The sequence below is a fragment of the Amblyraja radiata genome, chromosome 1 (genome assembly GCF_010909765.2).
Source record: "Amblyraja radiata isolate CabotCenter1 chromosome 1, sAmbRad1.1.pri, whole genome shotgun sequence".
In the NCBI taxonomy this organism is placed as follows: domain Eukaryota; kingdom Metazoa; phylum Chordata; class Chondrichthyes; order Rajiformes; family Rajidae; genus Amblyraja; species Amblyraja radiata.
The window spans coordinates 165,890,953-166,179,310 of record NC_045956.1 but is presented as its reverse complement, the minus strand read 5'-3'; the positions used below and the strand labels follow the sequence as shown (position 1 = coordinate 166,179,310).

General features: G+C 42.9%; 1 protein-coding gene and 2 long non-coding RNA genes across 13 annotated transcripts; all 3 read right to left on the bottom strand.

Annotated features, from left to right (window-relative positions):
- Positions 1-8,364: 8,364 nt before the first annotated feature.
- Positions 8,365-21,303, bottom strand: LOC116976504. The gene is made up of 3 exons (XR_004412964.1): positions 21,293-21,303; positions 20,299-20,302; positions 8,365-8,448 (listed from the first exon to the last, which is right to left on the bottom strand). It is a non-coding gene; the product is annotated as an uncharacterized LOC116976504 (long non-coding RNA).
- Positions 21,304-53,260: 31,957 nt separating this feature from the next.
- ctbp1 (C-terminal binding protein 1) lies at positions 53,261-281,309 on the bottom strand. 11 transcript variants are annotated; one of them, XM_033034769.1, is made up of 10 exons: positions 281,148-281,309; positions 191,551-191,609; positions 94,318-94,472; positions 68,182-68,326; positions 66,460-66,666; positions 65,467-65,681; positions 61,788-61,918; positions 58,740-58,867; positions 56,620-56,737; positions 53,261-54,292 (listed from the first exon to the last, which is right to left on the bottom strand). In XM_033034769.1, exons 2-10 carry the CDS (start codon positions 191,600-191,602, stop codon positions 54,109-54,111), a joined length of 1,335 nt encoding a protein of 444 aa, XP_032890660.1. In that variant the 5' UTR covers positions 191,603-191,609; positions 281,148-281,309; the 3' UTR covers positions 53,261-54,108. The 11 variants fall into 11 exon arrangements, with proteins under 11 accessions (XP_032890660.1, XP_032890645.1, XP_032890641.1 ...); XM_033034754.1 differs by lacking the exon at positions 281,148-281,309 and adding an exon at positions 107,428-107,509; XM_033034750.1 differs by lacking the exons at positions 191,551-191,609; positions 281,148-281,309 and adding exons at positions 107,428-107,509; positions 113,741-113,928.
- Positions 103,296-105,875, bottom strand: LOC116981722. The gene is made up of 2 exons (XR_004414286.1): positions 104,679-105,875; positions 103,296-104,380 (listed from the first exon to the last, which is right to left on the bottom strand). It is a non-coding gene; the product is annotated as an uncharacterized LOC116981722 (long non-coding RNA).
- Positions 281,310-288,358: the final 7,049 nt, after the last annotated feature.

Sequence of the window (288,358 nt, the reverse complement as noted above, 5' to 3'; positions counted from 1 at the left end):
GAACACTTGCTGGGTTGCAGCAAGTACAAGAATCGAAGAAGACCTCGGAATTTTCCTCCATCTAAACCAAGAATTTCTATTTGTTAAGCTGCAATAAATATCTTCGGTGAAAATTTATTCGAAGCTTGAAATGAATCATGAAATAGAGGGCAAAGGTTTAATGCGATAGGGGAATGGATTAAAGGAACCTCAAGGGGCAGTTTTTTCACACTGAGAGTGATACATATATGGAAAGAGCTGCCAAATGAAGTAGTTATGCCAGGCACTGAAACATTTTAAATGCATTTGGACAGGTACATAGATAGGAAAGGATGAGAGGGATATAGGTCAAACAGGCAAATGGGTGAAGAATGGAATTGCAGATGCTGGTTTATACCGAAGATATACACAAAGTGCTGGAGTAGCTCAGGTCAGGGAGCATCTATGGAGAAAAAGGATGGGTGACATTTTGGGTCGGGACCCTTCTTCAGACAAATAGGTCTGAGTGTTTGAGTTGGCATGGATGGGGCTTTTTCCATGCCTTATGACTTATGACTAAGCCCGTGAACAGAAGCCCGTGAAGGCAGAGTTTTAGATAGAGTCCTGGAGAGATGTCACACTGAAAGAAGCCCTTCGGCCCATGAAGTCAAGTCAAGAAGCAAGAGTGAGATGTGTTTAGTTGTCACATGTACTGACAATAGAACAATGACATTCTTACTTGGAGCAACATAACTGAACTGTAAATGCAATACACAAAGATAATATATAAAAAAACAAAAAAATAATTAATAAATAACCACAGTAATGTGCAAAAAACTCAAAGACCTTAGAGCATCCAAAGACCATCCATAGAAGCTCACAGCTGAGGTTAGTGTTGTGTAGTGTTCAAGAGCCTGATAGTTGTCAGGAAGAACTGCTCCCTGTTTTCGGAATCTTGTACTTTCTTCCCGATGGTAGGAGCGAAATGTCAGGCAACCATCAAACATAAAAAATAGAAAATAGAAACACAGAAAATAGATGCAGGAGTAGGCCATTCGGCCCTTCGAGCCTGCACCACTCATCTCATCTCATCAAACACCTCATATTTACCTGAGGGAAATGTTATACAGTGTAGCTAATCAGAGAAATTATGTGATGTCAGAGGTTCATATGTTCATAAGACATATGAACATATTTTGTACATTTTTGTACATTTTTCACACAGAGAGTGGTGAATCTCTGGAATTCTCTGCCACAGAAGGTAGTTGAGGCCAGTTTGTTGGCTATATTTAAGAGGGAGTTAGATGTGGCCCTTGAGGCTAAAGGGATCAGGGGGTATGGAGAGAAGGCAGGGATGGGATACTGAGTTGGATAATCAGCCATGATCATATTGAATGGCGGTGCAGGCTCGAAGGACCGAATGGCCTACTCCTGCACCTATTTTCTATGTTTCTATGTTTCTATAGGACCATAATTAGGCCATTCAACCCACAGTTCTGCTCTGCCATTCAGTCTTTCTTTCCCTCTCAACCCAATTCCCATCCCTTCTTCCTGTAATCCTTGACGCCCTTACAAATCAAGAACCTTAAAACGTGGCTTCCACGGCGCCACGGTGGTGCAGCGGTAGAGTTGCTACCTAACAGTGCCAGAGAACCGAGTTCGATCCTGACTACGGGTACTATCTGTACAGAGTTTGTGCATTCTCCCCATAACGGCATGGGTTTTCTCTGCATGATGCGGTTTCCTCCCACACTCCAAAGACATACAGGTTTGTAGGTTCATTGGCTTAGGTAAAAATTGTAAATTGTCCCTAGTGTGTAGGATGGTGCTCATGTACGGGAATCACTGGTTGGCACAGACTCGGTGGACCAAAGGGCCAGTTTCTACACTGTATCTCTAAACTAAATTAAACTACATTTAAAAAGCTGTCTGTGGCAATAAATTTCACAGATTCACCATCATCTTTCTAAAGAAATTGCTCATCATCTCCTTTCTAAAGGTACGTACTTTTATTCTGAGGCTACACCCTCTGGTTTTAGACTCTCCCACTAGGGGAAACATCCTCTACACATCCACAGGGATTTCACTATTTGGTATGTTTCAATGAGGTGTCCCCTCATCCTTCTAAACTCCAGCGAATACAGGCCCAGAGCTGTCAAACGCTCCATTGGTGGAGGTGAAGGCTGTCATCATGTACATGAAATGTTCTTTGCTTTCAATCCTACAGGGAGCATGAAGATGAAGGGTGGCGAGTGGGCTGGGGCGCTGGGGATTGGGGGACTAACCAAGGTTAGATCCATAAAGGGTCCAAGAGTAACAGTAAACCTGCAAGTTGTCCTAACAGCTGATTTTCTGACTACAATGGAATAGGGCAGCACGGTGGAGCAGCGGTAGAGTTGCTGCCTTACAGCTCTTACACCCCCAGACACCTGGGTTAATATAGAAACATAGAAACATAGAAAATAGGTGCAGGAGGAGGCCATTCGGCCCTTCGAGCCAGCACCGCCATTCATTGTGATCATGGCTGATCGTCTCCTATCAATAACCCGTGCCTACCTTCTCCCCATATCATATAACCATATAACCATATAACAATTACAGCACGGAAACAGGCCATCTCGACCCTTCTAGTCCGTGCCGAACACGTATTTTCCCCTAGTCCCATATACCTGCGCTCAGACCATAACCCTCCATTCCTTTCCCGTCCATATAACTATCCAATTTATTTTTAAATGATAAAAACGAACCTGCCTCCACCACCTTCACTGGAAGCTCATTCCACACAGCCACCACTCTCTGAGTAAAGAGGTTCCCCCTCATGTTACCCCTAAACTTCTGTCCCTTAATTCTCAAGTCATGTCCCCTTGTTTGAATCTTCCCTACTCTCAGTGGGAAAAGCTTATCCACGTCAACTCTGTCTATCCCTCTCATCATTTTAAAGACCTCTATCAAGTCCCCCCTTAACCTTCTGCGCTCCAAAGAATAAAGCCCTAACTTGTTCAACGTTTCTCTGTAACTTAGTTGCTGAAACCCAAGCAACATTCTAGTAAATCTCCTCTGTACTCTCTCTATTTTGTTGACATCCTTCCTATAATTAGGCGACCAAAATTGTACACCATACTCCAGAATTGGTCTCACCAATGCCTTGTACAATTTTAACATTACATCCCAACTTCTATACTCAATGCTCTGATTTATAAAGGCAAGCACACCAAAAGCTTTCTTTACCACCCTATCTACATGAGATTCCACTTTCAGGGAACTGTGCACAGTTATTCCAAGATCCCTCTGTTCACCTGCATTCTTCAATTCCCTACCATTTACCATGTACGTCCTATTTTGATTTGTCCTGCCAAGATGTAGCACCTCACACTTATCAGCATTAAACTCCATCTGCCATCTTTCAGCCCACTCTTCCAACTGGCATAAATCTCTCTTTAGACTATGAAAATCTACTTCATTATCCACAACCCCACCTATCTTAGTATCATCTGCATACTTACTAATCCAATTTACCACACTATCATCCAGATCATTGATGTACATGACAAACAACAGTGGACCCAACACAGATCCCTGTGGCACCCCACTACTCACTGGCCTCCAACCTGACAAACAACCATCCACCATTACTCTCTGGCATCTCCCATTCAGCCACTGTTGAATCCATCTTGCTACTCCACCATTAATACCCAACAATTGAACCTTCTTAACCAACCTTCCATGAGGAACCTTGTCAAAGGCCTTACTGAAGTCCATATATACAACATCCACTGCTTTACCCTCATCAATTTCCCGAGTAACCTCTTCAAAAAATTCAAGAAAATTAGTCAAACATGACCTTCCAGGCACAAATCCATGTTGACTGTTCCTAATCAGACCCTGTTTATCCAGATGCTTATATATATTATCTCTAAGTATCCTTTCCATTAATTTGCCCACCACTGGCGTCAAACTAACAGGTCTATAATTGCTAGGTTTACTCTTAGACCCCTTTTTAAACAATGGAACAACATGCGCAGTACGCCAATCCTCCGGTACTATTCCCGTTTCTAATGACATTTGAAATATTTCTGTCATAGCCCCTGCTATTTCTACACTAACTTCCCTCAATGTCCTAGGGAATATCCTGTCCGGACCTGGAGACTTATCCACTTTTATATTTCTCAAAAGTGTCAGTACTTCCTCTTCTTTGAATCTCATAGTTTCCATAGCTACTCTACTTGTTTCCCTTACCTCACATAATTCAATATCCTTCTCCTTGGTGAATACCGAAGAAAATAAATTGTTCAATATCTCCCCCATCTCTTTTGGCTCTGCAGATAGCTGTCCACTCTGACTCTCTAATGGACCAATTTTATCCCTCGTTATCCTTTTGCTATTAATATAGCTGTAGAAACCCTTTGGATTTACTTTCACCTTACTTGCCAAGGCAACCTCATATATTCTTTTAGCTTTTCTAATTTCTGTCTTAAGGTTCTTTTTACATTCTTTATACTCCTCAAGCACCTCATTTACTCCATGCTGCCTATAATTATTGTAGATCTCTCTCTTTTTCCAAACCAAGTATCCAATTTCCCTTGAAAACCATGGCTCTTTCCAATTTTTACTATTTCCTTTCAACCGAACAGGGACATAAAGATTCTGTACTCTTAAAATTTCACCTTTAAATGTCCTCCATTCCTCTTCCACATCTTTCCCATAAAACAAACTGTCCCAATTTACTCCTTTTAAATCCTTTCGCATCTCCTCAAAGTTAGCCTTTCTCCAATCAAAAATCTCAACCCTAGGTCCAGTTCTGACCCTCTCCATAATTATATTGAAACTAATGGTATTGTGATCACTGGTCCCGAACTGTTCCCCAACGCATACCTCTGCCACGTGACCCGTCTCATTTCGTAACAGGAGGTCCAGCACCGTCCCTTCTCTAGTAGGTACTTCTATGTATTGCTGCAAAAAACTATCCTGCACACATTTTACAAACTCCAATATATCCCTTGACTACACTAGCCCCTAGAGCTCTATCTAACTCTCTCTTAAATCCATCCAGTGACCTGACCTCCACTGCCCTCTGTGGCAGGGAATTCCATAAATTCACAACTCTCTGGGTGAAAACCTTTTTTCTCATCTCAGTCTTAAATGACCTCCCCTTTATTCTAAGACTGTGGCCCCCGGTTCTAGGTTGGATCCTGGCTACGAATGCTTGTCTGTACGCAGTTTGTACATTCTCCCCATGACCTGCGTGGGTTTTCTCAATGAACTTCGGTTTCCTCCCACGCTCCAAAGGCGTACAGGTTTGTAGGTTAATTGGCTTCGTATCAATATAAAAATTGTCCCTCGTATAGGATAATGTTAATGTGCGGGGATCGCTGGACGGTGCGGTGGGCCGAAGGGCCAAACTAAACTAAACTAAAGATATGGATGGATAGCACGGTGGAAGTGGCACTCTGATCTCTGCTCTGCCTGATGCAGGCACGGACTGCAAAGATTGAGCCTATAAATGTTAGTTACAGTCCTAGTAACAATGATAATAACTCTTTCCACAATAATTTTAGCTACTATTACTAGCTGAAGATCCATCGAGGAGAGACAGCTGGAGGCTAAGTGTGTAACGAGAACAAACAAAATAATGCTTATGCATGGTTTACAACTAATCAATATATAGCAGAATGGAAGAAAAGTCTGGGAAATATGAGGTTCCTGAAAAGATTAACAACAAAGGTGCTTACGTTGAGGGACTACAATTACAAAACCAGACGTTGGCATTGTCTTTACTTTCTTTGGAAATGAAATCTGAGGGGAGATTTGATAGAGATGTATAAAATGACGAGGGCTCATAAGGTCATAAGGTCATAAGGAATAGGAGTAGAATTCGGCCCTTCGGCCCATCGAGTCTACTCTGCCATTCAACCATGGCTGATCTATCTCTCCCTCCAAACCCCATTCCCCTGCCTTCTCCCCATAACCTCTGACACCCGTACTAATCAAGAATCGACCTATCTCTGCCTTAGAAATATCCACTGACTTGACCTCCACAGCCTTCTGTGGCAACGAATTCTACAGATTCACCACCCTCTGACTGAATAAATTTAACCTCATCTCCTTACTAAAAGTTCCTAAAAGACTTTGGGTAGAAGGGTTAATAGAAAGATGTTCACTTTGGTGGAGGGGTTGAGAAATAAATTAATTGATATGTTATTGACTGCCAAGGGATTGCAATTGGAGTCAAGAGTCAACAGTGTTTTATTGTCATATGTCCCAGATAGAACAATTACATTCTTACTTGCAGCAGCACAACCGAATATGTAAACATATTACACTGTAAGCAATATAATAAACAAGAAAAAAAAAAAAAAATTTAAATATATATTTATATATATTTTTATATATATTTATATATAGATATGTGTGTGTGTGTGTGTGTGTGTGTGTGTGTGTGTGTGTGTGTGTGTGTGTGTGTGTGTGTGTGTGTGTGTATAAACATATACATATGTATGTCTGTTTTATTGAAAGTGAAAATATCCAAATAGCAAACCTTCCTCTTATACAACCACTTCCCATTATTGGCTTAATATGGTCTCAAATCTACCTATGTGTAATGAGTGGAGTCAGACACATATCAAGATACAACACATGTTTATTAAATCTACTTACAGCATCGATCTGCCGGACATTAAGTTCTGAGCAGCTACTCCCACTGAATGGTGCAGGCATGCTCTTGTTAATATAAAACACAAATTAGGCGGAGCCACTACTAACAAGCATTACAATTGGATAGTAGGAAATAACCAATCTACATCTTTCCTTGTAGAAACAAAAGAAAGCAACGGTACATAGGAACATGGCTATGCGATATAGGTGGCGGAACTTTAATAGCACATATGGGGAAGTTTGTAGTTACACAAATATCACCGTATCTAATGGGTGGCGTGCTAACCCGTCCGGCGCGTGTACGGTATGAATCTGCCTCACCTCCTTTCACCAGAGATGATACCGGGGAGGGAATGGGGGAAGTGACCGGGGACCCGACGGGGTGGGAAGGTGAAGAGATAGGCAAGCTAGGCGCCGAATGCCGCGGGGAGGCTGCGGTGGAAACGGTCGGTGATAGTGGAGCAGCAGGACCGGCAGTGTGAGGGAATACAAAACTCGAGACATCTGGATATGGAGTCGCAGGATGCGGGTTCTTCACCGGAAGGATTTGTTGACGGTTGCGTCTGTAAATGGCTCCGTCCGCTTCAACCAGACAAGAGCGCGGTTCGTTGGCAGGGCCGTAGATGTGACCCAGATGGCCATAACCCTTGTTGGGCTGGAGACGAACCAATTGTCCACTGGCGAGAGGTTTAAGTGGCTTCCTGGACTTATTAAAAAAAACATTTCTGTGTATCACGCTTGAATTGTAGTTGTTTCTGGACTGCAGGCGGGGAATGAACTTGTGGCTGCAAAAGCTGCCGGGACACAGGCAGGGGAGCACGGGTTTGGCGAGACATCAGTTGTTGGGCTGGGGAACCCAGTATGGGATCCCGTGTAATGTTCCTTAAGTTGAGCAGGTCCAGGTATATGTCCGATTTTGCACGGTAGGACCGCTCCATTCGTTGTTTTGCGCTTCGGACAGCGCATTCGGCGAGTCCGTTGGACTGCAGGAACTCAGGGGTGCCGGTAATATGTCGGAAGTCCCATAGTTTTTGAAAGACTGGCTGGTGAACTGTCTGCCATTGTCGGACAGAAGACGTGCAGGGGAGCCATGCATGGAGAAGTGACGCTGCAACTCCAACCTCCATTCCATCGAGGGGATCTATCGCAGTCGCTGCCTCAAAAAGGCTGGCAGTGTCATGAAGGACCCACACCATCCTGGCCACACACTCATCTCCCCACTACCTTCAGGTAGAAGGTACAGGAGCCTGAAGACTGCAACAACCACGTTCAGGAATAACTACTTCAGGAATAGCCATCAGGCTATTAAACTTGGCTCAGACAAAACTCTGAACATTAATAGCCCATTATCTGTTTATTTGCACTTTATCAGTTTATTTATTCATGTGTGTATATATTTATATAATGGTATATGGACACACTGATCTGTTCTGTAGCCATGTTTACTATGTTCTGTTGTGCTGAAGCAAAGCAAGAGTTTCATTGTCCTATCAGGAACACATGACAATAAACTCTCTTGAATCTTGAATCTTGAATCTCTTGAATCTTGAATCAACTTCTTGATGACTGCTTCAGAAGTAATGGTTTGGAGTAAGTCGATGTTGTGGAGGCGTGGGTTCGAATCCCACTTCTGACACCATGTAATGAATAGAGTCAAACACATATCAAGCTACAACACATGTTTATTAAATCTACTTACAGCATCGATCTGCAGGGCATTACAGTTCTGAGCAGCTACTCCCACTGAATGGTGCTGGCAAGCTCTTGTTAATATGAAATGCATATAAGGCAGAGCCACTACTAACAAGCACTACAATTGGCTAGTAGGAAATAACCAATCTACACTATGTCTTGATCAGCCATGATCACATTGAATGGCGTGCTGGCTCGAAGGGCCGAATGGTCTACTCCTGCACCTATTGTCTATTGTCTATTGTCGATTGTCTATTGTCTTCAATGTCATTAGGTAACCAAAAAAAAATCAGCCCACAGAATTTCAAATGCAACCGAACCATCATGTCAACAAAATAGAGAGAGTACAGAGGAGGTTTACTAGAATGTTGCCTGGGTTTCAGCAACTAAGTTACAGAGAAAGGTTGAACAAGTTAGGTCTTTATTCTTTGGAGCGCAGAAGGTTAAGGGGGGACTTGATAGAGGTCTTTAAAATGATTAGAGGGATAGACAGAGTTAACATGGATAAGCTTTTCCCACTGAGAGTAGGGAAGATTCAAACAAGAGGACATGACTTGAGAATTAAGGGACAGAGGTTTAGGGGTAACATGAGGGGGAACTTCTTTACTCAGAGAGTGGTAGCTGTGTGGAATGAGCTTCCAGTGAAGGTGGTGGAGGCAGGTTCGATTTTATAATTTAAAAATAAATTGGATAGTTATATGGACGGGAAAGGAATGGAGGGTTATGGTCTGAGCGCAGGTAGATGGGACTAGGGGAGAATACGTGTTCGGCACGGACTAAAAGGGCCGAGATGGCCTGTTTCCGTGCTGTAATTGTTATATGGTTATATGGTTATATCATTATGGACAAATTAAGCATTTATTTATTGCCTTTCTTTGGTGTAATGTAGCTGCATTAAGAGCAATCTGCAGGATATGTTGCTGCGACTTGTCACGGTTACTTCAATGGCGTCTCATTCCCTGCGACCTTCACCATTGACAAAAATGAATAGCAAGGTCGTGGGAACACAGTCAAATCCAAGTTCCCCAGAAAATTGCACACTGTTCCTGACTTGGATGTAGATTGTCAATCTTTCATTGTCTCTGGGTCAATTTGGCAGAAAACAGCATTTAATATAACTGGGCACCCACTACTGGTGGAAGGGTTACAATGGTCAAGGAATAGGTCATTTCACGTCTACTGCAATGAACAATAAATGCTGTTGGGGTTCCAGATTAAATAACAAGAACTAGTGGGTTCAGCCTTTTAGACTTTCAAAATACATTTGATTTCGATGACACAGATTACTAGACAGTTAGAGTCTTTCTTTCAGAGGAGAAATTCCATAAGCTGGGGTACAGTCTGATTCACCTCTACCCCATTGCGGACATTGGACTTTGTCTATGGAACTATTGCGCTACAATGCTGAGAACTCCCTTCTCCAGTTGGTATCTTCTTCTTTGCTCCACCTATTACACTTGAGTTTGACTTGATTTCATTTATGTGTAGTATTATCTGATCAGATTGGACAGCATGCAAAATAAAGCTTTTCACTGGATCTCAGTACACATGACAATAATAAGCCTAAATCTAAATCAAAACGCCAAAGACTAGAGAGCATAGCTTTAAGGTGAGAGGGGCAAAGTCTAAAGGAGATGTGCGGGGCAAATTATTTTACACAGAGTGTGATGAGGGCCTAGGAGATACAGCGTGGAAACAGGCTCATTGGCCCACCGGGTCTGCACCGACTAGCGATCCCCACACATTAACACTATCCTACACCCACTAGGATTTTTTACATTTATACCAAGCCAATTAACCTACAAACCTGTACGTCTTTGGAGTGTGGGAGGAACGAAGATCTCGGAGAAAACCCACGCAGGTCACAGGGAGAATGTACAAACTCCTTACAGACACCACCCGTAGTCAGGATCGAACCTGGGTCTCCGGCGCTGCATTCGTTGCAAGGCAGCAACTCTACCGCTGCACCACCGTGACCATGGTGGTGGAGGCAGATACAGACAGTGGTATTTAAGAGGCTTTTACATGGATATGCAGGGAATGGAGGAATCTAGATTATGTGCATGCACATGAGATCAGTTTATCATGACATCATGTTTGGCACAGACATTGTGGGCTGAAGGGCCATTTCCTGTGCTGTCCTGTTCCATATTCTGTTTAAAAAATTTAGGACCAGTGAATATGGGGTAAATTATTCACTGGTTCATAGATTGAAAACAGATATTAGGGACAAATAGATCAGCTTCTTGTTTGCATGCTGTAACGAGTGGGGTACTGGAGCCACCAGTGTTTTAGTGTTTGTGAATCTGTGGAATTCATTGCCACAGAAGGCTGTGAACGCCGTCAATGGATATTTTTACGATGGAGATTAACAGATTTTGTTTATTGCGGGTGACAAGGGTTATGGAGAGGGTTGAGAGGGAAAGATAGATCAGCCATGATTGAATGGCGGAGTAGACATGATGAGTTGAATGGGCTAATTCTACTCCAAGAACGTATGAACTTATGAAACATGAAAGGTGAGTATGAGACCCAGTGGTATGCCTGGACCTGCTCTGTTTGGCCAAAGATACAGGCTGTGAATAACTATAATGCCCCTGTCCCACTTAGGAAACCTGAACGGAAACCTCTGGAGACTTTGCGCCCCACCCAAGGTTTCCGTGCAGTTCCCGGAGGTTGCAGTTGGTTGCCGGAGGTTGCAGGTAGTGGAAGCAGGTAGAGAGACTGACAAAAACCTCCGGGAACCGCACGGAAACCTTGGGTGGGGCGCAAAGTCTCCAGAGGTTTCCGTTCAGGTTTCCTAAGTGGGACAGGGGCAGGCTCCAATACCCTACTGGCTATACCATGCAAACAGGAAGCTGATCCATTCGTTCCTCATATCAATTTTCAAACTACTAACCCGCTTTCTTTCAAGTGTACAAAGATTACATTTGAGGCCAATCAACTTTGCCTAAGAACAGAACGAGAAATCTGCTTTTGCTGCAAAATATATTTCTGTTTTTAAAGCACAATTAAATTTTCTGTAAGAATTATTTCTGGTTTGGAACAGCTACTTGCCTGCTCACAGCAACTACTTTCAATTGTTGGTACACGCAAGACTTTATCTGTGATTCCAGATGTGATGAATCTTTGCTAGAGTAACTAAAAGATAGGCTGTTAACGAGGTGGGTTTGGTTCCCTGTAAACAAAGTACTAAACTTCCAAGATTGATGGCTCTGAAGAGATCTCTGAAGAGATCCCAGCAAATTATAAAACATACGAAGCACTTTCCCGAACTTCTACGGGATGAATTACAGCTTTAATTAAATCCAAGTGTTGGAAATCCTCGTTCAAGGTAACACTGATTTGATTCATAGCGTTAACCCCGTGAAAGCATTTGTACAGAGTTACATGGTTTGAACCTCCCTGCATGATAGGAGCCTGGAGTTTTTTTACATGTAATTAGATTATACACATTAACGTATAAATCAGATTTTACAACCTGATCGAATTGTAAACAAAATTACCTGCGTGTATTTCATGTCGAGCACCTAACTTTAAACTGAGAAATGTCTCTGGTCACATTTATAATACAAGTGTATTCATAATCACGAGAGGAATAGATCGGGTAGACGCACGGAGTCTCTTGGCCAGAGTAGGGGAATAGAGATCCAGAGGACATAGGTTTATGGTGAGGGGGAAAATATTTTTTCTTTCTGAGGGGTAACTTTTTTACACAAAGAGTGGTGGTGGGTGTCTGGAACGAGCTGCCGGAGGAGGTAGTTGAGGAAGGGACTATTGCAACGTTTACAAAGCAATTAGACAGGTTCACATAAAGGATAGGTTTAGAGGGATATGAGCCAAACACAGGCAAGTGAGACTAGTGCAGATGGGGCATGTTGGTTGGTGTGGGCAAGTTGGGCCGAATCCATGCTGTATCACTCTGTGATGCTACTCTATTCCCGTGTAAATCAGATTTTACAACCTGATCGAATTATAAACTAAATTACTTGCATGGATTTCATGTGGGGCACCTAACTTTAGATTGACAAATGTTTCTGGTATCAGTTATAATATGTGTGTCTCTTTAATAATTTTACTCTTTGTAGTCCTCAAAGGTGCAGTTGTCATAAGATCATAAGTGTTAGGAGCAGAATTAGGCCATTCGGCCCATCTAGTCTACTCTACCATTCAATCGTGGCTGATCTGTCTCTCTCCCTTAACCCCCATTCTGCTTTCTCCCCATAACATCTGACACCCGTACTAATTAAAATTGTGTACACGATATGAAGTCAGCTAATGCTGTGGGTTTGCAGAGTACTCTCGCATTATCTGTTCCAATTGACACTGCACTGAGTTGGATGATCAGCCATGATCATATTGAATGGCGGTGCAGGCTCGAAGGGCCGAATGGCCTACTCCTGCACCTATTTTCTATGTATCTATGTATCTTTGTCACAAAACTACTCTGACATCTTGATAAAACAAGAAGGACTAGATAAGATGTCAGACAGAGGAATAGAAAAAGAGAAACAAATGCACAGTCAGAGTCTCCAGTGAGGTAGATAGTAGCTCAGTTCCTTTGATATTTCTAGGTTCAGATCCCTGATAACAGCTGGGAAGAAACTGCCCCAGACTCTGGAGGTATGTATTTTCACACTTCTGTACCTCTTGCCTGATGGCAGAGGGGAGACTAGAGAGCGACCTGGGTGAAACGCATCCTTGATTATGCCGCTGGCCTTGCCTAGGCAATTTGAGGTGTAAATGGAATTAACGGAAGGGAGGTTGGTTTGTGTGATAGTCTGGGCTGCGTCCACAATTCTCTGCAAGTTCTTGCAGTCTTGGATGGAGCTGTTCCCAAACCATGTTGTGATGCATCCTGATTTTTAGTGACCATGACTCTATGATTAAGTGCTGATGTAACTCAGTGGAGTAGGGAGCATCCCTCAAGAACATGGATAGATAACGTTTTGGGACAGTTCCCTCCTTGAGACTGATACCTGTACCTGGCCCATTTACCTCCAAACTTTTCCTGCCAAATGTCCAAATGTTTTTAAGTGTCATAATTGTACCCACCTCCACTACTTTCCTATGCCCACCACCCTCTGTGTAAAGGTAGACAAAAATGCTGGAGAAACTCAGCGGGTGAGACAGCATCTATGGAGCGAAGGAAATAGGCGACGTTTCGGGTCGAGACCCTTCTTCAGACTGATGTGGGGGTGGGGGCGGGAAGAAGAAAGGAAGAGGCGGAGACAGTGGGCTGTGGGAGAGCTAGGAAGGGGAAAAGAAGGAGAAAGCCGGGACTACCTGAAATTGGAGAAGTCAATGTTCATACCGCTCCATAGATGCTGCCTCACCTGCTGAGTTTCTCCAGTATTTTTGTCGATTTTCCAGCATCTGCTGTTCCTTCTTAACCCCTCTGTGTAAAAGTTGCTCCTCCGGTCCCTTATGGACTTTTCCCCTCTCACCTATGTCCTGCACAAGAGTAAAGACTTTGTCTATTCATTTGTAGAAACAAGAAAATTACAAATGTTGGTTTACACAAGAGAACACAAAGTGCTGGAGCAACTTAGTGGGTCAGGCAGCCATGTTGGAGAACATGGATAGGTGACGTTTCGGGCCGGGAACCTTCTTCAGAATGGTTGTAGAAGCTGCGAGAGACGAGAGATAGGACAAAACATGGCATGTGATAGGTAGACACAGGCGAGGGGGGTTTATGATAGGCAGATTGAAAATATGAGACAAAAGGACTGAAGAGTTGCGAATTGTAAAGCCAGAGAAAGGAATGTGGGTGGAGTAGGAGGGGGAGAGGTGAAATAGGTGCGAATCCCATTCAAAAAGCTCTTGCTTGTGTTTCAAGATGAGGCTTCCAATGCCACATAAAATACAATGGGTGCTTTAATTCAGTTAAATGTCCCCGGATGTTTTGTGCCATCCATGCTCTCTCAAGATGTTCATTCTCATTGATTAGTTTCATGCTAAAGACTAAGAAATGTACCTTATCACAAGGTTATCAGGAAAATTCAAACCAAGCTATTTAAAAGGCATTTCACCCTGTGACCACGTGACTTTTCCAAGAGTGATGTGGTTTCCTTCCACACTCCAAAGACGTATTGGTTTGTAAGTTAATTGGCTTTGATAAAGATTGTAAATTGTCCCTAGTGTGTTGGATAGTGCTGCTGAACGTGGAACACAGACTCGGTGGGCCGAAGGGCCTGTTTCAAGTAACATGATATTACAAGTAATTACATTATTGTAAAGTATTGAACCCATTGGCAGATGCTCACATTTGAAACCCATAAACATCCAAAGTATTGATCAATATCACACCATATCAAAACCACAAGAGTGCCAGAACACAGATATGGATCTTGTGTAGGCAGAGAGAATTAGTTTAACATGGCATCGTATTTGGCACAGATACTGTGGGCTAAAGGACCTGTTCTTTTACTGTATTTTTCTGTTATATGTTCTATCAGAAATATAATGGACTGCCAACATGTTCATCTCTTTTTACCAAGCCAATTTTAGATCCAGTTTGCCAGCTTCCCTTGAATGTCATGAGCTCTAACCTATTGGACCATGTAACTGTGAACGGGAGCAGGCTCAGGAGAGACCCGGCTTCCCACCATTGACTCCATCTTCAGTTCACAGTGCCTTGGAAAAGTAGCCGATATAAGCACAGATTTGTCTCATCCGAGTCATTCCTTCTTGTCTCTGCTCCTGTCCGGCAGAAGCTACAGAAGTTTGACAATGCGCGCCACCAGTCTCAGGAATAGCCTCTTTCCCTCTGTTAAAGTCAATGAGTCTAATGCCCCTGTCCCACTTAGGAAACCTGAACGGAAACCTCTGGAGAATTTGCGCCCCACCCAAGGTTTCCGTGCGGTTCCCGGAGGTTTTTGTCAGTCTCCCTACCTGCTTCCACTACCTGCAACCTCCGGGAACCGCATGGAAACCTTGGGTGGGGCGCAAAGTCTCCAGAGGTTTCCGTTCAGGTTTCCTAAGTGGGACAGGGGCATTGGAGTCTTAAAGCATGGAAACAGGCTCTTCGGCCCAACGCTCACACCAGCCAACATGTCGCATCTACACTAGTTCCACCTGCCTGCATTTGGCCCATATCACCTCTAAACCTGTCCTATCCATGTTATAATGTTATCATACAAATGTTATCAGGTTTCTGCACAGTCCATCCATAAGCTGGGATACTGTCTGAACCACCTCTACCCCATTATGTACACTCGACTCTGCCTATCGAACTCAAGCGCTATAATGATGGAAACTATATTCTGCACTCTTTATCTTCCTCTTTATCTATTGTACTTGAGTTTGGTTGTATTGTATTTATGTATAGTATTATCTGATTTAATTGGAGAGCATGCAAAACAAAGCTTTTCACTGTACCTCGGTACACGTGACTAAACCTTACGACTAGTGTTAAAAAGAAGGCAGCTATTCAAGCATGATAGAGAACAGTTTGATGGGAGAGAAAATGCTTCTTGGAGCAAAGTCACGGAGAGCAACTGTACTAAGGGGGACGGGAACGAAAATTTGGAGATTGATAGCAGGAGGGTATGGCCGATGAATAAAAATATCACCCCAGAGAAAGGAACAACCTTTTAAAGAATTGAGTTCATCCCCGATACTCTATGCTTACTGGTTATTTTGGTCACAATGATTTTCAGTTTACAGAAGATGGTTCCAATATTAAAAATAATTCACTGGTCTGGGGGGCATCCAGAAGCACTCTGGAAGATGAAGGTTATTTCTTTTAATTTTGCAGTTCAGTAAATTCCTGTTACACTATTTGCTGCTCTCAAAGCCATTACACTTCACAACCATTTTGATGGCATTGTACATTTTGTTGCCGAAGAATTGTTGACTCTCATTACATTTTAGTCAATATTACTGGACAATCCAGCGTTATCCGCTCCGTCAAATATGTGCAAAACCAATGTTTATATGTATTTTTTGCAATCCACGAAGCAGGAGTCTGTAGCCATTGTCAGTTTAAATTGAAGCTGTGGAAAGATTTAGTGCAGTCATTTATATTTCTTCTCCTTGGTTTGGCGGCTTCAAAATTGCTTGGGTCAGCAAAAATGTGTGATGTGAACTGTTTAATTGTGTACTCTGCTTACAATCCATAACTGGAACTATTTATTGAGGTTTCACATCACTTAATTTAGTATCAGTTGAATATGGAATTTATCATTTGTGCTGCCATAGAGGTTTCTTAGCCGGAAGATGAAAAACAAAGCCTCATTCAAAACAAATTGACCAATTTAATACTATTAATAAAATGGAAAATATAGGAACGCTGGTCAGAGAAATCATGTTGATGCATTTCAGGTGCAATAATCATATACAGTGGCTTGCAAAAGTATTCATACCCCTTGAACTTTTCTACATTTTGTCACGTTACAACCACAAATGTAAATGTATTTTATTGGGATTTTATGTGATAGACCAACACAAAGTGGCGCATAATTGTGAAGTGGAAGGAAAATGATACATGGTTTCAAATTTTTTTACAAATAAAAAACTGAAAAGTGTGGCGTGCAAAAGTATTCAGCCCCCTTTACTCTGATACCCCTAAATAAAATCCAGTGCAACCAATTGCCTTCAGAAGTCACCTAATTAGTAAATAGAGTCCACTTGTGTGTAATCTAATCTCAGTATAAATACAGCTGTTCTGTGAAGGCCTCAGAGGTTTGTTAGAGAACATTAGTGAACAAACAGCATCATGAAGCCCAAGGAACACACCAGACAGGTCAGGGATAAAGTTGTGAAGAAGTTTAAAGCAGGGTTAGGTTATAAAAAAATATCCCAAGCTTTGAACATCTCACGGAGCACTGTTCAATCCATCATCCGAAAATGGAAAGAGTATGGCACAACTGCAAACCTACCAAGACATGGCCGTCCACCTAAACTGACAGGCTGGGCAAGGAGAGCATTGATCAGAGAAGCAGCCAAGAGGCCCATGGTAACTCTGGAGGAGCTGCAGAGATCCACAGCTCAGGTGGGAGAATCTGTCCACAGGACAACTATTAGTCGTGCACTCCACAAATCGAGCCTTTATGGAAGTGTGGCAAGAAGAAAGCCATTGTTGAAAAAAAGGCCATAAGAAGTCCCGTTTGCAGTTTGCCACAAGCCATGTGGGGGACACAGCAAACATGTGGAGGAAGGTGCTCTGGTCAGATGAGACCAAAATTGAAGTTTTTGGCCTAAATGCAAAACGCTATGTGTGGCGGAAAACTAACACTGCACATCACCCTGAACACACCATCCCCACTGTGAAACATGGTGGTGGCAGCATCATGCTGTGGGGATGCTTTTCTTCAGCAGGGACAGGGAAGCTGGTCAGAGTTGATGGGAAGATGGATGGAGCCAAATACAGGGCAATCTTGGAAGAAAACCTGTTAAGAGTCTGCAAAAGACTTGAGACTGGGGCGGAGGTTCACCTTCCAGCAGGACAATGACCCTAAACATACAGCCAGAGCTACAATGGAATTGTTTAGATCAAAACATATTCATGTGTTAGAATGGCCCAGTCAAAGTCCAGACCTAAATCCAATTGAGAATCTCTGGCAAGACTTGAAAATTGCTGTTCACAGACGCTCTCCATCCAATCTGACTGAGCTTGAGCTATTTTGCAAAGAAGAATGTGCAAAAATTTCAGTCTCTAGATGTGCAAAGCTGGTAGAGACATACCCCAAAAGACTTGCAGCTGTAATTGCAGCGAAAGGTGGTTCTACATAGTTTTGACTCAGGGGGGCTGAATACTTTTGCACGCCGCACTTTTCAGTTTTTTATTTGTAAAAAAATTTGAAAACCATGTATCATTTTCATTCCACTTCACAATTATGCACCACTTTGTGTTGGTCTATCACATAAAATCCCAATAAAATACATTTACGTTTGTGGTTGTAATGTGACAAAATGTAGAAAAGTTCAAGGGGTTTTGCAAGCCACTGTAATTTCATAATTTCAGGAGCATTATAATCTTATACACCACGACAAGATAACCTTTCATTCACTTAGATACTTATAGAATCTTATAGGATCTTATAGAAACGTACAACATTCTTAAGGGGTTGGACAGGCTAGATGCAGGAAGATTGTTCCCGATGTTGGGGAAATCCAGAACAAGGGGTCACAGTTTAAGGATAAGGGGGAAATCTTTTAGGACTGAGATGAGAAAAACATTTTTCACACAGAGAGTGGTGAATCTCTGGAATTCTCTGCCACAGAAGGTGGTTGAGGCCAGTTCATTGGCTATATTTAAGAGGGAGTTAGATGTGGCCCTTGTGGCTAAAGGGATCAGGGGGTATGGAGAGAAGGCAGGTACAGGATACTGAGTTGGATGATTAGCCATGATCATATTGAATGGCGATGCAGGCTCGAAGGCCGAATGGCCTACTCCTGCACCTATTTTCTATGTTTCTATACAGACACTGTGTTTGCAGATGGTCCTATCCAAGGGTCAGCACATGGATAGGAAAGAAGAGGGAGACAAGGACAGATTCTCGGAAACAACAGTGGAAATGGTGCAGCGAGGGAAATACACCTCTGGATGCCCTAGATATGATGGGAAGCTGGGAATAGAAGCAGTGGGTGTAGTCAGATCCGTCAGGACAATGGCACGGAGGAATCGGAGGAGAATGAGCTGCCAAAGGATGGTCAAGTTGAGAAGGAGAAGAAGAGGTAAATAGTCCACGTAGTTCCTTCTAACAGGCACGTAAGGTTCACAGCTGTTCCTATTTCTTATTTCCTCGTGTTCAGAACTGTCCTTGCGAGCCCTGAACAAATCGGTGACAAACTGTGGAAACAAGGGAACTGAAGCTGCTGGTTTACACAAATGGACAAAAAGTGCTGGACTAACTGAGTGAGTCAGGCAGCAACTCTGGTGAACATGGATAAGTGACGTATAGGGTCAGGACAATTCTTCAGACAGATCAGTTGGTGCGGCCACGATGGCGCAGCGGTAGAGTTATTGCCTTACAGCCCTTGCAGCGCTGGAGACTCGGGTTCGATCCTGACTACGGGTGCTGTCTGTATGGAGTTTGTACCTTCTGCCTGTGACCGTGTGGGCTTTTCCGAGATCTTCGGTTTCCTCCCACACACCAAAGATGCACAGGTTTGTAGATTAATTGGCTTGGTGTTTTTGATGTGCGGGGATTGCTGATCGGTGCGGGCCCGAAGGGCCTGTTTCCACGCTGTATCTCTAAACTAAACTAAACTGAACTAAAAGGGTCCTGACCTGAAATGTCACCGATCCATGTTCTGCAGAGATGCTGCCTGACCCGCTGAGTAACGCCAGCACTTTGTGTCCTCTGGTGACCAAGTGTGGCTGGATATAAACAGGCTGGTTGAATGGGCAGATGTGTGATAGATGAAGTTTTATGGCAAAAAATGTGAGGTGTTGCATGTTAGTATGAAGAATGAGGAATTGCAATATGTTTATTCTAAAGAACTGCAGAGGGAGATGAGAGTACGAGTCCATGATAGTGTAAGTGGCAGTGCACGTTGTGAAAGGGGTTAATAAGATAGAAACAATGATGGGATTTATGAATTGAAGCATGAAGTAGAAAAGCAGAGATGTCATGCTGAAATTTCATAAAACACGCCAGCCCGGGTCTGGAGCATGTTGTTCAGTTCTGGTTGCCTCATTACAGGAAGGATATTGAGGCATTGAGCCGGTCCAGAGGAGATTTATGAGAATGGTTCCTGGGGTGAGGAACTACATTTACAAGGATAGAGAGAGTGGGATCATTACTTTGGAGAAGGGAAGTCTGAAGGGAAATCTGACAGAAACATATAAAATGGTGAGTGGTCTGGAGAGAGGTAGTATTTCATTGTTGGGGGTGCATTCAAGGACTATATGTGACAGGTTTAGACTGTAGAGACACAGCACGGAAACAGGCCTTTCAGCTCACCAATTCCATGTTGACCATCAATCACCCTCATACACTATCACTGTCCTACACATATGGGACAATTTACCGAACCTAATTACCCAACAAAACTTCACGTCTTTGCAGTGTGGGAGGAATCCAGAGCACCTGGTGAACACCCACGTGATCACAGGGAGAACATACAAAGTGACGGTCACAGAGAGTAACTACAAACGTACAGACAGCGCCGGTAGTCAGGATTGAATCTGGGTCTCTGGTGCTGTAAGGCAGCATCTTTACTGCTGCAGCACTGTGCCACACACAAGGTAAGTCATGGGGAAGTTAACAGTGACATGTTTTCTGCAGAGGAAGGTTGTGCTGGCTCTGTAGAAGATCCAGAGGAGGTTAACAAGAATGATCCCTGGAATGAATAGGTTAAAATCTAACGACTGAGTGTATGACGGCACTGGGTCTGTACTCGCTGGAGTTTAGAAGAATGAGGTAGAACTTCATTGAAACGTACTGAATAGTGAAAGGCTTGGATAGAGTGGATGTGGGGAGGATGTTTCCACTAGTGGGAGAGTCTAGGACGAGAGGTCAAAGCCTCCAAATTAAAGGACTTATTTTAGGAAGGAGGAGGGATTTCTTTAGTCAGAGGGTGGTGAATCTGTGGAATTCTTTGCCACAGTAGGCTGTGGAGGCCATGTCAATGGATATTTTTAAGGCAGAGATGAATGGATTCTTGATTAGTACGGGTGTCATGGGGTTATGGAGAGAAGGTAGGAGAATTGAGTTAAAAGGGAGAGATAGACCAGCCATGGTTGAATGGCAGAGTAGACTTGATGGGCTGAATGGCCTAATTCTGCTCCTATCACTTATGACCTTATGATCCTTCTTCTTGTTGAGTCCACATCACAGATTAGAAATTGTTCAGCGAATGCTGAACACACATCTCAGCATCTACATACAATGGCGTCTTGTGCTTCTTGTGGTGGAACGATTGGTGGAAACAGGGCCGCGACGTGAATGCTCTTTCCTTGACCCCATGATCCTTCTAAACCCTTCCTATCCATGTACCCGCCTAAATGCGTTTTAAATGTTGTTATAGTACCTGCCTCAACTACCTCCTCTAGCAGCTCTTCTCCAACAGCCACCACTCTTTATGTGAAAAAAATGCCTTTTAGGTTCCAATTACATTTTCCCCTCTCACCTTTAGACCTGGTTCTTGATTTCCCTACCTTAGATAAAGGACTGTGTATTCATGTATCTATGTCCCTTTTGATTTTATCCACCTCAAGGCTCAGTCTCCTGCATTCCAGGGAATAAAGTCCTAGCCTGCCTAACCTCTTCCTATAGTTCAGGCCCTCAAGTTCTGGCAACATCCTTGTAAGTCTTCTCTGTGTTATTTCTAGCTTAACGACATCCTTCCTATAGCAGAGTGACCAAAACTGAATGCAATGCTCTAAATGTGGCCCCACCAACATAACATATCAGCTTCTATACTCAATACCCTGACTGACGAAGGCCGATGTAACAAAAGCTTTCTTGACCACTCTATGTGACACCACTTTCAGGGAATGATGTACCTGCACTCCTGGATTCCTCTGTTATACAACGCTCCCCAGCGCCCTGCCATCCTGAGTTCCATCCCAGCATTCTCTCAATGGAGGGGCTAAAATGTAGGAATAACAGGTATAAAATAAAGGAGCAGAAAATGCCTGGACCATCCACTTTGTAACACTGGAACATCTCACCACTATTACTGTCAGCCCATCTGCTGCTGAAATGCTCGTCTACCATTTGATTTCCTCTCTACAATTTTTCTGTAGTTGGCTATCTATCTCACAGCTTTTTACATTGAAAAAATAAGTTCATCCAAAACTCTGCTGCTGATATTTGTTGATATCTGTCCAAATCCTACATTGATGAGGTATCCCTACAGCCATGTATGTTGCATCTTGTATATTCCAGTACAAAACGTAATCATTTATTTTGCAATAACCATGTTCCCAGGTTGGGTTTTGCCTGGAATAATTAGCTACAGAATTAAGGTCATAAAGTCATAAGGAATAGGAGTAGAATTAGGCCATTCGGCCCATCAAGTCTACTCCGCCATTCAATCATGGGTGATTTATCTTTCTCTTCTAACGCCATTCGCTTGCCTTCTCCCCATTACCTCTGACACCCGTACTAATCAAGATAAGTAGAGGTAATACAGGTACTGTAATAATCACTTCATCACATCCTCGATTAAACATGGAACCAAGAGTTGGATTCCAGAGCGGGTTCCCCTCCATGTCATGACTCAAGGGTTAAGAGTCAAGAGTTAAAAGTCAAGAGTCAAGAGTGTTTAATTCTCAAATCTACCGACGACAGAACAATGAGATTTTTGCTTGCAATAATCACATCACATGCAGAAAATATTTAATAAACAAAAAATCCTTAAATTAATAACACAAATACACCGGAAAGATTTAATAGGAATCTGAGGGGTATCTTTTACAAACAGATGGCGGTGGGTGTATGGACCAAGCTGCCGTAGGAGGTAGTTGAGGCAGGTAGCTTCGCAACGTTTAAGAAACATTTGGACAGGTAAATGGATAGGACAGGTTTAGAGGGATATGGGGCAAACGCAGGCAGGCAGCTAGTGTAGCTGGGACATGTTGGCCGGTGTGGGCAATTTGGGTCAAAGGGCCTGATTGCACGATGTATACATGACTCTAATACACATGCAACAAAGCTCAAAGTTCTCATTGCAACAAAGGATAGTCCATAGATCATAGTTGAGGGCAGTGTTGTGTGGTGTTCAAGAGCCTGATGGGTTGTTACGTCCTAGCGGCCTACCATCGAGAATGGAGCGGCGTTTCTTGTCGGGACCGGCCGGGACTACAGCTACGCCGGCGGTGGCACAGCGCTGGGATACCAACACGGAGCGGGCGATGCCTTACCGGGTCGCCGTGCGGTAAGCTCCGGAGCGCTGTGGCCGCCGACTCCCAACATCGCGGAGCTGTGGCTGCGGGCGTCGGCCGCGGGCGGCGCTGGATTTGGAGCGCCGCCGAGCCTGAGATCGAGTTCGCCGGGGTCGGAGCTCCAACCGGCGCGGCCTGAGGACTACGAGTGCCCCGGTCTCCGGGGAGGAGGCAGCCGCTCCAGACTTTCCGAGCCGCTGAGGAATGTTTCACCTGACGCTGGATATTCCATCTTCATGGCAAGAGGGCCCTGAAAATCATCGGACTGGCTGCACGGCCACAAATGGGCCCCAAACTCGGGTGTTTCACAGAGGAAGAGGACTTAACTTTCTGGTGCCTTTCCCCACAGTGGAAATTTTTGACTCTGCTGTGGGGGGACGTTTGTGTTGATCTCTATAATGTGTTGTGTCCATTTTCTTTATTTATTTTTTAACCTTTTTCTATGGTTTGTATGGAAACTTATTATTTAATTTATGTAAAGCACTTTGGTGTCAATGCGAGTTGACTTAAAACGTGCTATATAAATAAAACTTACTTACTTACTTACTGCTTGTTGGTAAGAAGCTATAATCCCCACACTGTCATTAGTTGAAAGTCCACTGTTCATTCATTGTCACTGGATCTAAATCCTCGGGCTCACTCTCCAACATTTGTTGGATCACCCTCACCACACAGACGGCTTTGCTTCAGGAAGGTGGCTCCCCCTTCATCTTCTCTCGAGCCGTTAAGAATGATATAATAAATACCAGAGACACATCAAAAAAGTTATTATATTGAACAAAGCTTTGGATTAAAACTATTGCAAGACCAATCAGAGATGTGAAAATGACATGTGGGGATTGGGAGAAAGAATGAAGTAATAATAATAATAATAATAATACATTTTATTTATGGGCGCCTTTCAAGAGTCTCAAGGACACCTTACAAAAATTTAGCAGGTAGAGGAAAAACATGTAAGGGGAATGAAATAAATAGTAGAGACATGACAGGTAAAGACAGAATACAATTCAAAACACAATATGAGGCAATTAATGCACAGATGAAAAGGGAGGGGGACGTGGGGCTAAGGATAGGCAGAGGTGAAGAGATGGGTCTTGAGGCGGGACTGGAAGATGGTGAGGGACACGGAATTGCGGATCAGTTGGGGGAGGGAGTTCCAGAGCCTGGGAGCTGCCCTAGAGAAGGCTCTGTCCCCAAAACTGCAGAGGTTGAACTTGTGGATGGAGAGGAGACTGGCTGATGTGGATCTGAGGGACCGTGAGGGTTGGTAGGGGGAGAGGAGGTTAGTGAGATATGGGGGCACAGATGGTGGAGGGCTTTGTAGGTGAGGATCAGGATTTTGTAGGTGATCCGGTGGGAGATGGGAAGCCAGTGAAGTTGTTTGAGGACTGGAGTGATGTGATGCCAGGATTTGGTGTGGGTGATGAGTCGGGCGGCTGCGTTCTGGACCAGTTGGAGTCGGTTGATGTAGGTGGAGCTGATGCCAAGGAGAAGTGAGTTGCAATGGTCCAGTCGGGAGGAGATGAAGGCATGGATGAGTCTTTCAGCAGCGGGACGTGTGAGAGAGGGTCTGAGTTTGGCGATGTTGCGGAGATGAAAGAAGGAGGTTTTAATGACATGGCGGATGTGAGGCTCAAGGGAGAGGGTGGAATCAAAGATCACGCCAAGGTTGCGGGCCTTGGGAGATGGGGAGACAGTGGTGCCGTCGATGGTGAGAGTGGGGTTATTGATTTTGCTGAGTGTGGCTTTGGAGCCTATGAGGAGGAATTCTGTCTTATCGCTGTTGAGTTTGAGGAAGTTATGTTGCATCCAGGTTTTTATAGCTGACAAACAGGAGTTGATATGGGAGAGGGGGGGGGTTGTGGGGGGATTTGGTGCCGAGGTAGATCTGGGTGTCATCGGCGTAACAGTGGAAGTCCAGGTTGAAGTGGCGGAGTATCTAACCAAGGGGGAGGATGTAGATGATGAAGAGGAGGGCGCCGAGTACTGAATTACCAAAGTAATGGGACTTATTCGATTCCTATACCGGGAGATAGCATGGTGTCATTGGGCCAAATGCATCCTGCTGTGCAATAATGATGCTTTGGTATCCCGCTATAATTTATGAAATGAGAATTATTTAAAACAAATTATACAGAACCTATGAGGGTGGCACGGTGGCACAACGGTAGAGTTGCTGCCTTACAGCGCCAGAAACCCAGGTTCGATTCTGATTACGGGTGCTGTCTGAATGGAGTTTGTACGTTCTCCCTGTGACCACGTGGGATTTTTCCGGGTGTCTATTTCTTCCCACATTCCAAAAACATGCAAATTTGTAGGTGAATTGGCTTCAGTAAATTGTCCCTCGTGTGTAGGATAGAACTGGTGTACGGATCATCATTGGTCGGCACGGAATCGGTGGGCCCAGGGGCCTCTGCAAATGAAACTAAATTAAACTAAACTAAACTAATGCAGTGTTCATAAGATGGACATTAGAGAAAGTAAATGCGATTGCTTTGCAGATTATTTCCATTCAGATCGCAAGAGAGACCCAGAGCTTCCAGACCCCTGTCACCCTAATTCTACATCCCACTGCTTCACTAAACTCTGTCTTTGGTGCATGGGTCAGGGGCAGGGGCACAAACCTCCCATGGACAATAAAAACAATGGTACATCTAAGGCTACAAGTGATGACACGGACACTGCCGTCACAAACAGCGGGCAACCCGCCCATTTCAGAAATCCTGGAGTTTAGAAGGATGAGGGGGTATCTTATAGAAACATATAAAATTATAGAAGGACTGGACAAGCTAGATGCAGGAAAAATGGTCCCAATGTTGGGCGAGTCCAGAACCAGGGGCCAAGTCTTAGAATAAAGGGGAGGTCATTTAAGACTGAGGTGAGAAAAAACTTTTTCACCCAGAGAGTTGTGAATTTATGGAATTCCCTGCGGGCAGGGAAGGCCAAGTCACTGGAAGTATTTAAGAGAGAGTTAGATAAGAGTTCTAGGGGCTAGTGGAGTCAAGGGATATGGGGAGAAGGCAGGCACGGGTTATTGATAGGGGACGATCAGCCATGATCACAATGAATGGCGATGCTGGTTTGAAGGGCCGAATAGCCTCCTCCTGCACCTAGTTTCTATGTTTCTATGTAATGTTCTCGACCACAATTACAGCACCAGCCACACATCTGACCCGCACTCTGGACCCCTGCTCTGACACACACATGAGGGGAATAGATCGGGTAGATGCACAGAGTCTCTTGCCCAGAGTAGGAGAATTGACAACCAGAGGACATAGGTTTAAAGTGAAGGGGAAAAGATTTAATAGGATTCTGAGGGGTAACTTTTTCACACAGAGGGCGGTGGGAGTATGTAACAAGCTGCCAGAGGAGGTAGTTGAACTATCGCAACATTTAAGAAACAGTTAGACAGGTACATGGATAGAACAGGTTTGGAGGAATAGTCAGAGGGTAGTTAAGCTGCGGAACGCATTGCCACAGAAGGCTTTGGAGGCCAAGTCAGTGGATATTTTTAAGGCAGTGTTAGACAAATTCTTGAGTTAAGGGGAGAAGGTAGGAAAATGGGATCAGGAGGCAGAGATCGGCCATGATTGAATGGCAGGGTGGACGATGGGCCGAATGGCCTAATTCTATTCCTATAACTTGTGAACTTGTGATATGGGCCAAATGTGAGCAGATGGGACTAGTGTTGCTGGGACATGTTGATCAGTGTGGGCAAGTTGGGCCGAAGGGTCTGTTTCTACGCTGTATCACTCAATGACTCTAAGACAGTGATTCCCAATGTTTTGATACCCATGTACCCCTTTGTAAATTTTCGTAAGCATCTTATACCCCTCATTAGAAACAATCGAATTTCATTGTAAAAGTCGATAAAACTTGTTGCGCCGGAGTCTGCAAACTACCCAAATGCAGCAGCTATCACAACTTGACTACGATAATTCATACAAAATATATAATTTATTTGAAAATATGCATGTATAAAATAATTTGTAACCACAGTATTTTTTTCTAATAATTAATCTATGTTTCAGTAGTACATAGTTGAAAATTGCTGTGTACCCCCTGAAGACCTTTCGCGTACCACTAGGGGTACATGTACCCCGCTTTGAGAAACACTGCTCTCAGACATTCCCAACCTCCCCACAGTGTTGAAACCCCGTTCTTGCAGTAAAGCACACTCCTGACCCCTATTGTTTCCACACTCCTGGCCCATATTGTTCCCAACCATATCCAGTCACTTACTAACTATTGATATTTTACTGCCTACCTGTAGAAAGCATCTAATGGGAAACAGGATTCGCTGGACACCACTGGAGGCAACTCTGAGGAAGGTGCTACATTTATGGCACACCTGGCGACATACAGCCGACCTCACAAGCAGGCGGGTCTACAGATGCTAGGTCAGTGGAGAAGTCAAAGTCAAAAGAGTTTATTGTCATGTGTCCCTGACAGGACAATGAAATTCTTGCTTTGCTTCAGCACACAGAACATAGTAGGCATTGACTACAAAGGAGAAGGACAGGTCTCCAACAAAACCCAATGTAAGCCCAAAGTATAGGAATAGGAATACTTTATTGTCACATGTGATTAAGCACAGTGATATTCTTTGCTTGCATACACAATGTATACAAATATAGCAATCCACCTTCAATCTAGGCATGTTACTGCCCTGGCGACTATTTAGTCAGCATGGAAACAGTCCTTGTCTCACCTTGTCCATGTTGGTATACTGGACGAGTCCCATTTGCCTGCATTTGGCCCATGGCCCTCTAATCCCTTCTGATCCATATAATCTGTCCAAATCTCTATATAACTAATAGTCTTTGTCTTGTTTGTGTCTCTGTGTGTGTCAATCTGGTTAATTCCTATCTTCTTCCAAACGCTGGGCTACAGCCTTCCCATATTCACAAAACCTACTCACATATTTCCCGTGGTGGCAATAAATATCTTCCTGTCGCATTTCCAACTATATTTTTAAAGTTATTAATTGTTGAAATTTAAAAAACAGCCAGATTTCTTAAAACTCACCCATTTTGGGGAAATAAATCCGAGTGACGTCACAATACACTCGCAAGGCAGGACGGTCCACTCCGGGAGATGAGGGCACTCCAGTTTCCCCTCCCCCCTCCCCCTCACCCCCAGCCCACCCCTCCCCCCCCCATGATTAAAGTTTCAAAAAAAGCCAAACGGGTTGCGTTGAGGGAACGGGTGAGTGCTGGAATATTGCGTTGGGGAAGTCCGCACTTGTACCTTTTAAAAGTCACAGTTGTGCCTGGTTCTATAGCTTCCTCTGGCAGTGCATTCCAGGTGTGGACTGCCCTCTGAGTGAGGAAGTTGCCCCTGATGTTCCTCTTAAATTTCTCCTCTCTCAACTTAAGCCTATGCCATCTAGTTTTAGAACCCTCTACATTATCTATTGTCTGAATTGTGTCAAGCTAGGAAAAGGGGAAGTGCAATGAGATCTGGGTGTCCTTCTACATCAGTTACTGAAAATAAGCATGCAGGTACAGCAGGCAGTGAAGAAAGCTAATGGCATATTGGCCTTCATAACAAGAGGAGTTGAGTATAGGAGCAAAGAGGTTCTTCTGCAGTTGTACAGGGCCATGGTGAGACCACACCTGGAGTATTGTGTGCAGTTTAGGTCTCCAAATTTGAGGAAGGAAATTCTTGTTATTGAGTTCACGAGGCTAATTCCCGGGATGGCGGAACTGTCATTATGTTGAAAGAATGGAGTGACTGGGCTTGTATACACTGGAATATAGGATGAGAGGGGATCTTATTGAAACATACAAGATTATTAAGGGATTGGACACGCTAGAGGCAGGAAACGTGTTCCCAATGTTGGGGGAGTCCAGAACCAGGGGCCACAGCTTAAGAATAAGGGGTAGGCCATTTAGAACGGAGATGAGGAAAAACCTTTTCACCCAGAGAGTTGTGAATATGTGGAATTCTCTGTCTCATGAAGGCAGTGGAGGCCAAATCTCTGGGTGCTTTCAAGAGAGAGCTAGATAGGGCTCTTAAAGATAGCGGAGTCAAAGGATATGGGGAGAAGGCAGGAACAGGGTACTGATTGTGAATGATCAGCCATAATCACTGTGAATGGTGGTGCTGGCTTGAAGGGCCGAATGGCCTACTCCAGCACCTATTGTCTATTCTCCTCATGATCCTTTTCACCCCTGAGCCTCCTGCACTTCAAAGATAAAGCTACCAACCATCCAACTTCACCCTATAACTCAAGGCCTAAGCCCAGTTAACTTTCTGTTAAATCTCTTCTACACCCTTTCGAACTCAATGACACCCTTCCTGTAGATGGTCATCCAGAACTGAACACCAATGACATGTACAGCTGCATCATGATGTGCAAACATTTGTTCTTAATTCCCTCCCCAATGAAGGCAAGCATGCCAAAAGCCTTCTCTAAACCTCCCATGACTTTACACACACTTGTATATTTCACTTTTTTAAATTCTGAAGAAGGGTCATCACTCCACAGATGCTGCCTGACTTAGAATCATAAAATCATGCAGTATAGAAATGGTCCATTTTGGCCCAACGTCCATGCCAACTGTGACGCCTACCTACGCTAATGCACTTTGCCTCCGTAAGACATGATGCATCTTTCTTACCCAAAGATCTGATCAAATGCCTATTAAGTGTTAAAACTATATCTGACTCTACCACCTCCTCTGGAAACTCCTTCCAGATACCCACCACCCTCTGTGGGGTTAAAAAACATACCCCCTCAGATCACCCTCCGTGCATTCCCAGCAGGTAGTGTGGCAAAGGATTAGAAAGCATGGCAAACACAGGTTTGGAAGTCACAGGTCCATCCTAAAGTCTCTTTGCAGAACTCCATTGATTAGACTGGCAAATGGGAATCTGGTCCCATCTGTCTAGTGTGTCTTCCTTTAAAATAAACAATGGTGTGCCTCAGGGTTCGGTGCTGGGCCCATTGTCATCTTTATCAATGATTTGGATGAGAACATACACGCAAGATCAGCAAGTTTTCTGATGATACACAGTGGGTGGTTTTGCAGATAGTGAAGATGGTTGTGAAAAATTGTAGCAGGATCTTGATCGATTGGCCAGGTGGGCTGAGGAATGGGTGATGAAATTTAATACAGAGAAATATCTGATGTTGCATTTTGGGAAGTCTAACAAGGGCAGGACCTACACAGTGAATGGTGGGACTCTGGGGAGTGTTGTAGAGCAGATGGATCTAGGAGTACAGGTGCATGGTTCCTTGAAGGTGGTCGCAGGTAGATAGGGTGGTCAAAAAGGCATTTTGCACTTTGGCCTTCATCAGTCAGAGTATTGAGTATAGAAATTGGGAGGTCATGTTGCAGTTGTATAAAATGTTGGTGAGGCTGTATTTAGAGTATTGTGTTCAGTTCTGGACACTGTGTTATAGGAAAAATGTTGTCAAGCTGGAAAGAGCACAGAGATGATTTAGGAGAATGTTGCCACGACTAGAGAATGTGAGATATAGGGTAAGGTTGAGTAGGCTGGGACTCTATCCCTTGGAGCACAGGAGGATGAGGGGTAATCTTATAGAGGTGTATAAAATCATGAGAGGAATATATCAGGTAGATGCATAGTCTCTTGCCAAGACCAGATGAATTGAGGACTCAGAGGACATAGGTTTAAGGTGAAGGGGAAAAGATTTAATAGGAGTCTGGAGGGTTAACTTTTTCAGACAAAGGGTGGTGGGTGTATAGAATAAGCTGCCAGAGGAGGTAGCTGAGGCTGGGACTATCCCAATGTTTAAGGAACAGTTAGGTGCATGTGTTGGACAGGTTTGGAGGGATTTGGAAGGACAAGTGTAGCTGGGACATGTGGCCATTGAGTGCAAGTTGGGCCGAAGGGCCTGTTTCCACACCGTATCAGTCTATGACTCTATGATTCTCTAATGAAAAAAGATTTATGATTTGAAGCACAAAATAACAGAATGACCCAATATAGTTCTTTGTTCCTCCTTTTATCCAGTTAGTGAATTCTGCACAAAGAATTGTTACATAGTACATTAACCAGAAGGGTAAAACAAATCTCACTAGAAAATTAGATTTCTTTCATCTTAGTACTACTTAAAATAAGCTAGTTTTCCGCTGGATGTTACCATTTTGTTGATTGCTTATTAACAAAATGGGCCATGGATGAAGGTGTAAAGGAATGTGTGAGAATTTAATTCAGCTGGTTTTGGCCCAAAGTCTCAATATGATACATTAAAAAAAATGTGTTCCCAACATTAAAACTACATTTATTCATTAATTTTCGAAGGGGTGGTGGGTGTATGGAACGAGCTACCACAGGAGGTAGTTGAGGCAGGTACTATTGCAACATTTAAGAGACATTTAGATGCATGAATAGAATAAGTTTAGAGGGATATGGGCCAAATGTAGACTGGTGGGACGTGTGTAGATGGGACAGACATAGACATAGAAAATAGGTGCAGGAGTAGGCCATTCGGCTCTTCGAGCCTGCACCGCCATTCAATATGATCATGGCTGATCATCCAACTCAGTATCCTGTACCTGCCTTCTCTCCATACCCCCTGATCCCTTTAGCCACAAGGGCCACATCTAACTCCCTCTTAAATATAGCCAATGAACTGGCCTCAACTACCTTCTGTGGCAGAGAATTCCAGAGATTCACCACTCTCTGTGTCAAAAATGTTTTTCTCATCTCGGTCCTAAAAGATTTCCCCCTTATCCTTAAACTGTGACCCCTTGTTCTGGACTTCCCCAACATCGGGAACAATCTTCCTGTATCTAGCCTGTCCAACCCCTTAAGAATTTTGTAAGTTTCCATAAGATCTCCCTCAATCTTCTAAATTCTAGCGAGTACAAGCCGAGTCTATCCAGTCTTTCTTCATATGAAAGTCCTGACATCCCAGGAATCAGTCTGGTGAACCTTCTCTGTACTCCCTCTATGGCAAGAATGTCTTTCCTCAGATTAGGAGACCAAAACTGTACACAATACTCCAGGTGTGGTCTCACCAAGACCATGTACAACTGCAGTAGAACCTCCCTGCTCCTATACTCAAATCCTTTTGCTATGAATGCTAACATACCATTCGCTTTCTTCACTGACTGCTGTACCTGCATGTCTACTTTCAATGACCAGTTTACCATGACACCCAGGTCTCGTTGCTTCTCTCCCCTTTTCCTAATCGGCCACCATTCAGATAATAGTCTACTTTCCTGTTTTTGCCACCAAAGTGGATAACCTCACATTTATCCACATTATACTGCATCTGACATGTTGGAAGGTGTGGGCAAGTAGGACTGAAGGGCTTATTTCCACGCTGTATGACTCCATGCCTCTATTAGCTTATTTAGTATTTTACATTTACGCTCACACACAGCTGTGGGTATAGGAAAGTGCAACCATACAGCCGTCAGACTTGCTACATACCACTGTCAGGATGTGACAGTCCTGCCACCTAGAGGTGCATCATTGAAACAGTTACAGTAAATAACTACTTGAGGCACAAATTCATTGTGTAGGTAGAACACGACAAAAAATAACAGTGGACCAAGCAAAAACATTGACTTTTATTTGCGTGACATTTTTAAAGACAAAGATATGTTCTTAGGCATCTTATGGAGGCTGAAGAAAGATAATGAAAGTTGCACAAAGGAGAATATATTAAAAAAATTAACCATCAGGCTCTTGAACACCGCACAACTAACCTCAACTATGGAGTTCTATGAACTGTCTTTGGTTGCACTAAGGACTTTTTGTTTTTGGCAATAATATTTTGGTTATTAGTGTACATTTTTTAATTCAAGATGTTATCTATAAGTACTGTGTTCACAGGCCTATTATGCTGTGCAAGTAAGAATTTCACTGTTCCGTTGTCAGTACATATGGCAATTAAACACTTTAGACTCTTGTCCTTTGGAAACAAAAAGCATATGTAAGAAATGATTCTGTTTAAAAAAATGTTTCAAATAGTTTAACTAATAAATTTAAAAAAATCATAATAAAAACAGGATACTTAGAGATAGCAGTTCAGTAGTATCTGTGGAGATAAAAACGGAATTAATATTTCGCAAATCGATGACTGTCCTCTTGATGGGACGTGATATTTCTATGTTTACTGATAGCTTAATATTCTAAGGTAGACAATATATAGATTAATATTCTTATATCTTAATATTCTGACAATATTCAATCATTATTCAATTGGGGAAGTCCAGGACAAGGGGTCACAGTTTAAGGATAAAGGAGAAATCCTTTAGGACCGAGATGAGAAAAACATTTTTCACACAGAGAGTGGTGAATCTCTGGAACTCTCTGCCACAGAAGGTAGTTGAGGCCAGTTAGGAGGGAGTTAGATGTGGCCCTTGTGGCTAATGGGATCAGGGGGTATGGAGATAAGGCAGGTACAGGATACTGAGTTGGATGATCAGCCATGATCATATTGAATGGCGGTGCAGGCTTGAAGGGTCGACTGGCCTACTCCTGCACCTATTTTTTATGTTTCTATTACTGATATGAATAATAACATCAGACAAAGGTATCAGGGAAAATGTGGCATGTTGATGACTTTTCATCTGATGAACGATTATTGACCTGAAATATTAACTCTGTTTCTTTCTTCACAGATGCTGCCTAACCTAGTGTGTTTCCAGCATTTGTAGTTCATTCTTCAGATTTCCAACACCCCAGCGCGATAAACATTGACTTCTCTAATTTCAGGTAGTCCTTACTTTCTCCTCCCCTTCTCAGCGCTCCCTTAGCCCTCTGGCTTCACCTCTTCCTTTCTTCCTCCTGCCCCCCCCCCCCACACCCTCACATCAGTCTGAAGAAGGGTTTCGACTATTTCTTTCGCTCCATAGATGCTACCTCACCCACTGAGTTTCTCCAGCATTTTTGTCTACCTTCGATTTTCCAGCATCTGCAGTCCCTTCTTAAAAATTCTCTCTTCTTCTTTTCTTCAGAATAGTCAAGGTAATTGACGTTCTTGGATGCTTCAACCATTATTGGCTGCAGAAAAAATTGTCAGGTAAAATTTGTGGTTGCAGGTGGCTGAGAGATTGAATCTTCGCCCTTGTGTGGGAAGACAGAATGCAGATTTCCCAAACTACAAACATATTCAGGAAAAAGAGCTAACCCTTGCCTAAATAGGGAAGCTGGCTGCTTGGACACCCACTCATGTCCCATGAGAAACTTCCAGTTTAGAAGCGCCAGGCAAGACCATGAGTAGACTGCAACTCCACAAAGAGGTCCATGTTTTGATGAGTAGAATAAATAAGTTTGTGAGGGAAAGGTGGAGGTTGATTAGAGAAGATAAGGGTGTGATGTGTAACCCAGGACAGTTGAATGGGACAAAGATGGAGTGTTCTCCTCAAAGTTAAAGCTCCTCGCAATGTTAACAAGTAACATTTCAAGTGACAAAGGACGTCATATAGCGCAGAAACAAGCAACTTGCCCACCGACCAAGATTCCCCGCAGATGCTGTTGAGCTGCCTATTCCACCATATTCTGTTTTTATCTTTGATTTCTTTAGATTATTTTTTTAAACAGCTATCTCTTCCGTTATACTTTTCATTTTCAAGAGTGAAGAGATCACGAATGCTTAATTGTCATATGTACTGACAACGGAACAGTAAAATTCTTACTTACAGAGCACAACAGGCTTGTAAACACAATACTTATAGAGTCATAGAGTGATAAGTGTGGGAACAGGACCTTTGGCCCAACTCGCCCACAACAGCCGACAATGTTCCAGCTACATTAGTCCCACTTGCCTGCGATTGGTCCATTTCCCTCCAAACCTGTCCTATCCATGTACCTGTCGAACTGTTTCTTCAACAAGGGGATAGTCAATACAATACAATACAATAGAGGTTCAAATGAAATGTTGTTTCTGCAGTCATACACACAAGAAAAAGACCCAAGACACAACACAATTTACACAGACATCCATCACAGCACATCTCCTCCTCGCTGTGATGGAAGGCAAAAACTTATCTCTCCCCTGCACTCCTCATTCCCCTCCCGATGTCAGAGTCAAAGCCCCCGGCGGGCGATGGTAATTGTCCCGCGGCCATTAACGCCGCACCGGGTGATGCAAGGCTGCGCTCCGGGTCTTGTTGTTGGAGCCCCCGGCGGGCGCTAGCAAAGTCCCGCAGCCATTCCAAGCCATGCCGGGCGATGATGTAAGGCCCCGCTCCAGGTACTCCTCGACCCCGCAACTCGGGCGGTTGAAGTCGCCGTTGCGGAAGCCCCGAAAAGCGGTCTCCCAGCAGGGACTCGCGGGCTCCCGGTGTCACCGTCCACCAGACCTGCGGTTGGAGCCTCCGAATCTCCGGGGGTCGGGTCGCAGCCGAGCGCCACCACAGCTCCACCCGTTCCGAACTCGGCCAACTCCACGATGGTGGGTAAGTCCGCAGCTCCGCGACTGGAGCCCCAGGTCGTATGACAACGGAGACCTGACAGGGAAAAGGTCGGGTTCTCCATGCAGGGGAAAGATTCCCCACCGCCCCCCCCCCCCCACCCCCCCCCCGCCCCCCACACACACATACCCCGTCAAAAAAAAATAAAAACTACATTGAAACAAGACAAAAAATAATAAAAAGACAGACGGACTGCAGAGGCCGCTGCGACGTGAGTCGCGCCGCCCACCGGTAGTCACAGCCTCAATTACCTCCTCTGGCAGCTTGTTCCACACACCCACCACCCTTTATGTGAAAAATATACCCCTCGGATTCCTATTAAATCTTTTCACCTTTAACCTATGTCCTCTGGTCCTTGATTCCCCTACTCTGGGCAAAAGACTCTGTGCATCTACCCGATCTATTCCTCTCATGATTTTGTATCCCTCTATAAGATCTCCCCTCATCCTCCTGCGCTCCATGGAATAGAGACCCAGCCTACTCAACCTCTCCCTATAGCTCACACCCTCTAGTCCTGGCAACATCCTCGTAAATCGTTTTTGAATCCTTTTCAGCTTGACAATATCTTTCCTATAACATGGTGCCCAGGACTGAACACAATATTCTAAATGCGGTCTCACCAACGTCTTGTACAACTGCAACATGACCTCCCAAGTTCTATACTCAATACTCTGACTGATGAAGGCCAAAGTGGCAAAAGCCTTTTTGACCACCTTATCTATCTACGAATCGACCTTCAAGGAACCATGCACCTGTACTCCTAGATCTCTCTGCTCTACAACACTACCCAGAGGCCTTCCAGTTACTGTGTAGGTCCTGCCCTTGTTAGACGTCCCAAAATACAACACCTCCCACTTTTCTGTATTAAATTCCATCAACCATTCCTCTGCCCACCTGGCTAATCGATCCAGATCCTGCTGCAATCTTTCACAATCAACTTCACCATCTGCAAAATGACTAACTTTTGTATCATAAGCAAACTTGCTAATCATGCCCTGTATGTTCTCATCCAAATCATTGATGTAGATGACAAACAGTAACGGGCCCAGCACCGAACCCTGAGGCACACCACTAGTCACAGGCATCCACTCTGAGAAGCAACCATCCACCATTACCCTCTGCTTCCTTCCGTGGTGCCAGTATGCTATCCATTCAGCTATCTCTCCTTGGATCCCATCCAATCTAACCTTCCAGAGCAGCCTACCATGCGGAACCTTGTCGAACACCTTACACATCTACAGCTCTGCCCTCATTAACCTTTTTGGTCAAGTCTTCAAAAAAATCTATCAGATTTGTGAGACACGACCTCCTATGTACAAAACCATGCTGACTATCCCTAATCAGCCCTTGCCCATCCAAATGCCTTTATAACCTATCCCTCAGAATACTCTCCAGTAACTTACCAACTACAGATGTTAAGCTAACCGGCATAGAGTTCCCAGCATTTTCCCTGCAGCCCTTCTTGAAAAAAAGCACAATATTTGCCACCCTCCAGCCTTTCGGAACCTCTCCTGTATTTAAGGATGACTCGTAAAGTGAGGGGGGGGGGGGGGGGGGGGGGGCGTCGAGTATGGCTGCCCAGCCTGCGGCTGTCCGTCCATTCAGTCTTTAACATTTTTTTTTTAGTATGTTAAAAAATGTTCGTTTGGAGGTCTAATTTTTTATGTGGGGGGTGGGAGGGGCGTGAAGGGGGAAACTATTTTTCTCAGTCTCTACCTGGTCGGAGATGCGGCTTTTCTCCGGGCCGCATCTACGCCCATTCTTTGCGGCCTACCACCGGGACTGGAGTGGCGTTTCCTGCCAGGACCGGCCAGAACTTCAATTTCGGCGGCAGCACAGCGCAAGGCCGCCAACATGCGGTGGGCTCCGGAGTGCTGAGACTGCCGACCCAACATCGCGGAGCTGTGGTTGCGGAGCTTCCAGCCACGGTGGCGCTGACTCTGAACACCGCGGGGCCTGGGGTCGGAGCCTCGGAGCTCCGACCTGCGCAGCCTGTGGACTTCGGGAGCCGTGGTCTCCAGGGGGGAAGCAGCTGTTCCATATGCTCCAAGCTGCCGAAGAGTGTTCTCCCGACGCCCCATCATCCGGCGCGAGGACCTGTAACATCGGGCCGCCATTGCGGCGACTGCGGAGGCTTCAATATGCCCAATCATGGGTGAACAAGGGGAAGAGGACTGGCCTTTGTGCCTTCCCTCACAGTGGGAACCATTGGGGGGGGGGGATGTTTTTATGTTTTATGTTCAATTTTTTTTTTAATGTGGTGTCTTACTTTTATTGGTGTGCTGCAAATAATCTGAAATTCCCTGAGAAAGGGATTAATAAAGTATTTATCTATCTATCTATCTTTCTAAATTTCAACCAAGGCTCCTGCAATTTCCTCTCTAGTTTTCCACAATGTCCTCAGATATATCTGATCAGGCCCTGGAGATTTGTTTGCCCTCAAAAAGGACAGTGCCTTCAGTACTTCTTCGACGGTAACCCTGACTGCTCTCAAGACACTTCCAGTGACTGCTCCAGTTTCCTCCGATCTACTGTCTTTCCCTCGGTAAATACAGAGGAGAAATACACATTGAGGACCTTGCCCATCTCCTGTGTCTCCACACAGAGGTGACCACTTTGATTCCTGAGAGGTCCCACTCTCTCTCTAGTTACCCTTTTCCCATTTATGTATTTATAAAATCTTTTGGGATTGTCCTTAATGCTACCCACCAGAGCTATCTCCTGGCCCCTTTTTGCCCTTCTGATTTTCATTTTTAGTTTACTCCTTAGTTCCCGAAACTCCTCCAGGGATGCACTTGATCCTAGATGCCTATACCTGTCCCTTGCATCTTTCTTGTTTTTGACTAACGTCTCAAGAAGGGTCTCGGCCCAAAATGTCGCCCATTTCCTTTGCTCCATAGATGCTGCCTCACCCGCTGAGTTTCTCCAGCATTTTTGTCTACTCTCAATTTCCCTCGTCAGCCAAGCTTCCTTACGTTTGCCTGCTTTGCCCTTCACTCTAACGGGGACATACACATCCTGAGCTTTCGTCAGCACACTTTTAAAAATATCCCAACCAGGAGCCACAGTTTAAGAATAAGGAGTAAGCCATTTAGAACGGAGACGAGGAAACACTTTTTCTCACAGAGAGTGGTGAGTCTGTGGAATTCTCTGCCTCAGAGGGCGGTGGAGGCAGGTTCTCTGGATGCTTTCAAGAGAGAGCTAGATAGGGCTCTTAAAAATAGCGGAGTCAAGGGATATGGGGAGAAGGCAGGAACGGGGTACTGATTGGGGATGATCAGCCATGATCACATTGAATGGCGGTGCTGGCTCGAAGGGCCAAATGGCCTACTCCTGCACCTATTGTCTATTGTTTGTGCCAACATGCACAACAACCTCCGGCTGCTCCCCCTCACTCTTGAGGATGCCGTGCAGCTGCCCCGAGATGTCCTGGACCCTGGCACAAGGGAGGCAACACACCATCCTGGAGTCTCGCCTGTTGTTGCAGAATCTCCTGTCCGCACTTCTGACGATGGAGTCTCCCACCACTACGGCTCTGCCTGACGTTGTCAGAACTGAACGAGGAGGAGGACACAAATGCAGGCTCAGACACAGGGCAGATCAGTCTTCGGCGTTTAATCGGTCCAAGTCAGTACACAGGTAGGCAAAACAGAGGCAACAGTACCATATAGGAGCAGGCAAGAACCAGTGGTCGAAAATACAGGCAAAGGTCGAGATCACAAGGTCACAAGATTTCGAGAGCAGGAACGAGGTGATACCAAGTAGCATACACAACGAACTGGCAATGGGAACTAAAACACAAAAGGCTTAAATACAGACTAGCAGGGGATAACGAGACACAGGTGAAACACATCAGGGCGTGGCCAACAGACTAGCAGGGGATAACGAGACACAGGTGAAACACATCAGGGCGTGGCCAACAATCACATGAGGGTAAACGACCTGACAGGAAATGGGACCTGAAACAAGAGGAGATGTGAGACACCAAAATAAAACAAGAATGCAAACTCTAATACTAAAAACCAATAAGAAACAGAAACTAGATCAAACGCGAGACCTGACAGACGTCACTCTTCCCCGTTGAGCCTCGGCACCAGGGTTGGAATCAGAGCCCTGACTACCGCTCAATCTTGTCGTGTCGTCCACTCCCAAAAGGGTGAACCTGTTTTAAATAGGTACAGCCACCGGGGTCTCCTGCAATCCACGTTTACTCCTCTTAGTCGCCCACCTTCGCTCTTCCTGTATACTTGGTGTGACAACCTCACTGTAGGTCTTGTCCAGGAAACTCTCGTTTTCCCGGATGGCCCTGGGGTCATCCAGCTGCTGCTCCAGTTCCACAACATAGATAACATCATTAACAAAAATGTAATAAATTAATAACTAAAATATTAGTGCTCGTCCCTTCTTCAGACCGAAAGTAGAGGGGAAGGAACTGGAGGTAGAAAAAGGCCAGAACAAATCAGGGCAGTTCCTTCCAACTCATGGCAATGTGAGGTGAATGAATGTATTAATTAATTATACTTTATTGTCACATGTACCTGGGGTGCCCACACCAGACACCACCATTGCTATCACCGGTCCACCTCCACCTCGCTCTCATAAGATCACGTGATAGGAGTAGAATTAGGACATTCGGCCCATCAAGTCTACTCCGCTATTCAATCATGGCTGATCTATCTCTCCCTCCTAACCCCATTCTCCTGCCATCTCCCCATAACCTCTGACACCTGTAGTAATCAAGAATCTATCTACCTCTGCCTTAAACATATCCACTGACGGCCTCCACAGCCTTCTGTGCAAAGAATTTCAGATTTACCACCCTCTGTGACTAAAAAATATTCTCCTAATCTCCTTCCTAAAAGAACGTTCTTTAATTCTGAGGCAATTCCCTGTAGTCCTAGACTCTCCCACTAGTGAAAACATCCTCTCCACATCCACTCTATCCAAGCCTTTCACTATTCTGTAAGTTTCAATGAGGTCCCCCCTCATTCTTCTAAACTCTAGCGAGTACAGGCCCAGTGCCGTCATACGCTCATCATAGGTTAACCTGCTCATTCCTGTAAACAATCCCTTCTCAATCCCTTCAGTCCTTCCTCGCTCTCTGGATCACAGTTCCCTTTGACGCCAGTGGCTCGGGGCCAGTTCAGAGTCCGCGGTGGGTGAGCCAGCCCAACCGGGGAGGTCCATCGTCATCGTTCCGTGGCGGACGTTCCTCTTTCCTCCGACCGCAGTGGGTGGGTCCTCGGTCATCGGTCTGCGACGGTGAGCCGAGCCTGCTTGCACGGAGTCTGTCTCCGCCTAGGCCGCTGTTTGGGGAGTGGGGTGGGCGTCATGGAGTTTGATTGTTACATCTTTATCCCCTCCGATCTTCAGGTGGAGAAATGGGAAAACTTGACTTGCGAACCTCCTTTAAACGTTTCCCCTCTCACCTTCTACCTATACCCTGTTACTTGACATTCATGCCCTGAGAATGTCATATAACCCATCATGAGCTTGTTATAAGCATATCCGTACCTGTAATAAACATTGACAAGAAGTAGAAATGGAATGAGCAAGATAAGCATGAGCATGATTTGAGAATAAAGGGACAAAAGTTTAGGGGTAACATGAGGGGGCACTTCTTTACTCAGAGAGTGGTAGCTGTGTGGAATGAGCTTCTTGAGGAAGTGGTGAAGGCAGGTTCGTTTTTATAATTAAAAAAATAAATTGGATAGGTATATGGACGGGAAAGGAATGGAGGGTTATGGTCTGAGTGCAGGTAGATGGGACTAGGGGAGAATAAGTGTTCGGCACGGACTAGAAGGGCCGAGATGGCCTGTTTCTGTGCTGTAATTGTTATATGGTTATAAAAAGAACTGGAATCTTGTGTAGAACACAAAGTGCTGCAGTGACTCAATGGGTCAGACAGCATCTCTGGAGGACATGGATAGGTGACATTACAGGTCAGAATCCTTCTTTGGTGTGAAGAAGTGTACTGACCCGAAACGTCGCCGATCCGTGTCTGCAAGAAATGCCACTTGACCTGTTGAGTCACCTTTGTCTTCCAGAATGAGGAAGAGTTCAAGGGCAAGGATACATCTTTAGGGAAGCTTGAAAGGTTGTGATCAAATAAGAAAGGATGGAACCAGGTATTGGAATCTCTCTGAGCTCTGCATGTGCTTTAGTAATTTGTTAATTTGCCCTGACTCCTTTAAACCTCCCTGCAAGCACACATTCATTAAAACTACCATCATCCTGTACAGTCTCCTTTCATTCCCCTGGCAAAATACATCAGCTGCTACTTTACTGCACTGAATGTCACCCGCTCTGTGTCTGCACATTCTGTTTGAATATCGGGACCCTTTCAAAATCTATTATTATCTCCTCCTCCCGTTTACTGCACTGACAAGTATGTGTAGTCCGCAAACTTTGAAATTCTGCCCTCTATTCATTGTTTAGCAGGAGCAGCGGGAAGCCTGGATTGATTGCTGGTGAAAATCAGAGTGTACATCACTGCAGTTAGCAGGACAGCCGCTCAGAACAACTTATTTCTATCCCAAAGCCAACCTTATATCCTCGTTATTCTTTTATACCTTAAGGTTTAAAATGCCTACACAGCAAATATTTGGTGTTTTATCAAAACCCCGCTGAAAGTCGACGTTGATGTCATATTTCTTCAGGCACAATTCTCGGCACTTATAAACCTTCTCAAACATATAATTTGGTCCCCTGGTTGTTTCACCTGACTTTACATCCTCTATTTTTAACAGCTCTCTGGGGTCTGGAATTACCGTTGTGGGCTGGCGAGAGACTCAGATGCTGCCAATATATTTTTAAAAAGGCAATAAATCAGAACTGGGCAGATACAACGTCTATTTTTAACACATTAAGGACAGTATTTTAACCACAGATCCACACTCACTATGTGTGCACATTTTCCATTCTGTCTACTCTATTAATAAATTTTGAATTCCATAATATTGTTTTGCAACATTTGAACTTAACCTAATCTTTTTTTTTAAATGTATTTACTTCACCGCCATTCAAACCACATTCCAGTCCAGAAGCAAAGGCATTCTCACCTCTAGTTCAGTCAAGGGCAATCTATTAAGTACCTACACCTCAAGGTAAAGACAAACGAGGTGGCCACCTCTCTTGATTACACAGGCAAAATCTGCAGCCAATCTGCCACAGAACATCCCAATTTATGATATTTACGAACTCTTAACTGCTCTGCTACTATTAAAGCACAATGTGGACATCTACCCCTGTACAATCAAGCAGCAGATTTGATCACATTCAATCATAGAAACATAGAAAATAGGTGCAGGAGTAGGCCATTCGGCCCTTCGAGCCTGCACCGCCATTCAATATGATCATGGCTGATCATCCAACTCAGTATCCTGTACCTGCCTTCTCTCCATACCCCCTGATCCCTTTAGCCACAAGGGCCACATCTAACTTCTTCTTAAATATAGCCAATGAACTGGCCTCAACTACCTTCTGTGGCAGAGAATTCCAGAGATTCACCACTCTCTGTGTGAAAAATGTTTTTCGCATCTCGGTCCTAAAAGATTTCCCCCTTATCCTTAACCTGTGACCCCTTGTTCTGGACTTCCCCAACATCGGGAACAATCTTACTGCATCTAGCCTGTACAACCCCTTAAGAATTTTGTACGTTTCAATAAGATCCCCCCTCAATCTTCTAAATTCTAGCGAGTACAAGCCAAGTCTATCCAGTCTTTCTTCATATGAAAGTCCTGACATCCCAGGAATCAGTCTGGTGAACCTTCTCTATACTCCCTCTATGGCAAGAATGTATTTCCTCAGATTAGACCAAAACTGTACGCAATACTCCAGGTGTGGTCTCACCAAGACCCTGTACAACTGCAGTAGAACCTCCCTGCTCCTATACTCAAATCCTTTTGCTATGAATGCTAACATATCATTCGCTTTCTTCACAGCCTGCTGCACCTGCATACCTACTTTGAATGACTGGTGTACCATAACAATCATCTTCAATGCTGCCAAGATGTAGTTTAGTTTTGGTTATTGTCACGTGTAGCGAAGTGCATTGAAAAGCTTTATGTTCCGTGTTAACCAGTCAGTGGAAAGATAGTGCATGAATACAATCGATCCGTCAAGTGTACAGATTCATGATAAAGGGAATAATGTTTAGTGCAAGATAACGTCCAGTAAAGTCCGATTAAAGATAGTCCAAGGGTCACCATTGGGGTAGATCATAGCTCAGGACTGCTCTTTAGTTAGTGATTGGATGGTTCAGTTGAGATGTAAGTTTTATATGTGAGACCGACCCTGCTTTGTTGTCCCTCCATGAATCACTAACAAAACCAAGGCAACATTCAGTTGAAGGCCAGCTTTCTGCAGTATAAGCACCATGTGCCATGACTCGAGAATCATCCATGAATGATCCAATGTCATGAAGGACTATACAACCTTTTACTTCTACTGCACCAGAATCTGCACATTCAATAGAGCAAGGATATAAAACTGAATGTACGGGCTAGTTTCATTGCTCCCTACGCTAACTGCTCTAAATCACAGCATGGCTCCAGCAATGAAACGGGCCACTTGACTCATCCACTCTTCCTCCATAGTCCTGTAATCATTTTGCTTTCAATTATTTATGTGGTTCACTTGTGTTCATTATGACTAAATCTACCTTCATCATCAACCACGCACCGCTTTCAAGGTTCGATTTGGTGAAATTTTACTTCTTACAAAAGCTTTTTCTTGCATCAATTTTGATTCTTTTGCTTTTATGCTCTCCACTCTGCTTCTTGATCTCTCCAAGAAGGGGAGTGAAATCTAGTTACTATTCCTATAAACATCGTGACTTTAAATACTCCAATTTTCTTTCATGCCTTTGTTCCTAAGGAGATAATTCTTGTAAATATAGAATAATTCCAGTAAATATATTTCGCAACCTCTCAGTGCTATTTGCTTCTTGAAGTGTGTTGCCCAGAACAAGACACAAAACATTAATTTTGGTTTAGTTTAGATTGGAGATACCAATTGTGAGCATTCCTTTAGGATTTCTTTAGGATTTGTTGTGTCTATGTAGAACATGGAACAACAAAGCACAGAATAGGCCCTTCGGCAATTTTGTTTTACACATCGGGTGGTGGAGGCCTGAGACACGTTGTCAGGGGTGGTGGGGGAGGCAAATGCAATAGAGGGGTTGAAGGGGCTTTTAGATAGGCACATGAATGTGAAAGGAATAGAGGGATATGGATCATGTGCAGACAGATGGCATCATGTTCGGCACGAACATTGTGGGCTGAAGGGCCAGTTGCTGTGCTGTAGAGGTCTTTGGAGCACAATCACTGTTCTTGCACGAGTGACAGTGTTCGTATAGTTTAGTTTAGAAATACAGAGCGGAAACAGACGCTTCGGCCCACCGAGTCCACACCGACCAGCGATCTCCGCACATTAACACTATCCTTCACACACTAGGGACAATTTACATTTATACCAAGCCAAACTCTACGCATTTGGTGTGTGGGAGGAAACCGAAGATCTCGGAGAAAACCCACGTGGTCACAGGGAGAACGTACAAACTCCGTACAGACAACGCCCGTAGTCACGATCGAACCCGGGTCTCTGGCGTTGTGAGTGTTGTAAGGCAGCAACTCTACCGCTGCGCCACCGTGCCGCCCTTGTGATTCCCCTTTAGCCGTGTTGTTACCATAGCCCAAAATAGGTCTGTGAAATAGTGATGCAAGAAACTGCAGACGCTGAGATCTTGAGCAACACAAAGTGTTGGAGGAACTCAGCAGGTCAGGTGGCATCCATGGAGGGAATGGAATCTGAAGAAATGTCCCAACCCAGAATGTCATCTATCCGTTCCCTCCACAGATGTTGCCTGATCTGCTGAGTTACTCCAGCACTTTGTGTTGTGCTGATCCTTCAACACAAATCACAATACGAATACATATCAATTATTTGAAATACCTGATGCTTGATAAGAATGTAGATTTCACCTTCCAAGATATATACCTCATCTTAGAGAAGTCAGGATGAATAAAACATGTTTCCAGAGCACCACATGCAAGTGTTTACTCAGAATGTTACATTCAGCTGTACAGCTATTCAACCTCATTTTAAAGCCTTGTTCAAAAGGCTGTACTTCAGAGCTGTGCTGAAATTCAGGTCTCCAACCTGCCTTTGTTCAGTACCACGGAATTGGATAATTTTATTTGATTGATTGCTGCCTCCTATGCAGCAGAGAATCGACTGGCATGTGTAAGTGCTTTTGAATGCTTGAAGTCCTGAATAAAGTATTTTTTATCAGCAAAGAGAAGAGAATTTGATATCACAGGCAGAACTCAGCTAAATAATTCTGAATAATCATTTTCTATGGACGGCACAGCTCATAGAGCTGCTGCCTCACAGCGCCAGGGAACCTGGTTCGATCCTGACCCTGGATGCTGCCTGTGTTGAGTTTGCATGTTCTCCAGTGTGGGTTTCCTCCGGGTCCTTCGGTTTCTTCCCACATCCCAGAGATTGTGGGATTGTAGGTTAATTGCCCCAAGGTGTTTAGGGAGTGGTTGCGAAAACAGAACTAATGTGAAGGGGTGGCCGATGGCCGACGTGGCCAAAAGGGCCTGTTTCTGTGATGTATCTCTATAAATAAACTAAAAATTACAACTAAACCTGACCTCTCTCTCTCCAAGCAGACTTTGTGATTTTCATAAGCCCTGATTTCTCCAACATCACGACAGTTATGGAACATCAAGCAGAATTATAATGGGGCTTAGAATTCATAGCTTGTCTTCAAAGCATTCTCTGGCAGTTTAGCTTTTGAACGATGTTTTTCTCATTAATTTTTTTTATTCAATTATAGATACAAAGTACAAATAGAACTTTACAGAACAGTACAAAATCATGAGAGGAATAGATCTGGTAAACGCACAGTCTTTACACAAAAGGGTGGTGGGTGTATGGAACAAGCTGCTGGAGGTAGTTGAGGCAGATACTATTTCAACATTTAAGAAGCATTTAGACAGGTGCATGGATAGAATTTAGAAGATTGAGGGGGGATCTTATAGAAACTTACAAAATTCTTAAGGGGTTGGACAGGCTAGATGCAGGAAGATTGTTCCCGATGTTGGGGAAGTCCAGGACAAGGGGTCACAGTTTAAGGATAAAGGGGGAAATCTTTTAGGACCGAGATGAGAAAAACATTTTTCACACAGAGAGTGGTGAATCTCTGGAATTCTCTGCCACAGAAGGTAGTTGAGGCCAGTTCATTGGCTATATTTAAGAGGGAGTTAGATGTGGCCCTTGTGGCTAAAGATATCAGGGGTATGGAGAGAAGGCCATGATCATATTAGAAACATAGAAAATAGGTGCAGGAGTAGGCCATTCGGCCCTTCGAGCCTGCACCGCCATTCAATATGATCATGGCTGATCATCCAACTCAGTATCCTGTACCTGCCTTCTCTCCATACCCCCTGATCCCTTTAGCCACAAGGGCCACATCTAACTCCCTCTTAAATATAGCCATTGAATGGCGGTGCAGGCTCGAAGGGCCGAATGGCCTACTCCTGCACCTATTTTCTATGTTTCTATGATAGGATAGGATTAGAGGGATATGGGCCAATTGCGGGCAGGTGAGACTAGTGTGGATGAGACGTGGGCAAGTTGAGCCAAAAGGCCAGTTTCCATGCTGTATTATTCTGTGACTCGATAACTACAGTCAGTGGTCGCTGCAAAGAACTAATTGTTTCAAGCCAGGAACTCTCTCTGCACAAGATTTACTGCTGTCAAGCATTCGTTTAAGGGCAACCTTAGAATCACTGCACTTGGATGGCATGGTGGCGCAGCGGTAGAGGTACTGCCTTAGAGCGCTAGAGACCCGGGTTCGATCCTGACTACGGGTGCTGTCTGTACGGAGTTTGTATGTTCTCCCCATGTCCTGCATGTGTTTTCTCCGAGATCTTCGTTTTCCTCCCACACTCCAAAGTCGTACAGGTTTGTAGGTTAATTGGCTTGGTGTAAAGGTAAAAACCAATTGTCCCTTGTGTGTGTAGGATAGTGTTAATGTGCGGGGATCGCTAGTTTGTGCGGACTTCGGTGGGCCGAAGGACCTGTTTCCGCGCTGTATCTCTAAACTAAACTTGTGATGGCATCAAGCTGGACAAGCAGCAATCATATTAAATAATTCTTACGGACAGCATACCAGGAAGAAGAAAAGCACAACTTTTAATTTACTATTTAAACTTTTACAGAGTACTAAATAAAGATTGGAACATATACATAGGATTACGTAGAAGATGAAATATAAATAAACTTTCTAAAAATATATTTTTGCTTATTTTAAAATCCATTATATTATGAATTGTTTAAGAGCTTTGCATTCCACACATATACAATAACTCTTGGGCCAGAAAGATTAGGTGCCGAATATAGCCTAGCAGGATATTAAGAACTCACTCCATCAGTAACAGGATGTAATATTTTCACGTAATCTACTCTGTGAAGAGTCTGCACACAACCCATGTCCATGTAATATCTGCTTTCATTTTTATCGGTTGGAGAAGTTTGCAAAACATCCAATGCCTATGAAGGAGTGTTGCATCGCTAACAATGCCCAGACAAATGTGGATTGCCAGAAATCGCGTTGAAACATAGAAAAATAGAAAATAGGTGCAGGAGTAGACCATTTGGTCCTTTGAGCAATTCAATGTGATCATGGCTGATCATCCACAAGCAGTACACCGGTCCTACCTTCTCCCATATCCCTTGATTCCGCTGGCCCTAAGAGCTTTAACTAACTCTCTTTTGAATGAATCCAGTGAATCAGCCTCCACTGCCTTCTGAGGCAGAGAATTCTACAGATTCACAACTCTCTGAGTTAAAACGTTTTTCCTCATCTCAGTTCAAAATGGCCTACCCCTTTATTGTTAAACCTGTGGGCCCTGGTTCTGGACTCCCCCAACATCGGGAACATGTTTCCTGCACCTAGCTTGTCCAATCCCTTAATAATTTTATGTTTCTATAAGATCTCCTCTCATCCTTCTAAATACCAGTGACTACAAGCCCAGTCGTTCCATTCTTTTGTCATACGACAGTCCCGCCGTCCCGGGAATTAACCTCGTGAACCTACGCTGCACTACCTCAATAGCAAGAATGTCCTTCCTCAAATTAGGAGACCAAAATTGCACACAATACTCCAGGTGTTGTCTCACCAGGGCCCTGTACAACTGCAGAAGGACCTCTTTGCTCCTATACTCAAATCCACTCGTTATGAAGGCCAACATGCCATTAGCTTTCTTCACTGCCTGCTGTACCTGCTTGTTTAGTTTCACTGACAGCAACAAACCGATGGCAGCACAAACCGACAGTTTCTCCACCATAACTTTTGCAAAATCCAAGCCAGTTTTACTTAACGCTTCACTAAGTTTGAAATTGTAAATGAATACAAAAATGTAATGTATTTCTTGATTAAGTTGTAATGCTTGGAAAGCCCTTGCAACCTAAGAGGTTCTATGTTCAATAGTTCGTAAAATTATGTGAAATAATTCGTGTTTTCAAAATTCAAAGGGGTCTTGGTAAAAAGTAGGGAATCTAATGCTCAGCTCTTTCAAACATTCAGCATTAGTACAATAACTTGAATTCTCTACTCCTAGTCGCTCAAAAAAACTTGAACACAGGATCATCTGTAAGACCAATGTGATTACTTTGTACAATGCTGCTTGATGTCTGTATTATTGTCATGCATAGGGCAAGTGATTTTCTTTTGTCATCCACATCTGATATATTCAGAATTTTCACTGCCACCAGTATTATTTTAATATGCAAATATTAGAAATTTGCAGAAAATTGCATTGGCTATTAAATCCAAGATCCATACGAATGCCATATAATTAAATATCATTCTCCTTTGGTTCAATTTACACAGCGCTGAAAAGAATTGATTCAAAATGTGGCAAAATGCGGTTGTTACTTATCTCAGGTGCAGCTTTCACGATTTAGATCAACTGTATCGTGGGTGTCGGGGTTATGGGGAGAAGGCAGGAAAATGGGGTTGGGAGAGAGAGGATGAACAGCCATGACTGAATGGCGGAATACACTGAATTGTTGGGCTGAATGGCCTAATTCTGCTCCTATCAGTTATGAACTCAGCCACTGTATTCTGTATCCTCAAATGAACAGTGTAATTATTTTAACAGTATACTTGTGCAGTACATGTAACCTTTTGTATGCATCATCTGGTCACTAAACTTACCTTCCTGGTGATTTAACACTTTTATTCCCTCCTGAAGCAACAATATGACCTTCAGAACTGTGTCATTACCTCTCTTTCCTTCTTATTCCCATCCCCCCTGTCCTCTCCATGTACCTGGAACATGCTGAAAGCCATCAAATAGATTTGCATACTTGTAACTTCACCAATCAGATTTCTACCTTATTTCAATACCAAGTTATGATTGTGATGTAAGTGCAAGATATTTCCTTTACCTCTCTGCAACATCTGATACAGTTAACAACCATCCTTGCTTACCGATATTCCCCATTCTTCTCCATCAAACTTGGTTCTATTCCAAATGTTATAACCTCCAGCATTGTCTTCTCTTCTTATTCCTGTACTGACCCCTTGGATGACTCGCCCTTTGTCCTTCCACATGGTCCCCCTGCATTTCCATCACCAACCTCCACATGCACACCTCAATCAGCTCTGTCTCTCTACCTATTATATCCTTTTGCCCACCACAGTCTTGTTTGAAATACAAAGACTACTCCCGCTAAGTGTTATAAAGTATCAAAACAATCACCTCCAGTTGCCTCCAGTCACAACACCCTCCCCGGTCTCTGTCTCAGACTGAACCAGACGGTTCAGTCCCTCAGATTCAGATTTAACATAATCCCAACCTCAGTCTTCTCTCACCTAATGCTGAAGACCCAATTCAATCCTTTGATCATTTCACGATTGTCTACTGCAAGTGTCATTACATTATCCCCTTTTGCCATCATGTTTTCCACAGTATCACAATTTCTCTTTTGTTCTTGTCCCCCCCCCCCCCTTCCAATTTCCTCATGGAAAATCAGCTCCCTTTCTAAACTGTGTCACTTTTCTTTGATCGTTCACCAACGAAAGTTTACTTCTATTTGTTTCAAGAGATGCTGCCTTGTCTACCAGAGTATTCAAGTATTTTCTGTTTCCATGCTAATTGTACCCCAAGAGGTAGCCCATTTTCCATACACTAAATCCATTTAAATATACTCTTTCCTTCGGTTGATAGTCATACAGCACTGAAAGAGGCCCTTTGGCCCTCTCGCCAGGCACCATTATTTTTACTATAGATAGACACAAAATGCTGGAGTAACTCAGAGGGTCAGGCAGCATCTCTCGAGAAAATGGATGGGTAACTGTTTGGGTCAGGACCCTTTAGACTGAAGGTAAGGAGAGGGAACTAGAGGTAAGAACGGCCCAGAACAAAGCAGGGCAGACAACAGATGACCAAGGGCGTGTGGAGCCCATGATGGCCCATTGTTGGCTGGGGAAGAGGTGATAACGAAGAGATACAAGGATGCAAACAGTGGAACCAGGAGGACAGCTAAAATGGCAGAAGGAGGGATAGCAAGGGTTACTTAAAATTGGAGAAATCAACGTTCATACCACTGGATTGTAAACTGCCCAAGCAAAATATGATGTGCTGTTCCTCCAATTTGCGTGTGGCCTCACTCTGGCATTTTTACCTCCATTTTCCTCCCCCTATTTTCAGTCTGAAGAAGAGTCCCGACCTGAAACATCACCCATCCTTTTTCTCCAGAGATGCTGCCTGACCCACTGAATTATTCCAGCACTTTGTGCCTATCTTCGGTATAAACCAGCATCCGCTGTATTTTTCTACACCAATTATTCCTAATCCTACTTTACTCTCCTCGAAACCTCAGATTTAAAAGTTTCACATGCCAATTGCCGTTCCACTTCCAAATTCTCTAGAATTGTTAAAACAGTAGCAAATGTTCTGCTCCTCTGACTGTCCTTTTGCTTTTACTCGCGTTAATGGCATTCGGCTCGTGTGTCGATGAAGAATGCAGCTGGCTGCAAGAATTATTGTGGATTGCAGGACACTTTGATTATCGACACCTTGAATGAACTTTGCGGCCCCGATTTCTTCCAGGGGCTACGTCCGTCTGAGGGTCACTTGAACAATCTACAGTGGCGCTTTTGATGTCTTAGATCACTTAACATATTACTGTCCCCAGATCATACTGACCTCCTACCCTCCCCTCCTTAACAGCCAATATAAAAACAATGTCTTTGACTCAGCTATTAACATCATCCTTCTTTGCTGGTGAGCCATTTACTCCTTACCTTTCGTCAAAGTGCAATTTGACATAATTCGATATAAACACACTGCATAATTTCAAAACATTAATATACGGCAAATTATTTGGACTGGATTCTATCTTAAATTAAACCAAGATAAAGCACATTTATTCTGAATATTTAGTGTATAAAATCATGAGAGGGTAGATGCACAGAGTCTCTTGCCCAGAGTAGGGGAATCAAGGACTAGAGGACATAGTTTGAAGGGGAAAAGATTTAATAGGAATCTAAGGGGTAACTGTTGGAATGACTTAACTCACACACAGTGAGTAAGATCCATATTAAGATACAAAGGACATTTATTATCACATACATCAACTGGTGTAGTGAAATTTGACTTGTCATTGCAGCACACAAATAAAGATAAGACACAATATCAAAGAATTTAACAGTAAACATAAAAACATCCCCCCAGAATGGTTCCCACTGTGGGGGAAGGCATCAAAAGTCCAGTCCCGTCCCCTGTTCATCCATAGTCGGGCCTATTGAGGCCTCCGCAGTCGCCGCTACGGAGTGGCTCGGAGTGTCTGGAGCGGCCGCTTCCTCCCCGGAGACCACGGCTCCCGAAGTCCACGGGCCGCGCTAGTCGGAGCTCCGACACTGGCAACCTCAGCGTGAGATCCCGGGCTCCGTGGTGTTTAAAGCTCAGCGCCGCCCGCGGCTGGAAGCTCCACAGACCGCAGCTCCGCGATGTTGGAGTCGGCGGTCACAGTACTCCGGAGATTACCGCACGGCGACCCAGGTAAGGCATCGCCCGCTCCACGATGGTGCCTCAGCGCTGTGCCGCCGCCGAAGCTGAAGTCCTGGCCGGTCCTGGCAGGAAATGCCGCTCCAGACTGTCGGTAGGCCGCGAGGAAGGGGCGAAAACACGGCACGGAGAAAAGCCGCATCTCCGACCGGGTAGGGACTGAGAAAAATATCTCCCCTCCCCCACATAAAAAGACTAAAAGACCTCCAAAACAAATACTTTTAACTCACTAAAAAAAAAAAAAAGGGTGAAAAGACCGACAGCTGCTGGCAGGGCAGCCATACTCGACGGTGCCCCCTTTACAACTAAGAGCATGAGTGACACTGATCTACAGTAACCTTTTCACGCAAAGGCTGGTGAGTGTATGGAACAAGTTGCCAGAGGAGGTAGTTGAGGCTGGGACTATCCCAACATATAAGAAATGGTTAGACAGGTACAGGGATAGGACAGGTTTGTAGGGATATGGACCAAGCACAGGCAGGTGGGACTAGTGTAGCTGGGACATGTTGGCTGGTGTGGGCAAGTTGGGCCGCAGGGCCTATTTCCACACTTATATCACTCTATGACTGTGATTCTATATATTCAAATTAGAGAGGAAAAATAATAGCTTGATAAATACCAGGCGATTTCTGTCTTTTTGTTTTATTTCTTTAAAATAATTCATACAAATGGTTACAGTCACAAAACATGATTATTTCAACCAAAATATTGCTAGCCTACCACATTAACAGGAATCGATGTAGGCAAAGAAATGCTGCTACTTTCCAGTAGTCTAGTGCCTGTACGCATACCACCAATGATATACATTTAAACTGGTGACAGTAAGCATGGTGCTGTTTGTATGAAATTTCTTTTAAAAAAATCTCTTTGCAACATTTTCCTCAGCCCCCAAGAAAGTAATGGGAATTCATGCCAAAAAGAAAATGAATTAAAAAGAGTGTTGATTTTGTTACTTGATACTAAAAAAAAGATAAGCAGGTACAAAACAATGCACTGCATGGCGTAAGAACACAAAATAAGTGGGAATTTACCATTGTTTTCCTGAGACGTCTGAAAACTGCCTCTTTTTGGGCGTGAATTTAATGTACAAAAGAAAGATAGTTTTCTTTTCAAAAAATCAGTTTTACTGAATATCTCCCTTGGTTTCTGTTTCACAGCTAAGCGAACACACCCTTAAGTTCTAAAACTGTACACAGACATAGTACATTCATGATAGAAGTAACTACTAGAACTTTTCTTGCTCACAGGGAACCCATATGACATAGAAACAGTTAATCAGTCCACTGTACAGGGACAAGCTACAATTTAACGGAGGGACAAATTTACCGAATCTCTTCTTCTCTCCCACATCTTTATTTGGAGTTGGACCAGTTTCTAATCTTGGTTATTTCCATAGTCCATTGTTCACCACAGCAGCTTCTCTTGACGAGCTTCTCTTATGGTGGAGATCCTTGGGGTCAGGAATGACGTCTGGCTACAATTGGTCACCCGTGTGATCTCTGTCAGACTCTGGTTTGACTGTTTGCCCCGGAGAAGGGGCATGTGGTGGGTGGGTGACTGTGGAGAGGCTGTGCGATAACTGCACCGCACTGGCCGCTATTCCTTCTACTGGCTGTGGCAGTCCAGTGGGAGCCACTCCGACAACACCTGGTGGATACCTGGAGTGCGAGGGGGGAAATGAGATAAAAAAATTAGCCATGGGTTAGTGCTGATACCCTTCTCAATTACAACACGGGATGCAAGTAAATTATCAGATGTTTTCAGAAACCGGAAGCCTCACAGGTAATCAGGTAAGGTGCTTAGTGATGCTCAATAAGCTTCTTCTAATGGAGAGTCATGGAGCAGCAGATGCTGGAATCTTGAGTAAAACACAAAGTGCTGGAGTAACTTAGCGGGTCAGGTTGCATCTCTGAGTAACATGAATAGGATATGTTTCAAGTCGGGACCCTTTTTCAGACTGATTGTGGAGAGTGGAGGAGAGCTTCTTCAAAGTAGGCATACTTTGAGAAAATTTCACAGTGGAGCAGTAGAATGGACTGGAGAGAGTAGAATTTCTTCAAAGTAGAAGGGTCCCGACCTGAAATGTCACCTATCCATGTCCTCCAGAAATGTTGCCTGACTTGCTGAGTTACTCCAGCACTTTGTGTTTTAATCTTCTTCCAATCTATTGTTAACAACAGAGATGAACATTGTAAGAAGAGTACATGCCGATCAAACATCATCTAATCCATTCAGGGTCTGGCAGTGTGATATGTGAAATAGCAAAAGTTTGATGTGTGAAATCCACCTCACTTCTGTTTCCAACATTACAATCTGTATATGACCTAATCTGTTTTGCCAGTAATACTAAATGTTGTCTTCATCTCCAAATGCTCTGCTACATTCCCTCCATTTTCACTCACGTTGACAGTTCAACTCCACCATCTCCTCTACTGATGAGCCATTCCCAAACAGCCAATGCTAACCTTGCATGATATTCCCTTCTTCTCACCTTTGCCTCCATAACTTGATTTACCCTCTCTATCTTAAATTGCATCAGTCAGAATGTGCCCAAAATATATTGGTTGCAAGCCACTATCAGATGACTAAGTCATGAAAACGACAAATCTTTTTATACTTGTTGCTCTCCTACCCACATTGAAATACTTTTATCTATTTTGGGTATTTTGGGACACTCTTCAGACTGAGGTGGTGGAGGGGGCACTATAAGCAAGAAACGACCAGCTGTAAAAATCTTTACATGGCACCATGGCAATGTAAATACACTACATCTGCAGGTTGCCCTCTATCAACTTTCCCTATGACATCCTTAAAAAATTCAAACAAATTTATCAAACATGACCTACCTATCATAAAACCACGTTGACGATATTCAGCTTTCCTAAATGATTAGTTATTTGCTCCTTGATTACTGACTCTAGTAACCGTCCAACCATAGATGTTAAACCAACTGGACTGTAGTTCCCTGCCATCTGTCTTCCTCCCTTTTTGAACAAATTTAACCAATGATACCACTCTCTCTGATACTGCTTCCTTTAAAACTATTGGGCGTCTGCCATCAGGTCTCGAGTTTCTCTCATGTTTTATCCCTTGCGATCAAGATCAAGTCCCTTCCTCTTATTTGAAATTAACCATCTGTTTAACTTTCAGATATTTTCAATGACCTCCACAGTGAAGTCTGATGCAAGAGACTAATTTGATGTATCAGCGTTTCTTTGTTTCCTGTCATTAATTCACCATGTTCTTTAGATGTTTCACACCTAGCTAAGCTGCCTTCTTCCTATTCATATATCTAGAGAAACTCTTACTGTTTGTTTTGATATTAAGGTCATAAGTGATAGGAACAGAATTAGGCCATTCGGCCCATCAGGTCTGCTCCGCCATTCAATCATGAGTGATCTATCTCCCTCCTAACCCCATTCTCCTGCCTTCTCCGCATAACCCCAAACACCCGTACTAATCAACAATTTATATCTCTGGCTTAGAAATATCCATCGACATGGCCTCCAAAGCATTCTGCGGCAAAGAATTCCACAGATTACACACAGGTTCTCACTCAAAATCAATTTTCTCCCTTCTTACGAGCTTTTTAGTGTTTTGCTGTTGAACCCTAAAAACATCCCAGTCCTCTGACCTACAACCAGTCCTCGTCATTATAAGACCATAAGACATAGGAGCAGTTAGGCTATTTGGCCCATTGAGTCTGCACCGCCATTCTTTCATGGCGGATCTATTTTTCCCTCTTACCCCCTTTATTGGCCAAGGCATTATGCCCAAGGTATTATGTATGCCTTGCCATTTATTTGGGGTTTTATGAGCATATTGTTACATATTCTGGTATCTAGCACAATAAAATAAGAGCTTTATTGATCTCAATTCCACATTGTACCATGTTGGGAATTGAACCCAGTATCAAAACCCCATGTGCCAATTTTTGACGGTAAGTAGCATATTTTACCGAGACTGCTTTCTGCATTATCCTTACCTGTAGGCGGCACCATTTAGCTCTGGGTGAACTACTGCAGGGTCCATTCCAGCCCAGTGAGTTGCTGCAGTCAAGTAATCCTTATTAATACAATTTTTCAGGCTGTCTGGGATGCGCCCTAAAGAAAGTGCAGGTTTGTTTTATTAATCGGCTCATCCTCCATGTTTCAGTGCACAATCAATTTTACCTCAGTCATGAGAGCACATCAGGAAGGAGCAAGATTTTCAAACTTGGTATCATCTTTATTAACTACTATCCAGGCAGGTGTTTGCCCATTCTTTCAACAGAACACTTCTTTAATGCTTTACTTTATTCAATTGCGTTTGTATAAAACTCAGTGTGACAAACAAGGATTACTCCCAATGTCATGTATTGATGGGTATGGAAGACCATAGGTTAAAATGTAAGGTGTTGTAAAATCAATTGTTGTTGCACTTTGGGAGGATGAATGTAAGGAAGAAGTATATAGTTAGTGGTAGCACCCTTATGCCGCTGTCCCACTTAGGCGATTTTTTAGGCGACTATAGGCGATTTTTTAGGCGACTATAGGCGATTTTTTAGACGAGTATAGGCGACTAGGCTGTCGTCACATGGTGTGTCCTAGGGTGTCGCCTGTATGGTCATGAGTAGTCTCCTCAGTCGCCCAAAGAATTGTAGCATTTTTCTGGTCGCCGCTGGAGTTTGAAATGTTCAAAACGTTTCGGTGACAGTCGGCAACATTTGGCTTGACGCCAATGAACGTAGCTTGACTCTCCTGATGTAGGTGCTGTCGTAGGTTGTCGCTGGGATGACGTAGGTTGTCGCCAGGATGACGTAGGTTGTCGCCAGTGCTGACTTTGTTTTTTAATTTGCTGTTAAAGTATGATTCTATTTCAAATTTTATGTCGAAGGGGGGTCCAGTCGCCAGATTTTCGGCGACCTGCTACGACTATGACAGTCACCTAAAATAGACAGGCCCATTACCAGCATTAATGTACAAAGGAATCTTGGGGTCCATGTCCATAGCTCCTTGGCAGTGGCAATACAATTAGACAGTGTGGTAAAGAAGGAGTATGGTATGCTTGCCTTCATTGGTTAGGGCATTGAGTGCAAGAGTCAGGAAGTTACTTTGCAACTTTATAGGACTATGGCTATTGGAGTATTGCGTGGTATTCTGGTCATCCCATTACAGGAAGAATGTGAAGGCTTTGGAGAGGGTGCAGAAGTGATTGGAGGGTATTAGCTAAAAGGAGAGCTTGGACAAGCAGAATTTCTGGAATTCTCTGGCTCCTAGGATGGCAGAGACCGGGTCATTTGATACATCGAATCTGTAGATAAGTATTTGGAATATCATGGAATTATAGATTATGTTGAACTGATACAAAAGAGTTGAAGCCAGCATAGATCAGCCATGATCATATTGAGGGACACGGCAGCTACTCCTGCCCCTATTTTCTCCAGTTGTTGTGTAATAAAGCTCTTCTTGAAAAGCAGCAAAATTATCCTTGATATCCGAGACAATATTTGTCCTTCGGTGATCATTGTTTTAAGAAAATTATTTGGGACAGCTTATGGTTTAAATTGGTTACTGTGACGCATCTGTAATTAAACTTGAAAGGTATTTATTTGGCTTTATGCTTTAGAGGAGAGGCTTTCGTTGGGAAAAGGTTAGCAAACATTGAACTCTTTTCATTCCAACAAGTTAAGAGTTTAAAAAGGTGCTGAAAATGTGAGAAGTTTTGATAAGCTAATTAAGAAATAACAACTTAAGGGCCTGTCCCACTGTACGAGGTAATTCAAGAGCTCTCCCGTGTTTAAAAGAAAATCAAACTCGTGGTAGGCACGTAGAATGTACGTAGTGGGTACGACAGAGCTCGGGACGTCTCTTAGCGGCTCGTAACGCTAACGGCAGGTACTCGGGAAACGCGGTAAGCTCGTGAAGATTTTTCAACATGTTGAAAAATGTCCACGAGAGCCCCGAGTACCTACGAGCGGCTATTACCGTAATTCTCCAAGTTCGAATCGGGAGAACTCTTGAATTACCTCGTACAGTGGGACAGGCCCTTAATTCTCTTTACACTATTACACAAACAATATTCAAATCAAGATGGAAAATTCAGACACAGCCGGCAACAACGTACCTGTTATAGCTCTCCGGATTTCACGAGCTGCCTCTTCTCTCATCTCAATTGAGGCCTGTTCACTGTACCAGGCAGCATGTGGTGTGCAGATTAGGTTTGGAGCATCTTTTAAAGGGCCTTGGCTAAAACTGTACATAAGCATATATTATTTATCATTCAATTTGAATATAAAGCAATGATATTCTTCCACTTTTAGTTAATACTAAGTCAATGCATAAATACAGACAATATGTCCGTGTGCCAGTAGTAATGAGCCCAACCCGAAATGTCACCTATGCCTGCTCACCAGGGATGCTGGCTGACCCACTGTGTTACTCCAGCATTTTCTGTACACCAACATCAGCAGTTCCTTGTTTCTACAGTAATAATTAATGTTTGGAGCATATACAATCAAAGTCCGCCTCTTATTTATTAGCTAGTCCATGCCAACAAAGTAACACAACAGATTATTTCCAGTTATTACAGCTCCCAGCCCTCAACACAAAGATGACACAAAATGAACTCCCCATCTCCATCCAATGCAGTCACGTTTAATCTTCTATGGATTGCAGGCTGCTCGGAAAGTGAAAAATGCAGACAGTTCAAAGTTAGAAGTCTGAGATTAGTTTGAGTCCCAGCTCTCATCAACACCTGTCCAAAGCAGATTGCGATTGATAACTCGAGGTCTCTGTTGCCACTGCTGAGAGAAGGTTTGCTATTCATCTTGAATTCATAGCGGGTAGTTCTTCACCTAAGTTAGAGGGCAGTTTGTCTTCTTCCCATTTCCCAAGCCTTTTCAGCAGGCGTGTAAGTTATTTTGTCATGTCACTATCCGATTCCCATTTTAAACCCCCAAGGAAATATTTATACCAGTTTTATAAGCAGTCAATCTGAGATTGTAATCTCTGAAGAACAAAGCTTTTCCCTCTCCTTCTCAGTGTTTTTTGCCAATCACTTGAAATTTGTGTCCAGTGGTTCTTGAACCATCTATTTATGGGAACACCTCTCTTTATTTTATGTTTCAAAACCCTTGTACGCCTCAATCAAATTTCCTTTCGATTTGCTTTGTTCCCTGGAGAATAACTTCATTTTTTTTCATCTAACGTTACTACCAAAATTCTCTTTCCCCTGGAAACCTTCAAATAAATATTTTCTGTGCTGTGCTCTCTTTAAAACCTTCATATCATTCCCACCGTATGGCAACCACTATCTTTCGGTTCAAGGACATCAAATCTGTCAATCCAGTATTTTGCCCAAATTCAACAAAAGATTCCTAATTTTGAACTCTGCCCCAATTTATGAAGCTCAGAATTATATAAATTTTACTAACCAGGACCACAACATGACAACATTCTTAAACGGCGTATGCACATACATTCCTAGGTTTCTCTGCTCCCGTGCATCCTTTAGAACTATGCCATTTAGACAATATTACTTCACTCTATTCCTACTGGCAAAGTGTTTCTTTTCAAATTCTCCACATTAGGATTTTTTCTCTCTCTGTGATTTCATCCATCCTATACCCTGTTGAAGTCTGTTACTATCCACTTCACTATTGATCAGATTACCAAGTTTTGTACCATTTACACATTTTTGAAATCTTACTCAATACTCTCATTAACGTATCGAAAAGAGACGGTACACAAAAATGCTGGAGAAACTCAGCGGGTGCAGCAGCATCTATGGAGCGAAGGAATTAGGCAACGTTTCGGGCCGAAACCCTTCTTCAGACAAGAAACCCTTCTTCAGAAAAGAGACAATGGTCCTAGCACTGAGTCCATCAATTATTTTTACTTTCTACTGCTGTATTTGATTTACAAAGTGTTTTATCATACAAAAAGGGCCCAGGGCATCTCATAAGCAATATCAAACAAAACTACAGAACCTTTCACAGAGAAGTTGGAGATATTAATTTCAACAAAAAAATACACAAAATGTCAGAGTAACTCAGCAGGTCAGGCAGCATCTCTGGGGAACATGGATAGGTGACGTTTCAGTGGGGAACCTTCTTCACACTGAGTTGTTAGAATGATTTATTCCAACAGACCAGGTTAAACTTAAGCCAATGTTGAAAAACAAGTAAACTAATTAATGTATTTCTCAGTTCCTATTAAAATAAAAAATGCAATAACTTAGCAAAATTGAACTTTAGAGTTTCCCACCAGAATTTCCAATTATAGTTTTTTCCATTCCCTATGCAAAAACTTGACTTTGGCTCATTTAAATGTGGAAACAAGGAACTGCAGATGCTGGTTTACAAAAAAAAAAAAAAAAAAGTGCTGGAGTAACTTAGAGGATCAGGCAGCACCTCTGGAGTACATGGATAGGTGATGTTTTAATTGTGAGGAAAACAATATTAACATTGTGAGGAAAACAAACGTACAAACAGTTTGAAGAAGGGTCCCAACTCAAAAAGTCACCTATCCATGTTCTCCAGAGATGCTGCCTGACCCGCTGACATTCTCCAGCACTGTGTCTTATCTTGTATCTTGTCTTTGGCTCAATGTTCACACATGCCAATAAAAACCAGCAGATCTACAAACATTTGACACAAACCTAACCTTTTGAGGGCCAATAGGAAGCATTTACACAAGGATGAGACTCTGTCAAAGGCTTGCAATGATCTCTAACTGCTGCCCCATCTCGACACTAGTTTCTGTTCAGTCCACTCACCATTTTTCAAATGGGTGGTGTTTACGTTTATAGATTTTATTCTGAGATGTTAGATCTACCACAGAGCCTAAGTGTCTTTCCGAACAAAAAGGTGACCAAAATTGAACACAATACTAAATGTGGCTTCACCAACATTTTGTACAATGTGGCCTCACCAATATCTTCTTATAGCTAAGGTAGACACAAAATGCTGGAGTAACTCAGCGGGTCAGGCAGCATCTCTGGAGAGAAGGAATGGGTGACGTTTCGGGTCGAGACCCTTCTTCGGTTGCAACTTGTTGTTCTTGATGCATGCGCAGATGATGCAACTTTGCAGGAAATCAACCCCCCTGTATAGCATCATGCTCTACATTCATCTGTTGCAAGTGAAAGAAACATGTTAGTACGTGACTGTACCTAAACGGCTCCGATTCATGCACATCCAGTGCTGCCCCTCGTATCCTTCCTTCCTTTAAAGCTTGAGCCAGTGCTTTCTCATCGACTAGTCCACCCCGTGCAGCATTCACCAGAAACGCCCCCTGCCTCATCTTCAAGGGAAAGAAACAAAGTGAAAAAAATCTCAAGCCTGCACTTACAATTAAGTACAAACATTTTAAAATAAAGCAATAATGGTTCATGATTTACCATTTTAGTCAATGTAATTTGCACATTTAATTAACTGAAGCAGAGCAACACAGCTAAGATCCAAATGCCTAACAATAAATAGAATTTCTACTGTTCATAAATGAAGCTCAGCTCACATCTCATTAGTGTTACAGCAAACTGTTATTTCAAAACATTGTAAAAGGAAATGATGCTTCTTTAGCATTGCATAATATTAGAAATCTAATAACTTCCATGACCATCACAATTGTTTCTTTGCTTAGATATTCTATGTTTGTTATTATTTTCATTTTTAGAGCAAAGAAAAGTCAACCATTTGATGACACTACCAGGGCACTGCAAATTATCATGTTCTTTTATTTGATTATGTAGTTTGCTTTTTGCAGAATGTCAATGGGATTTCTCATTCTTATTTACACAATAAGACCTGAAAGGGAAAGCCTTGAATAACCAAACAAAAATTAGAAATTGTACACACTGATACAAAATAAATTATTTCACATGTGGTCTGTCCTCATTAAGTTTATTTAATCTAAATCAAGAAATAGGATAACAAAATCTGACAATTGTCCCCCCCCTCCCACCAATTTCAGGGTACCATAATATTTGGGACACATGGGTTTAGACAATAGGTGCAGGAGTAGGCCATTCGGCCCTTCGAGCCAGCACCGCTATTCAATGTGATCATAGCTGATCATCACCAATCTGTACCACGTTCCTGCCTTCTCCCCATATCCCCTGACTCCGCTATTTTTAAGAGCCCTATCTATCTCTCTCTTGAAAGCATCCAGAGAACCTGCCTCCACCTCCCTCTGAGGCAGAGAATTCCACAGACTCACCATTCTCTGTGAGAAAAAGTGTTTCCTCGTCTCTGTTCTAAATGGCTTACTCTTTATTCTTAAACTGTGGCCCCTGGTTCTGGACTCACCCAACATCGGGAACATGTTTCCTGCCTCTAGCGTGTCCAATAGCGTGTTTCCTGCCTCTAGCGTGTTTATAATTGCTCAGGTGTGTTTAATTGTCTCCTTAAAGCAGGTATAAGAGAACTCTCAGCACCTAGTCTTTCCTCCAGTCTTTTCATCACCTTTGGAAACTTTCTTTGCTGTTTATTAGCACGAGGAACAAAGTTGTGCCAATGAAGTCAAAGAAGCCATTATGAGACTGAGAAGCAAGAATAAAACTGTTAAGAAACATCAGCCAAACTTTGGGCTTACCAAAATCAACTGTTTGGAATATCATTAAGAAGAAAGAGAGCTTACTAATCGCAAAGGGACTGGCAGGCCAAGGAAGACCTCCACAGCTGATGACAGAAGAATTCTCTCTATAATAAAGACAAATCCCCAAACACCTGTCCGACAGATCAGAAACATTCTTAAGGAGTCAGGTGTGGATTTGTCAATGACCACTCTCTGCAGAAGACTTCATGACCAGAATTACAGAGGCTACACTGCAAGATGCAAACCACTGGTTAGCCTCAAAAATAGGATGGCCAGGTTACAGTTTGTCAAGAAGTACTTAAAAGAACAACCACAGTTCTGAAAAATGAGCTTGTGGACAGATGAGACGAAGATTAACTTATATCAGAGTGATGGCAAGAGCAAAGTATAGAGAAGAGAAGGAACTACCCAAGTTCCAAAGCATACAACCTCATCTGTGAAACACGGTGGCGGGGGTGTTATGGCCTGGGCATGTATGGATGCTGAAGGTACTGGCTCACTTATCTTCATTGATGATACAACTGCTGATGGTAGTAGCATAATGAATTCTGAAGTGTATAGACACATCCTATCTGCTCAGGTTCAAAGAAATGCCTCAAAACTCATTGGCCGGCGGTTCATTCTACAGCAAGACAATGATCCCAAACATACTGCTAAAGTAACAAAGGAGTTTTTCAAAGCTAAAAAATGGTCAATTCTTGAGTGACCAAGTCAATCACCCGTTCTAAACTCAGTTGAGCATGTCTTTTATATGCTGAAGAGAAAACTGAAACATAGAAAATAGCTGCAGGAGGAGGCCATTCGGCCCTTCAAGCCAGCACCGCCATTCATTGTGATCATGGTTGATCGTCCCCAATCGATAATCCGTGCCTGCCTTCTCCCCATATCCCTTGATTCCACTAGCCCCTAGAGCTCTCTCTAACTCTCTCTTAAATCCATCCAGTGATTTGGCCTCTACTGCCTCTGTGGCAGGGAATTCCACACATTTACAACTCTCTGTGTTAAAATGTTCTCACCTCAGTCTTAAATGGCCTCCTCTTTATAACTGTGGCCCCTGGTTCTGGACTCGCCCAACATTGGGAACATCCTTCCTGCATTTAGCTTGTCCAATACTTTTATAATTTTATATGTTTCTATAAGAAACATCCTTCTTATCCCCTTCATCCTTCTAAACTCCAGTGAATACAAGCCTAGTCTTTTCAATCTTTCCTCATATGACAGTCCCGCCATCCCCGGGATCAATCTCGTGAACCTACGCTGCACTGCCTCAATAGCAAGAATGTCCTTCCTCAAATTAGGGGACCAAAACTGCACACAATACTCCACAATACACAATTCCCTCTTGTAAATCATTAATATATATGGTAAACAGTTGCAGCCCCAACACCGAGCCATGCGGCACTCCACTTGCCACTGCCTGCCATTCTGAAAAGGACCCGTTCAGTCCTACTCTTAGCTTCCTGTCTGCCAACCAATTTTCTATCCATGTCAACACCCCCAATACCATGTGCTCTAATTTTAGTCACCAGTCTCCTCTGCGGGACTTTATCAAAGGCTTTCTGAAAGTCTTGATACACTTCATCCACTGGCTCCCCTTCATCCATTTTACTTGTCAGATGGCGGCAATACAGGCCTGGCAGAGCATCACCAGAGATGACACCCAGCAACTGGTGATGTTCATGAATCGCAGACTTCAAGCAGTCATTGCATGCAAAGGATATGCAATAAAACACTAAACATGACTACTTTCATTGACATGACATTGCTGTGTCCCAAACATTATGGTGCCCTGAAATGGGGGGGGGGGGATTATGTATAAACACTGCTGTAATTACATGGTGCTACCAAAATGTATAAAAATGGCCTTTATTAAAATCTGCAATGTGCACTTTAACCACATGTGATTTTTTTTCTATTACAAATCTCAAATTGTGGAGTACAGAGACAAATAAATAAATGATAGGTCTTTGTCCCAAACATTATGGAGGGCACTGTACATGCTTCAAATTTCAAAGAGTAAATAGTCCTATTAATTTTTATTCCATTATCACTTTGAAAGTATTTATTTAGTTAGCTGAGATTTAGAGTTTTTAAGAAACGTATGATACCATGGTATCTGTGTATCTCGCACCCTAAACGGTACACTCTAGATGGTTGCAAGGATAGACACTTTACCAAGAGACCACGTGACCTATGGAACCACACTGAGAAAAGATTGTATCTTGTTCAGAATTAATGGGAAAGCACGATTGTACCTGTTTGATAGTGAAATCATTGATAAGATGGTGGTTGTGTTCATTCAGGCTACAATGAAGAGACACACAGTCACTGTGAAATAGGAGATCTTGTAAAGTATTTACTCGTTGGAGACCCAGTGCACGCTCGATACCATCTGAGAGGTATGGGTCATAGAAAATTACATTAAAACCAAATGCTTTTGCTCGCAGTGCTAATGCTTGACCCACACGACCTAAAGGGTAAAGAGAAAAAAAAGAAGGCTATTAGCCAGAGTCAGAGCAACACAGCACATACATATGACACAGCGCAGACCCTTCGGGCGGCACAGTGGCCCAGTAGTAGAATTGCTGCCTTACAGTGCCAGCGACTTTGGGTTCGATTCTGACTACAGGTACTGTCTGTACAGAGGCTGTACAGAGGTTGTAACCGTGTGGGTTTTCCCCGGGTGCTCCGGTTTCCTCCCACACTCCAAAGACGTATAGGTTTTGTAGGTTAATTGGCTTTGGTAAAGATTGTAAATTCTCCATAATGTGTAGGATAGTGCTAATGTACTGGGATTGCTGGTCGCAGCCTCAGTGGTCCAAAGGGCCTGTTTCTGCGCTGTATCTCAACACTAAACTAAAATGTGCAAGTTGATCATCAAGTACCTCTCCACACCAATTTCATTTACTGACACTTGGTCCAAAGTCTTCAATGCATTGGTACTTCAAGTGCTCATTGACATACTTCTTAAATGAGTGCTGTCTGTACGGAGTTAGTACGTTCTTCCCGTGACCGGCGTGGGTTTTCTCTGGGATCACCGGTTTCTTCCCACACTCCAAAGATGTACAGGTCTGTAGGTTAATTGGATTGGTATAATTGTAAATTGTCCCTAGTGTATGTAGGATAGAGTTGATGTTCGGGGATCGCTTGTCTGCGCGGACTCGATGGGCCGAAGGGCCAGTTTCCGCGCTGTATCTCTAAACTAAACTAAACAAAATGAGTTGTGCTACATCTTTAATACGTCTCACCTAGCCCAATAATTCCAAGCGTCTCCCCTCGAATCCTGGCAGCTCCTGAAGCGATGTCTCGTATTTGTTCAACACTTTGAACTCTTGTGCCTTCGCGCAGAGCTTGGTGAAGCCAAGTAGTCCGTCGGTACAGGTTCAAAATATGACACATTGTGGAGTCTGCCGTCTCCTCTACAGAAGCTGCTGGGACGTTGCATACTGCTATACCTAAAACCAGCACAGAGAATTCCACTGTCACATCAAATGTGTTACAAATTAAATGTAGGATACATACACTTTGAATAATTACCATCAGGAATGAATACAGAACATTTTAAGTAGGAAAGAACTATAGATGCTGGTTTAAATCGAAGATAGACACAAAATGCTGGAGTAACTCAGTGGGACAGGCAGCATCTCTGGAGAGAAGAAGGGTCTAAAGAAGGGTCTCGACCCGAAACGTCACCCATTCCTTCTCTCCAGAGATGCTGCCTGTCCTGCTGAGTTACCCCAATATTTTGTGTCTATCACAGAAAATATTAATCTTGTCCTTCTTTTGCAAAAATGTATAATATTCCCAGTATATTACCGTGCTTCCACACAAATACTTGTGTAGTCATACAGCATGGAAACAGGCAAAATAGATAAACATCACGCCAAATAGCCAAATAGACTTTTTTATACCATGGCCTTCATCCACCAGGATACCAAGTATAGAAGATGTACAAGACGTCGGTGATGTCACATTTGGGGTATTGTGTTTGGGGTTTTGGTCACCTTGCTATAAGAAGGATGTCATGAAGCCAGAAAGAGTGCAAAAAAGAATTAGGGGATGTGGCCAGCATTCAAGGGTCTGAGAGGATCTATAAGGATTGGTTGGGCAGGTTAAGACTTTCTTTGTTTAAGAAGGAACTGCAGATGCCGGAAAATCGAAGGTACACAAAAATGCTGGAGAAACTCAGCGTGTGCAGCAGCATCTATGGAGCGAAGGAAATAGACAACGTTTCGGGTCTGAAGAAGGGTTTCGGCCAGAAACGTTAGTTGCCTATTTCCTTCGCTCCACAGATGCTGCTGCACCCGCTGAGTTTCTCCAGCATTTTTGTGTACCTTAAGACTTTATTTCTTGGAGTGCAGGTGGCTGAGTGTTGATCTTGTAGAGGATTATGTAAAATCATGTGGGTATTAGATAAGGTGAATACACAGAGTCTTATACACGGATCAGGGGAATCAAAAACAAGAGGACATAGATTCGTAAAAGGGGCAAGATGTTATAGGATTTTTCACTGAGGTGGTGGGTATACAGAATGAGCTGCAAGAAGAGATCTTTGAGGCAAGACACTTGGACACGTACATGGATAGAAAAGGTTTAGAGGGAGATGGGGTAAATGCCGGCAAATAGGACTAGCTTAGATGGGACAACCTGGTTAGCATGGACAAATTGGGCTGAAGGGCCTGTTTTCATGCCGTATGACCATGGCATTAAGTAGTCAATGCAGCTACCAAGAAAATATCATATGGCTTACGCTAAAATTGAACAAAGGAATGAAAAAACTGAATGCAAATCTATTCCTGACTAATGTAAAGGGTTTCAAAAACAGTGCTGGCACAGGAAGCACTATTTGAAGTGGATGAATCAGTCAGAACCTGGCGGCATTCAAATATATCCACAATCCCCAATATTGTACTCTCTTAAATTATACCCACTCAAAGAAAAAGGCGAAACATTGCAACCATTGTTCATACCTAAATCTCCAGCTGATTTTATGTCGATGTTGTCAAAACCACTGCCAATCCTGACGATTATTCGAAGTGCTTTGAATTTTTCCAGATCTTCTCTTGTTAAAGTGATAGTATGATACATTAGTGCACCCACTGCTTCATTTAGTACCTGGGGAAAAGAAACAAACATTTCAGCAGGTGTTTGCAGGTTTGATGCAGGTCTGAGGTACATCATTATCAGAAGGCCTTTCCAAAGGGCCCTGTATGGTAACTTTAACGTCAGTGCAGTGTATTCCACTTACTCCAACATATAGCTCTTTGTACAACTCCACAGACAAGAGGTCAAAACAATTGTGGATGGGAAGTGATGCAGTGTAAAAGTAAAAATAAAAGCAAATGCTGTAAAATGCTGAAATAAAAAGACAACACTGGAAATGGAAGATGGACACAACATGCTGGAGTAACTGGTCAGGCGTCATCTCTGGAGAAAAGACTCTTCAGTCTCGACCCAAAACATTACATATTCCTTTCCTCCAGAGACGCTGCTTGACCCACTGAGTAACTCCAGCATATTGTGTCTCTCTTCAGTGTAAAACAGCATCTGCAGTTCCCTCTTACAGTGGAAATGAGAGGTCAGGCAGCATCTCTGAGGAGGGAATTAAATGATGTAAGAGAGTTGCCTAATGTCAACGGTGTCAGAACAGATATTAAAAATGGTCTCTAGCTCATGAGCTTACATTAATTTTAATTAAAGATATCAAATGTTTATATTTCTAAGATTTAGATCTTAATCTCTTAAAAGTAGTTCCATGTGAGTGACAGCACCACTGGATAGGGCACTGTCTAGGCAACTTGCAACAGCTGCCTAGTTTGGATAGATCCAGTATGAGGTAATCTATTAAGAATTCAAATGTCATTAGTTTGCTGCAAAATTCACAATGGATTTGTATTTGATGGAATCATTCTGTAGGGGAATTACTGCATTACTTTATTTCATATTGAGGAAGTAAAACTTGATGTTTATAGTTTAATATAGTGTCACATGTACCGAGGTACAGTGAAAAGCTTTTGTTGCGTGCAATCCAATTTCATAGATTAGGTTTAGATTTAGCTTTGTTATTGTCAAATGTACCAAGGTACAGTGAAAAGCTTTTTTTTGTGCTATTCAATCAAATCAGAGACTATACACATTCAAGACAACTACAAGCACAAAGGGTAGAGTGAAGAGGAGGTTTCTTAACCACAATCGGTAAACTAGTTGAAAACTTGCCTTTAGAAACCAATGAGCTGATTTTTGTCCACTCTTCTGAAAATTTAGTTGCAGCATAAACTACTGATGATTCCACATAAATATAAATACAAATATTAATTTGGTGAAATTGCAGCACACATTGGATCGAAAGTTCCACTAAAGATCTGTCAACACACTTGACTGGTGTGTGATGTTCTTTGGATATTTCATTTATTTTAAAATATTTGACTGAATGACTGGCTGATAACTTTATTGTCACATGTGACAAGTCACAGTGAAATTCTTTGCTTGCATACCCAAGGTATGCAAATAGTCACCACATAAAGGGCGCTGACAAAGTTACAAAGTACCCCAGCGCCATGTCCCCTTTTGTTCTCCCCCCTCCCCCTCCTCACGGCAGTCCACCCGCCCTCCCTCCCCGCCCCCTCCTCCTCCACGCCAGGTCCTTCATTGAGAAGCAATATTTATTTGAGAATCAAAAACTGAATGAAGTTTATAGGTATTTCTGCAATATGAAAATGTCATCTATAAACTTTATTCAGTTAATTCTACCACTGAGTTGCACAACAGAGTTACTGTGCAACTCCAGCTCTGTGAACCTCAGTAGAAGCCAGCAGCAGAGTGAGCTGCAAGAATTATACACCAAGTTCTCAGTTCCAGCAAATTGAACCCTAAAGGGCCTGTCCCACGAGCATGCGACATGCATGCGGCAAGCGCGACCAAACCGGAAGCGGGGGCCGCGCGGAGGTCGAGTAATCCCCGTACAGGGCCGGTCCCACCAGCATGCGCCTGCATGCGGCGAGTGCGACCAAACCGGAAGCGGGGGCCGCGCGGAGGTCCAGTGAGTGACGTGAAGTTCGAGCGAATTCCGCGGGAAGTTCGCGCGTGACGTACGGCGTCAAGACATGCGTACGGCGTTGAGACGCTGCGCACGCCCATCGAGGCGGTGCGTACGGTGTCGAGGTGGCTGCGGGCCGACAGGCCATTGCCGCGCGGAATTTTTGAACACGGTCAGTTTTTCGGAGCCTTGCGCGATGTCGGGACCAGCTCCGCACAACTCCACACGGCTCCGGCGATCGAAGTGGGACCGGCCCCGCAAGGCCGTACGGCTCAAGCGACCACGTTAGGTCGCGCTTGCCGCATGGAGTCGCATGCTCGTGTGACAGGCCCTTAACCCTAATGGTGCACACTGCTGTGCAGAACTTCTCAGGAACAGGAATTCCTATGGACAATGCGCGAAGAGTGTCATTACCTCAAGCAGTAGCAGCACCAGGTGCTGGGATGGGGAACCACAGGAGAAGGCAACTGGGATGAGAACTGGAACTGGTCAGGAGATTGGGTAAGGGAGGGTTCAGATGGTGGTGGAGAGGGAGAGGAACAGGGTGATCTGTTGGGGATGTGGGTATGGTCAATCATGTTGGAAACATATGAGGAAGAACTGCAGATACTGGTTTACACAGTAGACACATAAATGCAGGTGTAACTCAGTGGGTCAGGCAGCATCTCCGGAGAAAAGGAATAGGGGATGTTTTGGGTCGAGACCCTTCATCATGAGGATAAGTGTTTGATTAAGGTGAAGGCAGTGATCAAGCATTGTTGAAAGTAGGCCACTACAGTGATGGGAAGGGAGTTGCACCAACAGCAGTGGTTGCGTTGGGATTAGCATTGAACGAAGCACAACCACTTGACCTTCTTACTTTTATTCTCCTCTACCCGGTTTCTGCATTTCTTCCATTTTCAAAGAGGGAAGTTGAAACGGTGGGAATGAAGTCAAGAAAGGAACTGTCTCGAGCAGGCAGAGGAAATTGTGAAGAATGCCATCTTGAAGATGAAATGGAGGCCAGAGAAAAGGTGTTACTTTCAGTGGCAAAGGGACAAACTAAAACAGCAAAGAAAAAAGTAAGACTCTGGCCATCTTATTTAGGTTGCTATAGTGATGGTGATAATAGTGTAATTACCAGCTTTTTCCAACATGGGATGTAAGTGCTGTAAGTGGCTGGAGTAAAATGCGACACATTTGCAATGAGGAGATCCTTGACATTTTCTCACAAAATTCAGAAATCTGCACAAAGGATCCACATAATACCCGCTGAGTTTTTCCAGCATCTGCAGTTCCTTCTTAAAAACATAATCCTCAGCTCTGTTGTGCAAAAACAGCGGATTTTGTGATTATCAGTATCCAGTAAAGAGACTAATGTTCCTTCAGCTCTGCTAATATTAGTTTGTCAGCGGCAATGAGTGAGGTCGATCGTTTTATTTTTTTAGTTTAGAGATAGAGCGCAGATACAGCCCCCTTGGCTCACCGAGTCCGCGACGACCAGTGATCCCCGCAAACTAATACTACCCTACACACACTCGGGACAATTTTTCTGAAGCCAATCAGCCTACATACCTGTACGTCTTTGGAGTGTGGGAGGAATCCGGAGCAGGCAGAGAAAACCCATGCGGGTCACGGGGAGGGCGTACAAACTCCTTACAAACAGCACCCATAGTCGGGATTGCACCCAGCTCTCTGGCACTGTAAGGCAGTAATTCTACCGCTGCGCCACTGTGCCACCCTCAGCATGCTTCCCCCTTCAGGCTCCATCAATGGTGCATTTGTACAATCTTTTCCCACATGAACATGGCAGAATCACTTTTCGCAGTTTTTAAACAAATTTCAAGCAAAGAATGGGACCGCTGTTTGCCTCGACAAGCAAATTTTATAACCTGGAATAGACACCACAAACCAATAGATAGGTGACCTACCATACAGATGGCTGGAGTACAAAATATGTTTATGTACGCTTTTTTTGTGAAAAGGGAGGACATAACGAATAAAAGGGCAATTACAAAGGAGTGACAAGCATAACTGATCTTTTAACATATTTGGCAATTCAAGGTCAGAAACAATATCCTGTATAATTTGTTTGTATGTAATGGAAAATTACATTATTGTTGGTAATTCCTCAAAGTGGATCAATGGCTGTTGGACTGATGATATTTTAGTTTTCTTAATACTCCCTTAATCTATTTAAATTTTTTTTTTAATGAGAAACCAGAGATTAATTGCACTTGTCAGAACAACCTCCCATCCTCCCATACATCTGCTTCATCAGTTTCATTGCCGGGATATTTGATGGAATTTATTTTATAATATTGGATGTTGTCTGGCATTTCATAGTTCAGAAACATCAACACTATCATGAAGTTGACAGTGGTGGAAAGGTCCATTGCTTCATTCTTAAGGCAACAGGAATGGCTAATGAATGCTGCCTTTACATCACCATACAGATTCTGCGAGTAATTTTCTAGAAGTATCTGTAAGTGCATCCCTTTCCTTCAAAGGATCGTATACAATGGTATAAAACAAGTCCTTGGTTAGACATGCAAAGCTCAATGGCATTACTGACAAAGCGTAGGAAGTCATATAATGTGCATAAAATGCAATCAAGCTTGTATTGAACAGATTATCACACTTAGCATTGAAGCCTAGTGGCTTCAGCACAGAAAATTGGCCCAATCTGCTTGAGAGAGCAATAAGAGAAAGAAAAGGATATGACTATGAAACGTCCCCTATTCCTTTCCTCCAGAGATGCTGCCTGATCCGCTGAATTACTCCAGCATTTTGTGTCTATCCTTGGTAATTTATCCTGTCCTTTGGATGATCCTGTTGTGTGCAAACCAATTAGAGCCATGTAGCCAAAATAGACTTCATGTCAGCCTTCATCTTTGATTAGCATTTTTAGTTCAAATCCCACTCAAGACATTGAGCGCATGATCAGATGGAAATGGGCCCTGGAGAAGGTCATGATGTTCTAAGAGACTGATCAATATTTATTAATGGTTAGTATTTAATTCCGATCCTCTTTCCTCCATTACCCTTTACCCCTTGATTCCTCTGATATTCAAACACTTCAGTGGGTGTGTAACAACAATGTTAACTTTCCAATGTCCAACTTGTAATTGCCATTACTACTCGGGAATGTCAGAGTGAAAGAACTTACGCAGTCGCTGATAGTAAAAACAAATCTTCCAGTCGTTATTTCCTTTATTGAAGTAGTAATACAGATAACGTGAATATATCCAATCCTCTTAATTCTTATACAAGCTGTAACTTTTCGTTCTTACTAACTGTGTTGTGTGGTAAGAACTGTTGTCTCTTCAATCCCCGAGGCTAATCTGATCTGACCACTCCCTGTGGCTTCGCTAGCCTCCTCAGATGGAGACACACCCATCTATGTATCGCGTCCCACAAGCATACAAAAAAGATACAGCTCAAAATATCCATACAAAATACTATAATATACTAACAGTGGCTAACTTAAACATGAATGGTTCCTACAGGGTGGTTTTGTAGATAGTGAAGATGGCTGTTAGAAATTGCAGCAGGATCTTGATCGTTTGGGCAGGTGGGCTGAGGAATGGTTAATGGAATTTAATACAGAGAACTGTGAGTTTGGATTGTTGGAGCACCAACCAACACGGTAAACTGTAGGGCACTGGGGAGTGTTGAAGAACAGAGGGATCTAGGAGTACAGGTACATAGTTTGTTGAAAGTAGCATGATAGGTGGTCAAAAAGGCTTTTGGCACATTGGCTTTCATTAGTCAGAGCATTGAGTATAGAAGTTGGGAGGTCATGTTACAGTTATATAAGACGTTGGTGAGACCCAATTTAGAGTATTGTGTTCAGTTTTGGGCAGCATGATATAGGAAAGATGTTGTCAAGCTAGAAGGGGTGCAGAGAAGATTTACGAGGATGTTGCCAGGACTCGTTGCGTGCGCTGGTGGCCACGGGCCACCTAGGAACCGGAGGACGCGCCGCCTTGCACAAAGACCCGCCGTGGGGACCACCGTGATGTGGGGGGGGGGGGGAACAAAGGAGGACCCGGCCTGGGAGTCCCCCATGCAATGCCGAGGGGGTGGTGGGGAGGGAGGACCTGGTGTGGGATACTTTGTAACTCTGTTGGCACCATTGGGTATGCAAAACAAAGAGTTTCACTGTGACTCGTCACGCGACAATAAAGTACTCATTCATTCATTCACTCGATCGTGAGAGGAATAGATCGGGTAACATAGAAACATAGAAAATAGGTGCAGGGAGGCCATTCGGCCCTTCGAGCCAGCACCGCCATTCATTGTGATCATGGCTGATCGTCCCCCTATCAATAACCCGTGCCTGCCTTCTCCCCATATCCCTTGACTCCACTAGCCCCTAGAGCTCTATCTAACTCTCGGTAGATACATAGAGTCTCTTGCCCAGAGTAGGGGAATCAAGAACCGGAGGACACAGGTTTAAGGTGAAGGGGAAAAAAGTTAATAGGAACCTGACGGGTAACTCTGTATGGAACAATCTGCCAGAGAAGGGAGTTGTGGGAGGTACTATCACAAAGTTTAAGAAACATTTAGACAGGTACATGGATAGGACAGGTTTAGAGGGATAGGGACCAAACGCAGGCAGGTGGGACTAGTGTAGATGGGACATGTTGGCTGGTTTGGGCAAGTTGGGCCGAAGGGTCTGTTTCCACACTGTATGACTATAATTGACTATAATTGAGGGATGAGATGTGAAACCAAACTCCTGTACTTTCGTTCAGTTGGACAAGGTCCCATGCCACCGTTGAGCACTACGTAGATCCAAATATTCAGGCCAATGCTTAGCTCCTAGATAACAGCAAAACTGACTGGTTATTTATCTTCTTTTACATGATCCTGATGTGTGCCATCTATTTAAGTCACGAAGTCATACAGCAGGGAAACCGGCCACTTGGCCAACCACATCCATGCCGACCCATCGAAATTACTATCCAGCACCATCATAGATGTGGTCCTCACTAGGGTCTCCTCGATATCCCGCAACTCCACTTGCTCCCCCTGCCCCCAGTCGCAACAGGGGCAGTCCCCCTCGTCCTCATCTTTCACCCCATTAGCCGTCGCATACAGCACATACTCCTCCGACATTTTTGCCACCTCCAATGGGATCCCATCCCTTTCCTCTTTCTGCAGAGACCGTTCCCTCCACAACTCCCTGGTTGACTCTTCTCGTCCCTTCCCACCGAAACCACACCCTCCCCAGGTACTGTCCCCGGCAACCGCAGGAGATGCAACACCTGTCCCTATACCTCCTCCCTGGACTTCGTCCAAGGACCCCAAGTGTTTTCAGGTGAGGCTGAGATTCACTTGAACCCCGACCAACCTAATCTACTATATCCATTGTGGGGGGGACCGCTGCACAAGGTGTGGATTCCTATATATCGTTGAGACCAAGCGCAGGCTCAGCGATCGTTTAGCTGAACACCTCCGCTCAGTCCGCATAGTCCTACCTGATCTCCCGGTTGCTAAACACTTTAACTCCCCCTCTCACTCCCACATTGACCTTTCTGCCCTGGGCCTACTCCATTGTCAGATTGTGGGCCCATACAAATTGGGAGAAGAGCACCTCATATTTTGCTTGGGCAGCTTACACCCCAGCGGTATGAACATTAACTTCTCTCACTTCAAGTAACCCTTGCTTTCCTCTCTCCCCATCCTTCCCAGTCTGACTGGCCCTGATTACATTTTGTCTGTTTGCTTTGTTGTTACCTCCTCCCAACTAACAATGATCTATTCAATATTTTCCTTGATCTCCACCCCCTTTGATCTCGTTCTCACACCTTACACTTCCTTATCTCTCCCTCACCCTCCTCTCAGTCTGAAGGGTCACGACCCAAAACGTCACCCATTCCTTCTCTCCAGAAATGCTGCCTTATCTGCTGAGTTACTCCAGCATTTGGTGTCTATCTACGGTATTAATTATCCAGTACTTGAATCAATGCCTCAGCAATTTAGTGACGATAAAGCCCAATAAAGTCCAAATAAAGACAGTCCAAGGGTCTCCAATAAGGTAGATAGTAGTTCAGGTTGCTCTCAGATGTTGATAGGATGGTTCAGGTGCCTGATAACAGCTGGGAAGACACTGGAGGTGTGCATTTTCACACTTCTGTATCTCTTGCCTGATGACAGGGGAGAAGAGGGAGTGACTGGAGTTAGACTCATCCTTGATTATGCTGCTGGCCTCGCCGAAGCAGCAGGAGGTATAAATTGAGTCAATGGGAGGGAGGTTGGTTTGTGCGATGGTCTGGGCTGCAATTTCTTACGGAAACAATAATGTCCCTTCTTAACCTCTTCTCCAGGGAATACAAGTCTAGCCTCGCCTCATAAATAAAACTCTCCTTCTCAGGAATATCCTAGTGAATCTCCTCTGCCCTCTCTCCAGCACCATCTCATCTTCCCTATTTATTGCTGCACTATCCAAAAAAATATGGAAATCTTGTTTTCATATTTTGCAATGCTTTAAGAGAAATTAAAGATGCAAAAGATGTGTTTGTCTACATTTTTAATCAGAAAAAAGATTCACAGTTAATAATTTTTACACAATTAAAGCACGATTAATCATCAAGAGAAAGTGAAAGCGGAACCAGCAAGAGAGTCCATTGATTCAATAGAAGTACCAAACCGACAGCTCCAAACAACATGAAAACACTTTGATAGACAGCAAATATAAGGAGAACTTATATTTTCTCTTGATCCTTCATGTCTTGCTTATTAATATTCTTAAAACACACAGCTTCTCTTTGATCTTGTTCTTTAATTCTGACAGACAAGCCAAAAGTGTAACAGATGGCTGACAATTGAAAGACATCTGTGAAGTAATATATATTCTGTTGCTGGAAATACTCAGCAGATGAGAGAGAAACTGTGGAGTGAGACACACTCCGATAGTTGGAGACAAAAGAGACAGCAGAGGCAAAAAACAACTGTTGGAAGGAACTCAGAGGGTCCGGCAACATCTCTGGAGAGAACGAAACTAAACTGTTGACATTTCAGGTCGGGACCCTTCATCTGGACTGAAAGAATAAGCAGGAAATAGGTAATATAAAGAAGTGAGGGGGAAGATTTGGTCCAGAGAGGACGTGATTGCCAGATGGAGTCTTGTAGGGGAAAGAAGAGTGGAGGAAGTAACAGAGGTTGGGAGATGGTAAGTGGGGGCACAAAGGATGGCAGCTCTTATACTGGCCACACGGTATGGGCGGCACAGTAGCGTAGCGGTAGAGTTGCTACCTTACAGCGCCAGAGACCCGGATTCAATCCTAACTACGGGTGCTTACCTGTGCAGAGTTTATTTGTTCTCCCCTGTGAACTGCGCGGGTTTTCTCCAGGAGTTTCCTCCCACACTCCAAAGGCGTACAGGTTTGTAGGCTAATTGGCTTGGAATAATTGTACATTGTCCCTAGTTTATGTAGGATGATGTTAGTGTACGGGACTCGCAGGTCGGCATGGACTCGTTGGGCCAAAGGGCCTGTTTCCGGAGTATATCGCGAAACTAAACTAAACTTCCTCATATCCAACCTTGGACCAGGGGTCATTAAGTCATTGTCTTCCATATAACAACAGATCTCATCATTTCAGGCAATCTGTCCTCCACAGCCTCAACCTGACACTTCCTTTTCACAAATAAGACTGGTAGGACCACTGATTTTACTTGCTCATCCCTAAACTGAACTTCTTCCCTCAAAATATCGACTCATTCTTATCTCTCCTCGTTCAGTCCCTCCCACCTACATCTGCGACACCTCGTATGCTCTTCACCATTTTAACAACTCTCAATTGCCTGGCCCCAATCACTACATGAGTGGCAATGGTGTTTTACTTCATGATAGGTGTGAACACAACTGGCACTACGGAAAGTATAAACACTGAGAAGGTGTGAAGTTTTTGCAGAGAATTGTTTTGTGTTTTTGTTTCTGTATATTTTTTATTCTAAAAAGTTTATTTTTGAGGAATAAACTAGTTGGTCTTCCTCAAACAAGGGAAGGGATATCACCCCAGGGGGCACCTGAGTGGCAAGGTGTTTTGTGTAAAGATAGGTGTGAATATTACGGAGTATAATACTATTGAATAAAAGACACTGGGAAAAGAGGAAGCATTTTCTGCAGTTTTGTATATATATTTTTATTCTGAATAAAGTTCATTTTTGGAGAAAAAAAATTCCCTCCACAGATGCTGTTCGATCTTCTGATTACTCCAGCAGTTTTTGAAACACATTTCAGATAGTTGCCTCTTCATGAGAACTGAGAAAGGTTAGCAATCAGGCATGTTTATAGACGTAGGAGAGGGCAAGATGAAGAGACAACAAAATAATGCATTTGATAGGATGGAGACCAAGAGGCAATGAATAATCACATTGCTGTCTGCTGAGAGAGTGCTGCAGGTTTATTATTGGTAGATAATGTGTCTGAGAGGAGTGAAAAGAGAAAACCAGAAAAAGAGGGGACACAAAATAAAATTCTCAAACTTTTCCCACTCCCACACTGTCACTTTCCCTCTTCTCCTGATCTTACATATCTTATTTCCAACCCGACAACCCCAAAATGTAGACAGTGAAGATGGTTATCAAGAATTACTGCTGGATCTTAATCAGCTGGGCAAGTGGGCAGAGGAAAGGTTAATGGAGTTTAATTCAGCTAAGAGTGCGATGTTGAGTTTTAGAAAGTCAAACAAGGGCAAGATCTTCACTGTAGGATGATAGGGAGTGTTGTAGGGTACAAGTGAATGCAGATAAAATGTAGATACATTCCCTGAATGTAGATAGATTGATGAAGAAGGCATTTAGCACAGAAGCCTTCATTCATCAGGGAGATGACTATTGAATTGTGACGTTATTTTACAGTTGAACAAGCTGTTCGTGAAGCCTTACTTGGAGTATTGTGTTCCGTTTTGGTTACCATGAGATGCCATGTAGCTGAAATGAGTGCAGAGAAGATTCACAAGTTTATTACAGGGATTCGTGTGCCTGAGCAAAGAGGGGAGATTGGAGGAGGCTTGGAGGCCGAGGGGTGATTTTGGAGATTTATAAAATCATGAGAGGACTAGATGGGGTAAACGCACATAATCTTTTGCCAAGTGTTGGGGGATCAAGCACCAGAGGGCATCAGTTTGAGGTGAGAGGGGAAAGATTAAATACAAACAAGAGGGTCAACTTTTTTTTTTGTAAAAATGAGAGTGATGGTTATATGGAGTGAGCTGCCAGAGGAAGTAATTGAGGCAATAATAACAACATTTAAAAAAACAATTGGAGAATGGTCCAAGATGGGGCATCTTGGTCAGCATGGATGAGTTGGGCAAGAGGGCCCATTTACATGCTGTACTGCTAAATGAGAGAAACTACTGTGGATCTGAGAGATATAGAACACAGCAGTAAGAGTCACAGAACATATTAATTTCAGGATTCTTCAAGCATCTGCTTATGTTATATAATGTGGTCATAAATTAAATTTAAATGCAATATTTTGAAAAATCCCATCTGATCCAAAATATTAAATCATAAAACTACCATATGTCACCGAGCAGGCAACTGCTTAATTCAGATTCACTTAGCAGGACTACAAAGAGCCAATTTAAAGTACTTTCACCCTTGATGACAGTGAGAAGCCCCAGGAACAAATGCAAGTGATGGAGGAAATGATGAATTAGGTTCTAAAATTCAGTAAAGAAAAACGTCATCAATCGTTTAACAGACTTCCTGTTTGTTTTGTCATGCAGGATGTTGCGTAATTATCAAAACATTGACCTTCGCACTTGCCCCATGATGCAAGGAAAGTTCAACATAAAAATTGCATTTAATGATCTGTCAATTTTACAGCAGGGGATACAGCAAGGTTCCCACCAACAAGAGGCAGAGCAATTTATTAAAACCTATAAAACTGGTGCACATTGCAACTTGGAAACTGATTTTAATTTAATGGATGTCGAATGGGTTTCCTTGGATTCAGGAAATTATGCCATTAAGTGAGGCTAATGGCTCAAAGTTAAATTGCTTTTTATAGAGCATCTTGGGGATCATGTAGTGATTTGAACTATAATGGCAAAATATCTATTACCATCAGATGCCTTACTGCTGTAGAATGCTGAAAAGATTAAAAATGTATGCATATATTTACAATCCGTTACGCATATTAATGCATCAAATTTCTACAAAGGAGAATGGTGTCCGTTTAAAAAAAAGGCAACGGTAGTCACACAGTGAATGTTTAATTACAACTGACGTGAGAGTTGCTTTGATAAGTGGAAAACAATATTGCAGTAATATTACACCGCTGTTGTTATAATTCGATTGCGAACTCGGTGGTATTAATTAAAGAAAGTGGAAAGGCTGATCATACTAAATTTCCTGATGTTGCAATTTTACATTTATTAGGCAAGTGTAACTGAGCTGCAGTCAGTAATGAAACTACGGGATAACACATTTTCCATGTGAACTATATTAGTTACACGTTTCACTAACGTGCATATGCATAAATAACAATTAAAGCCCTTGTTATTCATGACGAACACATGATTGTTTTTTGTTATCTGGATGAAGTTCAAACACAAAATGCTGGAGTAACTCAGCGAGTCAGCCTGACTCGCTGTTACTCCAGCGCTTTATATCTTTTTTTTGTGAACCGGCATCTGCAGTTCTTTGTATATAAAATAATATGGATACATCTAAGACCTCTGGCAATAACACTCAGGCTCCAATAACATACTGCAGTCAATACCTCTGTGGATATTACTACTTTTGTATATTTTTGTTCTGTTGGTATCACGCTGTCAAGACTAGCTGAAACAAGCAGTCCAGACCCTTGCACTGTCCACTAACCCCCTCCACATGCAAGACCCTGGTTCTGGCTAAACGTCCAGTTGCACTCTGGATCCCACTGCAGTCTGCAAATCTATTCACTGTCCCGATCCCCAGTGTTCCTGACCTCAATCCCAGCTCACGTCACACACCCGGAACTAACGCTGTCAGTAATACACATCCAATCTTGTGGGTGCCCGTGAGTTGGCAGACAACAAGGACTTATGGGCCTGTCCCACTTAGGCGACTGCAGGAGACTATGCAGTCGCCACACGTTCGCGGGTGGTTGCCGGGTAGTCGCCTTCATGATCGTGAGGACTTCCCGCTTTCTGGGAACTAGTCGTAGCCTCATTATCGTCGCCGCAGATATTTCACCATGTTGAACAATTAGCGGTGAACAGAGTGAAGGCGCCATGGAGAGTAGCGAGAATTCTCGTGCCGTAGGTGGGTCGCCAGGAGGTCCTAGTGGGTTGCCAGGAGGTCAAAAGTTCTCATAGGTTGTAGCCGGTGCTGACCGGTGAATATCATTGGTTCATTGGGAAAAAAACGTAAGCAGCAGTTTTCAGAACCAAGGATAGAAACATAGAAATTAGGTGCAGGAGTAGGCCATTCGGCCCTTCGAGCCTGCACCACCATTCAATATGATCATGGCATAACCGACCGGTAATGTTATTGTCCGCCTTCACAGCCGTGTATCTCTGGTTTCTTAAAAGTTGTCTCCACTCCTTCTCCCCCCTCTTTTAAAGGACTGTGCTTTAGCCATCTTAATTACAGCGCCAACCTTCCTGTTCATCGTGTGTGTCTATATCACCTTGGCTTTGCACCGTGTGAATGTCACTCAGACAGCGCTCCCCTCACTTGCCCTGTCCCCCGCCTGCATAAAGGGCTGAGGGGCGGTGTGTGTGTGTGTGTGTGTGTGTGTGTGTGTGTGTGTGTGTGTGTGTGTGTGTGTGTGTGTGTGTGTGTGTGTGTGTGTGTGTGTGTGTGTGTGTGTGTGTGTGTGTGTGTGTGTGCTCGTGTGTGCGTGTTCATGTGTGTGTGTTTTCCACTCTGACAGTCGCCTTTCCAGTTGCCGGTTTTTCAGGCGACTGCCGGCAACTTGACAGTCTGATGCTGCAAAGAAAGATGGAGCAGGTGATCGGAGGAATGGTAGTTGTTTAGTTGGAGTTTGCACGTTCTCTCTGTAACCACTGGATGCTCCCACATGCCAAACACGTGCGGGTTTGTAGGTTAATTGGCCTCCGTAAATTGCCCCAAGTGCGTAGGGAGTGAACCCAAAAATTGATGCATAGAGCTAGTGAGAATGAGTGATCAATGGCCAGTGTGGACTCGGTGGGTCGAAAGGCCCTTTTCCACGCAGTATCTCTGCACTCAACTATTTAGCCAGATAAAATTTCAGCTTACCTGGCACTGGATGCAGATGAGTTGGTTTAGTTTATTGTCACATTACCGAGGTACAGGGAAAAGTTTTTTTATTGCATGCTATCCAATCAGAGGAAAGACAATATATGATAACAACATGCCGTCCACAGTGTATAGCTCCTGTTGGAGTAGAGGTTTAACAGTGGAGCGATTGTAATGAATGATTGCAGATACGCTTCTGGAAATAGTATGCAGTCTCCTGGCTTGGGTGCCAGTAAGGCATACTCTAGTGGTTTGTAAACTATGTGCAGGATAAAAATCAACGACACAATGTGCATGTGACAGCAATATGCCAACATAGAAAAATAGGTGCAGGAGTAGGTCATTTGGCCATTCGAGCCAACACCGCCATTCAATATGATCATGGCTGATCATCTAAAATCAGTACCTCTTTCCTGCTTTATCCCCATATCCATTGATTCCTTTAGCGATGAGAGCTAAATCTCTTTTGAAATCCTGTACATCATCAGCTTCAGTGCATATCTGCATCATGTTCACGTGAATCATTCATCGACAATTTGGGATGAATCCACAGTTACAGAGTATTTTACAGGGGAGGAATGCAGAGCTGAGATTGGAGAGAAAAAAATGTCCATATGGTTTTCAGGAACAGGTGGCTAGAGGAAGGGACACATGTGAACAATGTAATGAAAGCTGAAATTGGCAAATGTTGTGATGGATGCAAAAAACATGCGGATCAAATTTAATTTAGGACGAAATACAAACAGCGATGATAATCAAATGGAGGAACTGGTAGTTGGGAAACAAAAGTTCACGAGAAGGGCAATGTATATGTGCATTTTCTTCACTGTAAGGACTCAATAGAAGTTGTCTTGAAATTGTAATGACCCTGAAAATAAGTGCCAAAGTGATGCTGTGCAGAGTGCTTTGTCCGCTTTATCAGGATTCATTCTCTCCTGCACGGGGCCCACAGTGTCAGAAGTAAAGGCTTTGCATGAGCCTGAAATTGCAGTCTTTGCATCAGGTCTCTGCTTGTTCCTCACACGTTGGCCTGCCTGCACCTGGGAATGTGTCAGTCCACAACACTTCATTGAAGGGAGCTCCTTGCACTGTAAAAAAGGCATCTCTCAGCCAGCTGATGATCTTCCAGCAGCTGCTGATATCTGCACATACTGAGGGCAGATAGTGGTGCAGCGATAGAGTTGCTGTCTTATAGCACCAGAGACTACGGGTGCTGTCTGAAGAGTGTGTACGTTCTCCCTGTGACCATGTAGGTTTTCCTCTGGGTGCTCCGGCTTCCTCCCACATTCCCAAGGTGTACAGATTTGTCAGCAACTTGACTTCTGTAAATTGTCCCTTGTGTGCAGGATAATACTAATGTATTGGGTGATTGCTGGTCGGCGCAGACCCGGTGGGCCGAATGGCCTGTTTCCACATTGTATCTCTAAAGTCTAAAGTCTGTCTCAGTGCATTTCTAGAAACACCCAGTGGAACAGAGAATCCTATGTTACCATGATGTTTGGACTGAATATCCACAAATCTCCCATCAGAGGGAGATGGATGACAATCTCTTCCCAGCACAGCCACATCGAGGGTAGTCTGGTGGCACAAACTCCCACTGCAAGTTAATTCTTTGTGTAGGTAAATGGCAAGAGTCAAATGGGCAGCGATGGAAATGTGAGAGAAAGTATTCTACTACTCAAACATTTCTTTGAGGGACAGGAAATATAGCATGGACCAATTAAAAAGAGCCATTCTGCAGCAAGATGGCTGGACCCACCCTTTGCAGCTCTGGACAGGCAGAGACATAACATCATTTCTGATTTAGACACAAAATGCTGGAGTAACTCAGCGGGCCAGGCAGCACCTCTGGAGAGAAGGAATGGGTGACTTTTCTGGTCGAGACCCCTCCTCATTTCTGATTTCTTCTTTCTAGGTAGAGGAAAATAATATTCTCCTTGTTCCTGTATCCTGACCTGCTGCATCTCCAGTCCACTACGACCAAGTGCAACTCAGGTGACAAAGCCACTGCTTTCACATGTTTCATTTATCTTGAAGAAAGTCACAGCTGGTTCACAGTTAAAGGATGATGCAGCCTAGTGGTCACCTAAAACCTCAAAAATTCAGTGTTTTCAACTATACTTAGGATGCAGGAGAAAGCGCTACACAAGAGGTCACCAGCAGCAATGGGAATAGTTGACTATAAGAAGTCGACAGGTCATGACAGATTTCAAGCTTTTTATAACTTGTAATTTGGAAATAAACAAAAACAGTATGTGGGAGATGATCACAGAAGCAGTTGTGATGGGAAAGGAGCAAGCATCAGAAGAGAGACCACCAGAGGTCTTCACTAACTCAGTCCACTCAGCTCTGTTCGGCACAACCTGGCAGGGTATATGCGGTAGGGCTGCCACCTCACAGCACCAGAGACCTGGGTTTGCTCCCGACTACAGACACTGCTTGTACAGTGTTTGTACGTTCTCCCTGTGACCTCGTGGGTTTTCTGTGTATGCTCCGGTTCTGTCCCACATTCCAAAGACATGTGAGTTTGTAGGTGTATAGGGAGGTTTCACGGCAGTCGGGTCACGACCCATGACCCGTACTGTTGCTAGGCTACTCCAAATGGATTACACGCGATGAACTGCAGGTAGGCACTTACCATTGTTTCCAGCGTAGCGGGCCCGTTAAAACCTGCTGAAATTGTCAATTTTTGCGCTGTAAATAATTATGGAAATCGGGATAAGCGTGTGAGATATTTAGCATACTTCAGAATTCCAAACGTGAGGAGAAATGACGGTAGATAGAAACAAGAGCTGAAGGGACAACAACAGACAGAGTGCTTGGCGAATAGTGGCCGTTTGCTCACTACATTTCATCAACAGTAAGGCATTATTTGTGTTTTTTCTTGATTCCTTTGGCATCTAAAAAGTTTCAGAAGTGATTAATCTGGCTGTAATTTTTTTTTAAATCGCCCATGGTTCTTGTGGGTTTTTACATACAAAATGAAAACACATCTGAAGAAAAATTTACAGCCAGATTTATCACCTGAGAATTTTTAGATACCAAAGGAATCAAGAAAAACACAAATAATGCCTTACTTGATGAAATGCAGTGAGCAAACGCGATAATTCCCAATATTTTCAATGTTAACAAGCACTTTAGCTGCTGTAGTCCCTTCAGTTCTCGCTTCTCTATACCTTCATTTCGCTTCACGTTTGGAATTCTAAAGTTGGGTACATGTCTCTCACACTTACCCCGACTCCCACAATTTCTTTCAGCGGAAAAATTCAAGATTTTGGCGGTTTTCAACAGGTAGGAAAGTACGCGTTTCTAGCATTAATAACATATACCAGACGGAAGTGTCGGATGTCTTCCAGTTGGATTTAGCGACTCCGTGCGTCGAGCCCTCTGACCCAGTGACCTTTCGTGCAACCCCCCTATTGGCTTCTGTAAATTGTCCCCGCGTTTGTAGGATGCAAAAGTGGGATGACATAAAACTGGCGCAAGGGTGATCGATGGTCGGCATGGACTCGGTGGGCTAAATGGCCTGTTTCCACGCTGTATCTCTAAATTAAATCGATTTCCTCTGGGACAATCATCACAATTGCTATCAATAGTTGCTGAAACACAGCAAGCCTCACATGTATATGGCTTTAATCTTGGCACAGCATCTAAAATGACACGACACATGTTGCACACTACAATTTTATTCAAAAAACATCCGAACAAGTGTTGCAAATCAGTAACGCAACAGCACATCATAGCAGCTGCATTTAAATGCAACAAATTAAATCAATGAATGGGAATTTGTTGTCGGTCTAAGCTCTCCATACTGCATTCAAGGAAAGCATCCAGAAAGTTCTGGTGATTTTTGTGATATCAACATTTTAAGATGATCTCTGGTGTGTAGCTATTATGATATCATCACCAGCCTGAGCTGCCAAGCACACAAATAAAATCCGTACAACCAGTTTTCAATCTCTTCCATGTGGCATGGTTTGTTTTATACATTCATGGGATCATACAAGTAGAAGTTCCACACAATGAACACAAGATATAGGCTCTTAAAGTCCCCAATTTCTGGCTGAGAGTTGCACATAATAAATCCAACTTTGGGGAGGAGATGCCCTGCATGCAATCTGTGCAAGGGTGTGGACACTGTCACTTTATCCTCGGTGTATGTGACGTGACCCGAAACCTGCAACAGATGTCTCACTCTGAATCAGAAATCCAACACCAATTACAGGACACTTGAAATCAACTATTGAACTCTGGAGCAGTCTCCTCCAAAAACATAGGCTAAAATAAACAAGAATTGCCCTTTCCCCTCCCCTCACGACCAAAGTTACTAAAGTGGATGAACTACTCTGGAAGCGCTAGCAATTTGTTCACATTTCTGGCGAGTCTTAGCACACGTCAGAACACAGATTCAAAGAATGTGTTGCCTACGCACTGTTGTCCACGTACCTAAAAAATGAACCACAATCATTCCCACGTTCTTCTCCTTTCACGAGTTTGTCTGTGATAAGAGAAGAATCACCATCACCCACCCTTAACCACTCGGGGGGTGGGTGGTGGAATCTTGTTTCCCCCCCTCCCATAAAATATGTTTGTAGTTACATACTTCACACATCAGAAGCAATTTACACCCACCCTGAACTTTGTCTCTATTCATTTTCTGCATTTAAAATAAAGTTGGAACCAAGTTTTGCAGAGATGCTTTCTGTGAAGTTGGCAGGGAAATGAATTGGCTATGAAAGTGAACAATTATTCCACCATTGTTCTATTAGACTTCTCCAGCTGAGATGGCTGAATGAGCAATGTGGAGTCACACACAAAAGAAGGCATTCATGGAATTGTTGCTTTCTTACACTCTGCACTTCAATTTGTAATCAGTAACAGAGAGAACAAAGCTTATGAGCTATTACTGCAGTAACAATATCCTGCAGTACAGGGTCACAGTATTGAATCCACATGGGCACTTAAAAATCCAAAAATGTTGCAAACCACTTAATGATTCGTAAAAATCCTTTGTATTTTAAAAAATGCTTTAAATATGTTGTTCTCATAAAAAAGATTTAATGCAAGAGGACATTCTGACATTGGGATACAAACTTTCTTCTATTTGTAAACCCGGAAGAGGATTTGCAGTTAACCAATCCATTCCAAAATTTCTGACTTGTAGGGTATTACTGTACATAAAGCTTGCATTTGACCCATAACTTGCTGACAGTCACGTCTCTTTCAAAATCGATCAATTTAAGATTTTCTCAGTGATTTGCGACTTTGCGATTCTCTTCACTTCTTCTCAAGATTCAATCTTTGAATAATGCGGTCATTATTCTTCTTGTGGTTTAACTATCAAAATGGTATCGATTGAATACAGGACAGATCTTAATCTAATTTTAATTGCTTTAAAATAAAAATCATTAAAGACAGAGACAAAATCATGCACAAAAAAACTTGGTGCTCTATTTAACATTTGTTTCACTTTTAATAACTTTTGATTCAATTGTAGATAATCTCATAATCAGAGATCAGCAGATTACAAAACTGAATTTTACTAATGAGAACTGAATTATTAATAACGAGGTGCAATTGACATACACAACGGCACCGTTTTGTCTCACACCATTAAGGTATCCAAGTATCTTACAAGCTCGTTATCAAAGAAAAGACAATTCTTGCTGAACCAGTAGAGCTACTAACAATGACAAAAAAAGGCTGGTCAAATAGGAGCATTTAAAACTGCAACCTAAAGGGCCTGTCCCACTTTCACGACCTAATTCACAACCTCTGCCGAGTTTGCCCTTGACTCATACTCGCAGCATGGTCGTCACGAGGTCGTAGGTAGGTCGTAGCAGGCAGTGATGCTAGTTGTAGGTACTCGTGGCATCAAGTAGGTCTGGGCGATTTTCTAGCCTGATGAAAAATGTCCACGAGTAAAAAAGATCGTGAATTAGGTCGTGAAAGTGGGACAGGCCCTTAAAGGTGAAAAATGAATTAGATGGCAGAGAGGTTTAGAAGGAATTCCTAAGAATTGGAGAAGGGCAAGTTCAGTTTATTCTAGAGATAGTGCGGAAACAGGCCCTTCACCCTACTGAGTGCGCACCGACCAGCAATCCCTGCACATTAACACTATCCTACACAAACTAGGGACTATTTACACTAACAACAAGTCAATTAACCTACAAACCTGTACGTCTTGTGTGGAATGAAAACGAAGATATCGGAGTAAACCCAAGCGGTCACCAGGAGAAAGTCCAATCTCTGTGCAGACAGTGCTGTCTGATTGAACCTGGTATTGTAGTCGGGATCGAACTCGGGTCTCCGGTGCTGCAAGACGGCAACTCTACCGCTCCGCCACCGTGCCGCCTACTAATTTGTTTATTGTCATGTGCTCCAGTACAGTGAAGTACAGGTACAATGAAAATCTTGCTTGTTGCAAATCACAATAGAAACAAAGCGACGGTAGTGCAAGAAATGATAGGGAAATGTTCCATTACCGAGGCAGAAATAGAGTTGTGCAGGTCAGTTCAAGAACCTGATGGTTCTAGATTTATAGGTTTGGCTGCCAGATATAAATTGAGGTGTGATCGGAAATTCATAATTAGAGCTGCTCAGATAATTTGGCGGGTTATTGGTCTGAAGGCGACTACTAAGAAAATGAATAAGGAAGAACATACAGGGATTTGAAAACAAGAATGACAACCTTCAAGAGAGAGCATCAAGAATCAAGAGTAGTTTACTGTCATTTGTCCCAAAATGAAATGCTTAATAAGCCAGTTCGGTATTCCGAAAAACGCAAGGAATCATGGGATTTTTCAAAGGTCATTCGAGAATAAAAAAAGCGAATGGGGTGCCTGGTATCGGGGGAGAGCGGGGTGTAACAGCGAGAGAGAGGCGGTAGGTGCGAGTGGGAGACAGGGAGAGACAGTGAGAGGTGGGGGAAGAGAGGTTTTAGTCAGACAACCATTGGTAAAGCCTTGGCTCGTTGCTTCTAGGAGAGTCGAGAAAATGTCCTCAATCGAGAGACATCAGAACCTCATCATCTCGACCGCGCTGGAGATTTATGCAGGCACAGGAACAAATGACCTAAAGTTTGTATTGAGCGAACTGAGTGTTCTTACCATCCTCATCCTACATTGGTGCATTTTGCGAGAGTGGTTGGATCCCAGGATCGAGGAGTCAGCGCCCGACAGGTGAGCAGCCTCTCCGGAGGAACTGACACCTCTACTTCCTGGGTCGGACGCTGCTTCCTCAACCCCACTGCTCACGATGAGGATTCCAGAGCATCGCCGATGCCTCACATCAGCTCCTGATCTCCCGCCACCTGTCCGGATAATGTGACCAACGTTGGCTGAGCTGAAGAAGGGATCCAACCACTCTCACAAAATGCCGGTGTACGGCGAGGACGTGAAGATTACTCAGTTCACTCAACACAAACTTTAGGCCATTTGTCCCTTGCGCCCACGGAAACCCCAGCTCCGATCCATCCCAACCACGGCGCAAAAGTCTAATGTGCAGGAAGTCTGAAGGAGGGTTTTCTATACAGATGTCCGCGGACGGGAGTGTCGGCACAGGCCCGCAGCCAGCGAGGAGGGGAGGCGCTGGCCCCAGCTCGACTCTGCCTGTCCCGCCGGCGGGACGGGCGGGTTTGAGCTGGAGTGGTGCTTTTTCTCCGCGCCGCCTGTGGGCCTGGGCTGCCATTGCGATGGGCCAGCGCCCCGCCGGGACAGGCAGAACCGAGCTGGAGCTGATGCGCCCCCCCTATCCTCCTTTGCGCTCCCGTCCAGCTCCCACTGCCCTGGGGCCGCCCCGGACGAGACACTCGGGACGGAACGGGGACAGCCCAGCGGCGGCTTAATAGGGATGAGATGCAGGTCTGCACCCATGCAGCCGCACGGTCGCCGCGAGTGTTTAGCCCGATCGACCTATGACCTGTGCATGCGCAGTCGGAATACTGAACTGGCTTATTGCATCAGCACAACAGATATGTAAACAGGGTACTCAGTGGACACCATTACAATCATTGTATTGCAAGTCAATGTAGGTCAACAGTGATGAGCTTGGGGTGAACCGCCTTTCAACTCACATATAATATGTGTGCACCGTCAGCAAGACCAGTATTTATTGCCCTACTGAACAGATCCACTGGTGAAGGTGCTCCAAATATTATTAAGCAGGGAGATTCCTCGTTTGAATCCAATGACAGTGAACAACCCAAAATCTGAAGAAGGGCCTCGACCTGAAACGTCACCCAGTCCTTCTCCACAGAGATGCTGCCTGTCCCGTCGTGACTACGTTTTGTGACTACATTCTTCACTAATGGCATAGAATTGGAGGGCTACTTGCATTCCAACCTGTTTGCAGTCCATTTTAAGGTGGTGCAACGCTCAGGTTTGTCACAAGCTTTCATGAACAATCATTGCTGCTTTCACAGGGAACACACTCCAGCCAAGCAGCACGTTCCCAATTGGACATCACTGAACTAAATGTTTCTGCAATGATCTGGTAGTTCTGATTTTTAAAACCAACCTTGTTTTAGTTGCACATTGTTTATTTCGTTGAATTTAAATAGGCTGTCCAACCTATTCATGTGGAACCATTGACTACTAGCTGGTAAGTTATTCACAGTGTGTTACTGCTTTGAACAACGTGCAAATTTTAGATAATTTCTAAATTAGAATGAAACAGCTGAAGAGGAAATGGCCAAAAACAGATAGGTCTGCAGGTATCAAGACCTGGACAAGGATTTTGATAGCTAATTAGTTAAGAGAGAAATGGAAATAATAATTCCATAAATACCAGAACCATACAGGTCACAAAGGCGGCATGCAATCGTCCAAAAATAATGGAAAGTGTTTGGATATCACTGGTTCTGACTGGGAGTGAAAAACACCACTTTTGTCCTAAATATCTAGGATAGTTAGAATAAATATCTAGTTAATAGTTAAATCGGGGGAATTTTTGCTCATCCAGCACTGTTTGACAAACAACATGAGTTGTCAAGGAAGATAAATATGATAAGAATGTCACTTCAGGGGACCCATATTGAAATAAAAACTAGCACCGAGGCTATTAAGGAGATAGCCCGATGAGAGGCTGACATTCTGCCCAAAGAGGTAAGGACTAAGGAAGGGGCAATGCAAAGGCAAACGGATTCAGTGAAGAAATTCCCCCCCAATCAAAATCAGATTTGTTTATTGTCATACACATTGGGTGCAATGAAATTCTTTGTTGATATGAGGCTCGGAATAAACAGTAGGCACTCAGTAATGATAAAGACAACAATAAATATAATGAGCACAAAACTGCAGAAGAAGCAAGATTGTAGCGCAAAAATCAAGAAGTCCAACAGTATGTACAATGACAGAATAACCAAAATGAGGTAGAGAGGGATGACCATTGGAATGATTTTATCATGGATAAGAATTTTATAATTGATGTGTTCATGACTGAAAACCAGTGTAGGCTATAAAGTAATGAGTGGCTGCTACATTGGACGTTAGGAGCTAAGACGTGGCTGGTTGACCTGAAGTTTTAAGTTCAGATGGTTAACCCACAATGCATCTCAAGCATGTTGATGAACCTGATCCAAAATTGGCCGTGTGATAGGAGGCAGAGGGTAGTGGCAGATGGGTAATTTTCTAACTGTCTGACGAGAAATCTGTAACAAGTGGTGTACCACAGGGGACAGTGTTGGGTCATTACTGGATGATAATGTCCTCGGTACAATTAATAAATTTGCAAGCAATACAAAAACTGGCAATGGAGGAAAGAGGTTGTTTAAAGATAGAATGGGACATGGAAACCAATGGTTCTGCAGAATCTTGAATAAAAGAAAGAGTGCTGAAATAATACACCCATGGAGTGAATAGGCAACGTCTTGGTCCTGAACACCTTCTTCAGTGGGACATGGATCTGCTGGAAAGTTGCGCAAGTAGTTGGCAGATGATCTTAATCCAGACAAGAGTGAGGTAATGCATTTTGGGAGGTCAAATCTGTTAGGGCACATACAATTAGATGGCAGACACCTTAGGAGCACGGATGTAGACACCTTAGGGTACAAATCTATCTATAACTTCCTAAAAGCGGTGACACAACTGGATAGGGAAGTAAGAAAGTCATTTGGTATGCTTGCTCTAATAGGCTGAAGAGTTCACTATAAAAGTTGGGATGTCACACTGCAGTTGTGCTCAACATTGAATGGACTGCACTTAGAATGCTGTGTATAGTTTTGGTTGCCAGGAAACATGTGGTAGCAAAAGAGAGACTGCAGTGGAGATTTACCAGGATGTTGCTTGGAATAAAGGCTACAGTTGTAAGAAGAAATTGTATAGACTAGATTTATTCTTACTGGAATGTAAGCAGCTGAGGAGTTTATAAAATTATGAGTGCATTTTTACAGTAGAGAGCATATTGACTGGTTGAATCACGTCCTGGTTGGGCAACTCAAATGCCCAGGAATGAAGGAGATTACAGAGAGTGGTAGACACTGCCCAGTCCATCACAGGTACTGACCTCCTTTCCATTGAAGAGATCTATATGATGCTGCCTCAAAAAGGCAGCTAATCGCTTCAAAAACACACGCCACCCTTGCATTCTCATTTCATTCCTACTCTCGGGAAGAAGGCATTGGAGCCCGAAAAAACCCGTGACAGACAGGCTCAAAACAGCTCCTTTGCAACACCATCAGGCTCTTGAATACTACACAACACTAACCTCAATTATGAACTTTTATGGAAAGCCTTTGGTTGCACTAAAATCTTTGGGAATTTTTTGCACTAATATTGCAGTTATTAATTTATTGATTTTTTAAATTCTTATATTCATCCATGTGTATTGTGTTTACATGTCGGTAATGCTTTTGAAAGTAGAAATTACATTGTTCTGTTGTCAGTACATATGACAATTAAACACTTTTGACTTGACTCCCTCGATCGTCTCAATCGTTTGCCCGGGGGCAATCTAGGATTAGAGGGTGGAGGTTTAAATGAGAGGGGGAAAATTTTAAAAGAGATCTGCAGGGTATGCTTATCACACTGAGGGTGGACAATATTTGGAACAAGAGACCAGAGGTGATAGAGGCAAACACTATTATAACATTTAAAAGCATTAGACCAGGTACTCGGGTAGGAAGGGCATAGAGAGGCATGTGCTTAATGTGGGAAGATGAGATTAAGATAGATAAGCATTATGGTTGGCATGAACACAGTGGGCTGTAAAGGCTGATTTTGTCCACAACAATTCCATGATTCTATGAACTTTATAGATACTAGAATGAGAGATGGTAGCCAAAAGCACATTGGACTCCTCAGGTCTGGGAAGTAACGGTCTGGCCGGATAATGTGTCAACAGAATGAGCCAGGGTTATGAAATGAAAGTAGGCCATCTTCATGTCACCCAAAGCTTGGTCCTACTGTTCTACTATAGCACCAAGACTATGGTTCAATTTAAGAGGATTATGTGAGAAAGTCAATGGCTTGGGAATGGAATTTATGATGGGGACAGAAGATGGCAATCTCAGTCTTCCCAACATTTAACTTGAGGAAATGTTTGCTCCCTGTACACTGGACGTTGGAAAAGCTGTCATGGTTGTGAAAAATAAAACTAATGTTGGAAATAGTAGATCAGGCGTTAACTTGAAACATCAACTGTTCCTCTTCATACAGATGCTGCCTGACCGGCTGAATATTTCCAGTATTTTCCCTTTTTAACTCCATAACTATTTCAGAGCAATATCTGAGATGCTAATTGCCGTCAATGGTAAAATAAAACAGATGTTAAACATTTAATTATAATACTTGAACTGCAAGGCTTTGTAATAATTTCATTTAGTCAACAAAAGTTAAAGTGTTTCAATCCAGATATTCCTGTACTCACCTTTTCGTGAATCTCCTGTGTGGATTGTGCATCACAGAAAGCCACTGTTGCTACATCTTTTAGAATGGGCATTTCTACGGTGCAATCCCGGCCGTCCAGCAGTGCCACCAGGGGGCGTGGATGCATGGGGCCATTCATAATAGGAGGACGAATGCCTAGAGTCAAATGCAAACACAAATGTTGGTTAAACTTTTCTGATGCCAGTACTTAATCCATTGGCTTTGGCACTCTCCCAATTAAACTTACTGTACAGAACGCGAACAGAGCACAAGGCTTGCAACCAATGTGAATTTGTGCAGCTCTTTCAGGAATTCAAAATACCTGAGTCAACGTATCTGCATTTGCTACAGTTCACATTGAAAGCCTCAGTGCAAAAAAGTTTAACTTTCTGAACCAGTCTTAGCGACACTCGACCCATTATTTTGGCTAATTATCTTTACCAAGTCTAATCAATACTGAAGTGAAGAGGCAGAAATCAACTCGAGCAAAGTAATGAACAGTTGCAGTCTGAAACTGCAATTTCTCCAGAGCATTCCAAGGTTGAAATGTGAGGAGGAAATCCTTCCCACAGAGGGAAAATCTGCAGGCCTGCCCCGAGGCAATATCTACTGACTCCTGCGTGCAACTAAACAGTGGCAATTCATTTAAAATTTCCATAAGCACACATACTCTCCATGTTAAAAAAATATATAGTAAATTACAGCCAGAAGGCTTCCCGACAGGCCGTGGACTGGGAACGCAGCCGGAGGCCTTTATCGAGGCGCCGCGGTCTCGATACCTCCCAGATCACCGCGTAGAAGCCCGGGTTGAGGCCTCGTGGGTAGAAGCCATTTTCAACCTCTCACTTCTGAGGTCTGAGGTCCCACCTGCTTTAAAAGGGCATCAATAATGCCGGTGCCCAAGAAGAGCAAGGTGACGTGCCTCAATGACTATCGACCAGTGGCACTAACATTTGTGATGATGAAATGCTTTGAGAGGTTGATCATGGCGCAAATCAACTCGTACCTCGACAAAATCCTGGACCCACTGCAGTTCGCATACCGCCACAACAGATCAACGGTGGATGCAATCTCACTGGCTCTCCACTCCACTCTGGACCACTTGGACAACAAAAACTCATATATCAGGCTGTTATTCATTGACTACAGCTTGGCATTTAATACCATCATTCCCTCCAAGCTGGTTACCAAGCTCTCAGATCTGGGTCTCTGCGCATCCCTCTGCAATTGGATTCTCGACTTCCTCATTCACAGACCACAGTCCGTCCGTATTGGTGGAAATGTGTCATCCTTGATAGCAATCAGCACGGGAGCACCTCAAGGCTGCGTGCTCAGCCCACTGCTGTACTCACTCTATACTCATGACTGCGTAGCTGGACATAGTGCGAACTCCATCATCAAGTTCGCCGACGACACCACTGTTGTAGGACGAATCACTGATGGTGACGAGTCAGAGTATAGAAGTGAGATTGACCGATTGACCAAATGGTGCCAGCACAATAACCTGGCTCTCAACATCAGCAAAACCAAGGAAATTATTGTGGACTTCGGAAGGGGTGGGATGGGGTCCCACAGTCCCGTTTCATTGTCCTATCTGGGACACATGACAATAATCTATCTTAACTTGACAATAAAGTATTCCTATTCCTAAATAAATCTAGTGCTTTTTCCATTCAGATCCTTCTGAAATTTTCTGAGCATTTCAACATTTTAAAAACATTCAAACCTGGATCAATTCAAACAGTTATGGTTATACTGGATAAGAACTTTCCAGGTTTCATGTTTAAATGGAGGAGGTCATGTTGGCCCCATCGAGTCAATCAATCAATAATTTCTGGTAAAAATCTAACCAAAAACATATTGCTAACATTTTAAAATGTTGAAATATGCAAAGAAAAACACATGTATTAAACTGAAACAAATTGAAAAAGACAGGAGGGTGGACACAATAACAGATGGGAAAGGTGGACACATTCAAGTTTTTATTCTAATTTGTGTTCAGAATGTGGACATTGCTAGAATTAACATTTCTTGTCCATTTCTTGGACAGCATGATGGCGCAGCGGTAGAGTTGCTGCCTCACAGCGAATACAGCACCGGAGACCCGGGTTCGATCCCAACTACAGGTGCTGTCTGTACGGAGTTTGTACGTTCTCCCCGTGACCTGCATGGGTTTTTTCTCCGAGATCTTCGGTTTCCTCTCACACTCTAAAGATGTAACGGTTTGTAGGTTAATTGGCTTGCTAAATTAAAAAATTCTCCCTAGTGGGTATTAATGTGTGGGGATCGCTGGTCGGCGCGGACCCGGTGGGCCGAATGGACCTGTTTCTGGGCTGTATCTCTAAACTAAAATGAAACTAAACTTCCCAGAACATACTTGGGCAGGGTGTCCTGGGTTTAGATTCAGCAACAATTAAGGAATTAAGCTATATGTTCCAGGTCAATGCACAACTTGCAGTGAGGGTTGCATGTAGCAGTGTTCCCAAAAGCATGCTGCCTTTGTCCATCTTCATGGTGGAGGACATGGATGTGGGAGGTGCTGTCAGGACAACTCAATCACCCAAGTATCTGTATTTGCAGAAGACATATACCTAAGCCAAGGTACGTCGATGGTAGATATAATCAATATCAAGGATAGATCGGGTGTCGATTGAGTAGAACGTTTTGTCCTTTTGTCAAAAGCAGCTTTAGAAGTCGTGGAGGTATAGGCATCCAGATAAGTAGGAAGAAATCCAACACACTTCTGACGTGCCTTATAGGTGGTGGAAATGCTTTGTGGCATCAGAAGGTGATTCCACAAGATATCGAGCCTCCGACCTCGGTATTTATGTGACTGGTTCAGAATGTCAATAGAGAGACTTGCTGATAATGCAATTACGTCTAGAAGGTTAGTAGTTAGACCTGTTGAAGCTGGTCATCGCCCGATACTTGTGCAGCAAAAGTGTTATTTGCCACGGATCAGGCCATACCCGAAAGCTGACGGTGCAGGTATGGGCTGTTTCAACATTGAGGAATTGCGAATGAAAAATTACAGCATTGTTCAATCATCAGTGACCTTCTCCAGTTCCAGTCTGATGATTCAAGGTTACTGGTGGAACAGCTGAAGATGATTGCCATGGGACGCTTCCCTGATGAATTTCTGCAACATTATCTTAGGGCTGTGACGATTGATAACCAGGACATCGTCCTTTATGTAAAAGGTGATTCCACACTAATTTTAAATCAAGATTTGGTATTGGTATTGTTTTTTTTATTGTCACAGGTACCAAGATACAGTGAACAGCTTTGTCTGTGTGCTATCCTTTAAATCACACTTTACACGAGCACAATCTAGCCATACGCAAGTACAACAGGTAGTGCAAAGAGAAAAATATCAGAGTGCAGAATATAGTGTAACAGAGAACATACAAATAATAAAGTGCAAGTCCACAATGAGGTACATTGGAATATTGGGCCACATACTAGCTTAGGGGAGGACCATTGAGCAGTCTAATAATAGCAGGGAAGAAACTGTCATGAATCTGGTGCTACATGCTTTGAAGCTTTTGTATCTTTTGCACTACAGAAAAAAAGGGGAGAAGAGGGAATGACCGGGGTGAAAATAGTATTTAACTGTTTTCCCTAGGCAATGTGAAGTATGGAGAGAGAGAGAGATTGGGGAATGATGGGAGTGAGTGAGAAGGCTGGCTCATGTGCTGGACTGAGCTCTGTCCACCACTCTCTGCAATGTCAAATGGTCATGGGCAGTGCTGTTACCAAATCAAGCTGTAATGCAACCTGATAGGATGCTTTTCAGGGTGCATCTGTGAAAGTTGGTACGAGTCATTGAAGACATGCCAGGCCTCCTTAGCCTTCTGAGGAAGTAAAGGCATTGGTCTGCTTTCTTGGCTGTAGCTTCAATATGTGGGTTGAGGATAAATTGTTGATGCTTTTTGCGCTCAAGAACTTTAAATTCTTGACCATCTCCTCTTCGGCATCATTGATGCTGATTGGGATGTGTGCACCACTTCATTTCTGAAATCAATAAGTAGCTCCTTCATCTTGCTGCCATGCAGGAAGGTTGTTGCCCCATGTTACTAAGCTCAGTCTCATTCCTGTACTCTATCTCATCATTGTTTGCGATCCAGTCTACTATAGTGGTGTCATCTGCAAACATAAATGGAGTTACAGCATGATTATGCCTCAGTCATCTGATGTCAAGGGCAAATGCTTTCATCATGCCTGTGCAGATCAGCTCTTTGGTCACATTTGGACAATTCAAAGGTACACTAGGCAATGGACAACAAATTAGCCAAGCAAGAATATATCCTCCTACGACATTCAGTTGTTCTTCCAAGTGTTGTTCAGCACGGAGCAGCATTGACTGATCTGCTGAGGGAGCACGGAATGGGGGTAATCAGGTTTCATCTTCCAGGGTTGATCTGAGACTTCAAACATCTGGAGTTAATGCTGAAGACTCCAGTCTGTTTACCACCATTCTGCCCTGTAGTGGTTTTGCAGTGGCCTATGTCATTTTCAAATCCACTGTCAAGGTCGATGCCAGATGATCCACCCAGACTAATTTATTTTTTTGGTTTGGCATAACTGAATAGCTTCCTGGACCACTTCAGAGCCCAGTTAAGCACCAACCATGGCCAGACCAGGTAAAATTAATAGATTGTCAAAGGAACTAGTGAACAGGATGAACTTGTATGATCATCTGTGGACACCATTATTGTGTCTGGATATTAAAAAAAAAAAATCAGATGATTTAATTAATGGAGATTCCACAGCTGTTGTGCAGGGATTTCTGCACCTTTGGGTACAGTTTAATAATGCAGCAAGTTCACTGCTGCAACATCACCATATCACCATGCCAAGATGCAAAAAAACCATGCCGTTTAGACATTATACAATTTACTGCGGTTGATGTCAGAGTGGAAGGACAGAAAACCGAGAGACAATATCATATGGCACGAGGAGGAGGCCAGACATCTTATTGTGCCTGAGCTGGCAGTCAGAGTTACCCAATTGGCCCACTCCCCAAATCCAAAAAGTTTATTTTTATGAACACACATTAATATTCTGTGAAAGCAACGATTGTAACAAATGCCACCAGCCTTTCAGATAATGCTTTGAACATTTTCTTTCTGTGGAATAATTGGTTAAAGTTACATGGAGAGATTTGGAGAGCCCTCATGAAAATTAATCAGATTTGATTACAACAGAGGTTTACACCATCGCTGAAATGAGCATTTCTCAGAACGACACACTCTGCAGCACCTATAAGATACTGCAGATTTTAGCATTTGCTGGACGGATATTCTCAACCATTCAAATGAAAACAATGCAACGGGAAAATTTCTTCTATGAAGAAAATACTTAATTGGGGAAGATGGTGGTGGTATAGTTTAGCCAACAGCTGTGCTGATAGAGCTAACCCAACTTGGCTGTTACCTTGTGGTCCAGCAAAATGTTCACTTTCACTTAACAAATAAAGATCCCTTCTGAGAAATGGAATATTATCTCCTTGAATGATTCTTTCCACATTAATTCCCATTTGTTGCGTAAAAATACTATCCTCATCTCCACTCATTACTCTTTTATTGCCTTTTAATACTTTAACCGTGATCAGATTTAACATGGTTCAGGCAAGTGGATTTTCAAAGAGCCACGGTAATGTACCTCTGTCATGGAAAGGAGGTGAAATTAGCTGGGAAAATAAATGGGAAAACAGCAAACTCAATGAAGGTACATTTAAGTTTGTTCTTACCAGCAGAATCACCGTGTAATCAGCAAATATTTTACCAAGCACTTCTGTTTCTAATACTAGCAACAATTGGAAAACGTCCAACACATTTAGAACGACAAAAGGTCAATCTGCCTTCATCTGCAAGGACAAGCTGCAAAACCAGTTTTCTTTTATAATCTTTTTTAAATTAATAGGACATTACATAATAATTGCTCATTTTCTGGGTAGTTAAATGCAATATGATAGACAAGTTTTTTTTTTTTTTTTAAAGTAACAGAAATCTATTATCGTCTCCGTCTAACTGTTCAACATAACACCTATAACTCCTAAAGATTTCACTGGCCTTTGCACAGACTTTTCCCTCTAGATCTGGTTGCTGAGTAAGCAGCGATTTGTTTCATGAAATTAATTAGTGGCCTGGTGGCTTTTAGCAAGTGCACTGTGTAAATCTTGAATCCAAAGGAAAGGCAGAGGACCTGGTTAATCTAACCAAAACATCTTCACATAGTCTGGTAACATAACTATGTGCAATGCAATTCACAGGCAAATCACATGACAAAACTCAACTACAAATGACTCAAAAGCTTGGTACCAAAATAAAGTTTCCTAAAATCTTTGAGGAGAGGCAGAACGGTGGTGGAGGAAGATACAACAGTGGCGGTTAATAGTTTCCGTTAGACACATACACGTTCAGGGAATGGAGGGATATGGATCAGATGCAGGCAGAGGAGATTTTATCTTGGCATCATATACAGCAGACATTGTGGGCCGAAGGACCTGGTCCTGTGCCATAGTTTTCTTTGTTCTATGATTGAAGAGAAGAAATCTACTTTTGGCCTTACCAGGCAATGGCACAACTAACAATGAAGCAAAGGGTGCCACAATAAGCCATAATTGGTAGAGAGTAGATATCTCAGACAATTGTTGGGCTGGAGGAAATAAGAAAGGATAAAAAATGCTGGAGTCATTCAGCAGGTCACGATGTTGATTCGGGATCCTTCTTCCTCTCTCGAACAGTCTGAAGGGTCCCGATGCAAAATGTTGTCTATCCATTCCCTCCACAAATACTGCCTGACCTGCTTAGTTCCCCCAGCACTTTGTCTTTTGCTGAAGATTCCAGCATCTGCAGTTTCTCCTGCCTCTATTAAACTTACCCTGGTTTCACCCAAACAGATTCCACTTTCCTTCTCTGGCATAGGCCTAAACCACTGGGAGCACTGCTGTCCTGCCTACCCTATCTATGTATTAGTCAATTCAAGAATCGAATCGATTAACACAAATTTCCAAATATTTCTCGACTCTCAGATTGGGAATCCAGCCACTGAATGTGACAAATTTAATCTGGATGAACACAGGAATCCCATGAAAAGATTGACTGCCAGGAGAAAGATCGATTCAATTTATTTAATTGCTTATTTTTTCAATGTTTTTAATTGTTTTGCAAGTGAGTGTTTAGTTTTTAAAACAGCACTTTTGTTTTATTCGATAGGTCCCAAGTGTTGGTGTGCGTTCGTGAATATTGAAGACGATAGCCTTGACAGCCTGAGGAGGGATGCCATACTGGTTGTCGAAACCATTCTGCGAGTACAGCAGGCCGTCTGTGCTGAGACAGTCGCAATGCTGCTCTCACCCACGCTGTAATGCCGGGAGAGAAAACAGTGCCTGGGGCCATGCTGGAACAAGCAAATGGCAGATGGCCCTGCAGTTTCAGGGCAATGAAGGTCTGCCCCGTTACTACAGGCTCAGAACTACATAGATTTATCTCAATCCCAAATTAATGGAATTATTTGTCTCTGTTATTAGGTCAAGGCTCATGTCAATGAAGTCCTCTAAGGCAACACAAGAAGTGATTGTAAATAGGCTTTCATAGCATGTAATGATCTGCCACTGTTTGGAATTGAACAAGGGTTTTTTACTATTAAACTAAACAAGACCTATTCTTAAAGACAATGTTTTAACATGCATGCATGAATCTGGAAAGTCTGCTCTTAATTTACACATTTATTTAGCAATGTGAACTTCTCATTACAAATTGTTCAAAATTGCTTATTTCATCTACGTACTCTCGGGCAGTTAGCATGTGCGATTGGATAACTCACCTAACATGCTTCCAATTAATAAAAAAATTACAAACATCTTCAAAGCGCTTAACATCTCTTGATTTAATGAAAATGTGCTTTGAAGCCAATTTTCAAACACTTTGATGAAGGTGATTCCTGGCTCGTGGCATGTCCTAACTCACACAGAGTAGGCTGTGTGAATAGAAAATAGTAACTAAAATTACAAAACTGACAAGAAATTTAAAAAAAAACTCAAGAGAACCAGCAATAAAGGGAAAGGGCAAAGTAAAGGAGCACACAATTTTAATTTTAAATATTATTTTACTGATAACGTCATTCAGAATTTAATTGTACTTTGCCAGTCCAATGGTCAACGTTCTTTAAGTAAAGCTCCAAATTATGGATCTTAAGCTCTGTAACTACTCTGACAATCAAATTCCTTTTATTAATTTCATTTCACTCTTGCTTTATATCTGTAAAAGTTGCTTTAAGGCTGTTGTTTGAAAAAGTTCAGACAAAGTTCTGTTTATTCGACAATTTGGATCAGGATCAATGTTTCATTTCAAAGGAAAGTTAATCCAGCTAGTGAGCTTTACGAACCCAGTAAAACCTTGCAGTAATATTTACAGAGAATGGTGGAGATGGTTAATGTTTGTTCTTTTAACATCAAGTACAAACATTGGGAAAGCTTGTAATGCCACCGGGCATATTATTTTTTTCCCTTTGAATAGAAAACACACATGAAATAAAAGGGGATAATAACCATCAAATGTTTTTTTTTTTTAATTGGAAAGGTAAGACTACCACTGAAAAATGAAAATTAAAATAAAATTATTATGAAATAAAATAAATGTTTTATATAAAAATTGAATTTATGAAAAATGAATTCGATTTTTACATAAAACAGATCAGTACAACACAAGAACACACCATTCAGTCCACATTGTCTGTGTCAAATACGATTCCAAGCCCAATTTATCTGGCTGCACATAAACAATACCCCTCAATTTCCTGAATAGACATATGCTTATCCAAAAAATGTTAGATGCCACTATCGTATCTGCCTTAATCACTACCACTGGCAGCATGTTCCAGGCACTCGCCATCTTCTATGCAAATAAGTTGCCCCACCCACCTCATTTGAACTTTGTCCCTCTCACATTAACCTATGACTTCTAATAGTTGATCCATCTTGGGAAAAAGGTTATGACTGTATATCCTTATCTATGCTTTTGGATTTTTTGTTAAAGAAAAGCAATAAAAGACAAACTTTGCAAAGTGCAGTACGTAGGTGATACATTATTAGTGCAAGTTACTTAGTTTATATGACAGAGGAGGCAATTCAGCCCACTGGTCTGTGCTAACTCCCAGCAGAGTAATCACACTTGTTATATTCTCTTTCTCCTCATCTCCCTGCTTTCCTTCTCGTATGTCCTTCATCTTCACCACGACTCTTTTTGCCATTTAGTAGTCATTGCCAATTAACATTACACAACACCTGTGAGATGCTGGAGGAAATCAGGGAACCCAGTTGAAACTCATGCAGTCACTGGACGAACATGTAAACTCTGTAAACCATGATCACAGATCAAGATTGAACCCATGTCTACTAATTACTGTACCACTGTATACCACACACCATTGTTTCAATTAGTGTTGGTCAAAAACGAAACAAAATTAATGGCTCAATTATTGTAATGTACCTCGTTGAGTGAGGTAACTAGTGGCCTGCAGATAGGTTGTGTTGTATTATGCAGACAAATACTTTTGCAACACAAATATTAAGATGCTGTTTAATTACCACACTTAGCCCACTGTGCCCATCCTCTGCAAAAAGAAATAGATCCTTCCTCCCGAATCTATCCTGGTCACACAGAAATGTATACACTTAAACTCAGTTCCTTTTCAGTCTGTTCTACTCCAAACACAAACTATGATTCTCGTTCTGCCAGTGCATTACTTTACTAATTCTCCAGCCTGGATTCCATTTGTCATTTTTGTGACCCTCTGATTGAACCCATCTAGATCATTCTGGAGACTAAAGCTTCCATCTGCACTGTCAACCACATTACCATTCCTATTATCAGTTGCAAAATTGTTTATCGTGTCCCGATATCCAAGTCTAAATCCCTCCAAATATATAGGTATTACAAACAGCAAGTGATAAATGAGTGCTCTGAAACCCCATCAGAAACAGTTCCTAATCACAAAAACACCAATCATTTTTTTAATCCCTGGGTTCTTGCCAACTTTGGATCTACTATCCACCCCATCTTAATAGAAACATAGAAATTAGGTGCAGGAGGAGGCCATTCGGCCCTTCGAGCCTGCACCGCCATCCAATATGATCATGGCTGATCATCCAACTCAGTATCCTGTACCTGCCTTCTCTCCATACCCCCTGATCCCTTTAGCCACAAGGGCCACATCTAACTCCCTCTTAAATATAGCCAATGAACTGGCATCAACTACCTTCTGTGGCAGAGAATTCCAGAGATTCACCACTCTGTGTGAAAAATGGTTTTCTCATCTTGGTCCTAAAAGATTTCCCCCTTACCCTTAAACTGTGACCTTGGATCCCGTGGGCTGTTATTTATTTAACTACTTGGTCAAGCAGGATGCTGTCAAAAGCTTAGCTTAAATCTACGTAGCCTACATCAAATGCTTCATTTGTACTGGTCAAAAAAAAAAATCCAGTCAAGTTAGTCTGGCGTGACTTTCACCAAATCAATCCATGCCGATTCCTCTTGATTAATCTGTTCGCTTTTTACTGAAGGTTTATATTGTTCCTCAGCATAAATTCTAATTTGTGTCCTGGAGAAGTTAAACTAGTTGCCATGTAATTACTTCATCCCCTTTGTAAACAGACAATGCTGGCAGTTCTGTAATTCATTGGCACCAATCCTATAGCCAAGGAGAAAGTTTAAAAAATAAATAAAAATCAGAAACTCCATATTTGCTTCCTTTGTTTCTTTTTATCAGCTTGAAATATTACATCTAGAATTTGCCCTTTTGTCCTTTGCAAACTTGCTGAACCCCTCAATACTTCCTCTGCTTTTATGTTATTTTGCTCTCTATTCCTACGCAAACCTTATCCAACACTACATCTGCTTCCAACTTAACTCCCAGTTTTTTTTCACTGTGGGCCATCTTATTTGTTCCTTATCGGATATAAATGTACACTGGTACCACACTCAAATGGCATTTACTTACTCTGCACTTTGAGATTTTAGATCTTTATCCTTATCCAACAATCAATTTTGTATTTACCACCACTAAAAATAGCATAATTAGCTTGTTAGCTAAATAAATATTAAATGTGCAAACTTGACTTGTGTCTGTTTGTGATCACCTGAAAACAAAAATCTGCAGAAAAAAAGTTAACAACTTGAAACCTTCATTGTGATTCTCTCTTCACTTGTGTTACCTGCCTTGTTGAATATTTCCAGCATTCATTCCATGTGAAACACATGCTTGATGGCCCACAAGGCAACCAAGATGAAAGCCAAGCTGTTTAAATATTTATATATCTTTTTTACACACACATTGATGTCTTAACAGAATTGGCCACCCCCAAAATGAACACTTAACTATGTTTAGACTTACACTACTTCAAGCTGCAAAAAGAGAATGCTGTAAATTTCAAATAATAATAGTTTAAGGTTTCAACTTAGATTAAACTAGAAATTTAAATCAATTGTCACCATATCTGACAAAGAACTATTTTGAAATTAATACATCCATTCAATTTAAATGAATAAAACTGAAAAGAATAATCTAAAACAATACACAAAATGCTGGAATAACTCAGCAGGTCAGGCAGCATCTCTGGAGAGAAGGAAAGGGTGACGTTTGGGTCGAGACCCTTCTTCCTGCTCTCACCCATTCTTTCTCTCCAGTGATGCCGCCTGTCCTGCTGCGTTACGCCAGAATTTTGTGTCTATCTTCGTTTTAAAACAGCATCCAGAATTGTGTTTTCCTTCCCACACAAGACTATCATGGACAAGATTCTTCCACTTTCTCCTTGGACATGGAAATGTGCAATAAATTTGGCTGAAGGTAGCCATTTGGTCTGCTTCGAAGAAGCAATTCACCACAATCATATTTCACCCCTTTCTCATAAAATGATTGCAGATTGTTTCTGCAAGTTATTAAACAATTGTTTGCGATCAACGTTGTAAAGACTAGTCAGAAAATTCCCCAAAAAGACCAATATACACACCATGAAAGTACTTACGAAAGGATAAATAACAAGCAATGTGACATATAGAATGTACTTTGTTTGCCTGTTTCTGTTCATGAAACACACGCTTTCATCTCCAAATAAGATAAACTTAAAAGCAACTTATTCATTTGTGCTTTCCAATCATTATCTCAACACCACAAACATCCTAGGGCCAAAGAAGCATTAAAGGACTTGCACTGAGATCTATGCCAATATTACACTCATTATTACCCAAGACATGCAAGCAATATTTTTAACTAACACTCCTTTTGCAGATTTTCACTCCTAACGTGGAAAGACTTTCAGCCTCCCATTGTTACCCTGATGAAGGTACAGAAACTAAGACTCCAAAGGATTCCAATATTCTGTATCATTTGACCACATGTTCATCCTTTTATTTGGTTTTTAATATTGCTCATTCTCGAAAGCACAAAAGCACCTTTGCCAACATGCTGAAGACATACAAGGGGTAAGGGTTTCGGCCCGAAACGTCGCCTATTTCCTTCGCTCCATAGATGCTGCTGCACCCGCTGAGTTTCTCCAGCAATTTTGTGTACCTTAGAAATACTTGTTCACCTACTGTCAGACTCAGGCTCCCAGTTAGCTCATGGATCACAGAAAACATACAAGGTTTATGAATGGCACATTCCTCTCGGAGAATCCTCTCGCAGAGGATTCCTTTGTCTACTTTACCATTTGATAAACATGAAATCTCTCACTGCTGTCAACACACCATCATTACTATTTTTTGGGCACAAGAAAACATTCACTTATTTTTACAAGGCCATTTTACCAGTTTGATTTCCTGACCTGGCTACAAATGAACTTAAGTTAAAAAATCTGGAGAGTGGTAATTATCTGAACAGAAAAGGTGTTATACTGAATTCTTAACTAACACTGGTTCAAATGTAGCTCTGTACAAGTAGGTCTATAATTTGACTGGGCATGCCATAATCAATATTCAGTGATTTTTATCAACAAGAAAGAATTTCATTAAGAGACAATTAAGGATGTAACAGTTTTTTTTTCTCTTTTGCCAGTGCTGGCTTTGCACAACAGGGTAGAAAGTTCAGAAAAGCAATGAAAAGGACCCACTGTGCATACTGCAGTCATTTTTGTGTTAAAATATCTTCATTGCTTCATCTGTTGGAACCCAGCGATAGCCATAATGCTTTTTCTAAATATAATTAATAGACAATGTATTATTAATAATATGTAATACAAGTGTGCACCACTAATCATATTGTACACAATGAAGCTTTAACGCAAAAATGGCATACCAACCTGAAATGACCCTCAAGCTGGATGCTGCCCTTTTAAAGTTCCTAAAGTTGATTGTTGTACAAAAATAATGGGCAAGATATTGGAGTTCAATTAAAGTTATAAAATCGCAATTCATGCCCATTTTCTTAAATTTTACATTCAAAATCTGAAAGACAGGAAGCATTTCTTAATAATTCCTTCCTAGAAAGAATAAATATGTGTAAACTGTACTGCTCTTCTAGACCATTGGCAATGCCACATAATAGCCACAGGTTAATAAAGAACACAAAACATGCCAATCGTCAAGTCTATACCTACACTGATCCCATTTATTAGGTGGTCCATAGCATCCTATACCCTGGTAATTCAAGTGCTCATCTAGATACTTCTTAAATGTTGCGAGATAACTGAAGCCATTTCCAAATGGCCGGCGATTCAGACCCAAACTGGTCTAATTTTGCCTTTACCCACAAAGTCTCTGGTCATGCAGGAAGAATACCCACGCTTGGTTCAGCAACTATAACCCCCAGGAACAAGAGAGATTACAGAGGGTAGTAGACACTGTCCGTCCACTAGAAACGACAGTTGCTGACCACCCTCATCAAAGGGATCTATAGGAGGCACTACAGGCAGCGAATATCATCAAAGGCCCACACCACCTTGGCCACACTCTGATTTTCTCCTACCATTGGGATGGTGCAGGTGCCTGAAAACCATGACCACCAGGTTCAAGAATAACTTCCTACCAGCAGCCATCAATCAGGCTCTCGAAACACAACATCACACTAACCTCAGCAACTATGAACTTCTATGGATTATAGTTGGTTGCATGAAGGATTTTGGTTTTTGCAAGAGTATTATAGTTATTAATTTAATGATTTTATAAAAATGATTCTATTTATCTGCATTTCCAGGCCTGCTGCAAGTAAGTACTTCATTGTTCCATTGATGGTACATATGGAAATTAAACACTGTTAACTCAAATTTCATTCCATGTATAAAATACATTAATAGTACTATCTATGTACAACCAAGTTACAACATTTTTTGTGACATTACATAAGTGTCAAAATGGATGTTCAGAAGGAAAAGGTTATTCCAGTTTAGACACATTACAGTAAAATCAAGCTTGAGACTGTTATCATTCTCATATAATTATACCTTCAAGTAATATAGTAATAATAGATCACAAACATACCAGCAGTCTTCAATCATTTAAAAGTCAGCGATATAGGGGTAAAAACATTAATACAAAAATTAAGTTTGTTTCTATCGACTCCCATTCTTGTTAAAAGGCATGAAAATTAGCAAAGGTTCCTACACGCTGGGGCATGATTCTGCAATGGTGTCCTTTCTGCTGGAGTGCTCCATTAAGAGGTAGCGCCAAAGAAAAATGCCATTTAAAATGTATTGTTTGGCTATACACTACTTCAAATACAAACTATTGTTTATAGTTTTCTTTAAATCATGAAATAAATCTTTCCAAGATCTTATGACCTCTGAAAAAACCCACAAAACAATTACTATGCATCAAACAGGCTCAACAAATGATGTCCTATACCACACTTAGCAGCCTTTCTTAGAACGCAATGCAGTTGTGCATGGAGAACTCCTTTTTATGCTATTATTTGTTCGATTAAATCAGTTTTCTTTGGAGTAGGTCATCTGAGAAAACCAGAAATCTGCAGCAGTTGACCAAGCTGTATGTAAACTAATTTCATTTCTTCAGAAAAGCAATCAAACACGGGTGAAGTTCCACCAAGAAATAACTTTACCGACATAGAATTTATCAAAATTCTAAAATTCTGATGTACGCTCAGTCCAGCCTTAACAGGAAGAAAGAGATAAAAGATAAATTTCAGGTAAAAGAAAGACATTGGTTGCAAGGATAGGCGTGGCATTACACAATGGTGCAGATTTTAAAGTACATAGAATTCATGTTTTGGCCTGTTATGATATGTTCAAATTTATATCATTGACCTGGATTGTGAAAGTTAAGAATGTCAAGAGTAATTGCATCCGCGACAACCTTGGCATGACAAATTAAGTGAATAAGACGTTGTCACTGAAGTGAATGATGCTTTCAATCTAATGAAATAAAAATCGTAAGTATTTTATTTAAACTTGTTTAGACACAGGAAGTGCAATCTACAGTGCTTGTTTTACCATTGTTCTGGAGTATCTAATGAAGCATGCACCAATATGGAGATTAACTGGAAAGCATAATATTTGAAACAACCAATTAAAATCCCTCTGCGTGTAATTGTAGTACAGGTACAAGTTTTAGTTTGATCAATACTTTAAAAATTGGCATTTTAGATCATTGTTTAAGCAATGTCCACACAGTTGAAGTGAAACTCTGAAGACAACACACTACAAATATTTATGATTTGAAATAAAATGAATACCTATTTAAAAATGCATCAAGCACAGCCCCAGCACGACTTTGTTAAAGACACATTATATTTGATAAATTTGCTGAGGATTTGGAAGTAGCCAATAGGGCGGTCAATGGAAATAACATCGATGCAGTATGCAATGGATTTTCTAAAGGGTTACTAATAATCACATATAGGTAGTTTTTTTAAAGTTTAGTTTATTTAAAGTTTAAGGCAAGACGTAGCAGGGTGGAGAGAATGTCAGTTGACGAGCAAGAAAGAGTTGGAGTTAAGGGTGTGCCAGGCCTCAAATGATGGAGTTCAGGCATCAGTATGATTTCTATCTTTGCTGTCTTGAGCAATGAGAGAGTGATAAGGTACTGTAGTTGAGAAGTTGCTGTGAAGCGACACAAAACATTGGCTCGAGAACTTTGTGTAGTAGTGTGCTAATTACGCTACGGGTTTGTTGTGGGAAAAAAATCCCTTCAAGGCAACTACAAAATGTTAATGTATTCACTGGTGGATAAGATCCAGAAGATTCAGGAAAACCTTTTCTCTAGTGCTTTCAATGTTTCCGCATGAAATAAGGCAAACAAATAAGTGCATTTCTACAAAAGTTCATCCAAAAAAGTCCACCAGGTAAATGCCTATTACTTTGCTTTTCTATCATTTAAACAATCTGTCAGCTTCCAAATTAGACAAGATTCATCACCATAGAAACTACCATCTTGGTGTCTGCATGACCATTTCCTATTTACACAAAACATGTTTATATACTTGGATCATATCAAAATTTGCAGATGGAGGGATTTCAATTCAGCAGTTTCCAATTGGTGAAACTACTACTTTCAATTTGTCTCCAAACTGCGACCGATAAATGGAGATCACAGAAGGTGGTAATTATATGGAACAAGCTGTCAGAGGAGGTAGTTGCGGCAGGTAACATAACAACAGTTAAAATACATTTGAACAGGTACATGGACATGAAAGATTTTGAGGGATACGAGCCAAACGCAAGCAGGTGGGACCAGTGTAGATTGGGCATCTTGGTCAGCATGGGCAAGTTGAACCAAATGGACTTATTTCTGCATGACTCAATAACGACTGGACTACCCCTAACATTACATGCTTCTTTACCACCTTCTCTTTTGAAGTAGTAAAATAGCAACATCGTAGTGTTGTGGGCAGGTACCATGGATAGTTGGGGCTTAGAGGATTTGCGTCAAATTTGGGCAGGTGCGACTAACGCAAATGGATATGATTGACTGTTGGTAATTCTATATTTCTATGTTTAATGACAATGTCGGGATTGTTGCAAAATTAGCAAAGTAGATGGGTCACCTTGATCGGCATGGGCACGTCAGGCCAAAGGACCCGTTTCTGCGCTGTATGACTATGACTAGTAAACCAGCAGTACATCAGATTTAATATCATTTTAATTCTTCTAGTAAACTATGATAATCTAGGAATGACAAACAAGTTGATCATCATTGGTGATTTTCAAGGTAATAAATCTCTCTATTCTCTTGTTCATCCAGTTAACTTGACATGGCTGTGTTATCAGGCAGGAAGAGGAATATAGGACAGTACAGCGTAGGAATAGGCCTTTCGGCCCACGTTGTCCATGCCCAATCCAATGCCAAGTTAAACTAGTTTCTTCAGGCTGCAAATGCTCTGTACCCCTTCATTCTCAACATATCCGTGCTTAAAAGCCTTTTAAACACCATTATTGTGGCGAGGAATGGAGAGTTAATGGGCAAATCAACTCTCATACCCACTTCACAGAATAGAATTCTGTCTTCACTAGACTGTGGTAAGGTTCCAGTTGTATGGTACAGTCACCAATCAGTAAACAAAGACAACAGTTAAGTTAAAATGAACAAATTAGGTTCTGCACTAACAGTCTGAATTTAAACACAACATTTATTTTTCTCTGAGCCAAGAACAGGCGCCTTGAACTTTCAGCCTTTTCGCTTGTAGGAGAAATATCACCAGAAAGATTGCTGAATTACAACAAAAAAAATCCACATTTATGGATATTCCCTCCTGATGCAAGTTTGATGCTTATTCCTCCACAAATTTGATTTTTTATTACCTTCTGAAATGAACTGCTGCATGGCATGAATTAAAAACAGAGACAAAACAGAAGGTAAAACTGTAAAGCCATCTTACATCATTGAACAAAATTGCGCCAAAAATACATACAATCATGTCATTACTTGACAGAATTTTTCCAATGTATGCTTCATCAGTGTTAGCATTTGCAAAGCTCACTCTTGGTTCATTAAAAAATATGGACAGGGATCAACATCACTCAGTGGTTACAAACCCAGTAAAGATTTACACAGCATTCATTCATCTTACTAATGTGTTTCACTGCAGCACCAGGAGGCAGAAAAGTACCAATATATGGAAAAATATATAATTTATTCCACAATGCAATTTATAAATCTTGAGATGTATTAAAATTACACTACTTAACATAACTCTCTCACTTATGTTCAGATGCAGAGAATTTTTGAGCAATCTTCATCCTATAAACTGTAAAATCACTATGTGGATATATTTTAACTTAGTTTTCTGCAATCTCTCACTTAACCAGCCTACAGATGTGTAAACATATTTGCACTAGATTTTTTTCCCCACTTATTGAAAAGACTGATAACTTAACTCTTACAAAATTCATATCTATTGCTGGACTGAATTTTTTTTAAATTATTCCAGACACAAGGAATGAGTTAGGTGACAAGGATATTTTCACTGATATAATAAATAAGGTGAAACACACGGGATAAATAGCTTCAAAATGCAATTAAACATAAATATTAACACGCATTTTGCAATATTAATCCCCTGCTTTGTATTTGTCTATCCAAGCAGGAGATTTTTGTTTCGTCATGTATTTATATATATTTAAATGTATATAAATCAAGTCTCCCGGACTCCCAAACAAAAGAAGCAAACCTGAACATGTTACTACAACGTTTAGTAGAACTCATTTCTCAAGCCGATATAAAATTACTTGATGTTACGTACTGCTCAAAGATTTTCCAAAGGAAAACTGCTGGGGCTGTCCTCGCTTGCTGAACACAGAAGATTCATTCAACACATCCACTGCATTGGGAGACGTGAATATACAGAATCCCACGCATTGAATTTCAGAACTGCTGAGCAGAGGGAAATATTAATACAAAAAGCTGATGTTTCTTTGTCGAAAACACCACCCACCCCGATCCCAACAAACCAGACTTTCTTTAAGGGGGGGGGGGGTCCAGATTGGAATATTGAATGCTAAATAATTCCTTAGCAAAAAAAAAGTTATTAAGCGCTGGCTGTCCAGTTTGAGATTTAAACATTAGTTATTGGTTTCCACTTAAGTCATCAACTGAAGTAGAAAAAAATGGATACAGCTAATTCAAAATTAAACAACAAAAGAAAAAAGTCACGCATTTGCCAAAAGTAAAAATAAACATTAACAAGAGCAATGCACAAACCAAACGAATAGCGAGAAAAAGTGCTACCGGTTTGTTATTCGATCAAATAAAGCGCCTGATGTCCTACTGAGGACGGCGTGTGAAACCATTTGTAAAAGTCCTCATGAACACTCTTTCAATATCAAGCCTGCAAAATGTAAGCGGCGGGGGTGGGGGGAGGAAGAGAGTTGGAGAGAGCCAGCTGCAATGTACACACACTCGTAATATTTTAACTCCGCCAGCACACACCTTTATTTAAGACAGTTCCAGCGAACGAAAGCCAAGAATCATTACCTAGAGGTAACCCTTTGCTCTGGAGGTGAGAGCTCCCCATCTACACAGCCGTTATTTTCCCCATTTCCTGAGAGGGCTTCCTTTTCACATGAGATATGAAAATACTGGGCATATGGCGGCCACTTCAATTTTCCCAGAAATAAAGCACAGCCAAGTGGTGCTGCTGTCTCCGAGTGGGAGAGGCGCAATGCTGCAGCTTATAGGCTGCCAGCGTCACCTGACACGTTCAGCGCTGCACACTCAGCTGAGTTCAGAAAGGACACATCAACTATGGGATATCTATCATCTAATCACAATGCACAGTTCATCACTTTGAGCGACCCAGGACTTAATACACTGGCAAGTTTAAAAATATATAACTGATTTCCAGCTGGTTGAATTTTGAGGAGGATTGTTCCCCCTTGTGCTTTCCTGCAACTAACACTGTCAGCACTGAGTTCTCTTCCTCCCTGTGGCAAGAGGCTGCTGTGTCATTAAGCAAACAGTTCAGCCTCGTATAATCATCCCGCTTAACTTAAAAAGCAGCAGTGATACATCAAGGGGCGATAGCAATTCATTCTCTGCAGTCTATCTGCGGCATTTTCTCTTTTTTTTAAACAAAAAGTATACACGGCAAGGTTATAGCTCTCCTCGATCGATTTCAGGCGCGAAGCCTGCGGTTCCGAAGTTCAAGAACTGCAGGGATAGAGGGGAGGGGGGTTGATCAAAGCAAGGATCAATCATTCACATCAGAATGTTCTCTCTCAACCAACGCTGATGTGGGTCTGTGCACACGGGAGTTAGCAATAGACCAGACACACAAAAGCCAAATGGAAAGCAAACCAAAATTAATAGTTTATGTGCAACTCCGTGTTACAATTAAGACAATTCTTAAGTGCCTGCCGCGACTACACGAATAAAAAATGAAAGTGCAATTTGAAACCCTGCTCTAGAGGTATCCAGGAAGCCAAGTATTTAAAAATGTTGCTTAAAAACCGATTAGCGTAATGGAAAAAAAATACTGAATAAAACAATGTTCCACACAACCACCCACATGGTTTTAGGCTTGCGGTGATCTGATACAGTAGTTAGGTGAGTCATTAGATACTCGTGGTCTATTTTTATAATGAATGCTTCAGCAAAAAAGATAAAATGATCTATCTGGCCCGACGAATAGCAAAATAACAGCAATGAATCATTAGCAAAACACAAAGTGCTGGAGGGACTCAGCGGGTCAGGCAGCATTGTGGAGGAAATGGACAGACGACATTTCTTGGTTGGACTTCTTTCACTCCTAGCCATTGTCACTTACTTCACCCATTTGCCAAACCCCCCGTATCCACCAGGCTTTGCCCCATCCCAACATTCTTTTCCAGTTTTCCAATCCTTATGCCATCAGTCTGAAGAACTGTCTAGACCTGAAATATTATCTGTCCATTCTCTCCAAGGACATTAACTGACCCGCTGAGTTCCTCCAGCACTTTGTGCTTTGCCCAAGATTCCAGCATCTGTAGTTTCTTGTGCCTCCGATGAATTATTAATATTATGTGATCTAAGATCTTTTGTTTAATAGTACTGCATCATTGAGTTTATATATTGGTACATATAGTCACTGACCGATTGACCTAATTTATTTTGTACTTACTAGCACTTCCTTTAAACTAAAACATTATTCATAACAAATAATTATTTTCACTGGTGATGGTAGGGAGTGGGCAGACAAAATTAATGTTTATAACAAATAGTGTTATTTCATTGTAATAATATCACTTCATGTACTCCGCATGAAACAATTTATCTTTTTTTAATGCAGGGGTGAGGTACTGTACAGGAAATGCTGTCAATCCTGCATCCGGTTTAAATGTGGGATTCTATTTTTAAATCAAAACTTTATGCAATTGCATTTCACCTCTTCGGTCAAACCTCTGCCATGAGAATGTTACAGTTCACACCATGATTTGGTTCACAATTCAGTTTAGAAATATTCATTAACACTACTCTTTTGACAAAAGGACACCTGGGTACCTAGTGAATACACTTCCAAGATCATATTTTCCCCCCAAAGTAGCACATTATGGAATCAGAAAGATGAAAATGATCCAAAACAATGAACGTTCTCTTTTTCCTTTCTTCCACCAGTGCAAGACATAGCTAGCAGCAAAAGAGCAAACCATGACATTGCATAAATTAGCAAAGAATTGAATGTCATAGCCAGGAATTCAAAACATTTAAATACTTTACATAGTTTATAGCCACTGATATCTCAGCTGCACATTTGAGCAGGATGGGACGCAGCTTGACTTTTTATGGTAACATTGGGAAGATCACAGTCAATTAATCATCCCAACAAATTACTGATGATGAAAATTGGAAGATATAGAATGGGCTGACGGGCCAGGTACACGTGTTCCCATTACTGTACACAGTTGAAATCTTCAGAGTATGGATTTGTTTAGAGGGTCTGCCGAAAGATGCAAGGGTCCTTGTCATGATTCTTACCAAGGAGCCAAGTAACAGAGGATCCGATCCATGATCTATGACCTCTAATCTGTGGGCTGTTACCAAGGACACACCTGGAGATGGACATCAGGTGCTGCTGGAAAGTCTTCATTTTGGTGAAATACACACTTTGGTCTGCCCAAAACTTGTAAGTCTTCCAGCACAGCGAGATGCCGGTAAGAGAATACCGCCGACTGGCCCATTTCAGATTGCAGGAATACATTCTGAGGGGCACAGTGAAGCATGGTCAGCCAAGGCGAAGGCAAAGATTCTGTGGGGGAGGACCACAGTCTGGGGTCCTTCAACTACTGGACATTGAGGGGCTGTGTTCTGTGGCTTATAATGGTGTTCATTACTCAAGGGCTGTGAAAGCTTAATCATTCAAGAGAGATTGATAGATTTTTAGATATTTAAGGGGATCTGAGGATAAGGGATTAGTGGAAGAAAGTGGTGATGGGGTAAAATCTTCAATCGCGTTCTTAGTGAATCACAGAGCAACCACAAGGGGATAATTGACCTGTTCCTGTTTCTTATGCGTCCACAAGAAGGGTGGGACCATGATAAAAGACAAGGGAAAAGATAGCCCAGAAGTGATGGAAGATTCAAGTAATGCGAGAGACAAAATAAAGGAATCTGAGGAACAAAGCAAGCAATACTAGACAAATCACAAGAAATGGAATTCCAATTATTTTAGACATTGGAAAATTCCATAAATATAATGATAAGCATCTTTTCACAGACAATGGTTTCAATGTGCCTCTGATTACCATTGGCGTGGCTGAGTTAAAATGCACTAGAAAGGAAGCCAGATAAAGACATCAGGAAGAATGGAGTTAAAAGATGAAGTAAAGTGTTGGAAGGAGCAACAGTTTGTTCTGCATTATAAATACATGGCAACACTTCGTAATTTGTGGCAATAGCTCACATAAACACTTAAGCAGCAAAAAAAACCGTACCAATCATGAGAATCCGAAATCATGTAATTCTGAGGTGGTAATAACAAGAAAAGCCGTGCCAAGGAAAGCAACAGAAAACATGAATCGGTGATGCAACAATTGGTATGAAAAGGACACATAAATTCACTGAAAAATAAGCTCTACAAATTCTCGATATGGTATTGTAAAATTCAAAATTAAAACTCAGTGGAAATTGTATGTGTCTGTCTGTCTGACATAATCAATATCACAATGTGACCTATGAAAATAGATGTCAAACTGTTTGCTGAATCATTCATCCACAAATTGTTATACCTAATCATTTTTGGATGATTTGATTCTCAGGGTTGAAAACATTAGTGTATATTTCCACATTAATACAGGAATTGGATCCAAATTTTATTTTCATATTACATATTTCATCAAGAAAAATTAAAACCTTTTTCAAAGCTGTACAATTTGTGCTCACACAAGCGAGGAAATCTTTGAACTATCTCATACTGTCTGTGACCGAGAAAGATTAGAGTTCAGGAGCTTCCCCTACACAGAACTACCCAATTAACACATTGAAATTATTCTCTTAGTTGCATCACAACAGAGTCCAGCAACTACTGAAGAGGAAGATCATTATAGATTATACAGATCAAGAGGCTTGGGGAAAAAAAAGCTTTTGCTTGATCTTCTTCAAATGGAAAGGTCTCCTACAATTTTATGTCTATCTAAGTGAGAGATTTGTTTTCAAGTAAAAGCTTTGTAATATCCTCTCAAAATGTGTCATGGCACCAGTACACTGCATAACTATTTTTTGGAAAGTCAAAAATCTTAAGTTAAAATTACTACATTAAAAATAAAATCTGTAAGGCACACTATGTCAGCCTGACACATACAAAATTCAGCTATTTAAAAAAAATATGCCTATAGAGAGCATTTTAAGACGTCTTATACTTCAGCATTAAAAAATGTAACATTCAGTATTATATGTACATCAAGAACCATAATGTTTTTGGCATTTCCCTAACTCATGCTTACACGATTCCCTCTATTTGCTGCCCAATAGAATATGAGCTTTGTGCTGGGTTTGATGTCATGATCCTGAAATACTTCATAGCTCAGATGGCCAAGGGCTGCAGTGAAGATATGGATGCATTTCACAAAATTACATCTGTCTTTATTGAGAGGTTGCTCCCTAGATATGGGCAGTGGTCCCTGTTTTCCCGAGTTGTTGTTGCAGAGCAGTGGTGTAACATGAAGGAGGCTAATGCAAGATAATTTGTATCTTCTGCCCCTACGGTACCCGCTGCCACTTCATCCAGCCGGCATGCCCGCTGACTCCCATCCCCCCCCCCCCCCCCCCCGGCTCTCCCCTAGAGTGGCCCCGAACCGGGGGGGGGGGGGGGGGGGGATGGGAGTCAGCGGGCACGCCGGCTCTTGACTATTTTCTGCATTTCATCGTAAAATGTTCCTGTTATTAAAAAATAGTAATGTCTATCCTGTCATGAGTATGTGTGAGCCTGCAGCCCTTCACCTCCACCCCCCTCCCCTCAGTCCGACACCGAGATCCTGCTGAAGATGGGCAGCTGCCGGCTGGATGAAGTGGCAGCGGGTACCGTAGGGGGAAAAGCTGATGGTGTGCAAGGTACGTCTTGTTCTTGGGGTGGCGGATGAGGGCGCGCAGCTCGGGCTGTGGGCGAACTGCCACTTGTCGCCGTAGCGGCCCATCGGGGAGCGGGTTCCTCTGGAGTTGGAGCGGGGCTGGGCTGGAGTTGCTGTTGGCTGTGGGTCTCTGGGTTCTCCGTGCTTGCAGTGGGCTTGGTAGGCCTGGGGGTCGGTGTCCCGTTGGTCCTGATGTCTCCGGCCACCCCCCTGGACAGGAGCTGAGACTGGGAACTGTACCGCCCTTGCCCCCTCCCTCTGCAACTGCAAACAACCCCACTCTCCTGCTCACCTAACCCACCCATCCCCCCCCCACCTTTCCCTCCCAACTCCAGTCCCGTCCCGACCCCCTGGGAAACTGAAGGGAGCGACTGCCCCGGGGCGACTGGCACTGACCTGCTGGCATCGCCGACGTGATGACAGTGCAAAGCCCCCGCGCCGGTGAAATGGGCGGGGAGCTGGAGAGGGGAGGGAAGGGGTCACACACATGGCCGGGAAGCAGAGGGGTGTAGGTGGGGGTGGTGACAGATAGGGCCAACAATGAGTGGAGAAAGACAGAAACACCGACGTGCAAAGGAGACCTACAACAGTGCATGATCTACCTCGCGTTATGGCAGGTGATTGTCGCCTGCCCGCTGTTCCTGACGCTAAAGCCTTGAGATCGTTGCCCTTCGTGTTGGCCTGGAGGGGGAGGGGGGTATTGTGCTGTTTGATCGCCCCCTGCTATCCCAGGGACGGAGACACAGCGGCTTTTGAGAATGGTGGGCAATCACTTCCAAAGTGTCTACCCACACAGTCAGTACACCTCTCCTACACTTGTCTCCCGCACTAAGATCATCCCGCAGAGAATGATCCCAGCCTAACCCAAGAGCCATGTCACCCCAGACAGATTAATGACGCCCCCCCCACCCCCCCAACCTCTCTCCACCTCAACTCACGCCTGGGCACCAAAGCAGCTCAGGAGGCGAACCCTGAGCTCCGTCTCGCAACAATCTGATGTGCACATCCGTCCACATTCAAAGATTTAATCTCCCGTCTCCCCGCAGTGTGTAGACATGGCAGTAAATTCAATTAAAACATATCAAACCTGTGTGTTTCAAACAAATCATAAGTATAACTGCTCTGGCACTGGATGGTGCGCATTTTTCACTCGGGGTACCTCTTGTGTCAACTCGCAACGTGAGACTCAGCTTTTAGGGTAAGTCTCACTCTTTTGTATGCTTCATTAAACGAGTCAACGATGACAACAACAGCAGCCTCCGAACTTGTACATAAGTAAGCACTGTTATGAACTGCACCTCGATGATTAAGGCAGGAGGAAGGACTAGCCACAGTAGAACCATCAAAGAAACTAAGAGGAACCATCGATGCTGCCTTTACAAAATTCTCCAAGGAGTCTGAAGAAGGGTCCAGATCCGAATCATCACCTATCCTTTTTCTTCAAAGATGTTGCCTGTCCTACTGAGTTACTCCAGCAATTTGTGTCCAATTTCTCTATATCACTGTCAGGAAAAGCAAACCTGTGATCTCTCACTTGTCATTATCCCCAGCTTTAAAGCCCGATTTATGTGACATCGACAGCAAAGGATGGGCTTCCTCATTGTTGCCATGAACCACACCAGACACAGCATAGAGCAAGAGATTGATTACCAGCTGGACAGAGGGAAAGATTCAATGACATTCTCAAGGCCTCCTTGAAACTGTACCATCCCCACCACACAGTGATGATATATGATGGGATACAAACCTCATTGTAAGGATCACAAACTGTTCACCTGTCCTCGCACCAAGCATGTTCTGCAGCTCAACACGCATCTCAAACTGAATGATTCAGAAGGGGTGGGGGTGGGGGAAACAAGTCTCTGATTATGTACCATCCCCAGCCCGGACTGAAGAAGGGTCTCGACCCGAAACGTCGCCTATTCCTTCTCTCAAAGATGCTGCCTAACTCGCTGAGTTTCTCCAGCAATTTTGTCTACCTCCGATTATGTTGGCTGCTTTTCTGAGGTATCGTGATGGGTCGATGGAGTCAATGGTGGGGAGTCTCGTCTGTGTAATGGACTGGGTTACATCCACAACTCTCTGAAAGTTCTTGCAGTCATAGGCAGAGCCAAACCAAGTTGTGAGACAATCCCATGTTATGCTTTCTATGGTGCATTTATGGAAGAGTCAATGAAGACCAGCCAAAGGAAGTTGAAGTTGAAGCGTGGTTGGTCCACTACAGATCTGTGCTAATATTTACACCAAGGACCTTGAAGCTCCCAACCATTTCCACTTCAGCACTATTGATGCAGTGCAGCGTAGATTCACAAGATTGATCCCTGGGATGGCGGGACTGTCATATGAGGAAAGATTGAAAAGACTAGGCTTGTATTCACCGGAGTTCAGAAGGGGGGATCTTATAGAAACATATAAAATTATAAAAGGACTGGACAAGCTAGATGCAGGAAAACTTTTTCACCCAGAGAGTTGTGAATTTGTGGATTTCCCTGCCAAAGAAGGCAGTGGAGGCCAAATCACTGGATGGATTTAAGAGAAAGTTAGATAGAGCTCTAGAGGCTAGTGGAATCAAGGGATATGGGGAGAAGGCAGGCACGGGTTATTGATTGGGGACGATCAGCCATGATTACAATGAATGGCGGTGCTGGCTCGAAGGGCCGAATGGCCTTCTCCTGCACCTATTTTCTATGCTGATTGGGGAATATAGTCTTCAACCCTTTATGAAGTTGATAAGTAGCTCCTTCATCTTGTTGCCACTGATATTGTTGTCCTGACATCATGTTACTAATATCTCTATCTCCTTCTGTCAGTGGGTTCAGAAATGGAGAGGACTTGAATGTAGGCTCACCGAGAAATACTGAAGAAAACCCAAAATCCAAACGCGAATGGAACTGACAGATATAGACCTGGAACAGACAGAACTCAGAAATGCTATTGAACCGACAGAATGCAGAAATGATAAGTCACCCATTACTTCTCTCCAGAGATGCTGCCTGTCCCACTGAGTTACTCCAGCTTTTTGTGTCTAACACAATTCAATAGTCTGGAATCCTTATTGCAGAGATGTTGAACATCTAACTTTCTTAATGATCCAAAGTACATGTAATCAGGGATTCAGAGAGGGTGAAATAGAACTTTTATTGGATAGACAAAAAGTACATTGTGAACAAGAGAAACATTAAAATGAAATAAAATGGAAAAAATGAAGAAGGGTCTCGACCCGAAACGTCACCTATTCCTTCGCTCCATAGATGCTGTCTCACCGGCTGAGTTTCTCCAGCATTTTTGTCTACCTTAAAATGAAATATCATCTCATTTGTAAAATATCCAAATCATTTTTATTACAGTCTAAGAAATGAAGTGTAACAGATAACCCCAAATATGTTTATAATAAATAGCACGATAATTCAGTCATAAGCACTGGTAATATATTGACACGCGTCAAATTTAAAATATTGAAATAACACAATTGCAACAACTGAAGAGAGATGATATAAAGGGCATATATTGCAACAAAAACTCTGAAGTTTTCAACATACATAGTTATTCTTTGTCAAATTTACAAAGTATGACAGGAAATTTTAGATAGCTCTTCAGTAAATTCACCGTGTCTGGGTGGTGTTATGAATTGCAGTTGTTTTGGTTTCATGAAAATGAGATGAGGTTCTAAGACCCTTGCAGTGTCTGCATGACAAATATCCACAAGTAAGACAAGATGTGCTAGTCAGCCCCAGTGTGTCTATTAGTGGCACTGCAAATGAAGAATGGTGTAGATTAATAATATCACGTTGAGACAATGGATTGGATTGAACTATCTACTGACTGAGCATCTTCCCTATGGCAATAAGTTAATTATTGTATTTCAGATAGTTTGACATCCACTGATAGAAAAAAGTATTGTTAGAGATACTATTGTTCTGCCAAGCTCTTGTTTGTCAGTTTTAACCATACATTTGTAATTCTGCATTTTGTAGCGATTCACTTCATGAAAAATGTGCTAAATTTGCCCAAATAGCTGCGGCTCACACTGCAGATCCGGCCCAGCTTATAAATGCCCATTATGACCAGCCCGTCATATGAATCAGCAATTGGGGACAGGCGTGATAGATTTGTCGGCTGTTGCAAGGTTGCAGTCATCTTTTGCCATGTTGGAACTAGGTTCGCAGCCACATACCCGACCTGCACACTGTTTGGGTTAAGAACAATTAACGGAAGTGAGCTGGGGATGATATGAAGGAACTGCAGATGCTGGTTTAAACCAAAGATAGACACAAAATGCTGGAGTAACTCAACGGGACAGGCAGCATCTCTGGAGAGAAGGAATAGGTGATGTTTCGGGTCGAGACCCGTGCTTCATTATGCTACCTGATTGTTTTGAAGTGTTTTTAGATTTCTCAATATCAGATATATAAAATATTATTAAGAGACGTCACAAGTTTGGTCGGAGCTGCCTTCTCATATGTGTCTGTCAAAGCTCGTTGGGGGCATTCTGTACATCAAACTGTACATCTCCCCCCCCCCCCTCCCTTCTGTCGTGCGGTAGACTAACTCCCCTCTCCAATCTTTGCACACTTGCCACTAGTCACTGAAATTTCATGCTTTAATGTATCTTGTGTTTTATGACAGATGGCAGATCAATTTCCCTCCTGGGATAAATAAAGTTCTATCGTATCGTATCGTATAGAGAAATGAATTTCACTGTACCTCGGTACATTTAACAAATAAAGTACCATACTATAGTTTAATAGCAGCATGGTATAGGATTATATTCACTGCTCTGATATTTCAGCATTGGTGTTATTATAAAGTTGGTTTTCCAGTTGCAGCTTTGGATCACATCTGGCCATTTGTATTCCACTTTCACATGGATTTCCATGGACATTCCAATACTCGAAAAAGCTCACCCTTCACAGTTCACATAGAACCTCACATTGATCAAAATAATTCAGATGCAAGGAATAGCATAAAGAAAAGTTCCGCAAATCATGCAGCTGGCAAAGAGAGAGGAACAAGAGTTAATATCTCTGGCTATCATTAAGTGAAAAGTCATTGGCCTGAAGTGCTTTCAAGAAAGGATCATTAAAAAAGTTAGGCTGGCAGTTATGTACCGAGTTTTACTTAATTTTAACAGAGCCTCAGAAAATGAAGACTGCATATTTTTGATGCAGTAATGCCATAATAATGTCTGTAACTTCTTTAAATCTGCACCCAAAAGTACTGCAAGAAAAGCTTCAACACACTGACTGCAGCAATTTGTGGCTCAGTGCCATCTAAGAGGGTGGCTGCATTGACAAATGCTAGCACCACCTTCATCCTGTGAATGAATCGAAAGACAATTACAGAATGAAATAATATTTTGAAGAGATAATAAAACAAAACATAAGATAATATGGCTACATATTGGCGCGCGGCGAGAATGTCCAGGAAAGCCACGCAGGCCCGATCCACCGGCTGAACAACCGCGCTGCTGATGACCAGAACGACGACCAGAAAGACCGGAATGCGCCCCGGTAGGCCCGACTCACCTCACTGGCCTCCCAGGGTACTACGGTGAAGCCAGGTGGTGAGGCCTGTCTGGGCCAAAGGAGCCTCAGCAGTGGCGGCAATGGGAGCCTCGACGTCGGCAACGGGAGCCTCGGCGGCGGCGGGAGCCTCGGCGGCAGCAGGAGCCTCGGTGACGGTGGGGCCTCGCGGTCGATGAGCATGAGGGGGGAGGGGGAGATCATGGGGACCCGCCGTGAAGAACAATGTGGACCCAGCGTGGGGGGGCGCCGTGAAGGACGGTGGGAGAACAAAGGGGGACCCGGTGTGGGGAGCGGGACACTCTAGTTTAGAATCCTCTGCCTAGGGGATAAGTCTGTGTTTGTTTATTCGTTCGTTCCGGTGAAGGTTCTGTTACATGGCAGCCAGACAACAGTCGCTTGTCTTTTTCTTTTTGTTTTCACTTTAAATCTCAAGTTTTTATGTACCTTGCGTGTTGTGACTGTCGGCAGACCAATTTCCCTCCGGGGATGAATAAAGTTTTATCGTAATAAATATGTAGCCATTCAAAAAAAGCATACCTGCTGCGAAATGTTTAATTCTCAAATGGCCTCTGGATAAAAGCGTAGCCATACATTAAATCAGAAAAAAAAGTAAACCAGATGGAGACACGGCATTGACCAAGGAACCTAATTTAGACACAGCTCCAAGCTCACTGAATCTTGCAAAATCTTCTTCATAAAAACAGAAAATGTGTTGGAAAAAATCAACAGGTTGAGTAGCATCTGTGGAAAGAGAAACAGTCAATGTTTTGGGTCTGTGACACTTCATGGGTGGTTGATGATCACCATGGACTCGGAGAGTGGTACCTCGGTGTCCATGAAACTTAAATGTTGATCACTTCTATTTCCACAGATACTGTTTCACCAATATCCGGGAGAAGGCAGGGGAATGGGGTGGAGAGGGAGTTAGATCAGCTATGATTGAATGGCAGAGTAGACGATGGGCCGAATGGCCTAATTCTGCTCCTGTGAGTATTGAACCTGCAAGTTTTTAAAAACATTTAAATGATCTCCCATCAACTTAACCATCGAACCGTATCTTAAAGAAACATAATTGACGCTATTGCCATAATCTCTGAAAACATCGGCAGAAAAGACTCATCAGAAATGGAAATAGAGTGATATAGAGGTGGAAGGTGCCAACCCTCAGAGTTGCCAATGTTGACTACTGACACAAAGTCTCTGGGGTTCCGGTCAATGAGAGCAATCTCTTCCTGCTGGTCAAATCTTGAAGGATATTGCTGCCAGAATGATGGACAAACCGATATAATAAATGAACCTACTTCATCTTCTGTTCACCAATTTAGAAGATGCAATGTGATCACCGCACATTCTTTGTGGAGGCCAGGCCCCATGTGGCATTGTAGTCAGGCAGAATGAGACACTGTTCAAAATAGGTCACACGTGTAATGCTGAGGACAACCAGCACCAGCAATGCACATCACCACAATATGGAACAACATCACCCAGTATATCCCTCACTGTATCTCTGTAATCAAATCTAGGTGTGAGTAGAAAGGCATGTTAGAAAGGCACCAGGCATACCAAAAATGATTTGGCGCCTTGATAAAGTTACAACACAAGGGATATACATGTTTACTACACAGTTACAAATAGTGCTGTGATTCCACAACCATTGAATCTGATCAGAACTCCACGGTGTTACATACATAATTGTCAATGGGGATGAACAATTAAACAGAGAACAGAAAGAAGCAGCTCCGTTGGCTCCTTTCCTCTACAAATGTAAGTGCCAGTATTTGCATGCTTAAGGATGAAGCATTTGTTGCCACATTCAGCCATCGATGATGAATGCATGATGCATCTCAGCTTCCTTCTAAGGACACTATAGCTCCAGAGAAAGATACAAACTCAGGCAGCATCTCTGGAGAAAACAGATAGGTGAAGTTTCAGGTAGGGACCCTTCTTCAGCAGTCTGAGTTACTCCAGCACGTTGTGTCTTTTTTTCGTAAATAAGCTACTGCACTTCGTTGTTTCCACATTGTCCGAGGTTGGGCTTCTTCCAATTCAATTCGCTCTATGCAATATTAGTAGAGGCTCTCAACACAGAATACAGCAAAGACTGAAGTAGGGTAAATATGCATTGCAGAACAAGCTGCATCCCCAGTCAAACTGTTCCAGTCTAGTTACAACACTAGAACTCAGTTTGAAAAATTGCCCAGTTATTTCCTGTTCAAAAAAGTGGGACAAATCTAATCCAACCAATTACTATTCAACCAGTTTACTCTGAAACAGAAGTAGAGTGATGGAAGCTGTTATTCGCATAAATGGTCTGATGTCCGGCTTGGGTTTTGTCAGGACCACCGTGCTCCATATCTCATCATAGCCTTGGCCTGAATGTAGACCAAAGAGCTAAATTCTGGTGATGAGGCAAAAGTAGCTGCCCTCAACATCAAGGCAATATTTGGACTTTTGGCCGAAAACAACCCTGGTAAAATTGAAGTTAAGTCACATTTTCCAGTGATTAGAATCATGCTTTTGCACTGCTTCAATTGTTGCAACCTCCGTGGAGGGTAGCAGCAGGACCTTCACGATTTGCACAAGTAAGGGCTGTCCACTAACTAGAAAATAAACAACCTGGCAGTGAAGTCTACACCCGCAATTCCTATTCTATTTGGAAGGGAACATCACAGGATGTTAATCTTACATTTCTAATCATGCAATGACTCCAGCAGTCTCCATGCAGAGAGTCATAGAGTGATACTGTGTGGACACAGGCCCTGTGACCCAACTTGCCCACATGTCCCAGCTACACTAGTCCCACCTGCCCGCATTTGGTCCATATCCCTACAAACCTGTCCTATCCATGTACCTGTCTATTTCTTAAACGTTGGGATAGTAACTGCCTCAACTACCACCTCTGGCAGCTTGTTCCATACACTCACCACCTTATGTGTGAAAAAGTTATCCCTCAGATTCCGATTTAAAAAAATTCCCCTTCACCTTAAACCTATGTCCTCTGGTCCTCGATTCACCGACTGGGTAAGAGACTCTGAGCATCTATCTGAACACATCACTCATATGAAGACCCACAAAAGCATAAATATAAAAAAACAAGCATATCTAAATTACTTTCCACTACATTGTGCATAGATCATCGTGTTGCAGAATAGAATCTTTAGAGCGCTGTTTTTGACACTCAGAACAAACACCATTCCTTTGCCACCAAGTAAACGTGCTCACAACTTTTTTTTGAGCCTTTGAAGTGAAAAGACGTTCACTATTATAATAATTGTGTTAAATTAAGCTCAACTTGCATTGAAGTTTCAGCAAGTGACTTCCTCAAGATATTCCCATACTGCCCTTCAGCTCATCCAAGGTAGATTTGCTGCCTGCAACCTACCTGGCAAAAATGGTAATATCATTACCTTTTACCATTTGCTATTATTATTATCATTACCATTATCATTACCATTGCTTTTCCCTTTGGAAATAAAAATCAATAACCGATCTTTTCATTCTATTTATACAATCAGAAAATGTATATAATTCAAAACAAATCTAAATGAGTTGGTAAAATACATCAAAACAGAGTAGGACTACTGCAATAAACTGACAATCACATAATAATTTGCTTGATGTTGCAGTCGACCTTGTGGAGGCCCTTAACTTCTGCTTAATAAATCTACGGGAGATCTATTAACGAGCACTGCATGATCCAAGTAACAGAATATTCACCTCACGAGGCAATAAACGCAATAGTGTGTTGGCCTGGGAGCTGAAATACCTAATGGTGATAAAATGGCCACATGCTAAAAGATGAATGGTAAGTCAACCGCCTGGATTTTGTCTTGAGTTGCGCAGATTGAGTTTAAACTTCTTTGCAAGTTTCAGGTGCCTAACATTATCTGGTGTTTACTTCTCTGATCCAACATTCCACGCAAATATGTTTTAAGAGCTACATTACGTAGAATTTACCGCACAGTGCCTGTCCCGTTGGGTTACACCAGCATTTTGTGTCTATTCCCATCTATGCTACTGACAACTACAATTCTTTACAGCACTTAATTTTTGTTAAAAGAAAAATGAAGTATAAAAAGCAGGAGGCTTAACAGACTCAAATGTTCCTGCGATATCGTGTAATGAAGATTTTTATACAGTTTCAATTATTAATTCTGGTTTATATACTGAATAATGTTAAGCCAGAAATGTATCCAATGTTAGAGCATGCTTGTGGTATCTTTCCTTATCCACAAAACGTCATCAGTTGAGTTTAGTTTAGTTTTAGTTTTAGTTCAGTGTCTATCCCTAACCAACAGACTTCGTTTGGTTTCAATAAACTTAAAAACTAAAATCCTAATTGCAAGTATGAATGCAGATCAATGCGAATAATGGTAAAGCAATGTGGAATATCTCTGTTTAATTTAAAGAGATTGGTTTAATTGTTGGAAATTTGTTTTGGATTACTGTTGCTCGGTGCATCGTTATTTCAATTTCAATAAATGCTAAATTGGAATACAAGTCAGAGTTAATAATAATCAACCCATAACATGCTCCAGATTTTACAGCGTGGTTTCACTCGGTAACAAGAATTTTCTTTACTCCCCAGTACATGCTGATTTGCAGAACAGGTCTCTGCACTACCACTCTCCACAGAGATATACAGGGTTGATATAAGTAATTGAAGCAGGAGTAGGCTATTTCAGTCCCTTATGCCTATGCCATCACTGAATAATCTTCACCTGAGCACCACTTTCCTGCAATAAAACTTTAGCCCTCAATTTGCTCCAAATCTTGAAAACCTATTGACACACTTTGAAGGAAAAAGATAAACAGGGCAGTTGGCCTGAGTGACAATGTCAGTTTGATCACGTTTACACTCAGATTTGGAAAACTTTGAACTTCCTTCCAGTGTAATATAAAAGAAAGGCTCAGATAAATATTTCAGTTTGAAGTTTAGATCTATGCATATCGATTTTTTAGTTTAGTTTAGAGATACAGCTTGAAAACAGGACCTTCGGCCCACCAGGTTCACGCTGACCAATGATTACCCCTACACTGGTTCTATCCTATCCCATTTTTGCATCCTACACACATACAGAATTTACATTTTACAGAACCCATTCAACCTGCAAACCTGCACGTCTTCAGAATGTGGGAGAAAACTGAATCACCTGGAGCAAACCCACGTGCTCACAAGAAGAATGTACAAACTCCATACAGACAGCATCCGTAGCCAGGATCGAACATTGTCGCTGGCATGGCAAGGCAGCAACTGTATCACTGTGCCACCCACTTGTACAGAGTTTCAAGATGCCATCAAGAACCTTACGAACAACAAGGCCACCGGTCCAGATAGGATCCCAGCTGAGATCTTAAAGGAAGGTGGACCGGAGCTCCTGTACCACATCCACGCCCTACTCCTCAAGGTCTGTGAAAAAGAACTTCCCTCAGAACTTAGGGATGCTCTAATAGTGACCATTTTCAAGAAGGGGGACAAGGCTGAATGTGGAAACTACAGGGGCATCTCACTCCTGTCAACAACAGGCAAAGTCCTAGCTTGTGTCCTTGCAAACCGACTTCTACCACTGTCTGTGGAGGTACTCCCAGAATCACAAGTGTGGGTTCTGCCCATCCAGAGGTACAGAAGACATGATATTCACAGCACGCCAACTCCAGGAAAAATGTCGTGAACAAAGGCAGCCTTTGTACATGGCCTTCATAGACCTGACAAAGGCTTTTGACTTGGTAGACCGCCAGGCTCTTTGGAGCATACTATCAAGGTACGGTTGTCACGACAAGTACATCAGAATATTGAGGCTTCTACATGATGGCATGTCGGTTACAGTGCTCAGCAACTGCGGCTCTGAGTCAGAGTCCTTCACTATGGAAACGGGGGTCAAACAGGGATGCATCATCGCACCCACCCTGTTTGTCGAGTCATGGACCACCTACAGCAGGCACCTGAGAGCCCTGGAACAATACTATCAAAGATCCTTACAAAAGATTCTGAGGATCAGCTGGGAGGACAAATGCACCAACATCAGCATTTTGGAGGAAGCCAACATGATCAGCATCACCATCACAATAATGCAGCACCAACTTCGATGGACTGGCCATGTCATCCGCATGTCCAACACACGTCTCCCTAAACAAATCCTGTACTCTCAATTGAAGGAAGGTCTTTGCGAGCCCTCGGCGGGCCAAAGAAACGCTTCAAGGACAACATCAAGAACAGTCTGAAGAAATTCCACATCACATCAAGCAACTGGGAGCACATTGCACTGGACAGGCGCTCCTGGAGGAAATCCGTGCAGGAAGGAGTTGCACTTCACAAAATTCAACTACGCCATGTTGAAGAGACAAAGCGATAGCACTGTAAGGAGAGAAGGGGGCTCGACAACTACCAACCACCGCCAGTCTCCACTGCCCATGTTGCACCAAGTTCAGTGGATCGCGGATCGACCTCTACAGACATCTGCAGACCCACAAGTGGACAACCCTATGGAGAGGAAAGTCATACTCGTTTCGAGCGACCGCCGATGATGATGCTGTGCCACTGTGCCGCCCCTCTTAGATTAGATTAGATTAAACTTTATTAATCCCCTTATTCAGGGGAAATTCAGATGTCTCTTGATCAGATGTCTCTTAATAACAAATATACAACCTCTATGGCTAGACGTGATGTGATGATTTATCAACAAATACAATTAAATCAAAAATATAAAGGCTTAATCATTTTGAATTAATGTTGGACCTGTTTAGATTTCATTAAATGGTTTCATGCCCATCAATTCCAAATTGAAAGCTCTTTGCCACATCAAAACAGAAACTATTTAAAAATAATCCGATTTAAATTCGCTGTGGAATGATTTAAATATATTTTTTTGGTGAATGTAATGTAAACAAGGCAGAAGGCCGACAGAAGCACTGCGGAAGAGATATGAAAATGGAAACAATATGGATCAAGGTACGTCCTTAGAAGAATCAACCAAGGAAAATAATGATCCATTATCAATATTTATCACAAAAGTGAATATACACTCCAGACTTTGAAACTTGGACAGGGGGTAGTGCCGTAATGTGTTTGGAAATTCCTGGTCATCTGATGATCTCAAGCCAGCCTCCATTGTAGCAGCATATGACATGCAGACAATTCACTAGATATATAATATTTAGTGCTTAAGTGCGGTTTTGTACATTCTGATGCATGTATGCAGGTATTAGGACTTGTAGAATGTAACCTCACTATATTCTAAGAATGTGCATTTCACTCCATTATTCTCTCAACATCTGCAGCCTAGGAGTATAGGAGATCGCACCTGGAGTATTGCTTGCAATTTTGGTCTCCTAATTTGAGGAAGGACACCATTGCTATTGAGGGAGTGCAGCGTAGGTTCACCAGGTTAATTCCCGGGATGGTGGGACTGACATATGATGAAAGAATGGGTCCACTGGGCTTGTATTCACTGGAATTTAGGATGAGAGGGGATCTTACAGAAACATATACAATTCTTAAAGGATTGGAAAGGTTAGATGCAGGAGAAATGTTCCAGAGGTTGGGGGAGTCCAGAACCAGGGGTCACAGTTTAAGAATAGGGGTTAGGCCATTTAGGACTGAGATGAGGAAAAACTTCTTCACCCAGAGAATTGTGAATCTGTAGAATTCTCTGCCACAGAAGGCAGTGGAGGCCAATTCACTGGATGAATTGGAAACGAAACAGGGAAACAAAATTTCGTTCAGACCGAAAGGTCTGAATGACAATAAAGGAATCTAATCTAATCTAATCTGGATGTTTTCAAGAGAGTTGGATTTAGCTCTTAGGGCTATAGGTATCAAGGGATTATGGGGGGAAAGCAAAGAAGTTGTACTGTTTTTAGATGATCAGCCATGATCATATTGAATGGCGGTGCTGGCTTAAAGGGCTGAATTGCCTACTCCTGCACCTATTTTTCCATGTTTCTACTGTTCCAAAACTTTGGAGCCTTCAGCTTGTTGACAAATTGGAGCAGGGGAATTTGAACAAGGACTGGATGGTGGAAGTCAGTCAAAGTGAGAGAGATACTATTATTTTTTAATTGTTTCAGGAGGTTGGCTGCTGAAGTCTGTCATAATTTTATGCCGATTAGGAGTTTGTGTGTGAAAATATTACTCAGAGAATTACAGAAATGTATAGCACTTCATCCTTCTAACCATGATGCCTACATAGATGAATTCTATTTATCCTCATTAGGCCTGTTTCCCTTCGATGGAGTTGGCAATAATTTTCACCAACAACATTCATTCTTTCCATTGCTTCTCTCTGCTCCAATTCAGTATCCCTGTATCATATTTAGAAAATTTGATCATTCCATTAATGGCAATGCTACACACCCATTGACTCTCTTTTTCCAATAAGAATGAACGGAATATAATCAAATACTGAATTAGTTTCTCGAGCCATGATCTATATCTGGCAACACAAGATTAAATACCATGTCGACCAAAGAGAACGTCAATGCTGGAATGTGGAACAAAAATAAAATGCTGGAAGAACTCAGTGAGTCAAGCAGCATCTGTGTAGGTAAATTGTAATTTGACATTTCAGGTCAGGATCCTGCATCAGGACTGAGAGGAAACAGTAAAGGTTGCCAGTATATAGAAGTACAGGGCGGGTGGGATAGTTGGTAGGTTATAGAAGGAATCAGCTGGGGAGGGGATGATGGGCAGATGGAACTAAGTTGGAAGAGGGGGATGGGAGCGTCATAGAGTCATACAGCATGAAAGCAGGCCCTTTAGCCCAACTTACCCATGCCAACCAAGATGCCCTATCTACACGTCCCACCTGTCTGCGTTTGATCCATATCCTTCTAAACCTGTCTTATCCATGTATCTGTCCAAAGGTGAACAAAGAGAAAAGCAAACTAGATAGGGAGTGTATTGGTAATCTGAAATTGGAGAATTCAATATTCATACCATTGGGTTAGAACAGTACAGCACAGGAATGGCGCCTTCGGCTCAGAAGGTTGTAAGCTACCTATTTAGAAAATGACAATTTGTTCTTCCAATTTGTGTTTGTCCTTAATGTAGCAATGGAGAAGGCTGAGGACACAGTTTGGTGTGGGAATGGGAAGGAGAATTAAAATAACATACAACTGGGAACTCAAGGTGATCCTTGCAAACAAAGCACAGGTGCTCTGCAAAATGATCACCTAGTCTACACTTGGTTCACCAGTGCAGAGGAGGTCACTTTACATGCTCCAAATGCAGGTAGATCAGAAGAATAGGTCTGCTTCGGCCTCCAGATGGTTGTGAAAGAGGAGTTGGAGGGACAGGTGTTATACTTCCTAAGGCAAGTGCCAAGATCAGGCAGGGGTCAGGAAGGATGAGTGGACAGGGGAGTAATGAAGAGGGGGGGGGGGTGTGGGGGAGGCGGTGGGGGAGTGTGGGGGAGGGAGGGTGTGGAGGAGGCGGTGGGGGAAGGGCTCTGTGGGGGAGGGGGGGTTTGGGGGTGGGGGGACTGTAGAGGTGGTGTGGGGAGGGGGAACCTTGAAAACCTTCATAACTTTTGTACTATTTCACCGATCGGAACAAAACTTATTTGACTTGCAGCAGAGGAGAATGGTGAGTAAGGTGGCGAAAAATTGTAGCGCTATGGGGGGTCGTTTTTGCGTAAATTTAATTATAACGCAGACAGGAAGTGGTCAATATATTAGAGTAGTAATATATGGTAGATAGATGTTAAAACTGTCTTAAATTTCATCCACCATGCGTCTGCCTTTTTAACCTAACTATCTCCAGATAAAATGAATGATTGTCATCTTCACTGCACATTTGCAAACTTTGGATCATCAGAAAATTGCTCTTTATACTCAATAATTCTTTATTGTCACATGTACCGAGGTACAGTGAAATTCATTTTTGTATAGAATTCACTCGTCAAGGGCATGGTCTCCAGTGTCGATTTTCACTGGCATCAATGTCTACTTTTTTACCTAGATAAGCTTGGCTAACACTCCATATAGTATTGACTGTCTTTCAGTTGAGATTTGCGCCTATTGCTCATATGCTTTATCCGGCCTTAAGCCACTAATTTGAAGAGCCTACAAGTAAGACGATTGAAAGAAATATCTGCTTCTTGTGGGAGTTTGGTGCACACAATCCACCTTCCTGGCATTACAACATTGACTGCACTTCAACAAACAAACATTGGTTGTAAAATCATAAGGGTTGGATAAATGCAAGTATTTATTTTCTTTTCCCACTTTCAGTGATAAGTTCACTTTTGATGATGGAGAATTACATTCATAAAAGTCACAACATGAGGCATAGAAGAAGCCTGGCATTAGAGAATGGTGTTAAAGTCATTTCAATGTTAACCAAAACCATCTGGTAGATATGGAACAGGTTTGGGTCAATGGGGCAGACATGTAATAAAATTTGGTAAATGCAAATTGGACAGGAAAATGAAAGCCTGATGTCCTATCAAGAGTGGCTAGACAGTTTGCATCTGTATTCCTTGGAGTTTAGAAGAATGAAGGGCGATTTTATTCAAACATATGAGATCCTGCGAGGGCTTGACAGGGTAGTCGTTGAGATGTTTTCACCAGCATTAGAGACATAAACAAGGCCGCAAAATAAAGAGCCGGTTATTTAAAACAGGTGTATTAAAATTTCTTCTCTCAGATAGTAAAGAATGTCTGAAATTCACTGCCCACAAGGGTAGTGGAGCCCAGATCATTAGAAATATTGAAAGTGGAGGATATAGGAACTTGCAAAAAGAGGATTTGTGGCTAGGAGTGGATCAGCCATGATCATACTGAACAAGAGGATAGGTTTGAAAGGCCTGAGGGGCCTAAGTTCAGTTCAGTTTAGTGTATTGTCGCATGTACCAACGTATAGTGAAAAGCTTTGAAAAGCTACCATGTCAGCGGAAAGACAATACATGATTACAATCGAGTCATTTACAGTGTACAGATACATGATAAGGGAATAACGTTTAGTGCAAAGTAAGATAGCAAAGTCCGAGGGTCACCCAAGAGGTTGATAGTAGTTCAGCACTGCTTTCTGGTTGTGTGGCATATTTCTGCTCCTACTTTCTGTTGTTCTTGGGATGTGTACAAATGATGAAGAATGTATAACTACACATTAAAGATTAATGCAGAAAACTATTTCAAGCTAGAGATAACAGGCCATCTCCATCCATCCTATCACAGTCATAGAGTAATAAACTTTTGGCCCAAGTCGTCCATACCAGTCAACATGCCAACTAAGCTGGTCCCATTTGCCCAGGTTAGGACAACATCTCGCTGAACCTTTCCTACCCATGTACACGTCGGAATGTCTTTTAAATGTTTTAATGTCTGTCTCAACCACTTTTCCTGGCAGCATGTTCCAAGCACCTACCACTATCCGTGTAAAATATCTTTGTGCCATAATAATTGTGCAAAGACAGAAACAATGCCCCCAACGTTCCATTCGCAGATCACACTTCAAATTAAGGGGGCTGGTGGAAGCCTCTGATTGGTCGAACGGACTAGAGGAAGCAGCCGTTACAGGACTAGAGGAAGCAGCTGATTGGCTTGTATCCCGGGTAAGGCTTTATTGTATTCGGATAAGGGGGAGAATGAGGCCCAGGGTAGTTTACTGTTCTGGATGTCAGATGTGGGAGGTCATGGAGTCTGAGTGCCCTCCAGACGTCCACATCTGCGCCAGGTGCGTCGAGATGGGGCTCCTAAGGGACCGTGTTAGGAACCTGGAACAGCAACTCGATGACCTCTGTCTGCTCAGGGAGAGCGAGGAGGTCATAGATAGGAGTTACAGGGAGGTGGTCACTCCAAGACCACGGGAGACAGAAAACTGGGTCACAGTTAGGAAGGGCAACGGGCAGAGGCAGGGACTGGTGAGTACCCCGGTGGCTGTACACCTTGAAAATAAGTACTCATGTTTGAGTAAGGATGGGGGAGACAGCCTACCTGGGGGCAGCGACAGCGGCCGGGCCTCTGGCATAAAGACCGGTCCTGTTGCTCAGAAGGGTAAGGAAAAGAAGAGGAGGGCAATTGTAATAGGGGACTCTATAGTCAGGGGGTCGGATAGGCGATTCGGTGGACGCAGACAAGAGACCCGGATGGTAGTTTGCCTCCCTGGTGCCAGGGTCAGGGATGTGTCTGAACGGGACCAAGAAATCCTGAAATGGGAGGGAGAGGAGCCTGAGGTTGTGGTACATATAGGTACCAACGACATAGGTAAAAAAAGAGAAGAGGTCCTGAAAGAAGAATTTAGGGAGTTAGGTAGAGAGTTAAGGAGAAGGACTGCAAAGGTAACAATCTCAGGATTACTGCCTGTGCCACGCGACAGTGAGAGTAGGAATGGAGCGAGGTGGAGGATAAATGAGTGGATGAGGGACTGGTGCAGTGGGTATGGATTCAAGTTTCTGGATCATTGGGACCTCTTTTGGGGAAGGTGCGACCTGTACAGAAAGGACGGGTTGCACTTGAACTCGAGGGGGACCAATATCCTGGCGGGGAGATTTGCAAAGACTACTGGGGAGACTTTAAACTAGTATGGTTGGGGGGAGGGACTCAAATTGGGAAAGCTAGCAGTCAGTGTGTGAGGCAGGAGGCAGCGAATGGTAGCACTCTGACCCAAAATGTGGGGGAGAGAGAAGAAAAAGACAATAAACAGAGAATAAGAGAGGGTGGGTTTCTTAAATGTGTATATTTTAATGCTAGGAGCATTGTAAGAAAGGTGGATGAACTTAGAGCCTGGATTGACACCTGGAAGTATGATGTTGTGGCGATCAGTGAAACATGGTTGCAGGAGGGCTGTGATTGGAAACTAAATATTCCAGGATTTCGTTGCTTCAGGTGTGATAGAATTGGAGGGGCAAGAGGTGGAGGTGTTGCATTGCTTATCAGGGAAGATATTACAGCAGTGCTTTGGCAGGATAGATTAGAGGGCTCGTCTAGGAAGGCTATTTGGGTGGAACTGAGAAATTGGAAAGGGGTAGCAACACTTATAGGGGTGTATTATAGACCGCCAAATGGGGAGCGAGAATTGGAAGAGCAAATATGTAAGGAGATTGCAGATATTAGTAGTAAGCACAAGGTAGTGATTGTGGGAGATTTCAATTTTCCACACATAGACTGGGAAACACATTCTGTAAATGGGCTGGATGGGTTGGAGTTTGTAAAATGTGTGCAGGATAGTTTTTTGCAGCAATACATGGAAGTACCTACTAGAGAAGGGGCGGTGCTGGACCTCCTGTTAGGAAATGAGACGGGTCAGGTGGCAGAGGTATGCGTTGGGGAACAGTTCGGGACCAGTGATCACAATACCATTAGTTTCAATATAATTATGGAGAGGGTCAGAACTGGACCTAGGGTTGAGATTTTTGATTGGAGAAAGACTAACTTTGAGGAGATGCGAAAGGATTTAAAAGGAGTAAATTGGGACTTTTTGTTTTATGGGAAAGATGTGGAAGAGAAATGGAGTACATTTAAAGGTGAAATTTTAAGAGTACAGAATCTTTATGTCCCTGTTCGGTTGAAAGGAAATAGTAAAAATCGGAAAGAGCCATGTTTTTCAAGGGAAATTGGACACTTGGTTCGGAAAAAGAGGGAGATCTACAATAATTATAGGCAGCATGGAGTAAATGAGGTGCTTGAGGAGTATAAAGAATGTAAAAAGAATCTTAAGAAAGAAATTAGAAAAGCTAAAAGAAGATATGAGGTTGCTTTGGCAGGTAAGGTGAAAGTAAACCCAAAGGGTTTCTACAGCTATATTAATAGCAAAAGGATAACGAGGGATAAAATTGGTCCATTAGAGAGTCAGAGTGGACAGCTATCTGCAGAGCCAAAAGAGATGGGGGAGATATTGAACAATTTCTTTTCTTCGGTATTCACCAAGGAGAAGGATATTGAATTATGTGAGGTAAGGGAAACAAGTAGAGTAGCTATGGAAACTATGAGATTCAAAGAAGAGGAAGTACTGACACTTTTGAGAAATATAAAAGTGGATAAGTCTCCAGGTCCGGACAGGATATTCCCTAGGACATTGAGGGAAGTTAGTGTAGAAATAGCAGGGGCTATGACAGAAATATTTCAAATGTCATTAGAAACGGGAATAGTGCCGGAGGATTGGCGTACTGCGCATGTTGTTCCATTGTTTAAAAAGGGGTCTAAGAGTAAACCTAGCAATTATAGACCTGTTAGTTTGACGTCAGTGGTGGGCAAATTAATGGAAAGGATACTTAGAGATAATATATATAAGCATCTGGATAAACAGGGTCTGATTAGGAACAGTCAACATGGATTTGTGCCTGGAAGGTCATGTTTGACTAATCTTCTTGAATTTTTTTAAGAGGTTACTCGGGAAATTGATGAGGGTAAAGCAGTGGATGTTGTATATATGGACTTCAGTAAGGCCTTTGACAAGGTTCCTCATGGAAGGTTGGTTAAGAAGGTTCAATGGTTGGGTATTAATGGTGGAGTAGCAAGATGGATTCAACAGTGGCTGAATGGGAGATGCCAGAGAGTAATGGTGGATGGTTGTTTGTCAGGTTGGAGGCCAGTGACTAGTGGGGTGCCACAGGGATCTGTGTTGGGTCCACTGTTGTTTGTCATGTACATCAATGATCTGGATGATGGTGTGGTAAATTGGATTAGTAAGTATGCAGATGATACTAAGATAGGTGGGGTTGTGGATAATGCAGTAGATTTTCAAAGTCTACAGAGAGATTTATGCCAGTTGGAAGAGTGGACTGAAAGATGGCAGATGGAGTTTAATGCTGATAAGTGTGAGGTGCTACATCTTGGCAGGACAAATCAAAATAGGACGTACATGGTAAATGGTAGGGAATTGAAGAATGCAGGTGAACAGAGGGATCTGGGAATCACTGTGCACAGTTCCCTGAAAGTGGAATCTCATGTAGATAGGGTGGTAAAGAAAGCTTTTGGTGTGCTGGCCTTTATAAATCAGAGCATTGAGTATAGAAGTTGGGATGTAATGTTAAAATTGTACAAGGCATTGGTGAGGCCAATTCTGGAGTATGGGGTACAATTTTGGTCGCCTAATTATAGGAAGGATGTCAACAAAATAGAGAGAGTACAGAGGAGATTTACTAGAATGTTGCCTGGGTTTCAGCAACTAAGTTACAGAGAAAGGTTGAACAAGTTAGGGCTTTATTCTTTGGAGCGCAGAAGGTTAAGGGGGGACTTGATAGAGGTCTTTAAAATGATGAGAGGGATAGGGAAGATTCAAACAAGGGGACATGACTTGAGAATTAAAGGACAGAAGTTTAGGGGTAACATGAGGGGGAACTTCTTTACTCAGAGAGTGGTGGCTGTGTGGAATGAGCTTCCAGTGAAGGTGGTGGAGGCAGGTTCGTTTTTATCATTTAAAAATAAATTGGATAGTTATATGGACGGGAAAGGAATGGAGGGTTATGGTCTGAGCGCAGGTATATGGGACTAGGGGAGAATACGTGTTCGGCACGGACTAGAAGGGTCGAGATGGCCTGTTTCCGTGCTGTAATTGTTATATGGTTATAAATCTATGCAGTTCAGAGCTTATTTGGAGGTTGTAGTGTTTAATAGCCTGATGGTTGTTGGGAAGATGCTGCCTCTAAACCTGGATGTTAGTTTTCAGGCTCCTATACCTTCTTTCCGGTGGCAGGAATGAAATGAGAGTGCAGCCAGTCCTCCCCCCACATTACATAGTGTCATCACCCTCCCTCATCTGGTTCTGTCTGTCTCTCACCCAGATATATATTGCTCAAAAATACACAAAGTGCTGGAGAGGTGGGCGCAGGACAAATATTTTATTTTAATGACTGGGAGATGAACATTGCCCAAGAAACTCAGGAGAACTTGGTGCTTCTCTTCAAAGTGATATTTAGTCGTGCATTTAAAGAGGCATGGCATAGAAGGATATGGACCTAATGTAGGGAAATGGGATGATTGTAGATCGGCAAAAGAGCCGATAAGGAGGTAGTGGGTCGATAAAGATGTGGTGGGCCGATGGGCCTATTTTTACAACTTTATGGTATCACGGTTTGCCGTGTGATGCTTCATGATCATGAGGGGCAACTGATGCCTCGGCTTTAGCCTAGATTTACTGCTGTAGTCTCCAGTTTGTAGCACTTCAAAACATATTGATTTACTGAGGCATGGCTGCACCTGAATTAAATCAAAGATATCACAATAAAAGGTGTAAATAATAAGTAATTTGTATTTACAATGAGCAGTTAAAATATATATTTTTAAATTTGCACAAAAATCTGCAATATATCAACGGAGGCAGTAAAACATGATTCAATTAGAGGAAACTATACACCACATTTAGAACTCCTTTAAAGATAATTAAACCACATTTAAAAGTAATGCCAAAAGTCATCAATTGGCATTATAAAGCAAGTTAAAGGTCAATAAACTATAAACATACACAGATGTTGTTCCTTGCAGCAAGTAAATCTGCCAAATGTAGTACGTGAATTAAAACAGTTAATCAGAACTTTCACTCCAAACTCCAGTACAACTGCAGATGCTTCAACTGCTCATACATTTTATTTGTTGATGTGATTGTACTTAAGAAAGCCATCAAGTAATTATAGACAAGCGATGACAAGTGTACTCGCAATGAAATTGTTACGCTGCTTATTTATTTAATGAGACAGACAGAGAGAGAAACAGACAGACAGAGAGAGAGAGAGAGAGAGAGACAGAGAGAGAGAGAGATAGAGAGCGACACAGAGAGAGCGACACAGAGAGAGCGACAGAGAGAGAGCGACAGAGAGAGAGCGACAGAGAGAGAGCGAGAGAGCTTAAACAAAATATGGAGACACAAGAGATCGCACAAAAAACACAGTAATGGAGAGAGTGGTGGGTGCCCAGAACATGCTGCTAGGGGCAGTGATGGAGGCAGATACGATAATGGCATTGAAGAGTCTTTTGGATAGGTATGCAGGGAATAGAGGGATATGGATCACGTGCAAGCAGAATAGATTTGTTTAACTTGGAATCATGTTCAGCTCAAACATCGTGTGCCAAAGGGCCTGATCTTGTGCTGTACTGCTCTATGTTCTAGCTACTGAGAGAACTTGAAAGAACAGAAGTTGCAAGCCGCAGTATTTCATTCTGCTCATCATACTTCACTTGCACGGTATTGGCCTTTGCTTACAGGCAACTTCACAGGAAAATTCTCCAATTTTGTCATCGGAGGCTGCAGCAAGAGATGTCGCTATCTTCTGTACATCCTTGGGAGGGAGTATGGTTTTGGCAACGAAGTATGTTTAGCACATGCTGAATTTACACATTCAGAATGTCTATTTGGTTGTGGCGAGAGGACTTGCAGCCACAGCTGTTACATTATTGCAGCTTCAGCAACTGATTTTAGACAAGATTGATTCATGGGGGAGAAATCTGGTTAAAGGATATTTCAAAGCTGCAAGTTTACCAAGAATAGAAAGGCAAAATATAGCTCAAATATTCCCCAAGTAAGCAAATATCAAGGTGGTGGAAGGGGACAGGATGAAAGTTGGAGGTGGAGTGCAAATAAATGCAGAGATGTGCTAAATTCTTTAATTCATTTGCTGAAAGACTAACTGCAGACAGTGATGACAACTACACAATTACAGCTATTTACAAAACATTTTCTTGCCAAAATTCCGAAGTACCCCAGTGTGCCATCTGGTTAATTTTGTTGTGTCTTTTGTGCTTTTTTTTAAAAGCTTGGCAAACAGCTACATTGCTTCTTTTTATAAAAGACAAAACAACCATCTTTTTGAAAAAAATACATAAATTATGCCCATATTTTATCCAAAGCAACACAAAATGTATTCCTCTTAATGACATACATGAAATTGATACAAAATCAATGAAATATTCTGGGATGGTTATTCATTCTCAGTTGCTTATGCTTGACACAGAATATAGCAGCAGCTGTGTAGTGTACTCTGCTTCCAAAATGCACTTCCATTGGCTTCAATGGAGCAGAGTACAAATCGCAGGTGCCACTATATAGTGCGTTTAGTGTCAGAAGCCGATAAACTCACTTCTGCCCCTTAAATAACTTTCTCGATTTTTGGTTTTTAATGGAGAGCTTTAATTACATTGCCACACCCAAAATATTCCGTAAAACTTTTGTTGCTTAAATCTGAAATGGCAGAACCTCAGCTTTTCGCCTTCTCAGTTTACTAGGTTGCAGAACTACTGAAACCTTCCAAATGTCTATCTGTCCGTGGGCAGCTGTGAAATTAAGCCAGGCTGGAGCTAAGTGGAAAAGAGCAGCTGTCTCTCCTTCGCAAGCCTGCGTTGAATATAACATATTCGCGATGAGGCAGAAGAAATTTAGCCTTGCTTAAAAAAGTGGGGAAAAAACAAGGAATGTCGCATTTTTTTCATGTTTCCTGCCAATTAATGGTATCATTTAAAAATGCTGCTTCCAAGGACAGCCGGAGTCTATCTAAGATAACCCAAGGGCAATGCCCTTCGAGAACCCAACTGTGCACCAGAAGTTAAGTTTGAGCCTGACAATGTGCATGCTTCAGAAAATATATCACAGACTGGGTTTGCAACATCACATATAGGGTCTGGGGAAAACGGAAAGAGACTTGACGTTCAAATCCATGGGTGATGTGAGTAATACACTTAAATTGTTTGCACTACGTCCTGCTAAAAATATTCAGCACAACTGGCAAATTTGTGCTGATGTACTTCATGCTCCCATTGACATTTGTCGGGAGATACGGTTGTAACTTCCCTTGTGACGCAAGAATAACCTTGCCTTGAATATCGTTCTCTGGGGAGAAAGGGAAAATAAAAGTGGTGCTAATTGAGAACGGAATGTGAAGGTGAAGTTGAACGAGTTGATAAATAAAAATGTCCAAGTGGTAAAAAGTGGTTTGAGTGAGAAAGGTTAAGTAGATTCTCATTCCGGTTTCATGTAACCTTTGCCTCATTTTCCCTCCACCCATTAAGTACTACTCTTACTAGATTTAACGGAAATTTTGTATGTTGTTTCATTACTTTACGAAATTACTCCTAAAATTGTATCCATTAGCAAATATATTTCTTATTTTTTAAATTTATGGCGACTTTTGTTTTCCGCTTGCTCTCCTGAGAGGTTCAGAATCCCTGGATCCTCTGCTAGTTTAGCGGATTTACACTTAGAATCGGTGATAAGTCGAGAAGGAATTACTTCCATCTACACAGCTGGCAGCCAGGTAAAATGTCCCGATGTGGCTACCTCTTCAATTGCCTGCCGGATTCATACTGATCATGCTTTTAACTTCCTTTTTGACAGATCCAAAACAGTCTGGTGCAGGTATGTGATTCCTACTAATTCCCTACATCTGGGCCCTGTGGAAACATACTGTACAAGCATAGGTCCTTAAATATCATTGCTACATCCAGTTACTGTTGCACAGGCTGAAGGAATCACCCCATCAAGCCTACATAGCAACCCTAATTCTAGTCCAAGCAGAGAAGTCTATCTGGCTCTCCAGTCAGGCTGAAGGCGGTCAACCCGGGTTGGAGTTGTGGATAGTCTTTGGAAAGATAAATTACTTAATAATAATAATAATAATACATTTTATTTATGGGCGCCTTTCAAGAGTCTCAAGGACACCTTACAAAAATTTAGCAGGTAGAGGAAAAACATGTAAGGGGAATGAAATAAATAGTAGACATGACTAGTACACAAAGTAAAGACAGAATTCAATTCAAAACACAATATGAGGCAATTAATGCACAGATGAAAAGGGAGGGGGACGTGGGGCTAAGGATAGGCAGAGGTGAAGAGATGGGTCTTGAGGCGGGACTGGAAGATGGTGAGGGACACGGAATTGCGGATCAGTTGGGGGAGGGAGTTCCAGAGCCTGGGAGCTGCCCTGGAGAAGGCTCTGTCCCCAAAACTGCGGAGGTTGGATTTGTGGATGGAGAGGAGACCGGCTGATGTGGATCTGAGGGACCGTGAGGGTTGGTAGGGGGAGAGGAGGTCAGTGAGATATGGGGGGACCAGATGGTGGAGGGCTTTGTAGGTGAGGACCAGGATTTTGTAGGTGATCCGGTGGGAGATGGGAAGCCAGTGAAGTTGTTTGAGGACTGGAGTGATGTGATGCCAGGATTTGGTGTGGGTGATGAGTCGGGCGGCTGCGTTCTGGACCAGTTGGAGTCGGTTGATGTAGGTGGAGCTGATGCCAAGGAGAAGTTAGTTGCAATAGTCCAGTCGGGAGGAGATGAAGGCATGGATGAGTCTTTCAGCAGCGGGAGGTGTGAGAGAGGGTCTGAGTTTGGCGATGTTGCGGAGATGAAAGAAGGAGGTTTTAATGACATGGCGGATGTGAGGCTCAACTTAGAACAGTTAAAGCTTCTACCTACCTTTGGACTTGTCAGGGATTTATGCGTATGGCTCATACACATCCTGAGTTAAAGATCTCATTGCCCAAACCTGGCCAGTATAAGCCATGGTCCTAATGATTTCCCAGCTTCTGCATTTCATGCTTCAATAACTGTGACTTCTGGCTGCTGAGAAAAAAAAAATCTTTCCTGTATTGTTACTCCATTGGAAAACATGCCATTCATGTTGTCAAGATGATCGGGAGGTAGTATCAAAATAAGGATAACGTCCACCCTAACTTTCAATATGTTCATAAAATAGGTGAGCTTCTGGAGGGCAAGAATGGCCGTGTGGTGTGCAGGTGGGATGGGTTGGATATTCAGCATGTACAAGGATCTATAAAGCAGACTTGGAGGAAGAAGATGTTCATGTGTAATGTGAATCTTTTCAGGAATTATGATGTGTTTTTAAAATTTGACATGTTTATTAAATTTGGTATAAGAATTTAAAATTAAACTGAATGCCTCATGTTTCAAATGTTAAATGTTCTCAGTTTCCGAGTGATGGATGGAGTCCATGAATTGCATCACAAGGACACTGCTCAAAGCACAGACAATTTAGAAGAAGCTATACGTCAATCTACATTTGCTACTTGTAACCATGCTAGGGACCACATCTAAAACTGATCCTATCCTCAACCCTCAGCTATATAGAACACCTCAGCGTACTTAGCCACAGAAAGCTGGAGTAACTCAGTGGGTCAGACGACATCTCTGGACAAACGGAAGGGTCTGAAGAAGGGTCTCGACCCAAAATGTCGCCTACTCCTTTTCTCCAGAGATGCTGTAATCGCTGAGTTACACCAGCTTTTTGTGTCCATCTTCGGTTTAAACTTCCGACAACTGCCGTTCCTTCCGACAAACCTCAGCATATTGCTATTGCTGGCCCCGCAGAGTAGAAAAATGATTCTGCCGATTACTACCTCAAGATGGATCAGCGAACTCAGTGCAGATCAGCCTCAATGCTCAGGCAAACCTTCGTGCACTACAAACAACATGACATATTTCCTTTACATTTGGGAGGCCAACATTAAAATGTTCATACATTGTGATCATAATCACTTCATTCTTGATCACAATTGAAGTTTTCACCATGAAGATGATGGCAATAAAAGAATCTGAATCACCTCAAGGCATGTCTCGAGTGTACTGAAGCACATGCACCTCAAGGCATGTCTCGTGTGTACTGAAGGACATGCACCTCCTGGCATAGATCCAAATCTATTTGCCGCACCTCTGATACAAACTGTAATATTTATGGGTCCCTAAATACTTCATCCAAAACCACACCCTTATCTCAATCCTTAACTTCTCCAAAAAAAAAATCTTTGAAACAGCCCCCATCCATTGTGAAATCAAAATGATATTTTGTTTCTCTCTTCCCACCGCTAACAAAATAATTAAATTTTCTTCAGTATTTTTCTATTTTCTTTGTGCCATACAAAACTATTTCAGTTTACACTTTATGGAATTCATACTTTAGTACTAGGCTGGAGCAAAAACATGATGTGCACTGAAACCCAGCCAATAACGGAAATATCCATTATCTATCTGTGCAGCTGCACATCCCCACCCTCAGTTCAAAGTGACATTTCTGACATCTCGTAGTTCAACTTTTAAAGAAAGGCATGTCCCACAGGCAATTGCAATACTTGAGAACTCGGATGCATAAAATATCAAGGTCAACGACCATTTAGCGCTTTTAGCTACCCTGTCTAATCCATCTTCCAGCTACGGATCTGCAGTCCTGCACGTCTTCGCTCCTCAAGTCAGTCATCCAGCGTGAAAACCGGCCCTTCGCCCCAACTTGCCCACATCGACCAACATGTCCCATCTATACTAGTCCCACCTGCCTGTCTAAAGGTTTTGCAAACGTTGCGATAGTACCTACCTCAACTACATCATCTAGCAGCTCGTTCCAAGCACCCACCATCCTCTGTGTAAACCCCTCAGGTTCCTATTAAATCTTTTCCCCTCATCTTTAACTTAAGTCTTCTGGTTCTCAATTACCTATTCGGGGCAGTAAACAGATCGGAGATGTCCAGTGAAACGATCGGCGAGCCTGCGCTTGGTCCAGGCTCGGCGATCGTTTCACTGAACACCCGTCCATCTTAACTTACCTGATCCCCCGGTGGCTCAGCATTTCAACTCCCCCTCTCATTCCCAATCTGACCTTACTGTCCTGGGCTTCCTCCATTGTCAGAGTGAGGCCCAGCGCAAATTGGAGAAACAGCATCTCATATTTCACTTGGGTAGTTTACACATTGACTTCTCTAACTTCAGATAGCCCTTGTTTTCTCTCTCCATCCCCTTTCCACTTCCCAGTTCTCCCACCAGTCTTACTGTCTCCGACTACATTCTATCTTTGTCCCGCCCCCTCCCCTGACATCAGTCTGAAGAAGGGTCTCGACCTGAAACGGCACCCATTCCTTCTCTCCAGAGATGCTGCCTCACCCGCTGAGTTACTCCCTGCTTTTATGTTCTATGTCTGGGCTAATAAGGGAGAAAATCCTGCAGGCATTTTTACCCATTATATCGATCTGGCCTGCTTCCCTTTGGGAGCTGTGGACAAAAACTCCAAAGTTCTTCTTTTGTACTACACCTCACCATATCTTCCCATTGTACAACAAGGAAGGGGACATTGCGCCCATCAGGCCTGCTGAAACTTTCTCAAGTCAATCCACTCATTGACATTCCTCAAATTTTCCTGTCACATGGAACTTTCTCCTTAGTGTTTATCCCAATTCATTTTGAAATTATTAACGTGTTCAACCAGCTCTTCAGGCAACAAATTCCAGATCATGAGTGCTTAATATTCAAATAGGTTTTTCCTCATGTCAGCACAGGCTCTTTTGGCAATCGTTTTAAAAGTATGTTACCCCGTTTTGACCTTTAAGCCAACAGAAACAGCTTTGCCTTATATAATTTGTCTGAACCCCTTGCTGGGAATTGACTGCAGACATCACAAGAGTTAGCAAGAAATCGACCATACACGCAGGCAAACAACAGAGAAACTAAAGGGCCTGTCTCACTAACGCGATTTTTTCGGCGCCTTGCCGGCACCTGTTATAGTCGCAGCAGGCCGCCGAAAAATGTAAAAATGGTGAAAAACCAGCGGCGACCAGTAAAAGGTACGATTCTTTGGGCGACTACCCACGACCAAACAGGCGTCACCCCGTGACATGTATAATAATAATAATAATAAATTTTATTTAATGGGCGCCTTTCAGACATCTCAAGGACACCTTACATAGTAATCGGAATAAAAACATATAATCGGAATATAACAAGTAATAAAGACATCACAGAGATACAAATTAAAAACAGAATTCAATCCAAAAACAGAAAATCAAAAACACAGTGTGAAGAGAGAGCAGCGGCAGCCAAAGCGCGCCAGCGTCCACTCTCTCTTCACGGCAGCCATCTTGGACACAGACCTACAGGACTACAATTAGACAAAAAAATCATCCCCCCACAGTGGATAGCACTGTGGAGGAAGGCACAATGTCCAGTCCCCACCCCATGTTCACCCCAAAGTCAGGCCTATTGAGGCCACCGCAATTGCCTCTACGGAGGCCCGATGTCTCTGGCCGTTCTCACCGGGTGGTCTTGCCCCGGCGTCGGGAGAGTCCTTTCGGCGGCTGGGCCACCTGGAACGGCCGCTTACTGGTTGGAGCCCGCGGCTGCCGAAGCCGACAAGGCCGCGCCGGTTTGGAGTACCCAGGCTCCCGATGAAAAAGTCGGAGCCGCCTCTCCGCACTGCCGCCTTTCCGCACTGCCGCCACTCCGCATGCCGCCTCTCCGCTCCGCAGACCCGCAGCCCGGAGATGTTGCTCTCGGCGGTCCAGCTCGCCAGAGCTCCAGCGCGTCGCTCCAGCGCGGCGACCCAGGCAAGGCATCGCCCGCTCCACTCCGCTCCGCTCCAGCGCTCCAACACTGTGCCGTCGCCGAGGCCGAGGTGCTGGGCGGTCCCTGCCAGGAAACGGCGCTCCAAGCCCGCTGGTAGGCCACGAGGACGGGTCGACGGGCAGCCCGGAGAAAAGGCTGCCACACCGACCAGGTAGGGACCAAAAAATATAGTTACACCTACCCCCCACATTAAAAAGACCATATCCCCTACAAACAAAAAAAACCAGGACTCACTAAAAACTATAAAAAAAACGAATTTACAACAGACGGCTGCTGGCTAGCAGCCGTTCAACAATATGGCTCCTCCCCCAGTGATATGCCTGTATGGTCGTGAGTAGTGGCCCAAAGAGTCGTACCCTTTTCTGGTCACCGCTGGATTTTCAACATTTTGAAATTTTTCGGCGACCTGCTGTGACTATGACGCGTGCCGCCAAGTCGCCGAAAAAATCGGTTAAGTGGGACAGGCCCTTATGGATAATAGGGCCTGTTTCCACGTTGTATCTCTAAACTAAGTTTGTCCAATCTCTCCTTATAAATAATATTCTCTAATCTAGACAACATCCTGGTGAACCTCTCCCAAGCCTCCACATCCTCCCTGCCGTGCAGTGACCAGAACTAGGAACAATATGAATGAAATCAGGAGCCACAAGAATTGTTGCTGATGCTGATGCTGATGGTGACAGTAGTCTCCAAGTTAATACTGATCAATTAGTCAGGTGGGAGAGAAATAGCAGGCGGAATGTAATCCTGATAAGTACAAGGATTAATAAGTAGAAGGACTAATGAAGTTGTGGTATACACAAAGCAAATGGAAGGGTTCTAGAGGTTACTAGGGAATAAAAGCAGCGCAGTGTGAAGTATAAGAATTCCTGAAGGTGGCAGCACCAGTAGTTAAGAACAAAGATGAGGAAACACATTTTCACTCAGAGAGCTGTGAGTCTGTGGAATTCTCTGCCTCAGAGGACGGTGGAGACCTTCAACAGGGCTCTCAGATAGGGCTAATAAAGATAGCGGAGTCAAGGGATGGGGAAAAGGCAGGAATGGGGGACTGATTGGGGATGATTAGCCATGATCACATTGAATGGCGGTGCTGGCTCAAAGGGCCGAATGGCCTATTCCTTTGTCTATTATCTAATTTAAAAGTTAACGAGGTCTGAAAAATCTTAAAAACCGCGTGTGCGCAGATCGATCTCCTCTCCTGCCGTTCAGCGCTGCGTGGATTGGTCTCTTCTCCTGTCACTCCGCAGGACGGTCCGCCCCTTCCTGCGCCATCGCATCTTTACTGGAGCTGAGGGAGGCTCTGAATGGCCGGAGGACGTCTCCAACCGGACATAATTTTCGTAGGGAGATTGTGTCGGAGACCCAGCCCAGCGTCGGAGACACAGCCCAGCTTCGGAGACCCCACCCAGCGTCGAAGACCCAGCCCAGCATCGGAGATGTCGCCGGTGTGGCCAAACGGAAAGCGGAGACTCTGATCCCGGCGGAGGAGAACGACCAGCGCCCGCTGTGAGTCCCCATTGCAACCTCAGCTCCAGCCCCTTCCCCTCTGGTACCCCTCGCTGGCTCCTGCCCCCTCCCCCGTGATACCACCCTCTTCCCCACACACCCCCCCTCCTCCCCCACACCCCCCTTCCCCCCTCCCCAACCCCCCTCCCCCACACACCCCGTCCCCCACACATGCACGCACACATCCTTCCCCCACACACACACACCCTCCCCCCACACACACCCCCTCCCCCCTCCTCCACACACCACCCCTCTACCACCCCCCTCCCCCACACACACCCCCTACACCCCCCCCTACACCCTTCCCCTACACCCCCACCCCCTCCCCCACACCCCCCCCCACCCCCACACACACCCCCTCCCCCACATACACCCCTCCCTCACACACCATCCCCCCACACCCCTCCCTCCCCCTCCCCCAACCCCCACACACACACCTTCCCCCCCACACCCCCCTCTCCCCTACACCCCCCTCCCCTACACCCCCCACCACCTCCCCCGCATTGTGGGTTCATGGCTACTTGTGTGCAAATTGGCAGGTCTGTTTTCAACTTTACAACAATTCGTTTCACTGGCTGTAAAACATTAGAGGTGTGTCAAGGCCAGGAAAGGCACGAGATAAGTTGAAGTATTTAGGGTCATTGAGTCGTAGAGCCACAGAGTCATACAGTGTAGAAACAGGCCCTTCGGCCCAATTTGCCCACACCGGCCAACATGTCTCAGCTACACTCGTCCCACATGCCAGCATTTGGTCCATATCCCTCCAAACCTGTCCTATTCATGTCCCATTCAATTGGCGCCGGCCTGTAGGGGGTATGGCTGCCTAGCCTGCAGCTGTCTGTTTTTCATTTCTTTTTTCTTATTTTTAGTTAGTTTAGTGTTTTGTTTTTAAGGAGTTCTAGCTTTTTTATGTGTGGGGAGGGGGGGGGGGAAGGGGGAAACTAATTTTCAGGGTCCCTACCTGGTCGGAGATGCAGCTTTTCTCCGGGCTGCACTTTCGACCCGTCCTCGCGGCCTACCAGCGGGCCTGGAGCGGTATTTCCTGAGGGGACCGCCCGGAGCATCGGCGGCGGCGGCTGCGGAGCTGCGGGTCCGAGGAGCGAGGGGACCGCCCGGAGCCTCGGCATCGGCGGCGGCGGCACCGGCATCGGCGGCGGAGCTGCGGGTGTGAGGACGGCGGTGCAGCGCTGGAGCGCCATTGCGGGGCGGGCGGTGCCTTGCCTGGGTCGCCGTGCTGGAACTCCGGTGAGCTGGGAGCGGCGTTAAAAACATTGCGGAGCTGCGGGCGGCGGCGCTGAAACTTTCCATCGGGAGCCTGGGATCTCGCGACGAGATCGCCAGTTGAGCTCCATTCGGCGCGGCCTTGTCGGCTCCGGAAGCCACGGTCTCGAGTAGGGAGGCGGCCGTTCCAGGGTTCCCATGCCGCTGAGAGGACTCTCCCGACGCCGGAACATCATCACCCGGCGAGGACGGCCTGGAACATCGGGCCTCCGTAGAGGCAACTGTGGAGGCCTCAATAGGCCCGACTATGGGTGGACATTGGGGATGGGACTGGACTTTGTGCCTTCCCCCATAATGGGAACCATTGTGGGGGGATGTTTTTATGTTAAAGCTATTTATTATTGTTATGTTTGTATTCTTTTTTATGTGCTGCATTGGCAAAAGGAATTTCACTACATCTAGGTGTATGTGACAATAAATCAACCTTTGAACCTTTGAACCTCTCTAACTGTTTCTTAAATGTCGGGATAGTCTCAGCCTCATCTACTTCCTCTGACAGCTTGTTCAATACAACCACCACCCTTTGTAAACCCTTTGTATTAACCCCCAGATTCCTATTAAATCTTTTTTCCCTTTACCTTAAATCTGTGTCCTCTGGTACTTGATTTACCTAGTCTGGGCAATAGACTGTGCATTTACCCAATCTATCCCTCTCATGATTTTATACACCTCTATAACATCACCCCTCATTCTCCTGCGATCCAAGGAACAGAGACCCAGCCTAGTCAACAGGCTCGGAGCTGCGGAGCTCCCTACGCACATCACAATTTCTTCTTTAAGATTGCAAAATAGTTTTGTATCTTTCTACTTGTGAGTCCACAAAATTTGGAGATAAATCCAGTAAATTCTGTGGTGTTTCGCACTGGTTTTAAGAGACATCACAATGTCACGTACGTTCTTTCAGGAAAACTTTACAGATTCCTTGCAATACAACCGTATTGATGGAATTTAATACATAAAAGTGTGAGGTCATTTTGGGACTTCGAACACGGGCAGGACCTACACATTAAATGGGTAATGTTGTAGAGCAGAGGGATCTAGAAGTACAGGTGCATGGTTCCTTGAAGGTCCAGTCACAGGTAGATAAGATGGTCAAAAAGGCTTTTGGCACTTTGGCCCTTCATCAGTCAGAGTATTGAGTATAGAAGTTGGGAGGTCATGTTGCAGTTGTATAAGACGTTGGTGAGACCGCATTTAGAATATTGTGTTCAGTTCTGGGCACCATGTTATAGGAAACATATTGTCAAGCTTAAAAGGATTCAGAGAAGATTTACGAGATGTGGTCAAACTGGGGCAGTGCCGCAACGGTAGAGCTGCTGCCTTACAGCGACAGAGACCCAGGTTCGATCCTGACTAAGGTTGCTGTCCTTACGGAGTTTGTACGTTCTCCCCGTGACCTGCATGGGATTTCTCCGAGATCTTCAGTTTCCTCCCACACTCCAAAAACGTACAGGTTAATTGCCTTGGTAAATGTTTTAAAAAAATGTCCCTAGTGTGTGTGGGATAGTGTTAATGTGCGGGAATTGCTGGTCGGCGCGGACCTGGTGGGCCGAAGAGCCTGTTTCCATGCTGTATCTCTAAACTAAACTAAACTAGACTCTATAACAATCACAGTCTATTAAAATGCCTTTTGGCCCACAAATGATGGGTCAAGTTTCTAAATACAATTCTAATCTTTTATTCATAACAAAACCTTGCACACAGGGCTGGAGTCATACAACATTTCATTGGCAGCCTCCCCTGGAATTTGTATTACGCACTCAGTAATGCTGCAAGCCTATCTAAAAATAAGTCTCCTTGCTCTATATGGTTGAATAAAACATCTAAAGCAGCAGTCCAATGTTCTGTGAGGCACTCATCTTAAGGAAAAAAAGCCTCCAGCATTCTTCCTATGAACTGAGAGAATTACGTCACTGGAGTTTGAGAAACTAGTGTCATCTTCTTTTAATACCAGATTAGCCTTGAAATCCATTTTGTAGGACAATCCTGCAGCAGCTTTTCAAATCGATTAACCCCAGAAAAAGAACCAAGAGTATTTAAGGAACTGGCTTCTTCCAAATTGGAGTGGTCTTTGGGTTCTTTGATGGTAGTAGCATAATGAATTCTGAAGTGTATAGACACATCCTATCTTCTCAAGTTCAAACAAATGCCTCAAAACTCATTGGCCGGCGGTTCATTCTACAGCAAGACAATGATCCCAAACATACTGATAAAGCACCAAAGGAGTTTTTCAAAGCTAAAAAATGGTCAATTCTTGAGTGGCCAAGTCAATCACCCGATCTGAACCCAATTGAGCAAGCCTTTTATATGCTGAAGAGAAAACTGAAGGGTACTAGCCCCCAAAACAAGCATAAGCTACAGATGGCTGTAATACAGGCCTGGCAGAGCATCACGGGAGAAGACACCCAGCAACTGGTGATGTCCATGAATTGCAGATTTCAAGCAGTCATTGCATGCAAAGGATATGCAACAAAATACTAAACATGACTACTTTCATTTGCATTACATTGCTGTGTCCCAAACATTATGGTGCCCTGAAATGGAGGGACTATGTATAAACACTGCATGATGAAACTAAAATGTATAAAAATGGCCTTTATTAAAATCTGACAATGTGCACTTTAACCACATGTGATTTTTTCTATTACAAATCTCAAATTGTGGAGTACAGAGGCAAATAATTAAAGAAAGGGTCTTTGTCCCAAACATTATGGAGGGCACTGTAGGTTCAAGGTGAGGAGGAAAAGATTTAATGGGAATCTGAGGGGTAACTTTTTCACACAAAGGGTGGTGGGTGTATGGAACAAGCTGCCAGAGGAGGTAGTTGAGGCTGGGACTATCCCATCATTTAATAAACAGTTAGTCAGTTACATGGATAGGGCAGGTTTGGAAGGTTATGGACCAACCACAGGCAAGTGGGACTAGTGTAGCTGGGACATTGTTGGCCGGTGTGGGCAAGTTGGGCCGAAGGGCCTGTTTCCACACTGTATAACTCTATGACTCTATTACATAATACTGGAGATGGTTAGCTTGACAGCAAATTGGTGCTACAATAGGGGCTATATTATATTTATACATACCTGGGCAAGTATTTCAGAGGGCTGGAAGACAGCTTTAAAATTCTAACATATTAGTCTAGGAATATGAATTCAGATTAAAACGCAACTAGAAACAAATACACCAGTGAGACAGAAAGTGGCAATGAAGCTATTGGACTGTCATTAACATTCATGTCCTTGTAGGAAGAAAACCTGTCACCGTACCAGATTTGCCTTATGTAATTCTAGTCTCAAGTCAAGTCAAGAGAGTTTATTGTCATGTGTCCCAGATAGGACAATGAAATTCTTGCTTGCTGCAGCACAACAGAATATTGTAGGCATAAATACAGAACAGATCAGTGTGTCCCAAGGAATTGTCCCCTCCGCTTTCAAAACTGCTGCCGTTACACCAATCTTAAAGAAACCTGGTCTTGATCCCTCCTCTCTCATTAACTACCGCCCAATCTCAAACCTCCCCTTTCTTTCAAAAACCCTGGAGCGTATCGTTGCGTCGCAACTTCATTCCCACCTCCTTGCGTATAACCTACTTGAACCCCTCCAATCTGGCTTTCGCCCCCTCCATAGCACAGAAACTGCTCTCCTCAAAGTCCTCAACGACCTCCTCACCTCTGCTGACACTGGTTCCCTCAACATCCTCATCCTCCTCGACCTGAGCGCAGCCTTCGATACAGTGAACCATAACATCCTGCTCACCAGACTCAAAGACCTCGGCATTGAAGGCTCTGCACTCAGCTGGCTCCGTTCCTACCCTTCCAACAGATCCCACTTCATCTCTCTCCACAACCACACCTCTGCTACAGCCGCAGTCACTCAAGGCGTTCCCCAAGGCTCCGTACTCGGCCCCCTCCTCTTCATCATCTACATCCTCCCCCTTGGTCAGATACTCCGCCACTTCAATCTGGACTTCCACTGTTACGCTGATGACACCCAGATTTACCTTGGCACCAAATTCCCCCACAACCCCCCCCTCTCCCATATCAACTCCTGTTTGTCAGCTATAAAAACCTGGATGCAACATAATTTCCTCAAACTAAACAGCGATAAGACAGAATTCCTCCTCATAGGCTCCAAAGCCACACTCAGCAAAATCAATAACCCCACTCTCACCATCGACGGCACCACTGTCTCCCCATCTCCCCAGGCCCGTAACCTTGGCGTGATCTTTGATTCCACCCTCTCCCTTGAGCCTCACATCCGCCATGACATTAAAACCTCCTTCTTTCATCTCCGCAACATCGCCAAACTCAGACCCTCTCTCACACCGCCCGCTGCTGAAAGACTCATCCATGCCTTCATCTCCTCCCGACTGGACTATTGCAACTCACTTCTCCTTGGCATCAGCTCTACCTACATCAACCGACTCCAACTGGTCCAGAACGTAGCCGCCCGACTCATCACCCATACCAAATCCTGGCATCACATCACTCCAGTCCTCAAACGGGGCCAAGGAAAGAGCGTTCACGTCGCGGCCCTGTTTCAACCAATCTTTCCACCACCACGCACAAGAAGCACAAGAAGCGCAAGACAGACACCATTGTGCAGATGCCGAGAAGTGTGTTCAGCTCTGGCTGAACAACTTCTAATCTTGTGTGTGGACTCGATAAGAAGAAGAAGTCCTCAAACAACTTCACTGGCTTCCCATCTCCCACCGGATCACCTACAAAATCCTGGTCCTCACCTACAAAGCCCTCCACCATCTGGCCCCCCCATATCTCATTGACCTCCTCTCCCCCTACCAACCCTCACGGTCCCTCAGATCCACATCAGCCGGTCTCCTCTCCATCCACAAGTCCAACCTCCGCAGTTTTGGGGACAGAGCCTTCTCCAGGGCAGCTCCCAGGCTCTGGAACTCCCTCCCCCAACTGATCCGCTATTCCGTGTCCCTCACCATCTTCCAGTCCCGCCTCAAGACCCATCTCTTCACCTCTGCCTATCCTTAGCCCCACGTCCCCGTCCCTTTTCATCTGTGCATTAACTGCCTCATACTGTGTTTTGTATTGAATTCTGTCTTTACTTTGTGTACTAGTCATGTCTCTACTATTTATTTCATTCCCCTTACATGTTTTTCCTCTACATGCTCAATTTTTGTAAGGTGTCCTTGAGACTCTTGAAAGGCGCCCATAAATAAAATTTATTATTATTATTATATACCATAGAATATATATATACACATAAATAAACAGATAAAGTGCAATAGGCTGTTATAGTTCAGAGTTTGAACAGAGTCTGAAGAAGGGTTTCGGCCCGAAACGTTGCCTATTTCCTTCGCTCCATAGATGCTGCTGCACCCGCTGAGTATCTCCAGCATTTTTGTGTACCTTCGATTTTCCAGCATCTGCAGTTCCTTCTTAAACACATAGTTCAGAGTTTGTTTGAAGTTGTGTTTAATAGTCTGATGGCTGTGGAGAAGAAGCTGTTCCTGAACCTGGATGTTGCAGATTTCTACCTTCTACCTGATGGCAGCGGAGAGATGAGTGTGTGGCCAGGATGGTGTGGGTCCTTGATGATGTTGGCAGCCTTTTTGAGGCAGCGACTGCGATAGATCCCCTCGATGGTAGGGAGGTCAGAGCCAGTGATGGCATGGGCAGTGTTTACAACTTTTTTCAGCCTTTTCCGCTCCTGGACGCTCAAGTTGCCGAACCAAGCATCTACTAACAATGCCTGCTGTAAAGTGTCAGCTGCAGGTTACTCAGTTATGTAAAATCATAACAGACTGTGGCTATGTCACAGCAGCTCACATCCCAAAAACAAGTAAATAAATATTTTGGGACAATATGCATAGGATATACTCAAGTGGGATATGTTGCCTAGCTGGTGCTTTCACCCAAGATTCGTCAGTAAATCTAACCCCACACGCCTATGCATTCCATTACATTGAGATATACTGTAATTCTTGCCCGTCTTTAAATTGTAAAAGTTGAGCACAAATGTTTGCTTTGCGTATGTACACATAATAAGTGGAGATACAGATTACCACAGCAGCGGGCTAACCAAATGCTTTCTCAGCAATATGCTGCTGTGGCATTTTTGCCGCACAAAAAATGTGATAGGTCCTTTCTTAAAATATTGAATATTTAAATTTGTTGGTTTTAAATATTGACAATAATGATTATCATATATTATATTTCAACACTTCAAATGCCGACTGTCAAACTTTTTTGTAGTTCAACATTTTTTAGTTTGTTTAGGTTATTGTCACGTGTACAGACATACAGTGAAAAGCTTTTGTTGCGTGCTAACCAGTCAGTGGAAAGACAATACATGATTACAATCGAGCCATCCACAGTTATTTAAAAATAAATTGGATAGGCATATGGATGAGAAGGGAATGGAGGGTTATGGTATGAGTGCAGGCAGGTGGGACTAAGAGAAAAAAGTTGTTCGGCACGGACTTGTAGGGCCGAGATGGCCTGTTTCCGTGCTGTAATTGTTATATGGTTATTATATGGTGTACTGATACATGATAAAGGAAATAATGAGAATAACGTTTAGAGCAAGACATAGTCCAGTAAAGTCCGATCAAAGATGGTCCGACTTTGACTCTCAGACTCCATTTTTGACACCATTTGACAGCCCCAAGGCTGTGTCCTAAGCCCCCTGCTGTTTAGTCTGCTTACACACGACTGTACTGCTAGACTCAACAACAACTTCATCAACAAGTTCGCTGATGACACAACAGTGGTGGGTCTCATCAGTGACAATGATGAGTCGGCGTACAGGATGGAGGTGGAGCTGCTCACAGGATGGTGCAAATCCCACAACCTCATTCTCAACGTGGGAAAAACTAAGAAGATGGTGGTTGACTTCAGGAGGGCGGGAAAACAACACCGTACACCTCTGCACATCGATGGAGCTGATGTGGAAAGGGTCAGCAGCGTGAAGTTCCTAGGACTCCACCTGTCAGATGACCTGACATCCACGACCAACACCACAACACTGGTCAAGAGTGCCCAGCAGCGACTACACGCTCTCCGAAGACTACGGAAAGCAGGTCTCCCCACTACACACCTACGAACTTTTTATAGGGGGACAATCGAGAGCACATTAACCTACGGCATCACTTCCTGGTTCGGGAGCTGCAAGGCGTACGAACGGCACCAACTAGACAGGATTGTGAAGACCGCCAGCAGGATTATTGGTGCTCCACTCCCTTTCCTGCTGGACATATACAGGAAGAGATGTATCAGCAGAGCCATCTCCATCATCAAAGACCCCTACCACCCATCGCATCACATATTCTCCATCCTGCCATCTGGGAAGAGGTACAGGAGCATTAGCTGCAAAACCAGCAGGATGCTCCTCAGCTTCTTCCCGCAGGCTATAAGACTGATAAACGGACTTTGCCCCCTGCCAAAGTATCGCGCACCAACCACCAACCTGGACACACTGCAGCAGAGCCACTGTCGTGCCGCTGCCGATCGGAACGCCTGTTGAAGTTTAGTAAAGAGTAGAGTGTTTAATTTGTTCATGATATATGTATTTTTATTTCTATTTTTTACTGCACACTGAATGGACACTGGTTGAGCAACGTTTTTTTGTTTCCTCTGGGTATGTGAGTACTCAGGAAAATGACATTAAAGATATACTACTATACTACTACTACCATTCAATTGGATCACATATTCAAAGGGATATTTATATAAGGCCAAACAAGTTATTAGAAAGGAAAACACAACCCGTGCACCAAAAAAAACCCTAATATAATGCAAAATTAATTCATTGCATTACACGCGGAATAATTGCTAAAAAGTAAAGCAGGATTTTGTAAAGCTAACAAGAAAAGCATTCCTGGATGAAAATGCCACAATTCTGCTCCTCACTTTTTATTATTTACCTACAGCCTTTTACCGCCATGGTTACCTCAAATTAAATTTGAAAGTAACGATGAATTAGGTTTTTATCTACTGGGCAAAATTTTCTGTTTTAGAATTTCCGTTCTTGATTTTATTTTCCCTCCATATCTCCATAACTTTCACCAGCCTTTCAACCCTTGAAGATCTCCACCTTTGTGCAATTCCGATCTCAGGACAAACGCTTGCCTGACCCGATCAGTTTGTAATCCCCTGAAGATTGTGTGTGGGCGGTAATAGACAGGATTAAAGAAAATAAATCTTTTCTCAGTCTTTTCCACTAATCCAAGCGGCACGAGGAGCCTTTCTGGTAAATGCATTTCATATCGGTTAGCGGATTGCTCCACTGATCTACAAATTTCAATATGAACATTTGTGATAGACTTCATCAGTTCGTGATAAAAGTGAAAATCATTAAATTGCAGCATCATTATAATGTTAGGTTTAGCGACACTGGAATTATACACCATAGGGGTAAATAATCTGTCTCCTCAACCTTTAGAAATAACCTCATAATATATACAAGAGTAAAAAAAAGTTATTAAAAAATGGAAAGATAAATAAATCCCATCTCCCTCTTAACAATGATATAGCTTGCTGGCAATTAATATGGAAATAGAGTAATATACAAAATAATTTGCAACATTTGCAAATCCTATTCACAAAAAACAATTCCTGACAAGTGTATTTTTATTTATTCAGATAATTTATTTGTGGTTATTAGGAAATTGTTAATGAGGTTCATATTTATTTTCATATATAATATGGTAAATGTAAACTTATTGCCTATTAGGTACAGCTGCCCAGAGAGATATGGAAACAAACCAAAGCAAGCTTATCCCTTTTTCATATTTTTAATTATCAATCACCATTCTTCTGACTTACATTAGCTAAACTCTGCATCATCACTATGACAACTTGCGCGTCTAAGAAAGCTATTCGGTCAAAAATACAGAATCACAGGGGAAGGTCAATTATTTTTAGATTGGCTCTACACTGGTACATCTGATCGTTGTTACAATTCTCTCTTCCACTATCTTATCAGCTTTTAATGCATTTTCATCATTGTGTGCTCTCTCTGGAGAAGGAGAACACAATGTGGAGTAAAACACAAAACTCTAGAAATACTAAAACAAGTTCAGAAAGTTACATCCATGATCAAATACAAAATGTCATTGTTGGAAAAATGGAATGGAACAGAAATTTTGATATATTTGCATAAAATATCAGTTAGATTTCATGTATTACAGTGAACCGTTATGTGTACGATTTCATAAAAGGGTTTAAAAACAGTAGAGGAGGTACAAGGTCTCACCATTACAATGTATTCACTGACGTTAACCCCATCAAACTGAATTTGCAAGGAATCATGTTCTTAAAAAATAACAAGTGATCCGATGGAGATTCCTATATAAGAATGTGATTAATAGATTCAGGGATGTTTTGAATTGCCGGCAAGACAAGATAAATTCAATGTTTTGACAAATAAATCCGACGGGGAATTCTGGGGAAATATCTATGAGAGGAAAGCGGTTAGAATGCGAAACTTGTTACCTCATGGAGAGATTGAGAAAAATAGTATTGATGCATTTAATGGATAAGCACAAAAGCGAGAAAAGAAAAACAGGTTATGTCAAAGGGCTTAAATGAATATAGATTCATTGATGATTAAGGATGATTAAGGGGGGCAAAAATAGGCACTGGATCTTTACAGTTATTTTTTTCTGCTTACATAAATACCATGTAAAAAGTCAAACGGTTTTTGTTTATTAGATGAAGAACTACTTATATTAGAGGACTGTGCATCCAGATAAACGTGCATGTTTTGGCTTTAACATGATCATTTCAATGCTGCTGAAAATGTAAGTTATCAACATGATGAGGTATCTGATATCTCACCAAAGTCACCCTAACAAATGTTTGAGAAGAGCACAATGGGGAAATTCAACATCCAATCATTTGTATGTACACTGTGGATGCCTTATGATCATGTATAGTTTTTGACTGGATAGCACACAACAAAAAGCTTTTCACTGTACCTCAGTACACGTGACAATAATAAATGAAACAAAACAATCCAATACAGAAAGAGAATAAAAGGCAAAAAAAGAAGACAAGGGAAAATTAACTATTTTTAAATCTGCAAAAAACAATTTGCAACCTGTAGAATGAAGTCTACCTGTTTTTTTAAAAAATCTTTTGCACGTGAGACCATCTGGCAGTTTTATTAACAATTGCATATTGTTAAAAGGGTACTTATGGTGATAATTAATTGATTTAACTTTATATGGCAAACTTAATGGGCGATTAATGTGCAAAAACACTGTTGGTGACGTTCCTGGGGATGTTAAACCACAAAATGCCATTTGCATAAAGCTTAACGAAGCAATATAAATTAGCTAGGAACGTGACAATTCACAAACCATGGGATATCTCCCTTTCACAACTAATTGTTGGTTGATTTGAGCATTAGCAATATTATACATTTTGCACTCATTAATTCTCATGGAAAATCTTTCCAATTATTAAATGTTTTTTAAACATACATTTTGCACATTTTTGATGCAAAGACTTTCAGGCAATTCTCTTCTCCAATAAAGTATAGATCTGGGGAATGTTTAAGGCAATATTTTCCCAAATATCACACCATAAACTCGTCCTCGTCCTTTATGTCATGCCTGTGCCAGAGTTGAAAACACCAAATTCTTCCATCTTGTTTAGCAGCAAAGGATCACATCCATTTGGTTTAACAGAGGCAGAAGGATGTAGCACAGAAACAGGCCCTATGGCTCACTGTATCCCTGCGTCCAATCAATCAATCCAACCCATTTTATTTTACCAATCCTACCCTGATTACTTTTATCTCTCCCCACATTCCCATGGATTTGCAGGTGGAGAGTCGTCTCCACAGCTTCAATTTCCTGGGTGCGCATATCTCTGAAGATCTGTCCTGGGCCCATAGCATTGATGCAAACACAAAAACAGTTCATAAAATCATCAACTACCTTGGAAGGCTGAGGAGATTCAGTATGTCGTTGAATATTCCCTCGAACTGCTATCGGCATACAATAGAGAGCATACTGACTGGTTGCATCCCAGCCTGGTTTGGTAACTCAAACGTCCAGGCTGTAGAAACTGCTAGACATTGCTCAGTCCATCAGGGACATTGGCCACCCCACCATGAGGGGGATCTACAGGAGGCGCTGCCTCAAAACGAAAGCTAATATCAAAGATGCACACCATCTTGGCCACACTCTCCCTTGTTACTATCACCAGGAATAAAGAAATGTCAGGGTTGGTAACCAGCAAGTGAAGTAGTAATGCAGAAGGAATGGTAGAGTAGAAGATGCACAACTCAGTGAAAATCAATCTTTCAAAAGTGCCAAACAACCAAAAGCTAAATGTTTCCCTTTATCAAATAGTGTGAACACTGAAGAGAAACATTCTAGAAACCTAGAAATCTGGAACGAAAACAATAATTGGAAAAGTTCACAAAAACACAGGCAACATCAATTCACCAAGTAAGAAAGAATATTGATATTTCATAGTTTTGGTCTTTCAGCTGTTTGACCTGCTAATTTTTTTTTTACATTTTGTCTCTTACTCTATACTTCAAACTCTAATTAGGCACCTGATAATGTTCACCACTTACTTATATTTCATGCTAAAATAATAATTATTCTTATCATCCACGTAATTATTCTTATCATCCAGGTTCAAGGAAATCTTATGTCTGACATCACGCTTCGTCCCCAGTATAATTTTTTTTAAGCTGCTGTTCAATTATTCTAATTCTACTTCTTGAACAAGGCTATCCACTTGGATACATATGTATGATATAACTTGTTTTGTTAAATATTACATCTACTGATGTGAAGTTTTACCACACATTGCACTGAGAAGAGGTAAATCTGAAGACCACCAAAGGCAAGTTTATATCATCAGTCACGCGTGCTTTTTTTGAAATTGCTCCAACCAATCTTGAGAATGACTGTAAGATCATTTGATGGACAAAGCAACATATTTCAGCCAAAAAGACTGTTTAGTACAGCTACACTCCAATTGCTTTTGTGATGACAGTACATTAAAATCCTCATTGAATATTCATAGAATTCCTGACAAGACACAGTGACATATAATCCTAGCTTCAGTAGGCAGGAATGCATTGTTCTTCTCGCTGTTCCACAAGATACGACACATTGTAAGTAGAATTTTCCGTTATCATAATGGTCTAAAATCCATGATACATTTTAACTACACACAGTTATCTGAGGTTGGAAATGACAAAGATAAAATGCATTGATAATAACACCAAACATCTCGCGAGGCTATCCTACCATGACTCCAAGACACTAACCTGGAAAATTATGACCAGGACCATCGTAATTTATTCAAGATATAAAAACAAGAAAAATAGCACAGGTCCTTGAACTGACTTTAACTGCACTGATAAATAATCAAAAGGGTGATATATAGATTTACACACAAATAAATAAATTTGAGGGTCGGTTCAAAAAGCATTATTAAAGGATTTAAATATTAAGCATAAAATGCACTAAGTTCCAGTCTCATCACTGGGTCAACTCATTCTCTGTGTCAACTGAAGCAATTAGGCAAGATGGAACAGTAAACTTCCTTATTTTTAAAATCAATCTCACAATTGCTAGTATCTCATAATTAAAATAGTGCTAAAAGGAGACAATGATATTCCAATCCATCCTTTTCACTCCCCACATATTAAAAAAAAACCCAAGAGGAGACAAGTAAAAATAGCCTTCTTGGGGCATTAAGAGTGCAAATTTTATTCCAGCCCAATTCTTATGCAATGACAGTATCTACATTCAGTTTGATATTCCGAATTGTTGATCGGAAAACTGAAAATGAATGAATGATGAGAATGAATCCAGTTCCTGATTCCCAGAATGCTCATAAAATGGTCAGCAGTATTCTAAAATTGAAACTGCATAGATCTGCAATTTTTCATTCAGCTTGTAACCACAGTGAAACCTGCGTACAACCTTTACACGTCATACACCAGCTGTATGATTCATCTTTTTGCTTGTCAAATGTTTTAAAATATTAACAAAATCAGAGCCACATGTACACTTCTGACCTTGGAGAGGTTTATTGTATTACGAGGGCCACATATAGGCTTTATCTGAAGGTAGGATGTCTAAAACTATAGGCATTGATTTTAGGGAAGAGGAGAAATATTTAAAGGAGGTTTTCTAAGTTTTTCCCACACAAGTTAGGGTTACATGATTGAGTTGTCAGAGGAGATGGTATAAGCAGATACAACAATAATGTTAAAAGACACTTGGACAGGTACATGGATAGGAAACGAGTGGAGGGTTAGAGGTCCAATACAGGAAAGTGGCACTGATATGCATCATGGTGTGCATGGATAGATTGGGCCACAGGGTCTGTTTCTGTATCGTTCAGCTTTATGCCTATTTTTGTCATTCTTACATAACAACTATATTAGATCCCCTGAAAAACAAATGATCATTGCATACCACCAGAACTACATTGAGTCTCAACTCAAACTAAATGTAACTATATGTTGATTTCACTTCTTATCCAAACATCATAAGCAAAAGCTAGTTCTAATTTAATTTATTATCCTCCTCAGGATAAAACGAGAAAGGCATTTTTGGCTTAAAACTTGCTCATGTACGAGCTCTACGTAATGAATTTGGAATTATAAGGCACAAAAGCAATATTAAAATTTAATAAATGAAGGCTTAATAATTTGGAATGCAATTAATACTATTTGAATTCACAGCGTCAACCAAAATAGGATTTTGTAAAATAAATTAAAATTAAAGACAGTGAAGATCATGACAAGGCAGTCACAACCTTTTGTCCAGGATGGAAATGTCAAAAGCTAGAGGGCATAGCTTTAAGGTTTGAGGGGCAAAGTTCAAAGGAGGTGTGCAGGGGAGGTTTGTTTTACACACAGAGTGTGGTGGGTGCCTGGAACATGCTGCCTGGAGTAGTGGTGGAGGAAGATTCATTGGGGCATTTAAATATAGGAACATGGATATGCAGGGGATGGCTAGATATGGATCATGTGGAGGTAGAGATTAGATTAGATTAAGTTGGCATCACAGTTGGCATGACGTTGTGGGTAGAAGAATCCATTCCTGTGCTGACTGCTGAGATAGACGATTGTGAATTCTAGTATCACACTGAAGATTTGAGCAGTAAAATCTGTGTGACATATCAGTGCTGTACAAAATCAGGAAAAGGTACAAAGTGCAGGAGTAGCACAGCGGGTCAGGCCTCTTGGGGAATTAAAAGTGCAAATTTTATTCCAGCCCACTAAGAATTCTTATGCAATTACAGTATCGAAATTCAGTTTGATATTCCGAATCGTTGATTGGAAAACTGAAAATGAATAGAACTGCGGGAGTAACTCAGCAGGTCAGGCAACATCTCTGGAGAACATGGAGAGGTGACGTTTCGAGTCGGGTCCCTTCTTCAGACCTGTTCATATCAGGGCGGGATACAAAGCCAAGGTTGTATCTATTTTCTCAGGTGAATGTATGAGATTCCAAGACACTTATTTTGAAGTGGAGTGGAGCCATCATTGGCACACTGGCCACATTTATCATTCCATCAACATTATGAGAACAGATAATCTGGTAATTATTGCATGGTTATTAGTCATCATTTGGGGTGCATAAATTCACAGCTGTGCTTCCCATCGTCCAACAATAACAACACTACAAAACTACTTTACAGGCTGTATGTATAAAGTGACTGCTGCTCAGGCTACCGAATAAAATCTCAGTTTTATTTTTCCTTTCTTGTTTTGAAACCGATAACTAAAATTGACAAAATAATTGCTTGAAAATTGGTTCATGTTTCATGTGAAGGGGACTGAGAAATCACTCTGCAATCTGCCCAGCATATCCATTATTATGTATTGCCTCCTTTGCACTTGGGTTACAGAACAGTTACAACGCATTCATAAGATGAGTAGACCAAAGGTCCTGAGTTTGGTACTGATGATATAGGTAAAATGTAGGGACATAATCATGCACTGTGAATTTGGTTTAGCTTAGTTTAGTTTTCAGATACAGCACGGAAATAGATCCTTTGGCCCAACGAGTCCGTGCCAACCAGCGATTCGGTACACTCGCACTATACTACACACTAGGGACATTTTACAATTTTTACCGAAGCCAATCAACCTACAAACCTGAAGGTAGACAAAAATGCTGGAGAAACTCAGCGGGTGAGGCTGCATCTATGGAACGAAGGAATAGGCAACGTTTTGGGTCGAGACCCTTCTTCAGACTAAAATGAATATTCCTTCGCTCCATAGATGCTGCCTTTTCCTTCGCTCCATAGATGCTGCCTATTCCTTCGCTCCATAGATGCTGCCTCGCCCGCTGAGTTTCTCCAGCATTTTTGTCTACCTTCGATTTTTCCAGCATCTGCAGTTCTTTCTTAAACCTACAGACCTCTATATCTTTGGAATAGGGAGGAAACCGGAGCTCCAGGAGAAAATCTAAGCGGTCAAGGGGAGAACGTACAACAGCACCCGAAGTCAGGATCAAACCCGGGTCTCTGGTGCTGTAAGGCAGCAACTCTACCGCTGCGCCACCGTGCCACCTAATGTAGGAATGTAGGAACTATAAGGTTTTAATCTATGGGTTCCTTTCATTGCTTAGAGTTTCTTAGATTCTAAGAGTTGTATAGCACAAAGGGTTTAAGATTTCCAAATCATCGGTAACATTTCTGGAGAAAGTGCCACCCTGAGTTGGAAACATTGGACTTAAACCAGAGTGGTTTACTAGTGAAGTTGACAGGGTTGGTGGGGGAGGCGTTTAAGACCGACTTAGTGGGGACATGAGTAGATGCACGGTTTAGGAGTGGTACCTTCAAATATTGGAAAAAAACAAGATGGTAGGAGCTTAGAGCACCACGAGAAGATACATGGGGGGAATACAAAGTTAAACTGCATTAGCATTAATGCATGGTAATATTATTTAAGGAGCCCATTATTGCAGTAATGAGTGCGGATATCCAATAAGACTTTAAATGTGGCTGTATGTTTATGAGTTAAAATACAAAAGCGTAATAATCATTTTGGTGGGAATGTACGACAGAGTTAACAGTCAGTGGGAATAAGAAGAACAGATATTTAGGCCAATTGCAAAAATAATTATGTTATAACATTTTGGAATTTCAACTTCCCTAATATTTACGGGATCATCTTTATATGAAAGGCTTTGAGGGAATATGATTTTTCATAGATTGAAATACAAGAGAAGGGGGAAAAATATTGGCAAACATAACCAATGAATAAATGAATAAGAATGAATGAATGAATGAATGAATGAATGAATAAGTTTATTGGCCAAGTATTCACATACAAGGAATTTGCCTTGGTGCTCCACCCGCAAGTGACAACATGACATACAGTGACAGTTAGGAATGATACATAAATCATTAAACATTAATAATAAAACATTATTGATTAAACATGTGAATTAAATAAAATACCAGAGCAAAACGAGGCTACAGATTTGTGGTTATTGAGTAGAGCTACTAGAGGAAAAAAGCTGTCTTCATGTCTGGCTGCGGCAGCTTTGACAGTCCAGAGTCGCCTTCCAGAGGGAAGTGATTCAAAGAGTTTGGTTTGAGTGGGAAAGTATTTCAGAGAGTGATCAGTCCGACAGTTTCTTCTCAGCTGTTATCAGGCAACCGAACCATCCTATACCAGTCAGAGAACGGTCCTGAGCTACCATCTACCTCATTGGAGACCCTTGACTATCTTTAAATCGGACTTTACCTTGCACTAAACATTATTCCCTATATCCTGTATCTGTGCACTGTGCACGGCACAATTGTAATCACATAGTCTTTTTGCTGCCTAGATAGCACGCAACAAAAGCTTTTCACTGCATCTCAGTACACGTGACAATAAACTAAACTAAATAACTCTGTAAATGTCAAAGTAGTTACCAGTATATAAAAGGATAAGAATGCTTTGGAAATTAAAGTCCTGAATTGGTGGAAGATCGATTTCAATATCGCATCAAAACCTGAATGAGTAACAAATGAGAGTAGTTACTTGCATGTAGGTCTGTATCCAACATGTGAGTGTCATTCAAAACTGAAAAACTGAGAATTCGGGATAAATCCTGAAGAGTGAAGACCACATTGCAATTTACCAAATAGTGAAAGGCCTGGATAGAGTGGTTGTGGAGAGGAGGTTTCCACTAGTGGGAGAGTCTAATGACCAGAGACCATGGCCTCAAATTAAAATGATGCATCTTTAGAAAGGAGGAATTTCTTAAGTCTGAGGGTGGTAAATCTGTGGAATTCATTGCCACAAAAAGCTGTGGAAGTCAGGTCAATGGATATTTTTCAGGCGGAGATTGACAGATTCTTGATTAGTACAGGTTTCTGGGGTTATGGGGAGAAGGCAGGAGAATGGGATTGAGAGGGAAGAATAGATCTGCCATGATTGAATGACGGAGTAGACTTGATGAGCCAAATGGCCTACTTCTCTTCCTATAACTTATGAACTTGGAAAGAGTAAACAGACAGAGATAGAAAAGTGAAAAGGGAGAGACTAGAAAAGTGTACAGGAATTATAGAAGACATAAAGCAATCTGCTGGAGGAACCTAGCGGGTCGGTCCTGATAGAGCAAGAAATGTTGACCGTTCCTCTGCCTCAACAGATGCTGCTTAACCCGCTGACTTCCTCCAGAAATTTGTTGTTTGCTTCAATTACAGCATCTGCGATCTTTTAGTCCTCTAGTATTTACGGGCCTCAGGATATAAGTGAGATTTTGAATAATAACTTCTCATCTGCATTCACTGAGGGTAGTGGCGATAGAGAAGTTACCATTAAAAAGCACTAGAGGCCTCAACAGGCTAAACTGTGGATGAGATGTATCCCAGCGTGCCATGGAAAACAAGGGAGGAAATAACTGGAGCTATGACAATAGACAACAGACAATAGGTGCAGGAGTAGGCCATTCGGCCCTTCGAGCCAGCATCGCCATTCAATGTAATCATGGCTGATCATCCCCAATCAGTACCCCGTTCCTGCCTTCTCCCCATATCCCGACTCCGCTATCTTTAAACAGAAAACTTTAAATCTTCGCTGGTTATGGGCAAATTGCCAGACGACCGAAGGATAGCAAATATGTTTTCCAAGAAGGCTAAGACAGGAAATTACAGACCAATGACACTAATGCATTGCTGGAGCAATTGAGAACGTTTTTCAACGTTAGGGCGGTCACGGTGGCGCAGCGGTAGAGTTGCTGCCTTACATCGAATGCAGCGCCAGAGACCCAGGTTCGATCCCGACTACGGGTGCTGTCTGTAGGGAGTTTGTACGTTCTCCCTGTAACCAGCGTGGGTTTTCTCCGAGATCTTCGGTCTCCTCCCGCACTCCAAAGACGTATAGATTTGTAGATTAATTGGCTTGGTAAATGTGAAAATTGTCCCTAGTGGGTGTAGGATGGAGTTAATGTGCAGGGATCACTGGTTGGCGCAGACTCGGTGGGCCGAAGGGCCTGTTACCGCGCTGTATCTCCAAACTAAACTAAATTAAACTAGAGCACAGGGATCCAGTGCAGTTGACAAATTGGATTTTAAACTAGCTTTGTAACAGGAGGAAGAGACTGATGGTAGGGTTTTTATTTGTGAACAGAAGCCTGTGACCTGTGGTATCTTAGTTCAGTTTCAGTTTAGCTTATTGTCACGTGTACCGAGTTACAGTGAAAAGCTTTTGTTGCATGCTAACCAGTCAGCAGAAAGACAATACAAGATTACAATTGATCCATTTACATTGTACAGATACTTGATAAGAGAATAACGTTCCGTGCAAGGTAAAGCCAGCAAAGTCCGATCAAGGATAGTCCGAGGGTTACCAAAGAGGTAGATAGTAATTCAGCACTGCTCTCTAGTTGTGGTATGATGATTCAGTTGCCTGATAACAGCTGGGAAGAAACTGTGGCTGATACACTTATTGGTTATTATATGCATTAATAATTTGGTTGCAAATATAATGCACTATGATTAGTAAGTTTCAGGTGACTACAAAATTGATTCTGTTATTAATGTAAGAAAGTGTTTTTAATTGTCAAATGGAATAATGAAATTCTGATTTGCTGCAACTTTTACAGGCACATTAACACAAAACAACAAAATAAATATACAATAGATTATCAGGTATATTTCATAACCAGTGCAGGCTGAAGTACATAATTCAACAATGTCTATAGTCGTTTGATGCAAAGGTAGGGTTTTGGTTAATGTTGCACAGTGTGGTTCAAGAGTTTGATGGGAAGGATAATATTAATCAATTAGTAAAGTAAAGAACAAGGAGAATCCAGATTCCAGCAATGTGGTGAGGGTAAAACGGTAACTAGAGATAGAATAGGGCCTCTCAGAAATCAAAGTCGTCATCCATGTGTGGAGGTGCAAAAGATGGGCAAGGTCCTCATCTAGTATTTCTTCGAAGAGAAGAACAAGAAGACCAGGAAACTAGTTGAAAACGTACAAGGCATGATCAGTAAGTGTGCAGATGTGTGGTGTTGGTGAGGTCACAGTTGCAGTACTGTGTTCAGTTTGGGTCACCCTGCTATAGGAAAGATGTTGTTAAGCTGGGAAGAGTGCAGAGAAGATTTACGAGTATGTTGCAGGACTTGAGGGAGAGGACTGTGTTCCTTGGAACGTAGGAGGATTACAGGTGATCTTACAGAGGTGCATAAGATCATGAGGGGAATAGACAGGGTAGATGCACAGAATCTTATACCCAGAGTAGGGGAAAAGTGAATGGAGTTTAATGCAGATAAGTGAGAGTCATTGCACTAGGGCAGGACCTTGCAGAGTGTTGTTGAGCAGAAGAATCTAGGAGTGCGTACATAGTTGCATGAAAATGGCACAGCAGGCAAATAAAGAAGACTTGAGGCACACTGGCCTTCATCAGTTAGGGAACTGAGTACAGAAGTGGGAATGTTACGTTACAGGATGTGTAGGAAAGAACTGCAGATGCTAAATCGAAGGTAGACACAAAATGCTGGATTAACTCAGCAGGCCAGGCAGCATCACAGGAGAGAAGGTATGGGCGACGTTTCGGGTCGAGACCCTTCTTCAGACTAAGGGTCTCGACCCGAAACGTTGCCCATTCCTTCTCTCCAGAGATGTTGCCTGTCCCGCTGAGTTACTCCAGCATTTTTTGTCTCCCTTTAATGTTATGTTACAGTTGCACAAGATGTTTGTGACACCACATTTGGAGTATTGTGTTCAATTTTGGTCACCCTGCTATAGGAACAATTCATTAAGCTGGAAAGAATGCAGAGAAGATTTACAAGAATGTTACCAAAAACGGAGGACCTGAGCTTGAGAGAGACGTAGAGCAGGCTAGGACTTTATTCATTGGAGTACAGGAGGGGGTAATCTTAGAGGTGTATAAAACCATGTGGGGTTTAGAAAGACATGGGTCAAAGGTGGATAAAGCGGTCTAGCTTAGATTGTGACATCGTGGTTGGCATGTAAGCTTTTTGCCAAAGGGTCCGTTTACCTGCTGTATGACTATGATTATGAGATAGGGGGTAACTCATAAAACAAGTTCAAGAACTTATTAAGAAGCATCTTTTGGAAAAAGATCGGGTGGCTAGAGGGAGTGGCTCATGGAAAAAAAATCAAGAGCTGACAATCATGGTGGTTGACAGATGAGGATTGATTAATGGAAGGATGTGCAAGATGCCAAAATTAATATAATGCAGAGCGGTCATAGTGTGACGGAGTAGAAGGAACTTAGTACACCCGTGGAATAATATGAAAACAAGAATGTGAACTTTCAAAAAGGTGCGATCCAATTACGATAATGCAAAGAGCAGTCAAGAATGAATGACAATTCGTGTGATTTAGTTAGATGGCAGAAGAGCTGTAGGATGAGCTTAAAATTTCAATTGAAATGTAGTGGGGGCCTTAATACAAGAACATTGGCCTTCATCAGTCATGGATTTGTCAAGAGAAGTTGGAAGTTGTTAAGATCAAAAGAGTGTACAGAAAACTTCAGAGAATGTTGCCAGGACTTGAGGGCTTGAGCTATGGGGAAAAGTTGAGCAGGCCAGGACTTTATTCCTTGAAGCACAAGAGACTGAGGAGTGATCTTAAGGAGATGCATAAAATCATGAGGAGAATAGATTGGTAAATGCACAATCTATCACTCAGAGTGGAGGAATCAAGAACCATAGGATAAGTTTCAGGTAAGAAATAAAAGATTTAATAGGAACCAAGAGGCAGCTTTTTCCACACAGAGTGCGATGGGCATACAAAACGAACTGCGAGAGAAGGTAGTTGAGGCAGATGCTATAGCATATAAAAAGACATTTGGACAGGTACATGAATAGGACAGGTTTAGAGAGATATGGGCCAAAAGCAGGCAGGTGTGACTAGTGTAGATGGGGCATTTAGGTCAGCATGGACAAGCTGGACTGAAGGGCCTCTTTCCAAGGTGTATGTCTGTTGAATTGTTAATTGTTGAATGTGGAGGCAAAAATACTAATGAACAAGAGGAGAATATGACATGTCTGGGTGATAATCTTATAACAGGGCACAGATGTACACTAGCTAGGTGACTGTAATGGCAGTTATACACTGCAACGTTAGCATTACGACTGAATTAGCTGCCAAAAGTCCTGAGAGCTGGACTTTCACAAGGCAAATTAATGCCACTTCTATGACAGCATGGAAACATATTCAAAGCATTGTCCTGGAAATGCAAGCCAGCAGAATCAGTTTTCAACTGTTTCTGATGTAGATGTGGGTGTCAATAGTCAATAGTGTTTAATGGTCATATGCATCAACAATGAAATGCTTATTTGCAGCAGGATAACAAGCCTGGAAACATAATACCCATAGATAATAAACTTGACAAAATAATAACCACAATATTACTACCAGTTGACAAGAAGACACGTTAAAATTGTCCATTATACACAGAAACTGTAAATCGGATCTCACTATAAATAAGAGTAAAGGACTTTTTTATTTTTAAATATTTTGTGAGATCATTCAAAATACATTTAGACTATGTCATTAATTGAAATATGTCATAACCAATTAAATGATCTAACTGTGGTTTTATATGGCTAGGCATTAAAAATCAAATTCGTACTTTACAAGTGTGGTTCCTCCTTAATTCTTTCAGCAAATTGCCACAAGATCATGTGTTGCAATGAATACTCCAGCATTTTGTGTCTATCTTCAGTTTAAATCAGCCATGTGTCACAAACATTATGGGTGCCCCGAAATGGTGGGACTATGTATAAACACTGCTGTAATTTTTACATGGTGAAACCAAAATGTGTAAAAATTACCTTTAATAAAATCTGAGAACGTGCACTTTAACCACATGTGATTTTTTCTATTACAATTCTCAAATTGTGGAGTGCAGAGGCAAATAAATAAATGATGGATATTTGTCCCAAACATTATGACGGGCACTGTACATCAGCAAAACCAATAAAGACCAAACAGCACCTCATATTCATATTCCGCTAGTGGGGGGGGGGGACTAGGACTAGAGGTCCTAGCTTCAGAATTAAAGGACATGTTTTTAGGAAGGAGATGAGGAGAAATGTATTGTGTCAGAGGGTGGTGAGTCTGTGGAATTCATTGCCACAGGAGTCAGTGGATATTTTTAAGGCAGAGATAGATTCTTGTTTAGTACAGATGTCGGAGGCTATGGGGAGAAGGCAGGAGAATGGGGTTAGGAGGGAGAGAGAGAACCATGATTGAATGGCGGAGTAGACTTGATGGGCCGAATGGCCTAATTCTACTCCTATTCCTTATGACCTTAATTCTATTTCAAGTTATAACCCACTCCCCTACCTTCAAGCCTCTACCACTCTCTATGTAAAAGACTTGGCCCACATATCTCCTTTACACATTCGCCCTCTGACCTTATAGCTATACCTTCAAGATCGAACTATATCTGACATATTGGAAAAAAAATTATTGTGTCTACCCACCAAATGCCTCTCATAATTTTATGTCTCGCTGATAAGATTAAGAAGAATACAAATAGATAAGTACATTTAGTGAAAATTGACACCAAATTAGGAGGTATCGTAGACAATGAAGATGGTTATCAAGAATTACGGTGGGATCTTGATCAGCTGAGCAAATAGGATGAGGCATGGCAAACAGAGTTTAATTCAGATTGCTGTGAGGTGTTTCGGAAAGACAAGCTAGGGCAGGACCTTTGCAGGAAATGATAGCGCCCTGAAGAATGTTTTAGAACAGAGGGAGCTCAGAGTACTAGTACATTGTTCCTCGAAACTGGCATTGCGGGTAGATAGGACAGTGAAAGCCGCTTTTGGTATGTTGGTCTTGATCAAATAATTGAGTACAGAAATTAATACGGCAATAGTAGGAAAGATCTCATTCAGCTGGCAAGAGTGTGGAGAGGATTTCTGAGAGTGCCTATGACTCGAGGGCCTGAGCTAGAGGGAGAGACGGTGCAGGATAGCACCTTTCTCATTGGAGCGCACAAGGCTGAGGAGAGATCTTATAGAGGAGTATAGACTCATGAGAGGAATATATAGGGTGAATGCCTATCTATTTCTCAGGGTAGAGAAATTAAGAACTAGACGGCATAAGTTTAAGGCGAGAGGAGAAAGATTTAGTAGGAATTCAAGGAGTAACTTTTTCACAGAGGGTGACGAGTTGACAGAGGAAGTGTTTGAGCCAGATATAACAACATTTAAAAAACATTTGGACATGCACATGGATAGGACAGATTTGCATCGGCATAGACGAGTTGGGCTGAGCTCCTGTTCTCATGCTGTATGACTGTGATTTCTATTAGGTCTTGTTTCAGCCTCAACGCTCCGATGGGAAATAAGCTAACTTTGTCCAATCTCTCTTTATAGGTGATACTCTGTAATCCAGGCAGCATCCTGGTAAACGTCTTCTGAAATGTCCCCAAAGCCTTCACATCCTTTCTATAATTGTGCGACCAGAACTGCACAATATTCCAAATACGGTTTGAACAAAGTTAAAATAGGGCTTCTTAACTCATATGCTCAATGCCACAACCATGAAGTAGCGCATACCATAAACCTTCCTTATGACTAACTACTTATCTGTAAACTATTGGACTAAGAAGTGAGGTTAGGCTTGATGGCTGTTCTTTGAGCATCATGGGACATGCAAAACCAAATGTTTCTTTCTGTGCCACATGTTTTTGAGATTTTAAATGTTCTCAGAACTGATGAACTGTCTTCTTGAACTGTGTAGTCTGCGCAATGAAGACTTTAGTGCTACTCAGTGGAGAGTTAAGAAATTTAAATCTGATAAAGGCAGAACATACTTCGAAGTCAGAAATAAATACACTTTGGGAGATAACACTTACACTTATAATAAATACACTTTGAGGTGTCTCCTGGCCTTGTAGTGGTAGACAATGTTATTAATTTGAAGGAGCAATGAACTTGCACCCGAAAGTCTTTATAAACATCAATGATGTTGAAGGTCCTACCATTAACTGTATACCTCCCAAAATGCAACACCCCACACTTGCCCAGATTAACTGCACCTGCCATTCTCTGCTCATATCTGTAAATGATCTATATCCTGCTGTATCCTTTGACTGATCCTCACTATTTGCAAATGCAGAAATCATAAACAAATCTGAACATTTGACACAAATTCTGTTCATTTTCAGCTGATCCCTGATATGTGGAAAGACAGGTTAGGCCAGATGGTAAGGCCAGTATTTACTTCTCCTTGCAAGGTGAAAGCAGAATGGGGACATAAAAATAAATGGTCGGACTGAAACTGCCAAGCGACAGTGAGATTTTGGACTGTATGTTCACAGAACATGTTTTTGTTTTAAACTGAGAGTCCAAGCCAGAACTTAACAAGACAATGTTAGGCCACAACTATTGTACTAAATAAGTTCCGGTCACAAGACAGGAAGGATGTGAAAGCAGAGATGATTTCAGTAATTGATGCCAAGGTTGGAACATTTTAGTCACAAGGAGTGAATTGTTGGCAGAGTTGCTCTTGTCTGGAAGAAAGGAAGCTGACTGTAGACTTAATTTGGAGTATTTAATTATGAAAGCCCTGGGAAGGATCTGTTTAACTTTGCACAAGAAACTAATTAATTTAGGAGAAAGGTTAGCAGGTAACAGGTAAAAGGATTTCATGTGTACAACTAAAAAAATACTTTCATTAAAAGGTTTGTTGTGTCAGGGTATCACTGTCTCTGGTGGACACTCCATATTTTTTCTGAGTACCTGGATGAGCAAGTGGACATCAGGAACCTTTTAAACTAGATAGCTATCCAGTTCTGAAATCACTCCCCTATCCGCAGCAATCACCTTTGTCACTGCCTCAAAAAACTCCATTAAGTTAGTAAAACACGACCGGCTGCATACAAACCATGCTAACTGTACCCAAATAACCCATTCTCTTCCAAATAGGAGTAAATCTTAAAAAAATTATCTCCAATAACTTCACTACCACTGACGTAAAGCTCACCGGCCTATAAGCCCCTGAATTCTCTCTACTTTCCTTCTTTAATAAAGGAACAACATTAGTTACTCTCCAGTCCTCCAGGACCTCCACCATGGCAAAAGACACAAAGATCTTCATCAAGGCTCCACATCTCTTGCTTCTCTCAATAACCTGGGATAGATCCCATCAGGCCCTTGGGATTTATCTGCCTTAATGCTCTTCATGAGCCCCAACATCTCCTCCTTCTTAATCCCAAACTACATTTAATATTCTCCACAGATCTCTGTCCACATTCCTCTCCTTGGTGAAAAAGGATGCAAAGTACTTGTTTAGTACCTCGCTGACATTCTCAAACTCCTCCTTCTTTTTCATGGAGATAAAAAGTCGAGGTTTTCTTAAATCTGACTCACCAAAGCCATTCATGCCCCTTCAAATCGCCTGGCTTGAATTCTTTCCTCGTCTCTTTATATTCCTCAAAGGCCCTGTTTGATTTAATCCTCAATCCTTGCATGTGGCTCCTCTTTCATTTTTGACCAAAGTTACAACTTCTTTGGTCATCCAAGGTTCTCTTTCTTTGCCATCCTTATCCTTTCTCCTTACTGGCACATGCCAGTCCTGGAACTGAATCAACTGGCCTTTAATGTCAGATGTGGACTTACCCAATAACAATTGCTCCCAATTTACCCTTCTGCACCCATAACATTGTAATTTTCCTTACTTCAATTTAGTACTTCCTGCAAGGTTCAACCTTCTCCCTATTTAAAACAATATTCAAACTTAAGGAGTTGTAATCACTCTATCTCCTGCTTGCTTTTTTTTCGGGGGGTGGGGGGGGGCTTTTGTACAATCCTTTTAGAATGCTTGCACCTTTCTTATTTCTGAGCTCTACCCATATCGCCTTAGTGAACAAAACCTTCAGTATGACCTGAGTGCCACTGTGACAGACTCCCTCATTAGCAGCAGAACTCCTCACCTCTTTTCCCCATCACGTCAGAAACAATGAAATCCTAGAACATTGAGCTGCCAGTTGTGCCCTCTCACAACCACATTTACAAATTACCCACAACATCATTGGCCCAAGCACCGATCCAGGCCCTTTCATCTGCTTTCCCCACAATATTCCTTGCATTGAAATAAACACATGTCATCCCATCACCTTCACCATATTCCTTTACCTCTCCTGTCAGTCCTTCCATTGAGACTTCCTCATCCTATCCTCTACCTTCCCATTGTTCCTTCCAATTTCTGATTTACTACTCTGGTTTCCACCCCCCTCTGGTTTAAACACTCCCACATAGTTATAGCGAACCTCCCTGCAAGGATATTGGTGCGCCTCTGGTCAGATGCAATCAATCCCTCTTCAAGTACAGATCACTTCTGCCCCAGAAGAGATCCAAATGATCCAAAAATATGAAACTCCGCTCCCTGTATCAACTGCAGATCCACACATTCACCTGTCCTATCTTCCTATTTCTACTCGTGCACATGGCACTGCGCGTAACCCAGCGATTACTACCCTTGAGGATGTGCTTTTTATTCTGTTGCCCAATTACTAATATTCTCTCCGCAGGACTTCATCCCTTTTCCTACCCATGTCATTTGTACAATGACTTCCAGCTGCTCGCCCTTCCCCTTGAGAAAGTTCTGCAGCTGCTCGGAGGCAACACACCATCCTGGAGTCTTGTTTACTACCACTAAATCTCCTATTTGTCCGCCTAGCAAGTCTCTACCCGTATGGCTTTGTCTGATATTTTCCCTTCCCCACTGTGAGAATTGAGAGATTTTGCTCTGATAAAGGTGGAAGATATTTCTAAGTCAAACATGAATTCATCTTGCAGGGAAAACACGCACATGGTGATATTCCGATGTATCCCCTAACCTCGTTCATCTAAGTGATAGAAATCTCAGGTTTTGGAAGTGATGTTCAAGTAATTTGAATGGAATATTCTCCCATGCAGGTGAACAGTGTTCCATAACAATCCTGCCATTCACTTTGCAGCAATGCTTTAGTAAGCCAGAGAATTTGGCAACTTTTAAAGAGCAACAGAAGATAACTAAAAAGGCAATACAGGGAGAAAAGATGATGTACGAAGGTAAGCTAGCCAAGAATGTAAAGGAGGATCGTAAAAGCCATTTTAGGTATGTGAAGAGAAAAATATTGGTTAAGACAAATGTGGGTCCCTTGAAGACAGAAACAGGTGAATTTATAATGGGGAACAAGGAAATGGCAGACGAGTTGAACAGGTACTTTGGATCTGCCTTCACCAAGGAAGACACAAACAATCTTATAGATGTACTAGTGGCCAGAGGACCTAGGGTGATGGAGGAACTGAAAGAAATTCACATCGGGCAGGAAATGGTGTTGGGTAGACTGATGGGACTGAAGGCTGATAAATCTCCAGGGCCTGATGGTCTGCATCCAGGGTACTTATGGGAGTGGCTCTAGAAATCATGGAGGCATTGGTGATCATTTTCCAATGTTCTTTAGATTCAGGGTCAGTTCCTGTGGATTGGAGGGTAGCTAATGTTATCCCACTTTTTAAGGAGGGAGAGAGAAAGGGAATTATAGACGTTAGCCTGACATCAGTGGTGGGGAAGATGCTGGAGTCATTTATGAAATAGCGGCACATTTGGATAGCAGTAACAGGATTGGTCCGAGGTAGCATGGATTTACGAAGGGGAAATCACGCTTGCTTGACTAATCTACTAGAAATTTTTGAGGATGTAACTAGGAAAATGGACAAGGAAGAGCCAGTGGATGTAGCGTACCTGGACTTTCAGAAATACTTTGATAAGGTCCCACATAGGAGATTAGTGGGCAAAATTAGAGCACATGGCATTGGGGGGGGGGGGGGGGGGGGGGGGGGGGGGGGGGGGGGGGGAGGGGGGGTAGGGTACTGACATGGATAGAAAATTGTTTGGCAGACAAGAAATAAAGAGTAGGGAATAACGAGTCCCTTTCAGAATGGCAGGCAGTGACTACTGGGGCACCACAAGGCTCGGTGCTGGGACAGCGCCTATTTACAATATACATTAATGATTTAGTACTAAAATGGAGTAAGGAAGACTACAATGTTATTAGGCAGGAGCTCAGAAGGGTAAATGGGGAGCAATTGTTATTGGGTTTGTCCAAACCTGACATTAAAGGCCAGTTGATTCAATTTCTAGACTGGCATGTGCCAGTAATAGAAAGGATAAGGATGGCAAAGGAAAGCCCTAGTGAGACCACACCTGGAGTATTGTGTGCAGTTTTGGTCTCCAAATTTGAGGAGGGACATTTTTGCTATTGAGGGAGTGCAGTGCAGGTTCACCAGGTTAATTCCCAGGAATGGCGGGACAGTCAGATGTTAAAAAATGGGATTGGACACGCTAGAGGCAGGAAACATGTTCCCAGTGTTGGGGGAGTGCAGAACCAGTGGCCACAGTTTAAGAATAAGGGGTAGGCCATTTAGAACAGAGATGAGGAAAAACTTTTTCACCCAGAGTTGTGAATCTGTGGAATTCTCAGAAGGCAGTGGAGGCAGATTATCTGGATGCTTTCAAGAGAGAGTTAGATAGAGCTCTTAAAGATAGCAGAGTCAAGGGATATGGGGAGAAGGCAGGAACGGGGTACTAATTGTGGATGATCAGCCATGATCACAGTGAATGGTGGTGCTGGCTCGAAGGGCTGAATTGCCGACATCTGCACCTATTGTCCATTGTCTATTACTGCAGTTTTTCCCCAGCCTCTGTTTTGTTGTCAGTGCCATTATATTTATTTAAAGTTAAACTTTCTTGTCAAATGGTTTTCATAATGGCACTATTCCTTTAATATAATATACCATGCAAATATCTTGCCCCTATAACAGGAACTATACCATTTGAAGGTACACAAAATTGCTGGGGAAACTCAGCGGGTGCAGCAGCATCTATGGAGCGAAGGAAATAGGCGACGTTTCGGGCCGAAACCCTTCTTCAGACTCATACCATTTGACATGTTTTCAGTAGGACAATGGCAACTTTGGAAAAATAGGTGCCTGAAATTGAAATAGTCATCGAACAAAATCAGCTGAAGATATGGATACACACACAAAAATAAGCTCTAAAGTAATGTGCAGAATGGTCTCCTGTGCTATAATGGTTCTATCATTATATGTCAAGGGCAAGCTTAAAATTTCAACTGATTCCAATAATTTATAACAATCAAGATGTGCTTACTGAATAGACACTAATCGCTGGAGTAACTCAGCTGGTCAGGCAGCATCTCTGAAATCATGGATCGGTGACATTTCGGGTGGGAAGTTTCCTGACCCGAAACATCACTTCATCTATGTTCTCCAGAGATGCTGCTTGACCCGCTGAGTTACTCCAGCACTTCATGCCCTTTTATTTAAACCAGCATCAGCAGTTCTTTGTTTTGTGCTTAATGAGAACCTGCATTCGATGAAGGTCATTTTTAAATTATTCTTTGGTGCAAAATACATCATCTTCAGAAATAGGTTACCTCATGAATCTCTAGAGTATCTATTTGGAAGCATTATTATCAAGATCATGGAAAAAATAGCTCTGCATCTTCTCACACAGAAAATAAAAAACAATGTTTAACATTCCAGCAGCTGAGGTCATCCAGTAATTATTCAGGGTCTGTGAAGGCCAGCATTAGTGTGAGCAATGCCGCAAGCTATTTGACTGCCAGAAGAAATTGTTGATTGACTTCAAGCATTTGACTCTGATGAACAGGAAGAAATGCAAAGCCACTGTTGGTCACTTAGCTGTGGAGAATCAGCGGGAGAAAAATCAAAAAGGTCTCATACTTTTGTGGCGATCGTTTTAAATAACTAGTTTGCAGAAGGAACAAGGCATGGAAGTTCAAACACAGTTCAATGAATGATTTTATTGGATCTGTACCAGCTTGCTCCTTCTGAAATCAGACATAAACCAGTTTGAGCTTGTTACCCCACCCTACAGAGATTAAGGATACATTGACATCAGAGTCGAATACGGGGAAAATAGGGCAAGGTGGAGGAGGGGGCAGAACAATTAATGATCAGAGATGCAAAGATGTAACCGCTGAAGGCTTAGAAAACATAGAAAATCAGGTGCAGGAGTAGGCCATTCCGCCCTTCGTGCCAGCACCACCATTCAATATGATCATGGTTGATCATCTAAAATCCCGTTGCTGCTTTTTCACCATATCCCTTGATTCCGTTAGCCCCAAGAGCTAAATCTAATTCTATCTTGAAAACATTCAGTGAATTGGCCTCCACTGCCTTCTGTGGCAGAGAATTCCACAGATTCACAACTCTCTGGGTGAAAAGGTTTTTCCTCATCTCTGTCCTAAATTCTTAAACTGTGGCACTTGGTTCTGAGCTCCCCCAACATCGGGAACATTTTTCCTGCATCTAGCCTGTCCAGACCTGTAAGAATTTTCTATAAGATAACCTCTCATCCTTCTAAATTCCAGTGAATACAAGCCCAGTCGACCCATTCTTTCATTATATGTCCGTTCCGCCATCCCGGGAATTAACCTGGTGAACCTACACTGCACTCCCTCAATAGTAATAATGTCCTTCCTCAAATTAGGAGACCAAAATTGCACACAATACTCCAGGTGTGGTCTCACCAGGGCCTGTACAACAGCAGTAGGACCTCCATGCTCCTAAACTCAAATCCTCTTTCAATGAAGGCCAACATGCCATTAGCTTTCTTCACTGCCTGCAGTACCTGCACACTAACTTTCAGTAACTGATGTACAAGCACACCCAGGTCTTGTTGCACCTCCCCTTTTCCTAATCTGTTAATCTGCCTTCCCATTCTTGCCACCAAAGTGGATAACCTTACACTTATCCACATTATACTGCACCTGCCATGCATCTGCCCACTCACCCATCCTATCCACCTCGCAGCTCACACTGCCACCCAGCTTTGTGCCATCCGCAAACTTCATTTAAATTTAGGAACGAGTCAAAGATGACGTGTAGGATGGAAGATCGGAGAGATGAGCAGAGCCCAGCTCGGAGACACGCAGAGTTGAATGTTTTACATTTGAATAATGGTATTTATAATGTGTTTATAAGATTCCTCATAGTTTTTTGGTTTATTTGTGAAGGATGAATATAGTCATTTAGAAAAATAAAATTAAGCCCTTTTATTAACTTGTTCAAACAGTATTGTTCTTTTTTTATAAACAAAGCATTCTGTTAAACTCACAAAAATTACTGGTGTATTACGAGTATATCTTAAACTCGTGGACAATATGGATCAAGTGGCAAGGCGGCAAAGCAATGATGGGTGGAATTTGATGCTGGTAGTCTGAGCTTCTGCATTTGGGGAGGTGATTTCAGGACCAGTCCAAGTACTTGCCTTCAAGACACTTGCCTTCATTAACTGGGACACAGAATACAAGAGCAAGAAGAATATTGTACAACTTCATAAAGCATTGGTTCGGCCACAGCTGGAATACCGATCGCCATACTATAGGAAGCATGTGATAGCACTGGAGAGGATACAGTGGAGATTCACCAGGAAGCTTCTTGGAATCGAGCAATTCAGTTATGAGCAAAGATTGGGGAGGCAAGTTTTGTTTAATAAGGAGACTGAGGGATGGCGGTGGGGGAGACCTATAAACAATAAGGGCTTAAGATAGGGTGGATAATAAGAAACTAGTCCTGATAGCACAGTGGCGCAGCACCAGGGACCTGGGTTTGATCCTGACCTCAGGTGCTGTCCGTGTGGAGTTTGCACGTTTTCCGTGACAGCTTGCGTTTCCTCCGGGTGTTCTGGTTTCCTCTAACACCCCAAGGACATGTGAGCTTGTAGGTTAATTGGCATCTGTAAATTGCCCCCAGCACATGCAAAGGAGAACATAGAACTAGTGAAAAACATGTGATCAATGGTCCACGTGGACTCAATGGGCCAAAGGGATTGTTTATATTGTTGCATCTCTAAGCTAAACTAAATTTCAGAGAACTTTCCTATTGTAAAATAACGTGGGCTGTGCAGTGCATCAGCATGCAAAAAAAAAAATGGTACTGTGGAAAAATACCATAATGGATGGAATAGGTCAAGCAGCAGTGGAAATAGAGAAGCTTGTACAAACTGCATTTTCTTCACTCCAGAATGACAAATGCTTGAGGAAATTCCCGAATATCAAATTTTAAAATGTTATTCAGTTACACTGTTGATTTTGGACCATAAACAATATGGAATATAAGCTAACCATAATTTTTATATATGGGAAATAAGGCCTGGAAAGTGTAAAGACCATTTAAACAATGGAAACTCGACCGTTGACTCGGCTCTCAACTGCACACTGCAAGCACCCGCAGTAAGCAATGAAAGACGGATAACCAGCACCAGAACTAACTTTGGGATAAAATTTAGTCAGAACACAAAGTCTACTGCTTTTCTTTGAAACAGTTCCATTTAATCCTTACTTTTATTTAATTCATTTCTGGAATGTAGGCGTTACTGGAAAGAAATGCATTTATTGCCCACACCTGAGTCAACTTGAGAGAGAAGAAAGGATCTCAACATGAAATGGCTCAATTAAATACCATTTGACTCATATTTTCCTTGTCAGCATTATTTTATTATAATGCATTTGTTGGATGTGATGCTGAGAAGCAAATGTTGTTTCGGAAACCATCTGTAGGAGATGAATGCATAAAAAACAAATCTTGAAATCTAGTACGTTTCATGCACTTGATACTGTAAAATCTTTTTCAAGTCAGTTGTGATTAACAACTTTAGTGCATCAAACGTACTAGATTTCAAGAAAAAATGTAAACATTTTATGCGTTCATCTCCTACTGATGGCTTCCAAACAACATTCAGTTCTCAGCATAACATCCAACAAATAACAAAATAATACCTACACGGAAAATTGGAGTCAAATATTCCAATGAAAACAGCCACCCACATAATCTCCTCTTTATACAGAATAATTTGAGATGCTTGACATAGAAACACCATTGGAAACAGATAATTTTGCACAGACAAATAGTAACAGCAGTAAATATCCACTTATAGAAACTTGTAAAGTGATACGCATTAACTTCAGATATTTCCTAATGTCATTAATCCTAATCATTGACACAAATTCTGAATGCAATACAATAGGCAATACATTTTTTAAGATAGCTAATACTCTGCATTGATAAGACCCTTGGAAACTGAAACCTAACTGGACCAGATTGCTCTTCTGCAAAGTTTTTAATTACTCACTGTGAATTCAAACAGACACCAGATGTTACTGACAAAACTGTATTCAGGTTACTGTATAAACAATTTGGTTCATAAGCTGCAAGACAAACAGTAGTTGCCAAAATAAGTCTTTTCCCTCTCAATAAATTTGACGTCATAAGAACATCCCAAAAGATACATCATACATCATTATGTCCAATCTCAAAAATTGAAGGGAGAAATATTATTGCTGTCTTCCCTTCATCTCACTGCCATCACAATTTAGTTTTCTTAGTCAATGGCTATTAACGTCAATCTGATCTTGTTTTGCTATGTGTAATGCTGTGGTTTTACTATGGTTACATGCATTATGATAATAATCTATGTCTTCTCAATCAAAATAAACATTAGAGTAGATGTTAACTTGTTGCAGTCTTCTGCTGAAAAACTGGCTTGGTAACTTAACTTACAACATAGGAAAATGTCACCTCAATTTTAATTTTATCAACACGACAATAAGGCACCAAAGGGATGCTAACACTCAAGCAAGCTTGAGATGAGGGATACCTAACACTATCTTGTGAGGACTGAAGGCATACTTCAGAAGGATAATTAAATAATTGTCCCAAATCATTTTCTATCCGATCCTTTTCTGACAGCTATCCAAACTTAGGCCCAAATTAAAATCAGTCTAAATTTAATGAGGAATCCTCACAGCATATTTTTAAAAGGTCATTGACAACTTTAGATGAATGGCAAACATGATCAGAAGAGTTGCAAAAAAAGGGGAAAAAAGCACAATACTGGTGAAAATTGGGAAGAACTGCAAGATAGATTTTAAACGCTTGTCCATTACATTTCCAGCAGGAACAAACTCCACTGATATTTGACAAAGATATGTTTGTAGAGTTATAAGGTCATACAGCAAGGACACAGGCCCTTCGACCTAACCTGTCCATGCTGACCACGATGCCTACACTGCATGCATTTGGCCCATATACCTCTAAAACGTTCCTATCCATGTACCCGTCCAAACATCTTTTAAATGTTCACTTCAAAGTTTACAATAAATCACATCCAATATTTCCATGAATACTACGTAGTATGGCAAGTTTAGAATTGTCCTCAGATTCACGTGCAAAGTTTTTGTTAAAATTTACTGCATAACAATTAGTGCTTGTGAGAGGAAAAACTAGCAATGATATTAATACAGACATTAGATGCAGATACCATGAGCAGATGGCTTCAGGGAAATTGACACCAAAGTAATATTAGAGGGATGATCTGATACTATACTCCATTTACAAGCTGAACCTCTTCCTGTTTACAAATGCATAACCAAGTGACATTATAAAAAATACTGCAGTACAAAAGCTATAAACAATTGTACATTTTAACTAGATACTGCAGTTTAGCAGTGACAGGTATAGACTATTGAAGAGGACATAATCCCAAGGATATAATTTGCAATGGTAAAGTGGAACAATTTACTTTTATGAAAATATTTGAGATTTTAAAGTTTGATTGTCCAAAATGCAAGTGTCATCAAATTACAAGAGATCCGTTAATGAAACTCTTTCTTCTTTCCATCTCCCCACACATAATCTAAGAAGGTAGTTTTCAAACACAGCCCCAAACAATCACAAAAACTCAATATTAAAGTAGATTTTAATAAAGCTGGCCTGAAGCTTAGAAAACTATTTTCACCAATTTAATTTTTAGTTTTACTTTTAGAGATACAGCGTGGAAACAGTCCCTTCGGCCCACTGAGTCCGTGCCGACCAGCGATCCCCGCACATTAACACTACCCGACATGCAAGGAACAATGCACAATTATACTAAGCCAATTAACCTACGAGCCTGTACGTCTTTGGAGTGCGGGGGGAAACCGAAAATCTCGGTGAAAACCCACGCGGTCACGGGGAGAATGTACAAACTCCGTACAGACAACACCCGTAGTCGGGTCAAACCTCGGTCTCTGGCTCTGCAAGCACTGTAAGGCAGCAACTCTACCGCTGTGCCACCATGCTTTAAATAATTTGAACCACATGGCTGGTTTTTACATCCGTTATTTATTATAAAAGTTTGTGATATTTCAGCATACTGCTCGAAGGCTCTTCCAAGGCTCAAAAGGAACCATTTCTGGCATCTCCACCCCATGCATTTTCTTTCTATGTCTATCCCTGAATAATGCTATGCCTCATTGACTTGCAAGCTTACACTCTTAGCTGGAGGTCAGATTGCTGTGGATTTGAGTACCACAACTATGTTTAACATGATAATTAAGGTCAGCAATGCAATGCAGCATCAGAGAGCTCTGCATTACCCGCAGAAATGGAATGTCATGCAAAGTTCCTGCCCAATTGTTCCAATTGTAAACAATAAGGTGGCACTTCTTAAAACATTTAAAAGTTAGTCCAAAACAATTCAGAAAAAGCATACATATTAAGATGGTTGCCATGCTGTGAAAAGAGATATGGAGAGAACTTTCAGCAGGGCCCAAAAAATCCAGCATTTTCAAAAAAATAACAAGGGATGAGTTTATAGGGAAAAAATCCACAATGTGAGGCACTGCAGTAAATCATGGGACAAAGATGTACAGAGAAAAAGACAAACCCAAAAGAACATGAAGATCTGGGAGGGGGCAGTTTGTGGGGCAAAAGAGATTGCAGGGATCAAGGTTTAAAGAGATGATAAAGGGCTTGGCCATTAGGAACTGGGAGGTGAAAAACAAGAGGTTGGGCGGTTAAACCATGGAACGGCTGATTTTGGAGGTCACTATTATATACTTGAATATTTCTACAGCAAATGACCCAAGACATGAGCAGATGTTAGAGATTGAATCAGTAGTTCTTTGTGAAGAGAACATGGAACAGTACAGCACAAGAACAGCCCTGTAGCCCACAATGTTTTTTGCCGAACATAATGCCAAGATAAACTAATCTCCTCCCGCCTGCATGCGATCCCTCCATTTCCTGCATATTCTTGTGCTAATCTTAAATGTCACTATCATATATCCGTCCACCACCACCCCTGGCAACATGATATAAAATAGCAACTAGGGTCAAAATGATTCGGAGCCTGCAAGGTAATGGACCAGACTTTGTGGCATGTTACTTATTTTGGCATTTCGTCTAAAAGTATTAAATGGATGAAACTGTCACTTGTCTATACCTGGATCACAGTGACTTCAAGCCTTGTGTCCGAAGAGAATATGGAGAAGTTTAGATCGATGTGGATATTTTCATCAAAATAAAGAAAAGCATGAGGATGAAGGTGCTGTTGTTTGGACTCAGGTGGTGGTAAAGATGAGATGATTTAATGGGTATATTCCAGCTATGATCAGATTCATCTTTCCTAATCTGGACTAAGTTCAGAAGAAATGTCTTCAAGCAAAGGATGGCAAATGTTAAGAATTCTCTTTCAAAGACAATGATGGAAGCTTGGTCTTTGCAAACACAGTGTGAAGAAGGTGAATGGTGAATTCAGAGACAAGAACAGCTGGTTCCCCACTGATATCCTGAAGTCAGATATCCGTGGGAAAGAAGCGGTTCTTAAGTCTGGATGTCCAGGCTTTCAAGCTCCTGTATCTTCTTCCAGAAGGTAAAAGCGGATAAGAGCGGTGGCCAGGGTGATTAGATTAGGTTAGCATATTGTCACACACACTGGGAAGAAATAAAATGTCTTGTTCACAGAAAGTTCACAGAGTAAACAATACACATACAGTATACATACATACATACATACATACATCTCAAGAGTCAAGAGTGTTTTATTGTCATATGTCCCAGATAGAACAATGACATTCTTACTTGCTGCAGCACAACAGAATATGTAAACACAGTACACTATAAACAATATAATAACCGAGAGGAAAAAGTTCAGTGTGTGTATATATACACACATACTCACAAATACACACATATATATCCACACACACACACACACACACACAAATGTACACATACATACACAAAAAATCACAATAATAGTGCAATAATAATAATAGTCTCTGTAGTTCCGAGCTTATTTGAGGTTGCAGTGTTTAATAGCCGAATGGCTGTAGGGAAGAAGCTGTTCCTGAACCTGGACGTCACAGTTTTCAGGTTCCTGTACCTTCCCGATGGCAGGGGGGAAATGAGTGCATGGCCAGGGTGGTGTGGGTCTCTGATTATGCTGGCTGCCTTTTTGAAGCAGTGATTCTGGTAAATCCCTTTGATGGTGGGGAGGTCAGAGTCAGTGATGGACTGGGCAGTGGTCACAACTTTATTCAATCTTCTTCGCTCTTGGGCATTCAAGTTGCCAAACCAGGCCACGATGCAACCAGTCAGTATGCTCTCTATTGTGCACCTATAGAAGTTCAAAAGAATCCTCTCTGACATACCGAATCTCCGTAATCTTCTCAGGAAGTAAAGTTGTTGATGCGCTTTCTTTATAATTGCATCAGTGTGCTAGGTCCAGGAAATATCTTCGGAAATATGGGGCCCAGGAATTTGAAGTTTTTGACTCTCTCCACCATTGTTTATATAAACAGGATTGTGGGTCCTCATCCTTCCTCTTCCAAAGTCCACAATCAGTTCCTTGGTTTTACTGATATTGAGAGCCAGGTTGTTGTGCTGGCACCATTTGGTCAATCGGTCGATCTCACTTCTATACTCGGACTCATCACCATCTCCAACAACGGAGGTGTCATCGGCAAACTTGAAGATGGAGTTCGCACTATGACCGGCTACACAGTCATGAGCATAGAGTGAGTAGAGCAGGGGGCTGAGCACGCTGCCTTGAGGTGCTCCCGTACTGATTGTTATTGAGGAAGAAGTGTTTCTGCCTATTCAAACAGACTGTGGTCTATTGATGAGGAAGTCGAGGATCCAATTGCAGAGGGATGCACAGAGACCCAGTTCCACGAGCTTGGTAACCAGCATGGAGGGGATTATGGTATTGAACGCTGAGCTGTAGTCTATAAACAACAGCCTGAGATATGAGTTTTTCTCTCTCCAGAGATGCTGCCTGCCCCGGTGAGTTTCTCCAGCATTCTGCGTCCATCTTCAGCATACATACAGTGATGATAAATACAGAATTAATGCACTATAGAAAGTATTTCAATGGAATGCATATATGGGCTGGTATTGAACTGCGCTTAACTGCCTGAATCTGTAGAGTGTGACCAAGGCCCAGTCCATCCTCACGGTGCGTAACATCTGGAAGACTAGAAATATTTTCACGGGTGCCTGCCACTATGGCCATTCCCATTTCTCTCTTTTACTTTCTGGGATTTGAGACAGGAACTTGAAAGTTCAGACATTCAGAAATTCAAGAAATGCGTAGTCCCCACAGAAATCCGACTGCCTTACAAATCACCTCTTTCACACACCCTTCCCAGAGGTGCTGCCTCATAGTCTTACGCTTAACTCTATTGTTCGCTTATTCTATTGTACTTGAATATTCTTAAAATTTGAAGAATTACTCTCAACTCTAGCTCATTTGATTTTTTCATCATAGTTCATTCATATTTTTTACTCTACTTCAGACTGCAAGTCATTTTTTGCACCACTGTGCTGTTTCGCATTCATTGTCTGTATTGTACTTGTGTTTACTACTTACTCTGTCTGCTTAATGTCAACTAGAAATTTCATTGCACCCTTGTCTCTATGACAAATTAATCTGAATGTGTAGCTCGTTAACCAATTGCAAATCCAGCTAAAAATATCGCGGCCCAAAAAAAGATTATTTTGCTGATATTCAGTGTTGTTGAACATAGAACAGGACAGCACAGGAACAGATCCTTCCACCGATGATGTCTATGTTGACCATGATGCCAATTTAAACTGTACATCGACCAGCAGGTGATCGATATGCCTCAATTCCTTGCCTAAACATGTGTCCGACAAAAAGCTACTTAAAATGTCGCTGTAGTATTTGCACCCACCACAAGCATGTTCCTGGCACCCACCGCATGGTGTTAAAAACTTGCCACTAGCAAAAAAACTGACAATCTACCTTTTAATCATTTTATATCACTCCACCGCTCCAGAGAGAAAATCCAAGTTGGTACAACCTCTCCTTATAGCTAACATTCTCTGAAATCCAAGAAACATCCTGATGAACCTTTTCTGCACCTTCTCCAAAACATCCCTATTCTTCCATCAATGCAGCAACCAGAATAGTATTGTATAATATTTGCCTTGTAACAATGTTATGATCTGTCAAATCTGAAACCAAAAATGTAAATACACAATATACTTGAAAAGTTCACGATCTATCCAAACCGTCGTTTTAAATATGCCATTATGCTGACAATATAATGTTAAGACATTTTATCATTCACAGAATTCTATTTACTTATTTTAACAAGATTCAGATTTTTAACTAATTAGCCTTAATGAGAAATAGCATAAAACCATCTAAATTCTGCATTAATGTACATTTTTCAGTGTATGCTGAAAGACACCAATATAAATTCACCACAAAAATTAAAATGTCTTAAAATGTATCCAACATTCATTTTTCACTTGCATATCAATCAAGGGGATAGCATTTATCCACAGTAGCATTAACATAATAAAAGAGACGTTAGCTCATGAGACATACTTAAACTCTCCAGGCCGCTGCTCCACTTGGTTTCTCGATGCATATCCATCATCTTCACTCTATTTTCAAAGCAAGAATAAAAACAAATACTAACAAAATGCGATAAACACTCGTTTCATATTTCGACCAATTTTAGAAGAGAAGCACAACCCCGATAAATCCCATCTCCTTGCACAATGGCAGAACAATTGGATGCTATTGATGCACAGAATCTCTTGCCCAGAATAGGGGAATCGAGGATTCAAGGTGAAGGGGATAAGGGGAAAGGAATCTGTGATGTAGCTTTTTCACACAAAGGGTGGTGGGATGTATGGAACAAGCTGCCAGAGGAGGTAGTTAAGGCTGGGATTATCCCAACATTTAAGAAACAGTTAGACCGGTACATGGATTGAACAGGTTTGGAGGGATGTGGACCAAGCACAGGCAGGTGGGACCAGTGTAGCTGGGACATGTTGGCCGGTGTGGGCAAGTTGGGCCGAAGGGCCTGTTCCCACACTGTATCACTCGAATGGCCTCCTCCTGCACCCATTTTCTATGTTTCTATGACTCTATGACTCTATGACTTTATGTGTGGTAAAGCAAGTGTTTGGGAAAACCAAATTATCTAATTTCAAGTCAAATATTACTGCTGTTAAACGATTTCAGTGATCATGCGTAAATGGGTTTTGAACATTATTTCCAAAACAATTAGATGCAGTCGAGGGAATTTTTGGAATGCATTTTCCCAACTTTTGGTATTGTTAATCTGTAACAGATGAATGAAGTTAAAAGAACAATTCTCCCCAATTATTTATAATTTTACACCAAACCCTTGCCTGTAATTAAAAGCAAATGACAATCTTTTTTTGCACAAGCCACAATGTTAACGACCACATGCTCAGATTGGAGTAATTATTAGGTAGACAAAAGTGCTGGAGAAACTCAGCGGGTGCAGCAGCATCTATGGAGCGAAGGAAATAGGCAACGTTTCGTCTGAAGAAGGGTTTCGGCCCGAAACGTTGCCTATTTCCTTTGCTCCATAGATGCTGCTGCACCTGCTGAGTTTCTCCAGCACTTTTGTCTATCTTCGATTTTCCAGCATCTGAAGTTCTTTCTTAAACACTTGGAGTAATTATTACAAGTTCTTTATACCAAATGCGGTTATTGCAAAGGAAAGCTTACACCTGATGACCAAAATTGATGTGCATTCCCAGTCTTTACTCAGCTTAATGCATGCCACCACTCGCACCAAAATACTGCCCGATATCAAACTGCAGCAGCTATTAAAAGTTTTAATATGATTAATATTAAAATACTCTTACTTGCTGGATTATTTGGATATATGTGTCGGCGGGGCTGTGGCTGTGTTCAAGGTCTTGAGACGGAGGGGTACCCAGGGGAAGCGTTCTGGAGCACTCGCCCGACTCTGGAGACAAGGATTACGCCCGCCGCCCCTGAGTATAGGGAGGTTTCACGGCATTCGGGTCACGACCCATGGCCCGTACTGTTGCCACGCTATGGAGAACAGCAGCTAAAGTGCTTGGCGAACAAATCGGAATTGAAAATATTGGGAATTATCGCGTTTGCTCACCGCATTTCATCAACAGTACGGCATTATTTGTGTTTTTTCTTGATTCCTTTGGTATCTAAAAAGTCTCAGAAGTGATAAATCTGGCTGTAAATTTTTCTTCAGATGCATTATACTACAATCAAGAACGTATCGCTCTTTTCCCCGTGAGGCTCTGGGACTCTCTGATCATTGATTAGTTCACCTTATTCCGACCTACAGGCAGAAGCTAAAACCTGCTAAGCTTATGGTCAGAACAATGAAAAAGTGGACAAGCGAGGGCATTGATACCTACAATCCTGCTTTGACTGCACTGATTGGAATGTGGTCAGGGAAGCAACCACAAACCTCGATGAATATACCGTGACATCATATGTCAGCTTTTGTGAGGACAGTTGCATTCCCACTGGGACCTGGATCAGTTCAACAATGACACGCCTTGGTTTGCAGCAGGACAGACAGCTCTGTCAGTCTAAAGATGAGGCCTACAGGAGCGGGGGATGCAGATCTCAACAGGCAGGCCAAGTACATGCTGAGAAGAGGAATCACAGCTGCCAAGGATAGGTACTCTGAGAAGTTGAGGAGCAAGTTCTCAGCTAATGACTCATCTTCAGTGTGGAAGAAATCATCAGCTACAAGAACCACCCCCCCCCCCCCCCCCCCCCCCCCCCGCTCCTTGGGCAATCATTAGCTGACCAACGACCTCGTCCACTACCCACTCCCTCCTTGCTGCCCAACATCAGTCTGCCCACTTCTCCATCACTAACAATAGAAACTGAGGAGGTGGAAAAGTTATTCAGGAGACAGAAAAGCTGGAAATCTCCAGGACTGGACAATGTTTCCCCCTCTACCCTCAAGCTCTGTGCCGAACAACTGGCACCAGTCAACACAGACATTTTCTATCAGTCATTGCAAACCTGCACTGTCCCTGCCTGCTTCAAAGTCTCCACTATTGTTCCCGTACCCCAAAAGCCAAGGATTACTGGTCTTAATGACTACAGGCCTGTCACACTGACCTCTGTAATCATGAAGATCCTTGGAGTTGTGCTGGCCCACCTGAAAAATTATCACAAACCCCCTGCTGGACCCCCTGTAGTTTGTATACCGGGCCAATAGATCAGTGGACGATGCAGTCAACCTAGGCCTGCATTTCATCCTCCAGCACCTAGACTGCCAGGGGACCTATGCAAGGATTTTGTTTGTGGATTTTAGCTCTGCATTCAATGCCATTGTGCCAGAGCTACTACACTCCAAACTCTCCCAGTTGACTGTGCCTGAACCCCTCTGTCAGTGGATAACCAACTTCCTGACAGACAGGAAGCAGCATGTGAGGCTGGGATAGCACATCTCAGACCCGCTGACCCTCAGCATAGTAGCACCGCAAGGCTGCGTACTCTCCCCTCTCCTTTTCTCTCTCAACACCAACAACTGCACCTCCACAAACTCCTCTGTCAAGCTTCTCAAGTTTGCGGACAACACAACCCTGATTGAACTGCTCCAGGAAGGGGAGGAATTTGCATACAGACAGGAAGTGACACAGCTGGCGTCCTGGTGCCATCACAACAACCTGGAGCTCAATGCTCTTGAGACAGTGGAATTGATTGTAGACTTTAGGAGAGCTCCCCCTCCCCTCCCCCCATTCACCATCAACAACATCACAGTCACATCTGTGGAGTCATCTCCAGGGACTTAAATGGGGGGCCACCATCGACTCCACAGTCAAAAAGGCCTAACAGAGAATGTACTTTGTGCAGCAGCTGAGAAAACACAATCTGCCACAGACAATGATGGTCCAATTCTATACTGCCATCGTAGAGTCTGTTCTCACCTTTTCCATCATGGCGGCGCATCATTCGATCAACCAAATGATGGCTGTTGGCTGCAACCTTCCCCCCAGCCACAAACTGTACACTGCAAGGGCCAGAAAGTGAGCAGGTAAGATCATCTCTGACTCCTCTCACCCTGGCCACAATCTCTTTGAAGCACTTCCCTCTGGAAGGCGACTCCGGACTGCCAAAGCTGCCACAGCCAGACATAAAAACAGCTTTTTTTCCACAAGTAGTAGCTCTACTCAACAGCCAAAAGTCTGTTGCCTCCTTTTGCTTTTTATTCTTCACATGTTTAAATTATATTGTTTTATTTTTAATTGTCTACTGTATATCGTGTTGTTAACAAAGCAAAGCACCAAGGCAAATTCCTTGTATGTATACATACTTGGTTAATAAAATTTATTCAATTCAATTCAATTCAATACTCAGGTTAAATCATGCATTTTCAATATACTGATAAAAGAAAACCCAGCGTAATTAAATTACACTGCTTGATTTAGTTGAAATGGTGTTTTTTTCCCCCAATACTATATGTAGAAAAGGGAATAAAGCACACAATGTTTAGATCCCCCATTGCATTAATAAGGAATAGCTGTTTGGCTCTGTGTGCTTTCTATGCTCAGAACTCAATCAATAAGACAAATCTGTCTCAAGTTGATAGCATTTAGATTTGTGCGCTCAATTTATTAACCTTTCCATGCTAAATATTCAATGCATCATGATCGTACACCAACTAGAATATTTTCAGTACAACTGAGTAGACCGATCCAAGGAACAACAGTCTCCTTTCAATTTAACATGCCAATGAAGGTCAATTTAAAAGAGTTCTCATTTCTAAAACAAAGCTATAAGAGTTGAGTGGCAGCACCCAAATGTCACAAATCAGACATCAAAATCAATAGCAAATTACAAATCCTCAAGAAAAGACCAGGTGATCAATCTGAACTTTGCATTAGTTTAATGGATAACTTCCTATTCACAAATTATTCTTGCCATTTTTCAACTTTTGACATGTCATTCTGAAACTCGGCAATTTATGAACCAGGTGACTCATTCTCCCATTGTCAATAAATCTAGATTTTGCTGGAGAGAATCAGATGAAGACAAGCAGCTGAAACTGATTTTTGTCCCCTTTACACTTTAGGTGGAAATGCAAAATGATAATTAGGTCTGAGAATCAGATCCTAAAGTAGATCTTCTAAACCAATTAATTTTACAGTTAGGGGGACACAGTGGTGCAGCAGTAGAGATGCTGCCTTACAGCGCCAGAGACCCAGATTCAATCGTGACTATATGGATGGAGTTTGTACGTTCTCCCCATGACCCGCCTGGGTTTTCTCCCGAAGATCCGGTTTCCTCCCACACTCTTGGTCAGAGAGTAAGTAAGTGGCGTTAAGGAAGGTCAAATCAGACACAATCGTATTGAACAGTGGCACGAGCCTGAGAGACTCAATACTCCAGTGCTCTAATGTCTAACAATTTCTTGGGGTTAACAGGGAAACTGATGCAATTTACAAAAATAATTCTAAAAGCAGAACTGTGGACAATTTGTGATAATTCTCAATACAATATACACATCTTACATGTCAAAAACTGCAGTTTTATTTTGAACACAAATAAATGCAGCTACTACGACCGTGCAATTGATTGTTTCAACAACTTCTGACCTCTTGCATTAACCTTCACACGAAAACTGCAATAATCTGGCACCCCTCAGTGGTGCCAAACTGGCAGAATTGCCAGACTATTTTACTTTACTCCTATTAACACAACAAGATGCTTGTATTTCACAATTTATTTAAAAAAAAGACATGATACACAGTGGTTTCATACACTTTTAGCACGTCCTGGTGGATCTCAAGTGAGAAGAGGAAGGGGACGCTGTTGAGCTAGATACCAAACCACCAGGACTTCCAAACACTGATCCACCAGATAATCGTAGTATTACCATACTGGCATCAGAATAATATTACTGTACAGTATGTTTAAACATCAAAATGAATAGAATGCACAAATTTCAAATAGGGATTAAAATAAGTCCACAACACCAACATTTGACATTGTCATTAAGTGAACAATGGCATGTGAGGGACTGAAATAGGCCTAAATATCTTGGCCTATTATTCAGACTAAAAATTAGATTTCTGTGTTGCTGGGTGCACTAATCTGGAGCATGGCATGGAATAATGCTTCCTAGGGTGACAGGCACCACCAAAACGTATAAATTGCCAATATTCATCTTCCATAATGCTGAGATCTATTTTCTGCTCGCTGTACCTTCCTCTTTGCTTTACCCATTGTACTTGAGTTTGACTTGATTGTATTTTTGTACAGTGTATCTGATCTGTTTGGATAGCATACAAAACTAAGCTTCACCGAACCTCTGTACATGTGACAATGACAAAGTTAAACCTAAACATTTTTGATGGGAGTTGATGGGCATATGCAAGAAAGAATAAATTGTAAGGTCATTGGGAAAAATGGGAGGGGGGGGGTGTTGGGAAATAAGGCAAACGTGATTCCTCCCTTAGGAACTGGCACTGACCCATCAGGCTGAATGGCATCCTGCCACGTTGAATGTACGTGAAAAATAATTAGCGAGTGCTATTTTCACATCAACCATTGGAGTGAAACAAGGACTGCAAATATCACACCTGCTTTGTCTTCACTGCTAAGAGTCAATGGAAATAGGGCAACGGGACAACAGCATTCAAGGATACCATTGGAGGTGAAGGAAAATGAAAACCTGGAGGAGATAATAAACATCCTGCACAGACTCATCCCTTGGCAGAAATTGCACGAAGGTCCGGAGACATAATCTACTTTGTTCATTTGCAAATCGGTAAAGGACCTGTCCCACTTGGCCATCATTCGCACGCCATTTACGCGACCTGCTAGAGAGTGGGTAGCGCGGGAACGGGCGCATGGAGTGGCGTGGAGGAGTGTGGAGTGGAGTGGAGGTGTGTGGACTTCGTCCTGCACAAAAACTTCGCCCGCCACCGGCCTGCACGTAACTGACGGCCAAAGTGGGACAGGCCAAGACCCTGGCGCGGCGCAACGTCTCACCTCCAACAGCAGCAGAAGTCGGCAAACGATCGCCAAGCTCGGCCTGGGGTTCACGTCCGTTGCGGATCCGGATCCGCCCCCACTCCTACTACCAGAGCGGGACCAAGACGATTGGAGATAGGCACAAAATGCGGGAGTAACTCAGCGGGACCGGCAGCATCTCTGGAGAGAAGCAATGGGTGACGTTTTGGGTCGAGACCCTTCTTCAGACCCTTCTCCCCAGAGATGATGTCGGTCCCGCTGAGTTACTCCTGCATTTTGTGTCTATCTTTAAATGATGTCATGCACTCCAGGCGGCTGTGCGGACGCATGATGATGCGCACGACCGTCGCGCGTCAGTCACTACCGGCCTGTCGCGTAAATGACGGCCAAGTAGGACAGGCCCTTAAGACAGTACATTTCAATGTCACCAATACATTTCAGTCTGATAACATTTCAGTCCCTCACATGATTTACATTGTAAGTTACATCAATTTTTCAATACAAATTTGAGAGTTTTCAGATAGGTTCTAACCCTCATCCAGCAGTGGTAGTAGTGTTATACTGAGCACTATTCTATGGCTCTCCGTTTGCTGTGGCTGTGCTTTTCTCCATGAAACCTTTGAAGCAACTACACCACACTTCCATGTATCTCTCAGCATCAAACCTGCCCCTTGGCGTACATCAGTCTGCAACATTTGGCTATGCACTGGATAGCCAACAGGGTTCAAGCAAATCAAAGAATGGCCTTCACCCACTTAATGATCTTCCAGCTCATGTTCACGCCTGCATCCCTGGGAACATCTCACAGTGCACAGAGTCCTGTTTTATGCAGCTGCATGGATAAATCCCAACAGTCCATGTCCAAGTCACTGATGAATAAAATATTCCCGAAGGCAGGGACAAGCATAACACATCGTGATGATAATATATCGTGATGATGTTATCACTTTCAGCTATCTGCCCTCCACAGCCTCCAACCTTATCGTTCCCTAGCCCCGCACAGCCCAGTTTCACCTTCAACCCAAAATCCATACACAGAACTGGCCTGGCAGAGCCATGTTTCTGCCTGTACTGAACCACGGAATTCATTTCCACATCACTCATCTGAAGAAGGGTCTCAACCTGAAATATCACCCATTCCTTGTCTCTAGAGATGCTGCTGAGTTATTCCAACGTTTTGTGTCTATCTTTGATGGACACTAGCATCTGCAGTTCCTTCAGACACACATCGTGATGATGACAATTTCATTAAATCGCAAGTGACAACGGCAAAACTCAGCTGCACCTGGATGAATCACATCTGGAAGAGAATTAATCAATTTTATGATGGGAAAGAGTACAATTGAAAAAGGCTGCTGTTTTATTTATGCAATGGAAATTTTCACTTTATTGCATATTTTTGGAAGGTACAAAAGTGTACAATTCATAAGCTGCTGTTTCACTGACACGTGTAAAAATTTACAACTTCTTGTGTACTGGAATGAGATCTTCATTGGTCAACATACCCTGGCATCTAGGTGTCTTCCTTGTGTCTGGATTTCTGGACAATATTTTAAAACCATTTCTTTCACCTTTGGAAAATGCTTGTTACAAAAGTACCAGTCTTTGCTGGAACCCTTCCAATGGGCTGCACAAAACTTTCAAAATTGCCTTGTTAACCACAAAGAGGTATTCTTCGCTTAGTACAAAACTGAATTGCTCACAACAGCTGGAACCAGTTTAAACAAAGTCTTGCAACACACATCAGCACTTAAAATAACAAAAATATCAATTATTCTGTTTTAAGCACAAAAATGAAGAAACAAATTATTACTTTCTTCATTCCATCATACAGGGGAAAAGGGGAGGTTGAAATGACTGCTTTTACAGTACAAAGGATTTCAGTTTAGCAAAGTAAAGATCTTTTGTGATATAAAAATAAAGTTCATGTTTTTTTATAAATAAAGCATGCATCTCATCAAGTATTCAGCAATACAACAGTAATTGCTTTTAAATTTAAATAATGTACCATCCTTTTGTAAAGAGAAAACACATTTAGATAGAAATTCTGTTCAACAGAAACCTGCTTTTCAAAGTTAACGACTCATGAGGCAATTAACTAAATGTCTCTCTCGTGGGCTCCTAAACATTCATACTTAAAAATAGCTATAAGTGTACCATTGTGTTTGACCGTCCCGACGTCGGAGTTTCGATCGTCCCGACGAGAGGGCCTGTAGATCCGGCCGTCCGTCGCGGCGACTACGGAGGGTTTATGGACCCTGAACACGGATGAATAAGGGAGGAGGACTGGCTGAACTTTGTTACCTTCCACCACAGTGAAGAATGCTGTGGTAGATGTTTGTGTTAAATTCTATTGTGTATTGTGTGTCCTTTTTTTACAACTGTATCGCTGCTGGCAAATTCATTTCACTGCACCTTGGTTGGTGCATGTGACGAGTAAATTTGACTTTGACTTTGACTATTATGAACAGCTTTACCAAACTATCAAAAAGAGATTGTGCAAGTCAAAAACTGTAATGTTGCCCAAGATAAATCACTTATTTTACAGATTGCTCTTTCATCACAGCTATCAAGTGCTGGATTGTTAAAGTAACCCTGAAATATGAGAACAAGTTCATTCCATTCACTTTGTCTGTGCTGGCAGCTTAAACTGTTCAATTGCAAGTGCTCCCCTACCTCTTCCCAGAAAGAATCCCCTTCCCATTCCCATGCCATCTGCCCTGGGCCTCCTCCATTGCCAGTGAGGCCACATGCAGCACATAGAAACATAGAAAATAGGTGCAGGTGTAGGCCATTTGGCCCTTCGAGCCAGCACCTCCATTCAATCATGATCATCCAGAATCAGTACCCCGTTCCTGCTTTCCCCCATATCCCTTGATTCAGTTAGCCCTAAGAGCTAAATCTAACTCTCTCTTGAAAACATCCTGTGAATTGGCCTCCACTGCCTTCTGTGGCAGAGAATTCCACAGATTCGCAACTCTCTGTGTTAAAAGGTTTTTCTTCATCTCAGTCCTAAATGGCCTGTCCCTTTTTCTTGGTTCTACACTCATGGGGAACATTTTTCCTGCACCGAGCCTGTCCAATCCCTTAAGAATGTTATATGATTCTATAAGAACCCCTCTCATCCTTCTAAATTCCAGTGAATACAAACCCAGTCGACCCATTCTCGTATGTCAGTCCCACCATCCCGGGAATTAACCTGGTGAACCTACGCTGCACGCGTCCTTCCTCAAATTAGGAGACCAAAACTGCACACAATACTCCAGGTGCGGTCACACCAGGGCCCTGTACAACTGTAGGACCTCCTTGCTCCCAAACTCGCAATGAAGACCAACATGCCATTAACTTTCTTCACTGCCCGCTGTACCTGCATACTAACTTTCAGTGACTGATGTACAAGAATACCCAGGTCATGTTGAACCTCCCCTTTTCCTAATCTGACACCATTCAGATAATAATCTGCCTTCCTGTTCTTGCTACCAAAGTGGATAACCTCACATTTATCCACATTATACTGCATCTGCCATGTATCTACCCACTCACCCAACCTATCCAAGTCACCGTACAAGCCTCATAGCATCCTCCTCACAGCTCACTCTGCCACCCAGCTTTGTGTCATCCACAAATAGGGGATGTTATATTTAATTTCCTCGTCTAAATGGTAGCTGACAACCCAATGGTATGAGCTTTGAATTTTTCAATTTTAGGTAACCTCTAACTAACCTGCCCCCACCTCTATTCTCTTCAACACCTATGTCCTCTGTTTGTTTGATTCCCCCTACCCTGGGTATTCTTAGGCCCCCTTCGGTCATGGCTGACCAGGGTGCTATTCTCTATATGGAGGACGCCTGTGCGTGACTTTGTTTAACGTGGGGAGTCTGATGCACAGACAGCCACACCACAGTCCTTGACAGATCTGGGTCAGGATCCTGTGGCATGGAGTCCAAGACAATAGACAATAGGTGCAGGAGTAGGCCATTCGCCATTCGCCAAGCACCGCCATTCAATGTAATCATGGATGATCATCCCAATCAGTACCCCGTTTCTACCTTCTCCCCATTTCCACTGACTCCGTTATCTTTAAGAGCCCTATCTAGCTCTCGCTTGAAAATATCCAGAGAACCGGCCTCCACTCTGAGGCAGAGAATTCCACAGACTCACAACTCTCTTCGTTTCCATTCTAAATAGCTTACCCATTATTATTAAATTGTGGCCCCTGATTCTGGACAGCCCCAGCATCGGGAACATGTTTCCTGCCTCAATCGTATCCAAACCTTTAATAATCTTATATGTTTCAATAAGATCCCCTCTCATCCTTCTAAACTCCAGAGCAAACAAGCCCAGCCACTCCATTCTCTCAGCATATGACAGTCCCGCCATCCCAAGAATTAACCTTGTAAACCTACGCTGCATTCCCTCAATAGCAAGAATGTCCTTCTTCAATTATGGGGACCAAAACTGCACACAATACTCCAGGTGTGGTCTCACTCGGGCACTATACAACTGCAGGACCTCTTTGCTCCTATACTCAAATCCTCTTGTTATAAAGGCCAACATGCCTTTCGCTTTCTTCACTGCCTGCTGTACCTGCATGCTTACTTTCATTGACTGAAGAACCAAGGACCCCCAGATCCCGTTGTACTTCCCCTTTTCCCAACTTGACACCATTTAGATAGTAATCTGCCATCTTGTTTATGCTACCAAAGTGGATAACCTCACATTTATCCAATAAACTGCATCTGCCATGCATCTGCCCACTCACCCAACCTGTCCAAGTCACCCTGCATTCTCATAGCAAAGACGACCGGAGACCCTTTTCTGCTGCAGCCTTCATGCGCCTTCCCAGCCGTTGACGTTCCACTAAGGTCAGCCATTGTTCTCTACCTGTTCCACTGTTGAGGTCTTGGGTGGATTGCTCTTTGTCAGAGACCTCCCCCTCAGCCTTACTGCCATTGGTGGCCCTAACTCCAGACGGCATCGCTCTCAAGGTCTCAGGTCCGCATAAGCTTCTCCACCACGACAATCTGACAATCCACGGACCACTCTGGGTAAAAGACTGTGCATTCAATCTATCTATTCCCCCCATGATTTTATACACCTCTAAGATCACCCCTCAGCCTCCTGCACTCCAAGGAATGAAGTCCCAATAAATATAATTACAATCTGGAATACAAAACATTCAAAGCAGGCACTTAAAAATATTTGAACTGCAAGAGGCTGGGGTGAGAATGTGAAGATTAGTGGTTGGACAAAAGATTGGGAAAACGGTCAAAAAACAAAGGATTCCATAAATATATTAAAAAGTGAGTAGGTAAGGTTTGTCACAAAGAGTTTGCAGATGAATTAACAATGGGCAATATTTCTGCCTGCCTTCACCATTCAATTCTGGGAGAATTAATTATAATTTAAATACAGCGCAGAATAATTAAATTATTGAACGTAATGCAAAGTTGAGGGAGTATATAGGAAATCTTGTCAAGGATTGAAATGAGTTGGAAACAATGAGATCTTTCTCTACAACCCTGACCAGGAGCATAAGAAAACAAAGTATTGGGAAAATGTCCAAGAACACCCAGGCAGGGGACCTGAAGGCTCGAAAGCGAGTGATTAATTTTTAGTATGAAGTTTCTCTAACATCACAAAAGAGTACTATGCAGATCTTTTTTTTCCCGTTCTCGAGGTAATGGGGATCTTAAAGATAGTGCTGTCTTGGTTGAAAATGTAATGCATTTTACCAAGCTACATTTAGATCGCAACTGCGAATTATAAAATAAAGCCGCTAGTAAGTTTGCCGGATCTACATTTTTTGGCAGCATAAAGTTCACCATTAATAAAACTAATTAATTTGAAATTTATTTTAAACAAAGCTGAGTGAATATTTTCCATTTTAATTTTTCAAGCGACTGTGCATTTAGGTGAAACATTGCTGCATTGTTTTTGATGATCTTAATAACTACTGTACCATAAATATTTGCGAGGAATTATGCTTATAGTTTATTTAATAGTGCCCCAATTATGTTTAAAGCTAAGGACATGAACAAGGGGAATAATCATCTATCAATTAAGACAGTACTGAAAAAACTGCAGTTTTCAGCCTGACCTAATATTTTGGAGCATGGGATCTCATTTGTCTAAAAGTTGTTTCTTCCAATATATCACAAGAATTTCATAATAAACAATCCAACTGACTTTCAAAGTCATAAAGATGTGATGTAAAGTAATATTGGGTACTGAATTTGAACCCGTTATTTATTGGAAATAGACAGCACAACCAAAAACTGCCTTCAGTAAGTGGGGGCTGCTGGTATGGGGAGCAAAAGTATAAAAAGCATTTCAGCACGAGCAGTCAGAGATGGGGCCAAAGAAGAGGTAGCTGTATTCTGCAGCTGGCTGTGCTGTATTTGGCATCAAGCACTCCATGCTAACATGGACTGCTTGAAACGAGGAAGTGTTCAATTTTCCAGCAGAAAACATTCACTGCTCTGACAGATGGAAAAACAGATTACAACTAGAAACAATTCATTCATGACATTAGATACATTTTATTTTATTCATTAATAAAATATGAAAATAAAAATCTCAAAACAACATGTTACTCCTTTCATTTCAACTCCCTGCACTAAACCACTTTGTTAGAAACTTTCAAAATATAAACTTTCCTAACGTGGGACTTCATTGTAATTCACATGCTTAGTTTTTCCATTCGAAAACTGAAAATTATAGTCCAAAAGTGGATAATACATTTGTGATACTATTGCAGTATCCAATGAGGCTAGAGGAAAAGATATTTGGAATAATTAATAAACCCCAGCTAACAAGAACATTTAAAAGAGGAATAGGCAAGACGCAATTTTGAAAAGGGCATCCAAAAAACACACTAATCTGGGAAAGTCATCTTGAATGGAAAAAACAACTACCTCATTCAGTCATCCAAAATAAAGACATATTCTCATGGGTTCACCCAGGATTCCTCAGAGTACTGAACATTTCAAAAACACTTGTACTTCTTGATTTTCCAAGTTGGATATCATCTTTCACTGTCAAGAATAATTCTAAAGGAAATTTGGTCAATGACCAAAATAAACCATGTACCTCAACATTTCTTTGCAGGTTCCAACCTTTCTGAAATCGAGAACTTCTGCACCAAATTTTTTAATGTGATAAATCAACCTAATCGATTACCCACCATATTGCTTGGTGGGGCTGCAGATGTTTTTATTGTGCTCTGACTCGGAGAAACAGTTCTACTTTCCATCTCTACTTACAAAAGGCCACGCACTTAACGGTGCCCGATAGTACAATTAATGTACGGCCACCGGGAATGCCATGGAGCCAGGAAGAAGCTTCTTGCTTTTCCGAGCAAAAAACTTTTGTTTAAACATAAAAAAACACAAATGGCAGGAGTAACTCAGGCAGCATCTCCAGAGAACATGGAGAGGCAACAGGACGGAACCTTCTCCAGGCTGATTGTGGTCAAGGTGGGTGGGGAGAAAACTGGAAGAGTGGTGGGGGCAGGCAGGGGAGGAGCATTTAATTGGCAGATGGACAGAGACTGGTGATGAAAAAAATCCAAAATGTGTGAAATAAGGAGATGAGGGTAGAAGAGGCACAAATTGAGAAGCCAGAGGAACAACATAGGAGATGACAAAAGGAGGGGAGGAAGGGGGGGGGGGGGTTAGGAGGTAGAGAGATAAGGTGGGAAATGGAGAAGTACGTGCGCATCTAGGTTAGGCACAGGGAAGGTAGTGGATGAAAAAGTATTGGGGGGGGGGAGGGAGGGAGTTGCTTGCTGGTTAGTTACCTAATATTGGAGAATTCATTGTTCATAATGTAAGTTGTAAACTACCTAAAACAAACAAGGTGCTGTTCCTCCAGGTTGCGTGGCCTTACTCTGGCAATGGAGGCGGTCCAGAGCAGTAAAGTCAATATGGGAATAGGGAGGGCAGCTAAAATGGTTAGCAGCCAGGAGATCCAGCAGGCCTCCACGGACCGAGTACATGTGTTCGACAAAATGGTCAGCTGGTCTACACTTGGTCTCACTGATGTAAAGGAGGAAACATTGAATGCCATAGACGAGGTTAGAGGATGTGGACGTTAACCTATGTCTCACCCCGAAGGCTCTCTGGGGTCCCTAGATGGATGTGAGGGATAGGTGTTACATTTCCTGATGTTGAAGGGAAAAGTACCAGAGGAAGGGATGGTTTGGGTGAGAAGTGATGAGTGAACAAAGTTGCAGAGGCAACAAACTCTGCAGAAGGCGGAAAGGGCTGGGGATAGGAAGATGGTACTGTGGTGGAATCACGTTGAAAGTGGCGGAAATGTCGGACGCGGAGGCTGGTGGGGTGCAAGGTAAGGAACACGGAAACTATTCTTGTTCCATCTTTGGACGTGGGGCGGGGGGGGGGGAGTGGGGAAATGAGAGCAGTACATCGGGGCACAGAGGGGAGGCTCTCCCCTCTCCCAGACGGAACAAGACAAAAAAAGACTAGAGTCCTGGAGTAACTCAATCCTGGAGTAACTCAGCTGGTCAGGAAGCAACTCAGGTCTGTAAGAAGTTCCATCTCGAAACATCACCTCTCCATGTTCTCCAGAATTGCTGCTTGGTCTGCTGAGATACTCACAATACTGCTGAGATACTCGCAATATAGCTGCCATATAACTCATATAGTCTCATTCTATCAGACATTCCCTTTGTTCTTCCCATTAGCTCTGATGATAAGATCCCCAACCACAAAACTTGAACTTTATTTCTCTTCCAACAGATGCTGCCAGATCTGCTAAATATTTCCATTATTTTGCTTTTATTTCAGATTACAGTTTTGTTTTTCATTTTCATCTTCCAGCTCATCACATGGCAACACTTCCTACATTCAATAATTTCAGATAATCAGCCTTTTCTTCCTCTGCCCAGATAGGCCAGATCCAATACAAGGTCATCCACCGGTAAAGTAACTGTTTTCTCCCTCCACAATTGGCACCAATTCTGCTAAGCATTATTTTACTGCATTTATGTCCCAGCATGTTGTTGTTTTTTTTTGCTCTTTTAAGTTCATGTGATAGGAGCAGAATAAGGCCATTCGGCCCATCAGGTCTACACCGCCATTCAATCATGGCTGATCTATCCTTTGCTCGAATCCCATTCTCCTGCCTTCTCCCCATAACCCCTGACACCTGTACTAATGAGGAATCTATCTATCTCGGCTTTAAAAATATCCATTGATGGCCTCCACAGCCTTCTGTGACTATGGCTTCCAGATTCATCACACTCGTTCTTAGTTTCTTTCACTACCTTATCGTACTCCTCTATTTGCACTCCTCCAGACTAATCAACTACATTTAACTAACACCTCTCTTAAATAACACCAAAAAGAGCGTTACTTGGACAACCTGGGTCCCCACCAAATTACAGACACCCCTTCAGCTCGTGGCAATTCTAACCCCCACCCCACTCCTGCAATTTCCAAACATTTTTCTTCTCGATTTTCAAACATTGATGAATAGTGTTAACTGTTTCTCTCCCCGCAGTTACCTCAGCAGTTTCTGTTCTCTTTTGCATTTCCGCAATGATTTGCTCTTCATTTTTCTTGCTAAGCTAATGCTTTATTGGTCGCAGGCCCCACCATTCTAAAGAATATTGAGGCTAGAAAAAGGGCAAAATCCCCGGGTTTCAATTGAGAAGTCCACACTGCTCCTCTTTACTGTTTCATTGCAATAGCAATGTATCAATGGCAACATTGCTTTTACAATCATCTGATTAATGTACTATGAATTAACATTTCTTTTTATTCTTTATATCTCTTCTTTCATTTCACTGCACATCTTGACACCTGGAAGTATGATGTTGTGGCGATCAGTGAAACATGGTTGCAGGAGGGCTGTGATTGGAAACTAAATATTCCAGGATTTCGTTGCTTCAGGTGTGATAGAATTGGAGGGGCAAGAGGTGGAGGTGTTGCATTGTTTATCAGGGAAGATATTACAGCAGTGCTTTGGCAGGATAGATTAGAGGGCTCGTCTAGGGAGGCTATTTGGGTGGAACTGAGAAATGGGAAAGGGGTAGCATCACTTATAGGGGTGTATTATAGACCGCCAAATGGGGAGCGAGAATTGGAAGAGCAAATATGTAAGGAGATTGCAGATATTAGTAGTAAGCACAAGGTAGTGATTGTGGGAGATTTCAATTTTCCACACATAGACTGGGAAACACATTCTGTAAATGGGCTGGATGGGTTGGAGTTTGTAAAATGTGTGCAGGATAGTTTTTTGCAGCAATACATAGAAGTACCTACTAGAGAAGGGGCGGTGCTGGACCTCCTGTTAGGAAATTAGACGGGTCAGGTTGCAGAGGTATGCGTTGGGGAACAGTTCGGGACCAGTGATCACAATACCATTAGTTTCAATATAATTATGGAGAGGGTCAGAACTGGACCTAGGGTTGAGATTTTTGATTGGAGAAAGGCTAACTTTGAGTAGATGCGAAAGGATTTAAAAGGAGTAAATTGGGACAGTTTATTTTATGGGAAAGATGAGGAAGAGAAATGGAGGACATTTAAAGGTGAAATTTTAAGAGTACAGAATATTTATGTCCCTGTTCGGTTGAAAGGAAATAGTAAAAATTGGAAAGAGCCATGGTTTTCAAGGGAAATTGGACACTTGGTTCGGAAAAAGAGAGAGATCTACAATAATTATAGGCAGCATGGAGTAAATGAGGTGCTTGAGGAGTATAAAGAATGTAAAATGAATCTTAAGAAAGAAATTAGAAAAGCTAAAAGAAGATATGAGGTTGCTTTGGCAAGTAAGGTGAAAGTAAATCCAAAGGGTTTCTACAGCTATATTAATAGCAAAAGGATAACGAGGGATAAAGTTGGTCCATTAGAGAGTCAGAGTGGACAGCTGTCTGCAGAGCCAAAAGAGATGGGGGAGATATTGAACAATTTATTTTCTTCGGTATTCACCAAGGAGAAGGATATTGAATTATGTGAGGTAAGGGAAACAAATAGAGTAGCTATGGAAACTATGAGGATCAAAGAAGAGGAAGTACTGACACTTTTGAGAAATATAAAAGTGGATAAGTCTCCAGGTCCGGACAGGATATTCCCTAGGACATTGAGGGAAGTTAGTGTAGAAATAGCAGGGGCTATGACAGAAATATTTCAAATGTCATTAGAAACGGGAATAGTGCCGGAGGATTGGCGTACTGCGCATGTTGTTCCATTGTTTAAAAAGGGGTCTAAGAGTAAACCTAGAAATTATAGACCTGTTAGTTTGACTTCAGTGGTGGGCAAATTAATGGAAAGGGTACTTAGAGATAATATATATAAGCATCTGGATAAACAGGGTCTGATTAGGAACAGTTAACATGGATTTGTGCCTGGAAGGTCATATTTGACTAATTTTCTTGAATTTTTTGAAGAGGTTACTCGGGAAATTGATGAGGGTAAAGCAGTGGATGTTGTATATATGGACTTCAGTAAGGCCTTTGACAAGGTTCCTCACGGAAGGTTGGTTAAGAAGGTTCAATGGTTGGGTATTAATGGTGGAGTAGCAAGATGGATTCAACAGTGGCTGAATGGGAGATGCCAGAGAGTAATGGTGGATGGTTGTTTGTCAGGTTGGAGGCCAGTGACTAGTGGGGTGCCACAGGGATCTGTGTTGGGTCCACTGTTGTTTGTCATGTACATCAATGATCTGGATGATGGTGTGGTAAATTGGATTAGTAAGTATGCAGATGATACTAAGATAGGTGGGGTTGTGGATAATGAAGTAGATTTTCAAAGACTACAGAGAGATTTATGCCAGTTGGAAGAGTGGACTGAAAGATGGCAGATGGAGTTTAATGCTGATAAGTGTGAGGTGCTACATCTTGGCAGGACAAATCAAAATAGGACATACATGGTAAATGGTAGGGAATTGAAGAATGCAGGTGAACAGAGGGATCTGGGAATAACTGTGCACAGTTCCCTGAAAGTGGAATCTCATGTAGATAGGGTGGTAAAGAAAGCTTTTGGTGTGCTGGCCTTTATAAATCAGAGCATTGAGTATAGAAGTTGGGATGTAATGTTAAAATTGTACAAGGCATTGGTGAGGCCAATTTTGGAGTATGGTGTACAATTTTGGTCGCCTAATTATAGGAAGGATGTCAACAAAATAGAGAGAGTACAGAGGAGATTTACTAGAATGTTGCCTGGGTTTCAGCAACTAAGTTACAGAGAAAGGTTGAACAAATTAGGGCTTTATTCTTTGGAGTGCAGAAGGTTAAGGGGGGACTTGATAGAGGTCTTTAAAATGATGAGAGGGATAGACAGAGTTGACGTGGATAAGCTTTTCCCTTTGAGAATAGGGAAGATTCAAACAAGGGGACATGACTTGAGAATTAAGGGACAGAAGTTTAGGGGTTACATGAGGGGGAACTTCTTTACTCAGAGAGTGGTGGCTGTGTGGAATGAGCTTCCAGTGAAGGTGGTGGAGGCAGGTTCGTTTTTATCATTTAAAAATAAATTGGATAGTTATATGGACGGGAAAGGAATGGAGGGTTATGGTCTGAACGCAGGGGTATGGGACTAGGGGAGAATACGTGTTCGGCACGGACTAGAAGGGTCGAGATGGCCTGTTTCCGTGCTGTAATTGTTATATGGTTATTATATGGTTATCTCGTATGTGTTTGTGACAAATAAACTTGACTTGACTTGACTTGTGCATTCATGGTTTCAGGCAGTTTCGTAAAATGTTTTTTAAAAAAATGGATCTCAGGAGAAGCAACCTCTGGATTACCTTCAGTATCTTGTGCTAGCGAGGATAGGAATAGAAAGATAGGGCAGATGAATATATGGCTCAAGAGTTTGTGTAGATTGCAACGATTCAATATTTTTGACCATTGGGATCTATTCTAAGACAGAGGTAACCTGCACAAGATGGGCTGGTTGCACGAACTGGAGGGGAACCAATATCTTGGCAACCAGATTTTTCTGGTGCTACTATGGAGGGTATAAACTGGACTGTTGGTGGGGAGACAGGGGTTCAAATCAGGAAAGAAGAGGCTGAAAGTTGGAACAGAAGTTCATGACGGCAGGTTCAGTGGGTAGAACAGAGTGAGCGAGAAAAGATTGTTGGATTAAACTTAATTCATTTCAAAGCCAGAGGTCTGACAGGTAAGGTGGATGAACTCAGGGGACATAAGGAACTGCAGATGCTGAAATCTTGAGCAAAGCATAAAATGCTGCAGTTAAGTCAGTGGGTGAAGCAGCATCTCTGGGGGGAATGGATTGGTGAGATTTTGGGTCAGGACGCATCAGTCTATGCATTCCCTCCACAGTTGCTGCCTGACCAACTAGTTGAACTCAGGGTGGACACAAAATGCTGGAGTAACTCAGTGGGACAGGCAACATCTCTGGAGAGAAGGAATGGGTGACGTTTTGGGACATCTGACTTAACTCCAGCATTTTGGGATAAACTTCTTCAGACTCAGCTGAACTCAGGGCCTGGATAAATTCGTGGGACTGGGGTATTATAGCTATAGCAGAAACATGGCTAAGGGAGGAAGAGGGCTGATAATGTCCCAGGGTATATATGCTACAAGAAGGATCAAGGTGGATGGATAAAGAGGCACCGAAACCTGAAGTCACACACCACAAGGATCAATAAAAGTCACTTTCCTCAACTATGACCTCTTGATCCTACCTGCAGAACTCTAATCCCATTTCAACAACAGAACACTACAGTACAAATTTTGTACTACCATGGACTTGTTTTCCTATTCTGTTTTTGCACTAATGTCATTTTTGCAGATAATTCACTTAAAAAATTGTGTGTAATTTATTAATTTGTTTTGCATGTTTATGTAGGTCAACATACCTACATAATAGTACAATACTGCAAGCAAGATTTTTCATGCACCTGCACCTCACTGTACTTGTGCATATGACAATAAACTCAACTCAACTTGAAAAAATGGAAGCATGGATCAGCTACAAGCAGCTGGGATCGTGTATCCCTGGAAGAGTGCGAGGGTGTAGGATTACATTTAATTGGAAAATCCAAAGAGAAAAAGGGAGCATGAGATAACTTGGGCAAATATGATCAAGGTGAATCCAAAGAGTATAGAAGGTGAGATGTTATGTTGTAAGAGTGCAAGGATGAGATGAAGCCACAATTGGAGCATTGTGTTCAGCTTTGGTCACCCTGCTGAAGGAAAGATACCATTTGGCTGGAAAGAGTGTGCAGAAATTGTATGAGGATGTTGACAGGACTCAAGCGCCTGAGCTAGAGGGAGAAGTTGGGCCGGCAAGGACTTTTATTCCTTAGACTGCAGGGACCAGAGGGGAGATCTTATAGTGGTGCACAGGACCGGCCTTAAGCTGATTGGACCGATTTCTCCCAATTGGGCCCCGCGCCTAAGGGGGGGCCCCCGCGTTAATTTTCCGTATTTCATACGGAAATACAATTTCACTTTGTTAAATAAAGATTTTAAAAAAAACATTCGCCATACGGATTTTTTTACAAAACGAACATGATAACAACCGCTGCACAGCCATCAGACACAAACAATTTGTTAACTACTACTGTTAGCACTTGTTAACAGCCAGTAGTTAACAAGTCGTTATAAAATGTGTCATCAATGCATCGATCCACATTCCTCAGTAAATGTAATTGTGTTTTGAACAAGTATTAATGACACTGCGTTCCTTTGAATACAATTCACGCGGCGTCATTAATACTTGTTCAAAACACAATTAAATTTACTGAGGAATGTAGATTAGCCACATTATGACAAAATATAGAATGTAGGTTATTTGTAATCAGTCACCGCATCCCAGAAACAACAGTACTTTTTTTTTTTTTTTTTTAAATTAGATAGTAAAGGATAGAAAGACGTGAGATATATAGTGTGTGAAGAAAAATAAAAAAGACGAATGAGTAAAGAAAGTTGAGGAAAAGAAAATAGAAAAAAGAGAATAAGACATAAAGAAAAAAAAAGAAAAAAAAGTAAGATCATTGTTTATAATCTTGACCATCCCTCGTCCAGTCCTGAAACAGCTTTTACAATTGTGTTGCACACCATATGATTCCAAAAAGACGACAAATGGAGACCAACTCGTTATCAATTGGTCTGATTTATCCATTAGGAGGAATCGCATTTCCTCAAGATGTGCGGTGTCCAACATGCTTGCAATCCACATTTTAAGCGTTAGTATTGATGTATTTTTCCAAAATGTAAGTATTAATTTTTTTGCTATTATTAAACCATAATTAAAAAATAAATTTTGAGATGTGTTCAATTTATTCCCATCTTCCATTACTCAAAATAACAGTACTTAAAGAAGAACATTTGTTTTACTAATTTACAAGCATGTACCATACATAGTGCATTGATCCATATCCAGCATAATGTTGTGATAATTGCATAAAAGGTATTATTGTCTAAGAAATTTGGTGCGGAATGATAATCCATCAGTACTCATTTAGGCAAGTCCCAAGCTATAGATACTTTTCCCCCACCGCCAATCCCCCTCGCCCGATCTTCATTGAACCTACCATTTGACCAATCTTTTACTCAGCTGTTGTAACGTCATAGAAACATAGAAACGTAGAAAATAGGTGCAGGAGTAGGCCATTCGGCCCTTCGAGCCTGCACCGCCATTCAATATGATCATGACTGATCATCCAACTCAGTATCCTGTACCTGCCTTCTCTCCATACCCCATACATAATGTGGCTGAAACAATGGCATATTTTGTGATATTTATTGAGATAGAAAGATACAACTGAGTTTGGGCAAAATATTACCTTGCAACATTCTGTATGTCTGATAGATATTGTGAAATGGAACTCAGAAATTATGGGAGGATTACATAAAACTACAATTCAAAGGTAATGAATATACTGAGTATTCTATTTCCATCATGAACACACAATAGTGATATAGGACACCAGGTCCCACTATGGTAAACTCACGAGCTACTATAGTAAACTCACGAGCAACTACGGTAAGACTATGTGTTAAAAAGTATCAAATTTTTACATCCCGAGTATATTTTACTCGTGGACATTTTTCAACATGTTGAAAAATCTTCACGAGTACCTGACGTTAGCGCTAAGAGACGTTCCGAGCTAAGACGTACCCGTTACATTCATTCTACATGCTTACCACGAGTTTTGATTTTTTTTTTAAACTCGGGAGAGCTCTTAGATGAACTCGCACAGTGGGACAGGCTTTCACCCGCTGAGTTTCTCCAGCATTTTTTTCTACCTTCGATTTCCAAGCATCTGCAGTTCCTTCTTAGACGTTTTGCGGTGACGGCTGCATCTGCGGTTCCTTTCTGTTGGGGGGGGGGGGCAGAGGGGAGGGGGGAGTCCTGGCCCATTGCGGCACCTGATAAGTGATATGTTCCCTCCGCGGGTGCTGCCTTGCCCGCTGAGTTCCTCCAGCATTCTGTGTTTTTTGTTTGGCTCTGAAGTTGAAGGTGGACCCCCCTGTGTCTACCTTCAACTCCTTGTCTGTGGTGGCTCAGCGGGTCGGGCAGGGGCTCTGGGGAGAGGGTTGCATTTCTGGTCGAGACTCTTCTTCAGACAATCACAAGTACTCTCACCGACGAGAGTTCAGTTCTGTCTGAAGAAGGGTCTTCTCTCCAGAGTCGCTGCGCTGCCTGTCCTGCTGAGCTACTCCAGCTTTTGTCTATCTTCAATTTCAGAGTTAGATAACATTTCTTGGGCAAATTGAATTGTTACTTTATTTATTTTTATTTTTATTTTTACGGAGAGGAGAACAATCTGCGCATGCGCGGTTTAAGATTTTTTTTAAAGCCGACTGACTGTCATATTACTCACAACACGTTCCTGATAATGACTCGTTTATAATTATATATTTATATTTCTATGAAAATTGTTCCCAATTGGGTCCCGCACCTCCTAAGGCCGGCTGGCCCTGGTGGTGCATAAAATTATAAGGGGAAATAGATAGGATGAATGTCTTTTTCCCAGGGATGGAGAATCAAGAACTAGAAGGCATAGGTGAAGGGTGAAAAAATGATTAATGATCTCAAAGGTAACTTTTTCCCAGATAGAAGGATACATATATAGAACGAGCTGTCAAAGAAAGTGGTTGAGGCAGGTTCCATAACAACATTTGAAAGACATTTGGACAGGGACATGGGAAGGAAATGTTTAGAGGGCTATGGGTCAAACATGGGATCAAAAATAGGATTAGCTTAGATGAACATCTTGGCTGGCATGGATGAGTTGGACTGAAAGTCTCTTTTCCATGCTCTATGACGCTGTGACTTTAAAATCACACAAACATCATGCATGAGAAAAATCAATACATGAATACGAATTAATGTCATTAAAAGAAATCCACATTTTAAATAGCTGCATGTCACTGAAAACATAGCTCATCATAATTTGCAAAACAGGATGCTTATGTTCCCAGCTGTTTTATTAAAGGAAACATGAAACAGAGGAAATAAATGTCTTCCCCAAGGAAAGGGGAGGACATCTTGAGAGACTGTCAATTTCCAGCATCACAGGCATCAATCCAAACATTTGCCACGGAGCAAAAGATGACAATATGTTGATGGATAAATGAAGGGTGATGTTGCGGGGGTTTGAGGGCTGGAAAGGGTGGGAGATAATGACTTAAATATGGGGGTAGGAGGGGGTAATGTGGAGATCTGCAGGGTGAGGTTATCCACTTTGGTGGCAAGAACAGGAAAGTAGACTATTACCTGAATGGTGGCCGATTAGGAAAAGGGGAGATGCAACGAGACCTGGGTGTCATGGTACACCAGTCATTGAAAGTAGGCATGCAGGTGCAGCAGGCAGTGAAGAAAGCGAATGGTATGTTAGCATTCATAGCGAAAGGATTTGAGTATAGGAGCAGGGAGGTTCTGCTGCAGTTGTACAGGGCCTTGGTGAGACCACACCTCGAGTATTGTGTACAGTTTTGGTCTAATCTGAGGAAAGACATTCTTGCCATAGAGGGAGTACAGAGAAGGTTCACCAGACTGATTCCTTGGATGGCAGGACTTTCATATGAAGAAAGACTGGATAGACTCGGTTTGTACTCGCTAGAATTTAGAAGATTGAGGGGGGATCTTATCGAAACTTACAAAATTCTTAAGTGGTTGGACAGGCTAGATGCAGGAACATTGTTCCTGATGTTGGGGAAGTCCAGAACATGGGGTCGCAGTTTAAGGATAAGGGGGAAGTCTTTTAGGACTGAGATAAGAAAAACATTTTTCACACAGAGAGTGGTGAATCTGTGGAATTCTCGGCCACAAAAGGTAGTTGAGGCCAGTTCATTGGCTATATTTAAGAGGGAGTTAGATGTGGCCCTTGTGGCTAAAGGGATCAGGGAGTATGGAGAGAAGGCAGGTACAGGATACTGAGTTGGATGATCAGCCATGATCACATTGAATGGCGGTGTAGGCTCGAAGGGCCGAATGGCCTACTCCTGCACCTATTTTCTATGTTTCTATGAATTACTTCAGATAAAATGATGCATCTCCAAAAACATTCAATGTGATCATACTAAGTATTACTCGGAGAATACTCTGTAAATACCTAAATATCCGCAACATCAGTTGAAAACACAACTACATTTGAAATACATTGCGCTAAAAGTTTATAGAGGAGCCACATTATATATACAATCTAATCATTTGCAAATGTATATCCAAGTTAATATTAATTGCAAATAATACACAATGACATCTCCAAAAAGATGCACAAATGTCTTAATCATTGTGCAAAATAAGAAAGTTAATAAGAACCTTCAAATCAACCTGAAATAAAATGGAAAATCCCAAGTGGTTTCAAGTTAACAGATGTAGTGGCTGAATGCTTCCTGACCCAGCACTTCAAGGAAGCCACAGGAGGAAATGTACATCGTGATCAGGTATTTGTTCATGACTTGTACTTAAACAATTCACTGGATGTTTTCAAGAAAGAGTTAGATTTAGCTCTTAGGGATAAGGGAATCAAGGGATATGGGGGGGGAAAGGCAGAAGGGGGTACTGATTTTGGATGATCTGCCATGATCATATTGAATGGCGGTGCTGGCTCGAAGGGCCGAATGGCCGACTCCGGCACCTATTTTCTATGTTTCTATGAGGCAGAAATATTCAAACAAAGGAACTAGTTATATTACTTTCAGGGGAATAAATCTTTAGAAACAAGCAGAAAATAAATTCTATTTAGGACAATCGTGCAACAATACTTCAGTTGTCGTTAGGTGGGACACTTTTAAGGTGCAATGTTGAGCAAACAGGATAGAAATATCACAAAATCAACAAAACCTAAGCAAGCAAACATGATCCCAAATGGGCTGACCAATTAAAAAAGTTAAAAAAAACAATTGTTAGTAAAGGTAAGCTTGGATGATCTCATGAATGTAGAAGCATGCTAATAGGGCACATGAGTACAATGATCTGAAAGCCATTCAACTCTAGTTCACTTCCATGAGAAATTTCGAAACCTAGGATGCAGAAAAGGTTCACAAGGATGTTACTGGATCTTGTGAGCTTCAGTTAAAACCGTGAGGGGCTGAGATAAGGGTGATAATCAGTAGTTTTTCTCAGGTTTGGTGAGTCTAAGACTAGACATAGGACATAGATTTAAGATGAAGGGCGAAAGATTTAATATGAACCTGAAGGGAATGCTTTTCCACACAGAGAGAAGATGCCAGATTAGGTCGTTGAGGTGAGTACAACAAAAAACATTTAAAAGATAGTTGGACAGGTACATGGATAGGAAAGGTTTAGAGGGATATGGCCCACACGTTGGTAAATGGGACCAACTCAGAAAGACATCTTGGTCAGCACGGACAAGTTAGGCTGAGAGAGATGAAAAACGAAGAACTTGTTCAAATCATCCGAAAAAAAGAACGAGCAAATTATAAATATTTCTGGCAATAACTTGGACTGGATATTCATTCGGTGAGCAAGCAAGCTTTTTTGTTTACAGAAAGGAATATATTTTATTTCAAATTCTAGACATGTTCAATGAGTTCAAATATAAATCGAATATGCCACCCATAGCACTGACAGAGACAAGGAACAAAACTTGCCGCAAGAGGGAGATACTAGAGGGCCAGGGACAGAATTGCAAGTTACCCAATGTTAAAACTGCTAGAAAAGATACAACCCAGCAGACCAATGTGTCCTGCATTCATTTTCAAACAGTAATAAAGGAATAAACCAGAGGGTTATTTGCAGTGATTGTTAAGTCAATTGTAGTCAAGGGAAGTTCCTATATGAATTCACACAATAACTTTTGTGAAATTACAATAAAATAGTGCTCTGGAGAGCCTCATAACTCACTTGGAAAAGAAAGACGAATCTAACCCATTTGGAAGATGCAAAGCGTGTAAAAGGTAATAGTAAAATAATGCAAGAACTTAAGTAAAAAATCAATACAAAGAATATAATTAATTTGCACTAAGCCAACAAATGGTGAAGATCAGAGGAAGTCAAGTCCCAGTTCCTGAAATATACAAATGAACACTAAGCAATTAGGAAAACTAATGATATGAAATCACAGCTGCTGTGATGTGCTCCATACTTGTATTGGAATCAGTGAGTATATTGACTTCTAGGATGAGAAATGTCACTAGGGGTGGGTTTTGGTCAGGTTATTCCATGGATACTGAATTTAAATTATGTTTTTGAGCGGGATTGAAAGGGCAACTGAACCATCCTACCACAACTGGAGAGCAGTCCTGAACTACTATCTACCTCATTGGAGACCCTCGGACTATCTTCCTTGCACTAAACGTTATTCCCTTATCATGTATCTGTACATTGTAAATGGTTCGATTATAATCATGTATTGTCCTTCTGCTGACTGGTTAGCACGCAACAAAAGCTTTTCACTGTACCTCGATACACATGACAATAAACTAAAACTAACTATCTAAGGGTTGATCAAGTGCACTCGTGTGGATCAGTGGGAGATCTGTATAACCAGGATTCAGAAAACTGGTCAACATTTCCAATTGAATAGAAAACAGTTCAAAAAATGCAAGTATGGATAAGCATGAAGTGCTCCATCCATGAAAAGTTTTTGACATGGAATCGTGTCAAAGTAGGCTGCCAATCAAGCAATGGAGTGCTCATTATTCAGCAATTCCAGTTGCATTATTCTCCTCTTTCCTTTATAGCCCTGCAAATTACACACCACAACGTGCCGATCAAATTTACTATTGAATGCCCTGGGTAACACTATTTTCATAATCTTTACAGGCAATAAGTTACAAATCACAATCATTTTCTTCACAACCCCTGTATGTTTTGCCTATCAGTTCAGACATGCAGATCGTGGTCCACAGGTGGGCACGGCTAATCCCCAGTTACACAATCTTGTGAACCTAATCGAATTTCCCTTTTAGCATCTCTGATGACAATAATCCCCAGTGTCTAGAATCCAAACCTTCAGCTGAAATCCCTCAGCCCTGGAAACATTCCTTTCCTGCACCTTTTCAAGATCCTTCCAAGAAGCCTTACAAGTAATTTTACGCGTTCCAAATAAACTCCCCACTTAAACCTCAAAATATGTTTTTTGCAGCAATACATAGAGGTACCTACTAGAGGAGGAGCAGTGCTGCACCTCCTGTTAGGAAATGAGACGGGACAGGTGGCGGAGGTATGTGTTGGGGAACACTTCGGGTCCAGTGATCACAATACCATTAGTTTCAATATAATTATGGAGAGGGTCAGAACTGGACCTAGGGTTGAGATTTTTGATTGGAGAAAGGCTAACTTTGATGAGATGCGAAATGATTTAAAAGGTGTGAACTGGGACATTTTGTTTTATGGGAAGGATGTAGAAGAGAAATGGAGGACATTTAAAGGGGAAATTTTAAGAGTACAGATTCTTTATGTTCCTGTTCGGTTGAAAGGAAACAGTAAAAATTGGAAAGAGCCCTGGTTTTCAAGGGAAATTGGACATCTTGTTCGGAAAAAGAGGGAGATCTACAATAATTATAGGCAGCATGAAGTAAATGAGGTGCTTGAGGAGTATAAGGAATGTAAAAAGAATCTTAAGATAGAAATTAGAAAAGCTAAAAGAAGATGAGGTTGCTTTGGCAAGTAAGGTGAAAGTAAATCCAAAGGGTTTCTACAGCTATATTAATAGCAAAAGGATAACGAGGGTTATAATTGGTCCATTGGAGAGACAGAGTGGACAGCTATCTGCAGAGCCAAAAGAGATGGGGGAGATATTGAACAATTTCTTTTCTTCGGTATTCACCAAGGAGAAGGATATTGAATTATGTGAGGTAAGGGAAACTAGTAGAGTAGCTATGGATACTATGAGTTTCAAAGTAAAAGTACTGACACTTTTGAAAAATATAAAAGTGGATAAGTCTCCAGGTCCTGACAGGATATTCCCTAGGACATTGAGGGAAGTTAGTGTAGAAATAGCCGGGGCTATGACAGAAATATTTCAAATGTCATTAGAAACGAGAATAGTCCCCGAGGATTGGCGTACTGCGCATGTTATTCCATTGTTTAAAAAGGGTTCTAAGAGTAAACCTAGCAATTATAGACCTGTTAGTTTGACTTCAGTGGTGGGCAAATTAATGGAAAAGATACTTAGAGATAATATATATAAGCATCTGGATAAACAGGGTCTGATTAGGAACAGTCAACATGGATTTGTGCCTGGAAGGTCATGTTTGACTAATCTTCTTGAATTTTTTGAAGAGGTTACTAGGGAAATTGACGAGGGTAAAGCAGTGGATGTTGTCTATATGGACTTTAGTAAGGCCTTTGACAAGGTTGCTCATGGAAGGTTGGTTAAGAAGGTTCAACTGTTGGGTATAAATGCAGGAGTAGCAAGATGGATTCAACAGTGGCTGAATGGGAGACGCCAGAGGGTAATGGTGGAGGGCTGTTTGTCGGGTTGGATGCAGGTGACTAGTGGGGTGCCTCAGGGATCTGTGTTGGGTCCTTTGTTGTTTGTCATGTACATCAATGATCTGGATGAAGGTGTGGTAAATTGGATTAGTAAGTATGCAGATGATACCAAGATAGGGGGTGTTGTGGATAATGAAGAGGATTTCCAAAGTCTACAGAGTGATTTAGGCCATTTGGAAGAATGGGCTGAAAGATGGCAGATGGAGTTTAATGCTGATAAATGTGAGGTGCTACACCTTGGCAGGACAAATCAAAATAGGACGTACATGGTAAATGGTAGGGAATTGAAGAATACAGTTGAACAGAGGGATCTGGGAATAACCGTGCATAGTTCCTTGAAGGTGGAATCTCATATAGATAGGGTGGTAAAGAAAGCTTTTGGTATGCTAGCCTTTATAAATCAGAGCATTGAGTATAGAAGCTGGGATGTAATGTTAAAATTGTACAAGGCATTGGTGAGACCAAATCTGGAGTATGGTGTACAATTTGGGTCGCCCAATTATAGGAAGGATGTCAACAAAATAGAGAGAGTACAGAGGAGATGTACTAGAATGTTGCCTGGGTTTCAACAACTAAGTTACAGAGAAAGGTTGAATAAGTTAGGTCTTTATTCTCTGGAGCACAGAAGGTTAAGGGGGGACTTGATAGAGGTCTTTAAAATGATGAGAGGGATAGACAGAGTTGATGTGGACAAGCGTTTCCCTTTGAGAATAGGGAAGATTCAAACAAGAGGACATGACTTCAGAATTAAGGGACAGAAGTTTAGGGGTAACATGAGGGGGAACTTCTTTACTCAGAGAGTGGTAGCGGTGTGGAATGAGCTTCCAGTGGAAGTGGTGGAGGCAGGTTCGATGGTATCATTTAAAAATACATTGGATAGGCATATGGATGAGAAGGGAATGGAGGGTTATGGTATGAGTGCAGGCAGGTGGGACTAAGGGAAAATAATTGTTCGGCACGGACTTGTAAGGCCGAGATGGCCTGTTTCCGTGCTGTAATTGTTATATGGTTATATGGCAACAATTCGTACTGAAATAGCTCAGAATAAAGTTGAAGGCAAAGATTTCAGGATAAACAATTGTGGAACAATAAACAATTGTATTGTATTGAATTGTATTTGTATTGTGATACTTGTACTGAACTGTACACAAAAATGAATTTCACTGTACCTTGGTACATGTGACAGATAAGGTACTATTCCATACAATAAAGTACCATTATATGGAGGAGAACAATAACAATATGCATGTTCAACTACAATACTCAAACTGTACAAATTAAAAGGAGATGACAATCAAAGTATTTAGCGCTCTGTTCAGTTCAGACAGTAGCATATGATATTCTGATCTGGTCACCAAGAGATATTCAAGCACCAGATGTAGTTCAGCAGAGGAAACAACACTAGTCTTTAGAAAAGTGTCTACATCATGCAGTGAAAAATGGGGACAAAGGCAGCTTTATAACTTGGAGAAAACGTCTAGACTTGGACAAACTTATGGAGCACAGTGCAGGTTCCACGTTACATGATTCATCTTTTAAAATATATCATTTTATTCATCCATTCATGTGACATGATTGGCATTGAAAAATGGCCGCATTTATTGCCCATACTTAAATACCCATGAATTAAAGAGGGAAATAATAACCAATCACATGGATAGGATTGACTCGCAAAGGCTACAAAAGGATAACTAATTTCTTTCCACATGTGAACCAGAACGGGTTTTTAGATGACAATCTCCAAGTTTTCTGGTCACTGTGATGTGTTAATTCCATATTTATTTAATTACTTCAATACAAGTCCCCCAGTTGATGTGTAGGAACGAACTGCAGATGTTGGTTTACACCAAAGATAGACACAAGATGCTGGAGTAGCTCAGCGGGTCATACAGCATCTCTGGAGAAAAGGAACAGGTGACGTTTTGGGTCAGTGAAGTTCAGATCTGATGAAGGGTCTCGACCTGAAACAAATCTATTCCTTTTCCACAGAGATGCTGCCTGACCCGCCGAGTTAACCCAGCATCTTGTCTATCACCCAGTTGATGTGGTGGATGCAAACACATACAACTGGATCGAAAAACTGACAGCGTAGCCATTAATTGTTGTGATACCCTATCCTGAGGCAATATTTTTTTTTAGCACATGGCTTCAAGAAACAAACGTAATAAATGTATTCATTTCAGAAACAAATTTGCCACAAAAGAGAGACACTCTGATCTCCTGAACAACTTGAGTGGATTAGTCTTTGGCATCCACAATTCTTTGAGTTTCCACCATATGCTGGATCATGCTGACTGCCATTTACCAAAGCTTAGTCAATAGAGTTTAAAGATGTTTTGTGTTCATTTTAATTTATGAATTGGATATCAGGAATGTCATGTCGTGAGGGGAAAATGGGATGAAAGAGGGGGGGGGGGGGGGGTTTCCCGGCAGGAAGGTTAGAGCATAAGTTCCACAAGATCATGGCCTCCATAAGACGCAGCCATAATAAGGGCTGGATAAGACTTCTGGATATCATCCAAAAGCAAGGAAATTCAACTACTTTAACATCAGAACTGCAAGAGAAACAGTGTAGGGAACTTGGGAATATTTTTCCTGTCAAAGGCTAGAGCAAAAACCTTAAATAATAACATTCAATTTGCAACTGCAACTCCTCAAACAATGAATGGAGTTTAAGCACGAAATAGGAAAGTGTGCATTACGTTAAGATTTTATTACTTCCTATCAGGAACATGACTAATGAATGTGTGGATGATTCCCTGGAGAAACTCGAAAGACAACTGGTACAGAAAATTAGAGAATTCATCTGATACTTGAGGGAATAGGCGAACGGTAAGAAAATATATCAAATAAAATACAATTTCTGGCCATTTCCAATATTAATCATGTCAAAGAAACATAAATCAGATGGAGGCCCTTTCAAATCAATATATTACCCCTCCGCACAGTTGCAGTTCAAGCAACAAACTAAAACACACACATAACAATGATTAATAAAAAGTATAATTGATGGTATTTTAAGGCAAAATATCTGATTTGAAAAATTAAAAATCTGCTGATATTGGAAATCTAAAGAAGAAAAACAGAAAATGCCCAGCAGGTCTAGCAGCATTTGGGGAAAGAGAAATTGATGATGTTTCAGTTAAAGATACATCTTTAGAACTAATAAAACAAAAAAGCAAATTGGTTTTGCTCTCCAGAACTTGAGGGCCTGAGCTCCAGGGAGAGATTCAGCAGTCTAGGATTTTATTCCTTCGAGCGCACGTGGATAGGTGATCTTATAGAGGTGTATAAGATCATGAGGGGAGGAAGGTAGAGAAAGAATAAACGAGATAAAATAAAGTTAATATGACAGTTACAATTAGATTATGTTTTTTTGTCAGTCCAACAAATTATAAATAGCATATTATACACACTTCACTTCAACAGTTTCCAACCGAGTTGAGTTTAGTTTATTGTCGCGTGTGCCAAGGTACAGTGAAAAGCATTTATTGTGTGCTAACCAGTCAACGCAAAGACAATATGTGATTATAATCGAGCCATCCACAGTGTACATATACACGATAAAGGGAATAACCTCTAACTTCACCATGGACACAAGATCCCTCTTAATATCCATCACACATTGTGAGGGTCTCATTGTCCTCTGATACCTATTTAAGCCATCTATTCCCCTCACCAACACACCAACTGTGTTTTCCCAGCTGTACTCAAATTTTCACAGTGAACAACAATGCCGCCAACTCCATTCATTCTCCAAATGAGTGCAGCTATGGGCACTTGCATGGGTCCAGACTACACTTATCCTTCGGTGGGATATGTGGCTGAACAGGCTTTATTTCTGTCCTATTTGTGCTCCCTCACCTTTTGGTCAGTACATCAACAACTACATTGATGCCCTTTCCTACATGCATACAGAACTTGAAATTTTAATTCCTGCCAATTTCCATGCTGCTCTTCAACAAGATTCCACCATCAAATAGTTATTCTCCTGTTTTCCACACTTAAGGGACAGCAACCTCTATGACACCTTGGGCCAACCCTAAATCCCCATCAACCACTACCTGTCTTAGGGCACGTTCCCATAACCTAGATGATGGTGATCATGATATATGTTTGTGGCTTAGATTTGGTCTGGGTCATTTGCAATATGCACACCGATTCATCTGATATAGGCAGATTTGTGCTCTGCTGCAATCCCCGTCCTACAAATTTCACCCCCTCTTATTTATCACGATCAGAGAGGGAGTGAAATGGAATACTGTAGCCATGGAGTTATCACAGGGCTCGAAATTAGCGGTTGCCAGGGTGTCAATGGCCACCCAAAGTGCCGCAGGGCAACCTAAATGCTGAGTCATTTTGCCCGACTTGGCACTGCAGATACTGGTTTATATCAAAGATAGACACAAAAAACTGGAGTAACTCAGCGGGTCAGGCAGCATCTCTGGAGAAAAGGAATGTGACCTTTTGTGTCGGTGGCGGCGACGGCTGTAGTGCGGGGCAAAGATACTACGTGCGGTGTGACAGAGGGTCGGAGCGAAAGACGGGCCCAGCACAGCGGCAGCGGCTCCACCTCCTCCTCCGCCCGCACCCCGCCCTCCCTGAGAGCAGCCGCTGCTTGCCACTCCGCCAACGGGGATAACCGCTTTCAAAACAAACCCTCCCGCACGCCGAGGCTGGGAGGAGGGTGGAAGGGGGAGGCCCCCTTCCACCATCTGAAGCACCTGCACCGCTCGGCCCCACACCTTCCTGTGGCTGGTGGAGGAGGGGAGGCGGTGGCGCGGAGATCCCAACTGCCTCCCCCATGGCGGCGGCACTTGGCGGTGGACAGGGACAGCCAAGGCAGCGCGGCGATTATGCCATCCCTGTCCGAGCGCTGACCTTCCTTTCTCCCTACCACCCCCACGCTCTCTCTCTCTCTCTCTCTCTTGTACGCCCCCCTCCACCCCCCTTATCCTGAGACCCCTGCTCTCCATCCCGCGCTGATCCCCATTCCCGCCTCTATTCAGTCCTCACTGACATCCCCTGTGCTCCCCTCCCCAACTACCCTTCCCCCCAATCTATTCATCCTGCACTGATCATCCTATCCACCCTGCATTGATTCTCCTGTCACTCCCCATCCATCCTATACTGGTCCCCCAATTCATCCTGTGCTGTCCCCCTTTCCCATCCATCCTGCACTGCACCTCCCATTCATCCAGCACAGCTCCCCCCATCCATCCTCTACTGATCTTCCCATTCATCCTGTATTGACCCACCCTCCATTTATCATGCACCAATCACCCCATCCATCCTGTACTGATCTCCCTATTCATTTTTTACTGAACCCACCATTCATCCTGCACTGATCCCCCATTCATCCTGTAGCGAACCCACCATTCATCCTGTAGTGAACTACCCATTCATCCTGCATAGACCCTCCGATCCACACTGTACTGACCGCCCCCCCCATTCATCCTGTACTGATCCACCCCCCCATCCATTTTGTACTGATCCCCCCCCATTCAAGAAGAATTGGGGGATCAGTCTGAAGAAGGATCTCGACTTGAAACGTTGCCTATTTCCTTTGCTCCATAGATGCTGCCTCAGATGCTCCAGCATTTTTGTCTACCCCCATTCATCCTGTACTGATCCTCCATTCATCCTGTACTGATCCCCCATCCATCCTGCACAGATCCCCCCTGTCCATCCCGTACTGAAACCCCCATTCAACCCCACTGACAACCCCCACCCTCTCCCCTCACAATTTTACCTACTCCAACCAACACGCACTAATTCCCCTGCCTCAATCCATCCATTCCGCACCGATTGCCTTCTCAACCCCCCACCTCCGGCTATCCATCCTGCACTGATTCACCCCCCCCCCCGACCCTATTGTGCTGGAAATGTCTTCAGAGCGAACATTGACTATGTTTGATAAAGGAATGCAATCAACTGTGTTTTAATTCCCAATGTTATTATTTCTTTTAATCCATAAAGATGGATTAATTAAATTGTGAACACGTGAAACATTAAAACCGCAGTGTTCGATTGTCACTGGTACCGTTGACACGTTATTACAGAATTAATTTTAACGGCAAATCAATGCTCTTAATATGGAGTATCAGTACTGTAGTTATTTAATGAGCACCATTCACAACTATACGTTGGATTTATCCAGGTTTTACTTCTACAGTCGATCATATACATCACACATTTGGTCAGGATATATTTCAGTTGAAATTAACCTGTCAGATGAGTATAGTCAGTTTTAACAGCTATTATCATAAAATGCCTTTAGAAATTTCCTTGCAACCTGTATATTTTGTTGTGGATAAATTATGTGGGAAGCGAGAGTGTTTCTGTACCAATAGCAATAATGGCCCATGCTATGGCCATGTCATGATAATTTTCGGTCCTTCACAGAAAACATGCTTGCATCAATCTGTAGTGTGCATGGTTAAGCATATATGTTACCATGGTCCAGGATTTATTGACACAGGTTGATCATACGCTGAATAATCCAACCACATTTTTGTTTGGAAGTGGAAAGAAATAATAATTGCATTAATTGCAATGTGTAAAAAGAATTGAGATACTGTATTATAATTTTGTTGCATGTCATTGTGGTATATATCATGTCTTGATTGGTGAATACGTTTAGTTTGTGACTTTATTTGAAGCAGAAATAATATGTGAATGCTTCATTGAGCATAATTCCGACTGGTAACTACGCACTTCATCCGAGCACATTATCGCATGCGTTATGCAAGCCGTCTTAAATGACCACCTAAACTGTCATTTGCCAGCCTAAAAAGCTGCCAAGGTTGCCCGGCTGGCAACAGGGGAAAAAAAGTTAAGTGAGAGCCCTGTTATCACTACAAACCATTTGGATTATCTCAAATTTTTTTTACTTGATTTCAGAAATACCTATCAAGAGACTCTTCAAGTCTTATCAAGTGACCTTTCTCCAACCAATTTTGTGCAAACAACAAAAATCACATTTGATACAACATCAAGGAAAGCAAAAACAAAGCAAATAACTGCCAAAAAACCTATCGTTGCACAGTAAGATATTTTCTCATTTCCACTTGACAACAACCACTTCGGCAGTAGGACATAATATTTGGCAACCACCAGATGCTAAAGGGTGATTAAACCAAAAGGTCACAATAAGTTGTTATAAACCAAAATGTTATACATTAAAATGTGGTGAATTCAAATTCAATTGTGGCTTCTAAAAGGAAATTGCTCAAGTATTTAAAAAGTTAAATAAGTGCAGAACTATTAACTTTTAACAAGAGAGGGAGATTGCATGGATTGCTCTTGAAACAGTTGGCAGAGACTTAATAAACCTAATGGTTTCCTTCTGTGTTGGAATGATTCGAAAGATTTTGTAACCAATAATCATTCAAAGAGAAAGACAATAGTTCGAGAGTGGTACCCATATTCCTGGAAAATTATTTAATATTCTGATCTGCAAATAGGTTTGGATACCCCTTCATCCCACAACCCAAACGTCCCAGAATATAGAACAGTATTGCAGAAGAATAGGCTTTTTGACCCACAATGTTCATGCTAAACGTGATGCCAAGTTAATCTCCTCTGCCTACACGTCATGCATATCCCTCAATTCCCGACATATCCATGTGCCTATCTAAAAGCCTCTTAAAGGTCGTATCCATCTCCACCACCATCCATGGCAACTCTTTCTAGGCACTCACCACCCTCTGTGCAAAAAAACAATTGACAAGTACATCTCCTTTAAACTTTGCCCCCTCTCACCTCAAAACTATGCCCTCTAGTCTTCAACATTTCCACGCAGGGAAGAAGGTTCTAACTGTCTACCCCACTTAAACATCTTATAATTTTATATACTCTATCAGGTCTACCCTTAGCCTCTGACGCGTCAGGGAAAACAATCCAAGTTTCTCCAACCTCTTCTTATAGCCAACATCCTCTCGCCCAAATTCATCAGGTATAGCTCTGCATGGCTTGAACAAAAATTGTCCACAAAACCAAATACCAAAATAGTCATAAAATATTTTGTGAGTTTTCATTTCTTGCAGCTGCTTTCTCATGTGTCCAGTTTTAAAAGGTGGCAAGAGACTACAGATGCTGCAATTTTAAATTGACTGTAAAATGTAAGATAAGCCTGGGAAAGGACCCTTCGGCTCATGCCGACCATCAATCATCAGTTCACACTAGTTCTGTTATCCCACTTTCACATCCACTCCCTGCACACAAGGAACAATTTGCAGAGGACAATTAATCTACAAACCCGCACGTCTTTGGGATGTGGAAGTAAAGCAGAGCATCCAGTGGAAACTCCTGTGGTCACAGGGAGAATGTGCAAACATCACACAGAAGGCATCCTAGGTTAAGATCGAATCCAGGTCTCTGGCGCTGTGAGGCACCCGCTGTGCCAGTGTTGTTGCAGAAGGATCTGCAGCGCATGGTGCAGGGAAGAATATTTATAAGAGGCACTCGAGAACTCTGAGCTCCAAGCTCGTGGTGCTCATTTCACCTTAATTCTTCACTGTACCATACAATATTCAGTTGGGTTTATTGTTACGTGTACCGGGCAACAGTGAAAAGCTTTTGTTGCTTGCTAACCAGTCAGGAGAAAGACAAAACATGATTACAATCGAGCCATTTACAGTGTATAGAGAGATTAATAGTGTGGAGCGATTGTAATATGCGATTGTAGATCTGCTTCAGTGGCTAGCACACAAATAGTCGCCTGGGTTGGGCACCACCTTGGAAGCGGAGGGGATTGGATGGGAGATTAATCAGTCCTGGTCTTAGTGAATCTCCAAGGATTTAAGGAATAGAACACCATAATCTGCTTTTGTTTCCCATGTTCTTGACCCATCATCACCACTCACTCGCCCGGCTCCCCTCCACTCCCCCCCCCCGCCTTTCAGCTCCTCCCCTCTCCTCTCCACCCGTCACAGGGTACGACCTTCTCAGTGGATAGGGCGGTTAAGGGGTAAAAAGAGCAATTTAATAATATTAATATAATATCAAGGGGGGTAGTTAGCGTGTGTGCGGGGGGGTAGTTAGCGTGTGTGCGGGGGGGTAGTTAGAGTGTGTGTGTGTGTGTGTGCGTGTGTGTGTGTGTGTGGGTGGTTAGTGTGTGTGATGCCGCGTGCCCCCCCCCCCCCCGCAACTGCGAGTTGGGGGGGACAGACCCAACGAGTCTGCACTTGGTCTTGTATTTATTTGTTTGTTAGTTTGCTTGTATTTATTTTCATTCATTCACATCTCATTGACCCGACGCGCTAATGGTGACATTTTTACATAATCAGGTAGAGATTTACCACATGATCTCGAAAATCGCCTCATCTGATTTATTATTTCCCGAGTTTTTTTACTAAAATTGTTCACCAATCTGAGATCTTTTTTGGAGTTAACGAGCTGAAGCGAGCTGATGACGTCACAATGGCTCTGCTCCTCGCGGCAAGCTGCGCAGTTTTCAACGCGCAGCCGGCTGGCCATTGTTTTGCACGAGCTGCGAGTTACGTAACCCCCCCCCCCCGGTAACTCACACTCGGCCGGTCATCCGCAGCGCCCCGACTTCCCCCCCAGGGCTCTGGATTGAAGCCGTTTGACCGTCCTCAGATCACGCCCGCCGGCTCGCCGTGGGCCCCGCAGCCCGCTCGCTCGCAACCCGCTCGACTGCCCAGCTCCCCTCCTCCTCTCCCCCCCTCCTCCTCTACCCCTCCCTCCCTCCTCCTATTCCCCCTCCCTCCTCCTCTATCCCTCCTCTCCCTCTCCTCCTCTCCCCCCTCTCCTCCGCTCCTCCTCTCCCCGCTCCTCCTCACCTCCTCCTCCCGCCCACCTCCTCTCTCCGCCTCCCCCTCTCTCCTCCTTCCCCCCTCCTCACTCTCCCCCCTCTACCCCCAGCCCCTTCCACCTCCCTCCCCTCCCCCTCTATTTACCCCCCTCTCCATCCCTCACCCCCTCCCCATCTCAACCCCCTCCCCTCCCCCTGTGTGTGTATAAAAATGACCTTTATTAAAATCTGACAATGTGCACTTTAACCATGTGATTCATTCTATTACAAATCTCAAAATTGTGGAGTACAGAGGCAAATAAATAAATGATGGGTCTTTGTCCCAAACATTAGGCAGGGCATTGTAAATGAGGAAAAAATGTACCCGATGTTGGGGCAGTCCAGTACCAGAAGTCACAGTTTAAGAATAAAGGGTAGGCAATTTCGGACTGAGATGAGGAAAAACTTTTTCACCTTGAGAGTTGTGAACCTGTGCAATTCTCAAGGAATCAAGGGATATGAGGAAAAAGCAGGATCTGGGTACTGATTTTGGATGATCAGCCATGATAGACAATAGGTGCAGGATTAGGCAATTCGGCCCTTTGAGCCAGCACAGCCATTCACTGTGATCATGGCTGATCATCTATAATCAATACCCCATTCCTGCCTTCTCCCCACATCCCCTGACTCCACTATCTTTAAGAGCTCTATCTAACTGTCTCTTGAAAGCATCCAGAGAATCGGCCTCCACTGCCGCCCCAGCTCCAGGCCGCCGCCCCAGCTCCGGGTCCCGCATTCGCCGCTCCAGGTCCCGCAGTCTCCGCTCCGGGCCGCCGCCCCAGCTCCGGGTCCCGCAGTCTCCGCTCCGGGTCCCGCAGTCTCCGTTCCGGGTCCCACAGTCTCCGCTCCGGGTCCCGCAGTCTCCGCTCCGGGTCCCGCAGTCTCAGCTCCAAGCAGAGAACCAAAATTCTCAAACTGCGGAGCATCTTCGACAATACAGGTCACCCCCTCCGGGGACTGCGGGACCCGGAGCTGGGGCAGCGGCCTGGAGCTGGGGTGGCTGCCCGGAGCTGGGGCAGCGGCCTGGAGCTGAGACTGCGGGACCCGGAGCGGAGACTGCGTGACCTGGAGCTGGGGCGGCGGCCCGGAGCGGAGACTGCAGGACCTGGAGCGGCGACTGCGGGACCCGGAGCTGGGGCGGCGGCCTGGAGCGGAGACTGCGGAACCTGGAGCTGGGGCGGCGGCCCGGAGCTGGGCCAGCGGCCTGGAGCGGAGACTGCGGGACCCGGAGCGGAGACTGCGGGACCCGGAGCTGGGGCGGCGGCCCGGAGCTGGGGCAGCGGCCTGGAGCAGGGACTGCGGGACCCGGAGCGGAGACTGCGGGACCCGGAGCGGAGACTGCGGGACCTGGAGCGGAGACTGCGGGACCCGGAGCTGATGCGGCGGCCTGGAGCAGAGACTGCGGGACCTGGAGCTGGGGCGGCGGCCTGGAGCGGAGACTGCGGGACCTGGAGCTGGGGCGGCGGCCTGGAGCGGAGACTGCAGGACCTGGAGTTGGGGCGGCGGCCCGGAGCTGATGCTGTGGCGGGCCGTCTCGGAGCGGAGACGGCGTTCCGGCTTTCGGCGGCGGCGGCGGCGACATCGCTGCGGAGGTCCGCTGGACTGGAGAGCGGCATCTTCGGCCTGGATCGATCGCCTCAGCGCAGAGGGAGAACAAGGAGGGAAGAGACGGAGACTAAGACTTTGCCTCCATCACAGTGAGGATGTGCTTGGTGAACTCACTGTGGTGGATGTTTAATTTGTGTTTATTGTATGTTTTGTTATTATTGATTCTGTGTATGACTGCAGGCAACATAATTTCGTTCAGACCGAAAGGTTTGAATGACAATAAAGGATCTATCTATCTATCTATCTATCTATCTATCACACAACCTGAGGAGTACCTTCAGCAATAGACTGGATGCAGTACAGAACGCCACAGGAGATCCTTTTTCCCTGTGGCTATCAAACTGTACAGTTCCTCCCCCTTCTGTTGTGGGGTAGACTGACTCCCCTCCCCAATCTTTGAACACCCCCAATCCTTTCCACTCGTCACTTTAATTTCATGTTTCATTTTGTGTTTTATGACAGTTGGCAGATCAATTTCCCTCCTGGGATAAATAAAGTTCTATCGTATTGTATCGTACAATGGCTTTTGATTAAAGGGAAACACCATTCTCAGCGCAGTGCCAAAAGGTATAAATCAGAACATGAACCTGTGGTGCTTTGATGTTTTTTTTAAAAAAGCACCCAATATAAAGATTAATTAATCGATACGCCATGATATCTTGCAGAACTTCAAATAAATAGTGTGTAAAAGTGCAGGAGTAAGTCATTTGGCGCAGGTTCCACTTAACCATTCTATTTGCTGCACTTCAGATTTTCAGGATATATTTCCTTAATTTCACACGCACTGCCCTAATTTCCTCCTAAAAGATTCAGGACAATTTATTTCCCACTGGGTAGTAGATTCCATGTTTTTATCTATTTTGAATAAAGATTGCCTCATTGTATCACTGACTTGATCATCATATTTAGGGCAGTTTCCTTCAGATTGGACATAAATGAACATTTTAATCGACAATTAAATTGTCAAACCCATTCCTAATTTTGCAGACAACTTTCAGTCGGTCTTTTTTTTTTAAGCAATATGCAATGTTCCCTACTGCTAGAATTCCTTTCAATATTGCTCAAACTATAAACATTTCTCAGTACTCAGCCTTGCGTTTTATATCCCTTATGCAGGAAAAGAGGCAATTGACTGGTGTTCAATTCAAATTGAATATTTTAATTTATAGATAAATAATTCCTAGGGTACCGTTAAAATAGTGTATATGTGTATATAGTGTATGTGTATATGCACATATAGTGTATACGGAGAAGCAAATTATTACAGCTACTACCAAAAAATAAACAGAAAATCCTGGAAGTATTCAGATTAGGCAGCATCAGTGGAAATAAAGAATGTGGGTTGATGATATTTTGTCATCAAGTTCTGATAAAGATCGCTGACATGAAATAGCAGTTGTTTTGCTCGTCATAAATGCTGCCTGAACTGCTGATATTTTCACCACTTGATTTTGTACTGACACACTAACTGCAACACCACGAATTGCAGCTCTATTGAACTACTTTGTATTTATGCATCAAAGATGGGCTTCCGTTTCCTCTTTAGATCAATTATAAACTCTCTGGCTGCAATAACAAATGCTCAAAAGACAAGGTTGTCAAAGGCTCTCAAATATGAATATCCTACAAAATTCATAAGCGAGTCAAATAACGCAAGCCAAATAGCGAACATAACTGGAGCTACATTATTACATTCTGACAACTAAAGTCATCTAAAGAGATCCCATAATACCCCATAACAGAAAATAACCGTTTTACGTGCCCAATCCAAAATATGGGGTAATGCATGGAACCAAACGTTTGAGGTGGAGTTCAACAATCTGGACGTAACACTTTATGTGTTAACATGTCCACAAGCAGAAGACAGCCATCTTCTATCCCTGCAACCTAGATAATGCTTGCAAATTCTGATTTTAAAAAACAATTGGCAGCTTGATTGCCTAATAATAAACTTGCCAGGGCCCAATTTGTGAACCAAGGCCTCCCTGACTCCATTCATCTCAGCAGAATGGAAATTTGAGCAAGATAATTAAAACCCAGTTTTGTGTAATACATCGTCACCTACAAATTCTGATTATGCAGAAAGACCAAGGATTCAGCATTTGATTCAAGTTATGCTTTTACATTTACAGGGTCCCCAGTTCCTGCAACCTTTCCTTCTCAGTAGGGCTCTTATTCCCCATGCTCCTTTTCAGCCGGTTCACTGGAAATGTTCGTACAGTTCAGCATCTCTACTGGCCTAATCTGCAAGTGAGACCGAATTTAGCAAACAAGTAAAATCTATTTTACCATAATTTAATCCTGGTCTTTGTAGGTTATTTATTCACCCCAGCATGATCAGCTGATGATGGGGAGGTGCAAAACATCTGAACCACACAAGATCTTTCCAAATGGCAATGCAATCTAAAATTGCATGAACTAATTGCGTCTCTTGCAATCATATAATCTTTGATAACAAAGTCCAGAAGCTTTAGTAGCATTTGTATTCCTCTACATGCAATGAATTCAGAAATGCCTATTGCAAAGCTCTACAAATAAAACCTGTTATCTGTCCCACAGATGTCCTTGAGCAACATTGAATATGGTGGCTCATCCTCGAATTCAAAGAATAAAGAACCTGCAATATTTTCACACTGCTTGATGGCGAATATTACTGCTTGATGGGTAACATTGCCAAATGAGCAAATTGAGCGAACTAAAAAAACTCACTAGAAATACAAAATAGTTTATGTATATAGCAGGTCAGGCAACATCATGCACAGAGATACAATTAATTTTAGGTCCTGCAAAACTTGTGGTGCTTAAAATTGCCAAGGATGAGTTACACAAGAACACATGAAACGCGAAGAGGTAATTTGGCCTGTTGAGCCTGCGTCACAACTCATTGAATGCATGCTATTTTCCGATGCTATCCCCATATCCCTCAATTCTTTTAATATCAGATCAGATTCAGATTCAGATTCAGATTCAACTTTAATTGTCATTGTCCGTGTACAGTACAGAGACAACAAAATGCATTTAGCATCTCCCTGGAAGAGCGACATAGCATATGATTTGAATAAATATTTACATTAGCATATATACAGACAGTGTTTTTCCTGTGGGAGGAGTGTCTGGGGGGGGGGGGGGGGGTGATTGGCAGTCACCGAGGTACGTTGTTGAGTAGAGTGACAGCCGCCGGGAAGAAGCTGTTCCTGGACCTGCTGGTCCGGCAACGGAGAGACCTGTAGCGCCTCCCGGATGGTAGGAGGGTAAACAGTCCATGGTTGGGGTGAGAGTAGTCCTTGGCGATGCTGAGCGCCCTCCGCAGACAACGCTTGCTTTGGACAGACTCAATGGAGGGGAGCGAGGAACCGGTGATGCGTTGGGCAATTTTCACCACCCTCTGCAATGCCTTCCGGTCGGAGACAGAGCAGTTACCATACCATACTGTGATACAGTTGGTAAGGATGCTCTCGATGGTGCAGCGGTAGAAGTTCACCAGGATCTGAGGAGACAGATGGACCTTCTTCAGTCTCCTCAGGAAGAAGAGACGCTGGTGAGCCTTCTTGATCAGAGTTGAGGTATTGTGGGTCCAAGAGAGGTCATCGGAGATGTTAACACCCAGGAACCTGAAGCTAGAAACACGTTCCACCTCCGTCCCGTTAATGTGGATGGGGGTGTGCGTGCCGCTCCTGGACTTCCTGAAGTCTACAATGAGCTCCTTGGTCTTCTTGGAGTTAAGGGCCAGGTTGTTGTCAGCGCACCATGCTGCTAAGTGCTGGACCTCCTCCCTGTAGGCCGACTCATCGTTGTTGCTGATGAGGCCAATCACCGTTGTATCATCTGCATACTTGATGATGGTGTTAGTACCATGTACAGGTGTGCAGTCATAGGTGAAGAGGGAGTAGAGGAGGGGGCTCAGCACACAGCCCTGTGGAACGCCGGTGTTCAGGGTGAGGGTTGAAGAGGTGTGCTTGTCTAACCTAACAGACTGTGGTCTGTTGGTTAGAAAGTCCAGTATCCAGTTGCAGAGGGAGGGATCGATGCCCAGGTTACCGAGTTTGGTGATCAGTTTAGATGGTATAATGGTGTTGAATGCTGAGCTGTAATCGATGAACAGCATTCTTACGTAAGTGTCTCTGTTGTCGAGGTGGGAGAGGGCGGAGTGAAGTGCCGTTGAGATGGCATCCCCCGTACTCCTGTTCTTGCGGTAGGCAAACTGATAGGGATCCAGTGTGGGGGGTAGGCAGCTTTTGAGGTGTGCCAGGACCAGCCTCTCGAAGCACTTGGTGATGATGGGGGTAAGTGCAACTGGGCGGAAGTCGTTGAGTCTTGCCGCAGTGGAGTGTTTTGGCACTGGCACGATGGAGGTGGTTTTAAGGCACGTGGGGACAACTGCTTGGGCAAGTGACAGGTTGAAGATGTCAGTCCAGACGTCTGTCAGCTGCGCAGCACAGGCCCTGAGCACGCCCCCGGGGATGCCGTCAGGGCCAGCAGCCTTACGTGCATTAGTCCTACTCAGTGCCACGTATACGTCGTAAGGGGTGAGTGTGAGGGGTTGGTGATCGGCAGGGAGCACAGCCTTGATGGCTGTCTCTAGATTGTCCCTGTCGAAGCGGCCATAGAAGTGATTAAGCTCCTCAAGGAAGGAGGCGTCGCTGGATGTGGGGGTGGTGTTGGAGGGTCTATAGTCCGTGATGGCCTGGATGCCTTGCCACATGCGTCGGGGGTCGGAGTTGTTGTTGAAGTGCTCCTCAATCCTGAGCTTATGGCAGTGCTTGGCCTTCTTGATGCCCCTCTTCAGGTTAGCCCTGGATGAGCTGTAGGCTCGAGCATCGCCTGACCTGAAAGCGGTGTCCCGTGCTTTCAGCAGTAGCCTGACCTCGCTGTTCATCCATGGCTTCTGATTCGGGAATATGGTCACCTGTTTGAGGGAGGTGACACTATTGATGGTGGAGTTTATAAAGTCCAGAATAGAGGATGTGTAGGAATCAATGTCCGTGTGGGAGTCAAGGGTGGCCTGGGCTGCAAACGCCTTCCAGTCAGTGTTTCCAAAACACTGCTGAAGTGTGAAGTCCGCTTCCTCTGACCAGGGCTCTGTCCTCACAGTTGGTTTAACCCGTCTGATGAGTGGGGAGTACTTAGGGAGCAGGAACAATGAGACGTGATCAGACTGACCAAGGTGGGGGAGGGGGATGGCTTTGTAAGCTTCAGCCATGTTGGTGTAGACTTTGTCCAGTGTCTTGTCTACTCTAGTGGGGAAGGAGACATGTTGGTGGAATTTGGGGAGTACAGTCTTCAGGTTAGAGTGATTGAAGTCACCCGCAACAATGAAGGCTGCCTCGGGGTTGTGCGTCTGTTGATTGCTAATGGAAGTATGCAGCTCTTTCATTGCAAGCTTGGCATTAGCATCAGGAGGGATATAGGCTGCAGTCACAACAGTGGAGGTGAACTCTCTGGGCAGATAGAACGGTCTGCATCTAACCAAGAGGAACTCAAGGTTAGCTGAGCAGTGACTCTCGAGTGTGCTCCAGAGTGCGCTCAGGGGTGCAGCGGTAAGAGTTGCTGCCATACAGCGCCAGAGACCCGGGATGGATCCTGAGTACGGGTGCTGTCAGTATGCAGTTTGCACGTTTTCCCTGTGACTGTGTGGGTTTTCTCCAGGTACTCCAGATCCCACATCCCAAAGACGTGCAGGTTTGTAGGTTAATTGGCTTCTATTAATTGTCCCTAGTGTGTAGGTTATAATTAGCGTACGGGTAATCACTGGTCGGCGCAGACTTGGTGGGCTGAAGGGCCCGTTTCCACACTGTATCTATAAACTAAACTAAAAGGGTCTCGACCCAAAACATTACTCATTCCTTCTCTCCAGAAATGCTGCCTGTCCCACTGAGTTACTCCAGCTTTTTGTGTCTATCTAATGCGGCTTTTTCACGGGGCGACTTGACGCAAGATGTAACCAGAGTGAAGTGGTCGTGGTATAGCACGATATCACACGATATAACGGGGGGGTAGATAAAGAGTTCCCACGGTACTCGGCATTTCTGTTATTTGTGCGAGTGACTTGTCCGTCTCCCGAGCTTTCCCGTTAAATCTTGAATGAACATTGTGAAGTGTTGTTAAATCATCACGTGGCACAAATGATGCCACTTTTTTTCACACACTATAAATATCCTCCCTTGGTTGAATTGACTCATTTGGAGACATGTTTTACTGTGTATGTGGGAGACACAGATGGACTGAGCACAGTACCTCGGTCTTACTGTGTGTGGGAGAGGGGGAGAAAGAGACGTACAATCACAGAGGCAGAGTCTCTCAGCCTGTGTAAGAGGGAGGGAGAGAGAGAGAGAGGCACACACGTGGATGTGAAATCTCACCTGCCTGTTTCAGTGACAGACACCCGCCGCCAGTAAATGAAAACACCTCCATCTGTCTCCCCCTCCTCTCCCTCGACTCCCCCACCTTTCCCTCCCAACTCTAGTCCCGTCCCGACCCCCTGGGCAACTGAATAGAGCAACAATCAACTGCTGCCTGTGCGCTGATATGACAATAAAGGCTACTTTACTTTACTTTACTGAGTTAAAGAGTTCCCACGGTAGACTGTAAAACTGGGACCCTGGTTCTGGACTCCCCCAACATCGGGAACATTCTTCCTGCATCTATCCTGTCCAATCCCGTAGATACTGATTAGACCGGTATCTATTTATTTACTTTATTAATGATTTCAATTAAATATTGGGAACATCAGGCCGCAAACGTTATTTCTTGAGTGTTAGTGCTGGACTTTGACTCGACCTTCCTAGTTAGCCGGCGCCTGAGACTGAGCCAAGCAATGTCCAGACCTGACTTCAACACAAAGTGATGGAGGAACTCAAAGGGTCAGGCTCGTCCAACGCTCTGTGTTTTGCTCGTGATTCCTGCATCTGCAGTTCCTTGTCTCTACAGACCAGAGTTGCCACTTGACTCCGAGATGACCATCACAGAGCATACGGAAGATAGACACGAAATGCTGGAGTAGCACAGCGGGACGGGCAGCATCTCTGGAGAGAAGGAATGTGTGACGTTTCGGTTCGAGACCCTTCTTCAGAGTCTCGTCCCGAAACGTCACCAATTCCTTTTATCCAGATGCTGCCCGTCCAGTATTTTATGTCTGTCTCCAGTATTACTGTGTCTATCATCGGCGCAAACCAACATCTACAGTTCTTTCCGATACATTAGAGGATACCGTCTCGCCATCACTCGGATTACCCGCTTCATTTCCATAACGTTGCCACCTCTCTTTACTTTGCTTACTGAAGCCTGATCCTTGTCACACCCAGTGCTCTATCGCCCAGCCTCTCATCTTTCAATCGGGTTCGGCCAGGAAGGAACTGCAGATGCTGGATTAAAACGAAGATAGACACAACATGTAGCTCAGTGGGACAGGCAGCATATCAGAAGGGTCTCGACCCGAAATGTCACCCATTCCTTCTCCCCAGAGATGCTGCCTGTTGCGCTGAGTTCCTCCATTTTGTGGCTACCTTGGGATTATCCAGGATCTCCCCGTTGATGTCCAAACTCGCTTTGGTTTGTTATTATTGTCTCATATCGAGAACCAGCAGATACAGGTTTAGGTTCGGGGGGAATGGTTTAATGAGAGCCTAAGGGGTAACTATTTTACGCAAAGGGTGGTGGGTGTATGGAATGATCTATCCGTTAAGGTAGTTGAGGCAGGTACTGTCGCAATGTTTAAGACGCATTAGACTGAAGCATGGATAGGATAGGTTTAGATTGTTATGGGCCAAACGTGGGCAAGTGGGACTAGTGTAGATGGGACATATTGGTCGGTGTGGGCAAGTTGGGTCGAAGGGCCTGTTTCTACGCTGTATGATTCTATGCAGGGAATAAACTTTTGTTTGCGTGCTATACAATCATATCAGATAATGCTATACATGAATATAACCAAGCCACGTACAGTCTGAAGAAGGGCCTCGACCCGAAACGTCACCCGTTCCTTCTCTTTAGAGATGCTGCATGTCCCGTTGAGTTACTCCAGCATTTTGAACCGTCGAGTTACTCCAGCATTCTCTTTAAACCGGCATCTGCTGTTCCCTCCAACACATGCACAAGAACACCACGTAGAGCGAAGAGGAAAATACCAGAGTTCAGAATATATGTTTTCAGGACAGTTCCAGGGGGAAAAGTCCAATGTCCGCATTGAGGTAGGTTGGTAGTTCGGGTCAGTGCCCAAACGAATGGAAGGAAGAACCGTTCTGAAGCCGGATAAGAATAGGTGGTCGGCGCGGACTCGGTGGGCCGAAGGGCCTGTTTCCGCGCTATATCTCTAAAATCTGAAGTTAGGTAATGTCTAAAGGAACTGCAGATGCTGGTTAATATGCACAAAAGGACACAAAATGTTGGTGTAACTCAGCAGGTAAGTCAGATCTGGGAAGAAAAACATAAAAAGCTGGAGTAAGTCAGCGGGTCAGGCAGCATCTCTGGAGAAAAAGAATAGGTGGCGATTCGAATCGGAACCCTTCTTCAGACAGCCTAATCGGAATTGAGTCTGAAGATGTGTCTCGTCCCGAAACATCAGCTATTTTTCTCCAGAGATGCTGCTTGACTCGCTGAGTTACTCCAGCTTTTTGTGTCTGTCTTCGGTTTAAACCAGCATGTGCAGTTCACTCCTTACACGGGTCTCTGGAGAACATTGATTGGTAGCGATCCGGACCCTGCTTCGGAAAGGCATCGATCGCTAGTCGGCGAGGACTCCGAGCTGTATCTCTCAAAGAAGTACTTGAAAAATTTCTCACGGACCATAAAAATGCGGGACCTTTCAGTAAAGTCCCTTTTAAAGTCCCTTTTAAAGATTATAGTTATTTTCTTGAATCTCATTAACAAAACTCATGAATAAGTTGATGTCCATATGCGGATGCAAATCTTTATTTTTTAAATTCAATCCCACAGAAGACAATTTTTACTCATCTTCTGTCCCCTCTGTCCAGCTTCTGGGTTCACCGTTCGCAGGAGTTCCCACGGTAACCGCAAGAGTTATTACGGATATCGCACTGGCCACTACGTTCATATAATGTTGCAATGCTCAACCACAAGTGTACAAGTCACTCTTGGAGAAATTCAAACTTGCTTGAATTTTCTCCCGAGTCACCAAGTTACACAATTACCTGCCGTTAGCGCCACGGTGGTCCACGGTGGTCCACGAATGCCGTACTGTTATCGCACGAGGTTCCCACGATGTTAAACTCTGGTTAACTCTTGCGTCAAGTCGCCCCGTGAAAAAGCCGCTTAAAGCTACTGGTCTCTGTTTTGAATGAACTCAATGATTGATTCTCCAGTGTTCAAGACTCAATCGCCCTCTCCATGAAGAACATTCTCCTTGTCACATTCAGGATCTCCTCAGGGTGAGACCATGACCGCTGGTTCAAGACTCTTCAGTCAAGAGAAACATCCACTCAGCGTCCGGTCTGACAAGCCATGGAAACAGTTTCTAAGTCTTCATGAAAGTTTCAGAGTACATAGAAAATACTGGCCTTGCACGCAGCTTCAGCTCTGAATCTAGCTGAATGAACAAGTCATTCCAAGTTGATCCTAAACTCCAATGCTCCATGTCACGTTTACCCATTCTCTTTGGGACTGCGTGTGTTTGAACTACATGGCCTGGCTTCTTCCCTCTTCCAAAGTTGTGCTAATTGGATGGTTCATTGTTCATAATTAGCGTACGGGTAATCACTGGTGTAAATAACCCCTGGTGCATGTGGGTGGGAAGAGAATCAGGGAATCAATGATGCCACCAAAACCTTCTAGGACAGAATATTTTGGTGAAGAAATGTTTCCTTGTGTTAGCTGTAAACTGCCTCCCCATTATTCTGAATCTGGAACCCAGTTCTAAACTCTTCAGCCATGGGAACTGTCCTCTCTGCTTCCAGCCCATCAAGGAATTTGGCAAGTTTCAATGAAATATCTTCTCATTCTTCTTAACTATGAAGAATATAAACCGAGCCAACGCATTCTCTCATTACATCCAGCAAACCTACCAATCCTCGAGCTTGTGTAATTAATCCTTGCTGCATTCCCTCTGTAGTAAATACTTATCTTCTCTTGAAGTAATGAAACCAAAACTGTGTACAATACTCTAGACACTGTCTCAACAAGGCCTGACATAATTGCAGTAGGCTGTCAAAAACAACAGCCTCCAGGGCCTGATCTTGCATTTATGAAAGAGAAAGGACATGCTTAATGGAATCACCTCAGCCACAGATTTCCTGATATGTCCAAGTAATAATGCAGCATCTCTCCTACAATAATAACCCTGACCCAAAATATCCTGCCCAACATCTCCAGTTCAAAATTTGGTTTGATTTCTGGCAAAAGACAGTCCATTCTCTAAATGCAACCCCATGGTCAGAGCAGTTTGAATACTAAACTGTCAAATATTACTGTTAAGAAATGGTCTTTCAGACAGAAAACCAATTAAGTTATTTACAGAAGGCAAGTGTCAAAGATCAGTCAAGTCAGGCCCATTTGATGAAGGCAATTTAAGATTACAAAATCTGAACAATGACAATTTACTTTTTCTGCCATCAATTGATAACTGAATCCAGTCATGTAAGTGCAATTAAATCGTAATGCCGTGTTAATTCAGAAAATTAAACCTTTGTTCAGGTTACATCACAATCCAAAGGGTATTTAATGAAATAAAAGGAAACCAAAACTAGAAACAGTATTGGACACAAAGTGCTGCAGTAACTCGGCGGGTCAGGCAGCATCTCTGGAAAACGTAGATAGGTGACATTTTGGGTCAGGACCCTTTTTCCTTGTGTAATAAGGAACTGCAGATGCTAGTTTATGCCGAAGATAGACACAAAAAGCTGGAGTAACTCAGCGGGACAGACAGCATCTCTGGAGAGAAGGAATGGGTAACGTTTCAGATCAAGACCCTTCTTCAGACTGGTTAGGGATAAATGAAACGAGAGATATAGACGGTGATGTGGAGAGATAAAGAACAATGAATGGAAGATATGCAAAAAAGTAACGATGATAAAGGAAAGGCTGTGTGCATGGTGAAAATTAGTAGCTAGTGGGACTTGGGTGAGGAAGGGATAGAGAGAGAGGGAATGCCGGGGCTACCTGAAGTGAGAGAAATCAATATTCATACCAACAGTAAGACGCCCAAGCAAAATATGAGATGCTATTCCTCTAATTTGCGTTTAGCCTCACTCAGACAATGGAGGAGACCGAGGACAGAATGATTGCAGAGCAGTATAGGTGACATTTCGGGTCGAGACCCTTCTTCAGACTGACAGTCAAGGAAAAGGGAAACGAGTGATATAGACATATCTTCCATTCATTTGTCCTTAGTACCGTCTATTTCTCGTGTTCCTCTTTCCCCTGACTCAGTCTGAAGAAGGGCCTTGATCCAAAATGTCGGTGCGGTCCGAGACCAGGAGCAGGGCGAAGGATGACATCAAACGGGTCATGGCAGCTATCGATAAAGTACGGAAATGGTAAGGGGGAAATTGAAAAAAAAAAACACCCAAAGGAAATAGATGTTTAACAAAAAAAGGAGGGGCCGGCGATCGCTCTGTGTCTGTATCGGAGGGAGGGGGAGGGGAGGATGGTTCCCTGACTCAGTCTGAAGACGGGTCTCGACCCGAAATGTCACCTATTCTTTTGTCCAGAAATACCGTCCGACCCGCTGCATTTTGTGCCTATCCTTTAATCTCTCAACTTGATATAGCAGAATCTCCCCAAATTAGCTTGACGCCATGACAGAAGTCGGTTACGGAAATGGCGCTGAAGGTTATCCATCACCTACTACGGCTTTTTCGCAGAGTGAACTATCTTTGATCTTTGGTTTAAACCAGCACCTGCAGTTCCTTGTTTCTACGTAGCAACAGTATTTGCTGTTATTCGCAAGATGACCCCAAAAGAATGGCAGCTGAACAAACCGATTTTCTGAAGTGAAATAGGAAACTACACAGGCTGATTAATATGTTCACACCTCTGTAGAAATTGAATAAGTGAACAATTAACAGTCCTGCATTGAGTTGCACATGCAACTTTTTAACATTGTGTAATGGATGGGAAATCTGCGGAACAGCCGCTGTAATTCAAGCATTAAACCAGACTATTAATTAAGAACTGGAACAAAACCAAACATCACCATCTGTCTGTTCTGTTAAAAGACGGTCAAATCCTATGAAACAATTAAGCGTCATTTACAAAAGTAATTTTTGATTAACATTTTAGTCTGGTCCAAGTTATATTTTCCTTCCTACACATTTCAATGGAATGCAAAGAATGTTGAAACCTTCCAAATCTCCTCAAACCCAGATAGAGTTATAGAGTGTGGAAACAGGCCCTTCGGCCCAACTTGCCCACACCGGCCAATATGTCACAGCTACTGTTGTCCCACCTGCCTCCGCTTGGTCCATATCCCTCCAAACCTGTCCTATCCATGTACCTGTCTAACTGTTTCTGAAATGTTGGAATCGTCCCAGCCTCAACTACCTCATCTGGCAGCTTGTTCCATACACCCACCGCCATTTGTGTGAAAATGTTACCCCTCAGATTCCTATTAAATCTTTTCCCCTTCACATTGACCTACGTCCTCTGGTCCTCAATTCCCCGACTCTGGGCAAGAGGCTCTGTGCATCTACCCGATCTATTCCTCTCATGATTTTGTACACCTCTATAAGATCTCACCTCATCCTCATGTGCTCCAACGAATAGAGACCCAGCCTACTCAACCTCGCCCTATAGCTCACACCCTCTAGTCTTGGCAAGATCCTTATAAATCTTCTCTGCACCCGTTCAAGCTTGACAATATCTTTCCTATAACATGGTGCCCAGAACTGAACACAATATTCTAGATGCGGTCTCACCAACGTCCTATACAACTGCAACATGACCTCCCTACTTCTATGCTCAATACTCTGACTGATGAAGGCCAATGTGCCAAAAGCCTTTTTGACCAACTTATCTACCTGCGACTCGACTTTCAAGGAACCAAGGTACGCCTAGATCCCTCTGCTCTACAACACTCCCCAGAGGCCTAACATTCAATGTGTAGGTCCTGCCCTTGTTAGACATCCCAAAGTGCAGCACCTCACACTTCTCTGTATTAAATTCCATCATCCATTCCTCCTCCCACCTGGCTAATCGATCCAGATCCTGCTGCAATCTTTCACAACCATCTTCACTATCTGCAAAACCACCCACTTTTGTATCATCAGCAAACTTGCTAATCTTGCCCTGTATGTTCTCATCCAAATCATTGATGTAGATGACAAACAATAATGGGCCCTGCACTGAACCCTGAGGCACACCACTGGTCACAGGCCTTCAGTACGAGAAGCAACCTTCCACCATCACCCTCTGCTTCCTTCCATGGAGCCAATTTGCCATCCATTTAGCTATCTTTCCTTGGATCCCATGCAATCTAACTTTCCAACTACAGATGTTAAGCTCACCGGCCTATAGTTCCCAGCATTTTCCCTGCAGCCCTTCTTGAAAAGAGGCACAACATTTGCCACCCTGCAGTCTTTACACGTATTTTAATGCAAGGGACCTGACGGGCAAGGCAGATGAGCTTCGGGCATCGTTAGGTACGAGCGACTGTAACGAATACTGAAACCTGGTTAAGGGAGGGGCGGGACTGGCAAATCAATGTTCCAGGGTACAGGAGATTCAGGAGAGGCAAGGGTGAGGGTGGTTGCATTGTTGGTTAAGGAGGATGTCACAGCAGTGGTCAGAGGTGACATTACTGACGGTTCGTCTAGTGAGGCTATATGGGGTTACAGTTTTGCCTTCTATCACAACTTCTCAGGGACCTTTCATAGTTAGGACTACAAGTACATAATCCAACTCAAAGACAACAACTATTTGGAAGATACGAAAATACCAACTTCCCTCAAGTGGCACAATTTCAAAGTGGGAACTTTCTCCAGTGTTTTAGCCTCTATTTATTGCTCATTACCAAAACAGATCATGGCCTCAAGAGATTTAGAAGGGTGGGTCAATTAATTGACGTATTTTCTAATAAAATAAGATACCCAAAGAACTTTATTGGATGCAAAGTATTCTGGACGGTCCCGAAATTGCCAGTTCTCCAATTTTTATTTTTTTTCCCTTGAAAACTATACGATCCCTGGCATTTTCATGATCTTTTATAATCTATGAATTGGTTAGATCCCAAACACCAGAAAGCCTGGTTTGATCAAAGTCTGACAACCTTTTCATTGTGTATGAAGAGGGCTTGATCTTTCAACTTTCAAGCTGGAAGGCCAACTTTTTGCAGTCTGTTTCATCTCTTCTCATGTTAATTCTTTTTCTATACCACATCATTTTATTATCTTCTGCCCTATTAAGCACTACTGCTCAGAGTCTGGAAATGCTTCACTGCCGAAGAGCCAGATGGTCAAATCTTCAACCTTTGCCAAATTGCACAAGCAAATAATTTACAGGATTGGAAATTCTTCTACTTTTACAGTAACCTTTACAAATGAACAGAAACAGGATGTTTTGGTCTTTTGCATTCAAACTTTTCAGTATTTTTCAGTATTTAGCAATTAAAGGGAAGTCACAAAAATAAAACAAATACTGTGCAATAGATAGTGCAGGTCAATGTGGGACCTTAAGAAAATCTATGGCTAATGCTGGCTCTTTAAATCAAGCTATTGGATTTTTTTGTTTTTTCTTCTTGGTTTATTGCCAACAAATTCAACTAATAATTATATCAGCTTATTGCCTGGAAAAAAACTAGGCCAATTGACTAAAATCTTCATTTTGTACTTCACAAATCTAATGATCATTACTAACCAAGACAATGTTCTTATTCTGCACAACAGAAAAGTTATGGCAAATTGATCCTTATTTATAATTCTACTACACAGCCAGAATTTTGGAAACTGATTTTAGTAATCAGTTGTCTGTTATTAAATTGTCTGAAATTGCCATTTAGTTTTACATTTTGATGAGATTTTGCTCGGAGAGAGGAGGAGAACTTCTGAAGAAGGGTCTCGACCCGAAACGTTGCCTACTCCTTTTCTCCATAGATGCTGCCTCACCCGCTGAGTTTCTCCGGCATTTTTTGTCTACTTACATTATTGATGGTTATTTTTATTGGAAATCGTCCAAAAAGCAGAGTGAAATCGGATTGAGTTTCTTTGTTGTTTCTTGAGGCCTTGATAATGTGCTAAAAACACTGAAAATAAGCCTGGCTCTGATGAGCTAATTTCTTGACATTTCTTGATTAGCTTTGACTTTTAATGTTAATTTAAATCAGAGCTTCACATTTTTCATCCTCCTCCACCCCCAAGGAGAAAGCTCCTCTTCCATTTAAATTACAACTAGGCTAAGTGGGACCAGTTGGGTCCCTGTCACACAAGTGGCCTGGTTCCCCAATGCAACCCGTTCCCCAATGCAATATTATACCACTCACCCGTTCCACCAATGCAACCCGTCCTCCTAACGCAATATTGCACCACTCACACACAGCCTCCAACTGCGCAGGCGAGGCTCATTTCCCTTATCCCCCAGCACTCCCTCCCCCTCTTCTTCACCCTCCCTCTTCTTTACCCCCTCCCCAATCCCTCCCTCACCTCTCCTTTCCCCTACCCCTCAATCACTCCCTTCCTCCCTCCATAAAAAGCAGCATCTGCAGTTCCTTCCTCCACAGGTCATTCACTGTTCACTGTGGTTTAGATCCTGTAGACTTGATGGTTGGACCCCCCCGCCGCTCAGCCCATCACTATCCTGTCCGACTGCCTGCTGCTGCCGCTCGGCCCATCCCCGTCCTGCCCGCCTGCTGCTAACGCTCGGCTCGTCCCCGCCCTCGCCCTGCCCACCCTCGCCCTGTCCACCCGCCTACCTGCCTGGTCACTGTCGGGCCGTGGGCGGGGGGGGGGGTGATGGAGTGAGTAATGAGGGAGAGAGAGACAGGACCTCCACTGAACCCCCCCTGCGGCCGCCGCCGGTGGTGGGGGTGACAATAGACAAGTTGCTGTGAGGAGGGGTGAGAGGAGTTTGTGAGTGAGGCGGGACAGGCCGCCACCAGTGGGGCACGAAGGGGCGCCGCCATCCCGGCCATGGCATTGCCTGACAGAAGAAGAGACCAATCTGCGTGGCGTTGACTGAAGGAATCTGGAGGAAGATTTTCAAATCTCAACATTGGGTCCCACCCCGTTAACACGCGGTTGCGGGGGGGGGGGGGGGGTGCGGCGTCACACACAAACACACACTAACCACCCCCCCCCCCCACACACACACTAACCACCCCCCTTGATATTATATTAATATTATTCATTTGCTCCTTTTACCCCATCCTCGACCTATCCACTCACGCATAGCCCCAACTCGCAGGCGCGTCTAGAGAGGGAGAGGGAGGGGGAGGGGGCAGAGAGAGGGGAGGGGCAGAGAGAGGGAGAAGGCGGACTTGAACTCGACGAGCAGGGTGGACGCTGCGTGGGCGGGATGGGCGCTGAGCAGGCGGTGCAGACGCTGAGCGGCCGGCAGCGACCAAAGGACTGCAAATCGTGGGGGAGGTAACATCACTCGCAGCGCGTGAAACACAGCGTGGGCCGCGTGCAGCAGACCCATTGTGACGTCATCAGCAAGACCATCTCGTTTAGATTCAAAGTTATTTCAGATTTGTGAACATTTTGATTAATGACTCAAGAAATAATGCATGAATTTTTCAGATAAGACGGGATAAATCTCTACCGGAATACGTAAAAATGTTACTATTAGCGTGTCGTTTTTTCAAGAAGATACACACCCACACACATCCATGATCAGAGTTTTATAATTATAGAGATATATAGATAGATTTTTATGTATATAGTTATGTATATAGATAGATTTTTAATTCAGAAAACGCAATGTGCACTATAATGCACTGGTGAGTGTAATGCAGATAATTGATTAAAACCAATGATAGCCGGCAGGGTAGATACCTAATCTCTAAGGACTGGCACGCCCTGAAACCTTCACCCAATGCCAACAATAAATATTTCATCTAACAGTTGCTGTAAACAATCTCTTGAACAAATTCTTTGGCAAAGAGGTTTGTTATCTGCTACGTTGATCAATTAATTAGCTGATGATCGAATCAGAAGTAGGGCTTGTTTTCAATTTTCTACTTCCCCCCCCCCCCCCCGCCCAGCAACTTTTTTTTATCAAAGCCTCAATAAACAGCTGAGGCAACATACAAACTCAAACCAATTTCCCTCTGCTTTTTGGGTGAAGTATCAAGGAAGTGCCACAATGTGTATCAGCTCAAATATTTGGGGTTTTAATTCATCTGTCACCACTTAAGGTTATTACAAAACAATGAAGTGGTGTTGTGGTAGAGCTGCTGCCTTAAAACACGAAAGACTGGTTCGATCCTGATGACAGGTGCTGTCGGTATGGAGTTTGCACGTTCTCCCTGCTACTGCAAGCGTGCTCCGGTTTCCTCCCACACTCCAAAGACTGGTTTGGAGGTTAATTGGTTTGGTAATCGCCAGGTGGTGCCATACGACGGCAGCCTTGCCAACAGTCTGTCTCGTCCGTTTCTTCATTTGTTGTTTTTAGTCTGTTGTTAAATGTATGTTTTAGGGTATCTTTAGTTTGGTATTATGAGGGGGGATGCAGGAACCTTTTTTTTAATCTCTTTCCTCGATGGAGATGCGACTCTTTCCACACTGCGACCTAACATCATGGAGCTGGTGGTCCCTTTGCTGGGGATCGTGTTTGGGAGCTCTAAACGCAGGAGCCTGCAGACTTAACACCGTGGAGCTCGCAGTCCCTTGGTTAGGGATCGACTGTGGGAGAGTGAGGGGGAAATGGTGGTGCACATGCACGGGTCACTCAACTACATCCACTTATGGGCTTTCTGGTCCACTTCTTGGCCACACCTGGCTTCTGTGATCACTGGTGCTGTCTATATAGAGTTTGTACGTTCTCCCCTTGATCTTTGTGAGTTTTCTCCGGGAGCTCCGGTTTCCTCCCACACCTCAAAGACGTACAAGTTTGTAGGTTAATTGGCTTGATAAATTGTCCCTAGTGTGTAGGATAGTTAGTGTATAGGGTGATAGCTGGTCGGCGCAGACTCTGTGGGCTGAAGGGCCTGTTTCCCCACTATATCTCCGAACTAAACACCAAATCAATATCTCTGGATCAAAGAAAAGATCTGCAATACACCAAGGGAAATTTATTGAAAAAGTAGACAACTCTTCAAAATTACAATGTACATGTTTTTAGGATTAACATTGCCTATTTCCCTCATGAACATATGCTTATTGTTTGATACAAAATGGTTCAATTAATCAAAGTAAACATTACTTTACAATTTTATTACTTTATTTGTAACTGAATTTTAATTTATACATGTAACTGTCTTACTCTTTCAGAAATGTGAAAGAGGGGTGATTGGTTTACAAGTCATGATAGGCTGCAACCCAGCCAAATACATTGCAAAAAAGTAAACAAGAAATTTAGATTTCATCACAAATTGGTATAGAATGTATACAAATGATCTAGACGTACATTTGTCACCAATTTACACATTTTAATGCTTCATTTTCTAAGCACGTCAGTCTGAAGAAGGGTCTTGACCCGAAACGTCACCATTCCTTCTTTCCAGAGATGCAGCCTGTCCCACTGAGTTACTCCAGCATGTTGTGTCTACCTTAGACGTAAATGTAGATGGGTTGGTTGCTGACAAACCAAAATTGGAAAAGTTGCAGATAGTGAGGAATGCTGCCAGAAGCAACGGAGGGATATAGATCAGCTGCAGAAGTGGTTGGAGAAATGGCCGTACATGCAGTTCTGATCACAGGAAAGATGTGGAAGCTTTGCGGAGCATGCAGAGGATGTTTACCAGAATGCTCCCTGGATAGGAGTGTTTCAGCTAAAGGGAGGGGTTGCATAGACTTGGATTGTTTTCTCTGCAACATTGGAGGTTGAGGTGAGAGGTACATAAAATTATGAGAGGCATATATTGGGGAGATGGTCAGAACGATTTTCCCGGGGTGGAAATGTCCAAAACGAGAGGGTAAAGATCTAAGATGAGAGGGAAAAGTGCAGGGAGGATAGGTTTGTTTATTTTTATAACAGTGGTGGGAGTGCATTGCCTGGGATGATAGTGGAGGCAGATACGATAGTAGCGTTTAAGAGCCTTTTAGATAGGCAATCAATCAATCAGATTTATTCATCACATACACAGCAGTGCAGTGAAATGAACTTGCCAGTAGCGGTACAATTAAAAAACACACAATACACAATAAAAATTTAACACAAACATCCACCACAGCATTCTTCACTGTGGTGGAAGGCACAAAGTACAGTCAGTCCTCCCCCATTTTCTCCCGTGGACGGGGCCATAACCTCCGCAGTCGCCGCTGCGGGTGGCCAGATGACAGGCCCTCTCGTCTGGAAGCATGTCCTGAATCAGTGCTTCCCTACCGGAGACCGCGGCTTCAGAATGACGTAAACCGCAGGCCGGCGGTCGGAGCTCTTCTCCAGGGATTCCCGGCGAGGGATCCCGCTCCGGATGGTAAAGTAAGTAAGTCCCCGTCGCGCCCGCAGCTAGAAGCTCCGCAGACCGTGGCTTCAAGATGTTGAAGGCGGCGGACTGGAGCTCTTCTCCTCCGGGGGTCCCCAACGAGGGATCTCAGGCTCCGGACGCCGCGCCCGCGGCTAGAAGCGCCGCAGACGGAAAAAGTTCACGCTGAGCCTGCTGCTGAAGCTCCGGGCCCGTCTCCGGGAAAGGCCGCACCAATCCTTGGTGTTAGGCCGCGAGGGAGGTGACATGGAAAAAGTCGCCTCTCCGTGGAGGAGGTGACCGAAAGCGTGTTTCCCCCTTACCCCCCACACAAGACACACCGAGAGACATTAAAACACATTTGGACATACTAAAAAAAACAGAAATGACTAACATGCTGCTGGCAGGGGAGCCATCTCGCAGTGCCCCCACTGACTCCTGGTCGCATGAAACATGCAGGGAATAGAGGGATATGGATCATGTGCAGGCAGATGAGATCAGTTTAACTTGGCATTATGTTCAACACAAACATTGTGGGCCGATACTGTTCTATGTATGTAAAACATGACACCATCTAGACTTCAAGTGATTCAGCAACTCAATTAAACATCTTTCAACAGAATGTTTATTTTGATGCTTAAAATGTGATGAAAGGTGTTTTAAGTGACAACATTTGAGAAGACTTCTGATGAGATGGAAAGAATTGAATTGAATTTCTTTATTTGTCATTCAAAAACAAGTTTGAACAAAATGTTATTTCCATACAGTCATAACAATAAAGCAACAAAACACACGATTACATAAATTTAACATTAACATCCATCACAGTGACTGTCCTCCAGGCACCGCCTCACCGTGATGGAAGGTAAAAAGTCTTATCTCTTCTTTGCTTCTTCTCCGCGGTAAGGCAGTCAAAACTGCTGCATTGAGGCGATCGCAGCTCCTGATATTGAAGCCCCCGCCGGGTGATGGAAGAAGTCGCGGACCAATTTAAGCCGCACCGGGCGATGAAAGGTCCTGTGAACGGGCCGATTCAAGACTTACAATTTGGGGCGGACAAAGCTGCTGTTGCTGGGGCTCCCGAAAAATCGGTCGTCAACCAGGACCTGCGAGCTCCGGATGTTACAGACCACAGGGCCCTCGGCCGAAGCCTCCGAAAGTCAGATGCTAAGTCCACAGGCTCTGCGACTGGAGCCCTCAAGGTCGATTCCAGTTGGAGGTCTCCAGCTCCTCGATGTTAGACCGCAGCGCAAACAGAGACACAGCACGGGAAAATGTCACATCTCCGTTGAAGAAAGATTTTAAAAATGTTTCCTCCCCCCCCCCCACATAATACACAACTAAAAATAGACTATAACATACATCTAACATTAACAATAAGACAAAGACAGATGGACTGCAGGCGAGCCACAGCTGCATAGGCAGCGTGAATCACCATGAACTTTCAGGCAATGGTCTCTCAAATCCTTCACCCAACTGTTACTGACCCTCTATCTTCATCTTAAACTTTTTTTCCCTCAGTTCTGGCAAAACATTTACTCCATTTCCTCACAGATGCCACCTGACCAACTCAGGACTCAGAGCACTTTCTCTCTTTAAATTCATTTCCCCCAAATGGAAAAGGGGTTCAAAGGAGAAGGAAAGAGTGTGGAAAGAGAGAAATTAGAAACACTTCCTCATGCAGAGAATGAGCACTGAAATGAACTGATGCCAGTCACCAATTTACACATTTTAATGCTTCATTTTCTAACCAGCTGCTTCCTACTTCCGTGCCCCACAAGTTTCAGGCCACTAAAAGGTCACAGCTGCTCTTTTCAAAATCAATGCTTTCTGATACATTAGTTTTATTTATTTGCTCATGGGGTGTGGGCATCATTGGAGGAATGCCAGAACTTATTGTTGGTCCCCAATTGCTTGCCCCAAGAAGAGAGGGTTTGGAATGACAGACAGATTGGGCAAGGGCAGCATATTCCCTTTACCACATAATGATCCGTGAACCTGTCGTTATCCTTATCGTCACTGAAACAAACCGTCTCTTTTAAATTGCAGATTCATCTAATTATGCGAATTTAAACTCCACAGCTGTCAGTGACTGAGAATCAATTGTCCAAAACTCCCACAGTCCATAAGCTTACGCAACACACAACCATTACTCATTAAAAACTCTTGTAGTTATTTGTAAAAGTTGGCAATTGTTTAATTATGAAATTCAAAATTAGTTTACCATGATAAAATTCTCTTCCCCTCAATGAGGCACACATTGATATTCATTAGCCTCAATCAAAATGCTCAATAGAGTTTCAACGGCAAACACTTTCTTGCATTCCACAACTTTGCACTGCAACGCAGAAGTCAGGGACATGCCCGAGGTGCATGTGAGGTTATCCACTTTGGTGGCAAAAACAGGAGGGCAAATTATTGTCTGAATGGTGTCAAGTTGGGAAAAGGGGAAGTACAAAGAGATCTGCGGGTCTTGTTCATCACTCACTGGAAGTAAGCATGCAGGTACAGCAGGCAGTGAAAAAAGCTAATGGCATGTTGGCCTTCATAAAAAGAGTATAGGAGCAAAGAGGTCCTTCTGCAGTTGTACAGGGTCATATTGTGTGCAGTTTGGGTCTCCAAATTTGAGGAAGGACATTCTTGCTATTGAGGGAGTGCAGCATAGGTTCACGAGGTTAATTCCCGGGATGGCAGGACTGTCATATGTGGATAGAATGGAGCGGCTGAGCTTGTATACTCTGGAATTTAGAAGGATGAGAGGAGATCTTATTGAAATATAAAAGATTAAAGGATTGGACACGATAGAGGCAGGAAACATGTTCCCGATGTTGGGGGGAGTGGTAGGCCTTTTAGAACGGAGATGAGGAAAAACTTTCGCCCAGAGAGTTGTGAATCTGTGGAATTCTCTGCCTCAGAAGGCAGTGGAAGCCAATTCTCTGGATGCTTTCAAGAGAGCTCAATAGACCTCTTAAAGATAGGAATCAGGGGATATGGGGTGTAGGCAGGAACGGGGTACTGAATGTGGATGATCAGCCATGATCACAGTGAATGGCGGTGCTGGCTCTAAAGGCCAAATGGCCTGCATCTCCACCTATTGTCTAAAACATTTGACCTTGTACTTTGCCTCTGGACTCAGTACCAAGTCCTGGGGAGGAAGCGGCGCAGTCATACTGAACTGAGAAGCTGGATGCACTTTGCATCCTGACAGACATATGATGAAAAACATGGGTTGACTGGGCTTGTATTCATCGGAATTTAGAAGGATGAGAGGGCATCTTATATGGAAACATATAAAATTAAGGGATTGGACAGGCTAGATGCATGAAAAATGTTCCCCATGTTGGGGGAGTCCAGAACCAGGGGTCACAGATTAAGAATAAGGGGTGGGCCATTTAGGACTGAGATGCGGAAAACCTTTTTCACCCAGAGAGTTGGGAATCTGTGGAATTCTCTGCCACAGAAAGCAGTGAACGCCAATTCATTGGATGTTTTTAATATAGTTAGATTTAGCTCTGCGGGCTAACGGAATCAAGGGATATGGGGAAAAAGCAGGAACGGGGTACTGATTTTGGATGATCAGCCATGATCATATTGAATGGCGGTGCTGGCTCGAAGAACCGAATTGCCTACTCCTGCACCTATTTTCTATGTTCCTCTGATCCCTGTGCTTTACACCAACAATGGTAAGCAACAGTGCACACCTCGTCATTCGAAAGGAACTGCTGAACAGGAAGGAAAAGGTAGAAGTACCATTTAATTCCCTTCTTTATTTTACTCCCAATTTTTTCTTAATTTCCATAGTATTTAATAAAGTTAGTTTAAAGTTAAACGGTAAGAGAGTCAGAGTGATAGTGTAGAAACTGGGCTCATATCTACTTCACCTGCTTTTAGAAGTCTCTAAACTGTTAAAGGCCATCAGTGCGAACTGGGTATGGTCTTCAAAACTCACCTTCCAAGACCCAGTAACTGCTTTCAGACTGTTCAGAAAACCCATAGAACTCAACGTGATCCATAGAGATGCCAAAACTCAGTGTGTCCAAGGGAATAGTTCCAATGTAATATTCTGAACCCATGTCAACTGCATTCAAATTACACTGCATAACTATTTCAAATGTTATCCACAGTTCTCATGCTAAAAACAATTTACTCCATAAATATGTAGATTAATTAGTGCTAAAAAAAGTGAGGACGACAAATCAACAAAAGCTAATTACACTGAAACCCCCTTTATGTTGTAATATGTGACCACCTCCAAGTTGTTTGAAATACTTAAAAGTCAAGTTCTGCTTGGCAAGCACTCTCGCGTCTGTAAGCTTTTCAGAGACTACGGTTTTCATTCTACAAATCTGCAGTAATGAATTATTACCATAATTAACACCAAAGGCGAAGAGTAATCTTTCTCGTGTTTCAGCTGTTTAAATGAACAAGACCAAGCCTAAAAATGTACAAACTAGTAAATATATTACTACAACAACAAATTACTGTTACTCCAACTTCCATTGCTGCTCGCATCACTTCAGGGGGAAAGACCACAAGCTGAGAAAACAAATAGCAATTTCTTCCTTATAAATCATTAACACATCAGTTCTGATTGTACACAAACAAGTATGTGGCTCTTTATTGTGCTTTATAGCTGGCAGCTCCAATGCACAAAATAAACATGGTATTTTTTGGTCTTTTTTCTGTCATACTTATCACGATGACCATACGATTTTAAAGTTGAATCTCAAAACATTTAAGGTATATTTTTGTTGTTGCAATTATGCCAAATAATTAAGAAAATAATGAAATGCTCATTTATTACTTGAAAAGGTGGCCAAACGGAAGACAACCCAGAAAACGGCACACATTACAATTGTTACTATTCAGAAAATGCCACATTTCCATGGGACATCTGCACCATTCCTTCACTTTCTCCACGAGTTTAAAAAAATCAAAAACAAATGCAATGTTCCAGGATTAAATGTTAGTCTTCACACCATTGCCATCTACACTCAAGAATAATGGCAGTGAGGATTCATTGCTCCAATATTGGCTCCATTATTTGTTTTCAATGCCCAGACAGTTTTATCAGCCTTAGCAGCTGGATGTGAGCCTGAAATACTGTCACTGCAGCTAGAAACCAGCATTTAGCAAGTTCCAATGTATCACAATTTCCAATTTATGATGGCTCTGGTACACCCAAGGTCGCCTGGTACTACTGTAACTGGAGTCTTAATTCACGTTTGCTCCTGGTTTTCATTTGCAATGCCATTTTAAAGTGCAGAAGGCTGTGCCCAAGGCGTCTTGTAATTCAATGGAATGCACGCGATACCAGGTGTAATGTGTACACATTCAATGAAAGCATAAAAAGGACTCGGAACAATTTAAATGCTAGCTAATCAATTTAGAAAAGGAACATCAAACGTATGTGATATTCTGCAACCTCTGCAGATTATCAGTACTTGTTCCAGGTGTCCTTGTTGGAATCAAAAGTCAGGAGTTTCTCCTACTACTCCTTGGTCCAATATATCCAGTGGTTAAGTCCTGCCAGTTACTGTTGAGCTCAATAGAAATGGAGTCATAGCATCATACAGGCCCTTCTTGTCCACACCGGCCAACATGTCCCACCTACACTAATTCCACCTGCCTGCGATTGGCCCATATCCCACTAAACCTATCCTAAAAATGTACCTTCCAAACGTTTCTTAGACGTTGCGAGAGTACCTGCCTCAACTACCCTTTATGTAAAAAGGTTAACCCACAGGTTCCTATCTTTCCCTCCTCACCTTAAACCTATGACCTCTGGTTCTTGATTCCCCTCCGCTAGGTTCCCCTCCTCTATCTAATCCCCTCATGATTTTACCCGATCTATTCCTCTCATGATTTAGTACACCTCTCTAGCATCACCCCTCACCCTCCTTCTCTACAAAGAATAAAGTCCTAGCTTGCTGAACCTCTCCCTATAGCTCAGGCCCTCGAGTCCTGGCAACATCCTTGCAAATCATCTCTACGCCTTTCCCAGTTTTGTCTACATCTTTCCCGTAACATGGTGACCAAAACTGAATATAATACTCTAAATGTGGCCTCACCAACAGGACAGGTTTAAGGTGAAGAGGAAAAGATAGGAATAGGAATCCGTGGGGTAACTTTTTCACACAAAGGGTGGTGGTTGTATGGAACAAGCTGCCAGAGGAGGTGGTTGAGGCTGGGACTATCCCAATCATTTAAGAAACAGTTAGGTACATGGATAGGACAGGTTTGGAGGAATATGGACCAAATGCAGGCAAGTGAGACGAGTGTAGTTGGGACTAGTGTTGGCCGGTGTGGACGAGTTGGGCCAAAAGGCCTGTTTCCACACTGTATCATTCTATGACTCTATGATCAATGTCTTACATAACTGCAACATGACCTCCCAATTTCTATATACAATACCCTGACTGCTGAAGGCCAATGTGCCAAAAGCCTTTTTGACCACCTTGTCTTTTAGCAGACTGGCTCATGAATTTTCCTTAAAAAATAAATTCACTAAAGTAGTAAATCAATCCGTAGGGTCCAACCACAGTAATGTCACAAGCTGCCCAAGAAGACAATGAAGAACTCTCAGATAGCAAACCAGGAAGCAACATTCAAAATAAAATCAAGAAGAAAAATTGCAATATTGTAGAAAAACCTTGACAAGGATGGAAATCCACAGATTTTCAGAAACTATGCTTTATAAACCAATTTTCAGCCCAGACGAGTGATTCAACTGCAGACAATTAAAAATCGAATTCAAAGCTGTAACTGATAACATCCAACAAAAGGAAATATTAGGGTAGTTAAGCAAATACTTACTCAAAGAAAACTTAAAATAGCAAAACAAAAGAAAACAGAACGAATGAAACCGGAAATTTTAAAAGGAAGCTGCAGCATTAGGGCCTTAGTAGCAGAGTACACAATCACCAATCCGTGAATTAAAGCAAGGTATGACCTAGATATTCACTAGATCAGACCTCTCACTGCCTCCTGCATTTAAGATGACTCTGCGAGGGACCGACAAGACATTGAAAGCAAGGATTAGAAATTCAGAATATGCTGTTTTGGTGGGGACTAAAATTATCAAACACTAGACCAAGTGGGACCCGTTGGGTCACACGGGAGGCCTGGTCCTCCAACGCAACCCATTCCCCAACGCAATATTCTGCCACTCACCGTTCCCCCAATGCAACCCCCGTTCCCCCAACGCAATATTCCACCACTCACCCATAGCCCACAACTGCGCTGGGGCGGCTCATTTCCCCTCATCCCCCAGCACTCCCTCCCCCTCCACTTCACCCTCCCTCTTTTTAAACTTTTAAAAATTGAGTTTTCACTTCAAAAAAATCCAATTACACTTGCTGTCAGGACTCGGTGTCCTGTGATTTGCAATATTGTAATGGCAGGGCCAGCAAGTCGGCAGTTTATGTAAATAAAATCCCATTGTGATGTCATAGCTGCTAACTGCCGCTGCAACCTCAAGTGATTTTTCTCAAACTGGATTTTGTAAAGTTAAAAATGTGAATAATGTCTATCTTGGCCTGTTCGATCAACCCAACACTAGGAACATTGAATTCTCCACTCAAAGTAATATCCCCACTATCCCCTTTCTTCCCTGTGTCCCCAATTCTTCCAACCATTTTCCACCCCCTCCCAGTCATCCTGCTTGTTTTCCCTATTTTGTACACATATCCCATCCCAGACTTCCCCATTTCCTCTCACACCCCCCTCCACCCACACCCCTCCCTCTGGATTTACATCTAATTCCTCCTTTTCACTTTCAGCCTTTGTCACCTACTCCACTAATCTGCCAATCATCCACCCGGACCTGCTGAGCTCCTCCCCTACTCAGTGTTTTGCTCACGATTCCAGCATCTGTAGCTTCTCGAGTCTCCTGAGTTTTGGGTGATCTTGTTTTCAAAGAATAGAAGCAACAAACCCAAAGTCCTTAGAGACCTGAAGCTATCAGAAGACACACACAAGGTTTTTAGCAGGTGAGCTGAGGCAGGAGTGGAATAATACAAAATGATGAAGAAACTTAAAGGCTATTTGAATAATGGCATAGATATCTGGTCCAAAGCTCATCTCCAAGTCAAAAAGGAGAACAAGATTGTCAACAGTCTACCTCATTTTCTGTTAGATGCCAATGACAGTGATAAGCTTAATAATTAGGAAGAGCCAAGAGATGTGGTGGCAAGGCACAGGTGTGTGTCAGCGTGTTTAAAGCAGAAATTGACAGATTCTTAACTAGGAAGGATGTGATAGGCTATGGGGAGAAGGCAGAAGAATGGGGTTGAGAAGGAAAAACAGATCAGCCAATATTGAATGGGCGATCGGCTGAATGGCCTAATTCTACTCCTACGTCTTATGGTCTTATCAGCACTTGGAAACTGATGTTGCAATTTTATATGCATAAGAAACAAGTGGGGCCAAGCATCAATTTGCTGCCAAGACAATGCTTGTGATTCTCTGGTTTGGATAGGATAAGCAATGGAACCAGACCCACCAGGGTGAACAGGAACTGGAGCAGGAGATGGTCAAAAGTCTATGCTGCACGTGACAAGTTAAGATGGACAAAGAGGGATTGATTAACTGTAGAAGTTGCAAGAGTTTGTTAATCAGTGCTTTAGTACAATGGCACAGGTTTAAATATGTTGAGAAGGATTCTAACAATGGGTTGAAATTTGGCAAGATTCATGAACGTGATCCAAGAGGTAGGAAAAGGGACCATAGCTTGCAAGAGTGAAAATGGTGATGATAGCAAATACGAAAGACATGGGTGCGGAGTAATCATGGCTGCAGTTTCACAGACAGAACTACCCTCAGTTAACTTAAGGCCAGAGAACTTGAGTAATAAGCAGTTTAATGAGAATAGAATAGTCATACGAGAAGGTAGGTCCACGCAGAGCTCAAGGCCAGAGAAGGCAAAGGAAGAAAGGAGAAAAACAAGAGGAAGATACAAAAATGATAATCGGACAATAGAAAAACAACAAAAATATGGCCTAATAACCAGCAGAAATTAAGCAGGAGGGACATCTAAAGAATTTATCTTAATCTCAGTGGTAAGTAGTCCCAGAGCAACTTGGAATTTGCAGGAAAATAGAAACGCATGACACATGCAGCACGTGGATAAAATTTCACTGCTGCAATTTTGGGCCTGTGTTCCGACAAAATGGAAAAAAAAGTGTCTCCTCCCCTTCTCAGCTCTCCCTCAGGCCACAGGCTCCACCTCTTCTTTTCTTTCCCCTCCCCCCCCCCCCAACCTTCACATCACTCTGATGAAGGGTTTCGGCCCGAAACTTTGCCAATTTCCTTCGTTCCATAGATGCTGCCTCACCCGCTGAGTTTCTCCGGCATTTTTGTCCATCTTAAAAAAGTCAGACTGAGTATAGTGTTGAGCTTTGGAATGTTCTGAAATTGAGACAATTATTACACAAGACAAGTTCAGAGCTCGTATTGAGGAGAAGGTTTAGTTTTGTTTAGATTAAGGGTTCCCAACCTGGGGTAAATGTATCCCCAGGGGGGATATTTGGCCTACCCCAGGGGGTAAATTTGTTGATTCTAGATTTGTACAGATTTTTTCTCATTGACTGATTGTGTTTGGTTATGGTATACCAGTATCTGTTTATCATTAGTTGTTCATAAATAAGTGAAATAGCATTGTTATGTGCTATTAATGTTGCCAGGGGAAAACAGGACGAAAAAGGTTGGGAACCCCTGGTTTAGATACAGCATGGAAACGGGTCCTTTGGCCCACCGAGTCCGCGCTAACCAGCGAACCCCGCACACTAACACTAGCCTACGCACACTACGGACAATTTACAAATGTTACCAAAACCAATTAACTTACAAACCTGTACGTCTTTGGAATGTGGGAGAAAACCGGAGCACCCAGAGAAAACCCACAGGTCACGGGGAGAGCGTGCAAGCTCCTTACAGACAACACCCGTGGTCAGGATCTAACCCAGGTTCCAGGCGCTGTAAGGCAACAACTGTACTGCTGCGCCACCGCGCCGCAGGTGATAAGATGGTGAGCACAGGCGAGAAGATAAATCGATTACTGAAGTATATTTACATGATTCTCCATCATTTTCTGCTTAATTTAAATATGAAACATAATTTAAGCCCAGCTCACCTACACTAAAAATACAATGACAAACATTACAAGTTTTGACAGGTTAGATAATAGGGAAAACAATAGACCCAGGCTCTGATTTGCACTCAACTAAAGTGCAGAAATAAGAGACTGCTAATAACCAAGACCAAGGAGAGATAGCTGAATGGATAGCAAATTGGCTTCACGGAAGGAAGAAGAGGGTGATGGTGGAACGTTGCTTCTCAGACTGGAGGCCTGTGATTAGTGGTGTGCCTCAGGATTCGGTGCAGGGCCCGTTACTGTTTGTCATCTACATCAATGATTTGGATGAGAACATACAGGGGCAGATTAGCAAGTGTGCTGATGATGCAAAAGTGAGTGGTTTTGCAGATTGTGAAAGATTGCAGCAGGATCTGGATCGATTGGCCATTTAATGCAGAGAAATGTGAGGTGTTGCATTTTGGAACAAGGGCAGGACCTACACAGTAAATGGTAGACCTCTGGGCAGTGATGTAGAGCAGAGGGATCTAGGAGTACATGTGCATGGTTCCTTGGAGGTCGAGTCGCAGGTAGATGAGGTGGTCAAAAAGGCTTTTGGCACTTTGGCCTTCATCAGTCAGAGTGTTGAGTATAGAGGTTGGGAGGTCATGTTGCAGTTGTATAAGATGTTAGTGAGACCGCATTTAGAATATTGTGTTCAGTTCTGGGCACCTTGTTATAGGAAAGATATTGTCAAGCTTGAAAAGTATTCAGAAAAGATTTAAGAGGATGTTGCCAGGACTAGAGGGTGAGAGCTGTAATGAGAGGTTGAGTAGGCTGGGCCTCTATTCCATGGCACGCCAGAAGATGAGGGGGGTCTTATAGAGGTATACAAACTCATGTGATGAATCGGGTAGATGCACAGTCTCTTGTCCAGAGTAGGGGAAACGAGGACCAGAAGACATAGGTTCAAGGTGAACGGAAAAGATTTAATAAGAATCCGAGGGGTAACTTTTTCACACAAAGGGTGATGGGAGGCTGGGACTATCCCATCATTTAAGAAACAGTTAGACACGTACATGGATAGGACAGGATATGGACCAAGCGCAGGAAAGTGGGACTAGTGTAGCTGGGACATTGTTGGCCAGTGTGGGCAAGTTGAGCTGAACAATATCCATACAGATTCCACACTGTATCACTCTATGACCAATCTTAAAGTAAAAAGCATCTGGCATCCCTCATGTTTAATCTATTTTATTTGGCTAGATTGTGCATGATGCAGCCTGCAGTTTGCGGCTGTGTCATGCCAACACATACAAACTGTTTTTTATTGTTGCCATGGTTTAAGATGAACTGACCTTTTCTAACCAGCATTAATATTCGTTAATGGGTCCCTGGAATAAACAACAACCATATTATACATCCGATCTTAATTTTCCATAGGGTAATTCTGCACCTCCCATTTAATGTTACACAGAACACGTCACTTCAATGATTTGTGGTCCTTAAGTAGCCATCTATAAAATAGCTATTTTAAATCGCAAATCCCACTTCAGGATGCAGCAATCCAAATTCAATAGATTCTCTCAGCAATGGTATCACAGCAGAGAAATGTCAATATATGTTTCCAGAATATTAACAAAAATAAATTGTAGCAAGTCTGATATTTTCAAGAGTGACCCCCTTTTACACTCTAATCTCCAAAGGACCTCACGTACGCAAGTTTGATTCCGCATTCCCTCTATGATATAGAAAGCAGTCACACAGCGGGAATGTAATTTGTTTGAAAAGGTTCAGAGCCACAATCATGGACTCACAAGAAATCCTCTGATTCTGAACAGAGTCCCTCAGGATTGAGGATAACTTGCTTCAACTTACATTTTGTCGGTACTGGGACAGCGACAGAGGACAATGGAGGAACTGTGGACTCTTCCTCAGAACGGCAGTAGGTGGTGGGAAGACAAATTGGTCAATAAGTGCCAATTGTGCACCCAGCCACGAATCAAACAAAGTTTACTTTTGTGCAAGAACAAATCAGAGCACTCAAAATGTTCAGGAACTTGCTCCTCCAGTTTGTTTTTGCCTTTTGTGAGTAACCAAGAAAATTTTCATTAAAAAAAAAAAAATTTACTGGACCCTTAGCTATTTTTGTGCAAGGAAATCCTGTTAAGACCAGTCTAAATGAAGGGTCTGACCTGAAACACTGGCAATTTCTCTCCACATACACTGCCTGATCCTCAGAGTTGCTCCCTTTTCTACTACATATTCTAGCACCTAGTGTTTTATGTCCACAGTTGGAGCTGGATTGGAAAAGCTAAGTATTAATTACTAATGTTAAATTATTCAACTACTTCCTTGGTCACACCGTTGCAAACCTCTCATTCTTTTTTGAAATAAATATTTAGAGGCAGAAATTTGCTCCCCATCACATGCTCCAGACATGCAAATTAGTTGCAGCACTCCACATTACACTGCTTCTGAAATTCATGTCGACTCAAGTTAATGACATGAAATTTGAGGATTACTATCACATATTTCGCACATGCACTCCATCGGTATTAGTTCTGTTTTTTATAATTACTTTAAGAATTAGTACTGTAGACAGACGATTGGTGCAACATGCAAAGCTGAAGAAACTACAAGAACTAAATGAAAGCAGCAATGCAAAGAATTATCACAGCATCAATCCAAGAAACAGACAAATTAAAGTTACAGTAAACAGAAGTATGAAGTGCACGAATTATTTTCAGCAAGGCTGAGAAACCACAATTAAAGAAATGTCAGCGACAGATTGAAACAAATGAGCTAGATGCCAGAAGCAAAATTCATATGGCACACAAAGTATCCGGTGCACAAACACTATTGATTTACACAATTGCTTCAAGACTACCTGCTCGTTAAACTCATTTATTTGCAATTCGTGATAACACAATCTGGATAACACATATTTGTAGATTATTCAATCTCTCGTCACACAAGAGCAAAACCAAGTTCTTCAGAACAAACATTTTTGGTAAACAAAGTGCTGGAGTAACTCAGCAAGTCAGGCAGCATCTCAGAACATGGATAGGTGATGTGTCAGGTCGGGACTCTTCTTCAGACTGATTCTAGGATGGGGAGGGCAGGGAAAGTAGGGAAGTACTAGGGAAAGTACGTCTGAAGAAGGGTTCCAACCCGAAAGTTCACCTATCTATGCTTTGCAGAGTTGCTGCCAGGCCCAGAGTCACTCCAGCACGGTGTCTTTTTTGCAAACTAGCATCTGCAGTTCCTCGTCTCTACTTGAATCTTATTTTTTAATGTATAAGCACCCAAGTATCCCGAATGAAACAGCCCATGGCATTTGAAAATTGGAGCAAAGCACCAAGATTCAGCCACAGAAATAAACAAACCTTCGATTTAACATCAACTCACGACACATCCAAGACTTTTACCAAGTGACAGATGGTGCCACATCTGTCACGTGATTTCACATGAGATGCAAAGGCTGGGTCTCTCCAGGGTTACACAGAGAGGGGAACTGGGGCGAGAAAAATGGAAATGGGAAAAAGAACAAACTATTATAATTAATGTTTGCTCTGATCTCATCAAAAGGAATTTGTGGCCTGCAGATCACAATGCATAAGGCAACATTTTAAATTCCTCAATAATTTGCAAGTGGTTCAATTTTAAGAAATTACATAATTATTCTTAAATAACAAGTGCATCAGAATATCAGAAACGTACATAAATTTAGGAAAACCTTGCCAGAAACCGAAGCTCTAGCTGCAGCTAACATTCTTCAGGTCGCATGAGTGTTGGGCCTCAGATCTCTGCCACCTAATCACTTGTTGGCTGACTCAAGGCTGCAGAGTCTGCAAAGTCAACCTTCCTCACAGAACCCCACGTGTTTAAGACTGGCAGCGGGACACTCTCAATACCACAAAGCAGAAAATTATCCACTCAGCATAAATCTGCTCTTGTTTCTAATACCTACAAATACACACTATCAACCTACTGAGAGTTCTCCAGTAGCACCACCATAAAGGCGAAGGGCCATGGTCACATGCAAACACCATCTCCAGCAAGCAACCCACAAATCAAGGGCAAGAGGTGCAGGAGTATACAGAATTCACCACCAGAATGCTCCATCTCCACGTCACATACTACTTTAACTTGAAATGTTATTGCTATCACTTCATTGTCATGTCTTGAAATTCCCACCCAACTTAAATAATTGAGTATAGACACAAAATGCTGAAGCAACTCAGCTGGACAGGTAGCATCACGGGAGAGAAGGAATAGGTGACGTTTCGGGTCGTGACCCTTCTTCAGTCTGAAAGTCAGGGGAAAGGGAAACGAGAAATATAGACGATGATGTAGAGAGAAATAGAACAAATGAATGAAATAAATGTTATAAAGTAACAATGATAAAGGAAACAGGCCCTTGGTAGCAGTAGCTAGGTGAGAATGAAAGCTGGCATGACTTGGGTGGGGGAGGAATGGAGAGAAGGGTTACTTGAAGTTAGAGAAACCATAATTCATACCCCTGGGTTGTAAACTGCCCAAGCAAAGGATGAGATGCTGTTCCTCTAATTTGCGTTCAGCCTCACTCTGACAATGGAGGAGGCCGAGGACAGAAAGGTCAGTGTGGGAATGGTAAGGGGAATTAAAGTGTTTAGCAACCAGGTGATCAGGTAGGTCCAGGCAGACTGAGACTCAATAATTGAGTGGCTGGATCAAACAACTAAAACAATGACGGCATTATAAACACAAAATGCCAGAAATATTAAGCAGAAAAGGCAGCACTGTATGACCACAAGTACAAATTGATCACTTCTTCATTGGAGTAGACTGAGTCGTTCAGGACCACTGAAAGGGAATAACAATTATCCAAGCCCATATTGGTCATTAATATTGTGTGAAAGGAGTAAACTTTTAGTCTACTGCAATTCTAATCCAATGACAAAACATAACCCCATATCAGGGAAAAAAGATCAACGACAATGCATGGTTAACTAAATTTCCTGTTCAGATATTTAATTCTCTTTCTGGAGGAGATAGCAATGCAAATAAGTCTCAAATTTCCAGGTAATTGTTGACGGACAGTGGCATTTTACACTGTTCAAGTTTCCTGTTGCAACACTTCTCTTGGAACTGACTGACAGAGAACATTTAAATTCATCCCTAAACCCCCTCCCCCCCCACTCCCCCCCTCACCACCACCACCACAGAGCAGCAAATTAACACAAAAATACAACAGAACAAACATGAAAAATAGGAAGTGCTAAATTTTGTACTACTTTTGAATAACACTTTTTGGACCTGTAAGATCAAGTTCTTTAGTTTATATCAGAGATTTCAATTCAAATCTTTCATATCTGACAAAGTATTTGATTACAACAGGGACTTTATGCTAATAAATATAGTGAATTCAATTAACAATTAATGACAATAAACGAATCTAATCTAATTAATCAGCAGCCAATTTATCGGTTTGCCAGTTAACTGAAAGGTTTCAAAGGCTTCCTGCTGTCAGTTTAAACAGACTACATTTTCATGTTTAGAAAGCCCAATGTTCAGAGAATTCACTAAGTGGACATCCACTACAATTTTATAGCGAAATTAAAAAGTGATTACATTTCAATGAGATTGAAAGATTTATTTACATAGTACTGTATCCTGGAGAGTCATATAGTACTGTAAATATATTCACTAACCATTGACCATTGAAAAGATACTCAGAGCATTTGACAGGATAGAAAATGGTGCCACTGTTAAAATCCAGTACAATATGAAATCAATGAATGTTAATTAATAAAAAATAAGGTGATGTCGATTTTTTCTTTAAAAGAAAGTCTAATAATATGCAACGTGAGGATTTAGTCTAAGCAATGCGGAGATAGTCTCTAGACAACCATAAATGCATGCCAGTATCAGGACTGTGCTAAATTGGGTGATTGTTTTGAATCTCAAGAAACAGAAAAATCCTTTTGTAGGCCAAACTAGAGTTTTAGTTTTTCCCAAAAAGACATAGCATGCACAAGACCTGCATCCAAAAGGAGAAAGTAAATGCAAAAAAAGTATGCTTGCCTTCAAAGGTCAGGATATTGAATGTAAGAGTCAGGAAGTCATGTTGCAGCTTTCGTTTAGTTTATTGTCACGTGTACCAAAGTACTGTGAAAAGCCTTTTGCATTTGGAGTATTATGTGCAGTTGTGGTCGCCCAATCAGAGGAAGGATGTAGAGACTGTGGAAAGGGTGTAGAAGAGGTTTATCAGAATGTTGCCTAGATTAGAGGGTATTAGATACAAGGAGAGATTGGACAAACTTTGGTTGTTTGAGACATGACAGAAGTATATAAAAGTGGGAGACATAGCCTCCTCGAGTGAGTGGAACTGTCAGACCAGAGTGCACAGCTTTAACACGAGGGGGGCAAAGTTTAAAAGCGATGGAACTGATGCGCTACAAGGCTGAGAACCATATTCTGCACTCTTGCACTTTGCTTTGTCTATTATACTTAAGGTTGACTATTATACTTAAGGTTGAAAGGTATTTGTGCGTGGCATTATCTGATCAGATTGAAACATGCAAAACACAGCTTTTCACTGTACCTTGGTACAGGTGACAATAATAAACGTAAATAATATGAGGGACAAGCTTTTTTTTAAACATACAGTGAATGGTCTTTAACACACTGCCATGGGCAATGGCATTTAAGCAGCTTTTAGATAGGCAATTGTATATGCAGGGAATGGAGGATCATGTCCTGGCAAACTAGATTTGGCAAAGGGCCTATTCCTATACCGTACTGTTCTCTGTTCCAAGTCAACTCCTAATAGATTACGCAAACTTCAGAGTATACAAACAGGATTACAACCAGCATAAATAAAAAATGGACTGAGTTGGAAACGCAGAGACATTTGACACTAAACGGCATGTTCTTTGTCACAAGCATTGTGCTGTGCAACTGTAACCAGCTCAAACTCATGCTCTGCACACCTGGCAAGGCAAATAAAAACACAGCTTGTTTAAAGGAACTGAAAACTATATTATGGTAAAGGATAGCTTTAGCCAGAAATTGACATAAATGAAAGGTAGTTTGACAGGTAGCTTGTCCCTCACATCCAGGTCACAAAAGCATGTTTCTGAAGGAAACAATCCAAAATATTTTTGGAAAAAAGGTGACAGTTCTGATTGTGACATGAGCTGTCCAGAATACAAAACCAATTATGCTGATCAGAGAATAAAAACCTTTCCAGAACACTAACAATCTTGGACAAGGGAGAAATTTTAGCTACAAGCCTAGCAGATATAGTGCAGCAAAAGGAGGTGGTATTCTTGATTGAATGGACATTGAGTGTTAGAAACATGAATTAGCAATTGTGCTTATAACAGTGCAGAAGTTGGCCATTCAGTTCATGCCACCTCCCAATAGAGCAATCCCACCCCACGCTGCAAGTACTGCCCATATTTTTTTACGCATTGTAATATTTTGCATTATCTATGGAGCCACTTCCTCAATTCCAGAGGATAAACATAATCATACTACACCACCTTATCAGGGAGTTAATATGATCCATCTCTTGAAAAATCAAGATCACTCTTTAGAAAAATCCAAGCCATTCACCATTGTTTTCCTTTACAAAATTCTTAAAGTTCACTATGTCTATTGGTCACCTCTGCATTCAACTCTAAATTAATTAAACATAAAGTCACTTCAGCAAAGGACACAAAGAGCTGGAGTAACTCAGCGGGTCTGGCAGCAAACCTGGAGGACATGGATAAGTGACGGTTCGGGTCGAGACTTCTTTTCAGACCTAAGACATTTCAGCATCTTCCTATCCACAGAACTCTCATATCCATGCTCAGCTCAAAATCTCAGCTATTCCTACATCGCATCGATCACAAAGATGAGATCACAAAGGTGGCAAAGTCAGCACTTTTGTTTGTGTAATGATTTAACAATTAAATATGAATTAAAGTCTCAGTTTGATTCCCAGCTTTGCAACGTAGTTCTTCATTCTACTGGTTGTGTTAACTATTGTTCTTTATAGATTGCAAATTTCCAATACCTCATCAAATAGACTTTAGGGTATCCATAAACGTTATTCTTTGCTACAGCGTCATAGTCAAGACAATTGCTCAAGAGAAACCTGTATATTTATATTGCCATATTAGATTAAGTATATGTCACCTTAATATAATTAATTAAAATTAAAATTGAAAAGTATCCAAGTGTTTATTAAACCTTGTTATGGTACCCGTCTCAACTATTTCCCTGGGTAACTCATTCCATATATGCACCGCCCTCTGTGTGAAAACGTTATCCTTAGGTTTCTGGGAAATCTCTCCCCCTCACCTTAAACCTCTGCCCTCAAGCTCTTGATTCCCCTACCCTGTGCATTCACCATCTCCATATAACCATATAACAATTACAGCACGGAAACAGGCCATCTCGGCCCTACAAGTCCGTGCCGAACAATTATTTTCCCTTAGTCCCACCTGCCTGCACTCATACCATAACCCTCCATTCCCTTCTCATCCATATGCCTATCTAATTTATTTTTAAATGAAACCATCGAACCTGCCTCCACCACTTCCACTGGAAGCTCACTCCACACCGCTACCACTCTCTGAGTAAAGAAGTTCCCCCTCATGTTACCCCTAAACTTCTGTCCCTTAATTCTGAAGTCATGTCCTCTTGTTTGAATCTTCCCTATTCTCAAAGGGAAAAGCTTGTCCACAACAACTCGGTCTATCCCTCTCATCATTTTAAAGACCTCTATCAAGTGCCCCCTTAACCTTCTGCGCTCCAGAGAATAAAGACCTAACTTATTCAACCTTTCTCTGTAACTTAGTTGTTGAAACCCAGGCAACATTCTAGTAAATCTCCTCTGTACTCTCTCTATTTTGTTGACATCCTTCCTATAATTGGGCGACCAACATTGTACACCATACTCCAGATTTAGTCTCACCAATGCCTTGTACAATTTTAACATTACATCCCAGCTTCTATACTCAATGCTCTGATTTATAAAGGCTAGCATACCAAAAGCTTTCTTTATCACCCTATCTATATGAGATTCCACCTTCAAGGAACTATGCACGGTTATTCCCCGATCCCTCTGATCAACTGTATTCTTCAATTCCCTACCATTTACCATGTACGTCCTATTTTGATTTGTCCTGCCAAGGTGTAGCACCTCACATTTATCAGCATTAAACTCCATCTGCCATCTTTCAGCCCATTCTTCCAAATGGCCTAAATCACTCTGTAGACTTTGGAAATCCTCTTCATTATCCACAACACCACCTATCTTGGTATCATCTGCATACTTACTAATCCAATTTACCACACCTTCGTCCAGATCATTGATGTACATGACAAACAACAAAGGACCCAACACAGATCCCTGAGGCACCCCACTAGTCAGCTGCCTCCAACCCGACAAACAGCCATCCACCATTACCCTCTGGCGTCTCCCATTCAGCCACTGTTGAATCCATCTTGCTACTCCTGCATTTAGACCCAACAGTTGAACCTTCTTAACCAACCTTCCATGAGGAACCTTGTCAAAGGCCTTACTAAAGTCCATATAGACAACATCCACTGCTTTATCCTCGTCAATTTCCCTAGTAACCTCTTCAAAAAATTCAAACATGACCTTCCAGGCACAAATCCATGTTGACTGTTCCTAATCAGACCCTGTTTATCCAGATGCTTATATATATTATCTCTAAGTATCTTTTCCATTAATTTGCCCACCACTGAAGTCAAACTAACAGGTCTATAATTGCTAGGTTTACTCTTAGAATTCTTTTTAAACAATGGAACAACATGCGCAGTACGCCAATCCTCGGGGACTATTCCCGATTCTAATGACATTTGAAATATTTCTGTCATAGCCCCGGCTATTTCTACACGAACTTCCCTCAATGTCCTAGGGAATATCCTGTCAGGACCTGGAGACTTATCCACTTTTATATTTTTCAAAAGTGTCAGTACTTCTTTTACTTTGAAACTCATAGTATCCATAGCTACTCTACTAGTTTCCCTTACCTCACATAATTCAATATCCTTCTCCTTGGTGAATACCGAAGAAAAGAAATTGTTCAATACCTCCATCTCTTTTGGCTCTGCAGATAGCTGTCCACTCTGTCTCTCCAATGGACCAATTTTTATCCCTCGTTATCCTTTTGCTATTAATATAGCTGTAGAAACCCTTTGGATTTACTTTCACCTTACTTGCCAAAGCAACCTCATATCTTCTTTTAGCTTTTCTAATTTATTTCTTAAGATTCTTTTTACATTCCTTATACTCCTAAAGCACCTCATTTACTTCATGCTGCCTATAATTATTGTAGTTCTCCCTCTTTTTCCGAACAAGATGTCCAATTTCCCTTGAAAACCAGGGCTCTTTCCAATTTTTACTGTTTCCTTTCAACCGAACAGGAACATAAAGATGTTTAAGAAGGAACTGCAGATGCTGGAAAATCGAAGGTACACAAAAAAGCTGGAGAAACTCAGCGGGTGCAGCAGCATCTATGGAGCGAAGGAAATAGGCAACGTTTCTGGCCGAAACCCTCCTTCAGACTGACCGGGGGTGAGGGTCGGCGGGTTTGATAACCCAATCTGGGTTGTTGCGGAGTGAGTCGATGGCAGAACGTTCATGGGGGGAGAGATTGGAGTGAGACAGGGGAGTGGAGAAGTTGAGACGGTTGATGTCGCGACAGCAGTTATTGATGAAGAGTTCTAAAACCGGAAATTGGCCACGAGGGGGGTTCCACGGGTGCGTTGGAGACGGGAAAAGGGGTCATCAGTGGGGGGGCGAGGACTCCTTCCCATGGAAGTACGCTGTGAGGCGGAGGCGACGGTAGAAGAGCTCCAAGTCGTGGTGGGCGCGGAATTCATTGAGGTGGGGACGGAGGGGGACAAAGGTAAGACCTCTGTTGAGGACAGACCGTTCGGTGTTGGAGAGGGGGAGGTCGGGGGGGGATAGTGAACACCCGGCAGGGATGGGGGTTGGGGCCGGAGGAAGGCACTCTCCGTCGTCTCCGCGCATTCCATTCTCTAGGCCCTCACCTTCACCATGGACGTCCAGTCACTCTACACCTCCATCCCCCACCAGGATGGTCTCATAGCCCTCCGGTTCTTCCTCGACAAGAGAAGCAACCTATACCCAGCCACTGACACTCCACTCCGTCTAGCGGAGCTGGTCCTTACCCTCAATAACTTCATGTTCGACAGGAAGCAGGGTGGGAAGAAGTGTAGCATACATCGAGCAATCCTTGTTCAATACATACCAGGGCCCCATCCCCGACCTCTACCTCCGCTACATCGACGACTGCTTTGGTGCCACCTCCTGCACCCGCACACAACTGACTGACTTCATCCACTTCACCACTAACTTCCATCCGGCACTCAAATACACCTGGACCATTTCCGACACTTCCCTACCATTCCTTGACCTCACTATCTCCATTGCAGGTGATAGACTTCTGACCGACATCCACTATAAACCCACTGACTCCCATGGCTATCTGGACTACACTTCTTCCCACCCTGCTTCCTGTAAGGACTCCATCCCCTATTCCCAATTCCTCCGTCTACGCCGCATCTGCTCCACGGATGAGGCGTTCCACACCAGGACATCTGAAATGTCCTCATTATTCAGGGAACGGGGGTTCCCCTCCTCCACCATAGATGAGGCTCGCACCAGGGTCTCTTCCATACCCCGCAACACTGCTCTCTCTCCCCATCCCCCCACTCGCAACAAGGACAGAGTCCCCCTAGTCCTCACCTTTTACCCCACCAGCCGTCACATACAAAAAGTAATCCTCCGTCAGTTTCGCCACCTCCAACGTGACCCCAACACTCGCCACATCTTCCCATCTCCCCCCATATCTGCCTTCCGCAAAGACCGCTCCCTCCATAACTCCCTTGTCAATTCTTCCCTTCCCTCTCGTACCACCCCCTCCCCGGGCACTTTCCCTTGCAACCGCAAGAGATGCAACGCTTGTCCCTTTACCTCCCCCCTCGACTCCGTTCAAGGACCCAAGCAGTCGTTCCAGGTGCGACAGAGGTTTACCTGCATCTCCTCCAACCTCATCTATTGCATCCGCTGCTCTAGATGTCAGCAGATCTATATCGGTGAGACCAAGCAGAGGTTGGGCGATCGTTTCGCCGAACACTTCCGCTCGGTCCGCAATAACCAAGCTGACCTCCCGGTGGCTCAGCACTTCAACTCCCCCTCCCACTCCGTCTCCGACCTCTCTGTCCTGGGTCTCCTCCATGGCCACAGCGAGCAGCACCGGAAATTGGAGGAACAGCACCTCATATTCCGCTTGGGGAGTCTGCATCCTGGGGGCATGAACATCGAATTCTCCCAATTTTGTTAGTCCTTGCTATCTCCTCCCCTTCCTCAGTCCCCCTGCTGTCTCCTCCCATCCCCCAGCCTTCGGGCTCCTCCTCCTTTTTCCTTTCTTGTCCCCGCCCCCCCACCCCCGATCAGTCTGAAGAAGGGTTTCGGCCCGAAACTTTGCCTATTTCCTTCGCTCCATAGATGCTGCTGCACCCGCTGAGTTTCTCCAGCTTTTTTGTGTACCCAGGAACATAAAGATTGTGTACTCTTAAAATGTCCCCTTTAAATGTCCTCCATTTCTCTTCTACATCCTTCCCATAAAACAAAATGTCCCAGTTCACTCCTTTTAAATCATTTCGCATCTCATCAAAGTTAGCCTTCCTCCAATCAAAAATCTCAACCCTAGGTCCAGTTCTGACCCTCTCCATAATTATATTGAAACTAATGGTATTGTGATCACTGGACCCGAAGTGCTCCCCAACGCATACCTCCGCCACCTGTCCCGTCTCATTTCCTAACAGGAGGTCCAGCACTGCCCCTCCTCTAGTAGGTACCTCTATGTATTGCTGCAAAAAACTATCCTGCACACATTTTACAAACTCCAAACCATCCAGCCCATTTACAGAATGTGTTTCCCAGTCTATGTGTGGAAAGTTGAAATCTCCCACAATCACTACCTTGTGCTTACTACTAATATCTGCTATCTCCTTACATATTTGCTCTTCCAATTCTCGCTCCCCATTTGGCGGTCTATAATACACCCCTATAAGTGTTGCTACACCTTTCCCACTTCTCAGTTCCACCCAAATAGCCTCCCTAGACGAGCCCTCCAATCTATCCTGCCAAATAGATTATGAAAGAAAACTGGCAGGGAACATAAAAACTGACTGCAAAAGTTTTTATAGATATGTGAAAAGAAAGAGATTAGTTAAAACAAATGTAGGTCCCTTGCAGTCAGAAACAGGTGAGTTGATCATGGGGAACAAGGATATGGCGGACCAATTGAATCACTACTTTGGTTCCGTCTTCACTAAGGAAGACATAAATAATCTGGCGGACATAGCAGGGGACCGTGGGTCAAAGGAGTTGGAGGAATTGAGTGAAATCCAGGAAAGTGGTGTTGGGTAAATTGAATGGATTAAAGGCCGATAAATCCCCAGGGCCAGATAGGCTGCATCCCAGAGTACTTAAGGAAGTAGCTCCAGAAATAGTGGATGCATTAGTAATAATCTTTCAAAACTCTTTAGATTCTGGATTAGTTCCTGAGGATTGGCGGGTAGCAAACGTAATCCCACTTTTTAAGAAGGGAGGGAGAGAGAAAACGGGGAATTACAGACCAGTTAATCTAACATCGGTAGTGGGGAAACTGCTAGAGTCAGTTATTAAAGATGGGATAGCAGCACATTTGGAAAGTGGTGAAATCATTGGACAAAGTCAGCATGGATTTACAAAAGGTAAATCATGTCTGACGAATCTTATAGAATTCTTCGAGGATGTAACTAGTAGCGTGGATAGGGGAGAACCAGTGGATGTGGTGTATCTGGACTTCCAGAAGGCTTTCGACAAGGTCCCACATAAGAGATTAGTATACAAACTTAAAGCACACGGCATTGGGGGTTCAGTATTGATCTGGATAGAGAACTGGCTGGCAAACAGGAAGCAAAGAGTAGGAGTAAACGGGTCCTTTTCACAATGGCAGGCAGTGACTAGTGGGGTACCGCAAGGCTCAGTGCTGGGACCCCAGCTATTTACAATATATATTAATGATCTGGATGAGGGAATTGAAGGCAATATCACCAAGTTTGCGGATGACACTAAGCTGGGGGGCAGGGTTAGCTGTGAGGAGGCTGCTAGGAGACTGCAAGGTGACTTGGATAGGCTGGGTGAGTGGGCAAATGTTTGGCTGATGCAGTATAATGTGGATAAATGTGAGGTTATCCATTTTGGTGGCAAAAACAGGAAAGCAGACTATTATCTAAATGGTGGCCGACTAGGAAAAGGGGAGATGCAGCGAGACCTGGGTGTCATGGTACACCAGTCATTGAAAGTAGGCATGCAGGTGCAGCAGGCAGTGAAGAAAGCGAATGGTATGTTAGCTTTCATAGAAAAGGATTTGAGTATAGGAGCAGGGAGGTTCTACTGCAGTTGTACAGGGTCTTGGTGAGACCACACCTGGAGTATTGCGTACAGTTTTGGTCTCCAAATCTGAGGAAGGACATTATTGCCATAGAGGGAGTGCAGAGAAGGTTCACCAGACTGATTCCTGGGATGTCAGGACTGTCATGAAGAAAGACTGGATAGACTTGGTTTATACTCTCTAGAATTTAGGAGATTGAGAGGGGATCTTATAGAAACTTACAAAATTCTTAAGGGGTTGGACAGGCTAGATGCAGGAAGGTTGCTCCCGATGTTGGGGAAGTCCAGGACAAGGGGTCACAGCTTAAGGATAAGGGGGAAATCCTTTAAAACCGAGATGAGAACTTTTTTTCACACAGAGAGTGGTGAATCTCTGGAACTCTCTGCCACAGAGGGTAGTCGAGGCCAGTTCATTGGCTATATTTAAGAGGTAGTTAGATGTGGCCCTTGTGGCTAAGGGGATCAGAGGGTATGGAGAGAAGGCAGGTACGGGATACTGAGTTGGATGATCAGCCATGATCATATTGAATGGCGGTGCAGGCTCGAAGGGCCGAATGGCCTACTCCTGCACCTAATTTCTATGTTTCTAAAGCACTGCTGTAATATCTTCCCTGACAAGCAATGCAACACCTCCACCTCTTGCCCCTCCAATTCTATCACACCTGAAGCAACGAAATCCTGGAATATTTAGTTTCCAATCACAGCCCTCCTGCAACCATGTTTCACTGATCGCCACAACATCATATTTCCAGGTATCAATCCAGGCTCTAAGCGCATCCACCTTTCTTATAATGCTCCTAGCATTAAAATATGCACATTTAAGAAACCCACCGCCTCTTATTCTCTGTTTATTTCCTTTTTCTTCTTTCTCCTCTTGTGTCCGAGTGCTTCCCTTTTCTGCTTCCTGCCTCCCATTCTGTCTACTAGCTTTCTCTATTTGAGTCCCTCGCCCCAACTTCTCCCACAAAATCTCCACTCCCCTTACGATTTTATCCACCTCCATAGGATCATTTATCAGTCTCCTGCACCCCAAACTCCTCCAATAGCTCGAGACCTCAAGTCATGGCAACATCTCTGCATTCTTTCCAGTTTAATGACAGATTTTCTGTGAGCAGGGTGACAAAACTGAACACAATATTCCAAGTGCAGCCTCATCAACATCTCGTACAACTGTAACAACCCATCTTCCATATTCCTCCTCCATGGCAAGAGTGAGTCCCACCGCAAATTGGAGGAGCAGCACCCCAGCGGTAAGAACATTGACTTCTCCAATTTCAGGTAGTCCTTGCTTTCTCCCTTCTTCCCCTCCCCAGCTCTCCCACAGCCCACTGTCTCTGCCTCTTCCTTTCTTCATCCCCCCCCACCCCATCAGTCTGAAGGGTCGACTCGAAACGTCACCTATTCCTTCACTCCATAGATGCTGCCTCACCCGCTGAGTTTCTCCAGCATTTGTCTACCTTCCATATTCAATACCCTGACTGATAAAGGACAATGTACCAAAAGACTTCTTTAACCATTTACAGGGAAGGCCCTGACCTGGTTCGACTTCCCAAAATGCAACACCTCGCACTTATCTGTAACTCCATTAGCCATTTCTCAGCACACTTGAAGATAGTCATCTACACCGTCTACGATACCAGCTACTTTAATGTCATATGGAAACATATTAATCATGCCTTGTATATTCTCATATAAATCGTTGATATAAACCACAAACATCAATAGGCCGATCCCTGAGGCACACCACCATTCCATTTAAGCCAATTCAGTATCCAGGCTTTCCCTAGATTCCATGCCCTTCAATCTTCTGGAGAAGCCCACCATCCCTATACAAGGTTTTATCATCTCTTTTGCTCTTTAATTTCACTTTTCCTGCAAAAAAATTTTTTAAATCTCATTTTGCCCCATCTGCCCTCTCTATTTCCTGTGATATTTTCCCAGTTCTGAAAGTTCTTTCACACGAGTCGTTAAAAGTTTCATTCAACAAAGGCTGCCTTTACTCAAGTACTTGGAGCAGAATGGATTCTTTCCAATTTACATCGTAATAGAAGCTCTTTCCTTAAATCTCATGAGACAATGACCGTCATCGGAAAAATGGCTTGCACACTCACATTCAACAGCTACCAAATGGAAGAGAGAAAAAAACAAAACTGCACTCTGCTGGCAAGCAAATACCACTTTCAGCTTCAAAAACCTACATCAATCCTTCCATTCCCTGGGACTGGAGACCTGTGATAAATGGTGTGCCTCAGGGATCGGTGCTGGGCCCATTGCTTTTTGTGTTTATATCAATGATTTGGATGAGAATGTAAACGGCATGATTCGATAGTTTGCTGATGATACCAAAGTCGGCAATATCGAAGATAGCAAAGATGGTTATCAAAAATTACAGCAGGATCTTAATCAGCTGGGAAAATGGACCGAGGAATGGTTAATAGAGTTTACTGCATACAAGATGAGGCATTATAATTTGGGAAATCAATCCATGGCAGGGAAGTCTCCACATCCACCCTATCCAGGCCTTTCACTATTCGGTAAGTTTCACTGAGGTGAATCACCCCTGATCATTCTAAGCTCCAGCAAGTAGAAGCCCAGTGCCGTCAAACGCTCGTCATATGTTAACCTACTCATTCCGGGAACCATTCTCGTAAATGTGAAGATGCATAGTTGAAAGTGGCACCACAGGTAGATATGGTGGACAATAAGGCTTTCAGCACATTGGCTTTCATCAGTCAAGGTATTGAGTACAGAAATCATCATGTTATGTTACAATTATATAAGAGGTTGGTGAGGCTGTGTTTGGAGTATTGTGTTCTGTTTTGGACATCCTATTATAGGAAGGGTGGTGTTATGCTGGAAAGAATGCAGAGAAGATTTGAGGAGATTGCCAGGTCTTTTCAGCCAGAGCTAAAAGGGAGAGGTTGGGCAGGCTAGAATATATTAATTGGAGAAGCAGGAGGACGAGGGGTGATCTTATAGAAGTGTACAAGATCATGAGAATAGATAGAGTGAATGCACAAAGTTTTCTTTTTACCAAAAGTAGGAGAAATAATCAACCAGAGAGCATAGGTTTAAGGTGAGGGGGAAAAAATAATAGAAATTAGAAACATAGAAATTAGGTGCAGGAGTAGGCCATTCGGCCCTTCGAGCCTGCACCGCCATTCAATATGATCACGGCTGATCATCCAACTCAGCATCCCAAATAGGAATGCAAGGGGCAAAGTTTTCCACACAGAAGGTGCTATGGAACAAGCTGCCAGAGGAGGCTATTGAGACATCTACCATAACATCATGTAAAAGTCATTTGGACAGGTGCATGGAGAGAAAAGATTTAGAGGGATATGGGCCAAACGCAGGCAGGTGTAGATGGCACTACCAACTGAACCATCCCACCAACTAGAGTGCGGTTCTGAGTTACTATCTACCTTATTGAAGGCCCTCAGACTATCATTATTCAGAGTTTATTTTGCACTAAACGTTATTTCCTTTATTGTGTATCTGTGCACTGTGGATAGCCCAATTGTAATCGTGTATAGTCTTCCCGCTATCTGGTTAGCACGCAACAAATACCTTTTCACTGCACCTTGGTACACGTGACAATAAAATAAAACCTTGATTGGCATGGGGAAACTTGGGCCGAAGGAGCTATTTCCCCTGCTCTGTGACTATATGACCCCCATTTTGTCATTTCAAGTGTGATCCAGATGCTTCCTGAAGTCCAACTGAGGCCACTTAGAGTCAGAGTAATGCAGCATGGAAATAGGCCTTTCGGCCCAGCTTGTCCATGCCGACAAAGGTGTCCCATCTACACTAGTAAACTTTTCTGCACCCTCAATGCAAAACACAATGGAAGTGTCAAACACTAGCCAAATCCGCTATGAATGGATCTGAATCCATAATGAATTAACATATACGTGCACACAGAACCATAACAGCTTTCTGCAAATCACTCAAAAAGAGTAATTTTTGATTTTTAAAACTCATGAATTACTCTGCTTCGTCTGCCATTATGGAGGATAGTTTACTTGGCACATACCAAACGACATTTTCATTCAAAAAGCAAAGTATTATTGACATTATTGATGGACAATCGACTAATAAAATTAGCGCCTCCAGCTGCTGAATCCGATTCAGAAAATACCTTCCCTTGCATTAAAAATCGTAAATTGGAAATGCACATCAAGTTGATCCATAAAACTACATATATATATATAAATAAAACTTGGATCTTACATTACTCCTGGAGGATTAGATTACAGCGAAAGGCTGTCTTTCATGGCAGAATGATAATTTTGTGACAAACTTGTAGTAAGTCTTCGCACTGCATCAAACGCAGCCACGTTATGCACAGGGAAGCATTCGGTTACAGCATCCCACAACCCTCCAGCAACAACATACACCCCAACAGTCAGATAAAACCACGGGAAGGGGTAGTATTCATCTATCTATGAGGAAATAAAAGTCGAGCAGCCCGATTACAATACAATTATGTGCTGCAACTTACAGATTGCACCCCTGAAAATACATGAGCTGCCCGGCATTTATTTATTAAAAATACAACCCGACCCCTTCATCAACTACATCGACACATACACACACAGTGAGCGATCAGAAGCAGCAACCCCACCCAAATCTTTCCAAAGAATTAAATAAATCCACCCATCTGCAAATCAGTGCGCAAACACAAACAGCTCTCTCGTCCCCGCAATGAACCCCAACCCGCGCTGGAGCCGCTGCTCCTTCGCTGCCACCTTGACCCGAGGAGGGAAAGAAATGAAGAGGCAAACCTTGCATCCCCCACACCTTCACTTTGTACCAGGATTTGCTTCAGTTGTAAAAAAAAACTAGGCTGCGAGAGAAAAACCAGGCCCCGAATCCAATCAGTGTGAGCGCGAGCTCGACACCGGCCAATGAGCGGCCGCTGGTGTTGGAAACTGGCCAACCGTATCACAGCTCATTACTCAGTGCGGCAACTGCTGGCCGAGCGGGCGCGCGGGGAGGAGGAGAGGAGGGAGCGTGTGATAGAGAGCAAAGATCCTATAGGAGAGGGGGAGAGGGGGAGAGGGGGAGAGGGGGAGAGGGGGAGAGGGGGAGAGGGGGAGAGAGAGAGAGGGGGAGAGGGGGCGAGAGGGAGAGGGGGAGAGGGGGAGAGGGGGAGAGGGGGAGAGGGGGAGAGAGGGAGAGATGTGGCTAAAGGGATCAGGGGGTATGGAGAGAAGGCAGGTACAGGATACTGAGTTGGATGATCAGCCATGATCATATTGAATGGCGGTGCAGGCTCGAAGGGCCGAATGGCCTACTCCTGCACCTATTTTCTATGTTTCTATGAACAGGAGAGGGGGGGGGGAGATAGGGGGGGGGTGGAGGAGACGAGGGGAGGGGAAGGAGGTGGTGGGAAGGGGAAAGAGGGGGGAGGGAAGGAGAGAGGGGGGGGAGGGAGGGGGTGAGGCGAGGAGGAGGGAAGGGGGGAAGGAAGGGGGAGGGAAGGAGGAGACGGGGAGGGAAGGGGAGAGAGGGGCGGAAGGGGAGAGAGATGGGGAGGCAGGGAAGGAAGCGGTGGAGGGAGAGATGAAGATGAAAGAGAAAGGGAGAAATTAGAGATTGAGATACAAATAGAGAGAAGTGAGAGAGGGAGCGAAGTGAGAGAGAAATGAAGAGAGAGGGAGAAAGTTGGTGACGGGAGGGGGAGGAGAGAGTGTGAGTGTTGATGGCGGAAGGAGAAAGACGAAGAGTGGAAAACACATCAAGGTGCACCACAGAGGAGGCTCCTAGTTGCAGATCGCACCGGAGGGGTGCAGTGAGGGAATCAGACTGAGCAGAGATGCTGGGGGAAATAGGCGACTTGTCAGTGCAGCCGGTCGGAAACAGTTGCAAACTAAACGTGAACCCTTGCGGCGGAGAGTGGGTCAGTGCCGCAGTGCTGGTCATGTACAGCTCAGTGAAATTGCAGTCAGGTATTCCCGGCTCCTATCAAAGTGCCATGTTTATATTGCTTTCTGTCATCAACACAAGACTTGTGAGTTTTACAACTGTAAATTTCATTCTATGTTAACAAACACTTGGCAACTGTCTCAATATTCACCGTTCTGCACTTATGACAAGATAATTTCCCCCAAGTAGCAGGTTTCTTTCTGCCTGTTTAATTATACAGGTACCAGCAAACAAATATTACTTGTATTTTAAACGTTAACACTCAGAACCATCTGCATTGGTTTAACAGATTCCACTTGTGTGTGCGCCTAATCAAAGCTGAATATTTAAAGATAGACAGTGCTGGAAAATTGTTTGTGATAAGTGAAAATAACTAAAAAATATTTAAAAATTATTACTTCCAAGTCATGAGTATTTTGTCATGCGTCCTGAAACGGAATAATGAAATTCTTACTTGCAGCAGTATTTCGGAAGGCTGATATGTCTTTGAAGTGCCTTTTTGTGACAATTTCAAATAAAGCAATGACCAAGTACATCTAAACTCGCCAGCGTTTGTGTAACTATAATAAAATAAGATTTGTCTTTTCTCCCCAAAATGATACAAAATATTTTGACAATGTTCTTTCAAAAATAACTAGATTATGTGTAGAATAAACATTAATTGAGAATATGGAACAAAATACCTGAAGAAATGGTTCAATTCAAAATACATGAAGAAACTAGATTAAGTGGGACCCGTTGGGTCCCAGCATCAAACGGGAGGGCTGGTCACCCAACGCAATATTCCACCTCTCCACCAATTCCAATATTGCTGGCCGGTGGGGGGGCTTTCTGTTGCGCTAGTTTGTACTATTTGTTATTTGTTGATCACACACACTCTCCACCTCACACACACTCTCACACAGACTCTCTCACACACACACACACACACACACTCATTCACACACACTCATTCGCACACACCCATTCGCACACACCCATTCGCACACACCCATTCACACACACACACACAGACAGACTCATTCACAGACACACACACACACAGACTCATTCCCACACACACAGACTCATTAACTCACACTCACGCAATACTAAAATGCCAAGTAACTTCAGAACGTGTTGAATATACAGTGTAAAACAAATGTTTAAAGCCTCCTGTAGAGGCTGCTGGTGCTGAAGCAAAAACATGCTTTAAATAACATCCAACAAACACACCATAGACAGAGCAGTCAGCTCTCTTGAATTATTCATCGGCACCTGCACTCGGCGCCATCTTGACGTCACCCTCTCGCTTCTTGCCACGAACTGGAAATGATGCACTCAGCACCAGCTACCGGAAATGACGTCATCTGCGCCATCTTGCAACTAAGCGAAAATCACCGAATGAGCGCCAATTTTGAAATTAAACACAGTCCTGATCTAATAAAATGTTTATTCACGCTTTATCCATCCGAAAACTGTTGCAAGCAAGCCCTTTAAAAGCCAAGCCAATTGGACAAAAAACACTTTGCAAGCCAACAAAACACATTTGTTGAAAGCCCTTTAAAAAGCCAACCCAATTGGGCAAAAATAATTTGCAAGCCAATAAAACACATTTACTGAAAGCCCTTTAAAAAGCCAACCCAATTGGGCAAAAACACTTTGCAAGCCAACAAAACACATTTACTGAAAGCCCTTTGAATAGCCAACCTAATTGGGCAAAAACACTTTGCAAGCCAACAAAACATTCACTGAAAGCCCTTTAAAAAGCCAACCCAATTGGGCAAACACTTTGCAAACAACAAACACATTTGCTGAAAACCACATCCCGGGGACTCACCGTGGAGTAGACGTGCGTTCAGCGTTATTCGCAGCTCAGAGAGCCATGACCCTCTCGCTTCCTCCGTCTGGCAGAGACTGAGCGAGCCACGACACTTCCGGGTTTTATAGTCCCTCCCCCCTGCCACCAGCAGAGAGAATGGCGAATTTGTTTAAACATTAATATCTATCTGATTTTTCATCGATGGGATAAATCCTCCAGACCAGTCCGGCGGAGGGGGGCTCTGAGCGAGGAGGCCAAAAATGACGGCCGTAAGTGGCGGCGTTCTCTCGGAAATCACATCACATTTGGAAAAAGAGAGAGATCTACAATTATTATAGGCAGCATGGACTAAACGAGGTGCTTGAGGAGTATAAAGAATGTAAAAAGAATCTTAAGAAAGAAATTAGAAAAGCTAAAAGAAGATATGAGTTTGCTTTGGCAAGTAAGGTGAAAGTAAATCCAAAGGGTTTCTACAACTATATTAATAGCAAAAGGATAACGAGGGATAAAATTGGTCCATTAGAGAGCCAGAATGGACAGCTATCTGCAGAACCAAAAGAGATGGGGGGGGGGGATATTGAACAATTTCTTTTCTTCGGTATTCACCAAGGAGAAGGATATTGAATTATGTGAGGTAGGGGAAACAGGTAGAGTAGCTATGGAAACTATGAGATTCAAAGAAGAGGAAGTACTGACACTTTTGAAAAATATAAACGTGGATAAGTCTCCAGGTCCTGACAGGATATTCCCTAGGACATTGAAGGAAGTTAGTGTAGAAATAGCAGGGGCTATGACAGAAATATTTCAATTGTCATTAGAAACGGGAATAGTGCCGGAGGATTGGTGTACTGCGCATGTTATTCCATTGTTTAAAAAGGGTTCTAAGAGTAAACCTAGCAATTATAGACCTGTTAGTTTGACGTCAGTGGTGGGCAAATTAATGGAAAGGATAGTTAGAGATAATATATATAAGCATCTGGATAAAAAGGGTCTGATTAGGAACAGTCAACATGGATTTGTGCCTGGAAGGTCATGTTTGACTAATCTTCTTGAATTTTTTGAAGAGGTTACTCGGGAAATTGATGAGGGTAAAGCAGTGGATATTGTATATATGGACTTCAGTAAGGCCTTTGGCAAGGTTCCTCATGGAAGGTTGGTTAAGAAGGTTCAATTGTTGGGTATAAATGCAGGAGTAGCAAGATGGATTCAACAGTGGCTGAATGTCAGGTTGGAGGCCAGTGACTAGTGGGGCGCCACAGGGATCTGTGTTGGGTCCACTGTTGTTTGTCATGTACATCAATGATCTGGATGAAGGTGTGGTAAATTGGATTAGTAAGTATGCAGATGATACTAAGATAGGTGGTGTTGTGGATAATGAAGTAGATTTCCAAAGTCTACAGAGAGATTTAGGCCATTTGGAAGAATGGGCTGAAAGATGGCAGATGGAGTTTAATGCTGATAAGTGTGAGGTGCTACATCTTGGCAGGACAAATCAAAATAAGACGTACATGGTAAATGGTAGTGAATTGAGGAATGCAGTTGAACAGACGGATCTAGGAATAACTGCACAGTTCCCTGAAGGTGGAATCTCATGTAGATAGGGTGGTAAAGAAAGCTTTTGGTGTGCTGGCCTTTATAAATCAGAGCATTGAGTATAGAAGTTGGGATGTAATGTTTAAATTGTACAAGGCATTGGTGAGGCCAATTCTGGAGTATGGTGTACAATTATAGTCCCCTAATTATAGGAAGGATGTCAACAAAATAGAGTACAGAGGAGATTTACTAGAATGTTGCCTGGGTTTCAGCAACTAAGTTACAGAGAAAGGTTGAACAAGTTAGGTCTTTATTCTTTGGAGCGCAGAAGGTTAAGGGGGGACTTGATAGAGGTCTTTAAAATGATGAGAGGGATAGACAGAGTTGACGTGGATAAGCTTTTCCCACTGAGAGTAGGGAAGATTCAAACAAGAGGACATGACTTGAGAATTAAGGGACAGAAGTTTAGGGGTAACATGAGGGGAAACTTATTTACTCAGAGAGTGGTAGCTGTGTGGAATGAGCTTCCAGTGGAGGTGGTGGAGGCAGGTTCGATTTTATAATTTAAAAATAAATTGGATAGTTATATGGACGGGAAAGGAATGGAGGGTTATGGTCTGAGTGCAGGTAGATGGGACTAGGGGAGAATAAGTGTTTGGCACGTATTAGAAGGGCCGAGATGGCCTGTTTCCGTGCTGTAATTGTTATATGGTTATACGGTTATCACAGTAAGTCAAAAGCGGTCAAGATCTAAGTTTTAGTAATGTAGATGGTTCAATTATTTCAAGGTCCTTAATCTCTATTTTTCCTTCCAATTCTTTCTCGGAAAGTTGTGGATGGTGCATAGGCTGCTACAAACGTTCACAAACCTGGGCTGACCAAATGGCCTCTCATCGGTATAACATGAATCCTCTTGCATCCCATTATAGTTGTAATCTTCCTAAGAACAAAATCCCTGACTTTATATTAAAAAATAAGGACTACTGTTAAAAAATACTACGAGTTTTAGCCAATGAAATCTTCTGAACATTCCTCAAATGAGACAAGCTCAGCCAAACTCATCTCCAAACTCGTGTAACCTGGAGTTAGCACTCATCTCCTCAACTGGATTCTTGACTTCCTGACCAACAGACCCCAATCAGTGAGAATAGGTGACAACTCATCCTCTACGATAATCCTCAACTCTGGTGCTCCACAGGGATGTGTTCTCAGCCACCTTATTTACTCCTTATACACCCACGCCTGTGCAGACACATATAAATCCCACTCAATTTACAAATTCCCAAACAAAATCACTAGTAGGCCAAGAAAGCACATCAATGCAATGCCTCTACTTCCTTAAAAGGCTTACGAAGTTCGGCATGTCCCCAACAACTCTCACCAACTTCTACAAATTTGCTGTATAAAGCATTTTATTGAGATGCATCACAGCACGGTTTGGGAGCAGCTCCATCCAAGACTAAGAAATTACAGAGAATTGAGGATGCAGCCCAGACCATTACACAAACCAACCACCCTTCCAGTGACTCCCATTTACACCTCACGCTGTCTCGGCACGGCCACCAGCATAATCAAGGACGAGTTTCTTCCCGGTCATTCCCTCTTCTCCCCTCTCCCATTAGGCAAAAGATACACGTGTGAAAATGCACACCTCCAGATTCAGGAATGGTTTCTTCCCAGCTGTTATCAGTCAACTGAACCATCCTATCACCAACTAGAGAACGGACATGAACTACGATCTACCTCATTAGAGTCCCTTGGACTATCTTTAATCGGACATTACTGGACTTTATCTTGCACTAAATGTTATTCCTTTTATCCTGTATCTGTACAGTGTGGACGGCTTGATCGTAATCCTGTATAGTCTTTCCGCTGACTGGATAGCAGGCAACAAGAAAGCTTTTCACCGTACCTCGATACGTGACAATAAAATAAACTAAATGATAAAACCTGGCCCAAGTTGTGCTGAAGAGTCGGTGTCTATTCTGTGTGACTATGTTTTTATTGTTGTTGGTGAATTTGGATGTATGAAGTTCCCGCAAGAATGGAGGCCATGAACATACTTTTTTTTGTGCTCAACTGTAGCAGATCTGTTATCCTTGGGTCAACAATTGTAATACCTTTCTTGAGCAAAAATGCCTACTACATCTAATAAATTTGAAGGAAAAAAAACAAGGATTCTTTGCCCGCTGTCTAACCAGTGCTTGAGTGTAGCGGACAAAGTGCTGGAGTAACTCAGCAGGTCAGGCAGCATCTCTGGAGGCTATGGATATGTGAGATTTCAGATCGAGACTCTTAAAATTCAAGTTCACATTTATTGTCACGTGCACCAATTGGTACAGTGAGATTTGAGTTACCATACAGCCATACAAATAAAAAGAACACAATGCATGATAGAGCGTAACATAAACATCCACCACACCGGAATCAACGTTTCTCACTGTGATGGAAGGCAATAAAGTTCAGTCACCTTTCTCTTTGTTCACCTGTGGTCGGGGCCTTTGAACCCTCCGCAGTCGCCGCTAGGGACAGCCCGATGTACCGGCCCACTCGCCGGGATTGTAATGTCTGCTGTAAGGCCCTGTTGTGACTAGCAGAATGAATACACGACCGCCATCTTGTAAGAAAGATTTAGAAGGTCACTTCTAGAAGGTCACCTGACCTCAGTCACGAGGCACAAGCACATTTGCCAGCTTCTGCTTTTGGCCTCAAGGGGTGCTGGCATTTATATTA

Coding starts and splice junctions, on each gene's coding strand:
- ctbp1 (XM_033034722.1), bottom strand. CDS start 113,556: ATGGTTTCACACGCCGTCCTCAGTAGGACATCAGGCGCTTTATTTGAT. Junction 113,138..113,494: donor TTTGATCGAATAACAAACCG/GTAGCACTTTTT, acceptor TCTGCTCAGCAG/TTCTGAAATTCAATGCGTGG. Junction 65,682..66,459: donor GCTTGGAATTATTGGGCTAG/GTGAGACGTATT, acceptor TTTACCCTTTAG/GTCGTGTGGGTCAAGCATTA.